This window comes from Dermacentor silvarum, chromosome 2 (assembly GCF_013339745.2).
Source record: "Dermacentor silvarum isolate Dsil-2018 chromosome 2, BIME_Dsil_1.4, whole genome shotgun sequence".
NCBI classification, from domain to species: domain Eukaryota; kingdom Metazoa; phylum Arthropoda; class Arachnida; order Ixodida; family Ixodidae; genus Dermacentor; species Dermacentor silvarum.
Window position 1 is genome coordinate 49183846 of NC_051155.1, and position 288358 is coordinate 49472203.

Here is a 288358-nt window from a genome sequence, read left to right on the forward strand (position 1 = left end):
GATCAATGGGACAAATGCGTCCCAATTCTTAGAACTAAAGGCGCCGTTGTGCAGAATTGTAACTAGTTGAAAACTATATCTAAGCACCTCGTTTACGTATACCGCACAAGAAATGTCAAGAGTATTGGTTCAATAGGGCAGGGGTGAGAAATAATTTTTGCATTAAGACCCTAGAGGATCAATGGGACAAATGCGTCCCAATTCTTAGAACTAAAGGCGCCGTTGTGCAGAATTGTAACTAGTTGCAAACTATATCTAAGCACCTCGTTTACGTATACCGCACAAGAAATGTCAAGAGTATTGGTTCAAGAGGGCAGGGGTGAGAAATAATTTTTGCATTAAGGCCCTAGAGGATCAATGGGACAAATGCGTCCCAATTCTTAGAACTAAAGGCGCCGTTGTGCAGAATTGTAACTAGTTGCAAACTATATCTAAGCACCTCGTTTACGTATCGAGAAAAAATGCAGCAATATTTGCGTATCGAGAAAAAATGCAGCAATAATTTACGTTAGTAACAAGGACATGTCTTTTTTATAGCGCTCCCCACATACCATTACTTTCTTTCGCACGAAGTATGCTTCGCCGCAGTGAGCGCTTGTTTGCCTGTGCTGCACACAAGTTCGGCTGTGTGAAAACGCTCTAGTGAACCTGCGCAAGATTTCTTTTTATTGCGATAGCAATTATATGGACACTTCCACCGGATTTCTGCCGTCGCCGTCGCCGTGAGGTTCCCTATTAGCCCCGAGAATTAGGAGTGGCGCCGCCTGGCGGGATGTTTGGATGACGTCACGGCCAGGACAGAAGTTTGGAGGGCGGCCCCGATAACGTGCGTTCGCTTCGTCACACTGTGAAGTGCTGTGCTTGCGTTCGATTTCTGCGCGCTGCAAGCTTCAGATGAACGACGAAAACTGCAGTGATCGTGTTTCAGGTAAGCAAACAGCGATATCTGTGTGTACAATCGTCATCAGTGCGCGAGCGCGAGCGAGAAATGCCCGCTCTCCGGCGTGAATGCCTTGACAGCGGTGCTCGCGCGATCACTTTCGGATATAGTTTCACTTTCACGAGGTTTCTCCGCACTGGATGTCTACGCTTATATGCCCGACAGCGTTTTTGGTACTGTGCCAAGCTTGCTATCTTCGCAAAAGTGACAAGAGCGCTGTCAATATCGAGTCTCGCGAAATCTCTCGAAAGTGAAACTTTGTCCGAAAGTGATCTCCATAGAAAATGCAACCCGAGCTGTTGTGTCAGTTTTGTTGCATACTCACTCACGCACTCTGTTTAATTTCACGTTTTTCTTGCAATAACTGTTTATTGCATCGTGTTCGTGCACGCGAACAGAAGCAATTGCTTCTGTTCGCGTGCATGAGCGCGTTGTAATTGGTAATGGCTGGAGTTTCTTTCCTGCGGTCCCCTCGTCTCTTCGTGTGGCGCCGCAGCCGTGATGATATCACAAGCATTAATTTAGATAACCTGCTTTTAAATTATTTTGTTTGCAGTTGCATTACCGCTTAGCAGCATCAACCGGTATGTGGACAAGGCGTGCGAGACGAGCCGGTGCCTCACGGAGGCGGAGGAAGTTTATTACGCGGGCCACGTCGTTGAGTGCGCCGTCGAAACAGCTGAGAACGCTCGTTTTGACTTTCTGGCATTTGTCTTGCAAACGACTGCTATCAACAGTGCGCCGCATGAAGTGAAGATTACCGTTTGCGACTCAGTGGTAGATCGAGCCAGCTGTTCGTGCAAAGCAGGGTATGACTACTTCATCACTGGCGGCTGCTGGGCAGAAACCTTGATATGCTCCTAGTACAAATACCTCCATCGCCGGTTGACACCCGAAAGCGCTGTGTTGCACTATGTGACTGGCACTGTTAATTTGTTTGATCTTTAGATATTCAATGTGATTTCTTTATTGCAAGCAGATTCATTTAAAGTCTCCTGTAGCAGATAGCGCCATTCTGTCATCAAAGACTCGCTAATTTTCTTCGTCGATCATTATTAACTCTGAGACACATGCTCCAATTGCGGAACTGAGGCCAAGCAGTAGTGAAGTCACATTCATTTAGCAGAAATATTTGCTAGAGCCACATATTTCAACCTGTGTTGGAATGCGTGCCTGTTCCAGTTTAATAATTTTTTTACAGTGAAGGTGTTGTTTTTGAAGTGTCTCTTTGTAATAAGATATCATCTGTTGTAGGCTGCAAAGGGCATTATTTGTCTTGGCAGAAAATGTATTCATTCAGACGGAAACTTCACATCAATTACTATTCCAATGTATATTAAGAAGTTTGATGAATGCATTATTCGAAAATTATTACGCTTAAAGACCAAGTGAAATTTGTCTTTTGGAGGTTTAATGTCTTTGGAATTGACATATGCTAACTGTTTTATTTTACAGAAACTACAAGTGCAAACACATTGTTGCTGTACTGCTGCATATAAATGCTGCCAAGACTTTTGACAAGCTGTCACCAACTGACCAGCCACAGAAGTGGGGCAAGGAGCACAAAGAGCGTGTAAAACAAAAGTATGAGCCAAGAGCTATAGCCGACCTTCCATGTGCAAAAAAGGTTTGCAAATATATTGGTCTTCTAAAACTGAGTGGAATAAGAGGGCAAACAGCAAGGCCAATGCTGAAACGAAGGGCAGTCGGCTCACAGTGTTTGCTTGGTGAAAATACTCTTGTAAATAGCCTTGCTGTTTGCCTTTTCTTAAGCTGTAAGATCAGTTTCATGATTTCAACAAATGCTCTAGTTTTAGTGTAAACTATGTACTGCAAATGTTATTTACAGATGTCTTCATCAGAGGCACAGAGCACAAATGAAGTCAATGGTGCCATGTGCCAGCTGTTGAGTATAGTTAACATTAGGTGCATCTGAGGTGAATGCTTGACATCTCTTATTATACACAGAAGTAGGATCTAGCACTCTTTACCGTAGTGAAAATATGCATTTTCATGCTTGCTTATCAAGTCCGAGAGGTGGGAAAATTAATGCACAAAGCCTAATGCTAACAGCCCAACAGTAACGAGTGGTGCAGTGTTTACGACTAAGTTCCTATCTAGAACATAACATTGCTGCCTCTCGTTGCTACTTTTTCCAGGCAAAAATCAAAAAGACCCCCCAGCTGGAAGGCAACGTACTTGAAAGACTTCTGCAGAATGTGAGCCATCAATCTGCAGCAAAAATGCACTTAGAAAGAGATACTCAATTAGGTATGCATTCAAATTTGGTTTGGCTGTTTGAACCTGTGTGTCATAAAGGACTGGCCAGCAGCGGCGCCTAATCTTATCTGAGAGCAGTAATGCAGCGGGCAAACATGTCCCAATACTGTATAAAACGTAATTTCGCATGTCTTGCCTAAGCTTGAGTATTTGCAATGTAGTTGATTACATGCCTAATGAGCTGCACTGCAACATGTTGCATAGGCAGTACGCTGTGTTTCGTTGCTTTGGTTGCAACATAATTATTTTAAACAGAACCCCATGTTATCTATAACCATGATAACAAATCAACCAGTTTTAATTTTAATATGTGCCAGCTGTATTTATGTGAACCTTTAGGCAGTCCATTGAGTTTACCTAAGTGCACAAATATTTTAATTATATTTTTAATACTATATCCAAGGGCGTGTGCAGTTTTCTAAGGCTAGTGCGTTCCAAGTTCCAGTATCCTTCACGGGCAGCTACATGTAGCAAAATGTAATGTTTATCGCTCCAAACATTGCGGCTCCTCTCTTTTCAATAGGCTCGAACGCGTCTTCAAGGCATTTTGCCAGCGCGAAACATTTCCTGCTAAGGAAGTACAAGAGCTGTGTTGCTTTGAAACCTTTAAAACAATTTTGCCAACTACAAGTCAAATGTAGACGTTATGACTACCACAGCAATTAATTATGCAAACATCTGTGTATTTTGCATCCAAAACGAAGTGGGTTTTATCTGTTTCATCACATTTCTTGCACATGCTAGTTTTCACCATGCTACTGTGAATACTAATTGCAGGATTTTTTCTGAAAATGTATTTCAGAAACAGAATCCACGTTGGACCCAGCTGTAGAAGCAGGATGTTCCACTTCTGAGCCAGCACCTAAAGACTTAACACTCATTGGTTCTGTGAAGGAGTTAAGGAGTGTTCTTGGGATCAGCAGTGAAGTGACACCAGAAATGCTGCTTCAACACTTACAGGAAAGCAAGAGTCGTGAAGACATTATAATGATTGAAAGGTTAACAAGAGATCAGGCAAACTCTAGTCTCTGGATGCGCCACAGGGTAGGCATGATCACAGCTTCTATTGCCTACAGCATATTTACCCGTGTAAAGACATTAAGGACAAAGATGGGCCCACATGATCTGAGACCCTTGATAAAAAAAGTGATGAGGCAGAATAATGTCCGTACAGCAACAATGTGTCGTGGCAGTACACTAGAAGGCAGTGCTACCAAAGCCAGCGACCAAAGCCACTACCAAAGCCAGCGAGCCAGTCTGGCTCGCTACCAAAGCCAGCGAGCCAGTCATGAGAACTTGGTTGTCAGGCAGTGTGGACTTTTCATTATGGAAGGCCGCCCTTACATGGGTGCAAGTCCAGATGGACTAGTAAAGTGCAACTGTTGTCCTGAGCGGGTACTGGAAATCAAATGCCCCGAGTCCATGAAAAAATTCTTGGAAGAGAATATGGAGAAGAACAAAGAAAAAGTTTTGACTCAAAACCTAAAGCGTGCAACCACATATTTTTGCCAAGTGCAGGTGCAAATGGGCATCACAGGAGTTCCGCATGTAGATTTGTTTGTATTTGTCAATGAGCAAGACAATATTTGCATTACAGTGCCATTTGATGAGGCCTATTTCAGTGATGTAGTTGAAAGGTCTTCCTATTTTTTTTTTTGAGCAGTACATACTGCCACATGTTCTTTCTACATGAAATGCTTTGCTTCTGTTGCACATGCAATTTTTAATGCACCGCGCGTAACCAAACTGCAGCCTCCCTTTTTAAGCCACGAAAATGACTGATATATGAGGTTTAACATTCCAACGTGACAAAAGTGTTATTAGGGATGGTGTAGGGGGCAGTTATACATCAATATTGGGTATATAAGCACCTTGCTATTGCCTTTCTCGGTAGGAACGCAGCCGAGAAATCAACCTGCGACCTCATGTTCAGCAACAGAATGCCATTGCCACAGTTAACTCGATACATAAACCATAAGAAAAGTTGCGTGTGCAATCATAGAAAATACTCCTAGATAGTTTGGACACATCTGCAGTATGAGGCTTTGTACTGATGTACAGTGCAGTCCACTGTGAAAGGGAACACTCAGATGTGGGGCCCTAACTTGTCTGGCATCCTAGCTGCAAGTGGCTGTGGAGGCAATGTCAATGCACTGCACAGGTGTGTCAAAAGGAATGAGAGCTACCAACTACAAGTTATCTGCTCCAAGTCTATGCGATTTTACTATTGCGAGAGAGGAAAATCCAGACACGCTCTGCACTCAAGTGTTCCCTTTAACAGTGGGCTTCTCTGTACACTGAGCAAGAAAATGCAAACACGGTAGCAGGCTGTAGCACACAAAAAAAAATTGCATTACCTGACCATGCAAACCCATTATTGTGTAAACGGCCGAGTCATGCAGTGGCTAGAGCATTTTGTGATGCAGCCTCAAACCATAACAGACACTAAAATGACAGATTAGGAATCGCATGCAGTGCAGTTGTCTATGTGGCATTCTGTGCATTTAATTTTTGGGTGACTGCATTTTGTAATGTGACTGTGATACTGTCAAGAAATAACTGTGATATAAAAAGTTGTCGCAGTTTCACCCGAAAGGCGAAGCATCAATTGCGATAGCAACTTAGTAGAGAGCTATACGGAGTAAGGATAGTAGTTTTATCCGCTGTACAAACTTGGACATGCAGCAGCACCGGCAACACACAGCACTGTTGTCGACGCCGTCGGCGTTTTGCCCGCGTTCGCACAAAATGCGTGCGGCGTTGGTGACTGTTGCCGGAGCCTCTGATATAAATAGGCACTTGGTGCCGCAGCTAAACGTCGCCTCCCTTCCCTGCCCCCCCCCCCCCCCCCACGGCCTTTCGTGCGTCAGAAGAAGGCGCGTTTGCTCTACATATATGGTGATTGTAAAGGAGGAAAGAGACGCCTACTTCTGCAGCCCTTAAGGGAGCATGGCACAGAACGCGCGTTTGTTCTCCGCCGTGCGTTCACTCCCCGTGAAAGCGCGCGTCCCTCGCGCCCTTTCACTCGCACATACAGCGTTCGGCGGCGCGCGGCGACGATTTCATCTCCATTGACGTCATACGGAACCTCACGGCGACGGCGACGGCGACGGCGACGCCGACGGCAGAAATCTGCTTTGGAGTGTCCATATAATTGCTATCGCAATAAAAAGTCATCCCGGGGATAGTCACTTATGGTTTATGTTTTATGCCCAGCTTTCTACATGGGTATTCAATCATACTTGTATGTGAATTTTGTGTTAACTCACACGGCTTTCATTCATACAACTATGATGAAGAAAAGTGCACAAAGGCATTATAAAGATGTTCTCATTTTTTGTGTACTGCTCATGTGGTCATGTTTGTGGGATATTTGGCCGATACTGGGGTAGCCAGACAACTGTTGCACTGTACAGTAGGTATCTGTAGTTTTGTTTGGTTCATTTCGGGCTGGTGTTTGTTTTGTAATATAATTGGTATGGGTGACTGCATTTTGTAATGCAACTGTGATACTGTAAAGAAGTAACTGTGATATCAGAAAGTCATTCCAGGGAATGACAGTAGTCACTTGTGGTTCATGTGCCATGCGCAGCTTTCTACATGGGTATTCAATCATGCTTGTATGTAGGTTTCGTGTTAACTCACGTGCTGCCACTGACATACTGTGATACTAAAACAAAGATATGCTGACAAGCATTACTGTGATATGTGTTGATATAACTGCATTATGAAACAGCTCAACAGTGAAGCATGCGTCAAAATTATTTTTATGCATCGCTTTTCTCATAAAATTTGCTATTTGGTATCGAAATTATTGAAATAAACTTTTTATGCATTAAAATGCAACAGTCATGTATTTATGGTGCCAAGGAAAACTAAAAGTGGTGCTTCTTGACAAGAAGCTCGAAATGTTTTCCAGTTGGCTTTACTGTCAGTGGGCGGTGTTGTAAGAAAAAAAATGCTTTTTAGAGTACACTCCAAATCATATAGACCAGAACTACTGACACAGCTCGTGTTATTGTGTACATTTTAGGACCACTGCACTTATTACAGCCAGACATTTTCCTTATGCTTAGGCTAATTACAGTGTAGGTGTGCATATTCATAAAAACTTCACACTGACTGGTTCCTTGGATAATGTTTTTATTATTACACCAATTAGTTAGTCACATTTATTAAATATCACACTTTGTATGGCAGCTCGCAAATGCTGAGCACGAGTTCGCGGGATCGAATGCCGGCCGCGGCAGCTCATTCGATGGAGGTGAAATGCACCTCCATCGTGTGCTTGCGTTGTAGTGCACGTTAAAGAACGCCAGGTGGTCAAAATTCATCCGGAGCCCTCCACAACGGCGCGCCTCATAATCAGAACTGGTTTTGACACGTAAAACCCCAGAAAGACGAAGAAAAAGCTCACAAAGCTAATCTAGTAATCGCTGTAGAACTACTTTGTGGAGACTTAACCTGATAAAATACACATGCAGATGTTATCATTTGAAAAGGAACTTGTTGTTACTGAACAACGGCTTTGAGAGGTTCACAGTGCCAGCAATTACTTTGAATATGCAGTCAATGTATGGCACAAGGTCAAGATCAAAACGATTTTTCAAAATGCGGTACAGTTTCATCCTTTGAATGGCCCTCTCCACATGTACTCGGGCACTTGCTATGGACTGATTTCTCCTAGCTTCCTCTGTAGTAAGCTGTTTTTCCATGAGGAAGGGAGGTCTGATCATTTTTATGTTTTTTTCTTTGCAAAGTTCACCGATCAGGAAGCCTTTATCTACCATTACACTGTCAACATGGGGAATACACTTGTCAAGAATGCTGCACTGCTTTGTGATGTATGTGTCAGATGCTTTCCCGCCATACGCCGGACTTATATAGCTGATTAAGCCACCTGGTGTCTCACTCACCAGTACCTTTGCAGTGTATGTGCGCTTATAGTGGCTGTACGTGAGGAGCCTCGACACAAGATCTTTTGGGCGCTCAATTTCTATTTCAGTGCAGTCAAGCACCATCCTCGTGTCTTTGTATTCTTTGAAATACATTGTAAGACAGTTGACAACTGCAGTCTTCGATGGCCAGAAAACTGCATGCTCAAGAATACTTGCTAGAATTACAATCGAATCCTTGAAAATGTTAGACGCAGTTGTACGGTGAACACTAAACAACACTGCCAGCAGAGAAAATGTTAAATCATGATAGAGCTTCATGAATGTGAGAAGCACAGCATCATCATCACTCAAGGATAAGCTTCGCGTTCCTTGACGCAACCTTGCTTCTGTGTAAAGCTCTGCTATGTTGTAAAACAACTCGAAAGAGCTTATACCTGTGAGCACAACAAGACCATTTTCATCAGGAACTTTTGCAATTGTGATAAGCTGTTCCCTGGCGAACAAGAAGTTTCTAGTATCGACCTGAATTCCAATTTCTTTAGAGAGCTTCTCAGCTTCAGCAATAATCTCTGAAAAAGAAAAACAAATTGAATGTAACAATAAAATAACTTATAGCAGTCACCAGTATTAACACAAACAGCAGTAAAAGTGCTGCAAATTGTTCTGGTACCTTCTGGATTTGTAATGCGATTGCCTGAAGTCTCAGCCGGAACCTCTGGAGGGTGGAAAAATAAAATGAAATGAAACTAATTAAAAATAACCAAGTACTCTACATCACAGTAAATGACATGAGGGCCCACATGCAACACAATTTGGCACATGAACATTTGCTTTACTTGAAAGATAAACGTACCACAGCACTCTATTGGTTCTGTCTCGTCGGCCAGTGGTGCATCAATTGGTTCTAACATTGAGCTGCTCGAGTTCTCATCTGCCCCATCTTGGCATTTTTCCACAGCATCAGTGCGAATGGAAGATGTCTGTGGCAACTGGTAAGAGCGTATGGGAACGCCTCTTTCACCTGAAATGGAAATCAAACCTTGCAGTACATATTGCTAATAGCATTACAACCGCTTCCGATTGGGATCGAAATTCTCGATCGCGATTAACTCTCTTCCACAGCTTACGCGAGGGAGGCAATCGCGATCGATAATTTTCATCTCGGTCAGGCCGGATCGCGGTAGAAAGTGTCCCATGTGGCACACGTTTAAGATGGCTGGGAATTGTTTTAATACTTAGACAGTAATGACTCGCTGTTACCGTGAATAATACGCTAGACAACCGAGGGAGCGCTCATGCGGGTACAAATGCACGATCAGCAATGCTTCTACACTATTAAACGCGATAGTACATCTGCCGTGAATTAATGTGTTACCGTGCGCGCTCCTACACCGAGCGATGCTGGAGCGGCCGACAGCACATTTCACCCATTCTGGCTCCCACAGATCATTTTCAATTCTCTATGTACCTACATACATGTTTGCACGACTTATTTATACTAACCGAAAAGAGAATCAATATCCGAAAAACTTACGCCGTCTCATCGCCGCTCGCACGAGACGCCGCCTCGCATCATGTGGCCGTACAGGCAGATTGACGGACGGAATTGCTTCCGGCGACAACTTTCGGTACTTGTAACCTGGTAATGAAGTGACGGACATGTTAACTGAGTGCAAAGAAGCGATAAGTACAACCGAAATGGCCTTACCTAGCGTCTTGTATACGGGATATACAAAATCCTCTTCCCTGAAGTGCTTGCTGCAGACGACAGCGCGTTTTGACGGCAGCTTGCCCATTCTAAGCTTTACTATCCAAACTTTCTTTAGCTTCGTCGACTTTGGATAGTAGTGAAAACTTACACCATCTTCTTTGCGAGATTTACATTGTGGAACAGAGCAGTAAGTCACCATCGTATCACACAAAAGCGGGCGCGGACGGTGCGGATCTAGGAGAACGGCGGCGGCGTAGCAGGGGAGTCCTGTCCGTGACGTCACACCGCGGCGATTGCAGCGACGCCAGTGTTCGTTCTCGGGGCTAATAGATAAAATCCTCGCCGCGCGCCGTATGCCCGAGCGGAAGCATGCGGGGACGCGCGCTATCACGGAGAGCGAACGCACTCAATAGAGAGCTTTAGCTTGTCCGGTAATCGGGTAGAAGCGGGCGGTCGGAGCGTTGGGGCGTGTTAGCGGAACCGTAAAAGTGAGCGGCCTGTATGGTGCTGTGACCTGGTGGCGCAGAGCTCAAACTGACAAAAACAGCTAATATTGCAGTAACCAAGCGTATTCTACTTCGCTGCTGGTGTAAATTTTCGGCAGTGGCGTAGTCGTGTTGCTGCCGAAAATTTACATCAGCAGCGAAGTAGAATACGCTTGGTTACTGCAATATTAGCTGTTTTTGTCAGTTTGAGCACTGCGCCACCAGGTCACAGCACCATACAGGCCGCTCACTTTTACGGTTCCGCTAACACGCCCCAACGCCCCGACCGCCCGCTTCTACCCGATTACCGGACAAGCTAAACCTCTCTAATCTTCCACGCGCAAGCAAGGAAGCGGGAAGCGAGCGCCGGAGGGAGCGGGGGGGGGGGGGGGGGGGGTGCGCATTTCTACGCTGCCAACAACCGCGCTCGTCGCTCGCTCGCACCGTCGCTTATCTCCACACGGCTCTGACCTTTATGAGCCGTGCATTCGCCGCTCACTTTCCGTTGAAGCGATAGACCGCACGTACCTTCGCCCGCTGCGGCGTATATATGCGCTTGCTGCCAGCGTTTTGACAGTCGTTTGCAGTCATTCAGTGTGACCTATTCATGTTTGTTTGTGCGCGCTCACACCACGCTTGTTCATTCAGTTAGTAATAGTCGGGCCACATTTTCCAACGCACGCTACACATGCAATGCTGCCCGGGTCGGCAGTGCAGCGCTACAGGTTTGTCCCTTCGCACGCGCTGCCCACGGTAAGCGCTTCTCATAAACACCAGCGTTTCACACGCGCCTTCTCGTGGTCATCGAGTGTCTCTTCATGTCGGTCTACTTACGCCGCAGCACACCTGCTTACTTAATCAGCTCATGTTTACTACAATTCATATTGCTACCAAAGCCGCTCACCTTACTTCGTATGACATTGCTGTGTTGCTATCGCATTCATTGCTTCGCCCTTAGGGCGAAACTATGATATTTTTTCTGATGAGAGCACTTTCAAGGGACACTAAATCGGAACATGAATATTAGCTCGCTTCATTGATTCCACTCGGGAAATGTGCCAGAAATGTCTGTATTCTCGTCGTAACACTATTACCGTGAGTGGGAGATCGGATAGGCAAAAAACACGCAGGACCCAAAGAAAGGTAGCGACGCTACACTGAACTTGTCGCACTATAAGGTCGCTGTAACCTCATGAATTTTGATATCGTCTGGTTTGGCGTAGATTATTGTTTGTCGATAAAGAATGGTTACATCGCATCATAAACGGTCTAAATGATCAATTTATCATGGTCTAGCTGTACTTCGAAAGTACTTCGAAATTTGTGACGCCGCAAATGTCGCAAAAGCCGATGTTGGTGCGACGCCGCTGCGTAATAATATGAAACTTCACAAACGACAATCGCCCAGAGCATGAAATTTCGCCTTGAACGATCTCTGTTCAGCAAATAACATTGACTAGGTTTGGCACCCCAACATATCGAAATTCTTCAGATTTTGTTTTCTGCATTTTTTTCGACTTCATTTGTATACGCGATCTAAGGTCGTCAGTAAGAACGACTCGTAGTGCGTCTTTGAGCGTTCCGCAAGTGGACAGACGTTAAAGACACTCAATTTCGGTTAATGATTACGCACTACTGAACCACACAGTACAACTTGCTAATTTACACAGTAAAACAAAACGCCCCCTGAACAGGTGATATTGAAGTTTGAAGTTTATTTCAGGCAACCAATAAATTATATACATACATATACAGTTGCCTAGGGCACCGGCGAAAAGGCAAGAAAAGCCTGACAGGGCGCCTGCCCCCCGAGAACTCAAGTTCACCCCCAAAAAGACACAATGCGCAGTGTTACAATTTGGCAAGAGCTATTACAGTGCAGAAAAAAATGGCCATAGGACAGAAGAAGCAGCTCAGTACAGTAACGTTTTTGTACGTAAACAATAATTTTCACATTTAAGGCACAAGAAGGTATACAAGTGAAACCAAAAATATGACATTGAATGAATTGATTTTAACCACTTCCAAATGAGACAAGGTGGAAGAAAAAACAACAGCAAATACTTTTAACAACATAAAACGTGAACAAGATTTATGTTTGTATTGATAATAAATATGAATGTACCTTGCTTTTAAAAGCACGGTATGAACCGATCTCCTCAATCAGGTATAGCTAGAAAAGGGTGCTGGTTTAAAAAATGCGGAATGTGATAGCTCAGTTTCTCGGTTCCGTAATTTGTGCGTGGTTTTTCTTTCCTATAAATCTTATGACGTAGGTTGTGGCCGTGGTTTTTCGCAAGATGCCTTTGAAAAAAAAAAACCTGTAGGATTATATTTTACTTGATTGTAAATGACCATCGCAAACTTTTTTTTTCCATGACGTTTGTAATGGTTTGTAAAGTATTTCATGTTTTTTTTTTTTTTTTTTTTTTTTTTTAAAGAGGCGCCGTATGAAACCTGTGTGGTACTCCTTCGATGAGTCGTATAGCTTTCTTTTGCAAGACATGAATTTTATCCTTGTTTGATTTAGTCGTACTCCCCCACACAAGAAGGCAGTAGGGGACGTGCGAGTGAACTATTGGGTAATATAGTTGTTTTTTTAACTATTGTGGAAGCAGTTGTCGTCATTTACAAATAATACCCGTAGATCTTGATATGCTGGAGCGGACGTAATTGGTGTGCAAGAACCAGTCTAAGTGCTCTTGAAAAAGTACCCCAAGAAATTTATGTGCTGTGATGCGTTCAATTTTTTGCCCCTCAAAAGTTATGTTAGGTTCTCTTGTGATAGTCTTATTACGTGGGCGGAATATAACATATTTCGTTTTTTTTTTTTTTTTTGCTGTTTAGTTCTAGTCTATTATTTTTTAGCCAGTCAGATAGATGTCTCAACCAAATATTTGCTTGTTGTTCAAGAATATTGAGCGCGTTACCAGAGAAAAATACATTGGTGTCATCACTGTATAGAATTATGTCGGGTGTAAGTGGTATGTTAGGAATGTCGTTAACATAAATAAAAAAAAGCAAAGGGCCTAGGATTGACCCTTCTGGAACACCACATGTGATTTTACCCATGTTGGATTTAGTGTCACTAATCCCAGTATATTACTGACGACTAGTTAAATAACTTTTTATTAGTTCTAAAGCCATTCCCCTAATTCCGTATTTAGGCAGTTTCAGTATAAGATATGGTGCTTAACGGAATCAAAAGCCTTCTTGACGTCGAGAAAGACCCCTAAAGTGAGTAACTTATGTTCAAAGTTATCAAGTATTTTTTCTTTAATATCCAGTGAGGCCGTTTCGATCAGTAGATTTCTTCTTTTGGAAACCATATTGTTGTTTTATGATCACCTTTTCCTGCAGTAAATAATTAGAAAGTCGTAAGTTTATAACCTGCTCAAAAACTTTAGAGAATATAGGCAATAATGAGATTGGCCTATAATTATTAAAATCATTTTTATTACTGCCCTTAAAAATACCCTGGCGATCTTTAAATCATCAGGGAAAATACCGGAACTGTGAAATATGTTACATATATGCGATAGTGACTGACTTATAATGTGGGCAACTGCTTTAATAGGCTGGGGCTTTAATTCATCTACGCCGCATGCGCAGTTATTTTTAAATTTGTGCAATAGTGTATATATTTTGGATTCAGTTGTTGGGAACAAAAAAAAACTGAGGATACAAGATTGTCAGTTACGTACGAAGTATAACTGCTATTTTCGTCGACACAGATCGTCGAAACGCCAGCTTTCAGGAAGTGCTCATTGAACATCAGTTGCAAGCAGTTACCAACAACAATGTAATAGTTATTAACAATTTAATACATAGAAGATGATGGAACATAAATGATAATATATAAATATATATATATATATATATATATATATATATATACGACTCCAAGCTAACCAGTGTGGATAAAATTGATTATCGCTTAGACGCGTTGTTTTCGGGGTGCAACATGTATCGCAACTATAGCTACAAAATGATGGTACGTGGGTGTTTGTCCCCATTTGATAACTTGATTTGATGTTTTAGACTTTTTATATTACAGAAAAATTTCTTCGTCACATCCGAAGCCTAGAACCTTTGTCTAGGACTAGAGATGCATATAAATTGTTTAATATTGTCAGAGTAGAGCACCTTTGCACATACCGTTTACTATATGTGATGCAATTTTCGCACACATTAGTAAAGAACTTCATTGAACGTCTAGCATGCTTAGAACACCGTCAGCCTAAGCCAAACACAAGGAATTCTAACAAATGGATTACTCCACAGTTCCGTAGATACTGCTACAAACACCAATCGCTAACCTGCAACTTAAAGTTGATTCTCAACAAAGATGTAGGTATTACAGGTTACAGTAGGAAGCAACTCCGACAATATTTTGTTCAGTTAGGATATTTTGTTTCAGTTATAATATTTTGTTTCCGTTATCTCTTTTTCTTTCCATGCGTTTTTCAATTTGTTTTTTGTAAATTTTTTTCCTAGTGTCCAAATGTTTTCTCTCTCTCTCTTGCAGAAACGCATGTTTCTCTCTTCTGCATATGCATTTGCTGCCATTACTACGGTGCACAATGACATACTTATTTGTAATGCAGTCATGGCTAGTATGTTGTTGTTGTTTTTTTCATTCACATATATGTATATATCCACACACAGTGTTTGATCATGTGCCAAGATGTTGTCGCCATGTAAGGTCGTTTGGGCCCCGTCAAGCTATAGCTTTTAGCCCAAAATGACCATCCAGTTCTGTTTCTTTTACTAGAAAATAAAGATTGATTTGATTTACTTATTTTCGAGTTTCATTTGCCGCTGACATTACTAAAACGACAACGCGTGTCCACTGCTATGGCCCTATGGCAGACGCCATGTCAAGCAGACGACGCGTTCCATTTCTTCACGAGTCCGGCAGATGGCAGAGCACGCAGGGTTAGTTTGCCCGCGGTTGTACAGATGGCGTTGCAATCGTTACCGTTGCCGTTCGGGCAGGTAGCGCGCAGCAACGCATGCATCAGCTGTGCCCACTACTGGATTGTCGGCATCTGCTCGTCGTTCTGCGAGTGTCGTGAGCGATCGTGGTGGTCGTGGTCGCATTGCTGGACGCTGTCGTGTGCTTTGCGGCGTCGGTGGGGAAAAACAGCCAGCAACCAGTTGTCTGTAGCAACGACGGCTTCGTCCGGATTACTTTCGCAGAAAAAGCGACTAGTGGAACTGCAAGCTACCGTCTTCTCGGTCGGTGCAGCGTTTGCACCGAAGCAGCGCTTCGCATTCTCAAAGAAACGTTCGCGGAAGGTGGTGGTGCAGTGTGTGCGACGTTCTTTCTGGCCGGGTGTTCCCTATGAGCCCGGGCGTGCCGTGTCCGAGTGCCAGTAGTGTCGCGTTCCATGCCTTCAACGTCAGCAGTGCCGTCGTCCGCGATGGACAACAACACAGCAGCCGCTACCTCCACGACAGGAACCGAAGTGCGGCGGGCCCGGAGCATCCAGTTGCCCGAGCAGCTCGCCGTCTTCAGGAACCTCAAGAACGCCAAGCGCTTCGCGATTGACATAGGTGAGCGAGCTACACATGACATTGCTGCGCGCGAGCTCTCGTCTCGAACGATCATCGCATTCGAACGTGATGCTGCGACCCAAAAAAAGCGGAGGGAATAAGCTCCCCGTTCGTCGGTCTTTTTTGGCTGTCTGCTCCGCCCGCGTTTATTCGGCGATCTTTCTTTCAGGACTTGGGTTTTTTTTTTTTTTTTTCGGTTTTGATCAATTGCTGCACAGGTGTTGAGATGCCGGCGTCTCCCGATTTACGTTACACGAACACTCTGCTGGCGCTGACCGGTTGCCGTGGTATCGATCCGCAGGTTGTAAGCTTAGCGTCGCAGAAAACGCCGCCAGCCTGTGGTGTGCGCGTTTCCGCGTGTCGAGCGATAAAACTTCGCAGCGTAGGCGGCGGGAGTGCTACAAGATCGCGTTTCCTGCTCCACTGCTTCCTTGGCCGCGTCTCTATCTCGAGGTGGTATAGGTAGCAGAGTCATTCGCTTCCGCCTCCGCTGTTGCCGTTTGCTAGCGAACGTGTCAGCGGCAGTCGCCGCGAATAGATGCATTCCTCGGGCACACCGAGGCTGTGACGTAACTGCAGATGCTGCGTTGGAAACGGCTTCGCGATTCCCGTGTTTTAGCTTTGCGGCGCATCGTTCGTAACGGTCGCACATATGCGCTGCGTTTTAAGGCCAGATGGTAGCACGCGGTAGCACGCATACGTTCTCCTCTTTTAGGCGTTGATCGCTGCTGCATGTGTTGTCGGAGCCCGACAAAAAGCGGCTGCGAAATTCAAAACAGCACTGCCCCTTTTTCGTGCCCCGTTTACAGTCGGTTTAGGATGTCCGCGTTTGTTAGCTTCCTGTCAAACACTACACCTGCGCTGGGATCGATCTCTGTACTTTATTTGAATAATAGGTTCTTTTGCGTTAGTTGTAGATATAACGAAATAACAGGAATGAACCTACACATATTTTCATTGGATCCTTGAGATAAACCTTATGCAAGAGATCTTGCACGCGACGGCGACAAGCGATGCGAGGGAGATGGCTAGATGTTGCCTACGCACTTGAGGGACATTGAGCGACGTCTCACCGATGGTGCCGGTATGAGGGCAGCAAGTACGTGCCGAAACTGGCGTGACACGTGCTCTAATAATTCAAATTGATTTGTTTTCCTGTACAGAACAGCATAAAGTTTTCCTGAAGGTCTTGCAGTAGGTTTTTATCCTTGCAGGTGTCAAAATTTGGTCGTTCGCTCGTTCCGTGCGACAACCGGTAGTGCTTGACTGATGTATATACATCCAGTTCCGGCATCGTGCTGTTGTCAAGTCGCTCATAGCACTTTCGGGCGACGAGCTCTAGATTTACAGAACCGACCCAAACCGTGCGATCGAGCGGCCGTATTTCAATGGGGGCGAAATGCGAAAACACCCGTGTACTTATATTTAGGTGCACGTTAAAGAGCCCCAGGTGGTCTTAATTATTCCGGAGACCCGTACTACGGCGTGCCGCATAATCAGGTCGTGGTTTTGGCATGTAAAACCCTATATTTTTTTTTATTCTTTCATTAGCGAGAAGAACGAGCGATCTCATGTTCGCGCGACGGCCCGTTTCCTCGCTCGAAGCCGTCGCTCACGTGTACTAGCGTGCGTTGTAGCGCTTCAAGTCTGCAGTTTCTATCGTTCTTTTTTTTCTTTTCTTTCTACAGCGAAGCTGTTAATGGCTAGTTCCCCCAGGATCGTGTCGGCGTGTAGAAAAAAACTATCATCATCAGCATTTCGGATCTATGTGCGTGGCGGTTTCCCGCCAGTTGTGCCTTAGCACAGGTGTCAAAACGGATGACTAACATGACTGATAGGTCACGACATCAATAGCATCACATGCTCGGCAGTTACGTCACGATTAACGATAATAAAATCACGTGCGGCACATACCCGCATTGGATATGCGGGTATGAGCCAGGGACAAGAAGGAAGGAGAGAAATAAACGAAGAAAGAAAGAAGGAAGGAAGGTAAGAACGAAATCACGGGTGGCTCATACCCGCGTTGCATATGTGGGTATGAGCCGCCGAGAGCAGGCGCTGGAGAGATCTCACAGGATCGTGACGCTGCCGTGCAGTGTGCCGCGCGGCTATGAACGATGTGACTCATACGCTAGTCTACGAAGATGGGGCGGGCTTGGCGCAGCAAACGCACTACTTGGCCATCGCGCCGGGCGAAAACAATACGCCGGTGTCCTTGCTCTTCGACGAACATGCCGAAGACGCTCAATACAATCAAAAATGATAATATATAAACTCACTATAGCAATGTTCACTACAGCAGACCCACCATAGTCAGCTTCGCTGGCTTCCTTCCATCTTCACAGTAGTGGAAAGGCTCTGAATTTTTTTTTTCACCTTTGTGAAAGATATCGATACATTCTACGACTGCGGCCTATGACAGATTGCACTCGATTTTAGGCTGCTACGAGAGAGGGCGGCTTGCAGCCCTGTCGAACAAGCTTATATGTTATTTTATGTAAATTTGCTTATTTTGTCTGTTAAAGCGAGTGAGACAGCACCGGCTTCCTATAGACAATCAGCGAGCCGTGACAGTCAGCGCTGTCGCTTGAAGGTCGTTACGTGACATGCTTCAGATGAAGACATTCGGGTGATTCACTCTCACGAAGTTGCATTTACGCCTGGCCGTTTTTTGTGACTGTCACGAAGGTAAATCACGTAGGTAACGCATCCGCAGTTAGTCTGTCAAAGCGATGAGACTGGCTAGTTAGTTGCTTGAGTTGACGCACGCGATCTTTCGAAAGAAAAAAAAAATGAAGCGAAAAAAAAAAACACAGATGTGCTGTCATTTTGATTCTTTCTGCGCCCATGCTGTTGTCGTTGTTGTCGTAGGTGTTTAATTTTGCGGTACAACATATTTACGCAAGGTCTACTGTCATCGGAGGTTTAATAATGAACAGGTAGATATTCTTCATTTAAGAATAAGTTTATTCATTCGCTCGGTCAGACATACAAACGGTTTTTACAAGGTGGTTGTGTGGGAAGGAGCGCCAAAGGAGGGAACGCCAAAAAGGCCACTAAATGCCTGCCAGTGTGCCAAAACCTGCCACAACCACCAACTTGCATAACGCTCAGCTCAATGGGCTGTTTTCAATAATATGGTAACACAAGCAGCACACATAATTTCACATCTATCAATTAAAAAAAATAATAATGCACATCATTAGACAGCAATTCACAAACTGCGCGTAGAAATAAAATTACAAAACCTTGATTGCAGCAATTAGGTCGTAAGCGTTTCAAAAAAAAAAAAAGTCAGAATACAGACTATGAAATGAAATATCACACTGCAACGCGTGTGCGTGCCAACGCGCATCGTGCCTATGCATAAGTAACATCCTTCTCTAAAGAGAACAGATAATAAAATATAAACAAAATTCACATCTAAAGCATGAGTATAGGTAAGCATGCGTCTTCGTTTTAAAAAATGCTACTGAGCGGCATTCTTCTACCATGCTGGTAATAACATGTGTATCCAGTAGTAGTGATTTTATTGAAGAAGAAAGTAACGCTTATTTCTGCTGCCCAATAGGGAGCACGGCGCAGCGTCCAGTAGCTGAAGAATCATGTAAGCTTTTGTTGGCCATAATGTGTCCGCATTTACTCGCTGTAATAGGTAGTGCGTATGAAGCTAAGTATATGCTGTTTCCGAAAATAAGCTTCACGGTAGGCATACGCTTTTGATCATTTGGTCGTAAATAGTTGTCGCTTTTTTTTTTTTTTTTGTGCAGAAAATATTTTCAGACGTTACGATGTTGTGCTTGTGAAAGAGGGGGGCGCAATGCGTTCGGCGTCGAACGCCTTTGATTGTGCGTACTATTATATTGTAGTCTATGACTACGTTCTGTATTTGATTTAGGGATGGTCGTGCCCCAAAGTAATAAACAGTAATGGGTACGCGAGTAAACTAACTTATAATAGAGCTGCTTTGCTACCCGAATTGGCAATAGACACGTGATTTTTCCGATTATACCAATGGACCGTAAAATGTCTGTACGAAGTTTGTTGGTGTGGAATGTCCAATGTCCAATTTTCTGTGAAATAACCATAAGGAATCTCTGACATACACTGCGTTCAATAAAAACCCCTCGAAATGTAACTTGAATTTCGCAGTTAGACATTTCTTTCTTGGTCGGAAAACAACATATTTTGACTTTTTGGTGTTTAGCCCCAGTGTATTTGTTTTTAGCCATACCGACAAATGATTAAACCATTTATTCGCTTGCTCATCTGGGTTATCTAAATATTTAGCGGAGCAGAAGACGTTTGTGTAATCAGCATATATAATTATGTGTGATGTTAGGGGCATATTTACGATATCATTTGTATAGGACAGTAGCAAAAGCGGGCCAATTTAAACCCCTGTGAGACACCATATTTTACGTTACCCATTTTTTGTAGTATTTATTGCGTGCTGCATTTCGGTACACTAAAATCGATTTGTGAGATTTTTCTCTGTTTAATTTTTCAAAGAGAATTTCGTGCTTGATGGACATAAAATCGACTATCACAATTGTGTGAAGTTTCTGGTCAAAGTCATCAATTAATTTGTGTTTGATAGATCGAAGCAACAATTATGTCCCCGTCCCCTATTTGAGGTATAGGCCTCAAATAGGGGATAGAATAGGAAATTTTTGCCTATATATATATATATATATATATATATATATATATATATATATATATATATAAACTATAGATACTCATTGCAACATGCGGCTGCTTGTACCAGTAACCGGCTCACTGTTGAACATAACACGCATGGACTAGTTAAGTGACTGTTTTATTGCGCGAAGTTTGCCTACTTTCCCGGTTGTCACGTGGCTGCTGGCTGATGTTCAACTTCAACTAAAGTGACACGAAAGACGAAACTCACTTCATTATAGTATTAATATCCATTTACAATGCCGAAAAACGCCACTCGATCGTGCCATGAGAAATGGCTCGGCAAGCGCGAAAGAACGAAGAAACAAAAGTCACGTGGCGCAGCCGCCTTAAAAGTTGCCGCACCAGCTTCCCGCCGAGACGTCATGGTTTTTTGATGGCGTCTGCTTTAGGGGCTGACGAATTCTTTAATTGTATAAACATGGACTATACAGTGTAGTCTGAAACAGCCAAAGGTTTCCAACTTGGCAAGCTTTGGGGAGATTTAACCGAGCCACCGCTGTCCAAGTGCAAAATATATACTTTGAAATCCGTCACGTCGCATTGACGTAGCGTCACTGGGATTTCGCCGCGAAACTTGAGAGAATGGAACTTTACACCTTCAATTTCTCCTCTAACCGTCAGCCGATTACCGCAAAATCAGCGAACAGATAGTTTCTGAAGAATATTTGATCAGATTAAACTGATTTAGCGCTTGTTTTTAGTGTGTACTGATATGACATGCTCGACTTGTCATTAGCATTAGCATTAAATGCAGGTATAAACCGCCTAAGTTCTAGAAAAAAAATACTGGATAACGTCTGAGCGCCCTGGATTATTTACTGTAGCGCTTGTTTCTACGAGCTGGCTTCCCTTTCAGTACCGAGAAAGTGGATTCGTCGTGACGTCGTGATTACTCTGTGTATAGCTGCGTTCCTGCGACTGTGGCGTTGTAAAATAGTTCTAGTGAACTTCTAGCGCACTTTACTGGCGACCTCTTCGGCTGCCGCGCGCATGCGCAGCCAGACAAAATCTGAGCAACCCTCTCTAGCCAAGAGCGCGAAAAACACAGAGATGAGCACCGCACTGTTCTGTACTTTCAACAAATTCATTTGGAAAACAATTAAGGCGCCACATACCGGATGTTTCAGCGAACACTTTCAAAAATTCTTTAAAGGTTGCCGGTGGCAGATAGCACAATTCTAGTTCATTAGCTGGTCTACTCGAAGAGGCGGACATTACTTGCACAAAAAATAATCGACTAATGAACAAAAATTCACTAATGTTTTAGCTAATTATTATGACCCATATTGTAATTTAGAAATTCTAGCCGTGCAGCTCGCAAGGCGGAACTACTTAATTGGAAGGAATTATCAGGATGACACCAGTGTCAAGATATTATTTCCAGAATTTTGAGGAGAAATGCATTGGCGTTCCAGTTACTTCCTTAACAAAAGGTCGTTTTAAGCATTGAAGCGCAAAAGTGACAAGCAAGGGACAAGCAATGGAAGCGTCATCACGTGCTCAAACATGACGGCGCCCACGGGAGCGCTGTGAAAAACGTCTAGCCACATGGTTTATAGAGGATGGACACAGCCAATGTCTGCTGTGAAAATCGCTTCTGCGGGTTCTATTATCTTTGAGTATCCCGGTGGTTGTATTTTAGGGGGTCAGTTCTACAGCGAAGCTGTATGTGGCTAGCCTATTCGACCGTCTGTCGCCTGTACGCCGAAAACTATCATCATCAGCAATGGCTCGAACGTCGTCTGCTTCCACAGCTGGCTGCGTTGCCGCTAAGCATTCCAGCGTATAATTCGTAATGCGGATCCGAGGCCGCGTTTACGGGGGTATGAGCCATTCATTGCCTTATTACGTAACGGACATATTTAATTTTCAAGCAATTAAATTTCGAATAATCGCAAGCGGTAATGCGACAACGGCGGACTGCGGGCATACCGTCAGTGACGTCGTTCTCTCCGTCGCAGCCGAACGTGTGTGTAACCTCATTAAGACACACAAAGACGTAATCAATAATTGAGAAACACTGTAATGTAACGTCGGGATTAACCCAGTGATAAACACCGGGGCCGCACGTTTCAGCTTCGCTGGTTAACCATCTCTGCGGAGTGCTCGGGCGGTGATTTTTTTTCGACAATGCGGCTTACGTAAACAAACATAGAAATTCCACCTTTGCTGTAACGGCAATATTACGTTAAAAGGAATACGCTTGCACAAGATTTCTTCATCACTACAGTTAGTGCTTTGCACTTTTAAAAATCTTGCGAGGACATTTAAGCAACCGAACACGCGGGTAGCCAGGACAACTACGGAGGTTGTTTAACGTGGCGCGTCTTCCGGATGACGTCGTGAACCATCGATTCGAATCGGCGTGTAACATTGTAGAGATGATATGAACAGATCAAAGTCCGAAGGTTGGGATTCTACGACACACTGCGAGCTGTAGTTAAAATTGTGAGCGGTCATTTAGCCTTGTGCTTTCACTGTTATTAATTACGCGCCTGATTGGCAGACTTGTGCGTAATTGATTACTTGCGGTCAGTTACATGTTCGGTAGTTTTGTAAATGATCGATTACGTTTTCTACTCAGTGACGCTCGCTGTTAATCCAGCCGAGCTTTTAAAGCAACCAGTTACACGTAACAAGTTACGTTATTGGCTGACGAACCGTTACAAGCGACGCAGCTTTGAGCACTTGAATTTGGCGGTAAGTGTTACGCCCGTGGTCGTGCCATGCAGCAGCTTCGCGGATTTTCTTCTTCAGACTGGTAAATCCGGGCACTGAGTATTTCAGTGAAGTGTAAGGTAGGTGGTACAGTATAGTGACAGAGGCTTTAAAAGTATGAAAGTTAGGATTGATATCAGATTGGTGGGAGACTAGATAAATCGATATACGTAGTAAAATCTGATTAAATCAAGCTGGCTATTGGATCGACTACTTGTCCCAGCCCTGTTCCAAAGGGGATATCAATAAACATGATCATCATCAAGTGCGTAGCAAGTTCCGCTAGTTGGAATAGATGCCTATACTTCAAATCAGCGCGGAAAACCACGACAACGCGATGAGGACACAGAATGAACGTTAACAACTGCACTTTATTAGGAACAAAATTAAAGCAACACCTGCGCGCGCGTGCCATTAAGCGACATCATGGAATGCATCAGCAAGGTATGTGACCTTCACGTTACGGTCGTTTTCCCCGCCTATTTCAAGTATGCTCAGAATTAGCATCCTTATCTTTACGCTCCGACAAGTTCTGGCGGACGAGTTAAACCGGCGCTAAATATCGGTGGCCACGTCGAACGTTGCTATCGGCAAATCACTTGAGAACGTTTTCTTTTTTTCTTTTTTTAAGCTTCTCATTGGCTCTACCGGGAGCGCCTTCTCAGAGAGCCACCAACATTGCAACGCTTCGCTTCACAGGAGACCCAGACGTGAGCATCGCGGCACTAAGGCGCGACAATCCTTATCCGCAAGTTGTTCGTACGTTACGACCACTAGGGTAGAATATGAGAGGTGGCTAAACGGAGCCGCTTCACCAATGTGCCACGGCTCTCGAGTTGCCGCCGCTTCGCGTAAGGTGGCAGCAGGGGTAGTCTGGGCTCATTCCTCCGCTCCGCTGTACTTTATGAAAGTGCGTAGTCGGTGGGCGTCGCGAACATTCCAACTGTATTTTTACGTCTCTGAGTTTTGCGAAAGAGCTTCGCATCGGTAGTGCCATACACCGGAGAGGTCTTCATTCACACTGAATATAGTTGCCGTCGCTTAAAACGGACTTTTCGTGCGGATTTACGCTTGCTGCGTGTCTTCAGGCGCGTCGTTTATTCCTTGTTCATTTGGTTATTTCATTTTTTAACAGAGAAACTGTTTAAGCCGAGCGTTAGTCCATAACGTGCAAACGAAAATTGTGGGCCGATTCTGGCGGTATTGCAGAAAGGTCCAAGCGCAATGGCACATACCCCTGTGAACTAGCGAAGCTGAGCCTGGTTAAGTCTACCTAAGCATGGTTGGGACTACTTATGCTCTGTCAGCCAATCAATAGCTAACTGATAATCGATCAATAATAAAATTCCGGGAAATGCTGATGACTTCGTAGTGCTTCATCATCATCAGCCTATATTTATGTCCACTGCAGGACTAATACCCCTGTCAGACGGGCATCCGCAAACTCCTTTTAACTCCGTCGTCTTTATGTTGAGGGAGATGCATGCGATGTCACACGGTCGCCCTTCCACTAAGGGAGTTTAACGGAGCTTTTGGTCAAGGGAGATCGGCGATCTCCCTCAGCGGCTGAAGGGAGTACTCTCGTGCCCAGGCTTGTTGTTGTAAAGCTGAGAATTTAATTATGGTTTGCATTAAAAATAATGTCGAGTGTTTTTCAAAACAGCTCTGTTGAAATAAATAAACGTTCAAGTGCAAATCAGCATACTCGCCCCGCCGCAAAGGAACACAGAGAAGCACATGGTGGCTAGCGTCGCTGTCAGCACTGCTATGTTTAGCAAGTGCACTTTGATTTTTAGCGAGGTGTATGTTTTTCGCATCAAATATAATAAATAGTGTTTTTTATGGAAGGAGCGTTAATTATAATAGCTACGAGCGTAATTAGAAGTTACATTTTTGTAATTCTACAAACATCAAACGCCGCTGATAGCGCCTCTGGCGGCTTCTTATGAAAACTTGTTATTGGCCGTGTGGCACGGCCACAACTTCCTTGAGGTCGAACTCCCTTAGGAAGTTTCGCGCTCCCTTATCCTAAAGGAGTTTGTGGGTGCCCGTGTGACACGGGTATAAGGCCTCTCCCTATGATCTCCAATTACCCCTGTCTTGCGCTAGCCGATTCCAACTTGCGCCTGCAAATTTCCTAACTTCATCATCCCATCTGGTTTTCGGCCGTCCTCGACTGCGCTTCCCTTCTCTTGGTATCCATTCTGTAACCCTAATGGTCCACCGGTTATCCATCCTACGCATAACATGGCCTGCCCAGCTCTATTTCTTCCGCTTAATGTCAACTAGAATATCGTTTATCCCCGTTTGTTCTCTGATCCACACCGCTCTCTTCCTGTCTCTTAACGTTAGGCCTAACATTTTTCGTTCCATCGCTCTTTGTGCGGTCCTTAACTTTTTCTCTAACTTCTTTGTTAATCTCCAAATTTCTGCCCCATATGTTAGCACCGGTAAAATGCAATGATTGTACACTTTTCTTTTCAACGACAGTGGTAAGCTCCCAGTCAGGGTTTGGCAATGCCTGCCGTATGCACTCCAACCCAATTTTATTCTTCTGTAAATTTCATTCTCATGATCAGGGTGCCCTGTGAGTAATTGACCTAGATAAATGTACTCCTTTACAGACTCTAGAGGCTGACTGGCGATCCTGAATGCTTGTTCCCTTGCCAGGCTATTGAACATTATGTTTGTCTTCTGCATATTTATCTTCAACCCCACTGTTACACTTCTCGGTTAAGGTCCTCAATCATTTGCTGTAATTCGTCCCCATTGTTGCCGAGTAGGACGATGTCATCTGCAAACCGAAGGTTGCTGAGATATTCGCCGTTGATCCTCACTTCTAAGCCTTGAATACTTCTTCTAAGCAGGCAGTGAATAGCATTGGAGAGATTGTGTCTCCTTGTCTGACACCTTTCTTGACAGGTAACTTTCTACTTTTCTTGTGGAGAACCAAGGTTGCTGTGCAATCCTTGTAGATAGATATTCAGATGTGAAATGCTGGGGATGACTTGGTAGGGCTTAGCCTAGCCCAAATACGTGGCCAATGCCTTGCTATAGCCAATCGATAGCCAACCAATAGCTAATCGATAATAGATCAATAATCAATAAATTTCGGAGTGAGGATCAACGGCGAATATCTCAGGAACCTTCGGTTTGCAGATGACATTGTCCTATTCAGCAACAATGGGGACGAATTACAAGAAATTATTTGAGGACCTTAACCGAGAAAGTGTAAGAGTTGGGTTGAAGATGAATATGCAGAAGATATTGACGTATGCCTCCTGTACTCCTTGATTACGCAATGCCTCTGTGACTGCTGGTATCTCTACTGGATCAAATGCCTTTTCATAATCTATTAAAGCCTATCGGCTAGTGCTTAACCTAGCCCATATACGGGGTCAATACCTTGCGATAGCCAATCGATAGCCGATCAATAGCTAATCGATAATGGATCAATAATCAATAAATTCCGGAAAATGCTGGGATGACTTGGTAGTGCTTAGCCTAGCCCAAGAGCCAGGACTACAGCTAGGTGCCCATCAGCACCGCTGTCTCTTTACCATTGCGCCTCCAGTGCAAGATACGCTAATTTTTGTTTGAATTTTGCTGAATACAGATTAGTTCTGAGAACTATACGGTGACTAATGCGTCACTGCCAAATGAACCACGTTTGAAACGAATATCGTTTTTGATATGTTCACAATAAAGTACGTCTGTTTCTTCTTCCTCATCACAATATTAATAAAAAAAACAATCCTTTTTTTTAACGGGTACGGCTATGCAGAAACAGTGTTTACTGTCCTCCCAAAACTACTGTTGGCATGTTAACCAATATATAATATTGTTACTATTATTATTAATGAAAAAAACGTTAGGTCGAGAAATCGTACGTAAATTTCCAAGCACGTTACTGAAAGAATAAATCACTGGGAGGACAGGCTGATTTAAAAAGCAAAGTTCATCGACGCTTTATGCAACACCGTGACATTCCTTGTAGAAGCTTCAGCGGGTGCGATCTGTCTGCAGTGCGCATCCTAAGTGAAGTCCACTGCGCCGCGTCCACAACGGTCACTGAGGCTTTACTTATTGCATGTTTCACGCTGTTTCTGTTCGTTGTTGCTCAGAGTGACCGGCCAAGGTCGGCCACGAGCACGAAAACACGGCGGCGCCGCTCTGTCTATATACAGAACGGCGTCTAATCAGAAAAATACATGCGCGTCCCTTGCGATCGGCGCTCAGTGTCAGTCTTGTCGTGGTCTTGTCGAGATTGAAGAAGAAAGTTGGCCTAGTTGGTGATGGTGCCGATGCTGTGACATAGTTACTAGCGCGAACAAGACTAACGGAAAGAAAGGTTGGGACAGGACAGAGCACTACACTTCAACAGTTCAAGTCTATAGCGTTCTATCCTGTCCCAATCTTTTCTTTCCGTTAGTCTTGTTCGCGCAAGTAACTATGTCACAGTGTATTGTCGAGACTACACGCGCCGATTAGAAATTTTGCTGCGAAGCTCTATATGGCTACCCCGGCAAATCTGCGTCCGTGCGTGTACACCGTCATGTCGACAAAGAAAACCTTTCGTCTTCAGAGCTAGTTCAATTTTGAGTTTCCGCGTAACAGAATTATGTATTCTCGTATGTTCAAATTACAATCCGATGCTATCATGTCTGCAGGTTGTGTGTAAGTCGTACTTGAGAAATTTTGTGACGCACTTTACTTTGAGAAATTGAATTAGTGCAATAATGCATTTGCGCCAGGCGGAGGGAGGGTCTACTATAGAGTGAGGATATATGCTGCACACAATGTATCTGTCCTTGATGAGTGGGCCGTTGCATCGGTCGCGCAGAGTGTGCTGCGACCGTAATCGACGTCAGCGCAAGACTGGTAAAAAAAATCACAGTGACGTTTACTTCGTGAACGCGGGTTACGCGCAAGCGTATACATGGACGCCGCGAGCGTGCACCGCGGCGTCGAAGCACCAACGGAAAGGGCGCGAACGAGGTCGTGGCCGCTACATTGATCTCGACGGTGCGACGTCCTGTGGTGGTGGCGCTTGCGTAACGTCGGCAACAGCTTCGCTGTATACGTACACTTTCACAGGGTGGAATGGAGGCGGAAATTTTCTTAAGGTCCATAAAGCCTGGTACACTTATTTTTGTGGGCAAGAAACAGCGTCTTAAAGCCACAAAAATTGCGTTAATAACAGACCTCTTACAGCACATCTAACGCTTGCGATGCGCGTCTTTGAGCCCATAAAACCCCTTGCGCCACCTGGCGACTGCTGTATACAAACTCGAGAGGCGCGTCGACGCGCTTGCGGCGCTCGTTTTGCCACCTCTCCTCTTCTACCACTGTGGTCACGACAGTATCTTTCTCTCCAGCGTGCATGTCGAGCGAGTTTTCACTGTCGCTAATCATGTCGTCACAGGAAAACGATGGAAGCCGCCCGCGAACATTTTGTAAAGAAATTCTGAGGAAAGATAACGTGCGAAGGACTGCAGAGGACGCACTGGAAGAGCCAGGCCAGCTTGTATTTGTGCAGTGTTACGCTTGGGAGGAAATTCAAGTAAACGACCCGCCGGGGTGGCTCAGTGAGCTAAGGCGTTGCGCTGCTGAGCACGAGGTCGCGGGATCGAATCCCGGCCGCGGCGGCCCCATTTCTTCCGTGTTGTGTAGTGCACGTTAAAGAACCCCAGGTGGTCAAAATTAATCCGGAGCCCTCCACTACGGCGTGCCTCATAACCAGAATTGGTTTTGGCACGTAAAACCCCAGAAAGAAAAATTCAAGTAAACGTAATAGATTTTAGTAAATGCTCAATTACTTTTGTGGGGCACTAATCGGTCACTGCAATCGAGTAAGTTTTGTAATGAAGTAATTACAATCACTTTCTGTAACGTAAGCAAGTCTTCCAAATCACTCGTGTGTTACAGATTACGCCCGAGTCGGTTGTTAATGCGTCTTGCGTACTGCCGGCGCCTTAATTCGCGTTCGAGATCTGTGTAGCTTTTGAAGGGCCCTTCACCGAATTTAGGCATTGCAACCACAGGCAAGCGCGGCGCGTACATCACGCGGTGGCAATCGTGTCTGCATGTGTATCGATCGGCTGCACGGAGCGAGAGCAGCTGAGATTTCAAACGAAAGCCCGCGCCCCCTGTTAATGCCGGAGAGTCACAAAAGCATTGAAGGACCCTGGTCGCACGCACAAAAGCATCTACGTAAGGCGCGCACTGCCCGCAGCGTCAACGGGAGCCGAACCCATACCTTCCGCATGGGTTCGCCGTCTTGAGCTGCGGCAAGTTATGTTTTCGTCCACATTAATTTCGCTCTACCCTATTTAAGTTGACGCAACAGCTAACTTCCGTTATGCTTTTTCCGGCTTCAGTCTATCTTTTCTTTCTATAAAACAAAACGAGCCCCTCGCTTCTTGCTCAGAGCTCCACGAGTGTTTTTGCATTACGCATCCATGTACCTGTATAGCGATAAAGCCGCCTCGGCCCTTGCTCGCCGAAACTTACAGGGTTTCCAAGAGAAACAAAATAAATAAACAAAAGGTTGCCACGATATCTCTGAAAATGGACTGAGAAACAGTGCAGTTGGCCTAACTTTGGCAGTAGCCCAACTTTGGCAACCTTGGGGGCCCTCGACGCCAATCGACGACCCGAAGTCTTCGGTGCCACCAACGAATCCGCAGTCTGTGAAGCCGCGCTGTTGTACTTCTGCTCCCCCCTCTCCTTGATCTCTATGAAGCCAGGCTAAGCATTCGTCTTTATTGTTCTCCCCCTTGTCTTGTCACCGCGCACCTGGAGCCCTGTGCACCCTTTGAAGGCGCGCACGCTGCCACGCTCGCATTGTGGCACCGGTACTTGCGTGCCAGGGGCAACCCCCGCTCAGTCTGGTCCGCCCCTCATCATCCGTTCTAAAATTGGCCCGCTGCCTAGGCGTGGCGGTCGTGCCCTCCTTCAACGCTGCCCTAAGGGGCTGCCTGCGTGTCTCCCTCCCTCCTCTTCTCGTCCGGTGCGCCCTGACCGACACGCTGCCACGTTTGGCTGCTTGTACGGCCGTGGCCCGCAGGGACCGCGCCGTAAAGGTACCGCGACGCGCAACCCAGAAAGGAAATAATTTGGCGCCGCTCTCTATAGACGTATCGCTTGTCGCCGACAAGGCCGTGGTGTTTAGTCTTACTCGCACGGAGCAGCAGGAAGTTCGCGCGACGTGTTGTTGGGTTTGTATTATATCGCGTATCGAGCGATGATACGTCATCTTCTGGGCGACCTCCTCCTGTCCATTGCAAAAAATGCTTGCACCATGACCCCCCCCCCCCCCCTCGCCCTTCCCAGTGAACTGTTTTTTTGCGCCGTGACCTGCGAACTATAGCAACCGTGCTCGATTGAGTGGCGTTCACGCTACATATTAGACGCAATGCGAAACAACACGAAAGAAAAGAAGAAATGCTAGGGCATTCGGAACGAATGCTAGCAGTCGTGGGCTCTTGTATAATTGTCGAATTGTCGGCAGCAGTGGCAAAGCCAGAATTCCTTTCTTTTCTTTTCCTTTTTCTTTTTTCGGAGTAGGAAGGGTGGAAGGCACGCACTTGACCGGGGACGGGGAGGAGTGGAGGCTGCTGGACAGGCCGCATACGAACACAGAAATTTTGGGCACGTAACCGGTGTCCATCCACCCCCCCCACCCCCACCCCTCTGGCTATACGCTACCGGTCTTGTAGCCAATTCTGGCGACAATTAATTATATTAGTTTTCTGTATTTTTAGCCTGGGAATTATAGCTAGTAATTACCCATTTAACTGGCAGCTCAACGATATTGTTGACCTAACAAAAGCATCTGCAAAAACCAGACAAATCCAAATATTAGTCTGTGCCTTTCAATTTACCTTTATTTATGTACCTTGCTCAACAGTGGTATTCAATAAAATGTCGAGCGTGAGCAGCAGTAGATGTATTGGTCACAAAACCTGAAGGCTTCGTCGTTATCTTCTTAGCGCAGGTGGGGGTCATATTCTCGCCAATGCTAATTTTTTCCCCTTTTTTAAGGAACGCTCTTATTTCTTAACTTCATCAAAGTACACTTCAAGAGCACACATTAACCTTCCCGAAGCAAGTGCGAGAGACCAGTTTTGGGCTATACATTTGCCTGTCACCACCTGATGAACAATAATTTTGACCTACTACTACTAGTTAGTTTTTAGAGAAACCGTTTAATATTTAACTGGCATGTATTTGAACAAAGTAAAGAAGAACTAACGCAATAAAACCATTCTAGGTCAAGTCTTTTTTGTCAGTTAACGGACAGAATATTAATGAAACAGCGATTTATGTATTAGTTTCATTCACACTCGCTGTCATAGCCCGTAATAGCCGAAATTATTACATAAATGTATTATTTAATGTGGCGAAATCTTTTCCGTACGCTCCTAGAACACCACTGCACGCCTCTGTCAACTGCTTGATCGCATTGAAGCCTCGAGCTGCCGGAGTGTCACCACTGATGCACTTAGCGGAAAAGATGAGATTCTGGCCTCTCGGGGCAGCGGCAAATTAAGCACGTTAGTACGGATGCACTGTGGGGTTCCGCTTTCAATTTTCTCTCTCTCTCTCTCGTTATGAAAGCAAGGTGCAAATCATTGAAAATAACGCCGCAGACAAGCTAGACATAGGATGGTGTTCAGTCTTTTTTGGCTGTTCCTTCCTTCCTAGTCCACGGCAGTTCTGAGAAGCGTGGCATCTTGTGCAGTCGAGCGGCGGCGCTGTGCTCATCTGAGTGACGTGGAAGGAGAGCTTCGAGTACCATTAGAGAATACAGGTCCACCGCCATTTCTGCTTTAAGATCATAAATAAAGAGAAATGGTACGGCGCGAACGTACTGATACGAAAAAAAAAATGTGGGCAGCTTGCACTAGTGGTGCAAGGCTGGAGTAAACAGCGGAGCTGGTGATCGACCTAGCACCTTCCGGGTTTTACAAGGCTTGGCTAAGTTTTGCAAGGAAATGCTAAGCGCTGCTAGGCACGGTATTCCGAATCGGCTCGCCGCCGACGCTCGCTTTAGCCGCGCGACGCGCTTCAAGATGAGCGGCTTCTTCTTCGGGTGTCCGGATCTTCTTTCGCCGCGCCATGTCAAGGCTACATGTACTCGCCACAGAGTCTAGGAGAGTTCTGCCGCCCAGTGATGTTCCGTACTGCGCCTAATAATTCCCTTTCCGAGACATGAAAATTCCCTATTTCGGGCATGTTTCCCTGCATATGTCTAAGAAAATCCCCGGATTTTTCCCTGCACTAACGAATTATATATATATATATATATATATATATATATATATATGTGTGTGTGTGTGTGTGTGTGTGTGTGTGTGTGTGTGTGTGTGTGTGTGTGTGTGTGTGTGTGTGTGTGTGTGTGTGTGTGTGTGTGTGACGTGTTTACGGCTTTTGTTCAGGCGCCTGCGCTCCTGCACAACACAAAAGCATGGCCTTCGCGATTGGCTTCTAATACTCCGAGGGATTTCCAGGGCCGGACGGCGCGTCACGCGACCTCATATCAGCGATTCGCACGAAACAAATGGCTGATGCAGTGTGCAATTGATCGATCTTATTGCTGCCAGGTGTTTCGTGGTTTTAGCATGCTTCAGAAGATCGCTCTTACCGCACTTGATCGTCACGCCGCAGGCTTTGCACTTCGCCTCGGTAGTCGTGTGCTCTACAAGCCATCCTTTAAATTCCGGCAGGCTGAGCCACTCCGAGCGAAAGAACTTCACAAATTTTTTTCTCGTTTGCTTTGCCTGTTTATGATTTGATGGTCCGGAGCCGTCATCCATGCTGTCATCGGAGCCCATAGTTTATGACAAAACAACTGACGCAAGCAAAACGTTCAAATAAACACCCGATTGCCGCTCCTCTGCTCCTCTTTTGATTATTCTTTGGATTGGATGCTTGTGGCTTGTTGCCCATTCATAACGAAACAATGAGGTTTTCCACTACGATGTCACGTAGCAATCTCGGAGCCCATGTGCTGTGAATACACGTAGCAATCTCGGAGCCCATGTGCTGTGAATACGTTGTGGAAATCTGGGTTCCGAATCAAACACGCAACGTAAACAAGAAATCGCTTTATATAAGTAACAATAACGAATCTCAAAGGCTATGCTTTTGCCTGCTGCATGCGCCGGAAACAAGTGCAGAATCCGAAAGCGCATCGTGTCATGATGTTTTGGACATTATAGAGGAATTTCACCATTCCAGAAATTCTCTGCAATATTGCGAAGATTCCTTTTTTCCCTTTGTCCAAAATGACGGCTGAAAATTCCCTGAAAAAGGGAAAATTCCCTGCACGGAACATCACTGCTGCCGCCGTCGCGGCGGCTCCGTCACCGGCTCCCCGGTGACGTCACGGCCAAGCTGCGCCTCCACCATGGAGGAAAGAAAAAGAAACTGAGGAGAGGCCCTACCCCCTCCGCGCGCTAAGAGAAAAGTGTGGAGGAAGTGACGTAGTCATGGTATTATTCTTTTTTTTTTTTTTGCGATTTTTGCGCTGCAGCGGTCATGTTGTCGTGGCACAATAGCGACTTTGTTATGGTGTGTGCGCTCACACGTGTTGCGCCGTAGGTTTCGTACCTTGGCAAAGGCGTCGTGTGGGCAGGTTTGCGTTATTCTCTGTGTTTTGTCCCGCTGTTTCATCTGGACCGTGCTCTCCCGGATGTTGCTGTGGCCAGGTGGGACTGAAGGAACTCAAACGCGTGAGATGAATGTGCGTGCAATGCTGTACGCAATTTACCGCGCCACGGCAATGGCCACGGACTAAGGGATATCTTCGGGAAATTTTGCCCTCTTCGGCGGAATCATACTAACGTGCCATTGTAGACCGAAACCACTGTGTTTCAGAATCTGTACAATGAACGCCTTGCAGGTTAGTGACAGTCGTGCAGTATTCCTGCTTTTGACAGCGGGTGATAATAAGTAAGGATGATAACGTAGAGCGTTATGCAAGAATGCATGATCGTGGCGTTAAAACTTTGTGTTCAGTAACAACTTGCTTTTGTACGCAATAAAGCACATGTTGCTCAACTGTTACTTGTTTCTCGCACTAGTCGCGACAGCACGAGCTCGTTTGAGGAGAGCGCTTTCGAGGGTCATGCGCACCTGCACAGGTGTGCCGGTGGAGTTTTACGCATAATATGTGCGTCATTTTGCTGCCCTTGACATCGGCATTCTCAATGCCTGCTGACCAACCTGTAGTGTTTCATGACCTAGATGTGCACGCTGACGTTTAGAGCAGCGCTCCAAGCGCAACGGCGCACCATTCGACCGCACGGTCGAATTTGCGAAGTTCATTATGAACTTCTTTCAGCACGACGTCGACAACGGTAATGCGATGACACATCGCGATTACATCTTTCGGTTTAGAATCGCTGCGGAGTATACGGGCGCCCGAGCAGCCCGGTTGCGCTGAGCGCGGTGTGGTTTCGCGAGAAATGTAAACAAGAGAGGAGAATCTGCCACGACAAGGTGGCGGAGTAACAGCAACTTGCGACGTCACTTGGCTTCGCAAAGAGTGACGTCAGGGCAGTAGCGCACCCAGGATCTCTGCCAGGGGGGGGTTGACAGTTTGCCAATGCCATCTAAACAGCACTAATTTCGATTTCTTCACGGGAAATTGTCAAAAAATGCGCTTTTGCGAGTGTGCAGACGATTGCGCGTCTTACATCTTAGTTGCAGTACTCAAATGCGTAAGGAAAGAAAAGGGGTTAAACAAAAGGGGGGGGTTAAGTCGACCTCAGGGGGGGTTACAACCCCCGAATCCCCCCCCGTCGGTGCGCCACTGCGTCAGGGCCCCACCTCAGTTTTCTTTTTTTTTTCCCGCTCGATGAAACGCACGCGTCACGCGGCGAAGTATGGGCGGATCAGTGAAGCGAAAGTTGACATTTGCCGCCGCTCTTTTAGAGGCGGCGCCACTGCTGCGGGACTGCTCTCCCTCCGGGAAGGCACCGCGGATCAGTATGGAACGTATTCTCTGCGCGCGTCGGAGAGATTTCGCGTATCGCTTGCACGCTTTTTGTCCGCACACGTGGTAGTATAAAAATGTCTAGGGTCTTATCGTGTGGCGCTATGCCGCGCAACTGTTGCGTGCCGCTGTGTGTTACTAACGCAAGAAAAGATCCAATAATCCGGTAGCCTGAGTTTCCGTGTGACGTAGAACGCCGTAAAGCATGGCTGAAAAACATGTCGCGGCAGGGAACAAGTGGCAAAGGAAGCATTTGGGTAGCCGAGTGACACGGTTTTAATTGGTGTGTTCGCTTATTCACTTCACCGGCGGTCACACTGAGGAACTGTGTACGGTGTTTCTAAGCAAATTGTTACGGCCGCTACTTGTGAACTGGGCAAGGTCCCCGAATGCAACTGTGGAGCGGTTAAAATACATCTACAAGCCTCTGTCACGGAAGGTAGCTGTTGAACGAGGCGCTTTTCCGTGGCTTCATATCATGAAAATAAAGAAAATAACAATGTCCCCTCCCTCGATCTTTTTTTTTCACCATTGCAGTTGCTGTATTCATGCTGAATAATTTTTTTTCACTACATCGTCTTTACATAAATATGCTACACGTCAGCAATATGGCTGAACGTATGATCTGTTATAAACTGCTACCTACCCAATTTTTCTAGAAAGGTGAATTTAAAGAAATCAGACAGAAAATAGTTATCCAAACCTGTCATTTATGCATGCATTTTATTTGTATGAAGTTTCATTTTACGTGTTTTTTTTATCTTTCTTACAAGCAAACAAGTGCATCAAGTAAGGCAAGTAAATCAGCACATTCAACAAAAGCGCCCGCTGTATCAGCAGTACTGCCGCTCCATAAAGAACTCGCCAGTTCTCTTGAAAGCTGGTCACATGGCTCGAAACCAGCGGAAAAGGTGCGTCGTTAGGACCCATGTGAGCCTATTAGCGGCACGATACCGACTCCTGGGCATATTGATATCCTTGCAGGCAGTGTTGAGATATTGTTTTATATTTTGGAAACAGAAAGCACCACTCACCCTCGCGTCAATAAAATGTAAACGCGAAGCGCGGCCGCTGTGCGCAGCATGCGGACGCAGCCAAACGAATGCTACTACGCCTGTCCCGGAGTAGTGACGCCGTTGCCGTACGCAGTACGGAGATCTAGGCGCCTCACACCGGTTTCCGGCGACGTGGCAGGCCGCACTTCGTGCGTTTCATCGAGCGGCCGGGGCGTAGCTGGTCGAAACCTGTCGAGCCGCCGCCAGAGGCGCCGGCTGCAGTCACGGACACCGCGCGCGTTCGGCGCAAACGCTGACGGCGTCGGCAGCAGCTCTACGCGTTGCCTGGTTGGTGCTGCTACAATTTTTCTCTCTCTCTCTTGCTCTCATTTTCTCTTTCTCTCTCCCGAGCATAGAGTGCGCCGCGCGTATGCTCTCCTTCCTCCTCCTTAACGTCCCATGTCAATGCAACATGTGCAAAGGGCTGCAGAAAATAGCGCCTCTTCCTCTTCACAACCACAATATCTCTATCTCTCTCTCTCACGGAGAGAAGGCGATACACACGCCGCTCCGCTAGGTGATTGCTAGGCAACGCGCGGTGACGTCATCGGCAGGTGCAGTTTTTAGGGGCGAAGCTCCTTAGGGTGTGGGTCTGTCCCTCCTCTGTAGTATGTAGTAGTAGTAGTCGTCGTCGTAGTAGGTAGCCACGTCTACTTTTATGAGAAAAAAAATTCCGAAAGTTGTGTCCGTAGCGGAATCGAACCAGGGACCCCTCGCTTCCGAACGCGCGGCGCTAACCACTACGCCACGAAGCGCACATGGACACACGGACCACGATGGCAATAAATACCCAACATTAACGAAAGACTGCGCGTTTCTATAACGCGTTTGTGCTAGCGCGTTACGGCCCGTGTAAGAAGCTGGTGTAAGACACTGTGGCCTCTCCGCCTTACCCCCGTATTCATAAACGCTGATGGCGTCGGCAAACGCGGTGCACGTTCCGGCATGTGTAAACGGCTGCGTAAGACGCTGTGGCCTCTCCCCCTTACTAGAGAGCACTGCACGTTTCTAACGCGTTTGTGCTAGCGTCCCCTTAAGCGGGAGATGGTGCAATTATAATGAAGGGCACTGTTATAAAATAGGAATGACGTCACATATGGCGCGTGTCATTGGTGGAAGTCAATCGTTAGATTTAGTGCGGCGATACTGGGCGAATTACACGGAAGATTCACGGTTTACCGATGATTCCCTCCGGAGCTTCGCCCACTCATCATCATTCACCCCGTGGATATGCGGTGTTCTTTTGTTAGCACTACGTGGCCTAACCAAGAGCTTAAACAGCTCCGCTGTTAAAATGATTTTAGCCAGAATGGCCCAGACGCCGCATACCCACAAAAGGTTTGGCGATTTAGGCAGCTGACCTGCAACGTGGAGTCGGCGAAACGCGACGCTAGAGTCGAGAATTACGCGTTACTGCAGATGCACCGCGCCCAGAAGGTGCTGTCCATTGGGGCGAGGTATATAGGTAACTTTTATTCTAGTATTCCGTTTCCAAGAAAATTCGGGCTTCCGACTATATGGCTGCGTAGCCATGGCTGTTCTTTGACATCCGATACCGACCACGCCGCCGTTGGCCTTCATCACTGCAGGCATTCTTCGCCGCCGCCATGACAGCCGTTGTAGGACATGCGTGTTCCAGCTTCGCAGTCAAGCGGGCATTGTGCTCAGCGCAACGCTTGTCATTATTCAAAAGTTGTGAGAACGTGGATTCTAGGACTCGGCCGTTGCCCTCAAGAAGGACACCGGGAGCAAAACATCCAAGGTGTAATCCTCTTCCCGCGAAGCCACGCTAGTTATGGGCTTTCCGAGTGCGCGCGCACGAAGAGCTAGGACCGGGCCGCGCGCCACATCCAGTTCTCTGGGTAGCCGGCAATGATGAGGCGACCCCCCCCCCCCCCCCCCCCGTAAGGTTAAGTGAACGAGACAGAAAACGTGCCGATACTTATTCGGTGTTCAGACGCTGTATAGGTGTCCAGACTGTGTATGTAATGAGTTTATGTATGTTTATGAAAGCTGCTAGGCGTTGAGAAGAATAAAGAGAACCCGTTTTCTATTATAAAAGCATTGAGCGTCGTAAAGACTTCTGCTACATTCGATTCCGCGTTGGTGATAGGGGAGCGGCGGTTACTGTCGGAAGCGGGGAGCATATGTCCGCAGTGAAGTATTGTTGAATTCACGTGTATTATATATATATATATATATATATATATATATATATATATATATATATTGACGCGAAGTAAGCTGCCCACTACAGGCACCGATCGTGATAAGTCAGCTGCCCACTACAGGCACAAGATCGCCAGAGAGAAGACGACGAAGGGCGCAGGTGTGCGCGCGTTCTCTTGAGTGTCGGCCATCATAAAAGAAGGCTGTTCTCTTTCGGCAAGCTCGTTATAATTATCTTCGTGACATTTTACTGGTGGAGGTGCTGGGTAAACGACACCTTTAGACGCCATGCTCCCGGTAGACAACGGAACCACAAGAAGTGACAACGCTGACGACATCATCCAGAAAGCCGAAGAAGCTCGACAGCTTGCTCGCAACCGCATCCGCAACCAGCAGAGTACCGACGCCCGCCGTTACAACAGTGGCCGAAGGCACATCCAGTACGAACCCGGCGACTATGTTTGGGTGTGGACACCCGTCCGTCATCAGGGGCTGTCAGAAAAATTACTGCGCCGATACTTTGGCCCGTACAAGATCGTCAGGCGACTCAGCGACGTGAACTACGAGGTCGTCCCTCAGAGTACCAATATGAGCTCGAGCCGACGGCGAGCACGAGCCGAGATTGTGCACGTAGTACGTATGAAGCCGTACTACGCCCGCGAAGAAGTGCCCCTCTGATCAACTCTCTCCCACGCTCTCTGTCGCCCTTTACCCTCTCCAACCGGCGACCGGGACGGTCGCTTTTCACGTGGGGAGTAATGACGCGAAGTAAGCTGCCCACTACAGGCACCGATCGTGATAAGTCAGCTGCCCACTACAGGCACAAGATCGCCAGAGAGAAGACGACGAAGGGCGCAGGTGTGCGCGCGTTCTCTTGAGTGTCGGCCATCATAAAAGAAGGCTGTTCTCTTTCGGCAAGCTCGTTATAATTATCCTCGTGACAATATATATATATATATATATATATATATATATATATATACGTGTGTGTGTGTGTGTGTGTGTGTGTGTGTGTGTGTGTGTGTGTGTGTGTGTGTGTGTGTGTGTGTGTGTGTGTGTGTGTGTGTGTGTGTGTGTGTGTGTGTGTGTGTGTGTGTGTGTGTGTCACAGATAAGATCGACGTAAAAACCCTCCTGGAATATAGGCCGATCTGCGGTAAGGTTATTGTCGCTCTCGCACAAATAGATACCCGGTTGGGACAGCGCTGCAGAGACGAGAACAGCGAATATTGAATTAGGGGACGCAAGAATCTTGCTTTGTTTGGCGTATACGCTTTTGAGCCCCACCTAAACTCCAGTAGAGTTTGGGTCGGTTCTCGGGGTGTCCAAGCAGCTTGCGTCCCCAAATACCTTTTCAGTTAGGATTAACCAACAACCTCGAGCGCGCACTTACAAATGGCGCTTTGTTGCCAGTGCCCCATGTCCCACCCTTACCGTTGCCAGCGACCTCCGTCAAGGAGGCAGGGTGTACACACTGACGTCACGCCTTGCGGCCGCTTGCGGTGTTCCCTCTGTTTCCTCACTGAACAGCTACTGCGAAAACCCAAACGACGTAAAAGATGGTTTGAAGAAAGCGAAATTTGGTGTCCGTCAGCAGACAGCCCCCGCCACCTCCCCCTGTGCGACAATGCGCTGTCCTTCCTGGCGCCCTTGGGCCTAAAGGCCGCTGCTTTGCGGCGACAGAACGCGGTAAACCGCAAAGCAGTTTACCCGGAATGTCTCCACGAGATCTGTCGTTTTGTGTGAGGAAGTATACCCGCGGCAACGGATTACCGCGGGTATACTTTCTCGGAGCGAGCACAAAGGAGCGCCCGAACAACAAGGACCCCCTCCCCGACAAATATCGGCCTCTCACTGTAATACCCACTGGAGGCTTCTTCTTTGCAAGGTGCAGTTGAACGCAGTCTGTTCGGTGCCGCGTTTTCTAGCCAGCAACGAAAAGCCGGAAGCTCCGTTTTTTCGCGCTGCGTTGTCTCGGCTTAGCGTTTACGGGTCGTTCAACTGTCAGTCCACCAAAAGCGAGTTCGTGTGAACGATATCGCGAGTTGAGCCGGGCCTTCTTCTCAGCACCCGGCCTCTGACTGCGCCCGCTATCGTCGGGTTTGCCTCAGAAAAGTAGTGGTACAAAGAACGCGGAGCCTAGGCCAGACAATGAAAAGGCACTAAGTGGCGCAAACAACGTGGCCAGCGAGTGCCTGTCGTTATTTTCCAGCCCGGTTTCTCCTGTAAGAAAAAATGGGGGGGGGGGGGGGGGGGGGGGGGCAATTTCACTCCAAGGGTTGAACACCTCGGACTGTGTTCTAACAATACGGCGGGGGCGACATGGTGCGCGCCAACACCCGCGGTGTAACTGCTGCGCAGCAGCAGAAACAGCTTCCTACCAGGCGTCTCGAAACGTTGGCTTGGGTGCCGCCAGTGGCGTTGCAGGAATCGCACCTTGATGGTGCACGAGGCGAGGGCGAAGACAAATCTTTGGCCTCCGTTGCTCGAAGTTCACTCCCTCTCTTCAACTAAGGCGAACGTATGCACCATGTTGTGGTGTGCACGCAGCTGCTCAGCGGGAGGGAGCGCTATAGTGCACGCGCGCGCACACACACACACACACACACACACACACACACACACACACCCCGCCGTGGGGTTGCTCAGTGGCTGGCTATGGTGTTCGGCTGCTGAGCACAAGGTCGCGGGATTGAATCCCGGCCACGGCGGCCGCATTTCGATGGGGGCGAAATGCGAACACACCCGTGTACTTGGATTTAGGTGCACGTTAAAGAACCCCAGGCGGCCCAAATTTCCGGAGTCCCCCACTGCGGCGTGCCTCATAATCAGATCGTGGTTATGGCACGTAAAACCCCATTATTTAATTTTTAATACATACATACATACATACATACATACATACATACATACATACATACATACATACATACATACATACATACATACATACATACATACATACATACATACATACATACATACATACATACATACATACATACATACATACATACATACATACATACATACGAGGGTTATTCAAAAAGTAAGGGCCGTTTGCTTATATTTAAATATTTACACGTCATAATAAAGCTTCATTTGTGCAGCGCCATCTGTTAATTCTTCGCGAAGGTGATAAAGTTATTGTTTTGGCCCAGTCGTTGGTCTGCTTGTCGGGGAATGCAGACGACAATGTCTGCGAAAATCGTTGCTCCCGCCTGTTGTGAAGTGCGATCTGTAATTCAGTTTTTGCATACAAAAGTATCATCAGCTTCTCAAATTCATGGAGAGTTGTGCATAGTTTATAGACCTATAGGGATGAGTGAAGGAAAGGTCAGAAAATGGTGTCCATACTACCGCGAGGATCAGCCCACATTTTTTGTGGACTACTAATGAACTAACGGCCGACTTAAACAGCTGGGCTGTTAAAAGAAAGGAGTCGAAGGGAACACATTCTTTAGGCACGATCACTGGGAAGGGGGAGGGGGACGTCACGGCAACATCCAGTTGAACACGCTTCAAACTGTTTACAGATTGGTTAATGACCAGCATGAGCGGCACTCCGGCTGGCGTTGGACTTTGTAGCGAGCACACAGACCACTTCCTGCAAGTTTCATAACTGGACGTTGTTTGCGTTGCGGTCGGGCCGGGAAAGTTTCAGCGTCACTCGATTATTCATGCGTGCAGACGACCCAGCTCTCGTTTAGAGCTGAACTTGTGCCTCTCGCTTTATTATGAACGAGGTGTTTTCGCTAGTTCCTCATCCTTTCTTTACCTAGGGTGTTGTGTTTGATAAAAGGAACACCATGCAATGTAAACGAGAGACTGTGGGTGCAGCCCGTGACGTGTAGCGGACGCGTTTTATTGATGCACCTGTCGGCCACGGTGCTAGTATATATATATATATATATATATATATATATATATATATATATTGTGAGACGACGCCCGAGACGAAGGCAGAGCTCTTGTATTGACACACAGCGCGAGACAGCCCACGAACACCAACCCGACAAAATGAGGATGATTATGAGGATGGGTATATACACATGAAGACGATGATGAACTGCACAGTTAGCGCTCACACTAACTTCCCCCCCCCCCCCCTCACGAAAGCGGCCGGTAAGGCAGCGAGTCAGAGACGGTCGGAACGCCGAAGATACGGCTTCAGGCGAGAGACGTGAACAATTTCAGTGCTGCGGCAACGGCGGTCAGTAACCGAGGTAACAGGAGCTACGCGATAGTTCACGGCAGATGTTCTATCAAGCACGGTATAAGGGCCGCGATACCTGTATAAGGGTCGCGATACGATTTTTCACAGAGCCCTGGTACTCGAACAGGTGTCCACAGGAGCACTTGGTCGCCTGGGCGGAACGAAATGACACGACGGGTCGCATCACAACGGAGTTTCCTCTTGTCCTGAATGGTCGCGGTGTGGGCGCGCGCAATTTCGCGGCAGTGGGCAACGCGGGCGGCGAGCTCCTCTGGTAGAGATGGGGATGGAACAGAAGGCGTAGAGAGAAAAGTGGTGTCCAAAACAAAAGACGGTGCACGGCCGTACACGAGGAAAAAATGGCTGTAGTTTGTTGTGCGTTGAACGGCAGTATTATATGCAAACGTGACGAAAGGAAGTATAGTGTCCCAGTTAGTGTGGTCGGGTTTCACATACATGGAGATCATGTCGGACAGAGTTCGATGGAAACGCTCGGTAAGACCATTGGTCTGGGGATGGTACGCAGAGGTGGTCTTACGGATGGTGTTTGAGGCTTCCAGGACTTCAGCAAGAACATGGGAAAGAAATGTCTTGCCACGGTCACTCAGAAGAACACGAGGCGCACTGTGGCGCAAGATAATGGCTTGCAGGACAAACTCGTTGACCTCAGAGGCCGCACCAGAAGAAAGAGCTGCCGTCTCAGCGTAGCGAGTGAGATGGTCCACGGTGGTGACAATCCAGCGGTGACCCGCGGGTGTAAGCGGAAGGGGTCCGTATAAGTCGATGCCCACGAATTCAAAGGGAATGGACGGGCACGGCAATGGTTGTAAAGGGCCGGCGGGAACAGAGGTCGAACGTTTTCGATGTTGGAATGACGCACACGAACTGACATACTTGGCAACACTAGTAGACAGGCCAGGCCAGAAACAGCGAGTCTTAATGCGGTCGTAGGGTTTATAAAATCCTAAGTGGCCAGCCGTTGCGTCGTCGTGAAAAGCTTGTAAAATTTGCAGTCGAAGTGACCGAGGGACGACTGGGACCCATCGGTGACCGGTAGGGTGGTAAACTTGCCGCAATAATGAGCCATCATGAAGTTTAAACCGTGCCAGTTGTCGTCTTAAGCGGCTGTTGGGAGGACGTGATAAGCCAGTGAGCCGGTCGATAATTGTGCGGCAGTACGTATCTGCACGTTGGAGAGAGGCGAGGTCTTCTGAGGACAGAATGTCGACCGTGGTCACGAACCGTACCGGGGCCATGGTTGTGGTCGGTTGGCTGGGCGGTGCCGAACGTAGGGAAGGTGAGACATGGGCATTTGGCGACAGCGGGCAACGAGACAAAGCGTCAGCATCTTGATGTTGCCTGCCAGACCTATACGTGACAGTGTAGTCGTACTCCTGCAAACGCAGAACCCAACGGCCGAGGCGTCCGGACAAGTTCTTCAGGGAGGACAACCAACACAGATCATGGTGGTCAGTCACAATTGTGAATTGGCGGCCATATAAATAGGGGCGAAACTTTTGTATGGACCATACGATGGTGAGGCATTCTTGTTCGGTGATAGTATAGTTTCTCTCAGCAGGAGAAAGAGTACGACTCGCGTAGGCCACGACTTGCTCTTCAGACGCGTGGTTCCGCTGCAGTAGGACAGCGCCTATTCCATGCCCACTGGCGTCAGTGTGGAGGATAGTAGAGGCTGTGGGATCAAAGTGACGAAGCACTGGTCCTGATGTGAGGCATCGCTTGAGGGTCTGAAAGGTGGCTTCGCATTGATCCGTCCAGGTAAAGGGTGTGGTCGTGGTCAGCAGTTTATGAAGAGGAGCTGCGATAGTCGCGAAGCCACGGACAAAGCGGCGCTAATCCGAGAAAGCTGCGAAGGTCTTTAGGTGTGGTTGGTGTTTGGAAATGCTGTACAGCAGCGACCTTGTCGGGATCTGGCTCAATGCCGTGCTTACTGACCACGTGACCTAATACTTTGATGCTGCGGCTCGCAAATCGACACTTCTTAGTATTGAGCTGGAGACCGGCCTTGGCTAGACACGTGAGAACGTCGTCTAAACGTTCTAGGTGCTGGGAGAAGCTGGACGAAAAGATGACAATGTCGTCCAGGTAACATAGGCAGGTTTTCCATTTGAGGCCGCGTAGTACCGTATCGATCATTCGTTCAAATGTGGCTGGCGCATTGCACAGACCAAAAGGCATTACGTTGAATTCGAAAAGGCCATCAGGTGTTACAAACGCCGTCTTCTCTTTGTCGGGCTCATGCATCGGGATCTGCCAATATCCAGAACGCAAGTCGAGGCTTGAAAAGTATTCGGCACCTTGTAAGGTATCCAAAGCATCGTCAATACGGGGCATAGGATATACATCCTTACGGGTAATTTTCTTTAGTGCCGTATAATTGACGCAAAAGCGTACCGAACCGTCCTTTTTTTTTAACTAGGACAACAGGAGACGACCAAGGGCTTGCTGAAGGCCTTATAACGTTCCGTGCGAGCATGTCGTTGACTTGGTCTTTAACTTTCCGTTCAGCAGACGATACACGGTAAGGGCGGCGACGAATGATGCGGGATCCGTCGGTTTCGATGTGATGAGTGGCCACGGTTGTTTTACCCAAGCCATCCGAACACACGTCAAAAAATCAAGATTGGTGTTTCCTTAAGACGGTCAGCAAGGCATCAGTCTGAGTTGGGCTCAGATCTGAACTCACAGTGGCCCTGAGAGCACTGGGTGAACCGTCCGTGGGCGTACACTCGGCGAAGGAGGAAAGAGGCGAAGCAGTGACGACACATACTGGTGCTGCGTCGATAAGCATGGCAACAGTGGACCCCTCCGGTAGCAGAAGTGGCTCCGATGTCGTGTTGTAGGTGGTCAGACTGGCGCAGCCGCGTGAGAAACGCACGAGACAAGAAGCGATGGCGATCCCCGAAAAATGCAGCGCTGAGAAGGGGAAACCACTGCGTCGCCGTCGATATTTTCGCTTGATCTAATGGTGAGAATGCGGGCTTGGCCGGGTGGAAGAACAAAATCTGCCTCTGTGACAAGGTGCAGCGGCGAGGAATCGGCAGCGTCAGAGAGCTCGGTGTCCGTAATATGTATCAGTGGTTGTCCGCACGAAATGACAGCAGATGCAGCTGACAAGAAATCCCAGCCTAAGATGATCGGATGAGCGCACGACGAAAGCACAGTAAACTGTATATGATGGCGAATTCCGTCGATGAGGGCACGAGCAGTACACTGTCCGGTAGGGTTAATCGGACTGTCATGATCGCCACATAAGACCGGACCAACATACGGAGTTTGCACTTTTCGTAGACGAAAGCATAGTTCGCGATGAATAACAGAGATGGCGGCGCCAGTGTCAATAAGAGCGTCGATAGAAACACCTTCCACACAAACAGCGAGTAAATTAGTCGGGCGAGCAGGAGAAATTGGGACAGTTCGCAAACAAGCAGTTTCTCCTCCAAAAACTGCAGCGTCTAGTTTTCCGGATGGTTGTCGAAAGAAGTGGAGGCAGGACGCAGGGGCGATGAAGTACGGCGGAACGGAGATGGGGAACGACGACGGGGTGAGCGAGAAGACCGGGACATGTTTTGAGACAACGGAGGTGAGGGCGAGCGACGTGACGAGGATACATAGGGTCCTGGAACGTAGGCGTCCGATCTGGGCACATAGTCTCTCTCATAGGTGGAATAGCCACGTCGTTCATCGTGCTGGCGCCGGCGGCAGAAACGATAGATATGACCCCGTATGCCACAGTAGAAACATATTGGGCGGGAAGGGTGCCAGAGTCATATGGTTGCACGGGGGCCTTCGCTGCCAGCGAGGCCAGGTGGTCGCAGACAACGGTGGCAGGTGCAGACGGAACTGGGACCGCAGGCCGCGAAGCAATCTCGGCGTAAGAAGGTGCACAAACAGGCGCCGGGGATCGGGCATGTGTGACACTTGGCATGGATGCCAGTTCTTCTTTAATGATCTCGCGCAAACTGGGAGGAGGAGGGCGCAAAGACGCAATGGCGGTGTTGGCCGGAGCGTGGCCATGAAGCTCCTCTCGCACAATGATGCGGATGAGCGCTCGCAATTCGTCGGTGTCGGTAAGGTGAGCGTCGCAGGAGGCGCGTGGAAGACGAAAGGAGCAGATCGTGGCAAGTCGTTGGCAAGTCGTGATGATGTCACTAACGGAAGTGGGGTTCTCAATAACAAGGGCGTGAAAAGCAACGGAGTTGATGCCCTTCAGGATATGGCGGATACGTTCCGCTTCGGGCATGTCACTCTGAGCGCGACGGCAGAGGGCCAGAACGTCTTCAATGTAAGAGGTATAAGATTCCTCGGCTCCCTGGATGCGGGTAGCGAGCTTCTGTTTCGCTACTTCGGAGCGCCCAGCAGATGTTCCAAATATCTGTCGCAGCTGCGCAGTAAATGCTGGCCAATCAGGGAAATCGCGCTCATGGTTGAAAAACCAAGTTTGGGCGACCTGCCCCAGGTAGAAGGCAACATAGCGGAGCTTGTGTGACTCGTCCCAATGGTTGCAAGCGCTCACCCTGTCGTACTGGTCAAGCCAGTCTTCCACGTCTTCACCGCGAAGGCCAGAAAAAAACCTGAGGGTCGCGTTACGGTGCGGTGACGGACCAAATAGGCCCAGCTGGCGGAGCTGAGGTGGTGGCAGCAGTGGAGGCGGTGATTTGTGCCATGACTGGTGTTGGCGAGCACAACCGTCGACCTGAGCGGAGCTCCAGGGGTGACCAGTAGAGCAAGAGGACGGGGATATCAACGCACGACCCACCACTTGTGAGACGACGCCCGAGACGAAGGCAGATCGAGCTCTTGTATATTGTCACACAGCGCAAGACAGCCCACGAACACCAACCCGACAAAATGATGATGATTATGAGGATGGGTATATACACATGAAGATGATGATGAACTGCACAGTTAGCGCTCACAATATATATATATATATATATATATATATATATATATATATATATAGATGGTGTTAGCGAAGCGGTTACAAGAAGAAAAAAGAAAAAAAAGAACGTTAGAAAAATACGCTGCAGGACGCAATTTTAATACCTATGGTCTTCGGCCGTCAGAGGTGCCGTAGGTTTTCTTTTAATCGTAACCGTGTTCTTTTTTATTATTTGTTTTTCTTTGAATAGCCTGGCTAACGTTAGCCGGGACACATGGTATAGTCTCGGTTCTAGCCGAGACTATATACTGTGTGTTCTGTGACTATACTACTGCGACTATACTGTACTGTGACTATTCTGTGTGTTCCGATTCTGGCCAGCATTGGAGGCAGTCTATATAGGCGTTGACAGCTAAGAACACAGCTTCGAGCCCAAGTAATGGAACGCATCTAGAACTGTCCCGAGATTATGCGACATGACGCCACCTCGCGTCCATAAAAAAACCGTTAGAAAAGTTCACATTATTGCTGTATATCTTAGTATCTTGCGTATGCGAACTTAGGAAAAACGCAACGTCGCTTCATTAAGCGCATAAGAAAGCGTGACTGCGTTTTTCTGTGAGCACACGACCTTCCCGTCGAGTGTCCGAGCATTCTTCTGCTCAGCCGCCATCTTGTTTGGACAGCAATTTTGCCCTTATAGTTTTTTTTTTTTTTTACTTTGATGCTGTCTCCGCGAAGCTGTCTCTTTTGCCGGCTTCGTCAGAATTAGAACGATAATTAAGATGGCAGCTGTCTGCTTAGCTGTCTATTTAGCCGTCTACGGCGAGTACTGGAACACGGAGTTTCGGTAATGGCGTGCGGAAGCAACCTATCAGGCCGCTTAATGAAAATTCGAACAGCGGTGAAACTGCGCAGTGCAACGCGGACAAAGTGACACAAACGGTGGCGATGAGCGCTAATGTTTTATTGCCCGCTCAGCCCGCTTCTCGAGCATATTCTAATCACTTAGATGCTCTAAAGATACATAGCAACAATTGACTGAAGGGCTACTTGGTTCATGATCGCATATCTCGCGGCTTCGATAATGCTGTTTTGTCTCCGTATAAAAGGCACACCGCGATAATGAATGCACACAGTTGCTAGTCAGTGCAGTGTCTGTGTGCTTCTTTTGAGTTTACCCCGTCTCCTATAGTCCTGCTTTTCTTTTTCAGGTTTGCCCGGCATGTGCCGTCTTAGTCGGCGTTGCAGCCGATTGTCGGCGGAGACAATGGAGAATTCGAGCTTAGCGTAGACGTATACGAAGGTAGAATACCACAAGGCCGCGTATATGCGCTGGTACACCGACACCTTGTGACGCCGAGTCCAACTAGAATTGTTTCTTTAATAATTGGCAGTTGCCTGTCGTTGCTGTCTTCAACGTGCAGGCACCGACGTAACTGTCATGAAGGTCTTTATGCTGCCTTTTCCGAAGATGAGGGTGGTGTAGTACGAGAACGTTTTTATCTGGTTATTACGGATTACACTATCGCAAAATGTCGCCAGCAGAGCTGTTGTTGCCGTGCTCCGTATTTATTCGACAACTTAAGAAGGGAGGAGAGGCGCCCCGCCAAGATAGACGGGCGAAGCAAGGTCGATCCAAATAGGTCGCGAAGCTTCGGGCGAAGAGTGGTTCAGAACGAATTGTCACCGCCATCAGCAAGGGTGGTTGGTTATGGGTGCAGCGATTGAAGCGCGACTATGTTTGGAGGGAACAAACATGGGGTTGTACTGGAGATTATCGGTACTGGCACGGTAAAGTGTGAAAGAGGAAGTCGACGAACTAGGAGTGCGCGCTCGATCAGTGTCCAGCTGAGACTGCTCCGTCTTCTTGTACTTCAGTCAGACGTCCTGTGGACTTGCAAGAACATCCCGGGTATTTAAAAAAGCGTTTTTCTTTTAATTAAAGCGAGACACACAGATAGAATCATTCAAAGAAAATAAAATTCCTGATCAATTTTACATACGCATGGCGAGAAAAGAAGAGACAACTCTATTTTACTTTATCATTATCAATAAATACGTTTTTCCGCGCCTACCGTAAGAGCGCCCACCGATAGCGGCGGGCGTTGACGCCGCTATCACTTGCAATGCAATGCAGCTCTTGAAGTGTGCAGAAAGGTGCGCTCGTAAAGTTCACCTGTTGAAATGCACCCCCCTCACATGTTGTGTTGTTTTGCCTATCGACGTTTGCCTGAATTTGGTGAGGCGGGTAGTTTCATTGTTTCTTAACCTGATCAGTCAAAAGTAGTGAGTTGCGACCGCCAGATAATTGTTTAATTTTGTTGTTTTCGTGCGACTGCGCTGGCCGACGGGCTTGGTAGTCCGACGAAAAGACGAGCACTCTACGCCCAAAGCGTTCGTCGGCTTCCAAAAAAAGGATGTTCTCTGCAGGGCTGCGATTTAGACACCCGTACCGCTGACCTTTTCCTGCATCGCTTTCCGCACTGAAAGCTCGTAACGCCAACCAAGTCGAATGGTGGGGCATTTCAATATACAGCTCTAATGGCAGGCCTTCGAAAACAAATTTCGCGTCTTTGAGAACAAAATGACGTCATTTCTGTTTTTAACGGATATGACGTCACATTATTTTTTCTTCCGCCGGAAGTGTTCCCTCCTCACACAGATGACGCTAAGCCCCATGAACCGCCGATGAACCGCCATGTTTTTAGCGTATGGGCTTCTATGGAAGCTTGACTACCAGGTATATTTACCTTGGCCGAAGCGCGGCAGCCGATTGCCTCCGCGACTAAAGAAATAGTCCCATTCACGCGACCCGGCCCATGCAGTTCGAAGCGCGGGCTGTCCATGTTCTCCGTCGGCGGGGTCACCGGCCGTCTGACTCGTGACGTACTCTAGAGTGCGCGCCCATTTGTGGAGGCTCGTGTACATCCGCCTTTGAGGGGCAAATGCCCCTGCCTCCTAGAGTTGTACCCGACTATATATAACTGTTTCTTTTTTCAACAGGTTAGTGACAAAATTCGAGGGTCGGCATGTAACGTAGGACGCGCTTCAAGCATTGTACAACTAAGTTGCAAGCATTTCTGTTACTTTTAACAATATGTTTGAGGACAGCGGTACGGTGCGCCTTCTAAAGATGACTGATAACGTCGTACCAAACGCGCATATCGCTAAACATCAGTGGCTAACCGGATAGCGGACGGACGGCTAACCGGACGGCCACCAACGTTTTTTACGCTGGCACGTGAGCCTTGTGCATAGAGGCGTTTGCCTCACGCGGGCGCACTGCGAAAGCGAAAGGTTTCGGTCCCGCCGACCGAACAACGGCTATTGTCCTCGGCACGCTGCGCACGAGACGTTGCGAAGGCGTGTCGAACATCACTTGATGCTCGCTGAGTGGAACGATCACTTGTGGAACAAGTACTACGAAGCAGAACGCATTTACATATCACCAATCCGCTCACGCAAATACACTTTCTTTCATTTCGACCTGGCTAGCATGATAAGTGAGAATCCAAAGAAATTTTGGCAAATGATTAACCCGCTGCCATCACGCACTATCTCCTTCCCGAATGAGCAGGGTGAAATCTTTGCAGACTCGGACATTGCTGACACTTCTAATACAGCCTTTTCTTCAGTGTCCACTAAAGAACCAGACACTCCCTTACCTACGTTTCTTGCGCCGTCTCTACCTACAATGCCGGCTATCACTTTCTCGATACATGGAATTTCAAATATAATAGATAATACTAAACTTTCGTCATCCACAGGTCTCGACGAAATCACATCGAAGTTTTTAAACAAAACTAAGTTCATCTCTGCGGCATGCCTAACATTGTTGTTTTCACAGTCACTGTCTTCTGGAAACCTCCCGAAAGAGTGGAACATGGGCAAGGTCGTTCCAGTCTACAAATCGGGCAATAAAAGTTTACCTTTGAAATACCGCCCTATTTCCATCACGTCGGTGCCCTGTAAGATCATGGAACATGTCATATACCTATATAATTAACTTCCTTGATACTAACAATTTATTTGACCAATCCGAGCACGCATACCGCAAGGGACTAACTTGCGATCGCAATTGGCTATTTTTCTTGACGATCTACACTCAAGTCTCGATATTAACATACAAACTGACGCAATTTTCCTTGACTTCGCAAAAGCATTCGACAAAGTAGCTCACCATCGACTGCTCCTAAAGCTTTCTCGGTTAAATCTACATTCTACAGTTTTAGCATGGATCGAACAATTCCTTACTAATCGCATGCAGTCGGTGTACGTCAATAACAATACTTCTGAGCCCCTACCCGTAACGTCTGGCGTCCCCCAGGGCTCTGTATTAGGCCCCCTCCTATTTTTAATATACATTAATGATCTACCATTACACGTGTCGTGCAAAATCTGCATGTACGCTGATGATTGTGTCATTTACCGCTCAGTTACTAATAGTAATGATCAAATCGCCCTTCAGGAAGACTTAAACAACATTCAAAATTGTTGTCAACGTTGGTTAATGATCCTAAACCCTACCAAATGTAAAGCAATGTCGTTCTCTCGCCGTTCTAACCCCTCGTTATTTCAATACGAAATCACTAACGAACAAATTGAGTGCGTAAACAATTATAAGTACCTGGGTGTTACCGTCTCAAATGATCTGGACTGGTGTCTGCATGTGACTAACGTTATCTCTTCGGCTAACAAATCACTTGGGTTCCTACGACGTCACTTAGAAAATGCACCGCAGCATGTGAAACTATTAGCTTATACTACACTAATACGACCCAAACTAGAATACGCATCAGCCATTTAGAGCCTTTAGCCAGACTTTCCTCATTACCGCCCTTGAGGCATTTCAGAATCGGGTCATCCGGTTCATTCACTCCGCCTTTTCATACGATGTCAATGTAACTTCGTTAAATGCGGAATCTGGCATACAAACCCTTTCCCACCGCTGTTTAATTGCCAGCTTATCATTATTTCACAAATTCTACCCCAGCGTACTCAATCGTGCACCATATATCTTGCCTCCATCACGCATATTCCATCGCATAGGACATTCCTTAAACGTGGCTCGTCCACGTGCGCGTGCTGTCACCTTTGCATCTTCTTTTTTCCCCCGAACAGCCAAAGACTGGAACGGCCTTGCGCACAACATCGTCTCTATATACCCTGCTCATCTGCCTTCATAGAAGAAATTGCCGTCGCCGCATTATTATGCCTTATAACATTGTATATTATTTTTATCTCATATTTTTTGTAACCCACCCCTCATGTAATATCCCGAAGAGGAGTCGTTAAGGAAATAAAGTGAAAGTGATGCATGTGAGCAGAGTGATCGCGACACCGGCTTGTGCGTCACTTGCGCCGCCATGTGTACGCTGGCACGTCTGCCCGTTGTGCACATGACGCGCGGTGTGCTTCAGGTCACATGACGACACCGCAGGCTGTATGCATGCAGGCAGCGCGTGTACTCAGGAGACGACGCGGAGACACACCTTCGTCGTCGGTTGTCCAATGACGCTGATCTGACGACTGCCAAAAACCAAGTGGCCGCGCTTTTTAGCAGTTTTGAGCTATACTGTGTATGCTACCCTGGCTCCTCTGCTCGTTTACGGCCATTGTACAGGGCCTACACAGCCGATATAGGGGAGGGAGTCTGTTCGCCGAGACGGACTAATTAGCGCTGTGTTTTACAAAAGCGAGAAATATCTACGTGCGAAAATAACTCGCGCGTTAATAAATAGCATTAAATGACGTCACGCATATTATTTTAGGTACCGTGTTCTTACATTTCTTTGTTGTGCTCCAAGATTTAGTTTCATAGGTTAGCTCTGGTATAGAATTCACTGATTGCATACGCTTTTCAAGGATATCGTTGAGTTTCAGCCAATGACTGCACAATTCCTACCACATGTGCTCCAGTATATCTTTATTCTTGTGGAAATTTACTTATCATGTGTCGGGACCCCCTATAGCACTATATACGCGGCCTAGATATACACGCACTCGTGCACAGTTTCTAGAGGCCGACTACCAAATCGCGAGCTGTTGTTCCTTTCCAAGATATCGAAAATTACCATAGTCTTCTGCATAATAACCCAAGCCCATGTACTCTTACACTTTCCCGCCTTTCAGCGATCGCTTAGCAGCTGTGGTATTGCGCTATACTTTGTTCGAAGTCGCGACTTCAATCCCGGACGCGGCAGCCGCATTTCGATTATCAGGGCGAAATGGAAAAAAAAAAAGAAAAAAACGCTAGTGTTCTTAGGCGCGCACGTTTAGAAACCCCGGGTTGTCCAACAAATTGATTACGGAGTGCCCCACTATATACGGCGTGCCTCATAACCAATCGAATCGTGGTTTTGGCACGTAATACCCCGGAATTTAATTTTTAATAGCTTAATGTAGCAACATAAAGAACGGACAAAAACAGACGACGCAAGCGCTGTTGCTTCTTGTCCGTTCGCGCTGCTGTGCATCAAGTCCTGTAGCTGCTCGCCCAGTTTTCTATTCTCGTGCGATGATTTTGAACTCAGCGAAGTCGTTACACGACCCATCAGTTATATTTTTTCTACGATATTTTCCCTCCAGTTCGTTCTCTATGTGTGCGCTAAAGTGATCAAATGATTTGTACTCTTCAATTTAAGCCAATGGAGAGATGCGGAAACTTTTAATTTGATAATCGTATTCGTCCGCTCATCAGTGTGATTAGGTGTATCGGAGATAACTGCTATCTTTAACCATATACTGTAATTCCGTAATGCCCAAACACAGTACCACGTCAAAGAAACTAGGAGAAACTTGTTCACCTTTATTTCTGTAGGCATACGAAGACTAACCAAGGCGTGTAGTTAATTAAACTTAAAATTACAAATCGGCGCTTACGTGTTCTGTATACATCGTCGGGTTCGCATATCGGCGACTCAGCAACCAATGCGCGTGTAGTTAATTAAACTTAAAATTACAAATCGGCGCTTAAGTGTTCTGTATACATCGTTGGGTTCGCATATCGGCGACTCTGCAACCAGTTTATTCACGCATCCAAAACTCCTTGCTCGTGTGTCGGTCTTTCTTGTCCAGATCCCCCCCTGCAGTTTTGTTCGAAAACATCGTGTACCAACTGGTCCAACAGCAGACCATCCCGATCGCTCCCCGACAGGCCTATCCCAAGGGCATTGATGGCATGCAGCGCACCCACGTGATCAAATATGGCTACGCCCGCAAGGCAGCGCTCAAAAGCGTCAACACACCAAGCATCGCCGACGCGACCCGCTTCTAGCGTACGGCCCCCGTCGGCGTAAACGTGTGCGGTTACGTAAGAGTTCGAAACCCGAACGCCACAATGTTTTGCGGGGTGACGCAAGCCTTGCTCTAGAGGCGCTTGCCTCACGCAGGCAAGCTGCGAAAGCGAAGGGTTGCGGTCCCGCCGACTCGAACAACGGCTATTGTCTTCCGCTCTCGGTGCACGGCATTCCGAAGGCGAGGAGCGTGTCGAACATCACGTGGTGCTGGCTGAGTGATGCATGTGCGCAGGGAGAACGCGAAACCGATTCGTCTTGTGCGTCACTGGCTTGTAAAACAATGCAATGTTACTCGATAAAAAGCCTAATCAATGTTGTAATTAATTAGTAATTGGCTTGCCGAACTATCCACATCTGCAAACTCGCTCTAGCGTATCAAGAAAACGCGCTATAGGCTATGCATTAAATTTCCCCTGCTGAAATTGGAATTTTGAGGTGTCAAACTCAGTGTAGCATAGATGATACGTCCCGCATTGCAGAGTTTAGTATGAAATGCGGTGATGCTAAATAATTTAAATAAATACACTTAGAACGAAATAACTGTCGTCACGAGGGGCGGTGTCCAGGAATTTACAGTGCGGTGGATACTTCTACAGTTCAACGTGGCCGGGATCAAAATAGTATTTTTTGCTCTTTGTAGTGCTTTTTTTTTCTGTGAAGAAAAGAAAAGCACGTTGCTGGCGATGTGGTGGGGCTGCATTGTTTCTGGCTTCGGGCCGCGTCGCTGTGTGCCGTTTGTGCAGTCACCTCCATCCATCATCGTCGTGGTCGAACTGTCGCACAGTGCCTGCTCTCCGTCTAGCACTATTATTCGTACGCTATTCTCCGTCTAGCACTACCCCGTCAGCAGCATTTCGGGGCCTTTTCTCACTCTGCCCGCGACGAGGAACGTTGCCAGCTGGCCGCAGCGTTCGTCGCCCGCTCTGACGACGTCCTTGCTGTAAGGGCGAGAGATCGTAGGCGACGACATTGCATAATGATCGTGCGTTTTTTTTTTTTTTGGCCGCATTATCCAACACACACACACACACACACACACACACACGCACACGCACACGCACACGCACACACACACACACACACACACACACTGTCGTTCGTGGTGAAATGTCGACGACCTCCGCTCGCGGGATTCCATTAACTCAGGTGAACAGGTGGCGCCCGTTCAAACGGGCGCTACCTGCTCACTCCTTTCACGGAATCGAAGCCGCCGTCGCGGGCCCGTAATTTTGCCCCGAGATATCCCCGCTTCGCCTAATTATGCGCTAGGACGAGTCTATTTTTAAACCCACTCCGTATTCCGCGAGTTCGAAACCGGCCGCTCCAGTGTCGTTGCTCTGTCCATGTCAGACGTGTTCTTCCTTTCTTTCTTTCTTTCTTTCTTTCTTTCTTTCTTTCTTTCTTTCTTTCTTTCTTTCTTTCGTTCAATTTCGGAACAGGGGGTGCATTATGTAGCGAACCTTTCGCCAATATATGCGCATCCTAATTCGTCCGCCTGCAATGCTTAATTGTGTTCGTGCGCAAGTTACACACCCCTTGCGCTAAAATTTTCTACAGTGGCAGCAGCGCAGCCTAGCGAGCGGTGGAAGCAAAAAGGGATCAGTTGGTGTCGCAGTGCGGGTTCCTTGGTGTATGGCCTGTTGGAGTATACAGGGTGTTTCAGCGAACACTTTCGAAAATTCTTAAAGGTTGTCTGTGGCAGATTGTAGAATTCTAGTTCATGAGCTGGTCTACTCGAAGAGGCGGACATTACTTGCAAAAGCAATTGAAATGCATAATCAAATAATTAACAGAAATTCACTAATTAGGTTTTTAATTAATTACCTGATGGCCCATAATGTAATTTACAAATTGTAGCCGCGGAATTCGCAAGGGGATCGGATCCACTTGGAAATAATTCTCAGGGTGACACCAGTTTCGAGATATTAATTACCGAACCTTGCGGAGAAATGCATTGGCGTTCCAGTTAATTTTGTGCTTCAATGCATAAAGCGACGTTTTGTTAAGAAACTAACTGGAACGCCAGTGCATTTCGCCGCAAATTTTGGGAATTAATATCTCTAAACTGGTGTCATCCCGAGAATTCGTTCCAAGTGGATCCGCCTTGCGAACTCCACGGCTACAATTTGTAAATTGCAATATGGGCCATCAGGTAATTAGTTAAAAACTTAATTAGTGAATTTTCGTTGATTAGTCCATTATGCATTTAAATTTTTTGTGCAAGTAATGTCCGCCTCTTCGATTAGACCAGCTCATGAACTAGAATTGGGCTATCTGCCACAGACAACCTTAAATAAATTTTGAAAGTGTTCGCTGAAACACCCTGTATAGTGCAGCGCATATTCGAGACGCCAAAAGAGCACGCGAACATAAGGACACGGCGCCACAACAACCCGCCGCCGTATCCCTGTGGCTACGGCGATGCTCTGCTGAACTCGAAGTGGCGGGATCGATCCCGGCGGCAGCTTCCGCATTTCGATGGGGGCGAAAGGGAAAAACAAAACAAACAAAAAAAAAACCGCCCGGGTACCCCGATTAGGCTCCCGTTGACGACCATTAGGGGGCTCGTAATTAGTTCGGAGTCCTCCATTCCGTGCCTCATAATGAGGCATGCGGTCCTGGCACATAAAACCCCGCAATTTCATTTCATTTGATGGCGCTATGCAGTGTCTGTGTTTTCCTGTGATCGTCTCGTTTGCGCTACATATGCTAGCAAGATGGCAAAGCGTGCGGAATCTCCGATCGCTTGTCACTAGGCAGATATGTCCCGAGATCTGAAAATGTCCAAGTGGCCTCGTGCTCTGCGTGACTAGCTGTGTTTGCTGTCGAAATCAGAAGCGCAAACACTCCCATGCTTCAGCTGGGCTGTATAGTGTTTCCTATACAAGAATTACTCGAGGAAACTGTGACCCTAGAGCTGTCTACGGGTGGCTATAGCGACATGTGTATGTGTACGACAGATGGCACGGACTTCATCTTTCATCTGCGTGGCCCAGTCTCTGGTTGTTACCCGCTCTGTATACCGTACAGCTCGCGCATCGCTGCAACTGTTTTGGTTGTTATCCAGAGCCGAAGAAAACCAAACGTTCGCACTATAGGCAGACACAGAGAGATAGATAGTCGAAAGCAGTTTACATTGTGATATGTGACGAGTGCGTCCACGCGCCGTGTTTACCTCTCAGCGATATGGAGCTGAAATTGATGGGTAGTTATGGCCTGCTGTCGATAGTTGTTGTAGATACCTTGCGTTCGCACGTGACAGGGGTTTCGAGGAGCATGGAGGGTTCAAGAGATCAACATTGGTCGAACAAAGGAAGTGCCTGCCGCGAACATTTCGACAAGGGCGCCTGTCCTCGCCAGGCTGCAGACACGGGTCCCATTGTCGGAACGTTGACTACAGGCTGAGACATCCCTTGTTTGAACCCCGTTGATCACCTTATTAGAACCTGTTCTTTCTTCCTTGTCGAATAAATAGTTCAAGGTTGGCGGTCGTCCTCGCGCGCGTGCGTGCTTCCTTTTCTTCCATTTCGCCACGGATGGGAGTTGAACCTGTGACCTTGTGCTCAACAGTCCAACGCCATAGCAACAGGGCCGTCGCGGCGGGTACATATTATATTTAAAGAGGGGGTACTTTTTTTTCTTTTACAGCCACAGTTGCAAGCTATGAAAAGGGGCATTGAGAAATAACGCAATAATTAATCCCAACAGACCAAAAATAAATACCAGTATATCCCGCGGACTGTTTATTATTATTTCTTGCGTCCATAAACAGCGGCATGTCTAGGTAACGGTAGATAATTCAGTACTGCAGCTATTCCTTCAATGGTAAATATAAAGTTCACGAGATGAATAAGCACATACACCAACACAGGCGAGTCTGCCGACACCGCTACCAAACCTTGAGCAGTTGATCTCATCAAGAACTACTACTCGATCGCGTCACAGGGTTCGTAATACACGGCTCGTTTGCATAAAACTGTTCGCGATGCCTTATTGGCCGCACAGGCACGTTAAACGCTTTTTATTCGGCAATATCACGCGTGTCAACAAGACCGTGTAAACACTTGTAAAAAAATCACGTTTTAGCCTTCTTGTAGCTAATTCTTTAATTTTGAACTTCAATATTTTACAGAATAAGCATAATTAAAACCGTCGATCCAGGTATACCTGTCGTAGTAAAGGCGAATAACGCGGCGCTGTACCTTTTCAATTTTTTCTTGCGACGACTTGCGCCGATGAGTCAGCTGAAGCGAACTCTAACTTACTTCGCACTAAAGAGCAGTAAAGTTTAATTAGGCAATGTGTATCACTGAAACCACGTGTAACACGCCCAATAAGGCCGAAAACCGCGGCGGCAGTGTGATCTACATGGTCATTGAACGGCAGACGACTGTCCATTAACGCCAATATATCATGTGTTTCACAGCGTAAGCTGTTATGGGTAAGCTGTATCCAATAGCCGTTTCGGGTGGCGATGATGCCGCCGCCGGCGTCCGCCGCGTAACCGCTATTGCCGGAAACGCGAAAAAAGTACCCGATTCCCTCCGGGATGCGGGCGCGGGAGCCGGATACTCTACCACTGAGCCACGCAAGCGGTTGCTATCGGGCCGAGGAAAACACCCTTAAGGCAAACGCAGGGTGAGACGACTCGCGCGGGCCAAATTAAAGAACCCCAGGTGGTCCAAATTTCCGGAGTCCCCCACTACGGCGTGCCTCATAATCAGAACTGGTTTTGGCACGTAAAACCCCATAATTTAATTTTTAACGACTCGCGCGGGCAGTTCAGATCGTTCTGGTCAAAACGAGGCGAACAAACTGCCCGCGAAGACCCTGTTGTGCGTGCTGCCCAAATTGGAGCTACTCTTGAGCCGCTCCACCAGCTTACGCTGACTGTGCTGCGTGTGCCGCGCAGGCCTGTGACTTTTTTACTCTCCTTAAATTGACGCCATCAAGTGCGTAGTAATTGGCAAATATACGCTTGTTAGTTCACGGCATAATGACCGCCTTAGAGGCGTTTAAAAGAAGGTCATGGGCGGCACACCACTTCTTTACGATGTATGACTTCTTGAAGTGTAGCACAGTCATCAAGGTCAGACACGGGTATAACGAGTTTTAGAACGTCTGCACATAGTCCTGCACACGTCGTCTAGAGATACTGATATAAGTAACCTTAACGTCGTCCATTGGTATCCAGGCGATCACAGTGCGATCATATTCTTAATACCATGGCACGCGGACCAATGTGCCTGAAAGTAGCATCGGTCATTTCTGTACTGTAAAGACAACCGTCGGAGTTGTACTGGCTCCTACACTAATCACGAAGAGGGTGTGAAATTGTGCAAGTTTGTAATTAGTATTTTAAGTTGAAAGACACGGCGCAACAAACATGGCGCTATATACTTCCCGCTGGTGTGTGTGTGCGTGCGTGCGTGCGTGCGTGCGTGCTCGGCCTTCTTTTGCAAGCCTTTCGCGACCGCTCTCGCGCGCGCATAGCGGAAATTCCCTCTGTTGTCGTAGTGCCGGCAGTTTGTCTCCAGTTGCGCTGTTTATCTTCGATGCGGGACGCCCGATGTATCTATAGCTTTGTTTGACCTCGTCGATAGGATGCGGTTTCCGTAGCGGCTGCTCGTCTGGTATCCCCGCTTCCATTTTCTCTACCCCTGCCGTGGCCCGCTTACACACTGTCGCGCATTTACGCGCGCAGTCGTGGTTGTTGTTCGAATGATAAGCTCTCTGAGGGTATGTTTCCGGGCGCAGACAACATCCATGAAAGCTATAGCTGCGCGATAAAAGCGCCGACGTGCAAGAACACGTTTACAACGAAGACACTCGCAGATGTGCGTGTCTGCGCATTTCACCCGCGCGAGGTCAGGTTAGTCGTGGGGTGCATGAATAGGGTTCCTCGGTGTCCTAGGAGGGACATCGACACATCCTGTGTTAAACGTTGCACTTCCTCGCGACGGCCTCCGCTCGCTCGCCTCCCGCGACAACTCGCGGGGTTGACGTGCTCCTTGGTTTCGCTTTTCGGGCAGCCGCTGTTAGTGCAAACAGGTAGCACGCTTGTATAGTCACAAACGCGAGCGCGCAGCAATGCGAGTCTGTGCTGGGCTAGGTTCGTTCTAGCCCGACACTGTTTACCTTGCATTCTGTCAGGATAAACGAAAGCTTTCGTTTGAATTCTAGGGTCTTACTTGCCCACAACCACGATCTGATTATGAGGCACACCGTAGTGAGGGACTCCGGATTAATTTTGACCACCAAGGGATCTTTAACGTGCCCCCAATGCACGGGACTCGGGCGTTTTAACATCGAAGCTGTTTAAAGGGACACTAAAGGCAAATACTAAGTCGACGTGGACTGTTTAAATACCATTCCATAAACCTCACCACGCTTGTTTTGTGCAAAGGAAAGACTTAATTTACGAGAAAATTGCATCTGAAGGGTCCGAATACCTTTATGGCAATTCAAATCTCCCGCCACGCCAACCGGGGAGTGATGACGTTGCCAACGCCATCACCGCCCTTTACTGCGCCGTCGGTGAGTAAAACGGTGCCCGATAGAGGGCGGTACGATGCGCCGATGCAGCTGCTTTGGTCAAGCGGCGTGGACCGTTCGGGCATCTCGCGACATCACATGGAAGTGGAATTCTCTGCCACTTGCAGTGCGTGCGAGTTTCGCGAGCCAGCAAAACCAGCGCAGCACTACGCGATAAGGGAACTACTGAAACGCGAAAGCGCGGGCGGGGCGGAGTCGAGAGAAAACGAAACTTTTCGACCGCCGGCGTCGTTGTCAGCGGTGTAATGTCAGTGAGTTCTTTTTCTAAAAATGAAATAGAACTAGTGAAGTAGCATTTTCTTTCCTTTTGTAATACAATGCAATGATGTTTTATAACGAGTGGTTGAGTACTAGCGACAGAATTTAAATGAGGAGTGCGTTCGTCATCGGGCAAGTACTATCTCCCGGGGGAGTCTCCAATCGTGCCCTGCGTTTACGTCAATTTCTCGATTACTAATGGCATATTCGAGTGGTCGTTTCAGAGCGCTCTGGCCATGCCAGAAAAGTGATGAAAAACAACTTTAAAGCTGTATTACGACAATAACCGGGTATGGAAGTGATGATCCTGCTTCGTTATCATCAGAGTTACCCGTTTATGCAAACGGTAACGCTTAGTAACTGTTTTACATGACCTTTGTAGCGCTACCAGAGCGCTCTAACACGACCTCCCGAATATGTCATAAGGCTCTGTTCGCGATAATATTGAAGCCTCGAGCACCAATTCATCACTTTAGCTTGCCTTAGTATTTGCCTTTATTGTCCCTATAAGCGAGCCGTAAAAAGTGCGCGTTTCACGAAAAGCCAGCCGCGCCGTAGGTATGGCAACCAGTGATGCCTCAGCTGCTAGAACACCTGGCATAACCTCCTGACGTCATGCCAAGCCGCGCATGCGGAGTAGCTACAACCACGCAGCTGCTACCGCTAAGCCACGCCCAGCGACGGAGACACGTCGCGCAACCGAGTTCCGCCGGTATGCTTCCTCATTCACGACTGTGGAACGAGAATTGTGAAACCTACGCAGCTTGTGTGATGTCACGCTTTCCTCCTTGCATTAGCCGAGTTCTGCTGCGCCGCAGCTGGCAATAAGCTTGCACTATAGGCCGCGCAAAGCTCCAGTCACAACAAAGCTGGCCAATCGATTGCGTCTCTTGGTAGTAGCTAGGTTTAACTTGGCTATGTCGAGCTTGGGAACTTGGTTATAGGTTGAACTTGGCAGCAGCTAGGTTCGGCCTTGGCTATGCCTGAGTTGAGCTTAGTTACGCCAGGTATCTCTTAGGTTATGATGTAATCGATCGGCCAGCTTCGCTGTGTATCGAGCTTTACGCGACCTAGTGCAAGCTTTGCCGTTCTTTTTTTTTTTTTTTTTGCATTTTGCCCCCATGTGTATGCGGCCGCCGGGGCTGGGATTTGATCCCGCGACCTCATGCTATATCAGCTCAACACATAACCGCTAAGCCACCGCGGCGGGTACGGAATAATTTTTGTTTGGTGGGTGGGTAGGTGTGTTTGAATATTTTGTCTGGTACCTGAAAGCACCAACCGTTAAATACAATTGAAACTCTTCATTAATGACTTGAGACAATTTATTCAGGCTCAATAACACTAATCCACAAGAACGTGAAAATACACTGGTATGGTGGACTAAGCAGGATACTGGAAAAGTGCAACTTACATACGCTGAGCAAGCAGATACCTAGAATGGAGGATTGCCTGAGCAGAAATATGCGCTTGAAATATACTCTTAACAAGTAATGCAGTTCTTGCCTGAGTACCGTACTTAAGCATTTGGGGTAGTCTGCTCTAAGAGGCCTACCTACACATTTTTTTTTTCGTCTTCAACCATCGCCTGCTAAACCGGTGCTTGAAATAGCTCATCAGGCTGAAAAAGAAGGGTCTATTGAAGATACTGGGCATTTCCTTTTTGTCACAGTGCGTGCCGAGATCCCATGTTGGTGCTCAGAAAATGACGGTTTGTGCTTACCATTATTGCCCATGCATGGGTGAAGCGACAGCTCAGTGGACCACCCCGTACGCCCTTCGCAATCACTGTGTCCGGGTTTTGAAACGTGGGGCCTGTGGCGAGTTTGGCTATCGATTTGAGTGAAGATCTCTTAAGACAGACGCGTTACCCATCGTCTCTTCTTCGCTTGAGCTTCTTTTCCACTTAGCCATGAAAAGGAAAAACTGCAGGGACGAAGCATATTTGTCACTGCGCCAAGTTGTCCGGTCCATTCTGACAAAGCTTCAACGGGTAATCAGCGCAGCTTGCTACTTGCGGCGCCTTCGCATTTTCCCAAACCTGAAAGTGCGAAGCGAAAAAAAAGTCACAGGCTTGCGCAGCACACGCAGCACAGTTACAGCGTTAGCTGGAGAAGCGGCTCCATAAGAGTAATTTTCTGCACCCAGCACTACAGGGTCTTCGCGGCGAAGTCTCTTCGCGTCGTAGTAGTAGTAGAAAACATTTATTGTAAAAAATATAGGACGAGCGGTCTTCAGATTGGTCGGGGCCCCTATTCTAGGGCTCCGCTGGCGTGTGCTCTGCGGCTGGCCTGGAGTGTGGCAGCTCTCTGGGCCGCCTCCTCCGAGCTGGAGAGCAGGGCCTCCCATCCCTCTCGCGTTGTGGTTTCGTGAATGTTGTCTTGAGGAGCCTTGGCGCATTCCCACGTGATGTGGTCCAGCGTGGGCTCACCCGCCGTGGTTGCTCAGTGGCTATGGTGTTGGGCTGCTGAGCACGAGGTCGCGGGATCAAATCCCGGCCACGGCGGCCGCATTTCGATGTGGGCGAAATGCGAAAACACCCGTGTACTTAGATTTAGGTGCACGTTAAAGAACCCCAGGTGGTCCAAATTTCCGGAGTCCCCCACTACGGCGTGCCTCATAATCAGAACTGGTTTTGGCACGTAAAACCCTATAATTTAATTTTTTCAGCGTGGGCTCGGCCCCGCACCACGGGCACTCATCTGGATACCTCTGTTTATCTATTTTGTGTAGGAGATGCAGGTGCGGGTAAGTTTTAGTTTGCAACCTTCTCCAAGTGACTTGTTCCGTTTTGCTTAGTTTCCGATGGGGTGGGGCGAATTTCATTCGAGCTCTCGTCTTCACGAGAACAATTTCAACTGTCCGCCCGGCGTCGACGGCGAGATGTGGCTTGCGCCGCAACACATCGGGTTCCGCACAGCAGTCTGCCGAGCCCGACCTTGCCTGGTTAAAGCCACGCGCGTAGCTCTACGATTCGCTTCTTCAGCAGAGGTTCGTACCTTGCGAGGAGGTGCCGTAACGTGTACCGAAGAGTAAACACGGGCATCCAGACTACATGGCGCACATGTCACATTTCTTGATTACGTGGCACGATGCGATGCTTTTGATGATGATGATGACGATGGTTTAATGGCATCCGCTTTGAAACGGGATGGTGACAAGAGAGAGATAAATGAGATGCGAAAGGCAGCGAGGTTAACCGGAAGGTAGATATCCAGTTTGCTACTCTGCACTGGGGAAGGGGTAAGGGGAGACAAATAGCCACCTAGCCTACTGGAGTTAACCAGGTCCAGCTACACGCAACATGCAACTGCTACATGTCGGCGCACCTGCTGAATTATAGCGCAATTGCAATATAATGTTCGCACGTATCGATGTTACGTGGCGCGCATGTCACATCGCATCAGAAATGGCACCATACGATGCTAAATGATAATGATGGTGATTTAATGGCATTTCGTTTGAAACGGGACGGGGACAGTTACCTAGCTTGATTTGTTTCACCAGGTAGGCTATACATGGCTGGTGTTCTCGTCAACAAGACCAGCGTGGGATAGAGATCAACGAGCTTATTGTTAGGCATGATCTACAAACACTCAATGACGGCTCACCTACATTTGCCGGCAGAGGGAAGGGACAGTCCACCATCGACCTTGCGATATCAACAAGAGATGTGTGTCTCGCCTGGTCATGTGAATCTGACCCGTGGGGCTCAGATCACCTACCAATTTGGTTGATTCCAGAACATACTCCTAGCCGCCAGACTGCCGCCTACACAGTGACGAACTGGAACAAGTTCCGTCAGCTGATTTCAGAGGCCCCATCGCACGACAAGTTGTTTAAACTGGTGAGCGAGTGTCTTCAACAAGCTACCGTAAGACGACGGCGGGGCATAGATAAACCGAACCCTGATCTTAAGCTCTTGAGGCTACGCGCCTGTCGACGCCGCGCTTACAGGAGAGCGCAGCGCTCTAAAAGAAGCTCCGATTGGACGGTGTATAACCGCCTAGACGCAGCCATACGGCGGCACACAAAACAACTTCGTCGAAAGAGCTGGGCAGCACTGTGTAGTTCATTGCATACGGCAAATGGTTTTGGAAGTGTTTGGCGAATACTGAAGGCTCTTCGCACTCCTGAGATCTGCAAGAATCCAACTGCTGCTTTGTGCATAACGACTGGCCGGACTCCGAAAATTCTTGCGGAAGCATTTGCCGATCTTTTCGTACCTCCTATGCCAAGTGACAACGCAAACAATGACGTTAATCCTCTGACAAGTCAGAACAACACAACGTTCTGCTATGGTGCAGCCTGCCAGATGGATGAAACAGACTTTACTCTCGAAGAGCTGCATCACGCCCTCAGCCTCTCCAAACGTCGCACTGCCCCTGGTGAAGACGGTGTTACGTACCAGGCATTACGAAACATCGATGAGGCCTTTCATCAAAATGTCTTGGACGCATATAACGAAGTATGGCGAACGTCTCTGATCCCCAATGATTGGAAATCATCTGTGGTGATACCAGTCTTAAAGCCCGGCCGCCCTGCAAAACACCTAAAGTCTTACCGGCCAATATCGCTAACTTCTAATGTTATGAAGCTGATGGAACGAATGGTACTGTTTCGTCTAGACGGCAGGCTACAAGAGCTTAATTTCTTTCCTGATGTCATGAGCGGCTTTCGTCGTCACCGTTCAGCCCTCGATAGCATAGCAGACCTCGTTTCATCTCTAGAGTCTGCTCGAGAGAACAAGCACTCTGCATACATGCTCTTCCTGGATATACAGCAAGCGTTCGATTCGGTTCCCCATAAGGCGATTATTATCGCCCTTAGGAATGCGGGAATTTCGGGTCGACTGCTTCATTTCGTGCATAACTTTCTATCTGACCGCCACATGAAAGTGCGTGTTGGAGGAGCAACAAGTGATTCTCGCCCCGTTAAGTGCGGTGTACCACAAGGCAGCGTCTTGTCGCCGCTTCTCTTCAACAGTGTACTTGCTGGACTTCCAAGCCGATTGCCTCAGGAAGCAGACTTTCCAATATGTATAGCAATCTATGCTGATGACATTGCACTGTGGATCAGCGGTCCTTCGTACCACGGTCCACGTCTTCGTGGAATCTTGCAGAGAGCTCTGAATGCGACTTCAGAGTACTTGGAGGAAGTTGGTCTGCAGATCTCACCAGCTAAGTCAGCCGCGATTGCGTATCATCCAAGGCAACGGGCTCGTCGAACCATGAGTCGGCTGTACCTCGGAGAGACACCAGTACAATGGGTACAACACCACCGCTACCTGGGCGTAATTATCGATGATCGCCTCTCTTGGCGCCCTGCCATTACCTCTGTGCGGTGCAAATCCCGGTCGCTGCTCAAGTATGTGGCCGCCTTGACTGCTAGAGGCGCTGGCTGCGACCAGACGACAGTACTTCAGGTATACCAATCGTCTGTCCTCTCTGGCGTGATGTATGCCTTGCCAGTCTTGAACGTGCCGCCAAATGTGATGTCTGAGTTGGAACGGGACCATCGTGTTGCCCTCCGAGTCATGCTTGGCTTACCTCGTGAGGCGCAATCTGTTCCACTACTCACGGAAGCGCACCAGTTGCCCCTGAGCTTGCAAGCAGACCAGAGAGCGCTACACCATATCGAGCGTTTGCACCGAGCATCAGACGGCCAAGCACTGATTAATCGGCTGCTTCAGCGCCCATTCTCTCGGATGGGGAAAATGGCGGCATTGTTTGTGGACATTACTCACAGTTCAGGAGACACTTATTTCACAACTCCGAAGAAGCGCAACAAATGCTCCTTCCCCATTTATCTGACGATTCCTGAAATACACAAAAAATCTAGTCAGCCTGTTCCGGCACTATTTCAATTGGCCCAGTCCCACCTATTTGAAAAATTTGAAGGTTATATTGAGGTATTCACGGACGCATCTGTACACAGCGACGCGCAAGGCGCTTCTGCAGCTTTCTTCTGCCCTTCGACTGGCATCAGACGGGTATTTAGAATACTACATCCAACCTCATCAACAACTGCAGAACTAGCAGCGATTGATGTTGCTCTGAAATACGTACACGAAGAATTAAACGCCTTGAAGGTCGTCATTCTTACAGACTCCCGTGCTGCCCTCAGCAGACTTAGACAAGATGCCGATAGCCCATTGTTGTGCAGTATCCAAGAAACTTCCGGCAAAATTACTTCCTGTGGAGTGTCCCTCATTGCCCAGTGGGTACCCTCGCACGTGGGCATCGCTGGAAATGAAGAGGCTGATCGCCTCGCTTCAAGCTGTGCCCACCATGAATGTGACTGCCCTGACATTTCGTGCACATTTGAAAATGCCCGTCTCCTGATACGCCGACACCTCCTAAAGCAGCACCCAGACCGGCGTGTTGCAGACGGATCGTTCCCTCCACGCGTTCGTGGTCGAGGCCTGCCCCGTCGTGCTAGAGCACTGTTATACAAGTTAAGGGTTGGGTGTGTGTTGGTGCGCGAACGCCTATACCGACAAGGACGTGTGGACAGCCCGTCGTGTACGTTTTGTGGCTCCTGTGAGACACTTGAACATCTAGTTTTAGAGTGTCCCGCATTCGTTGCGCCGCGCGCATTACTAATTAAGGAGTACAGACTTATGGGGCTGCCATGTGCGACCCTTGACGATTGCCTTTTTCCAAGGGGGAGCGCTGCAAGACGTGACCAGGCCCATCGAGCCCTGCTAAGTTTTCTGAAGGACACTGACTTGGCCTCCCGTTTATAGACGTTATTTCTATTTTTGTTTTGTTTTTGTTTTGTTCTGTCTGTGTCTCCGTCATTTCTTTATTTCCTCTTTTCTTTTCACATATTTTCATTTCCTCTATGCCCTCCTCCTATAGGAGTAGGCAGGCGTTGTGCCCCTCTCGGTGGCAGTTGTCAGCTTGCTCCCTCCTTAATCCCTTTGTGTCCTTGTGTGTATATGTGTACAAATCAAATAATAATAATAATAATATACATGTTTTTCATTCCTGTATTTTTGTACACATCTCCTTAATCTTTCTTTTTTTATTCCTCAAACCTTCCCTATCTACCTTGTACAACTACCTATGCAACTGCTATATGGCATGTCACCTGTTGTATTAATATGCAACTGGATTATAATGAGTCACGCAATGACGCTATGCGGCGCGCTACGATGCTAATGATGACGATAATGATAATGGAATTATTGGCATCCCCTTTGAAACAAAGCGGCGACATACAGTCACCTAGCCAGCTAATGATGATTATGATTATTATTTATGGGCATATCCTTTGAAACGCGGCGGGGACAATGCCGCCTAGCCAGATTGATATAGTCAAGTATACACAATATATATTTTTGCTAGAATCTTTGTATACATCTCCTTAAACTTCTTTTTCTTCCTCAAACCTTCTACCTTGTACCGCTACCTGCGCATCTGTTACATGGCGTGCCACCTGGCGTAATAATATGCAAATGCAATGCACAGTGGGCACGTATCGGCGCTATAAGTGGCGCGAATGTCTCATCGCGTTTCCTCGCGCACTAGGGCGCGTTTATAGGGCATTTTCCCGCTGGATGCTAGCAAGCGCTGACGTGGCTCAGCTGACTACCACGCAGCGGGCCCGGGTTCGATCTTGGTGGAAATTGGGTAGTTTTTTTTTTTTTTCTTTCCCGGCGATAGCTGCTACGGACACCGGACACCACCACTGGCGGCGGTGGACACCATCGCCAACTGAAACGGCTGTTAGAATGAGCCCATAACAGCGTACGCTGTAAAAAAAAAAAAAAAAAAAAAAAAAAAAAAAAAAAAAAAAAAGTCAGGTTCAACTGCGAGTGGTGTACTTTGTGTTGTTTCAATATAAGTGCTGCCGTAAAAAAGAAAATGTGTTCATATTTTCTGTTTCCCGGACCAAACAAACGTGAATGAGACTTTGGGACTATATTCGAGAGCGCTTTCAGGCGCGTTTTTGCCTCCGTATAGTTTTCCCTTCGGTGCCGCAGAAAGATGTCGGCGAGTTTAGCCCGCTTCGCTCTTCTGCTGATGTCTGAAGTGTGCGTTATTAAAGAAAGATACCTAGGAAAAAGTATACCGCATTACTCCGCTTCTATACATAGCGCAGCAGTCATCCCAACCGTGACAGGAGACCTGCTAAGCCAACAAAACGAAAAAAAAAAAAATAATGATAAACAGAAAAAATACGATATACGTATGGCGATGCTGCCTGAAGCTCGCCTTGGCGTCATGGATTTTGATGCCTTTGGCTAAGGCCGAGTGTTTATCGGTTAATTAAGAAGGAATAACATATGGCATTGCAGTGGAACCGTGGACTCAATCTACCAAGTTCCGAAAACATTTTCTTTCTTTCCTCTGCCGAAAACGATGCAATACGAGTGAATATACCGGAATCAACGACGCCACACGCTTACGCACAAGTATGAAGTTTCAGCTCAAAGCGAAATTCAACAAAGAGAAGTTCGACCGTCATTTCCCCCAATAACAATCAAATTTTCTTATTTCTTGAGCCAAGTGAAGAAAATATAGTTATGAATGAGTACTTTTTTGCCTCCGTATAGTAAATATCTAGTATATACTATAGTATATACTAGATACTAGTAAATACTAGTATATAGTAGTAGTAAATACTAGTATATAGTAAATATATAGTAAATACCATTTATTGTAGCTTTTTCTCTTTTTTTAAAACCTTTACCGTGTGCAGGGAATAGCAAAGGTGTATTCATGTGTTTTGGCTGCGCAAAGCAGGCTTAGTCTATGGGAGATTCCGTACGTTGGTCAAACCGTGCCCTGCCCGAACTGGCGCCTCGGAAAGTAAAGTATGCGCAGGGATGCAGATGGGCACTTCGCCAATCGCTGCGAAGAGTGCCGTTGCGGTCCGCATTTTGAAAACGCGGTTGCGTGACATCGCGACCCCGATCTACATGCGCTCGCTCATCTGATTGTGGAGGCGGCCCGAAATGAAGCGTGTCGACCTTGACTGTGTAAGCGCACTGCTGAAACCAGTGTGACGCAACAAGTGTTGAGCTGTCTCGAAGGTTGGCCTCGCCTTCCATAACTGATTGGCTCTGTTATATTTTGGTGTGTCGGCGTGCGGTTTCGCAAGTGTACATGGGACGTCATTCATTGTATTTTGTCGCACGTACGCTTTTATGGTGTTTTCTTTCTCGCGTTCGGTCATTTTTGCGAAGGCCATTTTGCTGTACCACCGTCTTCACACGTGTAGTGAGCCAACATATGCTTAATCAGAAATGGTGGTGTAGATACTTTCTTTTCTTTCCTTTTATTGCGTCAGCGCATTAAGTCAATAAATGCGTGGTAATCACTCTATAAATAAATAATTACTGAATAATTATCTTAAGGCACAAGATGTCCTTGCTGAACTGAAACCGGTCAGCGCTAAATGCATGTGTACTTATTGCGAAGCCCTATCGCTGGCCCTGAGACTATAGCGTCATTTTCGAGATATCACTCCCAAGCTTGCGCAGAAATGCATTGGCGTTCCAGTTAATCTTTTGCCTAAGCGGATGTCCTGCTCTGTGAGGAACCTAACTAAGTGGAACACCAGCGTTCTTTGCGACGCAGTATATGTTGGAAAACGGTGGTGTAGGCTCAGAGTTCCTGATGAGTTGATATGCAGGTGCTACACAGACCGCTACTTCCATTCCGCGATTCTAACGAGCGCTCTAAGCTAATAGGTTAACTTATCGAGCAAACTATAGCTAATTATCCGGTGAGTTATTATCACGCATTTTACTGGTGTTCGCGGTCTCTAGTGATGCGCTGAGGAGAAAACAAAGCGTTCACCTGTCGCGCTATAACTCAGTGACTATGGCGCATGTGCAGTGGCTGAGCACGAGGTCGCCGGTTCGATCCACTCACCGGCGACCGCATTCCGATGGGGGCGAAATGCAAAGAACGCTCCGTACTTTATACGGAACCTCACGACGACGACGGCAGGAATGCGCTTGGAGTGTCATATCATTGCTATCGCAATAAAGTGGTGCGAACTGACAAAAACATAAACCGCTGAAGGAAGAGAAAAAAATATCAATACAGCGTTCCGAAGCTGTAATCGGCGCATGTCTTATTATTGCGATATTATAGACACTCCAAGCGCATTTATGCCGTTGTCGTCGCCGTGAGGTTCCGTATAAAGTCCAAGGGCGATAAAATTGTCGCCGCGCGCCGTATGCTGCATGTGCGAGTGAAAGCGCGCTTTCGTGGAGAGCGAACGCACGGCGGAGAGCAAACGCGACGTCTTCCGTCATGTGAAACGCCGTAGGGGGATGAAAGGGATGGAGGGGAGGCGACGTTTAGCTGCAGCACCAAATGCGTATCTTGCGACCGGGCGCAAGGGGAACTGGCGACTCAGTCTCCTACGCCAAAAGCGGTAAGCGGGATGGCAGCGTGGGAGGGGGAGGGGGCGCGGCTTCTACTCTGCCAGCAACTGCGTACTTTGCGCGGCCGAGGGCTGTCGCACGCACCGTATCTTGAAAGCGATCTCCACACGGTTCTTACCTTTGTATGCGCTGTGCTTTCGCCGCTGAGTGTCCGTTGAAGTGATAGACCGCACGAACATTCGCTCGCTGTTGCCCGCGCGCTTGCTCACGCCAGCGTTTTGACAGTGGTTGTCTGCGGTCATCGAGTGTGATCTGTTCATGTTTGCTTGTGCGCGCTTGCAACATGCTTGTTAATTCACTTAGTAAGCGAATGTGTCCAAGTTTATGCAGCCGATAAAACTACTATCCTTACACCGTATATCTCTCTACTAGATAATTTGCTATCGCAATTGATGAAACATCAATTGTTGCAATCAAAAAGTTGCAAAACTGCAACTTTTTTCTCTTCAGTTTAGTTTTTGCCAGTTCGGGCTGTTTTCCTCAAAGTAGCGGTTTACCAGCTCGCCCAGTTTTTCTGTACATCTGCTGCAAATTGCATGCTGCTATACTGCAGAGAGGCACCGGGTCATCGACCTGGCCGGCCCCGGTCGAGTGCGCTGAGCGTTTTGTGCCGTGTCACTCTGTCTCGAGCCAAACAAGTATTTCTGTTTCCCTTGCACCCTTACAGGAGGGTCGCTGACCAAGATCGCCTACTACTCCACAGTGTCACACAAGCGTGCTGTCTACAACGCTGACTTCCAAAAGGTGAGCGTAACTTTTTTTTTCTTCTCCGCATTACATTGGCAGTACACGAGGCCACTCCTGCGATAATGCCCCGCGCTGTATTGACCACCCGAGATAGCAAGTGCGGTGTTTTCGTAAGCTTGACTGAAAAGAGACACGGAAAAAATTATGCGGGGTGTATCAGTAAATTGCCCTTCTACAGTACCAAACAAAAAGGACACTGCACCCCGGGAAGCCGCTTTTTGCATTTATATCAAGGATGGTCAGACTGTGAAACGTAACGTAAACTTTTGTGCCAAGATTGCGGGGTGGGGTGGCGACATAGTGTCTGCATGCTGGCCAACACGAGAGAAACACGCAGTAAATGGATTTGCCTGGAATTTTCTCTTCTGGCTCAAGACGTCCTTGCTGTGGCTCTTGTCATCGCAAATTCTTGGCGTGGCAATGATTCGTCTCATTTGTTAGCCCCCTGACCGCTGTTATTCGACTGTACTTGCAAGCGTTGCAGATAAATGAAAGGGCTTGAAATAACAAAGATAATTTGCCCCAATGCCCGAGTATACTGCTGTCCAAATATCTAGATGTAGCAGCACGCGTATACTCCAAGATCTTGTGGTTTACTTATTGGCTAAGGTGACGTCATAGATAAAATTATTCGCGAACGCAGCATACTTAGGTGCTTTATAAGGCGAACGTTGCGTGCCAATCATTCGACGGAGCGGGCCATAATAGCGCAATTAACAACCGCAGTGCGTGTTGCAACAAATTAAAAGTCGTAATAAGTGACGGCACAGTACGAGTGATATCCATTACTCTCACGGTGGATAAAAGGTTGTAGGGCCGGATATCTCTCCTGTGAAACTCACGTGCCGTGACCAAAGGACTGAAAGTTTATAGAAGTTCGATAACAAATTATTAGCTGTCTTTGTAATAAGAACCTATGCAGTCGATAGTGTGATGGTTGATGGTTTGCACTCGTTGTACCGTTGTTTCCCCTGTATTGTTTTATTTACTACTTAGCGCAGTTCGATAATATTGTTACGATGGGATGCGTTTATTTAAAGATTAATAATGAAAAGGGGAAAAGGGTTGCCGCGCCGACACCGAGCCGCTCCAAGCACAAGCTCACTTCGTCCTCATGTTCTTTAGTCCTTGCTGTCACTTAAGCGTAACACTCGTCCCTTCGCAGACGAAGCGTGCTCGGCGAGTAAGTTTTATGTGCACTCGCAGTCACGGGGATGACCAATCGAATAGGTCACATCACTTAGGCGATCGGTGATGACGAAAGGCCCGGTGTAACGAGCCAGAAGCTTCTGGCACGGGCTGCGCTTGCGAAGCGGTGTCCATAATCATACCATGTCTCCTCTTCGCACGACACATTCTTCTGCCATTAATCGTAGACGATCTTAAAGCGGGCCTGAGACGCCAACGTACGGAGCTAAGCAATGCGAAGTGCTTCCTCAGCGCGGCAGAGAGTCTGGGTGATAGGAAAGTCCGAATGAGGAGTAAAAGGCAGAATGGTGTCAAGGAAGCTGCGCGGTGGCCTAACGGAAAGACGATAGAAGGTGCTGTGGTCGGTGGTTTCGTGCTTTGCAGTGTTGCAGGCGTATGTGATAAAAGGCAAGATGTCATCTCAATTACCGTGCCTGGAATTGACGTACGCCGAAAGCGTGTTGGTCAACGATTTGTTGGTGCACTCGACGAAACCATTTGCCTGCGGGCGATACGGGGTTGCGTGGCGAAACTGGCAAGTACGGCAACGCAACAGCTCATCAACTACGTCGGCGAGAGGTACGCGGATTGATACCCCGCACCTACACCAAAACTGTTGCGATGGGGTGCGTTTATTTAAAGATGAATTGACGAAAAATGTTAGGCCTAACGTTAACAGGAAGGGAGAGGTGTCGATGAGAGAACAAACGGGGATAGCCGATATTCTAGTTGACATTAAGAGAGAAAATGGAGCTGGGCAGGCCATGTAATACGTCGGATGGATAACCGGTGGACCATATTAGAGTTACAGACTGGGTGCCAAGAGAAGAGAAGCGCAGTCGAGGATGGCAGAAAACTAGGCGGGGTGATCAGGAGGAGGAATAAACTTTGTTTAGAGAAATGAGCAGACGGTAAAATCGTCTGAGGTGGGCGGCGTCCCTAGTCCAGGATGCCGTGGGCCTGAGCCGATAGCTTGGCCCTGCTCACCAGGCGATGCTGGTCTTCAGGACTCGGGCTTGTCAGCTGGGCCTCCCACTGCTCGACGACGGTTGGTCCGGTGATGGGTGGTGTCGATGGGTTTTCTCGACATTCCCATACCATGTGGTAGAGGGTATTGCGCGCAGAGCAGAAGGCGCATTTGTGAGTATAGCTCGTAGGATACATGGCGTGTAGCAGGGTGCCGTGCGGGAATGTGCCGGTCTGTAGTTTGCGGAAGATCACCGCCTCTTGTCAGCTTGGGATGCGGGGGTGGGTAGATCATCCTACCCAGTCTGTAATGACTCAGGATATCGGCGTATCTTTTCGGGACGCTATCATGTTGGTCTACCGGTGCTCGTGAACCCGGTGGGATAGCCCGGAGAATGTGATCTCGGGCAGCGGCGTTAGCCGCTACATTACTCGCCAGGGACTCGTGTCCCGAGGCCCAGACAATGTACAGTTCTTGAAAATTGTCTAGTTTTTCGAGGATGCTCAGGGCTTCTTTGGAAATGCGGCCCTTTTGGTAAGTTCTACATGCTGTTTGTGATTCCGTGATGACTGTGATGTGATCGTCCTCTCGCTTGCCCGTAATGGCCGCCAGGGCTATCGCCGTTTCTTCCGCGCAGTCGATGTCTGGAGTGCTTACCGAGGCCGCTGCTACCTCTTGTCCTTGGCCGTTGATCACGCTGATAGCGTGGGCCGCTCAGTTCTTGCATTTTGCCGCGTCGGTGTATCTGACTTCTCCTTGTTTTGGTCCTTCGTAGGCCTTATGTAGAGCTTGCACTCTCGCTCGCCTCCTTTCTCTGTTGTATTCAGGTGCATTTTTCTCGGGATGCTGGCCACCGTGATCTTCTCCCTCAGGGGTAGAGGAACCCGGTGTTTTCTGGACTCATATTCGACTGGGTAGCCCAGTCTTATTAGGGTGTCCCTGCCCGTGCTGGTGAGCTTGAGTCGCTCTATCTGGCTCGTCTTGTGGGCCTCTGCTAGTTCCTCCCAAGTATTGTGGATGCCCAGGCTGAGTAGCTTCTCCGTCGACGTCGTCGGTGGAAGCCCCAGTGCCAGCTTGTAGGTCTTTCGTATTAGGGTGTTCAATTTGTCTCTCTCGCTGTTCTGAGACCCAGGTACGGGGTGCCGTTACTCTGCTGATTAACAGGGCTTGTATTAATCTGATTGTGTCCTGCTCTTTCAGGCCGTGCTTTTTGTTAGTCACTCTTCGCACCAAGTGCGCGACTTGGGTAACTGTCGCTTGCAGCTTTTTAATGGCGGCGAGACCGGAGTACGTCCACCTTGGGTATGTTGACTCCATGTAGGGTCAACGTTGGGTCCGGTGTTCTCCTGCGGAGGCCGCCCTCTTGTCCTCTTTTTGAGGATCAGGAGCGCCGACTTTTCCGGCGCGCATGAAAGACCGCAGCGGTGTAGATAATGCTCGGTCCTGTCGATGGCTTCCTGTAGGGCATCTTGTTGTTCGCCCACCGATCCAGTGCACGTCCATATAGTCAGGTCGTCTGCATACATTGCGTGACGGATACCCTTGATGTTCTCCAAGAGGTTCGGGCCTCGGCAATCCCCTAATCGCTATATTAAACAGCAACGGGGAGATCACCGACCCCTGTGGGGTTCCTTTCTGCGGTATTTGGAACTTCTCGGTCGTGAGGTTCCCCAGGCCTTATGGTCGCCGTTCTACCCGTCAGGAAGTCCCGGACGTAGTTGTATGTCCGCCGTCCGCAGTTAGTATGCTGTAGGCTGTTTAGCACTGCTTCGTGTGAGACGTTGTCGAAGGCTCCCTTCACGTCCAGTGCCAGGATGGCACTCTTGTGGCGTGTGCTGAGGCCGTCGATGACTTCTTCTTTAGCTGAAGTAGAATGTCCCGGGTGGAGAGGTTAGGCCGGAAATCGAACATAGTGTTCGGCAGGTGCCCCCCTTCTTCCAGGTAGGGCGAGCGTCGATTGTGGAGCATGTGCTCGAAGAGTTTTCCCGCGCACGACGTGAGAGAGATCGGGCGCAGGTTCTGTAGCTTGATGGGCTTGCCGGGTTTCGGGATCATCGTTACGTATGTGTGCTTCCAGGAAGCGGGTATACTACCGGTCTCCCAGCTTTCGTTTATATATTTTATTAAACTCTCCGTCGCCCCGTCGTCCAGGTTACGGAGGGTCTTGTTAATTTTATCCCTGCCGAGCGTCGCGTTTCTCGTGAGATTTCTTAAGGCTGCCACGATCTCCCACTTGGTGAAAGGTTGGTCTAGATCTGGATTGGGTTCCCCCTCGTACTCCGGGTGAATGACTGTCTGCGCCTTCCGTTGTTGCTCGTCTCCGAGGTATTTCCCGGTGATGGCTTCGAGCACTTCTTCCTCGGTGCCCTGGAAGTTGTGTATAAGTCTTTGTATGTGCTGCCCCGTGACAGTTTTTGATTCCGTCTTCGCCAGAAGGGTCTTTAGAATGGCCCAGGTCTTTCGGTTGCTGAGGGTTCCCTGTAATTGGTCGCACACTTGATTCCAGTTCTGACGTCCGAGTTTTTCAGCATACTCCTCCGCCTGCCGCGAGACTGCGGCAATGCGGATCTTGAGTTTGCGGTTTCTCTTCTGCTTCTTCCATATCTTCAAAAGTCTCGCCTGGCCTCTCAGAGGTGAAGTAGGTGTGGGTCGACTTCGGATTGTCCGCAGTGAGTTGGATTGTCTTTGTGTACTTGCTAACCAAGTCCATCACATTCTTGGTCCACTCCTCGATGTCCTCTAGGCTTCTGGGGTGTTCATATTTTCGGAAAGCGGGCCAGTCCGTAATTTTGGTCTGACCTAATCTCACGGGAGTTTTGTGGTGCGTGATTTCGGTTTGGATGATGTGATGGTCGCTGCCCAGAGTCTCGTCCAGTCTCGACTTGCCTTAAGCCAGTGGTCAGGTCTGGGCAGGTGTCTCCGGAGACACTGTTGCCAATTCTAGTTGGTATTTGAGGATCGGTCCATAACGTCAGCTGGTGGTGTTGTGCCGCGTTGCGCACGTCCATACCCTTCTTGTTGGTTGATCGGTAGCCCCAAGCCACGTGGGGAGCGTTAAAGTCGCCCACCACGAGGAGTTTTTGACCCTTCATGACTTTCTTCACTTCCCTCAGGAACTTGTCCAAGTCCTTGAGGGTGTCGCGCGGAGGACTTTATACATTCAGGATGTAGAGGCTCTGCAGGGTTTTCTTGTGAGGAACCAGCTCAATCAGAGTGTGTTCGATTCTGTGGTTGATTTGGTGCTGCTGCGTCGTGTGATGTTTCTTGATCAGGACGGCGGTCCGGCTCCTTCCTGGGGCAATGGGCGTTTCGTAGCCGCGCATCGTAATATTGTTGGTTTCTGTTTCCTGTAACGCGACGACGTCAGGTTGGTGTAGGGTGCATAGGTGATGTCAATTTTGCCGTTTCCGATTTATTTCCTCTGCAATTCCACTGCCAAATTTTGAGGGTTTGGGTTGCTTCTTTCTTCTTTGCTATCTTACTCGCCCTCTTGGCTTCCCAGAGTCTCGTTCATCTGGGCTTCTCTGATGGGGCATTTTGGCTTTTTTTCTTGCCTGCTCTTTGTCCTTTTCTAGGATGGAGATGCGTTGGCTGAGCTCGTTGCCCATCTGGGTGATCTCCTGGCGGAGCGTTTGTACGGCTGCTTGGACGGTGGCTGCCACAGATTTGCTTTGGGGTGATGAAGTTCGGAAATTTGCAAGCGCAAGTTGGAATCAGCTAGCGCAAGACGGGTAATTGGAGAACACAGGGAGAGGCCTTCGTCCTGCAGTGGACATAAATATAGACTGATGATGATGATGATGTAAAGGGGAGAAGGGTTGCCACGCTGATATACTGAGCCGCTCCAGGGACAAGCGTACGTCGTCCTCCTCCTATTCCGTCCATGCTGTCGCTTTAGCGTAACAATGTGAATGCGTTTTCCATGCGCGCGTAGCCCTTCAAGAAAAGGGTTCGCCGCAGCTAGCTTCTCTGCAATACGGCGTGTTGTAAGGAGAAGACCGGGTTCACGATTTTCCCTGCTTTGCAGGGAAAATTCGTCTATGTTATTGTCTTCTATGTTTTTTTTTTCAGTACCAGCTAATAGCACAACACTCCACATTCACCTGGTAACGAGATTCGAGAGCCAATTGAAAAACCAAAATGGCGGCTTGGAAGCGCGGGTCCGATAAGCGGATTGTGACCACTGTTTGCGGCGGCGCTGGCATCGAGGCGCCCTGTAATACTTTCGCGCTGGCTGTCGGTGCCAAACTCTTGCCACGAGTCGGATTAGTGACAAAGCTTGGCGCCTCTTCATTTGGCGATGCAGGTAGTTGGCACGACATTGTACGTAGTACTGTCGTGTCAGGCATTGTAAATGTGATCAATTTCGTTTCTGTCTGCGCATTGGATGCCAGGAAGCACCGAGGGGCTGATTAAATTCCGTGCCTGCGATTGCGAGACACCAGTGTGTTGTATTCTTGGCCTTTTGGGAGGAAGCTTTTCGTCAGGCTCAACTCTAACTTCGTCTTTCAAATACATATGCGCAGAATGCAGGGGTGCTCTTATTAAAACTATCTCAACAAAATTTGTGGCACTTGAACGTGAAGGTTGGGTGCAGCAGTGACAGAAATAATATCTTGATTTAAGAACGAAGGGTGGCTAAAATTACCTATAGCCCTCCGCTGTTCGGCTGCTTCCCTCGCTGCATTGTTAGGAGCCCGCACGACACAAACATTGTACCAGCTATTTTTGACGTCCTATTCAAAGATATCACGCATGCAGTTGACCACCGCGAATTGCAAGTACGGCTAAGCACGCTGAAAAGTCTGAAGTTGCCTGGAATGCATACAAAGCGCCGACGCGCGTATAGGCACTGGGCAGCGTCGTATCTCTTCGTTGCAACAAATAATGTAGAACAGCCGTGTATAGCCGCCATTGGACGTTGTTCCAGAGAAGATATACACGTGTCACATGTGTGACTATTTGGATTAAGTTGAGGGTGGCTTTGTACGATATGTCGCGGCGTAAAGCCGCTAAAGACGATGGTACAGATTAGCGAACATTGTTTCACTGCGCGAACAAATGGCCACAGAAAGAGCATGGAACAAGGACAGGCTCAGACGATTGTACAGCAGACGATGGTGCAGACCAGGGGCGTAGCCAGGGGGGGCTGATGGAGCTTCAGCCCCCCCCCCCCCCGAAAGTTTTTCGTGCTGGCATGCATCGCCGACCAAAACAACCACCAACGCCGGGAATCATTCTGGATTTTGTCTACAATGTCTTTTTCACACTCGAAAAGACATTTTGGCACGAACATTGCCAACTCAGGCTGGATTTCGTGGCAACGCCCAAGCACCTGGAGTCACATAACGCAAGGAGCCCCATCCGAGCACAAACTTTCAAGGGCTTTTCGGTGGCGAGCGGGCGCGTTGCGGCAACTCGCAGCGGCCGCGGAATCTACGGAGCGCATGAATTTCAATTCCGAAACTTCATGGGTATAAACTTCTCATAAACTTTTGACGCAAAAGGTGCACTGATATTTCCAAACACGTACTTTAGATTTTCAATTCTGGAACTTATAGGTTTAATGTTCTTATAAACTTGGCCAACAAGCGCGCACTGGAGCCCTTGTGTCCAAGCTGTTCTGAAATGGAAGCACGCGCTCGCAATCTTCCACACACACGAAAATACTAAATATTACAGTGACTGTCAGCTGGCAGCTGATAATTTTCTCCAAACATTTTCAGGAAGCGCGCCCTATGTTATCGATAAGCTGGACCAGGGCAGGCAACGTAAAATATAAGAGAAAACGGAAGAAAGTTAACGTCCTATTATTGAGGCAGTTCGTTTTTGCGGGCGGCAAGGTCTGGCTCTCCGTGGCCATAGGGACAGTGGTCCTAAGGCATTAAACAAAGCCCCCGCTGAAAATACTGGTATTTTCAGAGCGCTTCTTCGCATGCGAGCTGATTGTGGAGATACATATCTGAAGAACCATTTGGAATGTTGTCCCAGTAATGCCTCGTATTTAAGCCCAGATGTACAAAACCAAATTATAGAAATTTGTGGTGAAATTATCAAATAAAGCCTAGATGCAAAAGTAACCGCTGCAGGCTGCTTCTCCATACTTGCTGACGAAACGACGGATATTGCTGGAATCGAACAGCTTACTGTTTGTGCAAGGTACCTAAACAAGGATGCCAACGACGTCAAAGGAGTGTTTTTAGTAGCACCGGAATAGATGCCATCTCTCATTGCGACAGCAGGTTCTATCAAACACACTCGGATATTGGGTAGTTCAACTTGCTGCATCATCTGTGGCTTTCGTTTAGCCTTTTCTTTCCTTTATAGCTACATGCTTTTACTTCTTTTTTGAACCGAAGCAATACCCTCCTTTAATTTTGGGTGTAGAATATTGGTTGCCGCTCTGCAGGCAGTTAAATTACCCATTTTCGTACTGATTTCTGCATTATTCCTCTATTATTCTACACATATGGTGCTGTCGCGACTGCCGCATGGCCCAAGTACATATCGCGATTTCTGCGATCGTAGTTTTGTTCTTGCCTGGATCGTCTTTCTATGCGTAAAGTTTACTGTCTGTGAATGCGCAACATGTTTATTTGTTTTGTTTGACGTATTATATACAGTGAAGTTAGCTTAAATACGTAGATTTATTGGAGACTTATACGTATATTTAAATTTCTTGTTGCGAGGTTTTTGGTATATATACCAGCAGTGAACTTTGTTTCCAGCGGCACTTTTTTTACCTTTATCAAGTTTTATCTTCGCATTTGTATATTTCATTCTATCTTTGCATTTGCAGAACTCCTGCTTTTTATATGTAATCACTGTTGTGACTATAAGCTCAGTGGAATTACAATGCACGACCGGCAACAGCTGCTCCTGCGTAATCTATTGCAACGAAGGACAGCGTCATTGAGGTTTTTTCCCTGGCCGTTACACGTGTACAAAAATGTAAACAAGGTTCTTGAATGACAAAGATTCATCAAAATAATTGTCCTCAACCTGTTCTTTTCATGGCCTTTACGTTTTTAATATCAGCTGCATGCCCCGCTTTGCTGGTTTCGAACTGATGTTCTAAATTTCGTGTGATATTTTCTTTGCTTATTAAGTAGACAAAAAAACAACAACGCGGAAGCATTGATATCAATTATTTCTACCACAAATATTGGGACATACGAATATATTCTTTTATGAAAAAATACATATTTTACTTGATTGTGCGTAGCGTTTAAGAATTCGTTTGCAGAATCTAATATACAATAGCATTGGCAATGACAATGCAGTTATTATTCATATATTTGACCCCTCAACAAATTTTATAAGGAGGAGGCCGCGCTGCAAGGTGACCCCCCCGAAAAAATTTCTGGCTACGCCACTGGTGCAGAGGATGGACATCAGTGGAGTTATGGAATACGTTGGGGATACTTGTACTCAAAAAGCTTGATACCCATTACAATGCCTTGTAATTTGAAATGTAATGCATTTTCAATCTGCCTGTACAGCCGTTCCTCTCTCTGCTGGTGAAACTGTTTCGTCATCGTCGCTGTTAATAACGCGCATCCGCTCGCTTCTGTTACTGCTGTTGCTGTGCGCCTGTTCGCATAGCTGCGGTACCCTCCTCATTCCGCTAGCGTCGTCTCTCTGAAGATAAGCGTTGTAAAAAAAAGCAGTGAGCACGTCTTTCTTCGCGATGTTGCGCGCGTCGTTTGGCATGGCGAGCCTGCTTTCACGTTCGGCGGCGCAGCTGCTTTGACGTCATCTGCAGTTGCAACGCGGCTTGTCCGTGTCTAAACGTTCCGTGAGCTCGTACGCGAGGAAAAGTTACGTGGAGCTACAGTTTCTTCTTCGTCTGCTGCTGCTGCCTTTTTGTCGACGTCTTTAAAATTTTGCCCCATTTTGTGTTACCATGTGCCTGCACACAAACTGTCAATGAAAGAGGTAAACGTGAAAGGAAGAGTTCTGTGTTCTCCAGAATTCGAATGCAAGATTGTGTATACCGAACATGATCCGTGCTTGCTCAGTTTATTGCGCGATTGTGGCTCCGCTGCTTTTAGCGCGCCGTATACCTTGCTAGTAGTAATATGGCAGCTGTAATTGTTCTCTTATTTACTGAACGAATTGTTATTTTCTGCATTGTTCCAAACAAATTCGCGTCGTTTGTCTCGATGTGGTTCAACCATTCTGTATAGAATTTGCAATGTTACTGCCAAAGAAATTAGATAAAGGCCCCCAAACCATGAGCGTACCAAGAGGAACTAATATACTATATATCACAAGCGAATGCGTCAGACGCGCGACAAGGCATCGGCGATTGCGAAGCGTGCGTCGTCGAGGTCGCTGCCACCTGTCAGAGTACGCACTTTCACTTTGCTGTTAAACGTGCTCGGGTGCAGCGAAGTCGCACAGTGCGCCGTGTTTATGCGCATAGAAGTCGTATAGTCAGCACGAAATGGAGCGAGGGAACGAGCAGCTAGCGTACATCTGAGCAAAGTGGGGCAATATCGCGCTAGAACATCAGCGGGCCCTGGCTGACTCCGCATTTAATTCCTATTGTAGTGCGCGGGAGAACCTATTAGATGCAAGCATCTTATGGTCTGGGCTATGTCACTCCCTCCCTTCCTCCCTCCGCCGTGCGGCGTCCACACCCCTACTGCGCATACGCATCCTCCTCCCCTCCTCTCCTTGTGTCATCTCCTCCCCCTCCTCTCATCTTGTCTCATCTCCTCTCCTCTCGGCATTCCTCCTCTCCTCACCGACGCTCCTCTCCTCTCCGGATTGTGCAAAACGAATGGCAACACCTGCGGCTCTGCGCGCGATAATGCGAAGCAGCTTAGGTTAGAGGCGCGACGGTAGGCGCCCCAGAGGCACCGGCAACAGTCACCAACGCCGCGCGCGTTCGGTGCGAACGCGGGCAAAACGCCGACGGCGTCGACAACAGTTCTGCGCGTTGCTGGTGCTGCTGCATGTCCAAGTTTACACAGCTGATAAAACTACCTTGAGTCGACCCCATGGCTGCTTCGCATACTACTCAGGGTTCCCCTACGGGAAGATGGTGTAATTTTTTTCTTTCCCTCCATGGCACCCTGAACACCAGTGTGCATCTCAGTGCCCTCTGTCTAACCCGCCGTGGTTGCTCAGTGGCTATGGTGTTGGGCTGCTGAGCACGAGGTCGCGGGATCGAATCCCGGCCACGGCGGTCGCATTTCGATGGGGGCGAAATGCGTAAACACCCGTGTACTTAGATTTAGGTGCACGTTAAAGAACCCCAGGTGGTCCAAATTTCCGGAGTCCCCCACTACGGCGTGCCTCATAATCAGATCGTGGTTTTGGCACGTAAAACCCCATAATTTAATTTTTTTAAAGTGCCCTCTGTCTACAAGCGTGTCGGTTTCGTGCAGAACGGCAGCTGCGGCGGCGCCGAGCACGACTCGGGCGTTACCGGCGGCGGGACCCGCTCGGAGGACGGCGTGCCCTGGGAGCGCGAGGTGGAGACCGGCAGGCTGCACTTCGTCAAGTTCGAGACGCGCCACATCGAGGCGTGGCTGCGCTTCGTCCAGGAGGAGCTGCTGCGCGACGGCAGTCCTCCGCGGCTCGGCGGGAGCGTCAAGCTCACCGGCGGAGGGGCCTTTCGACACCGGCAGCTCATCGCCACCACGCTCGGGCTCAGGCAGGTGGTCCGCCTTCCTCGCGCGCCGCTCTTTTTCATGGCTCGACAGAAATGGCGCCACAGATGGAGGTGGCCTAGGGTGACCTGGCTAAGGCGTCGAGTCGGGTATCGAGACAATTCATCGCCACCCGAAGACGTTTACGTGCGTCTTGAGAACCGGGTTTCGTGAATCAACTCGCCCCTTGCTGGCGTCGGATTCGCCGCGACGCGCGCTCGGCCCGACGAACCCAACGACCGGATTTCGGCCCAACAAGCAGACTCGACCTGACCTAATTGTGGCGTTCATGTAACCTTAGCCAGGGATAAGCACGTGTCCCACGGAAACTGGAGATGCCGCGTTGGGGGCAGTAAAGCTGTGAGGTCCACAGAACACGTGTTCCTTAACCTACTTCAGCAGGTGTGGCGCTTCGCTGTCGTCTGTTTCACCAGAGCGGCATCTGCACGGCGCCGTTTATTTCGCAACTACTACAGGCTTCGTGCAGAACGAGTTGACATCCTATGCACTTGTGCAGAATGTACCGGGTGTTTCAGCGAACACTTTCAAAATATTTTAGGCGTTGCCTGTGGCATATGGCACAATTCTAGTTCGTGAGCAGGTCTACTCGAAGAGGCGGACATTACCTGCACAAAAAATTGAAATGCATAATCGACTAAATAACAACAATTCGCTAATTAAGTTTTAAACTAATTACCCTATGGCCCACATTGCAATTTACAAGTTCTAGCCGCGGAGTTTGCAAGGCGGATCCTCTTGGAACAAATTCTCAGGATGACACCTGTTTCGAGATATTAATTCTCCGAACTTTGCGGAAAAATGCATTTGCGTTCCAGTTAGTTTCTTAAGACGTCGTTTTATGCATTGAACCACAAAAGTAACTAAAAATACCTCAAAACTGATGTCATCCTCAGAATTCGTTCCAAAGGAGTATGCCTTGCAAGCTCAACGGCTACAATCCGTAGATTGCGACATGCGCTGTAAAGTTGAAAACACAATTTGCGAAATTTTATTAATTAGTCATGCATTTTGATTTACTGTGCAAGTAATGTCCACCAAACCGCACACAACCGAAGTAAGGTTATCGGAAAGAAAGCATAAATTTTTTTTGCACATAAATTCGAAGTCGAATCGGCACGCACGGTGCAATTTAGTGGAGAAAGTGACCATCGCGGCGGTAAGCTCGCCTTCCTGCACAGCAAGAAGGTACCTGCATGCTCGAGGTTCACAAGCGCTAACGAACATAGTCTAGGGGTGGAGTATATAGCGAACGGTCGAGTTTCATTCCTTGTACAGTCGGTGTACACTTGCCACTCTCGTGGCTAACTGAATTGTACTATCGCGCTCAATATGACCTACAACGCGCGACCGCTTTGCCACATGCTCGCGCGTTAATTGTAGATCACACTGAGTGCGATAGTACTAAGACAGAGCAGCGTTTTTGGACCACTATATAGGCGCACTAATCGGCACTATGGCGTCCAAGGCGCGACAAGCTCCGCCGCTAGGCGACTGCGCCTTGCGGAAAAGCCAGCCTCTCGCATCGGTGCCCTGGGGAGAACAACGACGCGCAGGAGAGGCTTTGCGAGAGCGCGACGAACGGGAAAAGGGAGGGTGACGTCGAACGGTTCTCCCGTCGCCCGATCCGTTTAGTCACGGAAGCCTTTAGTTGACTAAGCCATACGGAGCTGGCGTGACGTCTGCCACTGCACTCTGGTGCCCCGCCGACTCGTGGCGGGATTCGTGCTCTTGCTCCAGCTACGTCACGCTCGGCCCACCGCCTGAAATGTTGATTTGCCGTCCCGCACTGGCCAAAACTTCCAGAGGCGCTACTTTCAGGCATTGAGCATTGGTGCAAGCAGCGTCGTCTTGGCCAGACTTTGGTACACTGGGCATTGTGAAATTCCAGCGGAATTGTTGAATTCCACTACCTTGTCAGCTCTGATTGGCCCAAAGGGCAGAATTCTACGGCTTCTCTGATTGGCTCAAAATGTCGCCAATGCAGAAATCGACAATATGGCGGCATTTGACACTGCCCAGAATAGCAACCTGGCACGACAAGTCGAAGATAACCAAGATGATGACCCAGCGCATGACGCTGTGTTGAAACGTAATTTTAAGCCCATTGCTACGGTTGCGCTAACTCGGATAGGGTTTTATAATTGCGATATTTTGGTTTTGTCACCACTTATCTGTTCGCTCTCTGAGGCGTTGTACTTTTGCAAGTGTAGTAGTGTCGCTTCTTTTTAATGCACAGGAGAAGTGAACATGTAATGGCGGAGATAGATCCTTGATTTAAGGGCGTTCGGTTATGTTACCCAGTTTTCCTTCTTGCTCCTTTGCAGTAACATTCTTGTGTGTTGAGTCTTATGTCACGAAGGAAAGAAAAACTCATAAATGTAGCGAAGTCGGAATTTATTCTTTTGATGAGGTGGTTGGACTCTGCTCGCATGCTCATGCCATCATGGGCATGTCACTCGTAAGGTTCATGCGTAGACCTAAATACCTAACTTTAATTAAGACAGAGCGTATTAGTCAAGCGCTTTCGTTTCTTTCAAATTGCACTGCAGTGTGGACATGGAGGACGAGCTGGAGTGTCTGATAAGCGGCTGCAACTTTCTGCTCAAGAACATCACCGACGAGGTGTTCGAGTACCAGCGGCACGGCAACCCGGAGTACAAGTTCAACAACACTGACCCCAACGTCTTCCCTTACCTTCTGGTCAACATTGGGTCCGGTGTCAGCATCATGAAGGTGTGTGTCACGTAGTTCGTGCAGCGTTTCTACCGAAAGGGACTGTCTGGTGCTCGTAACGTCTCTTTGGATTGTTCTGGTGGGAATGAGAAGATTGTGTGTCATGCTGACTGAAACGAGCATGCTTGCGTACTATAAACAAGGATACACGAGGGCGAATCTGAAAGTATTTGCCTCTATTTTTTAGCCAAATTACAGCTGTAACTGTCAAGTCAACATATCCATTCTCAGCGGTGGACCTTTCTTGGACCGGCCCGGCCCTATCTGCCGGTAGCACCGCGGCACGGCGCTGCTGTCAGTTGTTGACGATGGCGGTTGTGCTTCACACGTCCACGACGTAGAAACAACGAAGTGCGATTCGTTTTCTTTGGGGCAAGGGACCAACGCCCATTGAAATCCACAGGGAAATGCAGCCCACGTATGGGGAAAGGCGTTGCTACACGGCCAGGAGCGCGCCGTCGCCGGTGGACACGGCCGGGCCGGCGACGGCGCGCTCCCGGCCTGAAAGCTTCAACGGGAACTTTCGAGAGGCACCACCGGTGACTTGCTTTCGCAAGCAAAAAGTAAAGAAAAAAAAGCGGTTTAGGAGAGGGAGACGGCGGAGGAAAGAGGAGATGGCGGTACTTTTCTGAAGGTAGCGGAGCTTTACGAAAGACAAGTAGTATGTGACGCCATCTCGTGGCGCATAGTATAACCAGAGAAAAAGGCATTTTGTTGGAAGGGCCAACCACATTACACATACTTGCTGTTGTAAGGCATCGGCAGTAACAATTTTTAACACGCAGTCCCTATTAAAGTGATAGCTTTTTTTTTTTGTTCTTTCGCCCATTTTTGTGGTTCGTGCTTAAACTTTCACCGCCGATTTAAAGGCGGCAATTCAAAGAGCGCTTGTGCGCAACCGAGTAAATTGCATGCGCGTTTGTTGCCGAACGCCAACTATTATAAGCTCAGACCACTTACAGTCGAACCCGGATATATCGAACCTGAAGGGGATCACAAAAAGTTCAATATACTGGTAATTCGATATATAAAATAAAAAATTGTATACAAAACTTTTCAAGGGGATTTTACTGCTGTTCGTTATACACAATGATTCGTTATATGTGGGTTCAATATATCCGGGTTCAACTGCATAACGTAACCGCTTATAGTGTAGGACCGGAAATAATGCGGTCTTTTCTGATTCCCGTTTATGTTCCCCTACAAATCAGTGCATATACCGGTTATAATACGGTTGCCGGAAAATCCCGCAGACAAGCGAGGCAGCGAGCGTGCTTCTTTCTCGACGAGATGGCGCACGCCGGCCATGGGGACAGCGACGAGGGCGACACGGAGGAGGAGACGCAGAACGAGAGAAATAAAACGTGGCGGCAGCGTGCTGGCCTAGGAGGTTAAAAAAAAAATGCCGGAGTGGAGATGACGTCTCAGAAGGTAGCCGAACTGCTGCCAACTTACCATAGGCACACACACAAAAAAAATGTTAGTGAATAGCGGGGAATATACTTAGCGCTCTCTTCACACTCTACTATTTAGGATGATTAATTTTGACAGATGTGCGACGTCTTTCTTTCTGTCACTGGTTAGAGAAGGCAGCCTAAACGTCTTGTCAAATTTTATGTCTCGTGATAATGCCAGTACGCAGCCAAAGGTAACATTTTAGGAAGAAACCACGAGCTCGTATTTTACAATTAGCCTACCATTTACAACAACTGATCAAAAGAAAGTGAGCAGGGAACGTATTCTGCGACGATCACTTTGGCAATATACTATCGCCCTCGCATGACGGGTGCTCAGCCGTCAGCTCAATCAGCTCATCCGATTTTGCTCAACCTAAATGCTTTTTCTCAACCAGCCAACCAGCGCGCGCCTGACGGCCGAGGCGATCGATACTGTCGCCGACAGTGATCGTCGCCGAATACATCCCCAGATTTCAGCTGTCGCGGCCCTATTTTAGAGTTGAAGTAAGGTAAGTATAACTGGTAGCGAAGCTTTCAGAAGCCCATACGTTCAAAACATGGCGGTTCATCGACGGCTCATGGGGCTTAGCGCCATCTGTGTGAGAAAGGAACACTTCCGGCGGAATAAAAAATTATTTGACGTCATATCTGTTAAAAACAGAACTGATGTCATTTTGTTATCAAAGGCGCGAAATTTGTTTTCGAAGGCCTGCCATTAGAGCTGTATATTCAAATTCCCCGCCATTCGACTTGATGGGCGTTTGGGCTTTCAGGGCGGAAAACAATGCAGGAAAAGTTCAGCCGTACAGGTGTCGAAATCGCATCGCTGCACAGAACATACTTTCTTTGGAGGCCGACGATCGTTTTGGGCGTAGAATACTCGTCGTTTCGTCGGACGCCAAGCCTGTCGGCCAGCGCTGTCCCACGAAAACAACTAAAGTAAACAATTATCTGACGGCCAAAACTCATTACTATTGACTAAACAGGTTAAGAAACAATGAAACTACCCGCGTCACCAAATTCAGACAAACGTTGACAAGTAAAGCAACACAACATGTGAGGCGGGCGTATTGTAACAGGTGAACTTTACGAGCGCGCCTTTCTGCCCACCTCAAGAGCTGCATTGCATTGCAAGTGATAGGACGTCAACACCCGCCGCTATCGGTGGGTTCTCTTACGGTGGGCGCTGAAAAAAAGGTATTTATTGATAATGATCAAGTAAAATAGAGTTGTTCTTTTCTCGCCATGCGTATATAAAGTTGATTGGTAATTTTATTTTCGTTGAATGAATGTGTGTCTCGCTTTAATTAAAAAAAAACGCTTTTTTCTTTCACATTGTTTGTTCCCTCACAACATAGTCGCACTTTAATCGCTGTTCTCATAACCACCATTGCTGATGTCGGTGACAATTCGTTCTGAAGCGCTTTTCGCCCGAAGCTTCGCGACCTATGTGGATCGACCTTGGTAGAAGTGTAGACAAACTCTGGCTTCACCTGTGCTGGTGATAAACGGCGGGGGCTGCCACTCCAGCAATCTATTTAAACCTCCTTAGTGCTGGCTCAGCGGCCGCGCGGGGGCTGTCGGCGACGGCGAAGCCTTTGCTTCCGGCCGCTTGTCAGCGGCGCGCGTTCCGCACCGAACGTGTGCGCATTGTTGATCTTTGGCTCTTCAGTTTGTGTGCGGAAAATAAATACAGTCGGCCGGCTGATATTGCGATAGCAATTATATGGACACTGCAGGCGCATTTCTGCCATCGGCGTTGCCGTGAGGTTCCGTGTAAAGTCCACGGGCGATGAAATCGCCGCGCGCCGTATGCTGCATGTGCGAGTGAAAGCGTGTGTGGTTGAGCCGGCGATTGGCGGCTCAATATCGCGCGCACAAGGGAGAAAAGCGGGGAGGAAGTGCGCCTTCTTCCGTCGCGCGCAAGGCTCCGGGGAGAGGGAAGGGAGGGGGTGGGGTGCGTTCCACACCGGGCAGTCCGGGCTGCCGCGCGCGCCCGCTCGGGGCCGCTGTATCTTCAAGGCCATCTCCGACTGGGTCAGAATCTGCCGTGCGCTGTTTTCGCGCCTTAGTTTGCGTTCATACGAGACGCAGCACGAAGGTCAATTTGCTCGCTGCTGCTGTCGCGCTTCTTCACTCCAGCGTTTTGACAGCGAGTTTCCGCGCTCATCGAGTTAGATGTGTTCATGTTTGCTCGTGCGCGCGTGACAGCACGCTTGTTAATTTTAGTAAAATTCCGAGCACGCCCCCCCCCCCCTCAAGCAAGTCGAAATTACCGGCAAAGTTAGGGGGGGAGGGGGGGCGCTATCTTGGAACGGCACCAAAATTCAAGATGGCAACGACAATATTTTTCCGCCAAAAAAAAGAAGCGCAGTGAGAATGGCAATAAAATTTTATTGAACCTGAACTTTATTAAGCCAAACATTTGCTAGTGGTGTTTATCACTCTCAAAACCACCGAAAGAACTACAGAAAGAGCGCATCGACGCTGCACCAACGCGTCGCCGCTACCGGCGAAACGAACATTGGTTATGCAGCTTCTGTTCCAGGCAAAATTATGTCCGCTATAAAGTGACGCGTAATGTTCACTTTATTAAAAATCATGTCCACGGTGAAACGTTAAGCACTAATGAGAGTTCCGATATAAGTCAAGCTCAGCTGCAGTGCATGGCTACCGACGGCGGACAGCGAACCGCGGCTCGGCCATGCTCGCGTCGCAGCTGGTGGCGCCGCAAATATCAGCATGTTTTCTTCATCGTGTGAAATTATTGCGAGGAGAGGGTAAAGCGGCAACAACGGTAACAAAACATTGCTGCTTGGGAGCGTCGGCGGTTCGTTCTTAAGCGCCGTCTGCTACAGATTCGAAGTGAACTGGAAAAGGCCTAGCGACGATATCGGCGGCGAGTGATTAGCAGCGGGTGAAGCTGCCGGCGATGCCAGAGCGTAGCCGCGACCACTCCTCTGTCGCCGAGTGGTAACGTCGCTGTGCCACAGGGAAATCCTCTGTGCCGTGTGAGAGGCAGATCTCGCCGTCGGCTGGTGGTCCGTGAACTACAAGCGCATCGGGGCGCCCGGGTGCGACCATGATTCGATGAAATGGTTCATCGGGCACCCTGATACGCACCGGTGCTCTTGCACGGGTGGGGGCGCTTGCTCGAAATTTTACGGTAGTTATTTAGCGAATGTTTACAAGTTTATACGGCCGATGAAACTACTATCCTTTATAGATAGTTTTCACGAACGTCACAACCGGGGCGTATGGGGTAGGTGGCCGCCATTACGGAGAACTACTGCCGTGGCGCCGGCCTTTGCTGCGTGAGCCAGGTGCGATACTTTCGCGCTGTGCGTGTTCTAATACGGTACAGCGTCGCAATGCCGATGTGTGCCATGATCGGCTTCAGTGCGAGAAGCAAGTCTGCCGCACAGAAAACGAACATGGAGCCAGGAACCGGGCTGTACTGCTTGCCGAAAGTGATAACTCGGCAATGCGAGCGCCCGAAAGTGTTGTCGGAGGAGCGTCGGCGTCTCTGGCTCGCTCGCATAAACAGGAAAGATGTAAAGAACCTACTTTTACGCCTACATTTAACCAGAGTTACAGAAGGCCGTATTTAGGTAAGCGAATAGCGAAATAAGGTATGTTGCGTCGTACACAATGCCTGGCAGCGTCGAGCATGTGAGCAGCGCACGGTGCCGTAATGAACAGCTAACGAACGAGTTCATGCAAATGGGTACCGTGTTAACCGCGTTATTTCAGCGGTACGGATTTACAAATATATTTTTTAAATGTTTGTAACCTTACCTCGCTCAACACGATGACGCGCTTGGAGAGTAGCCGCATTCTGTCATGCGGCTTACCCGGCCACTTGTGAAGTAGTTGTGATCCTCAAGAGACTTGTATGATTTCATTTCAGCAAGCGATACGTGGCTCATCGACAGCACCAAATAATTTACAATCTTAGCATGCGTCGTAACCGGCAGCAGGTCGACGTCCGTAGTAGGTCGACGGTCCCGCTGCACAACATGTATGGATCAACACCGTCGCACATGTTGATTTTTGCTTCGTAGTGAGCACGCGTCGGGCCCACCATCTCGGCAAAATATCATGGGCAGAATTCCTTCCGCCTGGTAGTCGCCGTCATTGAACACGCGATGGTTCGCAAATCACAAAATCAACGCCGAAAGACCACAGGCGGCGCTCAAACATTCGCGCGCATCGGTTGCAGTGCTCCAACATGGCGGACGACCGCTAGCAGACGGCGCTGTGACGTCACGTGAAAACTATGTATAGCTGTCCAATAATTTGCTATCGCAATCGATGCTTCGCCTTTCAGACGAGACCGACTTTTTTTCGGACACGGAAGCGTGCTCTCGATCATGTCTGAGTTATCTGACAGGCCTGAAAAATGAATTTCGACGGTAAAACCAATCTGTTGTTCTTTTACAGCTCCAGTACGGCCGAAAAATTGGTCGACACCGCGAGCGCGTTTCCCGTTCGCCCGTCGCGATGCGCGACGTCACGAAGTGCAGATATCACGTGTGCGACACTGATTCCGCCTACGCTATCAGTTTAACCCGGCCCTTAAGGGCTCATTTAAAAAAAAAATGTTCCAAAATTGCCAAATTTTTTTATGACGCGAAATACTTCGGTAATATGTTCAAAACAAAAAAAATATATTTGCGAGAACTTTTTTTGGCAGATAATAATGTGTTATTGGCCATTCCTCGCTCCATCATGTATTACCCTATAATACACGGGGCGTTTGAGGCGTATTCTGAAATAAATTTCTGCAACTCCAGAAAGTAAGGGTTGGAATTGAATTGCCGCGTAGAACATGCACTATTCCTCGATAGTTCGAATTTTCGATCACGATGAGTTGGAACCGTTTTCTGGGCATTATCTCGCCAAAAGCAGGAGTCTCAATCAGCCGGTTTGTCAACCAGTACATCCTTTCATTTGGTTTCTGTATAATTCCCTCCAGCAACAAGAGGCTAAGAGAAACACGAAATTCTTCTCGCATAAGTGCATACCATTTTCGGAAGTGAGAATGTTGGCTCAGGTTACTCGAATTCACCAGCTGAGAGGTGTACCGGTTTGTCTCGACTACGATAACATCAATCAGTTCATCATCAAAGTAAGCCTCAAGAAGCTCAAGTGGTTGAAGGGGAAAGCTCACTGTGATCATCACTCCCAGAGAACCCTTGAATTCAAACTGTGGAGGTCTGGCTGGGATGCTGTCAGGGTCTATCCGGTACCATTCGCGGGCGCTGGCCATCGTATCATCACTGCTTTCTTCCGCTTCAGAGTCGCTGTCCGTAAAAACGTCATCACCATCTTCTTCACTTGAATCAAACATGACAACCACATCTTCAGCACTCGCGCTTTCATCATCTGAGGGAGAAAGATTTCCCGCGCGAGTACGCCACGCTGATGTGGCCATGTTTGTTTATAACGCGCGGGAAACACAAGGCACGCATTCCGCCAACTATTGCGCAAACGCTCATTCAACAAAAGCGGAAATGATGGAACCCCTGCTGCCATCTATATTGCAAATAGAAAAGCACCATTTGACAAGCTGGGTTCGTCGAAAGCCTCTTGGAACATTGCGGAAGACCCATGACGACCACAGGTCGTCATAAGCAAAAAAGTGGCGACTGCTCATGACGAGCTTAGCTCGTCATAAGCCCTCAAGGGGCTGAACTGTGTTCCACAAATTCATCAGTTCAGGACGCGTTGTCCACGCACGAGTTTTCGCCATTCCTACCAGTACGCGCGCATACAAGCTTTTACTATACGCATTCAAAGTAGTTGCTGGCTGTCCGCCCGCGAACCCCGCTTCCGGCGTGCTACCTCCAGTTCAGCCTGATATCGTGCCAGATATACGGATGCGAACACATATCGAGGGCAAGTTTCCTGCGATGGCATGCCGGCTGACACTCCCGCCAGCTAGGTCTAACCATGCCCCGTCTAGTCGGGAGTATTCAGCCAAATCTTCTATTTGGTGCAGAGTCAATGAAATGCTTCGCAGTGGCTGTACGGCACTTGGAAAACGAAGGAACCGCTCGCTGACGAAAGTGAGGGCGCATTCCGGTCTTATACTTCGATTCAGGGACACACGTGGCACGTGCCCAGCCTTTGAAAAAAAACACCGCATATCCACGGGGTGAATGATGATGAGTGGGCGAAGCTCCGGAGGGAATCATCGGTAAACCGTGAATCTTCCGTGTAATTCGCCCAGTCTCGCCGCACTAAATCGAACGATTGACTTCCACCAATGACACGCGCCATATGTGACGTCATTCCTATTTTATAACAGCACCCTTCATTATAATTGCACCATCTCCCGCTTAAGGGGATGCTAGCACAAACGCGTTAGAAACGTGCAGTACTCTCTAGTAAGGGGGAGAGGCCACAGCGTCTTACGCAGCCGTTTACACATGCTGGAACGTGCACCGCGTTTGCCGACGCCATCACATGACTGCTGAGAGAGACACTCCTCGACTTGAACTTGACTTGCCACCGCCTTCAACGCGTTTCGAACACGCTGCCCAAGGCGGTGGCAAGTCAAGTTCAAGTCGAGGAGCGTTTATGAATACGGGGGTAAGGCGGAGAGGCCACAGCGTCTTACACCAGCTTCTTACACGGGCCGTAACGCGCTAGCACAAACGCGTTAGAAACGCGCAGTCTTTCGTTAATGTTGGGTATTTATTGTCATCGTGGTGCGTGTGTCCATGTGCGCTTCGTGGCGTAGTGGTTAGCGCCGCGCGTTCGGAAGCGAGGGGTCCCTGGTTCGATTCCGCGCTACGGACACAACTTTCGGAATTTTTTTTTCATAAAAGTAGACGTGGCTACCTACTACGACTACTACTACTACATACTACAGAGGAGGGACAGACCCACACCCTAAGGAGCTTCGCCCCTAAAATGTTTTGGATATAGTGCAGTACCGCTTATAGTGCGGAAATTCGCGACTCCGGTGACTTACGTTATAAGCGGTCTCTGCTGAGGGAGCTCTTTGGGACGCACTTTCGGTCTACCTACTACTACTACTACAGATGTGCTGGTTAACGGTTCTTTTCTCTACAGAATTACCCAATGAAACAACGAACTCTACCTACGAGGGTTGATCCAGAAATAAGGTTCCCATCAATGTTACAAATAGACAACATTGTTTATTCTCACAGCAATGTACATTGTTGGAAAGAAGACAGTTTGCTCTGTTTTTCGACATAATCACCATCTTTTTCTACGCATTTTTGTAGACTGTGCTCCAAGTTCAGTATCCCAATGTCATAGAATTCCGCCGCCAACCCGTTGAGGAAGCGTTTCACCTCTTTGACGTCATCGTCGCCCCGCAAGCGTTGTCCACCCAAGTGCTCCTTTAACTTAAGGAACAAGTGATAATCGCTAGGCGTGAGGCCCAGACTGTACAGTGGGTGGGGCATGACAGTCCACCCAAAGTTTGTCAAAAGATCTTGGGTTGTCGTGAAGCAGCGTACATCATCCTGTTAGTGTCTTTAGTAGCTCTCTGTATTGTTTAAGCTACGCAACACAACATGCATTCCACGTTAAGACCTGCGAGACGCGCGCGTTAGACAAGAATAACCGAAGCAGCGTGGCCGCGTGGCTTGAGCATGAGACCACCATAGTTTGTGGGTGCGCAGTGATATTTTTAGTCCCAGAGGCCATCCTCTCAGTTTGAGAAAGTCGTAATACCTGACAACACGAAGCTCTTGCACCACCCCCCCCCCTTACTTTTTTTCGATTTGATGACCCTGTGGTTAGCAAGGGCGGCGGCAGGAGTTTTATTTAGGGCCACAGCATGGTTCTCCATTTTCGATGGGGGTGCAAAACGGCACTTCATCACTTGGCACTCCACGGTGCTAGGAGAGGGTAATTTGGAGTAGGAGGGGGCGGGGGGCAGGCGTGTTGGCCGCGCCTTTCACTTCTCCCTGTTAGAGTTGCCCCTTACTATATGCAGTGAAATTTAATCCTGATCCTCCCTCACTTGTTGAATTGGGACATTAAACCCCATAAATCAATAAAATCAAGATTTTATATTTATGGTAAGTTTAGCAATGCTAAAAACCTTGCTTCTGCATTTTTGAAATTTTTTTTGTGTATTTGCACTCGCTTATACGTATGAATTTACATTGGTTAGCAACGTCCCTCACAGCAGCATACACATTGACATTATGTTCTTGGGGGGAGGGGGGACTGGCGTACACACTTTGCTCATTATGCACATGTGTGGCTGTGTATATAGTATGCTGCTGGCCGGTCGCATTGTTCCTCTCTTGTGTGCATGTGCGCGCGCCTAAAAGAAGCTCGTCTGAGTGGCTGGCTGCACGGCGGCGTCCCGTTCCCCCTGCTCAGGTCGAGTCCGACGACAAGTACGAGCGCATTGGCGGGTCGGCGACCGGCGGTGGCACCTTCTGGGGTCTCGGATCGCTCATGACCAAGGCCAAGGTGAGCAAAACCAACCGGCTTTTATCGGCAGAGATATCGGAATATTACACGAGGTAAGGTTCGTCGTTTTGTGGGCAATGTCAGTTGCAGTGAGTTAACACACGCTTACTAATTAAACTTGCGTACGGGTCACGCCGCCCTAAGACACATGCGAAGTTCGCTCGATAACCGCTGGCACTTGCACTCACAACAACGCTGGCGTGACGTGGAGTGCCGGCAGAGGGAAGCGCGCGTTTCATGCGAACATTTCATGTTGCTGCTCCCTCTACCATGCCACTGTACCGCGCCTCGGAAACTCAGCAGATCGCGGCTGGTGCTGTCGCACGCGGTGTCCCTTTTTGGGCATGTCTTATAGCTAGCGCATGCTGTTTTAAAGCTTCGAGTGTCGTCTTCCTTCCCATGAAGCCTACTTGCCGTATGCGAACGAAGCGATGCGAACGGGTCCCGATAACACTATCGCATTCTACTCTTAAAGGCGAAGCTTAAGCGTCCTCCAATTTTTTAATGTAGTTTAAAGCACAGTATGGTGTACTCTGGATTCATTTTTTATGGGTTCTCTGCGCAGACCATGCAATGAGCTTGTCTGGTCACAGCAGTCTTTCGTGATGGACTGCAAGTAAAACATTATTATATAACGCAACAATGACAGTTGTGGTGCAATTTTTTTAACACTCTCGTTTTACTTCCCCCTCTCCCTCCCAAAAAAGAAAGAAAAAAGAAAAAGGGCCCGATATGTATGCATCGTAGTATTTGTTGTAATGTGTTCTCATATATTTTTAGGCAGTATGAAGTAATGTGCTTTCCACATATTGCTGTAAATCACTAATTGACAAAACTAGCCAACTTACTGGCTACCTTAGAATGGCTTCATTATATTCTGCTGTATATGTTGCCATCAACATGCTGTGCCCTTTCTCTCTGTCGACAGAGCTTCGACGAGCTTCTGGAACTGGCTGAGCAAGGTGACCACCGCACAGTGGACATGCTTGTCAAAGACATCTACGGTGGCAACTATGAAGCGGTGGGCCTAACGAGTGACCTCATTGCCTGCTCATTTGGCAAGACAGTCCGCCACACGGCCACTGGCAACGCCACTGGCAAGGATGATGACGACATCACGCGTATGTGTCACATGCCTGCATTTTCTTGCAGAATTACATACCACGTTGTCAATCGTTGCTTCTGATGAGGACATGACAATAAACGGAAACATTTAAGTTAAAGCTGTATTCATAAATTACGCTTCTTCAATAGCAAAACTGTCACTTTTACCGCTAGAGCAGGCTTGGAATACGAGAAAAGACTCGAAAAATGAAAGACTGGGGGCGACACCACTCTAATGTTCCCACGCCAGCTTGCTGTGATGTCATGGATTTTGACAGCGTCTACTGGTGTCTGGTTGATCATCTATCCGTCAAGAATGACATTACATTCTAAAGGAACTAAACAACCCAATCAACCTAGCATAATATATATATTCTCTTTTATAGTTTTTCCGCTATTAACGAAATACATATAGGGTATAGTCACAGTAACATTTGATGGTACGCTCGTGAAGCATTGGTACACTCGGAAAATTTGTGAAGCATATATTCAAACACTTAAAGTCGCACACAGTAGTAGTGACAATGACAGCGGCAAAAATGGTCAGGCACCCGTGGACATGATGGAATATGGCAGCGCACTTCGAAACAAGGATGTAGCACAGAATGAACAACCACGAGCGCTGTGGTTGTTGGTTGTTGGTAAAAAGGTTTTTATGTATCTGAACGCGGCAATGTCAAATAGTGTGCTTCACTCGCTTTCTTTCTTTCTTTCTCCTTTTGTCTTTTTTTTTCGTTTTCCTTTCTTTTTTGTGCAGTGTGAATGCTTATGAGGTATCAAGTTTCGTGCAGCATGATGGCTTGTTAGCTCGTATGAGTGTTAAAAAATCTGTGTCGTTCTCTTCTCTGAAGCACCCCACCCATGCTTTGGAAAGCGTATTTATGTATGTTTATCCAGCAATAAACCGACACTTGCAGTTATAGCGCTTGTGGTTGTTCATGACGGCCGATAAAGCTACTATCCTTCTTTGTATAGCTGTCTACACATTTGATATCGCAATCGATGGTTCGCCTTTCGGGTGAAACTGCGACTTTTCTTGGAGGTGGCCGCGGAAGGAAAATCGTTCAAAATTTCACCCCGCATAATGAACGCACCCCCCAACTTTGCGCATATTTTTCTGGAAAAAAAAGTGCGTTCATTATGCGAGCAAATGCAGTATAGCTGGGTTGGTGCGGAGATGTTGTGCCTTCGGCGTTCATTGCTAATTAATGGTGATGTGGTGCTGCAGGGGAGTTCAGCGAGAGTGACATTGCGCGCAGCCTGCTTTTCATGATCAGCAATGACATCGGCCAGATTGCCAGCCTGTACGCTCTCATGCACGGCCTGGACCGGGCCTACTTTGGTGGCTACTTCTTGCGTGGACACCCGCTCAGCATGCACACCATCTCCTTTGCCATCAATTACTGGAGCAAGGTGCGCTTTGGAAAACGGGAGTTCCGTTTGTTTTTTTTTCGGGTTTTTCACCCTTACAATTGCGTTTCTCATCATCTTGTGATCTGCGCTTCGAGGCTACCAATACAACCTTTTTTTTTTGTGCACCAGGCGCTCAAGGTAGCCATATCACTTGCAATATTACTACGCTGCGACCTACTAGTAGTAGTAGTAGTAGTAGTAGTAGCAGCACAGTCGAACACACTAACAACAGTATTCAAGTGCAATTGTTATTGTTATTGTGATAATTGTTATCACCGCGTTGTACGAAAAAGACACAGGGTACGAACACCGAAACATTTTAATTAGACAGAAAAAAAATTACAGTCAAACCCACTTGTAGCATTACCAGTTTTAAAAACACTCGAATGTAACCATGAGCATTCGCAGTGAACTTCTTTGTGTGTTCTATGGTAAAATAAACCGCTTACTGCAATGTTCCTATTCCTTCGTAATTGGCTATAACAATTAAATCTGGCTACTGGGTGTCTGCACCATAAAAAAGAAGAAATGCGAAGCTGTGAAAAGAAAATTAAAAAAAATCACTGCCCCTTCCACTCCGTGAAGATGGTCGAACAGCGAAGCTGTGTTAGTTACACAGAGCGTTACATCATGCAAGTCAAACTTCGTTACAAGTTTATATTGTAAATCATTTGTTTCACCATTATTTCACCTCATTTTTGCTTTTGCGTGCTTCGTGTGGTGACCATGCTTTAGGAGTGCTTTTTTGCAGTTCTCTCAGTGTGTTTATTTTTGTCACGTGAGGTTTCTCTCTGTGTTTTGCCGGGCATTTATTTCGCGTGCAAGTTGCGCCGCCACTTTTTTTGCGCGCCTGTAATGAGAGCAAGCAACGAGCCCGTTCACGAGCCAATTCTCGCTGACGCTCACGGTAGGCAGCCTCAGGAGTACGCACATCTCGTGGTCTTCCCATAGTTGTAACTGGGATAGAATGTGCGGAACCACTAATCCAAAGCGCTGTGTACACAACTGTAGCAGCATTTCCCCGCGTTCGGCGCGAATGCGGGGAACGCGATAAAATCGTCACCGCGCGCCGTATGCTGTATGTGCGAGTGAAAGCGTGCGACGGTGAGTCGGCAATCGCGGCTTGCGCACGCAAGGGCGGGAAGCAGGAAGGAAGCACGTAGTATTCCATTCACGCACAAAGCTCCGGATGGAGGTGGAGGGGCTGCGCTTTATGAGGCCGCGCGCTCTCGCCGAACCAAAAGTATCTGGGGGTAGGGTGAGCAGGTGGAGGGACCGCGCTTTACTGCGGCCACGCGCTCCTGCCGGGCCAGGAGGCTCCGGGGAGAGGGTGGAGGGGCGTTCTGCGCCGCGCCGCCCGTGCGGCTGCATCTTGAAAGCCATCTACGGCGGGGGCAGAGTCTGCCCTCCCTGTATTTTCGTGGCTAAGACTGTGCTGTTGCGAGTGCCGGCATGAAGCTATGTTCGCTCGCTGCTGCTGCTGAGCTGACTCAATCCATTGTTGTTGACAACGAGTTTCCGCGGTCATTGAGTGAGATGCGTTCATGTTTGCTTGTGCGTGCGTGACACCGTGCTTGTTAATTTAGTTAGTGTGCCTATGTTTACAAGTATGTACGGCCGGTAAAACAACTATCCTTACTTTGTCCACTAATTTGCTATCGCTATCGATGCTTCGCCTTTTGGGCAAAACTGCGACTTCTTTTTTTTCTCGAGGATTTAGCTGTTGTTTCTTTTTCTTTTGGCGCAGGCACCCAGTAGTCAGGTTTAATTGTTAACCAATAATGCGGAATGGGAACATTGCAGTCAGAGTTTATTTTCCATACAACACACACTAAACTTCACGTGCCCGTGCAGCTCATTGTTATATCATATATATTGTTAAAACTTGGTATTGTTATAAGTGTGTTCGACATGTAGTAGTAGTATATTAGCGGCACCAGGGCCTCCATTGCACCCTCAGTTGTGCCTAATCAGTCACCCACTCCTATTCATAGGTTATTGCGCCACACACTTATATCCTTCTTTGTATCGACTTGCCACGTCTACTTGGGCCGACCACGTTTCATCCTTTTACAGCAAAACTCTTTGACCCTTTTGCTGACGTAGTGTAAGCAGGCTTTTCCGCACATCAGCGATGCAAAGCAATGTAGCCTATTGGCAGGGGCCTGTTTTCTTTCTTTCTTTTTTTTTCTTTTCCGCGTTGCGCCGCTGATATGATAAGCGCTTGTCCAGATAGCGTAGCTCAGTTGCATTTCTCTTGAGGAAGGGGATTGAGGGCAGGGGAGTAAAGTGAGCCGCAGTGCACTTGAGCTCTCCTGGGCTTGTGATAATGTTATGGCAGTGCTAGCTCCTTTGTGGGGCCCTTCATTTCTTCGTTTCTCTGTGCACAGGGCAAAGTTCGAGCGTCATTTCTGCGGCACGAAGGCTACCTGGGTGCAATCGGTGCTTTTCTCAAAGGGGCCAGCGAATACGGTAGGTTAGACTGCCCTTGAATACTATCATTCAATCCTGCAAAGTGATAAGGTATATAGGCCTGTTAAATGTGCAGTAAGCCTCGTAGATGTACAGGACACTAAACTGATGCATGTAGTGCCGCTTTTTGGACTGCATTTAAGGTTTATATCGCCAGCAATTCACCTCATAGCTTTATCAAAGCTTTCTTTCCGACAATAATAGCTGAATGGAATGCCCTGCCTCAGGACCTTTTCCAAGCAGATAATCTCCTCAATTTCAAACATTGTTTGTCCTTTTACTTATTCAAATATAAATTCTTGTCATTTTCTTGTCTTTCTTGTCATGTCTTTCACGGAGGCTTCTAGTTTTTTTGTATGAAACCCAGCCTACTGTTGTGAGTGTTGGTCGGTAAAGCTGTTGTATTTGCAGCCTGTATCGACATAGCCGCTAGATGATTGTGTTATGATGGTTGTTGGTTTCTAATTGATTCAACTAGGTTTGTACGTATAAAGTTTGTACTTGTGGCTGTGTACACTTGTTAAGTTGTATTGCCTGCATTCACTGTGTAACGGCCTTACAGCTTACAGTATTAATAAATAAATGAATAATAAATAAAAAATAGGGCAGATCGACCCATTAAAGGATACTAAAGTTTTTTCACATATGCTACTTCTTACACTGCCTTAGGTATGTGTTGCCTGTCACTAGCACTATAGCAGCAGCAATGGTGCAATAGCTGTGCTTAGTTTGTTTTATATTATTTTCCAAGATGCAAGGAAGCATAAACTAAGATAGGTCATTGTAGAAATATATTGATTTATATTGTAGATTCATTGAAATTTAATTTTTTGCTAAGATTTCTATGTTTTATTCTTTTTCTTGTGTCAGCCTATTAAGTACATTTCACGAGGCTGTCTGGCAGTAATTAAAAAACGAATTTTTTTTTTCATGATATTTTGGTAAGACACAATATAAAATTTTGATGCTGGAGGAATGTACTATCATATTGCCAGTTATGAAGTCGTTCATACCATACAATTATCACTGTGTGAGAGCGGAGGTGTTATTCGAGGATAATAAACACTGTAGATTCTTTTTAAATAAATATTAATGTAATTATTAAAATTATGTAATACTCTCCAGTAAAGTATTCCAAAACTTTGCATTTGTTACTACACGAGAAGGAAAATGACACAAAATATGAAGAAAGGGGTTGAGGCATACAGTGGGAGTGCTGAATAACAAATGAGAATATGCAGTAATGGCAGCTGCTTCAACGAGATTGTGACAGTGATACAGGTATGATACTTGACGGTGAATGAGGCCTGTATCTTTCTCATCATTTTCAGCACTTCCACTTTGTTTGCATACTACCCAGTATACCTCAAGCTTTAGTGAACTGACTTCTCTTTGGAATATTAATGTCGCTTGATGACAGTAAACAAAGTTTTCTAGCACTTCAAAGACAAGTGTAAGAATGCAGGTGTTTTAAAGCGCCTATGAAAGCTTGAGCTTGGGATTTCAATCTAAATTACATGGGAAAAGAGAAATCAATCTTCTCGGAAACCACTGCACTGATTTTTATAAAGTTTGTTGCATTTAAAAGAAAAAAAGTTAAAACATATTAACTGTAGGAAGTGGATTTCAATTTATGCCATTAATATTTTTTAGAAAAATGCTTGAAAATTGTGAAATGTCAATGAGCTCAAGTTAAATTAAGTTTAGAACTCTGAAAGTCAGCTGAGCAATAAATGGGGCTAGTTGGTTCACATTAATTTTGAGAACGCGTCGTACTTAAAGCACAACACAACACGAATACAGAGACAGACACACAGATTTACTCGACAGAGCACGAACACTGCAAAAATGACAATATCACCGTTCTTCCTGTAAACTACACCTAATAATACGTATAAAGCGGACAATTCCAATTGTATACAGTGTCGAGCATTGCACTTCATTTATTCACAGTACAGGAGGCTACATTGTGTTTCACACCTTTGCGAAAAAGCCAGCTTATAGTAACTCCAACTTCGAAGAACGCAGGAGAGGCTGAACCTTTTTTACAGTAGCATGAACAACTTGGTCTTGTTTAACGAGAAGGATTATGTTAATAAAACTACATCTAGGATAAAATGGAATAAGTACAGCAGACGTGCAACTGAATTAGGATCTCGTAAGGACTGCTTTAAACACGCCTTTTTTTCTGTGAGCATCGAGGGAAGGGAACCAACTCCCTTACTGTGTTGTACTGTGTACCGCATTCCAGAGCTAATTTTTTGCAACTGCAATATGTATTGATTGTGCTTATGTTTGTTCCAACACACACCACTGCCAAATGTATGTAGCATTTTTCTTATAACCAGTGAACACATCGTATTATCCATGTCCCGCTCCCTTGTTCCTGTAAGGATCGATAATATTGTGAATAAAAAAAAATTATATATTATACACTGCTCCTAAATATACCAGTAATATGTGAGTCCGTAAGCATTGTAACAGTTTCGTGTAAGCTATAAATTCATAAATCACATTTGTCAGTTTGAAATGCTCTACCAGATGCAGTTTAAAACTGCAATATATCTGTTTTTGGTGCAGAGTTATGTATTTTTAAACTTCGTGCTTCAATTTTTGTTTTTAACTTGCCAATTTTCGGCAATTTTTGTAAACAAATTGAGGTCCAAAATCAAAATTCTGCTTCCTGTAGTTGCTAAGATATAACTTTCTCTCTCAAATGCAACAAATTTCATTCATATTGACCAAGCAGTTGTCTCGTGTAGGCATTTCTGCATGTTGCGTGTATTTGAATAGCGAAATCACAGTTGGCTCCGAGCTAAAGCTTCCTCTTAAGGGTGAGATGCAAAAACGCCCGTGTCCCGTGAATTGGGGGCATGTTAAAGATCCCCTGGTGGTCAAAATTAATCCGGAGTCCCTCATTACAGCATACCTCATAATCAAATTGTGGTTTTAGCACTTAAAATCCCAGAATCCATCCTCTTAATTAAGGGCCTTATTTTTTGGAAAGCAGTAATAATCTCGTTACTAGAACCAACGAAACCATTGGCAATTCTCCGTAAAGTTCTGTTAAAGTATTTTCATTAAATTTTCGTTAACAGATTTTCAACTTTTAGTGGGATGCTGCTCGCAGCTGAGAATGATAGTAATTGAGCACAATGAAATTAATGAGGCCTTTGCTTGATTCAGATGTATTGACTCTGAGACTTGCAATACTTCGCAAGACATCTCTGCCAAACTGCACAAACCTTGAAGGCCATAAAGCTGCAAGGTGATGGCAGCATCACACATCTTGATTTGACTTCTTTAGAACAAAAAAATGTTTAGTCAGGTTACACGAGTGGTGGTAAAAGAGTACCCAAATGTATTTTGTAGATGGAAATGTGATTCCTTGCTATAATTGAGGCAAGTGCAATGTTTCGTAGTTTTGGCATACGCCTGCTTCATTAGATGAAAATGGACCTTTTACAGGTGTGCCTTCTGTTCGTGTGTGTCCGTGACGCTGTTACTATTGGGGGTAGTCAGCTCAACCAGCACCACACTTCGAGCTGTAAGACCACACGTGCTGTGCGTGTGTTCGCAAACAAAAGCAAGAGCGACCACTGCCGTAGAACATGTTACTGAGCATTCAGGAATTAGGATGTTAATATTTCCTGCAGCTATTGTTGTTCGTGCTCTTAGAAAAACGAAGTGGGTGTGGTAGGATGTGTGAATGCTGTGAACATGGGCTGGTGACATCACGCACAATAAACGAGAAGCAAGTCACAAGAGCACATATACGCACACACACAAAACATGACAGCACATGAACCTACTCGCACGCTCACCGCAACTAAAAGAACGCAGGGTGTTGGACCCGTTGAGCTAGATTGCAGCCAGTAGAGACGCTTTTCCAATGTGGAAAAGGTCCGTTGCGAGGCACTGAGGCAAGCAAGTACACAGTATCTTGGCACTTGCGCCGTTCACGTACTGTATGCATTTTCACTAACCATTTCACTCCATCAGACTACTGTAGACAGCTTCACTGTTTACGTTTGAACATCAAAGCGCTTGCTTTGTGGACTGTTGCAAGCAGGTTGAGTAGGTAGTTCCCGCACCCTAGCTAGTACTTTTGAGAAGATGCTCATGCACACTTGCAACAGTCCAACATGGATTATGCCAGTGTGCCCATAGCTGTCATTGAAAAGGTCTATATCCACTTGTTCATGAAGTACTAGCACTAGTGTAAGGCATCATTTTACTTTGTTATGCTCAACTTTTCTTATGAGTGTGTTTTTCTTTGTTTACTTAAGGCTACAACTTCTTTAACAAAATTAATATATTATGTTGTATTCTATCAGCAGAGATCTTTTAGTTTGAAGCATAGATTTTAAGGCATTCATGTTAATTGCCTGTTCCTGTTATTGCAGGCACAGAGAACTGCTCATGGAACGAGAACTATGCTGGCAGCTCAGGCCTGCAGAGTCCTATCCCTGCCCAGCTGTCTCAGCATAATAGTACAATGGTAAGTCCTCTTGAAGATAAATCACAAAGTATCTAACTACAGCTTTGTGGTGTTCGTTATCTAGCCTTTAAACAGCAAGCAGCTATAAAATGTGCCACGCATTGGCTAGTGGCATTTGCTCTCTGGCTTGTGTCAGAAAACCAGCTACGTCTTTCTTACCACCATAGACCGTTAAATAGTGTACTGATGAAATCTCCTCCTTTATTATTCTGGGATGCCATATCTGCATTTGTGCGATATGATCACACAAACAAACAAAAAAACTGGATTTCTAATGTCTCGTGTGACTCGTTGTTATTTGTAGTAATCACAACCAAGGACTTGAGATTGTGGAAGGGACCTAAAAGAATATTCATTCAGTGGATGACCCAGAAGCTGCTCACCAATCCCACTTAGGTTCTCCTCGCTCCCTTAGTGCAATGTTAATGTTGCACAATATCAAGTCACTTTGCATGTTATGTGCATGAGGATGTTCACTCGTGAAATGTTGTTTCTTGGCTCATTTTTCATACCTTGGACATCAGCTAGACAAGGCTGCTAGTAGCATTTGCAAGGAATTGCTGTTTCGAATCTTTCTTTCTACTTTCATGTTGTAGATCAACAGTGTGTAGAACAGTAGTACAGTCGAACCTCGATATAATGAAGTTGTACTTGTAGGAAAAAGCTTCATTATATCGCGAATTTTGTTAATTTGAGGTTTCATTAATGCAATGGAACTAAGGTCAGGAAATGAAGATAGTTCGTTACATTGCGAATTTCGTTAAATTGAGGTTCGTTATATTGAGGTTTGACTGTATCACAAAGGCTGTACAATTTAGAACACATCCCTTATTAAGCATGCATGGTTAACTGGGGGGAGGATACACAGGTTGTGTAAAATGCAGAGAGATATTTCACTCAGGAAGGCGTCTTGCCTTCATCAAGGTTTGACAGTTACCCTTCACATGTTTTTAACTGCGTGCATTGAATGATGAACACCTGCATCCACAAAAAAACCTTATAAACATATACACTCTGATGACTCTGGGGTGACGAGTTGTTTTTTGCGCTTAAGGCAAGCATGAAGGTACACCTCTCACCAACAGTGGTGGCTCTCCATCAGGCAGTGCTATATATACTTGCATAAAATGTGCCATAATTAACAAGCCTGGGCACATCCAAGCATGTCTAGAGTCAATAATAGCTATAACATTTAACAAATGTTTTCTTGTATTTGTGAGATTTAGTGCAGGGCAATATGAAGACTGGAAGATAAGGCTAGAAGCTTAAGACCGAAAAGAGCTCACATTATGGTATAGCAGAACTCTTGTCACTTACTACTCGTTGCTGAGCTAGTTTGTTCGTACTTGCTGTGGAGTAATAGGTCATAAAACAACGTGAAGTAAGACCAGGATAGGAAAAAAACGTTTAGGCTTGCACTTCAGCCAGCACTACGCCCTTGTCGTGGCAATAAGTCGGGTACCATGCTTGGCACGTCGTAATAGTATGTGTTTTTAGCTGAGAAGGCTCTGTAGACGACCGAGAAGGACAAATACGCTCTTTCGCACTGGTATTGCACCATACGTCTTATTACACCATAAGAGCTCTTGTCATTGACAGAACGTCTGCGATCATAGCTTTGTGTCTGTAACAGTTAAAAAGGTTTTTCTAAGGCATATTTTCTTCTAGCTTTATAAGGACCAGCTATTCGCTTAATAAGTAAGGTGCTACATTTTTTTTCAAGGCTCTATATGGGAAGCAAGCTGGTCATCAGGTCCTTGTTGTTGTTTACAATAGAATGAAACATATTGTTGCAGTGTGCAGTTGGAAAATTTTGTGTGCTTATGTTTCACATAACTGAGAGCAAAAGGCTGGGAAAATTTATTCACTGTAATGGTCATGCAGAAATGTGCTGTCTGCTGAGTTTATTACGACCATGCCATGCAGCCATTCACACACGACGAGGACATTTCAGTGACAGATCAGCAGCAGTTATGTTGCATGCCTTTCCACCAACATCATCTTCTTCTATATGCTTGCAGTGATCATTTCCAGGGGACACATACGTGTACCACATTCCTTTACTTCACGTTATTAGCTGTACCAATCGTATTCATGCGCATTCCCCTGTATTTCAAGGCATGGTAACTTCTCTCTCGTTTCATGGATAACTTCCAGCAGTCTGTAATTGAACTGGTTTCTTACAGACAAGAGCCCTCTGCGAAGCAACTTGCCATGTTTGCATATCACGGTAGTTCTCACCCACAACCACACCACACTCGCCTACACACAATGCATATTACACAGTACACGGATAAAGATGCGTGGGATTGAGTGAGGTGCTTCAAGTGACATTTACTTCAGCAAGAGGAGCTGCAATGTTGCGTTATGTTTAATGAAGCATTGTGCAGCACTTAAGATTTGGGAATGCCTATCGTGCCATGGAAGCCACAAGAACAGGTGGCTCAGGAAGAAGTTGTGGAGCGAAAGATGACGACAGCACAGGGTAATGTCATTGTAGAGCGCATATGAATGATGAAGGTGGTTGCCTGTCAGATGGCCCAGTGAGCGAGAGTTGCTGAAGTGTTTCAGCATACATCAGCGCTGATCAGCCGGTAAAGATGACTCTTCATTGCTCCAGAAGCCAGTCATCACAAAGCGAGAGAAATATTTTCTCAAATATTTTTCTTTCTCATTTCAAATGTGTAAGTAGAACCTTGTCGATACAATCCCAATACTTACGATTTCCTGACAGCAACGTTCCCTATCGAAAAAACAAAAAATAACCCAGTACAGCTGTGCTTCTATTCCTTTACTGGTTCATACGTTCCCGTAAAACACTATGTTTCGGCATCAACTTTTAATACATCACCAAACTGCGATTGTATGATACATTTTCCAGCCGTTAGATCCCGTGTAAACAAGAAAAGGCACGAGATGATGTGGTGTCATGTTGCCTGTGGCGATGTTGCCTCCTTTCCGAGTCGTGTCGGGGAGGACAGTTGCGATGTTGTCCTTGTTTTACTGAAGATGATGACTGGCGGCCATCTTGCATCCGTCTGTGTCCAATTGGGAAGACACTGGCACACACTCAGTCTCCCATTCCTGTAATAGCAAATCTCCTCCTAGGTCATCGCACGCTGCATTCACAGCTATTGCCACCGACTCTATTATGACATGCATCTTCACCTATCTGCTTCACAGAGCATGGGGCATAGTGCCATTGGAAGTGTATTGCGGACTTTTAATAGGCGGTAATCTAAATGCGCCACTGTTCCTTGCTGCAGGTGGCATAGTAAGCATAATGCTTCGCTCTGGTGGCATCAGAGGCCATTGTATTCTGGCATCGACCACCAAGCTTGATTTCGTTTCGTTTTCCTATCACCATTTCAATAATAGACACATGCAATAGGAAAACAACACAGCACATCTCGGGTCGCTCAGGCCCCACGAGATCGACGTGCATCTAGTGCCGCAACAATTCGCACCGAGTGGGCACGTCAAAACCTCCCGCTAACATGCACCACTCGAAGAAGCTGCTGACCCAGGCTGAAGCTGAGGAGTGCAAACGTAAGCGTGCCGAAGCCGCAAGAAGAACAATGCATGTCTCTGGCTGCTGGGGTCTCGCCAGCTCTGCGCGCATCAGCATCTCGTGCTTCAACGATTCACACAACGCTTCGCTTTGCATAGATGTCAACCACAGTTGAATCTGTCAAATTTTTTAGTGGCTTCGGATTGTATGTTTTCCCGTTTAATACGTTTTTTTGTCGTGTTTTTTTTTTTTTTTTCTCTTCCCCATAGCGTATTTACGAGGTTTTACTGCACTCGAAGAAAACTGCCTGGGCCACATAGTGCAATTCATTCATTGCACCTTGTTTGTATGAACTGGCAGGCATGGTGGGAAGAGAGCACTTTTTAATGCCACATATGAGAAACTTGCTTACTAATTCATTGACAAGTTCTGCTGCTACTTCTTTCTGAGGTCTTACACTGCCACTTTTCTTGCTTTTAAAGCCCACTTTTAAAGGAAACACCCGGCTGGTAATAATGTCAATATAACTGAACCACCTCTACATTATTCGGATTTAAAAAAAAAAACGACTGATAGTAAGCATTAGGCCCAACATCTATACATTAAAAAATAACATACATGCCTTCATTACATAATTTGGCTGTAATTGGTCATCAAATATTACCTGAGTGTTAACTTCAAGGGACCACACTGTACACTGGGCAAGTAGGCAGTAGTAAATCACTTTTCCATATATGCCAAAGGGGACACAAATCTCTGCTGATAGAAGTGACACGTGTTTATACATGCCCCCAATCCCTGTCCCATGTGCAGTCTTCAGAGATAAATGTTACTTGCTTGCACAGATTGACCAGCTGGAGATGGACCGGTTTGAATGGCAGCTGGTGTACTGTCCACTGCTGGAAGATCCAGCGCGTTACCTGGCTGACACGGTGGACTTGACACAGGATGCCGAGGCCCGCAGCTACTGGCTCCAATGTTTCCAGGAGGCCATTGACAAGGTGGGAACACTGCTTTAGTTTATGCCGTTTTATTGCTGCAGCACCGAGTCTCAGGTTTTATTCCTGGTCATGCATTCCAATAAAGGGCGGTATCCAAAACACTCGATTGTGTAACGTCCTTTGGGTGCATGCTATAAAAACCCCGTGTAATCAAAAATTAATATGGAGCTCTACACTACGGTGCTCTTTATAGGCCATTGTGCACCTTTTGGCGAGCTAAATCACATTCTTTTTATTTTATTTTTTTGCCTCACCGTTGCCTAAGGCTAAGGAAAGAAAGTAATGAAACGTGGAGCTGCCCTCATTACAGCATGGATTTCCTTGAAGATGTACCAAAAAGAACCTTGAAAGTTTGTTCATCTTAGAGATGTTAGAGATGTGGAATAAGTAAACAACTTCTAACTGTTCAGCCTAGAATATTATTATTTATACTCTGAGCTCAGTTGTTGTGCCAGAAAAGACGACTCTTCAAGAGGTCTGTGTTAACACTTCATGTTACGGATGGTACAAGGATCAGTACCCACACCTCCACCAAAACTATTACGGATGATGTATGTTTATTTCCAAATGAAGGCTAGCATAGGTGATAGACCAGACGATAGACACTGAGGTCTGGCACTCGACTGCTAAGACCTGAAGAAACGCAATGCTCACACTGTTCACATCATTTGAGCCAAACTGTAGCACGACTTACATGTAGCTCTATACAAAAAGAGAGAGAAATAAAGAAAAAGAATGCAAGAAGTTATTATTTATCTGAAATAAATTAGACTTCTTGTTGTGAATGCTTAGCCGGCTTATACTATTACCTATTAATACTATTAATAATACTATTAATAGCTTATACTATTAACACATACTAAATCTAGCGTGATTTTGCTCTAAAGCACTAATCCACTTCCCCCCTCCCGCTTTTTTCCCAATATCTCATGCCTTTGCTGCAACATTAATTTACTTGAGCTTATGAACTCTGTCTTCTGTGGCTTCAAGTTGAAGTCTTACATATTTATCATTTGAGCCTAGATACCCTGTGACCTGTCCAAAATGATGCTTTCGCATTTGCAGACAACATTCTCTGGTGTGGTTATGTATCAATTAATAAATAAATACTGTAAAGGACAAGGCACGGTGACCACTTTGTAGACTAACCAACCAGATAACTGTCAATGCTGCCTGATGGCCAGTAACTGGCAGCAAGTTTCAGAAGGCACTTTTGTGACACCTGCATGCAGCAGGCCTGCTCCATTTCGCTTAAGCACTCCCTCTGCTTTAGTGCTTTGTGGTAGCCTGTGCGAATAGAAAAATAATAATAATATTGAGAAAGGACCTGATGTGCTCTTTGAAAGCTGTGAAGCCCTGTTTTCAAGTTGTGGCCAGGATACTGGGCACCGTCGCCCCCAGTCCTGCAGACGTATACTCCATGTCACCAATTCCATGCAGTGCAGTTAAGGCTAGTGCTCACATTAGCCGATCAGTGTTGAGAACAGCATGTGTGCTTCAGAGAAGGGAGGAAGGCTTGCCCATTGTGCACCGCTAATCTTTCCGTGACAATTCGATTTCGTCGGCATCATACAAAGGGCAATCAGAAGCAGACAATGCAGTAGCCATTCATCTGGTTCTCTTTTCTGGTTGGCTGGCATGAACGGTAGCTCTTGCCGTCTGTCGTGAAGGTGACGAGGTAGCCGAGTATAGTGGACGAATGTGGGAGGCAACTGTAATACGTACGCTCCGTGCTTCTGTGCAGTTCGTGGAGGTGGCAGTCCGCAGCCAGCCCCACAAGACGGATGCACCACTACGTGCCAGCCAGTTCCGGCAGAAATACCTGTGCCGCCTGCAAAACCTGCAGGACCACCCTTTGTGAGTTGACCCAACTTCACTCTTGTCATTCTGCCCCCTCCCTTGGCCAGAAGAGAGCAGCGAATGTGCTGAGGACATTATTACAATGTCTGACTGTCCTTTCCTTTATGTAGACATCTGAGTATGTTTCGAGAACCTTGCAACATAACATCCACATAGGGATGCAGCCTTAATTCTGTATTTGCACAAATATAAGGCAAGAGAGCAATTTCTGCAACTTAGATTTTTTTTTTATAATATGACAATAACCAACACAAATGATGTATAACCTGATGGTAGTTGAACATTAGATTAAAACTGAATATTTCAGCATAGTATGTCGTGCAGTGCGCTAGCAATGTGTGCCTGCATTGGTGCTCATCGCACCAGTTGATAACACTTCCTTATATGCTGAAGCACTATTACGGGACTGTGGTTTGATGTCCCGAAGGGTCAGATGCATGCATATTATTGGGCATTTTCAGCATTGGGAAGCTTGCCTTTACTTTATTGCAGTTGGGTGTACTAGGAAACATAGTCGCTGGAGCCAGTCATATAACAAATTGGCCTAAAAATTCAGTGAGGAAACCAGTCAGTGGGACTTAGTGCCAAATTGTGCATAGCTAATAATACAATGAACAGAGAGTCAGTACAGCCTTAGCTTGCTGTGGCAAGTGATTATGGCACTGATGACTAAGGAAACCTTCTCATCCTTTTTTTTTTCTCTCTTACACAGTGCCTATGGCTCGCTAACGGTGCGGAGTCTGCTGGACATGAGAGAACACTGCCTGCTTGAGTTTGACTTTCCAGATCCATACTTCCAGGTATGTTGCATTCTGGTCTACTTCCACAAAAAGATTTCTTTGCAAAACTGAAGGGTGGCTGATGCAATTGTCAATTTTCGCTGTCTTATGTTGAAGGCCAGTGTAACCTTGCATGTGACCTGATGCAAGTGCCTAACAATAAGGCTCGTGGAGTGGAGCACATCCACACCTTATTCTAGTATGCTAACCATATGACAAAGAAAGTTACTGGTAGTTTATTTCTCATGTTTGCTTCACATCGCATTTACGTACCTTCCAGTTTGTCCGACATAGGACAAAGCACATGACAGCACTAAATTGTACACAACGGCTATGGTTCAATCCACTGCCAAAAACACACGAAATAAAGAAGTTGGCTGTGGTGTTAAACATGTTTTGCAGGCAACTGAGTGTGCCGTAAAGCATTGTGGACGACTTTCCGCTGTTGTCTGGTTTGTCTTATGTCGGACAAACTGGAAGGTACATGAATGTGAGATTGGGGGAATGAAAGAAATCGGCTAGCCCTCTTTTCCACATGGTGACGCATTCCACAAAAAAGTCAAGTCGTCGAAGCTTCCATGGTTTGTCCTCCTCAGACCCCAAAGAATCCTAGTGACACAATACCTTTTAACGTCACTTATTATTGTCAATCGCTCTCACACGAACCTGAAAAAGTACTCGCTTGATCAGATGGCACTGGCACATCCACGGGTGCCTCGCCACCTTCATGTATGTGGACAGAGAGGCCATCTCTCCAGTTTGTTCAGATGAAAGTGTCTTTGGTTTGCCTAAGTGCATAGAAACAGTTATGCAGAAACATGTTATGCCTAAATGCATAACATGACGTTTCCTCGCATTCACTTTTCATTCTGGTTTGCCACGTCTTCTAGTTGTAGAATTTGTTATATACCACACATTCATTTTTCATTGTCACTGATGGTGCAGTGGTATGTCTCGCATGAAGCATCAATATTTCTCGAACACCAGTGGCAACAAAATGATTGTGTGCTTGACATATAGGGTTGCCTGCATCTAGTTTTATGTTACAGAAGAATATTTTAGCTTATAACTTCTGGTTTAATATTAAAAAGGAGGAATGCTGTTGCTATGAGTGTGGACACGGTGTCTGAGGAGGTTATGCATGCATGGCATGTTCAGACTTTGCATATCAGCCCCTTGTTGGAAAACTATTAAGATCCACGGTGCTACAGCACAACAGAAAACAGGAGAGAAAGTAGGGGCAATGCGAGCACTGTCTTTCAACTGTAAGTTTCTGTGAACTGCATTGCAATTATGTGCACTGTATAATACAATTTAGAAAATTTGCAGGCCATAGTATAGTGGCATGCAGCTGGCACAAGACAGGGGTAATTGGAGGTCGCAGTGGACCTGCAGTGGACAAAAATTTCGATTAGGATGATGATGAATGCAAATGTACTGAGTGTTTCATAAATAGAAGCACCAGGTATAGTTCACTCGTCCGGCTGAACTGCTAGCTCGTTTGCACTGCAATTTTGCTCGGAGGTACCTTTTCTGTGGGTTTTGTTAATACAGTCAATCCCGTCATTACAACCTCAGTTATTTAGACTTCTTAATTTTAATGCATTGCAAAGTCCTGGCGAGAAACCATATATTGCTATGGAAGGAAAACTCGTTTAGTTCGAAAGTGAAAGTATGTCGCTTCGGTTAATTAAACATTCACCAGCACGTCATTGTGCGCATAGCAGTCACTGAAAGCTTCAAAGCACAAGATACAGTAAAAGCTCGATGATACGAATCTCACGGGGTCACGAAAAATATTCGTATTAGCCGAAATTCGTATCATCGAAACACAATTAAAACTACTGTCGAATCTCGATAATTCGAACTCGAAGGGGCCCGAAAATTTGTTCGAATTAAAAGGACGTATTTTTGAAGTATTCGTGCACCATAGCACGATACACGAACGGTGCGAGTCGTGAAATATTGCGGCGCGCAAGCGCATAGCAAGCGCGGGCCACGAAACTGCCCACGCCGGCTAACGGTCGCTTCCCGATAACGACAGAAAACAAAGCTTCCGGGAGCGAGCGGGCGGCGCCGGCACACGGGTATGCGCGGAGACCGTCGAAGGTGAGGGAGGAGGGCGGCAGGGAAGCGGATATGGCCGCGTCAACTCCGCCGCTTCGGTGGCTCCCCTCGCCCTCCCTCTCAGCTCCCTCGTAGCTCTCTCACCTTCGACTCCGTGCGCACATCTCCGTGCGCGCCCGCCGCCGTGGTGGCGCCAGCTTATTTTAGTCGCCCCCTGAAGTTTCGTTTTCTGCCATTATCGGGAAGCGAGCGTTTGCGGGCGTGGCAGTTTCGTTGGCCCGACTGTGCCTCCGCCGCTGCTTCCCTCTGCGCTGCTTCCGCAGCGTGCAAGGTCAACATGTGACTAGAAAATAGCGGAGAAGGGTTCACTGCCATTTTATCCGCGTGGCTGAGACGAGACGTCGGCACTAGTGTGTGCTAGAATACGGTTGTCTAGAACACTCTAGTCGGCACGTACACGCTTGTTCCGGCGCGATGCAGAAACGGCGACCTTGCAATTTGAGAGAGGGGGAAATTTCCGCCGCGGGTTCGGGTTCTTTCCCCCCCGTTCCATCGCGCGCGGCATTGAGGGGTCTCTCCTGAGCTTTTGCTCTATGGCGGTGTCGGAGCAATGCCGGTCGGAGGCGCCGCCGCGTTATTTGGCGCGCTGCTAAGAGCATTGTCGGTACGCGGTATGTTCGAAGTAAGCGTGTTCGAATTAACGAGATTCGACTGTAGCTAAATTAAAGAGTCAGAGGTGAACTCACTCAGGCACATGTACGTAAAAAGCATTTATTTCTTGAAGCGCCACCGCTTCAAACTCTTCGCGCCCAGTCGCGGAGTCCGCGCTGTCCGGCGCCGCGCCTCCGCACCAAAAGAGAAGGAGAGAAAGCGCGTGACTGCGCCCTGTTCTCTTTCGCGGCCATCGGTGGGGCGGCGTTTATTCGTATCAACCGACGCAGGCTGAAAATCGATTCGTAACAACCGTTCTCTAGCACGTTGCAAAGTAATGGGGCTCGGCCGGGACCACAGAAAAATTCGTATCATCCGGAAATTTGTATTAGCCGTGATCGTATCATCGAGATTTTACTGTATTCAATAGATGGCACTATTGCTGCCTTAGGCAATGGCAGTGATGGCAGAAACTTAACTTGTCCTGCGGTGATGACGTCTTGCACTGCGTCCTGGGTGATGTCTCTTTTGAGGTTTTTGTCAGCATCGGCGACAGTGTTAAATGGCTGTGGGCCACTGACCGACGGTGACATGTGTAGCTATTGTGACACTGTATTAAAAAAATCATTTCAATAAAATAAAATAGTTTGAAACTTGTTCATTTTGCCGCCGTTTGTTAAACAATTAGACCTGTCCGATAATTTGACCAAATGTTACAGTCCCACCAGGGTAGTATTAATGGAAATCGACTGTACCATATTTGCAGGCATTAGTGTTACCCCCTGTTTCATCCACAATAAATCCTAAGTGTGCATCTTCTGAGGCAGAAATGGAAATTATAGGTGCATTATGTGTATTTTTCTTGCATGCCATTGATGAATGTGTTTAACACGCAAAGTTACTTTCTGCACACTTTCTAACACATGCTTTGCACTTTATTCGTGCTAGTACTTCAGTAACGATCACTGCCCCCATGTCCTGGTCATTGCCAGGAAATGAACCGTTTTTTTTTAACTTGGTATATATATTATTCCGAAGTGAAATATGTTCTGATATATTGGTTTCATGCCAGTATTACCAGTATTATAATTATACTTTATTATATTATAGTCGAGTTCTTGCGCTAGCATAATGAATGAAGCAGACTGGAGGAAGTACAGACACACACAGGACACTGGACAAGATATTTGATTATGTCTCAAGCCAGTCAGCAGACTTCCGTTAATTCGAGTGCAGTTGATTTTTCAGTTAATTTGATGCCGGCTTAAGGTCCCGGCCCGCACCCATGCATTTATATAGGACCAAACTTTCATTATTTTGATTCTGAAATTAATCTTTGGAGGATATCACATGCCTGACCCCTCTGGTGACTGCAGTGATGACTGCAATAGCGGCAGTGTTTTTGTTTTGGTGGCACTTAGGGTACAGTGAATGTGTCGGAAACATATCATCTCCCATCAAAAACAGCTATTTTTGTCTTGGTCCAGGAAGATTTTAAAGCGAAAATAGTAGCTCACAATTAATTATATTACATTAATAATCTGATTCTAACATGCTCCTTTTTTTTCCCAGGAAAATTTGCCTTAAAATTGCTTAGTAAATTACGTTTTAGGCTAGCAGCAGAGTCTTGTCACATGCTCTTGGCGTTTCGGAGAATTGCATGCATCGCAGGATGAACTAGTGAAGTGTGGGCCACGATCTAGTTTGTGATTATACTGCAGAGTCGTTTGATAAATGCAGAATATCCAACGTGATACACAATGTACAAAGAACAACATGTTGTGGTTCTTCACAGATTGCGACAAATTGCTGTCTCAAGTGACGACAATGAACATTAGGTACATAAATTTATATTCTGCGACTAGTTTCGTCTTTTTCTTATTGCCAGAATCATAAGCATACTTTTCTTGCTGATAATTGGGTGACGTTCAATTTCTATTTTGCTTAGGGCCTCTAACGTCATTTTTACATCAGTTTTCTGCTTTAAATCCACAAAAAGTGGGCGCACGTTCGATTCAGCATCGTGTTAGAATCAGCGCAAGTACTGCCAAATTAATCAGCGGTGTGTTCTGGTGTTTTTCCCGCCTCTTATTTCATTCAACCATCTCCTTGGTCCCGTTAGCGCTGAATTAACAGAAGTCGACTGTATTACTAGAAGGAAATCTGACTCTGCAGTCATTCGACCACATGGATTTTTTCATGATTTCGCAGGGCTTTGTTTACAAACCACACTGCAGCTTCTTTCGGTGTTCGTATTTGCGGTTCAATTGCTTTTGCGTGCTAGCTTCACAACATTTCCTTAGAGCTTTAAATTCACAATTAATTTCATTGCATAAATAAACATACACTTTTGAGTATGCATGTCCCTTAATCTAGATAATTAAGAATTTAGGAGCAAGTCCCACCATGGACCAGGTGGTGGTGGCGTCAGTGCTGGGGATTAGTATTATGTCAACCAGGCAGGTAATTCGGTCAAAGTTTCTAGCTTCCAATCTAGACCGTGCTTGGTAAGTAACACTGACCATGACGTGATTAATTTTTTATTACTACTAACAAGATCTAACTTAGATACTTTGCCATAGAAACTACAGCACCAGAGTCCCCTCTATTATCGTTAGGATGAAGCTCTATGCCCAACTCGTCAATGATTGGATCTTGCGTGAATGATCACAGTTTGATGCGCACTCTCTTTCTCGGGAATGCAGCAAAAGCGACTGGAGAACGAGGCGGCGCTGAGGTTACTGCCATCGCGGCTGTCGCAGCTGGATGCCATGGGCTGGCGTGAGCGGCAGGAAGCCCTCGTCACGGGCCTGCTGGCGGGCAATGTCTTCGACTGGGGGGCCAAGGAGGTGGCCCGCCTGCTCAACAGTGGCGACTTTGGCTTCTCCGAGGCACGGAGTCATCTCCAAGGTAGGGTCGCCATTTCTGACCGTGCAGTCGTTGCAGGCGTGTCAGGCTTTCTGGATGAGAAAGTTGTCGAGTGCCGCGCCCGTATGTCACAAAAATGGTCCTCAGAGTGATGGTCTGGAACATTAACACGCTGTAGGCCAGTTCAACCAGGGTCTTATTGTACACTGTACAGGAATTAATTTCTGATAGTGTTTTGCAGGGATAACGGTGGCCAATTTTGGAAGATTTGTAATCGCTTATTTTCAAGTGTGAATCAAGCACATTGCTGACCTGTGATCGTTATAACATGTAATGCATATATTCAAATGTACATATAATGACATAATATACGTAAGTTGTTTAATGACATACAGTAAAACCTCGATAATTCGAACTCGGTTAATTCGAAATTTCGGTTAATTCGAAGAATTTGAGCGGTCCCGTCATTCTCAATGCAAATTGAACCGGATAATTTGAATGGCCCGCGTGGCTCTATTCGGATAATTCGAAGTTTCCGGCTGGTAGCAATGTGCGGCGGTTAGGTTAGGGCGCTCCGTACAGTCGCCAACCGATTTTCCTAGCTCGTGGGGACTGAAAAATAGTCCGAAAAATTCATTAGGCAAAGAAAATTATTAGTGCGGCTTAAAAAAAAAAACAACTCTAATAATGCCCTGCCTCATACTACGCTTGGAGGGGATCGACTTCCTTGCGCAGCAGTACAGTCGACACGAACGTCACCGCGTTGGCGATCTCCGCCAACGGAGTTCGCCATGGAGATCCAAGAAACAAGCTTCGCACCGCTTAGCTCTAACGAAGGCACAGGAGGTAGCGCCGATCACTGAGACATGGGTCTCCGAGACACCTGCGCAATGTACACGCCGCGTTCAAAGTAGCAACCGAAACTTTAGAGGAAAAAAAAAAAAAAAAAAAAAAAACTCGCTGAGTTAACAAGCGTGGAGTCAGCGCGCACGAGCGCGGCCGCCGCAGCAGCGAGCGAAGGTTCGTGCGAATGCACAGCGCATAGGTCAGGGCCGTCTGGAGATCGCTTTCAAGATACGGTGCGCGCGAGAACCCGCTCCGGCGGCGCTAAGCGGCGCTAAGTACGCAGTTTTTAGAAGAGTAGAAGTCGCCCCCCCCCCAACGGCCTTTCGCGCGAGGGAGCAAGTCGCGTTTACGCTCCGCCGTGTGTTCGCTCTCCATGAAAGCTGTCACTCGCACATACGGCGGGCGCGCGGCAATAAAAAAAAAAAAAAACATCCCACAATAAATGGTGAAAAGGATAGTGCAGTGCGCATATACTAGAAAGGAAAAAGACAAAGTGCAGTACTCTGGAGCGTTTTATCAGCCAAGTAAGAGCGGCCATGGCCTCCGAGACATGAGGATGGCCTGAGCTCTCTGTTGATAGCGCGCGCCTTCCAATCTTGGAGGCTATACAGCGAGCCACTGGAATCCAAGCCAGTGCAAAATCCAACATGGCGGCCTTCAAGATTAGGGTTGCCAGATTGGGCTATTAATAGCCAAATTGGGCTACTTTTTACGCGGCTTGGCGTCGAAAATTCTGAGTTGGCTACATGGCTATATTTGGGCTATTTTTGTATTAAGGACTTCCGGGTGCCGGGGACCACGCCAACGCACTGACAAAATTTGGGAACGCTGGTTTATGAAAACCCAAAGCTCATTGCTGCGAAAAAGTTATGTAGGCAATCTCGAAGGCGGTGTTTTTAGGCAATGTCGGCGCTGAGTGGATCGCTTGCGTGCTTACACGTCTTTCCAGCCTAAGCTGTCTTTTTTGTTTTGGTTTTGGCGCCACCTGCTGCTGGTTCACGCGTGGTTCAGTAAGAGAACCGTTCTCAAAACTAAGCATGGGAAAGTGGGTGAAATACAGCCATGCATATAAGAAGGAATCGGAGAAGGACCCCTCTTTCAATGGTAAATTTTACGTTATGCGCATATTTGGTTTTAAAAGCGTATGGTGGTGCGTTGTTTCGTAATGGAGTAAGAAACTTAGCAAATTTCTTACTCTATTACAAAATTTCCGAAATTCATTTTGCACTCGAAGCCAACTATTGCATCTGCAAAGGATAAAACCATTTAAAGTATTGCAGTTGAGAATGAGGATGTTTTAAGGTAGGGTGAAGGTCTTGCGTGATGGTCCCACATGATCACGAACTTCGGCACAGGCACGAGCGCACTGTCGCACTTCGTATTTGCGGTGGACGCACTTTGTACTCGCTCGTCGTCTGCCGTTATCTCAAGATCGGTAGCCACGGCACGGTGCGCGTGGAGGACCGCTGCCGTTCCGTCCCCTTTTGCCCTTCTAGTCTTTGGAAACACACAGATATTGCCGGCCCGCCGGCTTTACTAAAGAAAGGATAATCGAATGCGCTATAGGATATTTATTGCGTTTCCTTTTTGCAGAAGCAAGAACGCATGTGCGCCATTTTCAGTTAGTGTGACGTAGTTCCGGTAACGGAGGGTGCGCAAGCCTGGTCGAGCCGAGTGTGTTCTCGTAGAACGGGTTATCAGAGTGCGCGGGATCGTTTCCTTTACTGTTGTCTGCCCCGGCGAGCTGACCGCCCGTAAATTGAGTATTTTTGGAACGTGAGGATGCTTTCACTAGGTTTAACAAAAGTGGTTGTCTATGATAAAATAACAGGTAACTGAGCAAGAGGTATTTCCTTTTATTGCGATAGCAATTATATGGGCACTCCAAGCGCATTTCTACCGTGGTCGTGGTCGTCGCTGTGAGGTTGCGTCTAAAGTCCAAATACGGTAACATCGTCGCCGCGCGCGTACGTGTTCCCTAGTGGAATTGCATTTCTTTATTTTTTTCAAGTCACACTGAAGGTAAAGTACACAGCCCCCCTCGGAAATTTGGCAGCACACGCATTCGTGCCTGCATTCACAGACACTCGCGCACACGTTTTCAGATTGCACGAATCCTGCCCGGGAATCCCTGTTTAAAAATTGCACAGTTCAACGCTTCGATACTTATATCCCCTGGGTTATTGCCAGCGCCGTAATCCAGGTGGCAATTAAAACTGTAAACTTTATTCACCTCTTCTGCTACGGGCCAGCAGGTCGTTCCGTTTTTGCACTCAAAGGCGAATTGCAGTCACAACTGTCCCTTCTTCGCACGAGGAAAATGCGAGAAGGTTTCAAGTTTTCTCCGGAGTCCATTGTGCCTCTAAACGGCAGTATTTGCTAACTCAGCGTCAAGCTGCTTTCGAATAAAAATATAAAATTGAGAGAGAAAAAAGAGAGAGCGGGATAGAAATAACATGCTTATTTTATGAATGAAGCTTAGGAAAGTATCACTATTCTAAAATGCATTGAGCTCGGGCCGCCTCTTGGGCACTCGATCGTGACCAGCCGAAGCTGATCCTAGAGGTAGGAGCTGGCAGTATTTTGCCCAACACTTATAGAAAAATGCCTCGAGTAAGGCGAGGCGTGAACTAAAGTTAGCTCACAACGTGGCTCAGTAAATACTGATAACGCCATGAATCAATCGGAAACGAAATGCTTCGGCTTGTTGTAACCATAAGTGGTGTCCAAATCCACATCTCAGTGGCAGCTCTCACTAAAATTCTTTACGCAGATCTTGAGGCCACTGTTGTGCTGGTTGCATGTGGCGGAAGTAATTTTGGAGCCGGAAATACGCGGTGAACCATCGATAAGACACCTGCAGAACATCATCAAACTTTTGGCTATGTTTTTGGCTACTTTTCGGTCACAAAAAATTTGGGTCTGGCTATCTTTGGGCTACATTTTGAGATCATTTGGCTATTTTTTGCTGGGGCCATCTGGCAACCCTATTCAAGATTGGGTTAGAGCACGGTGGAAGAATATTTAGGTGCTGACACTGCGCGCGAGCGAGCGTCCAGATTATGTTCGGCCGCGCGCGGGCGCACCGAGTAGCTCTGCTGCGAGCAGATAGATGGCGCCGCAGCCAGCGGTCCCAGCTTAGCAGCGCCGGTGGCTTGGCATTCCTCTGCCTCCGCTAAATTTTCGTTCATAGTGGAGTGAGTAAAGCTCAAAGCGCGAAAAAAAAATCGTTATTTCACATTAAAGTGATAAGTCTACCAGGCTTCGCTAACATGAAGGTTCCTTGTGCATGGCGTGGATGACGTGAACACGAATCAATCGGGCAGCACTCAAAGCCCACTGAAGTTACCCTCGCGCGCACAATTCGTTTCGTCCGGTCTAGCCGTTCATCCAAGCATAAAAAATGAGTGTTAGCCCACGTGCTACCACTCGATCAGAAGAAAATAGTGACTGCACCAGAAAATGTATTTCATGCTTATCGCTGCTTCCATTCACACTCAGAAATCCATTGAATCATCGTTGCGCGAATTCAATGTGGCCGCGATATAAATTAAGAAATGAAACGGCGCAAGCTTGCGATATGCAATGCACTAGAGCAAAGTGGCTGTTCATGGCTAGAACTTAAGATGAGAATGCACATCAGCTACTCTTTCAAATGGGAATTTAATAGGCGGGACGAAGGCAGGCGTCTATCTTGAATTAGAGCATCACTACCACAGTTTACTGATGAAAACCTGAGCAAATGCCTTTTTTATTCCAATTCCACTTAACATAGACTGTGTATATTATTCATTGGGCTTTCGTCCGTTGAGGACGAGTGGCTCTTGCAAGATCTAAAATAGAGGTGACTTTCTTTTTCTGACATTGCATATGAGAATGTGCCAATGTAAGCGTGTTTGACAATGCATGCTACAGCCTGTCCACAAATACACTTACACCCACCACACAATAATCCCATAGACCTTTTTTTTTTTGCATAGACACAATACGAAAAAACTTGTGCATGAAGCAGCTCGATAATTCTAATAGGTGATAACCATCCCAGAAGCTTGCGGTCTCATACACTCCCACAATGGAAAAATGTTGTATAAAAACATGCAAGCGGGTAATATACACCGCACGCGCATTGTAAAAAAAAATCAGTAGCCAGGATGCAACAAATTTGAAAATCAGGCACACATTTGCACAGAAAACAGCAGTATTTTACAGGGTGCACAAATATTTCAAAATATGCAAATGTCACGTAGCTGGACAGAACCATAGTAATGTTGTTGCCGTCCCTTGGAGATACTCAGTTATTTTTTACATTCCGCCTAATTAGATAATTTGTTTTATTTATTGATCAACTTCTCAATTATTATAATTAGATTAAAAGTGTCAATGAGAAAATTGTAGAGAAACATGAAAGACTCCCGATACAGCTTTCTATTGCTCAATACGCGCTACGTAGAAGTGTTTTTCCGAGCATGAAAGACGCTCACGAATACACGCGAAGTGCCTCGAGCGGCCAATCGCGCGGCAATATTGCTGTATTCGCGGGTTTCGTTCACGCTCGGAAAACACTTTTATGTATCACGTATTGAGCAACAGAAAGTTATACTGGGAGTTTTCCACGCTGCTGTACAATTCTCTCGTTCACACTTTTTATCCATTTATAGCATTAAAAAAGTTGATTAATCAATTAAGAAAATAATTATGTAATTAAGCGGAATAAAAAATAATCTGAATATCTCCAAGCGACGGCAGACAAAGTTACCTTGGTTCTGTCCAGCTACATGACATTTACATATTTTCAAATCTTGGTGCTATATCTTGTACATGCAGCAAAATTTGCACAAACTACTGCGGCACACAGGAGGTTCTCTCTTCCGCATTGGCTTTCGAGGTTTATTTGACCGTGTGAGGTGCTTTGGACAGTTTGGAAATAAGGTGGGAATCCTTTTATCGAGCGCTCCACGTAGTATTGCCACGTGTCTAGCGCGGCGATGACGACGACATAAGACACATCGGCACTTGTGAGAAACATAGCAAGAAGAAGAAGAAGCAGTGAGTAGCGCGCGGTATCTTAAAACCATTCGTTCTTATTAGTGCCTCTGCCGACAAGTGCGTTTCGTTTTTCCTTCGAGCTTTCGACGTCGTGACAATATGCCATCGATATCGTATCCTCTGAAAAATGGCTGGTGCAGACATGGTCGGTAGGCGTTAGAGTTCGGTCTGCCCTCATATTTGCACGGCGCCACTGCTCTAGACGACCGCTGTCGGACGGCGCTTTGAATAAAGGCACACGCTCCGCACAAGTCAGGTATCCAGAATTGCAGTTCGGAACGAAGCACTTTCTAGCCATTTCAAACGCCCCTCAGAAGGCTGCTGCCACCTTCGTCGAGGGCCCGTGGCGACAATACCCAAGCACAAGCTCATGAAACGAACGCGAACAAAAATCGTGCCTTCAAAACAGCGCAACCGCATATGCAAGCAGGAAGGCGAAGCAGCGGCAGCACGCGCCTTGCCGCCGAGGCTGGGACCGCATACCGCAGCGCCCTCTACGACGGCGCCGAACCAGCTGCAACCAAGCCGAACATAATCTGGACGCGAGCGAGCGGCGCTTTCGCGCGCGTTGGGGGGAGAGTGTCAGCACCTCTCCTTATTCTTACACCGTGGGTTAGAGTGACCTAGAATATGGGAGAGTGTCCAAAGCGCCGGCTCCGGCGAGGGCCTTTTTCTGTGAACTGCCGCGCCGCGCCGCTGCTGCTCCGGACCCGTGGGCTTTTCGCGCTCCCGAAGCGCGCGGGAAGCGAGGGTCGTCTGCTACGCGCTGTCGTTTTTTGCGTTCATTTTCCACGAAAAGCACTTAAAGTCTATTTAACTTCAACAGAATGGTGCCGCATGGAGCTTACCCATCTTTGAGCGTTTCTTTGTGCTTGGGCAGCATGATAATGCAAAAACTAACGTATCAAACTCATCAGCGCGGCCTAGCTCCGGTACTAGAGTTCGGGAACGGTATTACGGTAACTGTGCGTGCGTAGAAACGCGCTAAATGAGCCCGTGCAAGGAAAGAACGTAAAAAAAGAAACGTTATTCGCATAGGTACGCGGGCAATATCACCATGCTTGCAAGAATAAGAGTAACGAAAAAAGTAAATTACTCGCGCAGTCAAGTGAAATACGTGCGTGCAGTGACCGCTTCGCTCACCACTACGCGCATTTCGCTCACGGTCAGTGGTGGTTTAGAGCCATATGCATATGTATTTATTCATAATTTTTTTAGCCTCGACAATACTTTATTATGAACAGAGCGCCATGAGAAGGTGTACACGAACAATTCTTGCTGTACGCTAACTCTTCAATACAAACTTCGCACACGATGTACCTTAAGGTTCACCGTGAGCGAAGCTGGTTTCAAATTCAGACATTCGAAAGAAAAGCCATTCCAGCCAATAGGTAAATAAACATAAAAAAAGGTGAACAAATATATATTTTTCTACATTGAAATGAATAGATAGCTACTACAGGCCTAGCTATTCACTCATTTATTATGCAAAAGTTATTGCAGCAATAGCCTTGCTTTATTAATCCGTGAATCCTCTCTGAAATTACCAACATAACTTCTCATGATATATAATAGTTATTGCTTAACGTGTGATTTTTTACATAAACTAACAAGCATTCATGGCACGTGATGATGTTTGCGCTTGCATTATAATGAGTGGAAAATCGTCTTGAATATTGCAATCTTTGATGCACAACAAATATCGCTATTGATTCTACATATCCCTAAACTTGTTACCTTCAATCAGTAAATCATGAAAGTTTATGTTCTGGTGATTAGTTGCCTCTTTCATTACGTAACTACAAGTACGTAAATATTTATCAGTAAGTATATTTGCTGTGTACGAACCAGCGAGCATACGCAATAAATATTCCTAAAGTTACTTTCATGTTAAAATTCGCTTAGTGTTTGCGCTCTTGCAACACAGGAAGGCGAAAGACGAGTTGCACATCCGTAAAGCGTCATGTTCGTTATCTGACGTCCGCTCGTAATTATGAAATGAGGTGTACGTACACAAAGTTGCACTGTTAGCGTTTCATTTGTTTTGGTTTGTCTTGTTTTTTGCCGCCGTATATTTCTCGCGTACCCTTTACCTACACGCCGTGGTAGCTTAGTGGCTTTGGTAGGTTGGACTGCTAAGCTCGAGGACACGGGTTCGATTCCCGGCCACGGTGGCTTACATTTAGATGGAGGCGAAATGCATAAAACGCTTGTGTACATAGATATAGGTTCACGTTAAAGAACCCCAGGCGGTTTAAATTACCGGAGCCCTCCAATACCCATAGCCATATAGCCATAGCTCTCATAGCCATATTTTGATTTTTGGATGTAAAACCCCAGAAATTATCATTACTATTATTACCCTTTACCTGTGCTCTCAGTTCTTCGTGATATATGAGCAATGTCGACACGCTGGGATCGAGATTGGCATTCAACACGTTCTTATCGTCACACCCACACCATCAGAGGGATTTCTGGCCGAAAAATGCGGGTTTGCACCACACGTGATATTGTTGTCGTTAATCGCTACGTGAATGCAAGTATGTCAAGTTACTAATGCCATGACCCATCAGTCATCTTAGTCACAAATTTGTGCCTTTCCACACTATACTTTGGAATATATGCCAAGTGAACGAGACGCGAGAGTTACGCGGTTCGTATTTATTTTTGGTACCGCAGCCCCACCGACGGACACATTACGCTTCCCAAGAGCCTGTTAAGGATTTCGCCTTAATAAAGAAACAGCAGAGCGCAGAAGGCAGTCTTATAAAACAAACCGAATGCACGAAATAAAAGAAAGGGAACGATAGGGTGTAAAGGCGTTAGCATGAGCTAACCATATCTTCCACGTTCTCCTGGTTGTCATCGCGATTTCCAGCTTATTTTCTTCTGCAGCACGTTCACGTTGCTCATTCACGCATAACTAAATGAAGTAAGCGCGCGGAATGCGTTACTCAAACATCCGCGTAAGCGCGGACCAAGCGAGCTAGAAGGAAATATACAAAATACCCGTATTCACAGCCAGCAAACGCGTTCTTTGGGCGGTGAGTCACTGCGGTATTACGTTGCGGTGACGTGGTACTTCATATATCCCAAATTATTGCGATGTTGGCTAATAGCAACCAAAATATCAGGCTCGTAGCAGACGCCCGCCGCTTTGGCGCGGCTTCCGCAGCGGGGAATGCCCACGGGTCCGGTACAGCAGCGCCGCGGCGCGGGAGTTCACACAAAAAGGTCCTCGCTCCTCCCATGTATTCGCGCGGCGCTTTGGACACTCTCCCCTATTCTAGGTCACTCTAATTGGGTAGTGTGGCTTAGTCTAGTGTGGCTCGGAAAGAGTGATGTTTAGTCCGGGAAATCGACCTTTGGGGTCTCAATTCGTCCGTAAAATTGGGTGCGAAAATGCATGAACTCAATGCGAACCCTGACGGTGCATTTTTGAAGTCCGGTATATCCATCAAGTCCAAATTTTTGAAGTCAAACACCCCCACGCCCGCTTTCGCGGCAGTTATCGATTCCGTGAACATCGTTCGCAACTTTGTTGAGTGCAGTGCGGGTGATATTTGTATGCTACGTGCTGTGAGCCAGCTGGAGAGCATGGCACTAGGGGCGGCGAACTACCGCGCCAAGTAATCCCGCATCAGTGATTACTTCCGAGTAATCTTTCTCGGACATGGAAAATAAAGCTGGTTTCTTTTTGCGGCAAGTTCTTGCTTGTTTTCTTTTTTTTATTCATTTCGGTTAATTCGAAAATCCGCTTAATTCGAAGAATTTTCGAGGTCCGGCGACCTTCGAATTATCGAGGTTTTACTGTATATGTAAGCCACGTTGATAGCTATCTGTACTTCCTAACACTCCCCCTGATTGCGAGTGCATGAGTTAAACGGAAGCTTTAGCTCGGGCACTCCTATCCAAATTCACGGAAAAGGAGAATTCCTTTTTCTCGGCAACCACTGCATCAAATTTGGTAGAATTGGTTCCATTCAAAAGAAGTTAAAATCTAGTGACTGTTGGAAGCGGATTTTTTTATTTAGGCTAACACCTTCTTAATAAATATTGTTGAAAATCTAATTTGCATTAACCAAAACTATCAGGTTTACAACTCTAACTCAGCAATGAAAAATGATATCGCAATTCTGCAAATTGCATCTAAATGTTTGTCTAAAGCGGACAAAATTGGTGTATCATACATGCTCTCAGTTACACCAATAATATGTGAGTAAGACTTTTGCAAAGCCCTCATATACATTGTAACAAAACCACGTAAGATAAAAAACCCGGCAGATCCCACGCCCTGTGGGAATCAATGTTGTGCGAAGCAGTGTGCGGGGAGCCTACCAAGTTAATCGAAACGACCATGAGAGCACCAAGACGTCGGCGGCTGCTTCATGACGTACATGAGACGCATGTCATGACATAGATGTCGTGGCCTTTATGTCTGAACCCATTTCAGTGGCTTTTGAGTGTTAATCATTTTTGATGAATCATGTCATTTTTGCTGAGTCATGCTCATGACTATGACTTTTACCGTCATCCTTTAGTGTTTCCTGCACTTAGTACCCATGTCCAAACCCATTCTAGTTACAAACCAAGTTAACGAAACGACCATGAGAGAACCAAGACGTAGGCGGCCGTTTCATAACCTATATGACACACATGTCATGGCCTATCATTTATGTTCGTCATACTCTTGTCATACTATGGCTTTTTTGGTACATACCAAATTAACGAAACGACCATGAGAGCACCAAGACGTAGGCGGCTAGATAGATACTGTCAAAGCGGCAAATGTTCGCTAAGAAATGCTCCGCATTTAAAATTAATACACCAAATTTGTCCACTGTGAATGCTCTAACGAATGCAGTTTACAGGACTGCGATATCTGTTTTCAGTGCACAGTTGCAGATTTGTAAAGTACATTCTTCTATTTTCTTCAACCTTATAAATATTCCTCAATATTTGTAAAAAAGAATTCAGGCCATAAATCGAAATTCAGATTCCAACAGTCACTAGAATTTAACTTTCTCTCTAAAATGCAAAAAAGTTTATTAAAATCGGTTCGGAGGTTCTTTCAGATGTGTGGTTTGCATGCATTTGAATAGCTGGCGTCGGAGTTGGCCCTGAGCTAAATCTTCCTCTTAAATAGACAGCAAGGTTTGTTTTTCTCTTTGAGGATGACCAAACCTCTTCAAGGTGATAATCGGCGTTGATGTAGCAGGAGGTAACACGTGGAGGTACTACATTGAAGTGAAAATAGTTACACAGTCAAATGCGAAGTTTACAGAAGAACACTGATGAAAAACACACAACAAAACATCCTAGGACAACTGTCCCTACATACGACCACCGAGTCTCACTGTTCGACCACCAAGTGGTTACGGCCCACACTAGTGTTGTATCGTACGGAGTCTTACTGATCTATCAGTTTAGTGATTACAGCCTAGACTGAAAGGAATGGGTTCCAGACAGTCGTTAAATACACCTCACGAAACAATAAAAAGAGGACATGGCCAATGCTGGCTCGCCTCAACATTCCCCTAACCAATGCAGTTACAACTAAATTTAAACTGCCTAATTGGTTGTGCCTAATCTTGTTAGCAGAGACTCTTTGCCATCATGGCTCTCTCTCTCCTATTCCCTCCTCTTAGCGATTCCTCGCTGCATGGGTGCCTTTAATTTGTGTCGTCACGTTTCTGCGTAATTGTCTGCAGGCCAGCTCTCGTAGAAACCAGAAGTAACATGCACACCGGCAATTACCAAGCACTCCGTCAAAGGAGTGTTGTCGAATCCTAAGCCGGCTATGAGCTTTAACGACTAGGCTGTTTGTTCTCCCCTTGAGGAATTCTTGTCACCGTCTCAGTGCAGGTCATAGACCCCGTAAAAAGTGCTTGCCATTGTGAGTCCTTTGCCGTAGGCATTTAGATCTGACGAAAGGGCGTTCGAAATCATTGCCCGCCACCTTTGGTGACAGTGTCAATGCTCCCACATTCATGGCCAGGGATCAGTAGGTAATTACTCCTGCATTCAAGCACTTTACACACAGTCAATCACCGTGCAGAGAGATAGCCAAGAAATTGCTTGTATACAGGTACTTAGCGCATCACGCCACCTATTCTGCACGCTTGAGAGATGAGCGGCTTAACAGAGACCTGAAACACTTTTTGAAAATAGTAAGAAAACATTTATCTGTCATAGAGGCTGCTGTGAACATGTGATCCTAATGTTACTGCACTGCATGTAGCAGGAAATTTACAATTCCCTGTCAAACACAGCAAAAAATTCGGCAGAGACATTTAAGACTGCTTACGTGTGGGAATGCAAAAGCACTTTAGTCCCTTTGGTGAAACCTTTGGTCAGCCAGATGGCTGTGACGTGACGTGTGCAATGACGCACACACTAGGCACACCTTTAGTCAGCCAGAACTGTGGAGCCGCCGTGGCGTCAAAGAAGTGTGCTTGTCTCACACATTGGAGGCCAGGGTTCAATTCCCACCCAGACCGAAATGTACCAAATTTTCTTTTAAGACCCATTAATTTACTTTGTTTACAAGAGCCTTAGAAATTTCACGTCAGTCCAAGCATTTTTGACGTGTTGTTACTCTTTGCACTGTCAGCCATTTTTGGTACCATCACTCGGTCACGCCGCCGCCGCAGGATTTTCATGTAAAGGGGCATGGCATATAATGCTTTCACATTAAAATTGCTTGCTCTCGCTTTCACAGTGCCATCATCCAGCGTCATTGAAACAGCTGGACCCACCTACACTATTGGCTGATTTCGTGATCATGATGAGCATTCTCAGTATTAGATAATTGCTAACATGTAGTTAAATAAATGAAAAATATATATGTCTGCTATCTGAAAAAGACAGAAAAATAGTGCAAAAGCCTTTGAGCATGTTCTCTTATACTCTAAAATTCAGAAGATGTCGGTACTCTGTCGAATGCCTTGTTTTAACAATACTAGGAGAAAAGTAAATGAACCTGCCGTGAAGAATGATGTAAGACATCTGAAGTCAGAGCTATAACACAGACAGCAGAGTGAGAGCTGGCTCTGTGTTCCCTTGTTCACCTTCTCACGCTTCTCTCGAATTGTGACAGAAGCCATAATGTTCGGACTCTGGTTGTTGAGGGGATGCATAATGGTGAGCTGCTGACCAAGTTTAGTGCAACTGCCGTGCAATAATCTGCCAAAACGCGTCATTTAAGTCACGTGACTTCAAACATCATGTCGACCGGGCAACCGTGGAGAGCAGAATAAGTGCCGCCAAACAATGCTATCTTTTTTAGCAGCCACTATTTCGCCTTTGAATTCTATGACAGATCGTTTGTGTGGGTACTTGACTAGTCTGATTCAGCAAACTCAAAATCTGCAGCAATGAGCATCTTCACTGTGCAAAATGCGGTATGTAGAACTGTTAGCTGGAACAGCAAGGCAACAACACAACAACACGTGTTCAGAGTTTTCTCAAAACTGGTTCTAAGCACAAGGTTTCAAACAAACTAGTGTGCTATGAGCACGGGCTTGACTTCCATTCTAAGAGAAAGAGAAACAACTTTATTTATCCCATCTTAAAGGGAAAGGGGCTGCGAGAAGAAGGCGATAGAGGTTGTTCTACTCGCTGGTAGGCCGCCTCTGAAGTTGGAGCACTCTACACTAACAACTAAAATGTTAATTCATCATCATTGCTGTCATCATCATCAGCCTATATTTATGTCCACTGCAGGAAGACGGCCTCTCCCTGCGATCTCCAATTACCCCTGTCTTGAGCTAGCTGATGCCAACTTGCGCCTGCAAATTTCCGAACTTGATCACCCCACCTAATTTTCTGCAGCCCTCGAGAGTGCTTCCCTGCTCTTGGCACCCATTCTGTAACTCTAATGGTCCACCTGTTATCTGCCCTACGCATTACATGGCCTGCCCAGCTCTATTTTTTTCTCTTAATGTCAACTAGAATATCGGCTATCCCCATTTGCTCTCCGATCCACACCGCTCTCTTCTTGTTTCCTAACGTTAGGCCTCACATTTTTCATTCCATCGCTCTTTATACGGTCCTAAACTTGTTCTCGAGCTTCTTTGTTGACCTCGAAGATCCTGCCCCATATGTTAGCACCAGTACAATGCAATGATTGTGCACTTTTATTTTCAAGGATAGCATTAAACTGTTGGTCACGATTTGATAAAAACACAATTTTTATTCTTCTATATATTTCATTCTCATGATGCGAGTCCCCTGTGACTAAATTGTCTTAGATAAATGTACTCTTGCAGATTCAAGGGGCTGACTGCCAATCTCAAGTTCTTGTTTTCTTGCCATGCTATTTAACATTGCCTTAGTCGCCTGCATATTAATCTTAAGGACTATTCTTACGATTTGTTGGCTAAGATCCTGGATCCTTTGTTGCCTATCATCTCCACCATTGCTGAAGTTGCCGAGATGCTATTTGACATTGCCTTATTCGCCTGCACATTAATCTTAAGCACTACTCTTACGATTTGTTGGCTAAGATCCTGGATCCTTTGTTGCCTATCATCTCCACCATTGCTGAAGTTGCCGAGATGCTATTTGACATTGCCTTATTCGCCTGCACATTAATCTTAAGCACTACTCTTACGATTTGTTGGCTAAGATCCTGGATCCTTTGTTGCCTATCATCTCCTTCATTGCTGCAGTTGTCGAGATGTGTCCTGTTGATCATCATTCCTAATCATTCCCAGTTTAACAACTTGAATAATCCATTGCATGCAGTGAATAGCATTGGAGACATTGTCTCCTTGCCTGACCCATTCCTTGATCGGTATTTTTTCGCTTTTTCTTTGAAGAGTTAACGTAGCTATGGAATGTTTATACATACTCATAAGACATTCACATCTGCTTTCTTTTACTCCATGACTGCTGGATTCTCTACCAAATCAAATGCCTTTTCGTCAGCCATGAAAGCCATATAGAGTGGTTAGTTGTACTCCACCGATTTCGCCATTACCCGATTGATGAAATGGTTGTGATCCATTGTAGAATACCCCTTCCATCAATTTAAACAGTGAAATGGTAATTATTAAAATTTTACTCACTATTATTACTAGTGCCACATACAACATTCAATTTTCTTAAACATGCTTGATTATTAGAAAAGTATGTTAGCATAAAAGTGTTGTTTCTTTGACCAAGCTTTAACTGCTGACAGAGACTCTTGGTGCTTGTGTCGATTTTGCCACAGGTGTATCTTGTATATTAAAATATGTGATACTTCATATGATGTATCAAAAATACAGATACTGATACAGGTCTTGCCGAATGTATCAGGATACAGATACAAGATACCCAAGGAGTATCTTAAGATAGATTCTAAGATACACGTATCTTCGATACTGCCCAGCCTTTGCATTGGGGCTGTAGAGCCAGCAGTTTTTAGAAAATATTGTTGATCTAACAAGTCTGTTATTGCTTCCATAGAAAAGTAGCTGTCAGAAACTCTGTGCTTACAGCCATCGAGAATTTCATGGGTTCCTTGTGCAGAGCGTCCCTGGCTCCAGGATGACCTGGATGCATGGGTTGAGCGGCTGGAGAAAGGGCCCGTGCACCAGTGTGCGGCCATCTTTGTCGACAACAGCGGCATGGACGTGTTGCTGGGTGTGCTGCCATTTGCCCGCGAGCTGATCAGCCGAGGCACCAAGGTGCGAACATCTTCTGTACACCTCGACTGAAGTGCTACACTGCAGTCATGGCCAGGCTTGTGCAGGGCACTATGTATATGTTGTTCCTGAAGTGTGAAAATGTGCTGCATAGTTTTCACAGAGAACGAGAATTGAGAAGCACATTCTAACACGGCGAAGGGGCATGAACTGATAGATGTTTTCAATCTTCTCGCAGTGCATAATGTAGGTTCATGTAAGTTTGATAGTGACAGAAAAATGACTGAATGCAAGGTGTGCATTCAACTATCGAAAACATTTGAAACATGTCAGCGTTTCGTGTTGGATCAGTCACACATGCTCATAGGCATTTAGTTGTTTCTCCTCTTAATATAACACCGACCTTCGACCTCTTTTGCTGATACTATAGGGGTGTTACATGGTCAAAACCACGACATGATTATGAGGCACACCATAGTGGCGGACTTCGTATTAATTTTGACCACCTTAGGTTTTATAACATGCACCCAATGCATGGTACCCGGCTGTTTTTGCATTCCACCCCCACTGAGAAGTGGCCGCCACAGCCAGGATTTGGTTACCGCGCCCTTGGGTTTAGCAGCGCAATGCCAAAGCCACTGTGCTTCCTCCATTTGTGCGAGAAGCTGTGCATATGAACCAGGCAACAGTAGTGCGCTTGTGAGCTCTTCTTTTTGTCTCTTGCTGTTTCTGGCACTGTCAGAAACAGTGTACACAATGTGGCCCTGGAGTGAACACTGGTGTCAGCCAATCAGGCAAATGTACATTTCACTATGCTGATAACCCTTCAGGTCGCAGCATTATCTCGTCAGTCCCAAGCACAATCTCAACTGCTGCCTGGGGTAGCGATGCACACCTTGTGATTCCCACACCATGGCCAAACCATGGCTATGGCAGCAGGTATGCATGGCTTTTCTTGCTAAACCACTGGGTCGTTCGTGCTCAAATACTGCATAAGTAGGCATTTCATGGTACCTGCAGTTTAATAAATGTACAGAAAACCATGCTTATTTATGCATGTAACAAGAAAGGATATTCACTTGGCAACAATACAGTGAGGAGGTGGATGAATATCATCATGTTTGAGTGCATTAGCTGCATGCCTCATTCATCCAGAATGAATAGGAAGTATTTGTCATCTGTGGCAACGCCAGACGATAAGAGAGATGTAAGTTACGTGGAAATGGGACAGTGGCACTATTTCCCTCTGTAACAGTGAAAAACGCGGCATATAATGCACTTTGCTTTAACAGTTCCAGATGGCGCCACCATTCTATTGCAGTGAAATCAACATCTTTTGTCTCGCATTGCCACATGTGACTTGTACTTTAGATGAAACGGGTGAGTAAGGCACCCAAACGTCTATCGTACTATACATGCATTGCTAAATACCATTTCTGTAGAGAGAGAGAAGTGATAAAGGAAAGGCAGGGAGGTTAACTAGGCTGAGCCCAGTTGGCTATAATTGGATACTAAAAGATGAAAAGGGAACAAGTTTACAGCATGTACAGATGGACATGTTTAGTCCCACATGGTCACAAAAGCATAATGCGGCAATGATGGCGCCAGAGTAGCGCACGTCGTCTGGGAGGTATGTCTGTGGTGGCTGCTCGGAATCACACCCACGCGTCACCCATATGCTGGCTCTCGCAATCTCCATATCAGCAAGGCAGTCACGCCACACTTTGTTCCGTCTGCAACGTGCCACAAGAGAGATTGTCCACGCCAGCCAATATATCGCAAAATCAAAACACGTATAAAGCTGCGCTCTAATTTTGCATTAGGGAGTATTGTAATCGATGGTTAATTTTTTTTTTTTTTGCATCACAGACACATTGTCACCAGTATCTGGCACTGCAGCACTTCCACAATGCTCCCCCCCCCCCCAAAAAAAAAAAAATGCCAACAGTACATAAAGTTTCCCACCATGCCAGGGCATGTATTGCAGTGAAGCTGCACTGCTTGTCAATGGCACCGCATAAAGTAGGGACCAAACTTGAAACAATATTTTCTCACCTAAAACAAGAAAATTACTCCGAATAAACTTTCTGAGACAAATTTTTACGTTTTTTTCTATGAAATGCATAACTTCATACTTTTAGCTGGAACACCTCAATCCAGAATTTACAGCTGAACTATAGTTTTTGCAACTTCAGGATTATTTTTCTCCCTCATTTTGCGATTGTTACATGCCAAAATGCTTTAGTCAATTATTTGTACACATTACTGCCTAGTAATGTTAACAAAACGACTGTGAATAAATCCATATTTTTAATAAAAATGTCCCAAATTGTTTTTTTGCTTGCTTCATAAATATAAAATAATGTTGGGGCTTATAAAAGAGAGTGCACAGTAAAGCACAGTCCTTCTATGTTACCGAGATGAAATTTCTGCTTTCTCTAAATTGGGCTTCACTTTTTGCAATTTTGCTTTTACATCCTGTTTTGCCTTTAAGGAACTGATATGGCAGTTAGGCAGACAATTTTTTTTTTCGCAAAATATTTCTTTAGACCGACTGAATGGCCACAATTTCTGTAAAAAAAAAAATGGGAGAGGCTCGAGTTTCTAGCTGGTGAGTTTGGCTTGGAACGACCCCAGTAGAGTCAGTGCCGAGTCCTTTTTATGTGTGTGTGGCTTAGTCTGCACGCTCTAGACCGTGCCCTGCTGTTTTGCAGGTGAAGATCAAATCATGCGCAGCACATCCCAGGTGAAAATGTTCCAAGTGGGGCCTGCTGGTCTAACTGGATTACCCTATTCCCATCTGCTACCACTCAGCCACCTGCAGGAACCAGCAGAAACCAACTTCTGCCAGTTGGGAATCGGCTAATGAGGGCAGTCTTACTGGTCAGTTATTTTCACCTGGGATGTTTTAGTATCACCACTGTCATGGTGCCACATCCTTCCAGTGGGTATACGATCTGGTTTGAAGTCTAGAGGCCACAACGTGATTTCATGTGCGAAGCAACATGTGAAAAGCACACTGGTACCCACATAACAGGACTCACAGAACTTTAAAAACATTTGGTATACATGTTTCCTCACTGTAGACAGTGTGATTGGTACTAATCTAATAAAGATAGATAAGCTTGCTGAAGAAAGCCAAGCATTATCCACAGTGAACAAAAAAGGTAATTAAGAAAACAGTAATCAGCAGTAGCAAAAACTGCACCAAGTTTAGCCAAGAGAATATAGGCATAACTGCCACTTTGTCTTGATTGCACCTGGGTTAGGTGATAGAAAACCAGATACTGGTTCTTTTTGCTACATATTCATGGTGTCCTGGAAGGGTGCTTAAGTAAAGTGTGAGGTCTAGGACAAGCTATGTCAACCACTTTCACTTGAAAGAATGAGAAGACCAAAAAAAGATTGTGCAGGAACTATGGAAGATGGTTGTGAAGGTAAACAAAGCTTTGCTTCTCGTCTCTTGGCTTAGTCAGGTTCACGTTCTGCGTTACTCTTTGCAGGTTGATGATTCGCTGTATTGCCTGCATTCAGGGAGCCATCCCTGTATCGCTTCCGTTGTGGGTACATGTAGTAGTGGACGGCCGGGCTAGCATGTGTGCACAGCTATGACAGTGTTACAGAACGCGCAATGCTGGGTGCGTCTATTCTGTCGCAACCGAGCACGGCTGCCCAGTCTGCTACCACAGCGGCCGACGGCATGTTCATTCGCTCCAAAACACCTTGTCCTTACCTGCACCCCCTCTCTCAACATTCTCCTCGTCACAGTCGAACCACCGATTACAGCATCAAAACCCACCCAACTCCACAATGAATGCTTCACTTTAGAAAGCAGTTTTTTGGGAGTTGAGCAGAGTAGCCTGGCCTCACTTCTCATCAGCCTAGAAAGCCACACACTTGAGGGCCCAGCTGTAAACACTCTGCACCTTACATGGCGCATGTGATTAATCTGTACATCCCGTCTCCTCTCATTCTTCCATCACTTTCCCCTCGTGTAGGGAAGCAAACAGGACAAAGTTTAGTTACCCTCCCTAGCTTTTGTTCTCTCTCTCGCTTCAGCATTGAATCGCTAATATGGTATGCGTTTTTTTTTTTTTTTTTTTTTTTTTGCATCGGCAAAAGAGCAGAGATGGAAGTGCCTAGTTTCATGTTGACCTTGAGGTGACAGGTCTTTGTGGGTTTTATGCTTCATGAATGTGCAGTAGAATGGACAGCTGGGCTACTTGCAACTGATTCAAGGCTAGGAATCAAAGCACAATGTAACAACGTGTTAACACTAGTTTGCTCTCATCTTAACCCTACTCCACATCATTATTTTGTGCTGTAATTCCAAGCCACTCTCCACAAAGGAATGAATTCATTAATGGCCAGGAAATCAGGTACCAATGAATGAAAGGTGCGGTTGGGAGCAGCACAGAATTTTATAGGGTGATGGTGTTAGATAGGCAGGTACGGTGTGGGTAGAGTTAGGCACAATGCAGCTTTGAATAGGGGTTGTTGGGTTCCCTAGTTCCAGGCAGGAAATGGTTAATTTAACATAAATACAGGGATAAATTATGGATGCTGCTGTATTTCGTGATGAGATTGAGCTGCCAGTGGTCGCAGCCTTGCTCCCAAATGTTGTGGACACATATTTGACACCATGGTCACTCTGCCCCGTGTCCCACTGCAGAAGCACAGTGGTCAGCAATGGGAGAGGCTTTAGATAGCGTTGAATTGCGGCCTCAGAAAAATCGAGCACAAGCGAAAGAATGGCGACACACGTGAGCACTATAATGCTAGGTGTTTGCTCGCACTTCATCTTTCTTGCTCTGAAATTCGATGTGGTCAGCCCTTACTTGTAAGCCCGGTTTTCCGTTTTGACGCTCTTCTCCTGCAGTGGAGATCATTTGGCCAGTGATGGCAAGGATGGTTATGACGGACGACCAAGGTTTGTCTGTTGTGGGAATTGCGAGGGAAGTGACCGCATGCTGGCCTTGCAGGTGCTACTGTGCGCCAACACCCGGCCGGCTCTGAATGACGTGACTCATCAGGAGCTGCAGATCCTGGTGCAGAGGGTGGCAGACAGCGTGTGCCCACGGCTGCGTGAGGCGCTCGTGCACGGACACCTGCAGGTGCTCGACTCTGGACAGAGCTCGCCCTGCCTCGACCTCAGGTGGGATGCCTTTGCCTAGCGTTTTAGGTGCGATATACGTGTGTACTTATAGGGGACTGCCACTGGAGGATACATTCAATGCAGTCATGTATGCATACAGGCAAAATGTTTTTAGTGTTTCAAAGAGTGCATTACATTCTCTATCATCAATGTGCAAAGGGAAAAGAAAGTTGAATGCATAGGCTTAGGAAAGAAAATAAATCAAGTAATAAACGACCATCATGATGAGGAGCACAGAACTGTGTGCAAAATCATTTATTGCACTCATTGTGCAATTACCATAAGTGCAGTATCTCTACAAGTTAGAAGAGTCAACTGTGCAAGTTGGTAAGGATTCATATTGAAAATACAATGCAAAAGCAGACTATAGACATAAGGAAGAGAGATAATATAAGTGCTGTCATATTATGTCTCTTCCTTGTGTGTCTGCTTCCGCACTCTTTTCTGCAACGTAAAAAGGACTCTGCAAACTCGCTGTGGAAAGCAAGTTCATAGGCAATAAATTATGTCATTGATCTCAAAAGTGATTCAACGGCACATGGAATGGGGCTAGTCGGCTTTGGATTGTGTGTGGAACTTCACTGCACTTGAAAGGCCATTACATGAAAAACAAGGATTACAATAAAGGATTAAAATCAGGCATGGCACAATTAACAACTGTTTACTCAAAGGAGTTACTCAACAGCACATAAAGGCAAAAATTAAAATGACTAGTAGTACAAATAGAAGTGCTGACTTGATTCAAAATTTAGTAACAATCAACTTCTGTAAATAAACCCTGACGGGACCGATGAAATTGGTCAAATTATCTGGTGGGTTGAATTAAGAATCGAACATGCACTCAATATTCCAGCAAGAGAAACGTAGCATGCCTCTGATTCCAGCAATCAGAAAAAGACAAAGCGAACTTACCTTCACAGAATGGAAACTTATTTACTTAATGTCCATCATCATCACTTTGAAGCAGCACTTTACCGCTGTCTATTAAGAAGCAAAACATGTCGTCCTTCGTACAGTCCATGGCACGTTTGATAGTCTGCATTTATCAAAGGACTCTGCAACAATTGCAAACAGGTTTGTGGCCCGTGCCTAGACTAACCACTTCTCTAGTTCGTCCTGTGACAAATATGCCAAGAGATACACCTCAACAACATGGCCTTGTTGCTGTTAGCTTAGCATGAAAAATAACTTATTGTTTGAACGTTTCAAAATGAGACTGAAAGAGGTGCGTTGTCGTCGTCATCATCATGCTGTGAAAGAAAACTCAATCTGTCGCCATCCATGGTCGTCATCTTGTAATGGTGATGATGCTGGCTAGGCTGGCTCTGACAAATGGATGCGACGAACATGGTTTTGGTTTCGTATTGGACTGCACCACCCAGGCAATTTTCGCACAAATTTTTTTTTTTTCAATCAATCAATCAATCAATATTTATTTGACGACAAAATCAAATACAGGGTGGGTGTAAGTACACATTCGGAGGTCCCGAGAGAGAGAGAGAGAAAATTATTTAATGAAAGGCAGGGAGGTTAACCAGGACTGAGCCCGGTTGGCTACCCTACACTGGGGGAAGGAAAAAGGGGAAGAAAGGGGGGATCCTACTAACCCCCTTTTCATGTCTTGTTAGGAGGTCCCCCCGACAGTTGTTACTTCGGAGGTCCCGAAGTAACAACTGTCGGGGGGACCTCCTAACAAGACATGAAAAGGGGGTTAGTAGGATCGTGGCAAACAGCAAGTCATGTCATATATATATATATATACAAATTATATATAATCGGAAATGAACGGTAAGAGAGAAAAAAAAATCTTTTGAAAACATCACAAGTATAATCACACAGTTAAAAAGAAAGAAAGAAAATTGCATAAATCATTAATGATAACTCGCAGAAATTCAAACGAGGATAAATGGCACGTAAAACTAACAACGAGAAGTATCAATTCATAGGCAAAACTCAGTGACTCGGTAATTTGGACAGTACATTGCATAATAGTGAATCAGAACATCTAATTATTTCTACGTTAGTTAAATTATACTATGTGTCAGATAAAGTGTTCATGAAATGCTCCTTCGTTCTACGCTTGAATGATAATAATGTAGATGACTTCATATCAGATGGTATTGAATTCCAAACAGAAATGCCTAAAAACGCGACGGTAAATTTCCCATAATTAGTTCTTGCTTTTGGAAGAAGAAGATTGAGTTGTGCTGAAAATCTTGTGTTGTTATAATTTATTAGGCTAGAGCGAGTAAAACCTGGAATATTAAGCTCGGTATTTATAAGACAAAACATAAGCAGTGACAGCTTATGATTAAATAACATGCGTAAAGGTAAAACATTTAGGGAACGGAATATGGGAGCAGAGGGAGATGTATGCGATTGGAATGCAATTAGTCGTAGTGCCTGCTTTTGCAAAACTTCTAGCTGATGAAGATGTATGGCATATGTATTACCCCAAGATGACAGGCAGTATGAGAGATGACTGTGTATGTATGCGTAATATAAAGACATGAGAATGGTTTGCTGAAATGAAGAGCGCGTTTTTATGATGATGTGAATACCAAATGAGATTTTTTGAATAAGTGATTGAATATGGCACTGGAACTTTAGGTTCTCATCTAGTACTACACCAAGAAATTTAGTAGACGCGGATCTTCTAAGTACATTATTATTTAGAGACACTACAATAGAGTCAATGTGATAAGTTCTTGAAGAATGGAATACCATAAGTGTTGTCTTAGATGGGTTAATGGATAGCTTGTTTTTTACACACCATGAATGAACATTCGCTAGGTCAGCGTTAAGCTTATCCTGCAATGCGAGTAAATTTTTATCAGATGCGAAAATAGTGGTGTCATCGGCATAAAGAAGGCAGTGTGCATGTGTTAATATTTCTGGCAAGTCATTAATGAATATGAGAAATAAAAGTGGCCCAAGTATTGATCCCTGAGGCACGCCTGTATTTACAATTTTTGATGAGGAGAAGACACCATTAACTTCTACTATATATGGTCGGTCTATTAGATAGTTGCGAATTAATTGTAAAGGCGGCCCAGAAATGCCATAAGATTCAAGTTTACTTAAAAGAATAGGATGGTTAATTGTATCAAACGCCTTACTGTTTCTCGGAGAAAAGAAAATCGCATTAGAATAGGGTAAATACTGTAATAATTCAATGTGCGCTACTGTTTTTGCTTTAAAATGTACCTGAGGCAGGCCGAAAGAAGCCATTTTCGACAGGAGGTTGACATGTGTTCATTGCACTCACTGTACCCTAAGAGCCGCCAAGATGGACGCTGCCGCTATCGGAGTCACCACTGCGGTCACCATTGGGGTCGGGTGTGTGTGTGATCACCAACCAAGTTCAAATTAATTATCCGGCGAAGGCTAACTTCAGGATCAAAATAACGAAAGTTTGGTCGCATAGAAATGTATGGGTGCCGGCCAGGACTTTCAGTCAGGATCGAATTAACTGGAGTCAAATTAACGGAAGTCTACTGTAAACTGAAACTCACCTTAGTTCTAATTTTTGCTACACTATGGTAGTTGCAGCATGAATTATATAACGAAATTGGTCATTTTTCTCTCACCTTAAATCATTTTAGTGAGGGACAAGCAAGTGGTGAGCTTGCGGGTAAAGTTGAGAACAAAGTTGTGGCTAACGCCTAGATTGCTCTCGTAAAAGAAAGCAGAAGCAATGTATTAAAATGCTCTTGGCATCGAGTGTTTGCTTTGGGTATGTTCATGGGGGCAATTGAAGCATTTTAGAAGGGTAATCCACCAGCATAGCTTGACTTAAAATTTTCCTTCAATGTCCCTGTGAGCAGAATGCCCTCAAACAAATGCGAAAGTAGAGAGATCTGACCGGAAGTGCTGTTGTGACGTTTCCACCACGCATGAACAGCCGCATCAACGTGGAGGTGGCCAGGCGCATGCGTGAGCTTGGCACAGACTTGGTGGTGTTGGAAGGCATGGGCCGTGCGGTGCACACCAACCTGGAGGCACGCTTTTGCTGCGAAGCCATCAAGGCGGCCGTCATAAAGAACCACTGGCTGGCACAGCGCCTAGGTGGCGCCATGTTTTCCGTCATCTTTCGCTACGAGACACCCGAGTCACGCCAGGTACACAGCTGCTCTCTTCCCATTCTTTCTGTAGTTTTTTCTGTTGGTGAGGCTGAAACTTGGAGAGTAATAAGAAAACTTAAAAGGCTAGGAACCGGGAAATGAGCGTTGGAATGGAAAACGATAGGTGTAGCCTTAAGAGAGAGACGGCAGTATGGATTAGAGAGAAGACACGGGTAAATGGTATTTTAGATGAGATTAAGAGGACGAAAGTGGGTTTCGCAGGCCAGGTAATGCGTAGAACGCATAACGCCAGGTGCCCAGGTACGTGCATCATCTGCTTAGGTGCTAAAGGTGAATCTAATAAGAAAATTATACATTTGCCAGCCCTGCAGCTTTACCAAGATTTCTCCAGTAATATGTACTGCTCATATATTACCAATTTAGTCAAAGTCAAATTTTGTTGCAGCTGGCCTTTAAAACATTGTGATTTCTGCGTCACTGACACTTCTGTATTGTAGAGTTGGCATATACAGTAAGAGCTTGTTGATAAGCATTGAAAAAAAAAAATGCAAGAAAAGCTTACTAACCAGGAAAACGTACGATCCAAAGTCACTAAAAAATCTCGCAGACTCAACTGTAGATGACATCTACGTTATGCGAAGCATGGTGTGAATTGTGGCGGCAGCCCATGCACGCCGAGCTAGTGGGGCACGAGCGGCCCGAGATGCACGTTGTCGTTCTTGCGGCTTCGGCAAGGTTACGTTTGCACTCCTTGAATATGGTCTGGGTCAGCAGCTTCTTCGAGCGGGGCATTCTGGCAGGAAGTTTTCACGTGCCCACACGGCACGAATCGTTGCGGCACGAGACGCTGTCGTGCATTGAGCTGATAGGACCCGAGCCGCCCGACATGTACGTTGTCGTTTTCCTACCGTGGTGTTTTAAGATGGTGACGTGAAACAGACAAAATTGAGCTGGTGGACAACACTGGAATACGATATGCTACCAGAGCGAAACATGACTCAGCCAGCCCTGCAGCAGGAAACGGCCGCGCATTTGGGTTATCGCTTATTAAAGGCGTGCAGTACGCTCTTCCAATGGCACTATGCCATGCATGGTGTGACAAGATAGATTAAGATGCTTATCGCAATCGCGTTGGCGGCAATAGCTGTGAATGCGGTGTGCGATGACCCACAAGGAGGTTTGCTGGTACCGGAATAGGAAACTGAGTGTGCACGAGCGTTTTCACGTGACTTGGGTAGACAAGTACTATGGGGAAGCTACTGCGGTGGGCAACTACTGTTCTTGATCGCACGAGTCTTGCGCCTTTTCTTGTTTGCATGGAATCTAGCAGCCGAAAGCTTTATCATACGATCACACTTTGCCGATGTACTGCACGTTGGTGCCAAAAGATTGTTTTCCGGGAACATATCAACTAGTAAAAAAAAACTGTGTAACTGTATTGGGTCATTTTTTGTGTATCGATTGCAGACATTGGTGCGTTGAAATCATACAACACGAGATCGGATCAACTGTACATTTTTTGCACTTGGCAATGCACATGTGTACATCGAAATTGTATTTGCTAGTCAATCATTTCTGCATGTCATCTGCTTGTTCTCTTATAGAAAACTGCAGTTTTTCTTTTGTTGCTCAATTATATACAGGGCAGTCTTAACTGAGTACGAATTGCGTTTTCATACATTCTCCTTTCTTGTGTCTTTTAGGAGCCTGCTGCAAATGCAACGTCGAACAGCACTTCTACCACGGTCTCATCTCAATGACTACGAAGTCCAGGTCTCAAAGCTGAGACGACCTGAAACTGAGGCGCCTTGGAGAGTGAAGTGTGTTACGTTTTTTGTTTTGTTTGCAGGGCCTCTGATTTTTTTTTCTCCCTTTTTCCCTATCCTAGGACAACCAAACAACACGGAAAAAAAAAATGTGAGAAATGTGTGCTCACTGGACTTTTCATGGTGTGCTGTGTGCACCTTTCTGTAGCCCAGCTTGCGTACATCTCAGATATTGTATATAAGCCATGTACAGAAACTGGACAACGTTTGTTTGTACATAGGAGAGACTAGACAAAGGATGTTGCCTCTAGCCGGCTGATGTATTCTGTAAAAGTTTTTAATGCAAGGGCACCCATTGCACTCTTCAAATAAAGCTTGAAGAAACTGGAGTTTGTGCTGATGATGTTCCTAGTGCACATTGTTCCTTGTGCAATGACATGTTCTTTTACTAAAAATTATCCAATAGGAAACACCTCTTTAAAACAATTCACATCCACACAGCACATCTGTGAAGTAAGCCTTCCACACGGTGTGCTCTCTGTATATATAGTGTCTGTGGCACGAGACAGTACGAGCAGAATAAGAACTTCTGCGCTTGAAACATGATGAAAGCAGTGATCATGCTTTTATGTGCCCTGTGAAGCACTTTTGCCCAAGTTTAAGAACTGTTGCAAACATTTGGATGACTCAATAATTTTTTGATGCGAAAAACTTCCCGCTGCTGGGGGAAAAGAAAAATAACTTGTACAGTACTAGTAAATTGCATTCTAAACCAGCCAAAGTCTGAACTTAGCCAGTTTTGAGGACATTTACAGCACCAAAATGACGAACACGGGAAAGTACTTTGAAACCTGCGACGTCGCACTGACATGCGGGCGCAGGGATTTGGCCGTGAAATTCAAAAAAGAAACTTGGGACCATTTTCTCCTCTAAGAATGAGCCTGCTACAATGAAATTGGCAAGAATAAAGTTTTGAAAGAACACTTTATTAGTCTAAATTGATTTCTCTTTAGTGTCCCTTTAATTTACTGAAGTTATTTCTTGATGATATGTTAGTTAAACGGACCGTGAAATTATTCTGACGATCGTGTACATACTTGCCGAGTCGCTACGGTAGGTCCTTCTGATCAATAACAGACAGATTTAGGCACTGTACGTAAAGCGTATCGCAGTGGTGCCGTTCACCTGCGTTTTTCCTTCCCACGCTATGTAGCATGGGTGAATGATTTCATTCAAGCAAGCGATCCGACTGACTACCCACGTTACGTCATCACGATTGCTTGAAACATGTCGCTCCTTTAAGGAATCCCTGAAACAGTTCAGAAATTTTGTAGGCTCATAAGGTACAACTGCAGTAAAACATTCACATCGCAATTTGTGTGAAGCACCTCATATATAAGAGAGCTACGGACGATTACAAGTTACCCTCCTCCATAGACATGCTTTTTCTCAACTCGCTCGCCAAGCGATCAGGACCTGAGCTTCACTGGCTCTGCATCACGATAGGACATCGTGTCATCTACTTCCGGTTGTCTTGGAGCCAGCACTCGAAGCCTCTCCAACCTCTCTGCCAGCCGCCTGGCATTCGATTCCAAGCGAGAGCTATCCAAGCAGCGTGCATCGTGAGCGTTCTGTCACAGCACTGAGCGTGTCCAGTGTTCTGGTAACCACAGCCAGGCTGGGCATTTTGACGTATGGGCGGAGGCGTAAACTAAAGCCTCTCAATACTACTATCGCTGTGGTGAAGCAGCTTTAGCGAAGACGTACGTGAGCAGCCTGATCGGTCAGCACGGTCCAGCCACCTGGTGGCACAGAGTTGAACCAGCCAAACAAAGAGCTAGTATTGTTGTAACCAAGTGTAAAACATTTTAAACATTTCGAAAAACAATGTGTTCACGATTACACTCCAGCAAAAAATTTCCACCAGCAGCAAATTAGAATACACTTCGTTACTGCTATATTAGTTCCGTGTTTCGTTGAGCTCTGTGACACCAGGTGGATGCACCGTGCAGGCCATTCATGTTTGCGCCTCCGCTCATCCCATAAAATGCTCAAGCCCAGTCCGCTTGCGCTTGCCTTTACCTGAATACCAGACACGCGAAACACTATTGTGGTAGTAATCTTTCAGTGTGAAACGGCCGCAAATGCGTAGATGCTGGTGCCGTAGATTTTAGCTTGCCCTACTGACGTCATATGGTCACCATGTGTCACTTGTCAAGGGCAGCTGAAAACTCAGGGGAGCGGTGCCACTGCGATCAGTAGCGATTTACATTTTTTAAACCTTATAATTGCACGCTTTACATGGAGCACTTAAATGTGTCACTTAATGATCAAAAGGGCCAACCCTAATGACTCAATCAATACGTTTGTACAAAATTATCAATATCGTTTCAGGGTCCCCTTCAGCTTACTTTTAGTAGCATACCTATGCATAGTAATTTGTGTACCGTTGAGAGTAAGTGCACAAGTGCAATAAATGTAGATGTTTATTCAAACCAATGTTGTTCTTCTTTCCGGGGTTTTACGTGCCAAAACCAGTTCCGATTATGAGGCATGCCGTAGTGGAGGGCTCCGGATTAATTTTGACCACCTGGGGTTCTTTAACGTGCACTACAACGCAAGCACACAGGCGTTTTTGCATTTCGCTTCCATCGAAATGCGGCCACCGTGACCGGGATTTGATCCCGCGACCTCGTGCTCAGCAGCGCAACGCCTTAGCTAACTGAGCCACCGCAGCGGGTATTCAAACCAATGGCTCACTTCCGTCTGATAATGCAAATCAAATCGTCTACTACAGCTCTGGCAATGGCAGCCGATGGGATGCAGAGGGGTTGTCACAGTGAAAATAGCAGCAGCGATGTCTTCTTTGGCGGCAGGAACATGAATGGCGCCAGTGCTGTATTGCGCTCGTCTTGCACTGCAGGTGTGTGCAGGGAGTAAACTGCAGTGACTGCACGCTGTAGGGGATGCGAGCGCTGCACGTCAATGTTAACGCCAACCTCCTTGGTGAGCACAGCGATCAGCCGCAGTTTTGAAAAGAAAGGCGCTTTTGTCAGAGAGCCAAGTTTTGTAATTTGCCCAGAATTATGGTAGAAAAATATCCTAACAAACCGAGATCTAGAAAAAAAGCATTGTGAAGGCAATTGAACGTGCCTTACGTGTAAAAACATGTCAGAAAGCAGACTTTGGTGTAGTGGTACAGCCTCTGCCTCTCACGCAGAAAGTGTAGCTTTGATTCCTATTGCCAATGTCGGGGGGGGGGGTTTTCTTTTTTGCCATAATTTTGTTTTTTGTTTTTGAATTCTAGAGTAGAGGAAACGTTACATATTGCCCATTTTACCACACTCACAAGTTAGCAACGGCTCTTATTATTTTCCACTGATGGCTACAAAGAAATCTTATCAGTATAATGCAGAGACAGTCGTAAACCTACATATTATAAGATATTTGCATGTTATCAGGTGTTTATCAAACCAAAATAACCCAATAACAGCTACTTTATAGCTTGTACATTAGATGCACATCTGCAGCAATGCAGCGACCACCCATGGCGGCATCCGTCTCTTTTCGCTTCATGTAACTCAATCCAGTGAACATTACACGCAGTGCTGCCGCATCTGCATCCACCACACGAAGTGCATCTTTAAATTTCGTTCCGTGCAGCCCAGGCTTCATGAGAACAACTGCATAGGAAAGAGATGCAGGAACACACTCGGTTAAAATCAACTGGAAGTTGACAATAGTTGCGTCACTGCACAAAGGAAGTGGGACATAGCAATGGCCACACGGTGTAAAAGTTGAGGAAGAACTATGCAGCTTGAGGGGAGGGTAATGTTTAACCACTCGTATCTGTGTTATAATATCACGCTGACACAAAATGTTTGTGAGAAAGCATTCTTGAGAGATGCCCTCTGTGTTTAGGTGTACGGCAAAAACATTTTCAGGGACCCTTTAAGCTCGGAGACACTGCTACACAATGGTTCATAATCATCACATCCATTTCCGCACTATATATATATATATATGATGCCCTAACATCTTTTTGATGATGTCCTAACAATTTTTTCACAGAAGCTTTGCTCGTTCAGCTTGCTTTTACTGTCAACAAGCAAGCAGAGCAATCAGTGCAGTAAAAAGGCAAGGCCTCTCAAAATGACCACTCGTAGGTTGGCTTTATCACGATCTCAATGGTTACAAAGATGACTGCTAAGCCGCTGTGACCTGGTTTATTTCTGTCGCTTTGTTCGCAAGTGCTTGACACATCTGCACAGGCCACGTGTCCTGCAGCATGAAAACAGCCTTCAGCTCGCCGATAAAACAAACAAACTGAAGAGTAGAGACTTCCACGAGTTGAAAGGCACAAAATTGCCCGAATGATGGCAGTAGCGAGCCTTGTCAAATTGCTCCCCGACACAAATTCAAACACAGCCGCTGCAATGTCAATGATCTTTATTTACATACGCAGTGGCTTGCAAAATACAAACTAGATCACAGAACATCTTTGTCTTTTTTCTCATGCCAAGAAAGACCTTCACAACTAAAGTGTTCTCAACGAGGCATGAATTTGCCATATGGCACCACGGGGCCCCATTTACAGGTAAAGCACACAGTTGGGGCACCTGTACAACATATCACAATGTCATTAGTACAGGATTCCCCCCACTAAGAAATATTGCAAAGACCCTTTACATACTTCTTACTCACCGCAAGTTTGGTGTACAGAGAAGTGAACCAACTCTCATGCGAAAACAACATTCTGCCACGTCAAGCACCACACAAGAGTAGACGGCATTAGTACAAGAAATGTTTTCCAAAAGTTCACAAAAGCACGTGCTCTGATAGCTACAAGAGTTCTTGCAGCTATTGCAGCTATAATTTTCTTGCTAATTAGTGTCGCACCTGTTGAAGGCACCACAGTTGTGATAATGCGTGTGCAAATTCTGAGTGATTTGAATACCACCATCTTTGATGTGATCGCTCACTCCATCGTCGTGAGAAGTCGTGCATCATAAATGTTCAAACATGTCGTCTTGTAGAAGAGTAAAGGTGCACATAGTGTGTGAATGAGTGACGCGAACCCTATCTTAGCCAAAAACTCCTGCATGAATAAGACTGTGCGTTTTATATCTAGAAAAGACTGGATCATTGCCAGTATATCATAAATGAGCATACCGACATCCCAAAAGGTTCATCGAAAGTTTATCCACAGCTTTTGCATTGATTCTAAAAAATTGGGCTACCTTTCAATGAAGGTCGCATTGAGTGGCAACAAAAAGCAATATATGTCAATGCCCTCCATTTTGAACTCCTTCAGTTAAACTTACTGTCTAGGTTGTTAAGTGAAAAGGCAAAGAATGTTTACGAAGACAGTGTTTAACTAAGTGTCGAGCACTTCATAGGACCACACTGTTACATTTTCGGACCACTGCCTTTCAGTCCTGCACACATCAAACTACAATCCTTCAACTACGCAAAAAACAAATGCAGGCATACTTCGCAATAGGGATAACATTGTCCACAGCAGCCTCTGTACACTAATTTGACGTGCCATAAAATGGGTCACTGTGATATGGGATTGGTACCGACACTGTGACATCAAAGTTCCAAAGTCTGATGATGACTGCACGCAACATGAATTGTTTCATCCATTCTTTCAAAAAATATTACTATCACAATGTGAACCAAGCCTGGTTAGAAAGACCTCTGGCTGAAAGCCTAGGCACACAATCCACAATCTTTTCATCCTTAACCCATAGCGACTTTCCCTTTGTCATGTAATGCCCCAATTAGATGGGCAAATTTAGTTACACTTTGACTGAGTGCACTACGCCACAGTGAGTGTCACTATGGCTGACACAGTGCTAGATGGGAAAGGTAAGTCGCAATCGGATTTAATGGAAGTACTGATTGGCCTGCACATTATGTATGTGTTATTCTAGGCAATATTTGACAAAAGAAGAACATTAACGCAATCAGTCGTGAATAACGAGACTGCTCTCATTGGCAAAGGAAAAATGCCGTTTCCAAAAAGCGGGGATGCTTGGAACATGAAATCGTAAAAAAAAAAATGATTTCGGAATTAGTGCCGGCCATGCAGTGAGTATTGCTTTATCTATTTTTGGAGCACTGTCATCGAGGCTACACACTACAATGCAGCAAAGCGAGTTCCATGGATGCACTCTACATTGGGTGTCACTAGTAAAGCTTTCCATGTGACAGCCTGCAAATTACTCTAATGACAAAGTGCACACGCTCAAGGTTATACTAAACTTGCCCATCTGACAAGAGTTATAGCCGAGTGCAGCCTACCAAAGAAGAAAGACCTGGCCTGATTACCATCACTCACATAACCAGCAGGAAAACTGGCAGAACAGTTGAACACTTGTCATAAATGCTGAACAACACTTGCATTAGCTGTGTGCCAGCGTTTGTTTAGTGTGCATATTTTCTGTGTTCCGTCTGTTTCTGTGCTGATAAGAGAGTCACTAGAAGAACTCGGCCAGCCATCGTGCCCCATGCAACAGCAATGCCTTCATCTCAACCCATGGGGTGAAGCACGAATTTAGCCTCTTCCAGTTCTCTACGTAATGCAAAACTGTGCAAGTAACATTTCGAACAGCTGTAATAAATCTGGGACGTGCATACAAGAAGGGTACAAGTGTAACAAATTTGAGTGCAATTACAGTATAATCACCTCATGCCATATGCTAAGTCTTGCGAAAGATGGGCAAGATAGCAGATATAACAAAAAAAACCTGCTAGTTGTTTACTTCACTCAATCATTTAATTGCCAAGACAGGAAAACAGAGGTGTTCAATTAGGGTAACCTGTTTGTCAAATCAAATGATGCTTGGAAAATGTGGGCTTTTAATATCAAGTTGAATATGAATAGCCCTTTTTATGAAAAATATGGCTGAGAGAGAAAGCATAAAAAATGTTACCTGTGTCCCTGAATACACAAGATGCTCTTTGTAAATCTGTCCCAATGGGCAGCTTGCGAACGAGCGGAAAGCGAAAGGTCATCGCAGTTCATGTGATCATGACAATGAAAATAGCAGAAACAAAAGGAACATCACATGACTAGATGCATGAAGGAAAATTGTAGAATGTGCAACTGCATATGTGCAGTGCATATTAACAGAAACAACTCGAAAAAAATTAAAAATCTGTGCTTACAGCTGCTTTTTCAGCTTCATATATTCAACCATGATGGCCTTTTTTAGTCCAAACCTTAATATATAAAACTTGATGTCAGCTCCTGCCTGGTTAGTTCAGATAAAATTAGAAACTGGAATCGTCTGCATGCCTTCGTAATAGAACAGCATACTTCTGCAACAGGCAGATTGGCCTTGCTAATAAATAAAAAAATGTGGTTACAGTGACAGTGTGTGCTGCTTCCATTATTTGCCAGTGATTGGCAACACCAGTCTACCTGTGGGCAAGAACTTACATTCTTCAGTGGCAAGGTACACAGAGGATGCCAGAAAGCAGGCAAATGCCAATTATTTTATTTGAGATGAAAACAAACAACATTTTGATCATGGAATGAAATTTGGGAGCCAGTAAACAAGCAAAAGTGTAAAATCTTTTCGATCTGATATGTTGTTTCTGTTACTGTTCTCATTCGTCGCAATTAACTATATGCAGGTCACTGTACTAAGGTAACATAGAAAATTACTAATCATATTGTTCAGAAAAGGAACAGATTTTGAACCACACCACCATACAGAAAGTCAGTGACGTGGTAGGCAATATGAAGAGAAATAGAACTTTTCATCAGTCGAGAAACGAGTCTAGGGGTAGCATAAAAACAAACCATACTTGGTTAGGTTGTTTGCAGGCTACCACAGAGCATCTCACCTCAACACTACTTAACAAGTGGTTACTCAGTACAGCAAAAACACTTTCCCCTTCCACCCCCCCCCACCCACATACCTATTAACCTACACTACTGAAGATAATTCATCCATAACAAAATACTGATGGAATAACATGCTTCTGGCTAAAGTTGCCTTTTAAGGGGCCCTGCAATGCCTTTTGAGCAAGGTAAATAAACCATAATAGACACAATGCAAATATTGAGTCGAATATTACTCACTTGCACACAGCATCGAAAGTACAGTATTGCTGTAAAGATTATTCCTGCTTTACTGTGGCTTTTTCTAAAACCTCACCAGCATTTGGTTGGCCTGATGATGCCAAGGAGTCATTCCAGGTCTGTTAGCTGAACTGCTGAGTACATCATGAGATATCATTAAGTTGGCAGAAGCAAAAAAAAAAAAATCAACAATGCTCTCAGTTTTACCATTAGCTTGTTCCAAATTTCAAATGGCCCATCCAAAAGGGGCATATGCTCAAGTTATGCTGCCTCCCTTCATTTCGATAGCCTATGTTGTGCAATGCATTTTTGCCCGCAAGTTTTCTACGAGCATCTGGAATTATCTAAATGCTGCATTAGTCTCGTTTGCAATTACTGCACAAATGCAATGGAACGCACTTCAATAGTCATGGTACTGAAGACAGACGTAAAGCTGCACCACTACTGTGCGGCCATTGGCTGCAAAGGCGCCAAGAGTGACGTGAAAATTCTACATCGAGTGGCTCAAGAAGCCAAGCCACAACCTAAGCCGCAACCGGATATACTAACCGCAAGCACGGTTAGTATACCCCAACAAGCTGCCAACGTCTGTGCAGCCAATGGTCACTAGAGTTACTGCGTTACTGCTTCATCTGGCAGCATATACAGTATATCGAAACTCAAGAGTGATTTGAACGGTTAACCCTTGACTGGCAATAACTCCCCTCGTACGCTATACATCCAAATACTTCTCAATGGAGGTGTTTTAACACCATATTCGTTTCATAAACCTGAGAAAAGGCATAGCAGGAACCCTTGGAACTCAATGCGGCCGGTAAATTACCGCCGCAAGTGTGTACCTTTATACAAACAGGCACGCTCAAATAGTCGTAAGTAAACTTGATATTTGGCACATACAACTGAACACTCAAAGAAATGAAGCGCTGAATTCTCAAATTAAATACTTTGATTTGAAATGGAACAGTAACAAGTCTCTAAACGTCCCCCCTTTTGTAACACACCACTTTTATGCCCATGAATGACTGCATTTACACCGTGAGATAAACAAAGCCACCCTCCCCCTCCGACTTTTGCCACATGTTAAAGCCGAAAGAGTGGTGCAACACGATGAGGTCAAAAACACAAAGTGACAAGACGTGTGCACCTACCAACATAGCGTCACTGATCAATCTTTTGGACATGGAAGGGGCCATAAAAATGTTCAAATAGTCAAACAGTACGATTTACCTAATTTCAAGAAAAAATATATCTTGTTAGACTTTACAATGAAAGCACAACAGTACATTCGTTTACGGAGTCTTGCTCAGTCTCGTGGATCAATGAAGTAATATCAGTGTGAAGGTCAAGGCTAGAAAGGGGCTTTACATTCTCTTGTCACGTGGCCCGATCTGCTTCAAGCATCGTAACGACGCCACAGAGTGCAGATGACGCGATCGTTACTGCATAAGTTCGGTTCAGAGTTTTCGGCTTACACACGAGCTTAATCTAAATAGTCCATTAAGGGGCACTAACAAACTTGGTATGCTAATTGTACATAAAAACTATGTTTATTATAACATAAAAAATGTCAATTTTTTTTCTCTCCATATGTGTTTGGATATGACGTGCTCCGTATTGTCTGGTGGCTGCCCTTTACTTTTGTTTTTCTTGTTCTCTTTAATTTTATTGTCTTCCTAAAAAACATGTGCTTTGAAAAGCAGATGCTTCTCACAAATAAATTGTCCAGTTAGCAGCAGACCTGACAACCCTACAATTCTTTTTAAATTCTACAGTCGTAGAAAAAGGATAGTAAAGTTTGGTGAAAAATACAAAAAAGTGTCCGATTACTCAAGATGTTGACTGTGCATTAAAGCTTTATAAGCTTTGTTCAATAGGGATACTATACTGTCAACAGGCGCTTTGCTCAATAGTTGCGGTAAGAAAGATCTGCACCACAAATGTTTATGAACTGTACTGATGAAATATTCACATAACGGTGGCCGAAATTTCATTTGCTGTTATGCGTTGGTTCTACAAGTTGGTGTCACTGCTGCACAGGTGGGTCCGTATCATAGCCACCTATATACGCTCCATGCCTGTCGGATCCCCACAAAACTGGCGTTGTCTAAGGAGGCGCCATTACGTAGGGGGAGAGTCATTAAATTTTCGCCAGGGTAACGACCAGCCTTGCCAGCACCCTATCACGCACCTTAAGCACCGGTGGCAGCAGAATGCAAAAGTTGGTCCGTGCTCTAAAAGTAACAATGATCATGTGCAGCTGTAGCGGATGATTTCGTTTCGAAAAGCAACTATAAGCAAAATATTTGTATTTCACTAATCATTACCACCCTTTTATTTGACATCCATGCATCTTTTTGTCAGCAGCAAACACCAAACATGTGAAAAGTGCACTTGAGACAATCTATAAGTGAGGCCAGAGCCCCATTTTCAACGACAGCCGCTTCTCATTGGTTTGCCAATGATCCCGCAGGCACAGCGTATACAGGAGGCTATGTCCACACACCTAATTATTGGGTCCGTAAAATCGGGCTAGGAAAAATTGCTCAGCGACTGTATTTGTATTCTTTTGAAGTAAACTTTGCCCTAAACTAGGTGCAAACAAAGTCTTTATTTTAAGGTTGCTGGTGTCACCACACTGATAGTAGCTCTAAAATCTGGCATTATATCATAAAACCATAAACGTTGGCCGGTATGTAGTAACTCACACATAAAATGAGAGAGAGGACTGATTGGCCATCAATGCAGAGGACAGTTCACGTTGCCGGGGTCGCGTACTTTGTCACCATTTTGCTTTTCCGTTCCTCTGTCTTCTGATATGAACGAGCAGCCACCTCAAACCAAGATTATTTCCCCAATGTGTTTGGTATCTTTGGTTGTTGATCGTAGAAACGTCAAGCGATTGAATGGCAGCTGATGGGTTTTTTTGCATGTGTCAGGGACTGTGGAATGCAGGCATATCATGAACCAACACAACTGTGATGTGTCACAAGTTGCGTAGGTAGTGCTTGGGCAGACCACAAATATTTTTATTTTCCTTATCACAGTTCATCGTCTTTCGCCGCAGTAACAGCGTTATCTGGAGAGAGATGGCAATAAGAGGTGACACTGGTCACTAAAACATTGTGTTCTATGCTTGCCAATGCACGAGGAAAGGTAATAGATTAAAAATGGCAGCGGTGGGCTTCAGAAGGTAAGCCTATTCCTTTGATATGAGTGATATGAAAAACTGATAAAAGGATTGATAGTGGTGTGACCATTTCAACTCGTGTTGATGGCTCTTCATAGAATTGAAGCATGTGTGAAGGGGACCGTAAGGTTAAGGCAAGGGTTTTGGCTGGAAGCAGGAGGTACATAGTAGAATCAACAATAGATTCTAAAAATGCCATTTTGACAGAAGCAGCTAATAATAAAAATGTACAGTCAACTGATTCACAACAGCTTAAAAACTGTTAAACAAAGACCCAACAGTCTGTTTAAAATCGGTATTTACCACAAAGAAACATGACACTATAGGGTCTCACTAGCAGGTCTTTGGCCAAAGCTCCTGATGAAGATATGTCAGTGTAGTAGATGTAGCAGCCACCACCTTTGCACAGGTCTGCAAGCTGCCCCACAGCATAAGAAAGGATCAAGTGCATGGCAGGCAGTTCGAAGGCAAGTTAGGAAAAGACCACAGTGGGGAAAAAAAGAAGCTGGCAGTCCTAATGCCATGTGCAATGTCATTTTTTTTTTTTTTCGTCCGCATGCACACATCTAGACATCAAAGGGGTAGCACGTCTGAAGAGTATTTCAGGAAAGGAACTGGAGAGAAGTGATTGACTGTGCACAAACTGGGGCCACAAATCCTGGCTGCACCGTGCCTGTGGGCACACACTGTTGCTATCGCAGAACGAGTCCTGATCTTTATTCATTGGCAGCCTTTGCTGGCAACACTGGCAGCATGTGCCACGGCTTTTCTGTAAAAAGGAACAGGCTGCGAGCATCACTGCGCACAAACAACTTTTTCAAACCAGCACCAGGCAAAGTTCAGTGCAGTAAGGAAAGCACTTCACGCAGCTCATTCCAAGACCTAGCAGGCGACACCATAATAGCTTCTCACGTTTTTTTTGCAGAGGTAAGTGCAAGTTTTCCAAGGTGACGAACAGCAGCTAGCCCTCTGAATCAAAAGCCAACTGGACCTCGTGGTCACGTGTGCCCATGGCCGTGTTTACCAGCAGAACAGAAGACGCAGGCGGCAGCAACGCATTCAAGGTGATTGGCCATCAAGCGCACGGGACAGTTCACATTGCAGGGGGTCTGATGTAAGCACGAAAACAAACGCGGCAAGGTAAACCCGCCAACAATTTGCTAGCAATTGTTATGTCCCTCTCTGCTACACGATTCAGCTGGCTACTGGCTGCGAGTTGCACAAACCAAAGCTGCTGCACCGATTCTTGCACCTTACATACCTTCTTTGGTTTGGCGGAGACCAAATTTCCTGCTTCCAACAATGAGTCCACGCACTTCAGGCGAGAGTAACAGCAACACGCACAAGGACCATGCCAAACAACAGTCGCATGAGTGCTGGCTGACTGACACAAGATGAGTGATTCGTCTGAACCAAGTGAGTGACTGATCAAAGCAGAAAGCTGCGACAGTGTCTCCGCCAGGAGGTCACCAGTTGAGTGCAGAGGCGATGCACCCTACTCAGCGCACATCGCTCATTTCATGAGCAGTCCCAACTGCATGCTCTGAGCAATGCAATAAATACATGGCCACAATGCTTCTCGAAGTCAAGCTGTCTGATGCAAACATAACACACAGACGCAATAAAACCAAGCTGGCAGCTAAGATCACATCGGCTTGCAGCTGCCAATACCGAAGCACTTCGCAAGCAAGTAGTGTAGCATACATGTGCGAAAGACTTTCATGACACTTGGACTTGAACATCGCACTCTATGGCTACCAGTGACGCTGCACATCTGAACACTTGTTTCCCGATTGCAATCAGCCACCATGGTCAACTTATCTCTGCTCGCATAGCTGTCTCAGCAGGAGATAGTCACGCACTACAAATTCACAGCAGGCAAGCTGCGCTACACAGCTGTCACCCCTTTGAACAGCTCCAAGATGGGCCACGCTCCCCAACTGGAAGCAGTTGGACAGGGCCACAATTTGGAACTTGACAATTAGGAATCGGCTATGCATGCCCCAACCTCGCCATGCGCATTCCGAAGGATCCTCTGTGTGGCCAACAGCGAGGGGGTCACCTTCGTGCAGCTGCAATGACCCGCTCCCGACAGGACGCGCGCAGCTGCTCAATGTGTGCCCGCTTCAGTGACCTGGGCTCCTTGAAGATGGCCTGCATTTGCAGAGAAGAAAAAGTCAGCACAATGTACTCAGATTAAGTGAGTAAATCTGACCAAACTTGATCCAATGTATACCAGCTGAATAATTATTGCAACTGATTCAAGAAATTATGAAAACATTGGTTGGGCTGCTGTGTTTCCAATACATTTTCACCAAATGAACTAACCGAAGCAGTCTGCAATTTATTAAACCATTTTACTTCTATAGCCAATGCAGTAACAGAGTAATGTAGTACTACCTCTGCAGCAGAAGAAGACATGTGCAGAATACTGGGAACAATTATACATTGTGGGGATGCGTGACTCTCGCGCATCTCCTGTAATCCGGCTTTACTGCGTGGCTAAGTGCGGGCGGCGGTCGTGGTGGTTGCAGCGCATTGCGAGAGATGGCGTGAGTGTCGCGATGCTAACGCCACCGAACTGCGGGGTGACTTGGGAGAAAAAGGTCAAAGGCGCTTCCTCTTGGGCTTGGGGATCGGCGGCCAACACGCACGAACGCTTCGCACGTGCGCCGGCCCGCTTCGCGCCACCGTCGCGCGAGGCTAAGAGCAGGACACCGGTATGGACGAACACAGATCGTTCGAGCGCGCCACCGTTCGCGTGGCTGTACACGGGAACGACTAGGCGATGGTGTCATAGCATGGGGCGAACGTATTCGCTCACTATCGGGTCGCGGTGAGTCGGACTTCCGCGATTTGTCGCGCGCCTGTGTGAATGTTCTATTGGTTGTAATTCGGCTAGTGTGCATTAGTGTATGAAAGGTGCAATAAATGCCCTTTTGATTGTTTGCACTACTGTGTTGTCGTTCCTTTGCCCCAAGAGCATGTGTGAGACCCCACAACATCAAACAACTATTGTGCTTACTTTGAATCTTGCACGGCTGTAGACATTTCAACGCAAAAAGTAGGCAGGGATTGAAAAGAGACCACATGACACAAGCACTGGGTCGTGTGGCTGTTTGAGTAGTCAATGAGCAGTCAACTACAAATATCTCTCAGCATGTGATGGATATGGAGAAAGATGGAGGTCTGGCTGCGACGGTGCAGCACCTGCTCAGGCAGGGAGAGCAGGTGCTGCACATGATGCGTAGGGCCTCCAACCGAACCAATGGAGTGAAGGAGGCTGATAAGCTGCAACTACGAAATGCACTAATTATGTCGCGCCTGCGGTACCATCTGCCCAGTGGCGTAGCCAGGGGGGGGGTTGGGGGGGTTCAAACCCCCCCCCCCCCGAAATTTTTTCAGCAAACCCCCCCCCCCCCTACTAACCCACCCTTTGTTTTCGTCGCTTCGCGCTGACATAATTCATGAAACCGGTGCTACTATCACAATTTAATTCCTGGGCGCTTCCGTTTGGGTTGGTAATTTACAGCGAATCATGTCTGCATATGGAAAAAACTGTCACGGTGTTTGTCAAGGCTTGCACACTCTGTGAAGTTTTGGGCGAGAATGTGGCGGCCGCATTCTGAAGCAACAAATGCGCAACAAATGAAGCAACAAATGCGGCAGCCGCATTTTAGATGATGGCGAAAACGCTCGACGCCCGTTTACTTAGATTTAGGCTGCACGTTAAAGACCCCAGGTGGTCGAAATCTCCGGTATACATTTCCGCCGCTTCCCTTCAGGTGCCGGTTAGGCCGCGCTCGCGCAGGATTTTAGGCTACGTTCACACTTGGTCTCGAAGCTGTAGGAAGCGGCAAAATCTCGCCTAGGCGGCAAAACAGGCAGAAAAACAGGCTGCGAGCCAAATCGGTCTCGGGCCGATTTTTTCGCCATGGCGAAACGGAAACGCGGTGGAAAGTCGTTCTGCTTCACTGGAAGCTACACTAGCATGTAAACAACCGGACCCGGTCGTAAAATGGCACCGGGCACCAAAACCATGGCACCAAAAGTGTAGGCTGTAATGCTGATCGACGCGATCAAGAACCAGCCCTTGCTCTACGACAAGAGTGGCACTAAAACGTACTGTCAGCAATACTCGCGATAGTATTCAACGTCGCGCGACCGGAGGTGCGGCAACGAAGCCTTGGCGTGACACAACTTCTCGCGCTTTTGCAAAGCCAGGCGAACCCACCACCGCCGTTTCCGAGGTGTCCGCGTCTTCCGTTTATTTAGTGTCCATTTCTAGAAAACAAGTAGGTACAAGTATAAAAGCCATTTCTTCTTCCACTTCCATGGCAGACAATAGTTAGGCAGATTCCTCGTTGGCGCTCCATAATTCTCCTCGCACGTGTACGGTATGTTGCAGAAGTCGCGGGGTGCTTTTCTCGTCGCGACGATAGATTGGGAGCGTAGGTCTCACGTAGGACGCGCAGGCTTTGGCGAGCCCCAACACAAGGGCCAGCCCAGGTTTTAGCTGTGGTGTTCCCGTTGCCCCTTTGGTGTCCTGGAGGCGCCGACAATACGAAATGATGAAATGTTATTACAACTTGTAAATAAAAGCTATTAAAGAAATATCACGCCTAGGCACCAACCTGTGACTCAGCGCTACCGCGCCCGTGTGCGGAGAATTACGGAACGCCAACGAGGAATTTACCGAAGGTCGCAGATGACACGCGAAGTTGCGTAAAATGATCACTTTTCATGACGGTACGTGGGTCAAAGAATGAACATACCGCTCGAAATAATGCGATAATGAGAGCCACCACGCCGACAAACGTACGCAGACTAGATGGATCTGGACGAAAACGGCAGCGGCGGCCGCGGCGGTAGCAAAACAAATGTGAACAACTTGGAGAGGCGCGGAAAAAATTTTCCGGCCGCTTTGGCCTTTCCGCCCGCTTGCCGCTTTCCAAGTGTGAACGTAGGCTTAGTCTGCGCGAGAAACGTCTCTTGTTTGCGATTGCGCCCCTACGGAAGGCTGGTAATTACTGTTGTGTTGTTGAATCCCAAACCAGCAATTACGGAAGGCTAGTAGTTGCTGTTTTGTTGTGGAATCCCAAACCAGGAATGTACACACGAAGGGGTTGATGACAGCAGTGAAATTCCACCGACTCGCAATAGAATGCACGAAACAGACAGCCGACAAGCATGAAGTGTTGTGCGCAGTACAGCGTAAGTAAACTCTTGTTGCAGACGCTGACAGTTCTCGTCGGAGTTCACGCGTCCTGAGAAATTGTTTATGCGCACTATGCACTGAATAATACCGGAGTTCATTCCTGCATCACTATAGTACACCAATCAGTCGAGATTCTGTGAGGTACAAGGCCGCTTCCTGTTTGCACCGGCGTAAGTGAAGCAGAAATGACTTGCACGCACTACTTTAAATGCGTACACATGCCATATCTATGCTGTGCGGTGAAATATTCTGTACAATTCGGAATCTGTTGACGTAAAGGCAAATGACGGCTGCACGCTCGCACACAGCGCAAGACACAGCGGCCCATGCACTTGCCGCAGGAAATGCAACCCTCTCGTATAAGGGAGCGAGGCGACGAAAGCTTCGAAAAAAAATAATAAAGCCTTACGCGTTTTTGCGCGTATTTAAGTTTTCTAGCGCAAAGACAGCAGCGAACAAGTTATTGCTATGGGAGTAGGTATAGCCTGGTCACACGTACATTTTCACGCGTATAGCCGTCCTTGACTTGTGAAACGCACTTCGCCCCGACGAGGACGACGCCATCTACGCTTAACGGAAATTAACAATTAATGATGTCTTCTCCGATCGCACGGTGTCAATGATGCGTTTTCGAAGACTGGTCCATTCAGTGGCGCGATGAGAGACCGTTGCTCCAAACGCCCACTGTACCTGTCGTACTTACTGTATTTAATGAGCTTACTTTAGTTTTTACTTAATATCGTCACAAGCACACGCACACGCGAGGGGGGGGGGGAGGTAGGGGCGGTCCCATGTCTTTGATATACATGTCTAGAGTCTGCTTACACTACCGCTATTTATTATCGATCACGTGACCTAGAGGAAAGCAGAAGCTTGCCCACCCCCCCCCCCCCGGTCGGGCCGGTGAACCCCCCCCCGAAAAAAATTTCTGGCTACGCCCCTGCATCTGCCCTATACCAATCTCCGCCAACAAGATATCAATTGGCTTGATGCTCATCCGAAAGGCGACAAAGCTGGCCATCGGCATACCGTTTAGTGCCAGCACTAAGCTCCTCCTTGACATGGGTTCCCATAACACGGTGGCGGAACTAATCAGTATTCATCGCCGTCGCCAAGAACTCCGTTTGCAGCACACAAGTCAAGGCAGGCACATCCTCCATAGCATCGGTCATCATCCACGAGCTTCGCCTACCGTGGACACGCGTCCAATACCACCAAATCAACGTGAACTCCTTACCATAGCTCCACTGCCTCGCCACATGAATCCCGAACGAGACAAGGAGAGGCGACGCCAGAGAGTTGCCTACTTCAAGAAGTATATGGCAAGATACACTGACGGCATCTACTTCCACGCTGATGCTAGCGTTGGGAAACATGGCTCCGCTATAGCAGTGGTCAATAATAACCTCCAAACTATACAGACGGCGGTACTTCCAGAGACAGATCCGACCTTAGCGGAGCTGACGGCCATCGCAATCGCGATCAAACATATGCGTCCTAGCAACTCAGCCTACCCACGAATCATATTTACCGACTCCATGGCGGGTTGCAGAAAATTGTTGCACAACGATGTCCCGGCGCACATTTCCACACTTATGCACCTCCTCCGCGGGCTATTACCTGAGGATCCCCCACCGTGCCGACACTGTGGCGAACCACCTGAACACATCCCATATTCTCTGGTCCTGTGGACCTCCCCCACCTCCCTTGCCTGCCCCTACAAGTCTTTCCCATAAACCCCATGCCGGGTGGCTGACAGAAGCCACCAGTACCGATGACCAACGGTACCTTGCGGCGTTTATCGGTGCTGCACTGAAGAATGCCGCAAGCGAGGCTCTGGACTGAGGGCCTTTTCACCACACCACCCAACATGAAAATAAAGTTTTTGTCTCTCTCTCTCTCAGCATGTGATGACTGCTGACTTGAGCAGCTTTCCTGTAAAATGCTCTCTCTCTGTCTGTGCATGTGTGGATTGCATACACGTACACACACATGCACGCACAAGATTGTCTAGTGTCACTAGGCTGCTGTCAGCAATCTAGTGATGCTACATGCTGGGCCCACAACATGCTACACAAGCAAACAGGCATGGAGCAAGAAGCAGCCAAGCTCACTTATAACATCAATGTTATCCAAGGTTCACTGCACTTACTTTCATAATAAATAAACTGCCCCCCCCCCCCCCCCCCCCAAAAAAAAATTTATGGGGTTTTACGTGCTGAAACCACCATCCGATTATGAGGCACGCTGTAGAGGGGAAGTAAAGAATAATTTGGACCACCTGGGGTTCTTTAACGTGCACCTAAATCTAAGTAAACAGGTGTTTCCTGCATTTCGCTCCCATCGAAATGCGGCCGCCGTGGCGGGGATTCGATCCCACGACTTCATGCTTAGCAGCCCAAAACCATAACCACTAAGCAACCACGGCGGGTTGTGCCCAAAAAGAAGGCCAGAAATGATATGAATGTTTGTTAAAAAGAAGTCTGTAATAGGAGCATGGTTCTTGGACAAGCTGTGCTTTCTAGGCTGTTTATGGAAGCCAGTGTTAAACTGAGGCCTCCGGAGAAGACCCATTGCTTCATAGTTGGTATGCAAGCATTTGCGATACAAAGGCTCAGAGTTGATGGAAGCAGCTCCCAATTTTTATTTTTAGGCAGATAAGTGTAGTATGAATAATTTATTTAAATAAGAAAGTTCAATAATGGCCAATAACTAAGTGAAAGCACATATGTGTTTGAACACAATAAACATAGGTAAGTGTTTGAATGCGATAAGAACAAAGCAGTTTGAAACCTCCTCTGCCCTTGTAGCTGTGCGATTTATGTCAGTCACATAACTGCAGAAGTGAATAAGCCATTCTGAAAGATAATTCCTTAGAGAGCATTGTGCAATGAAAGGAGCAAAGAATGTAATGTAAAAATGGCAGCGAGCCAAAATGTGCAGCTACCCTTGGGCAAGGGTGCTGCAGTTTTAAATTCATCATACTAATGGGTTTGATTTTAAGCCTGCATTTGTTAGTTACCGTATACACTAAAACCCCGTTAACTCGACGGTGTAAAAACTGGCAAAATATTCAAGGTAAGCGAAATCACGAAAATAAAAGCTGACTGGCTGCGCATAGACCACAGAGCCTTTCCAGAATGCTGCCAGTAATATCCGGCACCAGCCACGTCAGTGTCTGTGTGAAACGGCGTTACTGGCACTGTGCCAAGCCTGTGCACGCTTGGCACAAGTCAAGACGATTGATCCTAATGCAACATTTGATGCCAGTCATTTGAGCAATACCGCAGTTCCATCCAGACATCTAAAACCCCGACATTGCTACTTTCTCTATCGTAATGATTTCCAGGCAATTTCACTTCAAAAACTGAAAAAAGCAGCGGAGAAGTGCAAATGTTGCACCTTTAGCAGATGCCCAAGAGCGACGCTACATTTAAGACTCACCGTCATGGGAGCATCAAGCTCACGTGACGGTGAGACGTGAAGATCGCTGCGATCTTCCTGAAACGATGTGAGCTTGCATGCTGCCTCCTTCTGGGTGCAGCGCATGGGCTGATCATGCCTGCGTAAAAGCGCCAATTATCTTGCTCAAGGTCACGATTAATACGCTATGACCCCATTGACGCATCACTGACAGCATCCTAAATGAAAAAAAAAAAAAAAACGAAAAAAAAAAAAAAAACACTTCGACTCCCAGCTCACCGCAACTATGCGAGACCACGACGAAGTGGCAGTGAGCAGCCGTGCAAGTGCACGCGAGCAGTGATAGACAGAAATAAAGGGGAAAGTTAAGCGGGGAGTGCGGGTCGGCACGGCGTCTGACTCGGCTAGCAAGCTCAGCCCCAGCATGATCGCTCGCTGTCACCGGTTGATAAGCAAGTGCAAGCAACACTGCAACACTGCCCCATTGCCTTTTCCCTAGTATTTTCGAAGTTGAGATTTCGAGATATCCAGAGACCAGAGAAAGAATGTTTCCAAGATAGGGGGTGGAAATCACATAGGTTGACCCAACAGCAGGAAAAAAATGCGGATTTTCATTCGTCTTCCTTGGCTACAGCCAAGGAAGATGAACTATCCACATAGGAGCATGCTGGCTGTTCAGGTTATGCAGCAAAACTTGCATTAGAAACTACAGGACTGCATAAATAATCGAAGAATTTAGCAACATCAAAAGTGCACAACAAATGCAGAATTTGTCAAATCATCAGCACAAGAAAAACCTTCAGATATTCACAGCAACAGCCTGAGAGGACGTGAAAGGAATGGACACTGACCTTAAGGAAAGCATGGCAGTCGGTGACTTGAGGCCCCGAGGCAGCTTCCTTGAAGGCTGCCATTATTTCGCCCAGACCGTGGGCAGCCAGGATCTGCTCCTGGCCTTGGGCAACCAGCGTGATGGCCACCCGGAAAAGCACCTTGGACCCTTCCAGAAAGAGGCTGTCCCACACTCGCAGCACGGTCTACAGGGCAGAGGTTAAGCATGTGTTGTGCGTCATATTTGATTCATTCATTAACTGACTGATCAAACAGGTCTAACATCAAACAGCAAAGCGAGGATTTGAGCGATGAGCGAGGATTTTGTAGCAGAGTGTATACAGAATTAATGTTGACCATCTGAGGTTTTTTAATGTGAAGCCAGACCATGGTAATTAACAGAACTAACAACCGGACTAGTTGGAAATTTCAGTATAAGAAGTTTTCCAAGTATTCCCCGAAATAAAAAAAGATCTGTGTGTATAGCCCATGAAAATAGCTAAATACAATGCTCAAATCTTTGTATATACTGCAGTCTCCAGTCATGGATGCACTAATCACCCACGTCATATCTTTGGCCAGTGGCTGTGTTCCCCACCTCTTTGGCAACACTGATGGCGGAGAACTTTGCCGTAAAGGTGTGTTCACAGCAGCGTGGGCCATACTGCCGTGAAACCACACCACAAGATGAAATGTGCACTGCCATGAAGCCACACCTCAAGTCGAAAATCGCATAAAACCTGCACCCAAATTTTAGTGTTACATTTTTTACATGTTTGGTGCATACTATATGCGAAAAAAATATGGCAAATTTAATACATCTATAATCAACAGCTAAAGTTTTGATGAGTAAGTTGCATCGCAAAGCTCATAGCCAAGACAAGGCAAAGACAAATGTGTTTACAGTCGCCTACTGATTTTTGCCACTTGCTCGATTCATGCCGTTGAACCAAGACGGCCCCGAGGCCTATACCACTGGCGTCGGTGTGAAGTTCGGTTGCAGCAGATGGGTCATAGTGGCGAAGTAAGGGCCCTGAGGTCAGTACGAACTTGAGCTGCTTAAATGATGACTCGCATTCTGCTGACCACTGAAAAGGCACGTCCTTGTTGAGTAGACATGTCAGGGGGTAAGCCAGGTCGGCAAATTTAGGCACGAAGCGACGGAAGTACGAGCACAAGCCCAAGAAACTTCGCAACTCTCGTAGTGACTGCGGTTGTTTGAAGCTGCTAACTGCAGCGACCTTTTGAGGGTCAGGCCGAACGCCGTGCTTGTCGACAAGATGACCAAGAACCAGAGTCTCACGGTTTCCGAAGTGACACTTCTTAGAATTCAAGGTGAGTGAAGCTCTCTCAAGAGATGTAAGAACGATGTCAAGACGGCGATTGTGCTCCTCAAATGTACGGCCAAAAATTACAACGTCATCAAGATAACATAGACAAATTTCCCACTTCAGTCCACGCAGAATAGTATCCATGAAGCGCTCAAACGTGGCTGGGGCGTTACACAAGCCAAACGGCATTACATTGAATTCAAACAGACCATCTGGGGTTACAAAGGCCGTTTTCTCCTTGTCATCCGAATGCATGGGAATTTGCCAATAACCGGACCTTAGATCCACGGAGGAGAAGTACGAGGCAGAATGCAAGCAGTCAATTACGTCATCAATCCTGGGAAGCGGGTATACATCCTTTTTGGTGATAGAGTTGAGACGTCGGTAATCCACACAGAATCTCCAAGAACCGTCTTTCTTCCTTACAAGGATCACAGGTGCAGCCCAAGGGCTGCATGACTCCTGAATGACCTTCTTCTTGAGCATTTCTTCCACCTGTTGAGCAATGATTTTGCGCTCTGCAGGTGAGACACGGTACGGTTTCTGCCGGATAGGATGAGCAGATCCCGTGTCAATCACGTGACGAGTACGTGACTCTGGCACATTAAATTGTTCCTCGCTCTGCGCAAAATCAAAGACTGCGGCATGCTTGGCCAGGACGTGGACCAAGGCTCGGCGCTTCTCTGACGGCAACGACTTGTTGACCATAGCCAGAAACTTGTCCTCTGTAGGGTGAGTGACAGCCACGTGGTCTACTGTTTCGTTGCTTAAAGCTGCGATACAACGACTGCTCGCATTTTGTTCGAAGAGGGCAAGCCGCATTCTACTGGGTAGCACGACAGGCTCACTAGAACAATTCAGCACCCATAATGAGGATCGCCCATCGGTAATAGAAATTGCGCAACGAGGCACGAGCACATTTTTCTTGACGCAGTTGAGGGGGACCGGCTCCACAAGGACATCAAACGTCCCAGCGTCTACAGCAGGGGTATCAACGGGCACTCTCTTGATCGACTGGGGCGGCAAGCAAATATCGTCAGTGACGGCGAGGGTACCATGACAGCGCGGAGACCCCTCAGTAAAAGCGGATAACAAAATTTCACCAGCGCCGCAATCCACAGTGGCGCCGCACTCTCGTAGAAAGTCGATCCCCAAGATTACGTCGTGCGTGGAGCTAGCCAGAACAGCAAATTCCACCTTGAACACTCTGTGGCCTAAAGTTACACTCGCAACACACATCCCGACAGGGTACAGCGACTCCCCACTCACTGCACGGAATGTGGCACAGTTGTCCCAGCAAAACATCACTTTGGGTCCTAGCCGTGATTTAAAATTTAAACTCATAACCGAAACAGCTGCTCCAGTGTCTATCAAAGCCATCGTCGGAAGTCCGTCTACGAGGACGTGAACCTTGTTCTGCATCATCGAAACTGGTGGAGGCATGCGTGTGTGTTGTGACAAATGTTCGGCGACCTCACCTCCATCGGCCGCACCACCTAGTTTCCCGGCGGTGGGGAAGTGACACGGCGACCAGGCGATGGAGAACGGCGCCGGCGTGCAGTTGGGGGCGTCAAGCTTCGTACGGAGGCGGGCGAGTCGCTGCGGGTGTTCTGTCGGTAGTTGTTGCCCATGAACGTGTCACCACGGGAGTTCTGCTGGAAACTATTTCCGAAGTACGTGTCCCTTGTCCAGCGAGCACTACCGGGCCGATTGTTCCGTCGAGGAGACGCCGGCGGATTCTCGTAACACCGTGGTTGTCCGCGACGGCGCTCAGGGCAGAATCGAGCCACGTGTCCACGGACACCGCACTGGAAGCACACAGGTGCCTCACGCAAATCACGAAACCTTCCACTAGGCTCTGTGTATTCGTGATGATCGTCCCACGATGACGCCATGGTACGTGGTTGGTTGAAGGCGTGCTGCGGGCCATCACGACGATGTAAGTCGTAGGTTGGTCGTTCCGGTGCTCGTGATCGAGGCGCATCGTCATGCCCCGTGGCATGAACGGACGCACACGTTGCGTCGTAAGGCAAATAGGCATCGCTGACGCGTGGTCTTGTCGCGGCGACAGCTTCACGTCGATCAAGTTCTTCGCGTACGATTTGTCGTATCGTTGACGCGAGATCGCAGGGTGGTATAGGACCGACGTCAACACTCGCAACGGTGGTGACGTTGGCGAGTCTACCAAACTTAGGTGTAATGCGCTTAGCCTTGAGAGTCTCAAACGTGCGACAATGTTTGATTACGTCGGCGACAGACTCCAAGGTGTCCTTTCCTATGAGGAAGTTGTAGACGTCCTCGGCAATCCCTTTCAGAAGATGTCCGACCTTGTCTTCTTCTTTCATGCGAGGGTCTACAGACTTGCACAATTTCAAGATTTCTTCAATGTAAATTGTGCAAGTCTCGCCTGGCACTTGAGCACGCTGCATCAAAGTCTGCTCAGAGCGCTTCTTCTTCAAAGATGGGTCCCCAAAGCAGCTCTTTACTTCATCCACGAAGTCTTCCCATGTGGCTAGAGTTTCTTCGTGGTTTTCAAACCACACGAGCGCCGTGCCTTCTAGAAACAATGGCACGTTGGTCAGCCGGGTGTCCGAATTCCAACGGTTGTATCGACTCACCCGACTGTAGTGGTTCAGCCACTCTTCAACGTCTTCTCCGACCTTTCCGGCGAAGGTCCGTGGCGCCATGTGATGTTGCCACGTTGCGCCAGACGAAGTCAGCGCGTTGTCACCGTTAGGAACCGTGTCCATTGGAAGCGGTGGTAGTCCGGCCAGGCGGCGGCTTCGGCGTATTTTCAGATGTTGCGCTTCCGTGGTCGTTCGTCCTGGACTTCTCTTCGTTACCCAGCACCTCCACCAATACTGTTACGGAGAGATGCGTTTATTAATGAAATGATGGATGCGAGAGGCCTAGGGACCGATGATGTCACAGTCCGAACTCACGTCGTCTTCCTTCACTTTCAATCGTCCTCCCGTATCGTAGCAATATTATTTGCAGCAGCCACACGGCTTCACGAGAGCCATACAACCGCTACGAAAAGATTTGCATCAATGCATCACTAAACTGTAATTTTCTTGGCCGAAATCCGGCGAAACAGCACTTGTTAGGCTTAATAGCCAAGGTAAGCACAGCAATGAATGGCAAACTGTCACGGAAAGTTTGCCACTGACTGGGCTCCACATCATGCGCGCTCGCTACGCTAAGGACCAGAAAAGTAGTGGGCGAGCCCACCAAATTCATTTGTTCAGAACGGAACGGGTTAAGCTCGTGTGTAGATGGAAAGCATCAAGCTGTCAAGGTCGCACTTCACAGCGTCGCGATGATGCATGATGAGCGAATGCGTAACGCTCCCGTGGCCTCATCCACCACAAGGTTTTAAGCAGACTAAAGAAAGCACAACAGTACGCAAAACCTGTACAAAAAAAATTTGTGCTGCTGGAGTTGTAAGAAATGTTGAATTTGCATTTTTGCATGAAAATAAATGAATAATTGCACTTTCAAATAAACTGGTTCCAGAGAGTAACTCATTTCTTTCTTTTGCAAGTAACGTACCACGTTTTCTTTGATTTGTCATCATCTGGCTCTTATGTCAAGGTTTTATGCAAATCCCACAACTATTCCCACAACCATGAGTTCTCAAAGTGGGTTTCGCGAAACCCTGGGGTTCCGCGAGCCACTGATAATTTTTCTGTGGTCCCGCGCTCGCCAAGTGGCTAAAACGGCGAACACGAGGTGTGCTCGATCCACAGAACTTTCATTACTCATGCCCGAGTGTCAAAAAGCACATCACAGCGTGTAACCGCAGTGCGTGAACTGCGCAATAAATCCGCAAGCAGCTTGTAGCCACCCAACCTCCGAAAACGGGCAGCACGCCTAAGCTTTCGCACTTGAATCTCGGAGGCCATACCTTACCAAAATGCGCATTTCTCCCGTTTGTAGATAGGGTAGGTGCCGATAGCGTGCGCACTGATGCATTGTCATGAGCCAATAAAGGAAGGAAGAAAGAAAGAAGAAAAAGCAGAAGATAAAAACAGAACAAGAAGACACGAGGACTCAGTGGTAGAAATAAAGAAGAAAGAAGGTATAAAATAAGAGCTTCCGAATAAAAAGAATACATTATATGAAAGCAGAAGAAGAAGCGCAAAAGTGCGCGTGCAGCTACGTGGCCAACGAGAGAAGCGACACGTAGCCGAAGAGAGCAGCCCAGCTACGCTCTGGGACGCAGGCAGGAGAAGGAGCTGGAGGCCGAACAGGACGGGTGAATCGCGGAGACGGCGGCAACCCAATGGAAGCTGTGCTTCAGCTGCCGCGGCCACGACCCGCGAGCTGAGCGAACGCCCCATCGGAAGCCGCAGCTACGGGCTGACGGCGCTGCTTCCCGGATTCCCTGCGGCTACGATCCGCAGGCTTGCGGAGTTGACCGGGCGCTCCAGGCGCGCAGGTCACCCCACTATCCTGACCTCCTCACCAGCTCAACCGAGGGCCGAACGTCGGAATCAGTGACGCCGACTCTACGACGCATCAGCGGGCCCAACAACGTGTCGCCGGAAGCAGCGACGACGACGTGACGTGGCCATGTCAAGGGACTTCATGTAAATATTTTGAACTGTTTATACGTCGTGTGCGAGGACTTAAGTTAGTGTTTGTAATTATCCAGCTTTGTATATAGTTTGTTGTGTGTTAGGGTTTAGATATTGGTTTGATAACGCGTGTTTTCTTAATATTTGTATTTTTCTTGTGTTCATGCCCCATAAAGGCTTTTCTTAACCCAAACGCTCCTTGCGTCGTGTCTACCACCCTGAGACCGTGACAAAATATTGGCGAGCTTGCCAGGATTTATTTCCTGAATACTCGGTCTCACACGTCGCAGGAACATGGATTATGAGAAGCTGTTGGGGGTAGCCAATTCTCTGGGACTTAGCCGCGAAGAATCGCTTAGCCTTTTTGATAGAGCACAAAATGAAGCTCGAGAAGCACGCGAAGCGGAAAAAGAAATTTTGTTGTTGAAGTTGCGTTTGGCCGATGTGTCTATCGGAAGAGATGACGCGGACAGATCGTCGGTTTCTTCGGAAATGGAGCCGCAAAGAACAAAGACAATTTGTCCACGAAAGTTAATGGCTCCATTTGACGATAAGCGAGATGACCTTGATGCTTATCTACATCGTTTTGAAAGGATTGCTTTAGGACAAGGCTGGGAGCGATCTGAGTGGGCGACAGCACTTAGTTTGTGTTTAGTTGGCGAAGCGTTGAACGTGTTCGGAAGAATGCCAGCATCTGAGTCAATGGACTACGACAAAGTCAAGAAAGCATTATTGCAGAGATTCAGGCTAACTGCAGAAGGATTCCGTGAGAAATTCCGGAATAGTAAACCAGAGCAATCAGAGACTGGTAAGCAGTTTGCTTGCCGTTTAACAAATTATTTTGATAGATGGATGGAAATGGCAAACACAGAGAAGACGTACGAAGGAGTCAGGGAGCGTATCGTGATTGAGCAGTTCTTGACTTGTTGTAGCCCAAAACTCAATGTTTTTCTTAAAGAGCGTTCATTGAAACGTCTAGATGATTTCGCTGAATCTGCTGACCAATTTCTGGAAGCGCAAGGCTTGAGGAATTTAGGTAAAAACGAAGAAGAAACTCGTAAAAGAGACGATGATGTAACCCAAGTTAGGCAAGGTGCGGTACCTAAGGTACTTAGATGCTTCCTGTGCAACCGCGTCGGTCATCGTGTAGTCGATTGTCGTGTAGCAGGGAACCGACCACAGGCGCATATCATTTGTCAACACTGCACGAGACGAGGACACCGCACAGAAGATTGCAGACTACAGAACCGAGAAAAGGCAGCAGGCGTGGTTACGTTAAATGGTGGAAAGGCAGCATCATCGCAAGAATCGACCAAGGGTACCCAGGATACGTCGAAAACCATGCTCCCGGACAACCAGGACGCGTTCGAGAAGAAGAGAATATCATTGGGTCTTCCTGTAGTTGATGGAGAGATCAACGGAATACGAGTCTCAGTTCTTCGAGATAGTGGGACCAACACGGCCTTGGTGAGACGGAGTTTGATTGGAGAGCAACAACTAACAGGAAAAACAGCGGCGGTTATCATGGTCGACAGCACGGTTAGGCATTTACCTGAGGCCAGAATTCAAGTTTCTACTCCCTACTACTCCGGATGGCTGATAGTGAAGTGTGTAGATAAGCCACTATATGATTTAATATTGGGCAATCTACCAGGCGTAAGAAGCGTCGATGACCCAGATATCAAGTGGAAGAGCAGCTGCACCGACACGGGAAAAGCGAAAGAAAAACAGCAAGAGCATGATCCTAACATGACGACACAAAGAATTAAGACTACGGAGAATAGTCCAGCAGTGTCGTCGGCGATAGCCACAAGATCAAGTACGCAGCAAACATTGAGGGCACTGAAGATACCTACAACCGAAGTACTTGCGGTGACGCCAACAGAATTTGCAGAAATGCAAAGAAAGGATGATTCACTACAAGCCTGTTTTGAGAAGGAAGGAGAGGCGACTACAAATAAAAGAGGAAGAACTATTTTTGAATTCCAGAAGAAAAATGGATTGTTGTACAGAAGATGCAAGTTTACCTCGGGCAGAGAAGTGATGCAGTTGGTGGTTCCTAAATCACTACGACGGACGGTCTTGAATTTGGGACACGACAGCATCATGGCCGGGCACCAAGGCATAAAAAGAACGGTGGCGAGGATCACAGAAGAATTTTTCTGGCCAGGGCTACAAAGCGAAGTAAAGCGATATGTAAAATCCTGTGACATTTGCCAGCGGACGATACCAAAAGGACGAGTGAAGCGAGTTCCACTTGGGAATATGCCAACCATTGACATGCCATTTGAGAGAGTAGCGATAGACATCGTAGGACCAATAAAGCCGGTATCAGCAAAAGGAAACCGCTATGTTCTCACGATGGTCGATATGGCGACACGGTATCCAGAAGCTATTGCCTTAAAAGGTATAGATTCAATTCAGGTTGCCGAGGCTCTAATAGAGATGTTCTCTCGGTATGGTCTGCCCCGAGAAATCCTTAGTGACCGGGGATCCAACTTCACATCTGACCTAATGAAGGAGTTCAACAGGTTGCTCTCGATAAAGCAGTTGCTCACAACGCCGTATCATCCTATGGCGAATGGCCTGGTAGAAAGATTTAATGGCACATTGAAGAACATGATAAAGAAGATGTGTCAAGAAAGACCTACGGATTGGGACCGTTACCTACCAGCATTATTGTTTGCATACAGAGAAGTGCCACAAGCAAGTCTCAATTTTTCACCGTTCGAGATGTTGTATGGACGCACGGTCAGAGGTCCGTTAACTATCCTCAAGGAGGTATGGGCAAATGAAGGACTCGACACCGAAGTCAAAACAACATACACCTACGTGTTGGAACTTCGAGAGAAGCTGGAAGAAACGTGTAAGCTAGCACATCGTAGTTTGGAGGAAGCCAAAGAACGCTATAAGACCTATTACAACAAGAAGGCAGTAGCAAGACGACTCAATCCAGGAGACAAAGCACTTATCCTTCTACCCAGTGATGGAAACAAACTGTTGATGCAGTGGAAGGGACCATTCGAGGTAATCCAGAAAAGGAACGAGATGGATTACGAGCTTCTGGTGAACGATTCTAAAAAAGTATTTCACATCAACATGTTAAAGAAATATGAAGAGAGACCTAATTCGCAAGAATCCGAAGTTGTCAACATGGTAGTCACAGAAGAGAAAGAACACTTGGAAGTACACACCTACAACCACAAGAAAACCATGGGGCTAGAAAAAGCAGTCATTAATCCATGTCTGGACGGAGAAGAAGCAGCAGAGTTAAAATCATTATTGCAAAAGTATGAGAAGTTATTCTCGGACCTACCAGGAAGAACAAATGTGATTGAGTGCAAGTTAGAATGCACCACGGACACACCAGTGTACGTCAAACAATACCCATTGCCACTTGTGGTTCAAGAGTCTATCGAGAAGGAAGTTGACGAGAATGTTACGTCAAGACATCATTGAAAGGTCTACATCAGCTTACAACGCACCTCTGGTCGTTGTGAAGAAACCAGACGGCTCTAATAGGCTTTGTGTAGACTTCAGGAGGTTAAACAGCGTATTAGTGTCTGACTCTGAGCCAATACCAAGAGTGGACGTTGTTTTTGCAAAGGTGGCACGAAAAAAGTTTTTTTCAAAGCTTGATTTAGCGAAGGGGTACTGGCAAATACCCATGGAGAAGACATCCAAAGAAAAGACGGCATTTTCAAGTACAAATGGGCTATTTCAATTCAAGTACATGCCATTTGGACTAAAGACAGCCGCTGCAGTATTTACGAAACTCATGAGAAGAGTACTTCACGGTCTGAAAAACGTAGAACATTATATTGACGATATTTTGGTGGCAACAGACACTTGGGAAGAGCACCTGGAAGCATTAGAAGGATTATTTTATAGATTACAGGAAGCCAAGCTGACCATCAAGCCAACGAAGTGTGAATTTGGTTTTCATGCGGTGTCATTTTTGGGACACAAGTTAGGCATGGGACGCATTTCGACGAAAGAGGAAATACTAGAGAAGATTCAAGAAGCAAACCCACCGAAGAACAAGAAAGAAGTACAGTCTTTTCTGGGATTGACGGGATTTTACAGGGACTTCATTCCACATTATGCGGAGATAGCTGATCCTTTGGTGGAATTAACAAAGAAAGGTGCAAGCAATATAGTGAAATGGACAAAAGCGCAACAGGACGCATTTGAAACACTCAAGCAGCACATGGCCAATCCTCCCATTCTGGTGGCGCCCAACTTAGAAAGCGAATTTGTTTTGCGCACAGATGCTTCAGAGAAAGCGCTTGGGGCGGTGTTGCTGCAAGAAAACGACAATGTATTACATCCGGTATTCTATGCAAGCAAACGATTGCTTGAAAGGGAAAGGCACTACTCGACTGTGGAAAAAGAATGTTTAGCTCTTGTATGGGCAGTCAAACGGTTTCACATATACCTGTATGGAAAACATTTTAGGGTGCAGACAGACCACCAACCCCTTGAGTTCCTAAATAAAGCAAAGTTGACTAATTCCAGAGTGATGAGATGGAGCCTTGCGCTTCAAGAATATAGTTTCCACGTAGAATACATCAAGGGAAGAGAAAATGTTGGAGCAGATTTTATGAGTAGAGCTTCATAGTATATAGCGTGACAAGTGTTATCAAGAGTTTACCCTAGCAGTGTTGTGGTTTAGGAGTATTGGACAATGACTTTTTTGTGTGCAATAGTGAACTCGAGAATGTGTACAGTGCAGTGAACAAGTGAAGTGAAGTGAAGTGAAGTGGTGTGCGGGGAAGGTACCCAGTGGTGCAACTGACAAAAATGGTGAAAGCCATCAAGGGCTAATGCTGCAACGACGTGTGAAGACGGCGGACATATCCGGTACAAGGAAGACGCAGTTTTTCACATGGAAAAACTCTTGAAGGTGGGCATATGTCATGAGCCAATAAAGGAAGGAAGAAAGAAAGAAGAAAAAGCAGAAGATAAAAACAGAACAAGAAGACACGAGGACTCAGTGGTAGAAATAAAGAAGAAAGAAGGTATAAAATAAGAGCTTCCGAATAAAAAGAATACATTATATGAAAGCAGAAGAAGAAGCGCAAAAGTGCGCGTGCAGCTACGTGGCCAACGAGAGAAGCGACACGTAGCCGAAGAGAGCAGCCCAGCTACGCTCTGGGACGCAGGCAGGAGAAGGAGCTGGAGGCCGAACAGGACGGGTGAATCGCGGAGACGGCGGCAACCCAATGGAAGCTGTGCTTCAGCTGCCGCGGCCACGACCCGCGAGCTGAGCGAACGCCCCATCGGAAGCCGCAGCTACGGGCTGACGGCGCTGCTTCCCGGATTCCCTGCGGCTACGATCCGCAGGCTTGCGGAGTTGACCGGGCGCTCCAGGCGCGCAGGTCACCCCACTATCCTGACCTCCTCACCAGCTCAACCGAGGGCCGAACGTCGGAATCAGCGACGCCGACTCTACGACGCATCAGCGGGCCCAACAACGTGTCGCCGGAAGCAGCGACGACGACGTGACGTGGCCATGTCAAGGGACTTCATGTAAATATTTTGAACTGTTTATACGTCGTGTGCGAGGACTTAAGTTAGTGTTTGTAATTATCCAGCTTTGTATATAGTTTGTTGTGTGTTAGGGTTTAGATATTGGTTTGATAACGCGTGTTTTCTTAATATTTGTATTTTTCTTGTGTTCATGCCCCATAAAGGCTTTTCTTAACCCAAACGCTCCTTGCGTCGTGTTTACCACCCTGAGACCGTGACATGCATACGTCGGAGGAATTAAAAAATTAATGCGCGGAGCACCACAAATGCGCGCCGTGAAAGAGCAAAAACGGCGCTAGCGTTTAAAAACGAAGCAGCGCAGTCCGTATCGCCATGGTCCTCAGCGGCAATTGTTCGCGATACGTGACTGACAGCAACGACGGAATGCTTTGTGCTTATTTGTGCCCTCAAAGCCTTTATTGTTGTGTTAATCGCCGCGCGTAACACCGCGTTGGCAGCTAGCCGCGTGCCTTCAGAAGTGCGTAGTCGCCATCTGTGATCGCGTCAATAGCCACCACAGTTTCATCCGCAGTGGTTGCGGCAAACAATAGTTTCGTTTTGACTCAGTTCACGCGTCGCTGCGTGCCTTCACAACTGCGTAGTCCCCATCCATGATCGCGTCTATAGATATCGATAGCGACCGCGGATTTGTCCGCACATGTTGCAGCAAACGGTAGTTTCGTTTTCACTTGGTGCGTGCGTCGGCCGCCTGCCTTTTGAACCGCAAGGTCGCCGTCCATGATTGCGTCAATAATGGCCGCGATTTCATCTGCAGTGATTGTAGCAAGCAGTAGTTTCACTTTGACTCAGTGCAAAACTGTCGAAGATATGGAGGAAGGAACCTCCATGGTCGAAGATGAAGAGCAACGACTACATTGCGATGGACGGACAATTTGTTGGCGACCAGCTCACTAGCGAAAAAATAACCGGATGTGCGTGCGGTAGTGAAAAGCGTGTCTCAGATGAAGACGCGCACCGCGGCCGTGCTGCAAAGGATGTCGCGAGGCCTTCGCATCTACTAGCTTTAATCAGTCATGAGATGAGAATTTCAGCTTCCTCACTGCTCTTGTGCAAAATCGAAACAAGATTTGCTGATTCATTCAGTAAATAAAAGCGTGTTGATGTATAGTAAGCATTTATTTTTATTGTTTTCTTGATACCCGACATTAGTTTAATTAGGACATTTTAATTCGGTTACCTGACGGCGGTTCCTTGGCGCCTCATGGAGCTTAGCAGGGTTCCCCAGGACGAACATGCTTGAGAACCCCAGCCCACAACTAAGAAATTATTGAACAATTCAACACTACTTACTACTCGCTTCGACTTCACTTCCAACTAAATATCGATATTATCACAAGCCTAGTCATGACAGTGAGTGTTTGTGGTCATCGAGTGAGACCTGTTCATGTTTGCCTGTGCACGCGTGACACTGTGCCCGTGTATTTCTTTTTACCCACCATGGTTGCTTAGTGGTTATGGTGTTGGGCTGCTAAGCACAAGGTCGCGGGATCGAATCCTGCCCAGCCGAATTTCGATCCAGGCGCAAAACACCCATGTACTTAGATTTAGGTGCACGTTAAAGCACCCTAGGTGGTCCAAATTAATCCAGAGTCCCCCACTACGACGTGCCTCATAATCAGATGGTGGTTTTGCCACGCAAAAACCCCAAAATTTTCAAATTTCGTGAGACTGTGCTTGTTAATTAATATGCGAATGCTTACTGCAATTTATACTGCCGATAAAAACTACGAACCTTACTTTGTTTAGTTGTCCAATACATCGCTATCGCTATCAATGCTTTGCCTTTGTAGTGAAACTGTGACACTTTTGTTGTTGCAGCAGCAGGCAAAACAGATGCAAACAAGGAAAAAGTAAAGACTGCTTTGAGAGCAGGCTGACACGAGGTCTCAACTTGCCAGGCTCCTTGCATCTAAGCACATGTAAGCTCGCAGCTGCATACCGATCACCATTTCACCTCTCGGGTACATTTGCTTTCACTTACCCTTTTCAGTTAAACCTAATTCCTGAAAACAAGTTTTGCATAGTTTTTCCGGTTTTTGTCAGTTTAAATTAAAAGCACTGAACCCTGCCTCGTCTTGTACACAAAGTAATGAGAGACCAGGTTGATGCGACGGTAGGAAAAGAGGGGCTTAGAATAGATAAGCAAGCAGAGTAGAGAAGAGTGACGAAAGTCAGGGTATTGAGAAGAATCTGCCATACGCTTGCCACATGGCACTGTTGAGCGTGCTTGTGTCAATGCACATCAAGCTAGATGCAGATTGTTACTACAGAACACCTCCAAGCATGCTAAAGCACAGCTGCCATACTCACACATGCCTTATGGCTTTATCATGTGCAGAAAACTTGATGGAAATCAACGACAAAAACCCATATGCAACAGGAATACAGCCGAACCTTGACATAACGAACCTTGACATAACGAACATGGATATAACAAAGCAAATCTAACAAAGTAAATCCAAAAATTTTCTTACCAATATTAGCATGTAACAAATATGTGCTTATAATGAATATCGGATATAACAAACATATTTTCATGTTGGATGCGATTTCATTATGAAAGATGAATCCTCTTCCCAAGTGCTGCTGTTGCACGCACCTCAATTGGCAGCACTTCGGCGAACAGGCAGACGAACCACTTGGTGGTCATAATTGCCCAGGACACCTCGTGCTTGGCCAGATGTGCGTGCACTTGTGGCATCCGCTCCCTGCATTCAACGGAAAGGAGAGCTCAGCGAATATTCATTACACGTCATAATGTTCAGTGGTCGCTTGGACCAGCAAATCTTTCACTAGAGGCCACTGTAACATGTCTGATTAGAACCAAATGATTAGCAACTTTCTTTGCTATTATATCACCCTGCCTCATTTAATTGTTTCTCAAAGAAAAAAAAATCCAGAAACCATTACAATGTCATGTCCCTTTATTTAGTAAAGCACAGTCAAGCAGAGCCTCAACATTACAACGCACAAAGACCAGGACAGCGGCTCAGCCTCCTTCACATGTGTGAGGTGTGGGGGGACAGTGTGGTCCCAACGTATGTGAACTGTTAAAGGTGCTACGCTAAATGTGGTATTCACAGGAGGAAGAAATTTATCTCCCTGCTTTGTTGAGAGTGCGCTATGTGCTGATGATGTCCAAGCTTCATCACACAGTGTAGCCCCACAAAACTCCCCTACTGGGACAGGAAACCTTTGGCTCAAACCCAACGAAACATACCCCACATCTGCATCCAGTTTTTACAAATGCATCTGTCCAGTGGTGTTCCATGACCTCACTGCTATTGAGGAATAGGGAGGAAGCGTACCATACATATCATAAGTAATCCCTTCCCTGATTTTGAGCAGAGGTCTGCTGTGTGAGAAACTGAAAACCATTTTAACAGAAGCCCGATGCTTTAACAGAGCCCGATGCAAGCCACGGAGTGGTGCATTGCCGGCGAGCCCACATCCACTTGGTGGATAGAAAAATAGAGAGGTTCGGCACCAAGTGCAACAAAGACAGCTCTCTTTTGTAAAAAAAAAAAAAATGCCTCTTGCTGCTTGCATGCAAATGATGAACAATTATATAGCCCGGAGCAGACGCTGTCAAAAATCAATAATTCTAAGGAGCAGAATATATGTTGCAGGGCTAGTTGGTTCAAGTTTAGGGGGTACACATTAGTGTTATGTGGAATTAAAGACTTGGTAGGAGGGAGTCAGGAAGAATAGTGCAAACACTTGCTCTATTTTATACTACTCCCTTTATTTCCATTTCGCGCCAGTATGTAACCCCTAAATTCATAAGGAGTTAATATGGGAATTCGAATATGGCATCCCCACATGTTTTTCACCTTAGCAGCCTTTCACAAAGACTTCTCTCGTAGCAAGACTGACCTATCCAATGTTCCCGAAGTGTGACCTGCAATTCTAGCTTTAACTTTACATTCATCATACCCCGTGTTTGCCACGAGTTACAAAATCAGTAACGGTTCTTGATGGCGACGTTCCGGAACCATTGCTTCCTTAATTAACTCTGTAATGCCCAATGCATCATATGTGCTACGCTATTTTTATACTTCAAAAATTCTGACTTTGGCATTGGGAAACTTAATGTGTAGCCTATACAATCACTGACACATAATTCAGACTACATGGGTAGTGCAAAAAGAATAATCAGGAATCCGAAATAATAAATTCGCCAGGAAACAAGCGACTTTATTCCAAAAGTGGTTAAAAAAAAAAAAAAAAAGGTGTGCCTTATTTTCGGAACATCACTTTCAGGGATACCTACCTTCAACTTTGCATGACAAGTGCAAGACACATCGGCGTCTTTTGAGCGATGGCATTCTTGGCACAGTGCCAAGCACGCCATCTTATCATAGTGTGGAAATGCTGCCACCAGTCGATGCGTCCAGAGCTAGTAACGTGAAAATTAAAGTATTTTCAAAAGTGATTGTACAAGAATATGGCCCCAGATTGTGAATGCGTTGTTGTGCGCACATACACTTGCCTTCTGCCTAGACAATCTGTGGCCACGATTTTCTAGCAATGCCTTTTATGCTATTCCTTTTCATGCTTTTCACACCTTGTCAGTGGTCAGAGCAACGTTTTCCATGCGTCATCAGTGAGATCAGCCGGCCACAGACAGTGGACGATAAGAATGACATACAATCGAGCGGAAAGCATCGCTACGAATTTGTGGCCCGTATCTCGACCAGTGTCATACTGTCGGTACAGATAAAAGTAGTCAATGCATGCACCGAATCCTCATCAGCTAGATTGACTATGCTTCGCTAGCTTCGGTTTTGAGGAGGTGTCGGTGACATGGCCGATGACCATGCAAGAGACGTATCAAAACGAAAATAAAGCTACTTCTGCTAGGCGCGGAGGCCAAATTAGCACACTGTCATGCAGTCGAAGTGTGAATTATTGTTAGAGCGAGATTTAAGTTGTGGACACTAAAGCAAAACAAGTTACTAATTATTTAATTACTATAATAAGTTAGAACTAAAATACCACTTAATTGTCGTTTCTCTGTACAAGTGCACTCTTTTAGACAGAAATACAGGTGAACAAGTTATAATTTTCGTTGATGTAAACTGAGTGAGGGCAATACAGGGTTAAAGTTGTCCACAGGGGTCTCGGGGGTACACCCTGAAGGAGGTGGCACTTGCCTGACCAGTTCGGCAAGCACCTCGATGTCTGTGAGCAGACCCGTCATGTGCCGGCCATAGTAGTCAGGCAGCAGTCGCTCGAGCAGGGCGCGCAGGAGCCAGAAGGTGGCTTCCTCATCCTCTGTTGCCAGCAGCAGCAGGCCAGCTATGAAGTTCAGACCCTGCGCACCACCACGGCACCTTTCAAGCAGCACCAATGACAGAGCACAGCCGGCAAGCAATTCATTTCAAAACTCTAATATACAGAGCTCGAAAAGAAAATGGAGAAAACTCCACATGCCCTGAAATCTGACGCACACAAAGAATATAACCTTTCCGGAAATAGGACATGCCAAGTTTACAAGCAGCGGCGGTCCCAAGAGTGTGGGAAACCCTTCAAGTGGTTTTTGATTGTGTCATATCGCCTCTGCTGTACCAACAAACGGGTGCAAGAGCAGACAAGGCACTAATGTCATGGGTGACGGAAGGAGGCCGGCACGGAAGTTTGCCCTCATTAAAGGTTCCTCCCACGTCGGCCCCGCCTCTTTTGAGTTTGTGTTTCTCGCCATGGATGGTCTCTTGCTTAACAGCTATGCTAATAACCACTATGCCGTCTAAGTGCTTCCGTCACCTAGACGTTCCAAGGCAAGGTGCCGTGCCTGCAGAAGCAGAAGGTTGCAGTCCCACCCAAGGTGCGTCTCTTCCGCATTCCGGAGTGTCTATAGCACCTGGCCACTGAGTAGGAATGTATTGTCACTAGGGGTGTGGAATACCGAATAGCGGATTTTGAATCAAATATGGAATCAAATCAAGAAACAATATCACTTGGAGCACTCAAATGGGTGACTTGACGGTGAAACTGTAGCCCAACCTGGAGCCCTTGTCCCGTTATAGGCATTCAGACGAATGGAATGGTGCAGCTTTTAGCCTTGGCCAAGCCGTGATGACGCTGCCATAGTGAAATGGACACTATGTGCACCAGGAAGAGAGCAGCATTCTATGTTTGATTAAACGGCCTGGTTAAATGACAAGAAGGGCCATGAAAGTCCGGGACGAGCTTCGTGAGGAACGAGGAGGTGGCACGTTGCTGTCCGGCGTTCGGAAATCTGCTCGTGCAAAACTTGCTTTCCAGTCGCTGTTTGAACAGATGAAACCACTACCCGGTGTTCTGCTGCCAAAATGCTGGGATTTTCTTACAGCGTGCTACCTGACTTACAGCACAGGTAGCACGCAAGAATCAGAGGCGAGAGTCTGATTACAAGGCTGGAATGACCATGCAATGACCATCACGGCATCATGAACACGAGCATATAGCCATCGGCCCAAGTTAGTAGACAACTTGGTCCACTGGGTTGGCATAAGTTCTTGTCATGGTAATAATGTCATGCTGTGCATGCATGCATGACATGAATTTATGTCCCTCTTGTCATGCATGTCATGACATTTATGGGAATCACGACATGGCTTGACATACAGACATATCATGATGCGCATTCATGCCAATCATGCGATGACATGCACATCAGGGCATGTCATTCATCTCAAGTTCATTGTTTAACAAATTATGTATCAGGATATATATATGTATTACATGAATGAAATGACATGACATGCATCACATCAATGATATGACATATGACTGAGCACAAACACATGATCTCGAGTTCCATTCAAACATCTCTTGAGTGAAGAAGGATGCCAGGTCGATCAACGGCTCACCGAAAGTGAGTGAAATTTGGATCGTATTATACTACCGAAGTTCCGGCGCAAAACCTTGCTACAGTATTTTAAATCTAGAAGAAACATAGGATGTGCACAACGTCGGAAGCGCAGTTGAGTAATAAAGCAATACGAACGATCGGAGCCACAGTGAGTTAAGTTATTCACTTTAGGTTCGTAAACATTGTCATTTATATAAATGCATCAACAAATTCTGTCCCTCCCCCCCCACCCCCCCATCCCACATATATTGTCCCAAATTTGAGACACTGTAGCTGCAGCTATCAATGTGAACATAATGCAGATTGCACACAACTTTTTCTAGTAGAATAATTTGCAAATGCGAAATTCTCTTGAATAAACTATCAGTTGTAAGACATGCAGATATACCGCACATTCTTCTGGCTCTGACCTCTTCTTGTCATAACCTTTATATAAGTGACACTCTATCACACCTGGCAATAGCCGACACCTTGGTTGAAATGTGCGTACGCCACCAAGACGTTGAATAGTGACTGCTGTTGCTGTCCACCTCCATGGAAATACACATTGTCAGGAAACGTCCGTGGCACATCTGTAACAAACAAAATAAAAACTTTCAATACACAGCTAAGCAGCCACCTTACATTCAGAGGTCTAGTCTAGCAGAGGCACTTCATCTGTTGCAACAACAATATGATGAATCAATGTCTGCTCCTTTACTGTTGCCAAGCTTCAGACATTGCATAAAGAAAAATTAGTGTCCGAAGTTCACATCTGTAAACAGCAGTGAGAATGATTCTTTCAAAAAGAGATATGCAAGGCCATTAACCATCTCCACTGCCTCCCACTGCAGCATCAGCGACAGCAGGATCCGATGATAAAAGATTGGGAGTTTGGAGAATGAGTAAGCTAAGATTGCAGGATGATGGAAGGAGGTATGCAAGATAATGAAAGGCTGCATGGCAAGTTTTACAAATTCACACTATGCCAAAAACACTGCTCTGATGACAGACGGGTGTTCGTTGAAATAGGAGTGTTCGGGCATTTAGTCACATGGGCCCACCTATCTGGATAGTCTCAACAAGGTCTGGTCGCCGGCTCTGCTGCAGCAGTGACTGGTACAGTCCTCGCTGCTCGCTCTGCTTAGCAGCTGCTCCCGAAAGGACCATCCACACCTGAAGGAACAGATACATCAGCCAGCATTAGCCAAACAGGCTGTTGACGTCACCATCATTATCGTATTTAGGTTTGGTCCACTGCAAGACAGATGTCACTTCCAGTGATCTCCAGTTACCCGTCTTATGTACGCAGGCTCCATCTCCTGCTTACCAATTTTATATATATACTACATATTCTTAATTTTTTCACTCCACCAAATGCTTAAACTCCCTTAATTGTGTTTCCCTTCCTTTTGCATGCATTGTGTATATCTAAAAAGTTACTGGTTATCTGCATAAGAAGTGAAAGGTGGGCAAGTTAGTAATGATTTATACAGTGGGTTGCGCGAAGACAAGTACAGTGTGATGTCATGTGGTCAATACGCTCTACGCCCATTTTTAACCATGCTATACTGACGAATCATGTAAGGTTTGATTAATTGTTCATCCTGAGGCAGCCTCAATGTCTAACTAAAATGCCATATTTTTGTGGCCCATGCAGCACACACTAGACACAAATTTATCTCGCAGCGGGTCATAGGCTACCAGTGGGATCCAGCATTTTTGTTCAGCTAAAGGTTTATCATGCTATTTGCAAACGGACACAAAAAGATTACTTAGTTAGTGCTGGTTTTTCACAAGGATAGCACTTGCACATTGGAACTCACATTTTTTGGTACCAGATCGAAGGAACAATTGGCGTCAGCCATTATTAACCCACACAACACAGTGAATGTTATTGCCATGTTTTCAGTTTCAATGTTTCAACTAATGAGGACAACAGGAAAGACATTTGATACCACCGAATATCACAATAGATAAATTCCAAATTGTCCTGCTTCACCATCCACCTACACTAATTGCATGCCTCTGAAGTCGTAGAGACGTCATAATGCACACACAACTGGCCACTTGCACAAGATGCGAAGATGCACACGCTGTATCTCAGAGCAGATGGAAGTGTGCAATCATATCTTCTGACTAACTACGAATAAGCATTTTCCTTAACACCACAGCAGTTTTGTACATGTGTGAGTCAGCATCTATGACACAATGTCTTTCCAACATGGCATGCTTAAACACAGCATTTCTCAGTGAAAAGAGCTTCATAGTACAAACTGTGGTGCATGTCACCAAGTTCTGCAGTGAACTTCATAGTTAGCAATAATGTCGCCATTACATCAAGTACAAAAAAGAAAAGCCAATATTTCTTGAAAGTAAAATGCAGCATATGTGAAGTGATGCCCTCTCTAAAGCTAGGCTCTAGCATACAGTGCAAGCAATGTGCACAGTACAGTCGATCCGGATATATCAAACTCGGATATATCGAATTATTCCCTATATTGAACAGTTGTAAAATCCCCTTGCGATTCCCAAGCAAAAGTATAGCTATGCACTACGCTTACATCGAGCTCCCATTCACCGCCGCATTCAATATATTGAACGCTGCGCAGCGCCGTGTTCCTGGAAGTGCGCTTCTTCTAACGGAGATGCGATCACTTCTTGCATCGTCAGAAATATTTAATGCTGACAAATTTTAAATGGCACTGTTTTGGCAGATGCTGCCAAAGAAGAGATGGAATCTGAAGGGCAGTAAAAGCCATGGAGGGAAAATGAGCAGGGTGCTCTCAGTTTACTTGCTGTGCATATGGATGACACATAGAAACTGGCCGTTCGTTATCGGCAAGAGCAAAGAACGCAAAAGGCGTACCAGTCCAATACGCGTTCCACAAGAAAACGTGGATGACACAATCTTTTCACTGAGTGGCGCCAGGCACGAGATGCCAAAATGGAGATGCAGCGCTGCAGCGAGCGGCCAAAACAAATCCCCCCCCCCCCCCCCCAACCTCCACTTGGACAGATCTCACTTTAGTTCGAATTTAACACAACTACCGCATGCCATATGCGCACCTGGCGGAAAGGCACACCCTTGCAATTACGGCAGCAGCGCACGAGACTCACTGTTGTGCGATTTGCACATCCATGCTGAGCGCGTTTCATTCGTGATCGCAGGGTTACACATTCAAAACAGCGTGTGTGTAGTGTTGGCAGTCACCGATGCAGGGGCCAGAAGGGAACGGCCGAGCACAAAGGCATGTACCGACCGCAAGATGGCAGAGTGCTGAGCGGCACCCAAGAAGAGATGCGCGGCCATTTTAGGGCGGTAACGAAGCGAGGGTGACTGGTTCCAACAGGAAGTTGGTTCCAAAACACGACATAACAGTCCTCCTGGCTCGTTGCCCACGTATGATGATCGGCCATTTTAATGGCGTATTGTAACGAAAACGCGGCCACGCATGTTCATGCGCAATTCGCAGTACACGTGCACTAATTGTGGCACAGCGTGTATCCATACAGGGTAGTTTGCTGGTGCGGTGTGTGTCATTTCTGCCTTATTTTGAATAAAAACAAGCAACAGGCCCTTCGAGTTTACATGCGAGGCGAGCTTTTAGGGTTAGCGTTGCGAATACCATTCCATAGCGCAAGAGACTTACGACATTCATGAGCAAAAAATAAGTGAATATTTGTGTGTTCGATACGGCCTTGGAGATGCAAATCGGTAAGTTCCCACTTTTCACAATTTTAGGAAACTGTTTGAGGCATGATGAGATAAGCTTCAGATAGGTTTATTTTATATTTAGAATGATCCATATATTTAACTATTTCACGATCCCCTTCGAGTTCGATATATCCGGGATCGACTGTGTAGGCAATGCGATGGTCTTGTGCACAGGAGTGACAGAAATAACATCTTCCTCAACAGCTTGAGAAAGACTTATCACACATGCTTATTGCAAAAATGTAAGAACAAAAAAACAGGAGAAAGGACGAATACCTGTTTCCTGTGCTCTTGGGGAACACCTTTCCTCACGTAACGCTTCACTGCAAGGCAAGAAATAACTGCTGTCAAGCTGCATGTAGCCCCGTTGCAGCATCACATCAGCAATACTGATTTAGTATGCAAATTGTAGTGCGACATTGAGCACAGACAAGCTACAATGTTAGATCCTGCCTCCCAACCCGTTAAAATTCCAAAAAAGCCAGACGCAGGGATAATGCGTGGTTTTTCAAAACAAAATAAACTTAGAACCACCAGCAAACCCTCAACACAATAATAAGTGTTGCACCATGAAAACCTTAAAAAACACAAATAAAGGAAGTGGCCCAAACGAGTGCAAGCTACCAACCAAAGGTTTCAAATAGTTAACACGAAAACTGTGGGAATTTAAAAACAGAAGATAAAAGAATGGAATCAGGGATGGTACAAAGAATCACTTCAAGCTAGCACAAGTACCAGGCATAGGCATTTCAGCTGGCATGAAATATGCATGTCCAGGGCTTTTTCGTAAGCTCTTCCCAGATGAGAAATCGCCAGAAGCAGGTTGTACTTGTCTGTCTTGCTTCCTTTCTTTCATATGTGTTTTTCTATATGTGCAAAGGCCTTAAACAGTGCAACAACATTTATGGTGTATTACCATTTAGCCTTATCACCAAGCTATCCTAGGAAGTCCCAACTTAGGGGTGGGATGGGAGGGTGCCTGCAGCCTGCATTTTCCATAGCTTAACATACTAGTTTCAACTGAACTTCTGGTAATACGAATATCGACACATACTATTTCCAAAGTCTCTTCATGTTCATTCACCTTGAAGGTAATGTCAACTGCACTATAGCACTGTCTACCGCTGAGTTATGCCACACAATGCGTGTACTGTGAGCAGCATTTTTCTGTCCTTCAATATCAACAAGCAAAGAGTAGAGTTTAAACACACACAGCTGCACAAATGGAATTCAATGCCTTCTTTTTTCTGATCTTTTTTTTTTCTCCCTGACAAAACAATGCCACATACAAGCGCATTGTGCTTATAAACGTTAACGAGAACACGCACACTTGGCACTGCTGTGGCGAAGGTTGGGATATGCCGCGGGCCGGGCATTCGACAGCAGCCGATCCCACTTGCGAAGGCGCCGTGCCAGCACTGCCCGGTAGCTCCGCCAGAATGCCTCGTGACCCTCGTGGTCGAAGTCCTCCGGCCACTCGAAGCCGTAGGGGCCCACCCTGCAAATCCCGAGACACACAAGTCGTCTTGCTGCACAAGAACTGCCCTCCTGCTAGTAGAAGGCACCATCAGAATTCAGAATCAAATAGCGCACTCGCTGATCTAAGAGCTATTATACAATTTTTGCTATCGGCTAACTATTGGCGTGTACCTCTATCGCATGCCGTTTAAACACCCAATCATGAACAAAAGCCTGCAGACCAAGGATAATGCAAGTTTTGCATCCCTTTGCAAGCAGCCTGAAATTGAGTAGTACAGTGCACATGCTCAACTAATGCCATGCCTAGCCTAATCAGACAATGCACAGCTACATCACAAGGAAATAAAAAAAAATTTCCCAGATGCTGTGATCGCCAAAACTTTGCTTGCAATGGTGCCTAGTGTATAACGACCACGGAGCAAGAAATCTTCCTCCGTGATAACGACTAATGTTTGTGCATTCTATACGCTATAATATATCAGTACCACATATATTTGAATATAGCATATTAACATCAACATATGTGTGTCTTACGAAGTATTAGAGCATTTAGCTCTTGCTGTCTATACTCTACAGAGTCACTGAAGTTTTAGACATTCAACAAACACAGTGGGCATAGCACTAGTCATTATCATTCAAGAAAATTATTAGTTTCAGTCAGAGCTTATATATTATTATACCCATTTCTTTTTCCTCTTGCACTTTGAAAGCATACATTCTGCTTACTCTACAAGCTGTATACAATCAGGAAAACATGCTTAGGAGGAACATCACAGATATATTTAAGGAGTCACAGAATAGTGAGCATCCTTGCATTTATGAATTATTTAATGCAATAAGACATTACCTCATGTTGAGTGTTTTCACAATTTGTAAACAAAAGTTACTAAGTGGTCAAAGTGCACCTGTCATTATTTTCGCAGATGTATGACGAAAATTGGTTCTGTAGTGCAAGGACAACATTCTGCCTGTGAATATGCACAGAACATGACTAAAGGGCCACATCTGTCATGGTCTTGTCACAGGGCTCTGTGCAGGTGCTTTCCCATCTTCCTCCATGTTTGAAGTTAAGCAGAGAGGCCTCCAAGTACATATCTGAATGGTCTCCAAGTGACAGCAGCATGAAGTTAGTTTCAGCTAATTACAAGCTACTAATTAACACAATCCATGAAACTACTCGCTTTGCCGTTTGCTAGCCTGCTGGTAAACCCAGTTAGCTGAACGAGTGCACCAGAGACACCAGTACTGGGCTTATTCTCGAAATCAGGACAAATTTTCTTCAAAAGACCGGGACAAATTTTTCTTTGACAGCAAAGCTTCGTTTTTCAGGAACCCAAATGGGTTTCCTTTGCAGTTTGATGCTACTTTCAGATAGATAACTTTTGATTTTTTAACAGAGCGAAAGGCAGAACAGAATGTGAGAAGTTATTCTGTTCCTTTTCACTGTTTCAGGTCTCCCAGTTTATGGCAGAGCAGTTACCCCACTGTAAAGATAACAGTGTGTAACTTCAAGGTGTGTTATCTAAGCCGACAGCTCATTTAGATACAGTAAGGTGGATGATGCACTGTGCAGATACAAGTGTTATCTAGTACACTACAGTGTAATGAAGGAAGGAGAGTTCATTCAGGCAAGTGAGTAGTATTCATATGCAGTAGGCGATTAAGCCAGATGCATAAATGAACACTTTTCAAGAGCACCATGACAAAGTTACATACGTGTTTCTAAAGGTACAAAAGTGGTGGTGAGCAAGTTTAATGGTTTGAAGATCAATTTATACCAATTCATGTATGATTCACGTACACAAATACAAGCCAACAAGACTGGTGGAAGAAAACACATGCACATGAAACTAAAAGGCATTAGTACTGACACCCTGTCACATTCCTGTGGTTCAGGCAAAGGTGTCCATCTATTCGTGTACACAACAAGTACGGTTAAAATTCAAGCATAATTTAGACACAAATTAATGGTTCCATCTGTGTTTTTGCTTATCCCATTAGGTTTTCCTGCACGGAGAGCATACAAGTAGACGACATTCACTATTTCCATATCTGTTAAATCAACCTTTTACTTAAGTTGAGCCTGTTTAACAGTCCCAATTGGCTTTGGACATTTAGACAGCAAAATATAGTCATTATTTTAGTATTGCACTGTCAAATCTGAACTAATACAAATGAAACAGGATCAGCAAGTTGGTCAGGCAAATATAAGAGCAAATGGTGAAAATATTTCTTGAAAGTTACAAAGTATGGATTTTGTAGCATTGCATGAAATGCTGACTGCTCAAACAAACAAAATTTTTCCGGATCCCAATGCTGGAACAACAGATGCATGCTCACTGCACAGGCACATCATCCTATGACCAATTGCACCCATGTCACTATGCTTCTTGCAAAACAGATCTCACTTGTGTGCAGACTCTTAGTTTCCTTTACTACACTATGTACTGATTCCCTGTTGAACTGCACTGCACACAAAAGACGAAGGACACAGGCAGAGTTAACAAAGCGGTGACTCACAAGGCAGTGCCTGTTTGTTAACTTTGCCATTGCCATTCATCTTTTGTGCATGCTCCTGTTCGACAATGAATCCCCCCCCATTACCGAATTGCCCAACTTTCAGTTGTGTGTAACCACCACACAGTAAATTACCCTGCGTTGCAGTTTTTTTTTTTTTTTTTCTTATTCTAAAAGTGCACAACAGGAAATATCAGCCTTTGATGGAAGCTTCAAAGGTACGAAGTGATACGAGAGGAATTCCAAAAGCCTGTCCCCTTCCATAAAAAAATTTAGGACATGATCTACGCCTCTTCTTTATCCAAGACAAAATATTTTTGTCACTTCACCACATAAATTGCCATTACTGACAGAACTTTCCCATTCATGTAACCACTTAACAAAAGATGCTCAGGAATCATCCTTGTTGAGCTTGGCAGCTCTCAGTCACTGTCAGTATCACATCTTAGTCCAATTTAAAAAGGCAGACTTCACTGTCAAGTACAATAAATATTCTGATGATAGGATCACTTTCACATCTGGAACTCCCAGAGGAAGCTTTTCATGAACTGCACTTAAACTTACATCTCTCCCTCCCAGGAACATGCCAAACAAACTTTATTTCATGCTGCTGTTCAGTGAAGATGGAATATGGTATCAACCTTGGAAATATTGTCATCATTTGAGCACATTTATGAGCATTCACAGATGTTCTTCAGCAGCCATTGCATTTTGAGTAGTGGCTTCAGGCAACTTGGATCTTTGGTTATGGGATCATTATGTGCACATATGGCCTGTCTGGAACCAAGCAAACCACTTGCATGTAATGAAAAGTGGTCAAAAGAGATGGACAAGTGAGAAGATGGCACAAGTGCTGTGAATTAAAGCATTCTGCACTGTCTTCAATATGTATAACCTAACCAAGTCGCCCAATAAGTCAACACCTTACTGTACTTCTGAGTAGTTCTCGTAGTTGATTTTTGATCAGTTGATGTTTTTTAACAACTCAAAGTAACATAGGGACTGTGAGATACATTGTAATGGAGGGCTCTACATTAATGTTGACCACTTCAGGTTCTTTAACATGCACCCGGAGCTCAGTACACGAGTCTTTGCATGCTGCCTTCCCTGGAATGCAGCCAGGAATAGGACCTGTGAATTTCTGCTCACCAGCAGAACACTACAGCAATTTAACCATTGCAGCAAGTTCCCAGGTGCCTAGTCAACAAAGTGACCTCACTCAAAGTTGCAAATGAAGGTACTGATTGATGAAGCAGTTTTGTTAACCTAGTTTTATAGTTATTCTTTCTTGCATTCATTGACACAGTGTACTGTTTACCGTCTAAGCTTTACAGAGAGCTGTTTTAAGTTTTGCCCTGTGCACAGCGTGGGTCTTATTGAGCTTGCCCAGAGCAATTAACGTTAGCATACCTGATATTGAAAAAAAAAAAAAAAAAAAATGTTGCTTGACAAAGTTGAACAGAGCGCTGCCTCTTGTCCCACTCTAAAACTGTTTAACTGAGGCACTGAAATTGCTGTTAGGAATCAAATAAAGTAAGGTTCCCCCCCCCCCCCCTTTTTTTTTTCTTCTTTTTTTAATGAACGTTCATGAACGAAGCAAATTCTCTTGTGTGTACATTCTCTCTTGCGATGCACGTCTGCAAAAGTGCGTACAAGATGCGCTTTGCACTAGGAAGCCGATATCTTGTACAGAAAATTCGCGGATCGAGTTATGATATGCAAGGTTGTTCCCGCTACTGCTGTGAGGCATTGTAATACATCCCAGAGTCAGCTAGGCGACCGCATCTGCAAAAAAGTCCCTGCGCAAGCGCCGAAACATTTCTCTTTTCTTTTCCGACTCTGGCCGTTAGCGAGTGCACGCTTTTTTTTTTTTTTTTTCTTTTTTTGCCTCGCTTTTTCTGGCACGTTCAGCAAACCGCGCGCAAGAGCATGCAGCGGTCGGCAGCGCTCTATACGCCCCAAGGGGCGTCATCGTCTCCAGTTTCGCGGCGCAACGCGCGCTAACAGGAGAGTGAGAGATCTACACCCTCGAGGGTGGCCTCGACAACGCGATCTCAAGCAAGCACTCAAGCGTTCATCTCGATTGCATGATCAACAAGCATAGCTATGCAAAACAACTTGATCGGCGCCGGCAGACGCGCTTCGCGGGACGCACTTCGGAACGCCCGCGGCCACCTTTTGCGGCGGCAGTCTTTACGAGATGAAAGTAAGAAAATCCCCAGGACGTTCAACGTTTACACGGTAAACCACTGGACACAGCACAACACATCTTGGAGACCCTGCAACCCGAAAGTGCGGGCCCTTCCATTCAATTCGCTCGCGATGTTCAGAAAAACCGGTTCCGTCGAATTGCGAGGCCAGGGAAATAGATAGATGGTTACCTTGCGCGCTGCTCGTTCTCTGCCATCGATGATCCATCAGCGTCGGTAACAACAGCCATGCCATGCTCTTCGCACACCAACCATGCAGACGAACCGGACGAACCATGCGAACGAACCGAACAAACACACGCACACTGCTGATACCGCCGCTGGTGTGACGCCAGGTGACGCCAGAAAAGCACTTTCTGAATTTTCGCTTCAACGTCAAAACGTCGTTGCTTGTTTTCACGAATGAAGGTTAAATCACTCTGAATATATTTTCATGACGTGAAAGACCACCGAAAGTATGCAAGTTTCTACAAGTCGCTCATTTTCGTGCCAAGCCTGTCCAGCATCCTATTTTATGCTAGCGACGCTGTAGAAAAAAAAAAAAAAAAAAAAAAAAAAAAAAAAAGAACACTGCGCGGGAGAATTGAACACAAGAAGCGCTGTAGTAAGGGTGAAATAGAATATGGACGATATTGTACTTCACGCTCCGGTGCTTTCCTAGCCTTCACCTTTTCTTTTTCCTTTCCTCGTTCAATCGTTATGTCCCTCTCCCACCTGCCGGGTAGCCAACCGCGGCTATCGGCGCGTTCCTAGGTGTATCTCGATCTCTTCTGCTTGTTTTTGTTTTTATTTTTTGCGTTTGTTTAGCAGCACCGAAAACGCCATTGACGATAAGTTGAGCTGTAATTGTTGAGATTGTGCAGTCTCATCATTGCCTGCATGCAAGTTACGTTTTTTTCACCTATCCCAGCTATCTTCATATTATTTTCGCCATCACCAACCGGCCTGTTCTTACAAGTTTTTAATGTTAAGAAAGTACTCCTCGCCGTGGTTTTTCCTTGTATTTCATTCGTTATCTGACGTAATAAACATCCGTTTATTCCGGCTTCCTGGCCAACCTCCCCATAGTGGTACACTGCTCAGTCTGCTAATCTGATGAGTCTCCACGTTCCTGTAAAACCTGTCTCTTGTAATTGAAATCCTTATAACTGATGTGTTTCATGAGTTTATTATAGAAATAAAGGTGCACGTAATGTTGGCTCAATAACTACGTATATACATATATGGCTATCACTGACTTGGGCATGCACGTCCAAACGAAACTTGTACGTCCCTTCCAAACCAACACAAGACCCAGAACTAAGTAAAGCTTCAGCATTTTTTAGTTGTTAACAGCCCAGAACAGACAAGTAAGCTGTTTTACTCAACCTGCATGACACTTACCAGAAGGACTCGGGCGAGCACACAGATACAAGTCGCAAGCATTGCAGATGAAAGTGCATGCTGCAAATCTAAGTTGTATTTTGCTGGTCAAAAATAATGGCGCTCTATAAGTAGTGCTCCGCATGCTTGTTAAATCAACATGCATAGTTAGAGTGCAAAGAATTCTTTGTCTCTTTGCGGTAGGTAGGTTCCTGTTACTGTCTGGTTTTTTGGGCTTCAATAAACATGTGTCTTGTAGTTAGATTTAGACCAGGGTTCCCTAGTACAATAGCCAGATGATATAGCCAGATGATATACCCATTAAGCTACAGACACAGAACGGTGAATATAATTGTCAACCTTACCACTTTCCATCTCAAGCGGCAGCTATAGCGTTGAGATTATTGGCGCATGCAAATTTATCTGCAATCTGCAAGAAGATCACATACGACCCATACCACTTTCTAGGACTGACGCTGCACGGAAGCTCCGTGTGCTTGCTCGCCAACGCACGAGGTCACAATGGAATGAATCGCACTTCGTGCATGCTCGCTTATACTCTCTGGACCCAACCCTAAGCCTTCGAGTACCATCAAGGCTTTGCCGAGGAGACGCAACTCTTTTGTGCAGATTATGGTTGGGCGTTGCGTTTACCAACGCCTATGCGTTCCGCATAGGAATGGCCGACAGCGCAGCCTGTGACCACTGCGGCAATGAAGAATCAAATGTACATATTTTGTGCGATTGCCCGCAGTACAGTGCGCAAAGACATCCTCTTACCAACGCGTTCAACCAATTGGATGACTGGCCTCTGTCAGAAGAAAAAATTCTCCACCACAGACTGGAGTTAACGTCACAGAAGAAGGCCGTGCAGGCGCTTCTACGCTTCTTGCGAGCCACCGGCCTATCTGACCGACTGTGATTAGAGCACTCTTCCAGTGCAACGAAACAATCGCACACCTTGTTTGTGAGTGCCCTCGTTTTAACCCGCAGAGAGCAGCTGTCTGAGCCACGATAGATCAACTGGACAAACGCCCAATAACGCAAATCAACATCCTTGGAAACTGGCCTACACGAACAACAGCGCGAGCCGCCCTGAAGGCACTGCTGCGTCAAATTGTGACTCTACACTGTGTGACGTAGGATGGGACGTTGACACTATGCAACACTAGAACGCCTTCGCAGACTGCGTGACAATGCCCACAGAAACAGTTCTGTTTTGTGTGTGTGTGTGCGATTTTCTTTTCTTTCCTTTCCCCCCCCCCTTTTTTATACTTATTTTTCTTTCTCTCTCTCCTGTCGAATCCCTTTCCCCTCCCCGGTACAGGGTAGCCAACCGGAGATAATCTCTGGTTAACCTCCCTTTCTTTCCTTTACCTTTTTTCTCTCTCTCTCATATGCAATCTGGTATGCCTATCTTGCTCAGAGCAACAGCAAGTACTGTCGACGGCTTAATTCAGTGTTCTGTTTGTTGCAGTTTGGTCCTGAAGCACTTACTCGTAGAATCACAAAGTAAAGTAGCCATCAGGGAAAGCCTTATAAAATATATCTTGCATACAGTTGTGTCAATAACATCTTTACATATCTCTGGTGTCACCCTTGATGTTTTATTTCTGCAATACATTTTCTTTCAAGCTCTACTTTTACTTTCTCAGTCTACAGTGATCCACAGTGTCCTTAAGCAGCCTTAGTCAAATATATTCTATCCCATTCCCTTTGAGCTACAGCAGCTATGACTTTTTCTCATGAAACGAGACACCCATAAGAAGCGACAAGCTGTTTATTAGATGTGGCACTGTTGATGCCCATTATTATTGGATGCACACAAACAAGAAAGAGGCAATATATTTCAAGTGGATATGCAAAGATTTGTATCACTCTGCACTGATTAGACAAATCAAAGCACACAGTAAAATCCTTTCGCATAGGCTTTAAGACCACAAACATGCAGTACAGACATGGTAACAGTTAAATATCAATTGAGTTATGTGTGCTATGCACATGCAACATTCCAGTATCAAACAATATAACTTTGAATGTTGTTTAAAACACATTTTTTCACAAAGCTTAACAAAGTGTTAGCAATTTCACTGCTAATATGACAATACAAGGAGTTGTTTTCTTGAATCAGCACAACTAAGAAAGAATGAAGAAAACTAGACAGACTAGGAAACAACAGGAGACAGGGGCGGCACATCATGGAATGCGAACTCCCCCAAACCACAATCCTTGTGAAAGAGTTGTTCTCTCAAAACTTTAATATATTGCTATAAAGACAGTTCAACAGACTTTACGGCAGTGTATAAACACTATGACGACCCTATTGAATACCTAGTTGCTCATCAACTAGGAGCATGTTTGTATGATAGTGGTGTTCAGCATTTCAGCGAAGTGTAAGACACCAAACTCGTTTAACTTGATATTTAACTGGCGACACATGCAGCACCAGACAATGAGATAACATGCGCACATTTTGGAGATAGCACAAATAGAATGAAGCAAATGGAGCGAACAATGCGAGCCTTCTTTTGCTTCACCCCATCTTTTAAAATGCATACCACCAAACTCATCTAGTTGACCGCATATGCTTTATTCTGAGTATGTATACATTATCTTCACTGACCATGCACCATGCACTCTGTAGAAACCCTTTTACCAAGCCACTCTTGTAGTGTGAAAGATGATGAATGTAAATTAAACTGATTGCATCAGAGTTGCATTCACTTGTACCATGTTGTACCATATTTACTCATGTACGGCTCAACCTTGTGTAAGGCCTGCACCGTTGCTTTGGTGCGTGAAAACTTGCCAAAAAGATTTCCTAAGTGTCTAGTGCATACCTGCATGCTGGTTAACTTTGCACAAGCCACTATGGAAAGGATGTCAAACATCAAGGGCAGTGGAAGTCACAAGGATGACTGAATAAACATGTTTATAGCAAACCGCCAATGGTTGTATTATTCCGCACAGCAGTCTGAACACAGTTTGATGCTTCAATGAGTAGTAGCCATAAGCCTGTGTCGTGTAAGGCCTACAGCCTATAAAATATTTGGACAAAAAAAAAGTGCAGGCCTTACGAGTAAATACAGTAAATCACGTGGTACTAGTGACTTGTATTTTTGGTGACTGATGTGTTTGGTCCCACCCTAACAGAATCAATCGTCATTGACTAGACAATTCTTTGATGTTTGGCCACTGAACATATGACAAGGCCACGAAACATGAGCCTGGTGACACATTGTATTTGTTTTATGGGAACGAAATTGAATGTCTAGCGTGCAGTGTATTTAAAAAAAAAAAAAAACATTGAGCCTTTTAAGAAATTTGTCTGCTAAAGACCTTTACTGTCAAGACAAACAAAAGAAGAGAACCTGCTGCATGATCACCTTTCTGGTAAAACTGCAACCGAGCGTGCGTGATTTTTCTTTCAGCACTTCATTTTATTTGTTCTAAATTTTCCCCATATTAACCAATTTCACACCACAAATCTAATCGGAACTCTCTCAAGATACATGCAAAACAATTTCATCACCATAATGTCCTTTAAAAGGTGTGATCCTTGGGCCCTGTATTGGCATGGGCAAATGCAGATGCAATGCCTGAGGTGAGTAGTATTGTGATGCTGCTGCAATTTTACTGAGGAGATTATATGTGGTGCACTATCCTTATCTCAATGCAGGTTAGTACAGTGGCAATGGGAAACCCCCCATCATAAATCTAATCCTTTTGTCTTATTTATTTGCCAGTTTAATTAAACAAGTGGTACATTTCCCTTATGGCATTTTTTGGCTTCATCACCTGTTGGCTTCATGTAGCAGTGTCTGTCATTTAGAGGCCCGTGTAGCATGAATAATGTGTTTCACAGTAGTACTAACTGTCCTCAACTCCATTCAGCAGCTTGTATTTGCATGCCTGCAGTGAGCACAGGTTCCAGAAATAGAGTGATTTGTAGAATTGACTGCACTTAAAACTACCTCTTCGAGCAATGACTTGGAGGTGAACGTGAACAGCACAACCTGCTGCCACTAAGCTTAAAGTTCATCAACTGCACAGTCAGCACTGCTGGCTATCACAGTGTCTAAGTGCACACAACAGAAACTTCCGTTGCATGTTGAACAGTGCAAAAGATAATGCATGAGTGAATAAGACAGGACAGACAATTGCACAAACGCAGCATTGAATCTTAACTCCTTAGCAAATTCCATAGCTTGTTCACTACAAGGTGCTGCGAGTCTTCAGGCACTAAGGGGTCCAGCCAGAATTTTAACCAGGACAGTTTCCCGAACAGTTGAACCTTCATTTTTAAAAACTTTTTGGGCGGCCCAAACAAACAAAGACGAAGAAAAGAAGCAACACAGAGTCCAAAGGAGTCCTTGTGTTGCTCCTTTTCTTCGTCCTTGTTTGTTTGCTACCAAAAAGTTTTTAAAAATGAATCTGTTCCAACTAGGCCAAATCGCAGTTATGCTTCAGTTGAACCTTGTTTGCCAACTTAGTTTCTCCAATTGCCTCTGCTGGCAACAAATAAGCAACAAACATAGCGAATCAGTGACAAATGGAGAAAACAATTAATTGGGATATGAATGACTACAAAGTCTGGCCATCAAATTCATTTTTATATTGACTAGAACCCTGTCGTTGGAAGTTCAGTATGACACTGCATCACTTCATCTTCAAGAAATAATCTTCCTTGCAACTCGGGGAAGAAACACATACATCGTACATAGCCATACATCATATAACAAGTCCACTTTACTGGAACACCAACTGCATTGGTGTTCTTGAAGAGTGTAGTAATAAGGAAGAATCTGAGTCATCAAACACGTAGCCTTATGCTGCTGCCATTTTGTGGTAGCACCATAAGGCTACGAATTGCAAATCGAGTGGAGGCAAACTCAACTTGCCAAACTTCATGATTGTGTAAGTGGAAGTTAACAGCGTGTCAGTCCCAATGAAGCTTGTATTTCCTGCTATTCTGAAGGCAGTCAATTAAAGAGACAATAAAGAGGAACAATAAAGCAATTTAGACCGACACTAGGTTACATATTCGGAGTGAAAAAGGTCAAACTGAAACCCCAGCATCGGTACGTCAGCGCGATGTCACGAATTTCAAAGTATATTTTTGTATTTCGTTCATTGTGGCTCAGCAAATGTTCTCAAAACTTTCAAAGCTCTTTTTAAAAAAAATTAACAGTAAAGGCGAGGTATGGGTTGTTTGCAAATTTCGCCTTAAGGTGTGTCCTTGCAGCACTGTGAAGTCACACCTTAAGGAAAAATTGCATATAACCCACATAGATTATTCCGGGAACTTCTGATTATTTCGTATTTCGGGTGCCAAAGCGGGGAGGGAAAGCGCCAGTATTTCGTTGCGCGCATGGCACCGCTGGGAGGGGAGGGAGGCGCGGCGCAGCAACTGCACACTGCACAGCCGTGCGCGCCCTATCTTGAAAGCGATCTGCATTGGGGGCTGAGTCTAGGTGCGACGGCGGCTTATACCTTTGTACATGCTCCGCTATCGCCACTCAGTTTGCGCTGAAGCGATACACGGCACAAAGGTCACTTCACTCACTGTTGCTGCTGCGCTTCCTCACACCAGCATTTCGACAGTGAGTGTTCGCGGTCATTGAGTGTGATTGGTTCATGTTTGCCTGTGCGCACTGACACCATGCTGGTTAAATGACTTTGCAAGTCTACACGGCCAATGAAACTACTACCCTTACTTCGTTATAGCTGTCTAGGCATTTGCTATCGCAATCGATGGTTCGCCTTTCGGGCGAAACTGCGACTTTTTTAGAGGTGGCCGCTGAAAAAAAGTTGCTCAAAATTTTACCCCGCATAATAAGCACACCCCCAACTTTGCGCATGTTTCTCATCTAAAAAAAGTGCGTTCATTATGCTATTAAATACGGTAGTAGCTTCTGTATGTATGTGCCCTTGGTGTGCTTGATGGACAAAGTCTGAGCCAACTTTTCATGTCATGGAATGCACGAGTAGCTAAGAAAACACAGGAGCAGAGGAAACACCGCTCAGCATCCCCGATTTTATCGTAGCCCTGCGAACTCGAATGCCGGGAACATTAGATGACCCATTCTTGCTAGCAAAGGTGCATTTGTCTCAAGCATTTCCACAGTTTTGTTTAGATATTTGATAACCATTGCTCACTGGCAAAGGTACGTTGGTATGTTTTGATAGCTGTGAGTGGCACTTGTCCTCTGAAGAGCCAAAAGTGCTCATCATGTCTTTACATCGCAAGCTTCTCCACATGCCGTGCAATGGGAAACCCCCATCATAAATCTAACCCTTTTGTCGTATTTATTTGCCAATTTAATTAAACAAGTGGTACATTTCCCTTATGGCATTTTTTAGCTTCAACACCTGCTGGCTTCATGTAGACATTCACCACATGCCGAGGTTTTTGCTGCTAGCAGCAAAAACCACTGGCCAGTGGTGCATTATATTTTCAATTTTGCTAAGTGTTTTATGAGACCCACACATGCAATCAGTTGTGTAGGCAGCAGCCATTTATATTTCCTTATTTTCCTAAGTTTAAACGGTCGATTAATAACTGTAAACATTATAAAAAATATCAGCAAAATGTGCTCACCATGCCGCGTGCCCTGCCTTTGCCCTTAAAATTGTCCATTTTACATGCACTGTTCAATAAAGCGCAGGTGGCATCGTGCAACATCTGCATGGTGCCTACAGACTTTTCCGACAACAGCTCACCAACCATGATGCCTTGAGACTGTTGTGAGCCTATGAGAGCGCCTGCTAAAAAGCACTAGGAACAATGGACAACATGTACACTTTGTATCCACGTGCAACAATCTCAGGCCGTGGTGGAAAGGTGTACACATGGGTGCTGAAGTGTGAAAAGCATCCGTCCCAACATTACCTACATTGCACACTCAATGCAGCTTGAGCACGTCCTGATGCCTTGGCACTGACTGATGTGCAGGATATGCGGTTCATGGCGCAAGTGCGCTTTCTCGGGCGTGCCACAGCCGTGGAATTGCAGGTCGTACAATGATGCTTCATGCACTAGACTGGCGATGGATCTTGGTAGTGCCACTGCCAGACAATGCCCTATGTCAGCAGGCAAGGTCAGCCACTTCTTTGTGGGGAGGTGGGGGCGCTCGGTGCTGGGGTGACTTGAGCTCCTTCATGGCAGCCGAGAGAAGCCTCTGCAGCTCCGGGGGAAGGTCCTCCTCGCCTGTTACACAGTCCTCCTCCTCGTCACGCGAGTTCTCCCTCGAGATCACTGAACGTGGAACATCTGCACGTGGGCAGAGAGTGAGAGAGAGACCCAGAAGAAGAGAGTGTTCGCCAACAAGAAAGGCAGAAAGGCCTGCTAAAGACAGTGTCTGTCACTGTTAGGCTGCAACTAGTATAGGCTATGGGTGAAACACAGTGTGCCTTGTTTCACCATTGCAGTGAAAGACTGCACTACAGTTCCGTTTCTGCAGATCCTACACGTTTTGTTTGGCATGCGTACTTCTTATTTACTCCGTACAAAACAGCAAGTAATGCTCCTGAAAGCGGTATTGAAATGCATGCACCATGAAATGCCACCTTTGAGAGAAATTTCAGGGTGAATGAGACAGCAGTTTAGCTAGAAGAGTCATGCATACCTGGCGCTTCCATTTATGTAGCATTTGGTACAGACTGCATTTACAGGCAAGACACGGGGTACAACCAACCTTTGTCTGGTGTTGGCTTGGACGTCGATAACTCCACAGCACCAATGGACAACGAGTTGGCATCTTCTAAATTACTGCTTGCTTTGCTCCTGTTGGCCAGTTTTGCTGGATCTGGAAAGACAGTGCCACAGCAGTCTAGTTTCACACATTAGGTTTCAACATGCTTCCTTGCTCGGAATCTATCTTCTTGATTCACTTCTTAGCTGTGCCTCCACTTGCAGCATACACATCTGTCAGTCAAGTAACTCACTTGATGACATTGCAAGCACCAGCTGAAAGGCACAGCTGCTAAGCTTCACAAGCTCCTTCCAGCATGTATCCTCGCTGTTACAACTCACCTCTGTGACAAATGTTTGTGTCACATGGCCAAAAAAGATGCCAAGCACTTCAAGCTATCACTCGGACAATCCAGTAGACGCTTTGAACGGTTAAAAAATGCCGAAAGCCACATGTTTTTAGCAAGTGTGACCTATATGAACGGGCATGCCCATGTGCATCGGCGCCTGTATGCGTATTTGTGCCCAGTGCAAAACATCCTTACTTCTCGCTGAATGTGGAAGAAGAAGCGATGTTCAACACTGGCCTGTCTGCGAGCGTGCTTCGTGCCTGGACAAAGTGATTGTGCACACTTCAGTCAACAATGCCCTCCTCCTTCTGAGCGAGAGTGTTCTTGGGAAGCTATAAATGGAGAAAGCCACTCAAGAGCCAGAGCTTTTCGTTATGAGTAGCTTGTCAAGCTGACCACTCTTAACGAAACGAAATCTTGTATCTTAATTTACACCGTCTCATCTCTGCCTGGGCCCTCTACACCGATCGACCTGGTCAAGCTCCAGGCTGCTGCGCCAGTATGGACTTGAAAGCCCCTGGCAATTCTCGCAAGGCAGGTAACACTTCCCAGTTGAAAGTCTATCCACCTGAGCATGATCCGAGTGGCTCACCTGTGCTCGAGAGGGGCATGTTGACCCTCCATGTGCCATCACACTTGAGCCTGCTCTCTAGCTCTGTCACACGTTTGCCCAGAACTCTGCAACGAAAACAGATGAGCTCAGACACGAGAGACTGCACAAAGAAACAAATAATGGAGAGGATAGGGCACCAGATAAAATACAGCATACAAACGGGCTACTGTGCTTGACATTCAAAGCAGTGGCAACGGAATAACGTCACAACCTGCGCCGACAGATGTTTATAGTGGTGGGACAACAGAACTAAAGAAAAGTGCCGTCACAAGGGCAGTATGTTGTACACTCTTTGACAATTTCCTGTGCTTCTTTTTATCTTACAGAAAGAAGTGTATTCTATAAAAATACACCTATTCTGTTAGGCCTCAGATAAACAGATGCAATAAAGGTGCAAAACATGGACACTTAATTTAACAAACATGTACATAGGTGTCGACCAGCGCTGCTATGGTGCCACATTAACTTGCAGAGAGTATTCTGTTTTTGTCACAATCTCTACACTAAAGGACGAAAAATATGCCAGCCTGATGCGGAAGAGTTATCTAAAAATTTGTACAAAAACTGCTCACTAATTTTAGTTGTTCATTGCATTGCCACGACTTGTTTTAACTGTGCTGTTTTCACCAATACAGAAGGTGATGCTGAAACCTGGTAGAGATTGTAACAATTGTAACAGAAACGCTGTGAGACATGCTATACGCCAGATGTTGTACAAGCGTTCTTGTACATATAAATCTGAGCAAACATTCAATGTACAGAATTGTAACCAAACTGCCATAAAGAGTTATTAAAAGCAAAATTAAAGGGCCCTTAAAACTTGGGACACAATAAATTAAAGCTATTCCTTTCACCTGACGTCAAGCTACAGTACTATGCAGGCTTTCTGGTTGACACTTGATTATATGGGGAATCTAAAGAAATGGGGGCTTATTGGGAAATATATGCAACCAAATTTTCTCTTATTAAATATGTGCGTTGTGTTTTAGACCTGCCATGTTCAGGTATGACCTCTTCCAGCCCATGCCAAATAGCTGCGGCGGGGGAATTAGAGGTGATGAACAAAACCTGCATGTGTACACAATTTCCGCCGGCGCTACTTTCATCTGCTGTCAAGGACATGGTCAAAATGGCCAGAAGAAACATGGAGGCATTATCAGGGTTCGTACAGTGCATCTGACTTAATATTCAAGGACAATTCACAGAGGGGGAAACAAACCTTATTCGTAACCTGCTTGTTTTTTGTTTTTGTTTTCTTAATGTTTTTCCTCCTCCTTCTCCTCCTGTACACATACACTGAAAAATAGTGAAATCTCCTCCTTAGCTGCAAGACATTGCAGCTAAGCAGCTGCCGAGTTGGACACACGCTTCAAGCTTCTTCAGTTCCATTTTTTATAACTTTCCTTTCCCATTGTAATGATGTCAACTGCCTTATGGCGTGATGGCATTAGTAGTGTCCTACTTAAGCCAAATTAAGATAGTCGTCATGTTAAGGCCAAATGCCTGAAATGTACTTTCCACCAGGCATATCTAGATCTAGAAAATGGAGCCAGACAATGGCTGCAGTGTGAACCAACTAGCAAAACAACAAAAACAGTGGCACTTGCTTTGTCTGGCTTTGTCTAAATCCAGAATGACAGCAGTGCTTTAAACAAGCTTGCCCTTGGTGGATGTGAAAGTGCCACATTGCAATCATTTAGCAACAGTCTCAAAAGAAAACATCTAGGATCACTTCCAGATAAACAGTGTGCATGGCATAGCCCTCAGCTATGCAGAGCTTGTTGTTACTTCGAATGTTTGAAACTCACCCCCACCCAGGGTTTTCAAGGTTTTCAAGGAGCACATTTATTTTCAAGGAGTATTAAAGACGCTTGAATCAGTTTTTCTAAATTTCAGGGTTTTCCAAGATTTCGAGGTGATGTTCGAACCCTGCATTATTGAATGCCTTCTGCTCACATTGAGGAGACACCATGACGTATCTGTCACGTTATGGAGAAGCAAAAGTACTACCACAAGGTGGGTCCTCGAAACAACATTTTCGGTTTCTGCAAGCAGCATAATCACTGTTTGTGTGTCCTTACCTCGCTCAAGTTTTCTTCGCTGCTACAAACAAGACAATGTTAACAGGCTTGAAGTGGTTAACAGTGTTCGAATGAGAAATGTCGCTGGAGCCAGCATTTCAACAAGTCCCCTAGCCAGAACATCGGCTTTAGCGACATTCCTTGTTTAAACATTGCTAATCCCTTTACTGCTACAGTACTACTAATCACTGAGTAACTAATTTATTAAAGTGTCCTCCATTCTCATTATTATTCCTCCGCGATAAATCTGCGAACTACCATTCAAATGAGAAAGCATGAATGGGGTTGCAGCCTATTTAGCCCTTTTCTTTTCACATTCATAAAAGGTGTTTTTCTAGGCAGCTTTCATTGTTACTTACAGCAGCTCTACTGCAAGTGCTGCCAACAAGATGTAAGCGGCCTCTGCCCTTCCTTTGACTGTCACCTTCTCATGGGCCCATCATAACTCATTCCACAGGTGTTTCTGGCTCTATTCTGCCTTTCTCTACCTCATATTTCACCATCCTTTATCCTACTGTCCTCCCCTTTCCCCACTGGTGTTGCCCATTCTTCTTTTCCTAATAAACTTCAAGACACACATGAATGAGCAGAGAATGAGATGGCAAAGCAGAGATGCAGGGTTTCTAAAAGTTTCCTGACAGCTGGCAAGGTTCCTCCAAAGGGTGAAATGTTTAACTCCTCATCGAACTAGATGAATGCGTCAAGAGCATGGCCTCGGCGGGCTCACTTGTTGGCCTTGCGTTGGTGGTTGAGTGCCAGGGTGCGGTCGCCGAGTGCCTCCAGCAGGAGGGCCACCAGGCTGCGCAGGTCGGCCCCCGCTGTGCTCAGGTCCAGAGAGCTGTCCTGCAGCAGCTGTTGCACTGCATGCCGAAATGGGGGGGCAGTGTGCAAGACAGTTTAGCACGGTTATCAGTGAACAACAGAAAAAGAAAGGAAAGCACTACACTCTTAAATACTGTGCAACCTTTAGAGCATAATTTTGCAACATCCATGTTGCAGTTTCTTTTTTCTTCCTACTTACTCCCTCAGATTAATGGAAGTCAATGTGCTGTCGCATCAAAGAAAGAAAAAATAAATGTAGCAGTTCTACGCCATGGCTTGCTAGTGGTATTAAAACAGGCAAGAAAGCAATATAGTATTTTTTGTAAGTACTCCCCAAGATTGTAACACCACAATGAATTTCTGCATGTGCAACAAAATTGCATGGCTTCAGAGATGGCAGTGTATCTCTTGCTATAGGAACTACACAGCCACCGCATGACGATGGATGGTGCAACGAACAGCACCACCACTGGTGGAAATTCCGTCAGTGGCATGTGAAACAGACGACACCCCGGAAGAGAAGTTCTGAGTGCTGTGGGGTCTCACACGTGCTCTTGGGACAAAGGAACGACAACAAAGTAGTGTAAACAATAAAAAGGGGATTTATTGCACTTTTCATACACTAATACACGCTAGCCGAATTACCACCCGGGTGCGCGACAGAATTACCACATGGGTGCGCGACAGATCGAGTAAGGCCGACTCATCTCGACCGGAGAGCGAGCGACTACGTTTGCCCCCACGCTGTGACACCATCGCCTAGTCGTTCACATGTACGGTCACACGAACGGTGGCGCATTCGAACGATCTGTGTTCGTCCATACCGGTGTCCTGCTCCTAGCCTCGCGATACGGTCTCGCGAAGCGGGCCGGCGCACGCTCGAAGCATCCGTGCGTGCTGCTCGCTGACCCCACCCCAAGAGGAAGCGCCTTCTTCCTTTTTCACCCAAGTATCCCCGCCGTTAGTGGCGTTAGCAATGCAACGCTAGTGCCATCTCCCGCAATACTCTGCAACCATACCAACCGCCGTAAAGCCACGCGGCGAAGCCAGATTACAGGAGACGGGAGCCATGCGGGGAAAACAACATCAGGAGACGCGTGACAGTTGCGCATCCCCACAGTGCATGATGCAATTGCGTCTTCTGCCACCGTTTTAACAGCGTACATTTCATAAGGAAATTTTTCTCCACAACTGATTGCGTGCTTTACAAGATGAAAGTGTACAAAAAAGCCATTGAATATAGTGCCAACAAAAAATTCAGAGCACAATCTAGAGTCTGGATAAAACATAATTTATGCATATAACTGTGACTCGCAGTGTGCTCTCTTGGTGGCTCCAGTGATAACAACATGGGACCGTCTCGCCAGTTTCAACAGACACAAGGCTCATCACATTACAATCATGTTATAGCTGTTTTTGGCTATGATCTTGCATAGTCTGTATGTCCTGATGTACAAACTCTGAAAATGGTTCGTGTGTTGTGGGATGCATGGCAGCTCAGCTATGCAATGACAGGGAAACAGTCATAGCCTGTTATCTCGCCAATTTTCGTGACAGCCTTGTGGACTCAAATGCTGAAAGCCTTGGATAAATAATTGTTGCTCACTGGCAAAGGTACATTTGCGAATTTTCATTGTACTTTCAAACTTCTACTAAAAAAAAACTCCTACTTTCAGGCTTATTTACTTGTTTACACAAAACATGTTTTTTTGATGCAAACATCTGCAGCAAAGAATGGCAAAAATCTGCAGAATGGCTGCGGGTGAATGGCAGAAGCCAGTTAAGGAGCTCACTCTGTTTGCTGGAAATCCCTGCCAGGACTGCTGTGCTTGCACGGCCACGGTTCTTCTCTGCCAGGTTCTGTTGATCCAGGAAATGCAATATCTTTAAATTAGGAGTGGGCGTATAGTTGAATATACAATTTCGAATCGAATTGCGTACATTCAAATAATTCGATCTGCAAATCCAATCAGTCGAACCAACTTATAACGATCCCAGATATAACTATCCATCGGTTATAGCAACCACGTGTGAGTGGATTTACAATTTTCCGACCCTCCCTATGGAAACTGCTTCCAGATACAGCAAACGTTTTTTTAAATCGCTCTGCTGCTACAACGAACGCTTTGAACTGGGTAACGGCAAAAAGAGGGCACACGCGAAGTGCCAAAGCACGGAAGTGCGACCAAACTGGGCGCATGGCAGCGCGCGCCCCACTCCAGTCCAGCCGCGATGATGATCCGGCCTTCAAGATGAGCGAGTGACCACCTCGCGCGAAGTACGGAAGCCGCAAAGATGCTCACGCGTTTTCATGGCATGCCTCTAGGGCAGAGGCATGGCGGAGACGTGCCGTGTACAGCATAAGGAGCATGTGCCGGTGCAATATCGGATGCCACGACGGCGTCACTAGTTTTTGCGCAACTGTCCATGAGGCACCATGTGCATTACGCCTGTTTCAACGATTTGGCACGACCATCTATGTCTTTCCACCATGGGAACAACAACTGCTCAAGCGTTCCTGCTGACGCAGCCCTACAAGGTCCGAGTCGTTGAGAACACTGCACCACATGCTGCCGCCACGCAATGTTGCAAAGAGTCAGTGGTTCCTACGCTGTTATCCTGAGCTCACGATTCGGCGGTGCTTTTTTTACGCGTTGCCGATTGTTGATAACAGTTCCAGTGACAATTTACCTTTCGAACATAGCATTTCTTTTCGCCTGAAGTGACACAGGTTACGTAATTTTATAGCTCTTGTGTGGCTGATGCGGAGTCGTAATGCTAAAACCATACTGTCCGAGACCTTCGCAGAATAGTAGTTTCGAAGTTTACGCTTTCAGCCAACGAGAACACTTCGCTCTTGTGTGCACAATACAGTCGTGTCTGTCTCGCTGGTAGTAACATATATCACAAGCTCCCGAATAAAAAATGGCGGCTGTGCAGTGGCGCACCGAAGGGGGGGGGGGTTGTAACCCCCCCCTGAGGCCGAGTTAAACCCCCCCCCCCTTTTGTTTAACCCCTTTTCTTTCCTTGCGCCTTTGAGTACTGCAACTAAGATGTAAGACGTGCAATCGTCTGCACAAAGCGCATTTTTTGACAATTTCCCATGAAGAAATTGAAATTAGTGCTGTTTAGATGGTATTGGCAAACTAAGGCAAACTGTCAACCCCCCCCTCCTGGCAGCGATCCTGGGTGCGCTACTGGCTGTGCTTGCAGTTTTGAAATGACAGGTGATTGGAACCAGGCACCATTTTGAGAGAGCTACACGATAGCGCATTTCGTTCTTCAGATGGATGTTTCTCACGGAAGTTTGCAGCTAGGTGCGCGAATGCACCGGCAACAAAAATTACACTAAAAATCTGGTTTTCTCACCAAAGTGCTGCCGAATTGTAATTGGTGAAGCCAGCATCAGTGCTGTTAAATTTTTAGAGTCTTTAAGGGCGAGTCCATATATAACGAACTACTCATATAATGACCACTTTTCGTGGAACTATCAAGTTCGTTATAAACGGGTTCGACTGTATTCGGTTTCTCAAACATTCGGTTCTTTCGACAGTCAGTATACTTGGTGAGTGACCTGGCTGTGGTCGGTGCCTTGACGCATGCAACATTCCCACAGCGCGCGACCTCTATAGTTACAAGGCTCAAATACGTCAACTGGATGGAAGGAACAAGAAAAGCAGCGCACATGGCAAGCACAGAAGCATGTATGAAGATCAGGCTGATTAGCCACCAGAAGGCAAGCAGATCGTGCTGAATACGGAAGTTCAGTGTCCATGCATGCAGATTCACACCGTTTGGAGCTTTCTGCCCACATGCGAACACACTAACTTGGCACACATGCTTGCGGTAGCTGCCGGCTGGTCGAACGCAGACCCGAATGCTGCTTCAATGGCCGTTAATCTAACCCATACGTATGATCTCGCGACCGATCACTGATGAGGCACATGCCGGTAGGAATGGCAGAAAGCGAGAAGCTTTTCCTAGCGGTTTGCGGCCCGTTATCACATCGGCCAGCGGAGAATTTTTGTCAAGGGCACATAATTGGCCATTCAGACTGTCTAGACTGTTATGCCTAATCGGCGCTGCATCATCAGGTGTCAGCATCTCAAGTTATGGTTTCATACCAAATCAACACAGATCTATTCACACTGGCTGCACGACCTTCAGAAAGCCAACAAACCACCTCACCAATGAAAGGAAGTGTACGGAATGACCTCTGTTCATGAGCGCTATATTTGCAAAACACCGTATACAGTGGTCCCTCATTCCGCACACCATTCGTAGACGCACAACGGTCTGCTCTTGTGGCCCCGAGTGACCCGTCACAAGACTAGCTTTGAATTTACATGGCGGACTTGAAAATTTCACGTGACTTGCGCGCTGATCACCAGCTGCAGGCGGATTTACGCGCAGGGCAGGTGGACGCGGCTGGACGAAAAGGAGGGGAGGAGGGGCATTGCGCAAACTTGCTGTCGAGGCCTCCCGATTTGAGAGCTCTCACACATTGCTACGAAGACAATAAATGTACACTTGCGGTTAGCCTGTCCAGCCCCGCCCATGGCCCCACCCCAAAATGCCCGAAGTACCCAATCGTTAGTCCTGAAAGAGTGTCTTGGTGCAATTGTAGTTCTTGCCGATTCCCTAAAGTAAGCTTCGCCGCAATAAAGCCCTCTTATGCAGTGAAGCAAATGCAAGATATTGCAGTGAAGCACATTAAGAGTGGAAAGGGACCACGGTCACGGAACATAGTAAGCGTCTCTTAATTATATACGCATGCAAGCACCGTCTCCAATCACAGTACGAGCGCCGAGACGTCCAATATCTGTACTGGTAGCCATTCAAAGATGTTTCTATGTTGCTGTAACAATTTGGGCCTCTCTCACTGTTATGTTTTCCCGGCTGCTATGATTTATTGCCACAGTCCCTGGAAAAATGAATCATCGGGGTTCCACAGTAGTCATTTTTGTAGGACATTATGTGCTTCCACCCACCTTGAACTTGTTGAGTGAGGCTGTGAGTAAGGTCTTCTCCTCCTGGACAAGCTGCAGTCGCTCATGCATATACCTGGGACAGAAAAGCAGGGAACAGCCTCAGAAATTTAGCTTGGACCATCTTGTTCGCTCTTTTAATTCTAGGGTGCTTTAAAAAGTGAACATTTCTAATCCAAATGCAGTGATAATGGCAATTCGACTGGTTGTTTCAGAGCACCCTGACAGTGCCGTAAGAGTAAAAAATGGGTACCTATTACAAAAATGAACCAATCTAGAGTGATAATCTGGCTTTATTATCACCACTGGAGCACACCCAAGTTCACAGTAAATCTTCACTAATATCTTACAAGACTTCTGTAGCTCTGCTACAGCGCTTTCAAATGGATAGTCAAAGATGACATTACGAATATATATATGGACTCCAAATACCGAACTGAACAAAGAATGTCCTGCATCTGAAATTTAAAGAAAATGGGGGGAGGGGGGAGAAAGGCAACACAAAAAAAATCCCCCCCCCTTCCTCACCCCCCAATATATACGACACTGTTTAGAAGTCCTTTTGACTTAGCAGTGTTAAAATGAACAAAATTGAACGCTCACTGCAGTCCATGTAAGTCAACCACAGGTATCAAAACACAGCGAGCCATATGCACGGACCTTTTTTTTTTTCTTTTCTTTGTAGCTGGCAGGCTATAATAATCATAGCAACCTTGTAAATTTCACACCTATGGAATGTTTGAGGAAATCGAATATCAAATTCTTGAATTGAATGTAGAGTTAAACCTCGATAAACGACCTTGAATATAACGAAATTCATGATACAACAAAGTATTTAACTTTTCATAACCTCTTGTCAATAAAACATGATATATTTAGAACCTCATTATAATGAAGTGTGTTTATATGCGATTTCCATATAACAAAATTTCACCACCACCAAAAATGAATACCCAGACAATAAATGGAAACTTCTGTGGACTCAAATGGTCAAGTGATTGAAGTGATTGTGTGTGGTACCACGCACATCTACTACTGTAGGTTGCATAATCTCGAGTTTCAGAGACCCGCTGAAGCGAAAGGCAGACGAAGCATTCACTGCCCGCTTCTGGCGCTTTTCATGATAGTGTCGTCCCAGTGTGGGCTAACTCAGCCCCCGCGACGCTATCAGCCACAGGGGCGAGTGGACGCAAAAGCGTGGCTGGCTTTGCTTAATTCGTACCGCCGATGCGATGATATCGTCGACGTAGCATGAAACCATATAATTATTGATTTCTCATTGAAATTTTTTTTTCCTTTGATTGCCCGTTAATTCGGAAAATCTTGTTTGTGGCCCCTTTCCGTGTAAGAAAAACTGATTGGCGAATGTACTTATTTGCATAAATGGCTGAATTTATATACAACGAAATTTCAATATAACAAAGCAAATTGCCAATTTTACCGACTTCGCTATATCGAGGTTTAACTGTACTATGAGAGAGAGAGAAAAAAATTTATTTACAGAAAGGCAGAGAGGCCTGCCTGAGCTGTAACTTGCTCTGGCCTGCTACTCTAGACTGGAGAAAGAGACGGGGAGGAAAAGGGCTAATGAATGATGATGATATGAGGAGGAGGTGTGTACATACAAGTTTACAACGATGTGGCATCTCTAAAGAAGTGCATCCAGTCCAGTGGCTTGTGGAAAGGCTATAGTGGCACTGGTTATCAGGGCTGCGCTGTTTGCATTGGGCTAAGGACCTAAAAAAGCTAGTCTGATAGCAGCCTCTTATCGAATTTTGCAATGGAGGGGACCAGTTTGTGTGGTTCTTGCGCGTACGTGGGACAAACGCAAAATAAAATGATCAAATGTTTCTGATATCTAGCAGTATTCACAATTTGGGCTAATGTCACTGCAACCAATCATATGTCTATAACGCTTCGTGAATGCGACACCAAGGCGAATTCGGTGCACCATGCCTCTTTGGCTTTTTTTGAGCTTGTGAGGAATGCGGCATTTCATTTCTGGGCCCCATTTATGCACTCGCTTGTGTTGACGATCTGGTTGGGTCCAGTGCTCCAAAGTAAGATTGCGTATTACGCAACGAAGTAGGGCATTTGTGTCTGTCCGCGAGAATGGAATGCGTACTTCAGTCGCATTATTTAAAGCAGCTTTCGCTTCAGCGTCTGCCTGTTCGTTCCCTATCACACCACAGTGTGAAGGTATCCACTGAAAGGTGATAATATGGCCATTTCTATTTGCATGATCGAGAAGCTCTGTGATTTTACAGTCATTGAATAATATGGGCCCCGCCTGAGGACACAGTCAATGGTTTGAAGAGCTGGCTTGGAATCGCAGAATATCGTCCATGCGCGAGGAGGCTCCTTGGAGAGAAATCGAAGTGCCTCCCGGATAGCAGCAAGTTCTGCGGCAGTTGATGTTGACCTATGGTCTAGTTTAAACTGCCGTGCGACGATCATATGTGGGATGACAAAGGCTGCAGTGGAGGCATATGGTGTGACAGAGCCATCTGTATACACGTGTACAGTATCTCCGTACTCTGCATAAATGTCACACAGAGTAAGCTGCTTGAGGCCAATGGATGCAATGGATGTCTTTTTTGTAATTCCGGGAATCTGCAGAGCAACAAACGGTTTAGGCAGAACCCACGGGGGTATTATCGGAATACAGTCGGGAGAAAATCTTGACGGTAGAATATTCTGATGACGCGATAGAGTCCTTGAAAAGCGGCAACCTGGCTTTGTGGCAGGGAGAGAAGACAAAGGATGGTGTTTGTGTCGGGTCAACACGCGGAGGTACAGTCGAAGAGGCTCGCAGATCAAGTATACAGCAATCGGACAAGCACGAGCTTCCGGTATAGTTCCATTGGTTGACGTGCATCGTGGGAGGCCCAAACATGTGCACAATGCTTGAGCTTGAATGCTCTCCAGCGTGCGCACACAACCAAGTTCATGCTTGAGAGCGCCGGCATACTGTACCGTATATATCCTGTGAATAGCGCTTGGTAGAGTTGGAGTAATGATGACTCCGAGGGGTAACTGTGCTACAATTTACTCTGAGCTTCTCCGCATTCCACACGGAATAATGAGCTTGTTGTCGCTTCTGTGAAACATGCAGTGCCCTTTTCAACTTCGTTCCCCTTATTATCCTGTCATGTAAAGCTTTTTGGCAAGGCAATCGCAATACGGCCTTGATCACAGCACTGACTCACGCATCAGTGATACCATGTGACCCAACCGCCAAAATTTCACGACTGTTATGAGGTGCATGTGCTTCCTTCCCAATGGAAAGACAACGATGATGACGAGGAAGAAATACACGGGCATGATCATGCAACATGACAGGGAAGATGTCATGACAGAGAAAGAAGAAACACCAGAGAGCCTCGTGTGTCAAGCACAGAATTACGAAGCGGCACCACTGCGAAAGGAGAAACTGAGAGAGGAAGGCAGCAGTGGTGGAAAGAGCAGCTCGATCGACGATGGGTCTGGGCTCCTGCCCATGCCTGGTGCTCCTCAGCCTGCTGCTCAACGTTTAAAGTCTTCGGGGTGTCCAGTGGAGCACTAAATGCAGTCTCCCTGAACTTGGTGCTCATTCCTAGCGTGCCCTTGTCCTGTCACAATGCCTGGCCCCCATCTCCTCTTGGATTACCGCAGTCACGGCAGACACTGGATGCCCGCGTCAATCCAGCCATGGAACTTCCCGACACAACCAACTGAACTACGGTGATGTGTGAACATTGGAATTCTAGTCACATAGTTTGCAGACTAAGTCAGGACTTTGTACCTAAGTGTTTGTAGCTTATATCTTATTCACGAGTTATGTTTGGAGACTTATAAAATGCGTGTTTGTGTGTGCAACACAGGACGTACGTTTCATCTTTGCTTTCTCAATTTGGTTTACATTTTATAGATTCAAGAACCTTCTACGGTGAGAACATACCTACACCGTGGCAGTGACATAAAGTGATCAAATGTAAACAAATCCTATGCCAAGAAATTTCGGGCACTTTCTGAATCTGTCACATGAAAGGATGTTATAGTTCATGATTTGTTGAGCATTCGAAGAGTTGAGGCATCGTAACATGCTTCCAGAGTCAATGGCTATCTAACAAAGGAAAAAAGCGAGACAAAAATGTTGTGCCAGTTCTCTTAAGTTGAATTAGGGTTGCTTTCTTTGTTCTGCACTTCTAAAGGCATACCACCAAAAGATAGACGTATTCTGTTATATAATTGTTAAAAAGTAATCAACTATCTTTCGAAAATCACAAATTCAATTAAAAAAAACATTCTATAGTTGTGGTACACTTTTTTGAAATGCAATAAATCTAAATGCATATTGCAGAAATTGTGATCATATGATGACAACGACACATAATGTGTTAAGTCAGAAGGCTGCAAGGAGAGGATGCCACGCTCCCATAAATAGCATTGTCATTGGAGTGTGAAAAGGTAGCATCGGCAAGTTCCTTCTGTAGAAAAACCTAATAAAACCAACCAAACACAATTCTGTTCTTCATGTTCAAATGCAATGTAATTGCTTTTCATTATTAGAGGTTCACTAATAATTTGTGAGTTATTGGCTGAACATAACTGAATGTGGCTTGGTGTGAGCATGGCAGCCTCACTCATCTCTCCATTTTTAAATAAACGCACAACTAATGCAGAACCTTTCACTTGCTTGCACAAATCCATTCTCAATGTTCGCATAATATATTCCTCTAAATGCATTGCACTGTAAGTATCAGCATTGTGAAATTCCTTGCTTGTGTCCATGCGTTTTCAAATTTCATTCTAGTTATAAAAGAAGAAGAAAAAAGCGCCATGTGAATGGGCACAAATGATTGTCCAGCAATCACTTTCTTAAGCTGCACATGCGCCATTTGAATCCATCGAATGCCACGCTAAGCCTGGAACCAGTCTGCCTTGACAGCCATAGCATGACAGCACGTAATCAACGGCTGCTGTCACCTGCTGCTATAATGCATACAGCACTGAAGTCGAGTGGCACATGATGAGCGGTCTCCACAACAGCGAAGAGAAAGCCATCAGGGTGCACACCTGTTCTCCATGAGCAAGGCATCAACGTCGAGCGGCACGTAGTCGGCACCTCCACGCAGGGCATGGTTCAGCTGCAGGTTGAGCCGGTCCACCTTTTGGCGGTACGCGTCCCCTGTCCGCACTAGTTCCTCCTTCTCGTCCAACACTGCCTGCAGGTCACCCTCCAGCATGGAGCACTGTAGGGACAGTGGATGACCATGCAATGAAGAACAAGGGAGGACAGACCAGATAGTCACATCTCGATATAATGAACACGGATATATACTCATAGAATATAACAAATTAAATCTAAAATATTCTTTGCCGATACTAGCATGATATTTCTTATTTTCATATTTCATTCACCCTTATATCTAATATTCGTTATAAGCAATGCATGGTTATAACGAATATTGGATATAACAAAGTCATTTCGTGTCAGATACAACTTATGATAACAAGATTCGACTGTACAGCTTTAGGTAAACGCTAAGCTGCTACGAGAGTAGCCTTGTACTTCACTGCAATGTGCACACTGCCCTCTCCATCTTAGGCACGTGACAAAAGATGAGACAAAGTGTGGGGATTGTGAGTTCAGCACAAACGGGTGTGACTGCAATGCAGTGGTGTAAATTTACCTTTAAATGCAACTTCACTGCACATCGATTCATACTGCCGTGAAGTCGCACCTGAAGGAGGAACGCGCATATGTGCGTGCTCTGTGCTGCCAGAGAGGCCATAGTGACTATAGATACACAAAATTGCTTCCCCCCCCCCCCTTCCCTGAGCTCACACCTTTTGTGGGATACATACACACTTTATTAATGATGATCTACCTCTGGATGCAACACGCAAGCGGCAGCAAACTCAGACCAGCAGGGACTGACGAGCAGCACAGTGTCTTTAGATCACAGTGACTCTTTCAGCAATATGGCTGTTGCTGATTTCAAAGCCTGCTGTTAGAAACCCGTCAGAATAAACTTGCTCAAAGAAAGTATCTGTCTGGTGTCCTTTCACCATCAGGTTTCCAAGGGCATGATCATGGACCGACAAATGAAACTTCTCCACAAACAAAATTTTTTTCGTTAAACTTTACACATTAGTAAAATCATAGAACGAGCCTGAATTTGAAAAGTTACGAAAAATTATGGAGAGTTGGGAGGTATGCCTATCTCACTGTGCCTGAGTTAACGTTATGATACAGACACCTGCCCTAGTATGCACCAATTTAGCATGCCAGTACTAAGATGAGTAAGTTGTTCCTGGGCATTTATCTTTCTTATGATGCAACGATCTCGCTCGCTTCATGCTCGCCTGATGGTGAGGCGTAAGCATTCACGTCACTCGTGGGGGTCTGCTAAGGGCATGACACGTGTGCTCTTTTGCAATTCTGTTCTGGTTTATATGGGTGAAATTGGCTGGAATTCATTACACTGCAGAAATTTAACTGGTTATGAACTCCTTGGGTGACGGTCTTCAAGCTTTGCATTAGAATCATAATCGTTTCACTCTTTTGGTTAAAAAGTTAATTAGCCTAATTTTCACAATCACATTTCTAGTCACTGTCTCAAGACATTTTAAAAGGCGTTCCTGTACGGTAAAGACAATCTTATGGAAATCACCCCCCCCCCCCCCATAACATATTTTCATATTTCAGGAATTTCGAATGCGCTTTCTGAAACACCGTGCAAGTGGCCCTGTGGTTGAGGCCTCAGGCTCCGGCACCAGAGGGTGTAAGAAGGGGCAACTCACCCTTGCCTGGAGCAACTCGAGCTGTCGCACCAGCTCCTGGCGGTCCTGCTTTGCTGAGCACTGGGCGCATGGATCGGACACACGGCGGCTGCTGCGTCCCTGCTCCTGCAGCTGCTCTCGCAAAAGCTGCACAGGGGCACACACATTCAAAGCCAAGTATCGTGAGCAAGCCTAGCTGTTAATTTTAACCATTCACTCTACCGCCTAACCTAACATAAACTTTTTAACTATCGGATAAATTGTGCCTAGTCGAGGGTGCCTCAATTTGCATTGAGCAAAGGAGTCTTAGTGGTTCATGAAGCCCCAGCTAAGTGTAACTGTAAACTTAAGTAGGCACAAGTGGAAGGTTTCATTTTTGTGGTTATTGCTATGAATATAGTTCCTTGCAAGATGGGTTCAGTTGCCAGTTGGGCTTAGTGCAATAAGCTAACAGTAAAAAGTATAGTTCCCAGCTTGCTTGTCTTAACAACAGCAAAATTATTTTGCAATTACAACAGTATATTGGCTCTCAAAAATATTTTGTAGCCCACACTGTGAAATAAAATGCAAACATCTGTTCATGCTATGGTCCGCCTGGCAGAACGAAAAATTGCCACTGTCTGCTTACCCAGTCAGCGGCAAAAAAAAAAAAACAAAAAAAAAAAAAAACAGCTCTGCGAGAGAAGCAGGCTGTTAGTGCTTTCAGAGTACAATTACACACTGCCACTGAGTACAGTGACCTGTTATCAAATGGCAGGTGTGAAAACACGGACACATGTAGAAATGAATCGGCCAACACAGATGCCAACTATCAACTGAAAGGTCTCACAGTGACAGAAAGTAAGCAAGATGCAAAACTTACCAGTGCATGCTCAATGGGAGGCAGCACCAACCTTTCAATCATGTTCACGTGCGGGCACTCAAACTAACTGTTTAGAATTCAGAATTTTATTTTATTAGTTCCGAATTAATGGAATTGCAGCATACGATATACAAAACCACATCCTAAAGTCAGTGATTATATGGACCTCCCACACTCCAATACTATACTGTCTGCTAATTCTGTTCTGTTCAAACATAACAATTACGAAGTTTCCCTTATGGTCAATACATGACACATCATTAATAGCAGTAGGTAGCATGTTGCGTAAGCCAGCCCTATGTTACCTTGCATAAAGAAGAATAGTCGTGCCTAAACAGTTTGTATCTTTCACGAGTGCCTGCAAGTGTCGATGATTGATGAATTGGCACTGCCTTCCCTTGAGTATGTGAAAATTACTTTTGTGTCTTCCTTCTTTTCCACCACAGTACTATCTTTCAGTTAATATTTGCACGCCTGCTTTTCCTACCAACTAGGTTAACTTTCAGTCCTTCTAAACAATGATCTGTGTTGTTCTAAAACTTTACAAGAAGATTTTGTTAACCGCAGCTTCTCCGCTGTTAAATATCACAAGATTATATATTTCGGTCTGCATAATTTCCTTTGAAGTCGTTGCCTGCTTGATCTGTCTGGAAAAAATAAATAGAACTATCGTTTATGCACAAATGAGCCACTGTTTAGATGTGTACTGGCTGAGTGAACTTGTGGGGTGGTAGTTGAAATGAAAGTTTGTTTCATCTTCTCCCTTTGATTTCACAAAATCTTTTCACATTAGTCAAACATGAGCGAAACACAAGTGAAACATGTGTGAAAGCATCCATGCCTGCACTCATCCTGCTGCACCAACACAATTTTGTTGTTGTTTTTTCAGTCGCTGACAAGTGACAAGACCAGTCCCACGTGTATGCAGCAGCCAACTCGTGTGTAATCAGTGGTCCTTCACTTTTGTTTTTCCTGACAAAACAGGCAAGTAACAGAGCCAAGAGTCTTGTTGAATGATGCGGACAAAAATATGCAATCTCACTGACAAATGCGGGTGCAAACAAAGTACAGCTATAAGTGCAAAATATTCGTCGGAAGTTGGTAGAGTAAAGATGTAGGTCACAGTATAAAAGATCAGCAGACCAGCAATTCTTCTGGCTCTCAATTCATGTACTGCAATACCAGGAGGCTCTTGCAATACACTGCCATCTTCTGAAGGACTTCTTTGCGAAGCACAAAATGTTGCTGTCGTCCACTACAGTATTGCTCTGATATCTACTCACAGATACTACAGCCAGCTTTTCCAATTGCCAGCAACAAAGATGATAATATATATATATATATTTTTTTAGCTTTTACTAAACAAACCACGACAATTCCAATATTTAATTTACGTAATGATGTGGACAACAAGATGTGATCGCTGCAAAATTTGAGCCCCAAAAATCTAGATTTGAACGTAAAGTACTTCTTCAGTGTTGAGATAAATGTGCCAGTCACTGGCACATCGTTATACATAAGTAGGACAGCTCATGCCTCTTAAACTACTTTGATCAGGCTTAATAATTAGGCTTGGCAACTAATCGTGGCATAATAACACTTCGCATGGCCTTCTCTGCTAACAGGTGACAGGAGGTGTTCACACCCCCAGATTTCACACACATGAGTGAACTGTTGTAAGCATGTAATATGCCAGCCAATTATGTATAGATGGGGCCCTTTAGGAGAAGATTCATCCAGAAGGGCTAGAAGAAAATGTGCACGCTCACTACTCTGCTCTCCACAAGGTAAGAAAAGGGTGTTCAATAGGTGGCAAAGTGAAGGACTGCATTTTCAACATTCTCATTGCACAAAGTGTCCCAAGCAAACATACTGAACATGCGAGTAGGCACTTGTGTCCGTCGCTCTGTTCCCATAGCATGAACTGGAGCACATCAAACCCCAGGATTTGAGCAAGTTAAGGAAGCACAAGTGACAGATTGCTGGCTGCATTTCAACCTGCGGCAGATCATTTGCTGGCGCACTGCTTAGCTGTGAAATACGATGCAAATGTTGGCATTAGAACATAGGAATAATAATTTACTGTTCTTTGTGCTTTTGCTTCAGGTATGGTGCATCAGCTTGCACGATTCTTGCTGCTTTGCACAACTTTTTCTCCGTCATTTGTGTGTGTGTGTGTGTGTGAAAATACGAGAATTCACATGCCTTGCCATCTTCAAGAGACTCCCGGAGTTTCTGGGTGAGTGACTCGTTCTCAGACTGCAGTTGCCGGTTCTGCTCCTTCAGGTCACATAGTAGCTGTGCCAAGCTCTACAACCAAAGGAGAAGTCAAAAAGATTACTTTGACTATGCACATATTAAGGTAACCCAGGGGCCATACTTTGAAAGTATTCTTTTTATTTTGTTCGTTTCTCATCTTACGCTTCACTGAACTGAATGGTGAATCCAAGTGATAACAGCAAATGAAAATGAACAGGATCTTCACAAATTCTGGTCCCAGTTTTTAAACTGCTTCTTTTGTCCGGAAAACCACGTAAGACAAGTACAAGCAAAGAGCGGTGTCACAAAGCATTGCAATTCCTCATTGTACGATAGCGCCAAGTACCAAGTGTAGTCAAGATTATGGACAGAGGATGAAAATAAGGTGCCATATGCATTAATTAACTTAAACTGTCCGTAGAGATGGTACAGCTATATATCTAGCATATATGCCATCAGGTAAATATAGGCCCAAGTATCCCAACAGACGAACAAGGAAATAATTTTCATGCAATCCTCTACATGCAGGAGGTGGCAACAGTAAATGGGGCAAGGCCACTGAAGATGAAGTGCCCTTAGAAAGCCCGCCTCAAAGAGGCACAGTTCCGCACATATTTTGATGCATTCAAGTACGAAACGCTTGTCGTGAAGACAAGAAGGAATGCAGAACAAAATTGCCCCCACACAGTCAAGAATAAAATGTTTGCCTCAAAGCAGCACTATATATACCATATTCTTCATTGAGAAAACCAACGTCCTTGTTGGATATGGTGGACATGGATATATGCACGTGCCCAATGTGTGTGCCATGCATGTCAAGCATTTGCATCTATGGTTGGTGACAAACTGAGAATTCAGTGCAAGCTCCTCCGACAAAAACCTGCTCCCTGTGCCTCCATGCTTTGAAACATAATTGATGCCAACATTTTTGCCTATATGCAAAAGCTGCCTAATCGAAGCAAATTATTTGTAAAAGCCCACAATTTGAATTTCTTCTCTTTCAACCTGTTGAAGCAGGTTTTTCTCACCCTCCAACCATTGTTGTTCCCCACCACTTACAACAAAGGATGTAGCAATTTCGCCCGTCTTTATCGGAAATTTATGAACCACCTTGCACGCACTTGTTAAACCTTTCAAAGTGGACAGAGAGCCAAGAACACCACCACTATTCTCACATTGTTTACATGCAAGCATCGAATGTGCACACAACATGCCGGCAGGGAGGCACAGCCTCTTGTCAGCAGTTAAGCAATAAAGCAGGTGCTCTAGACTGAGCAATCATGGGTGAAGCAAGAAAGGCACATGCTTCCAAGGTGACATAAATACAAGAGGAAGAGAGAGAGAAATGAGGTGGGAAAGGCAAGGAGGTTAACCAGAACAGCTGGTTTGTTACCCTGCACTGGAGGAAGGGTAAGGAGAAGTGAAAGATGGAAAGAATAGCGGAGAGATAAAGCAAAGGCACGAAAAAAATACTAGAGGAGTTGGGGGATGTCTGTGAGAACTACAGTCTCTCTAATAGGCCACTCGAACGTAAAAACTTCAAGAGTGCCTTGACCAACTTAGGCTGGTGTTCCAGGAATGTCTGCTCCGAAAGCAGCCTGTCATCAAGACGGGCCAGCGTGGTCGCCAGTGACTGCCCACGTGTGCTGTATTGTGGACAACGGCAAAAAACGTATTCAAAAGTTTCCTCGCCACCGCAGTGGTCATAAGAAGCACAATCTTCACTGCACCAAACAGCAAGTTCTAGAAGAAAAATTGATGGATGTGGAGTCAACTCTACCCCTTACCATGCACACAAAAGTCATTACAAGACACCCGACAACTCCTGCTGTCTTTCAGCATGACACACAAACCTGTTTGAAGGCCTCAATGATATAAGCAGTCTTCCACTAATTCGAATATGGTTAATTCAATAATTCGGGGAATTAGATCCTGATCAAAGGCCGGTGCCCACGCATTTCTACGGGCCCAACTTTCGTTATTTGAATCCTAAAATTGGCCTTCGCTTGATAATTCAAGATTTACCCATCAGCGAGCACATGCCTGCCCCCTATAGTACCTTAATAACGATCCCTTCAGTGGCAGCATCTGTCTTGACAGAGCTTAAATGACAGTGAATGCATTGAACAAACGTAATCTCCAGTCGAAAATGCCTATTTTCGACATGCCCTAGGAAGATTTTGAAGCCATAACTGTAGCTCACAATGTCTGATTACGATATTTACACGATTCTAATACGCTTATTTTTTTTTTAGAAAATTGGGAAAAAATTGCCTGCGCGGTGATCAGTTGTATATGAAACTAAAACTGACTTCGCGGCATTCGTATGCTTTACCGCATACACAAGTGTACTGCACGAAGCTAACTTAAGAAACCGGCCACCATTGTGCAACACATATCAGACCCTTGCCCTAAAGAATCGGGTGCACATAAGATTTCTACTTCATTTAGAAGCTTTAATGTCCTTTCTATGTTAGTTTTACACTTTGGATGTATAGAATGTGAGCGTGCGTTTGCTTCGGGGGAGCGTTTGAATCGGGCAAATGCTGCCAAATGAATCAGCAGTGTGTTTCTGCATTTTTTCTGCATCTTGATCATTTCAACCTGCTGGATAAGTCGATAAATTTTGTTTATCCCACCAGGGTCCGAATTAACGGAAGTTGACTGTACTCCAAAAAGTTGGCCTTTAGAGTGGCATCACAGAAATGAACAAATATAATTGGCTGGTGCACTTAAAGAAGTCTCTGAATTGGGCAGTGGTGGATTTTTTGTTGTACCCTCAAGCTGTCACTAACTATAGGCCCAGGCAGCTCCACAGTTACTGTGTCCAAGACTGTGGCCAGCTAGACCAGCAATAAACCATGTTCACCTGCAGGCAGTCTTGTATTATGTATATTCTTGCTTCCTGAGTGCAGCCAGCTTAGGGCTGTGCATAGTGACTTTAGCTACATGGTCTTGGAAAGAGCCTGGCAGTATTGAAAATAAAAATAAAACTCACCTTCTCAGTCTGGCCCTTGAGGTTCTTGCCGTCGTACACACTTGCTATTGTTGGACCCTACAAAAAAAGTTCAAGCCCACGGCATTCATATATATTGCCATTTTTTAGAGTTGGAGGTTTTCAGAGTAAAGCCTGCAGACAATATAATGTCCCCCCTTTACATTCATGACATTTAAAAAATGTCACGTGAGTTACCATGCAGTTTAAAAGTTACAATGAACCAGCCTTGCTACGAGCAAAGACAGGGCATCGCCATGTCACTCAACGTGCAAATCTGCTTTTACGCAAGCTAAGTGGAGGAACAGTCAAACTTATATTTAACTTGGATTTCTTTCCATCTTCACTGGACCATCTTCTGATGTGACAACAAAATACAGGGGCTGGGTGCACGCCTGGGTGCACAGCGCACATGTACCCTACACAGATAGCAAGGGCACACAGATTTTTTTTCTGCAAATTTACAACTCTGTCAACTTCTGAGGGCACTTGTATGCTCTGATGTGCTAGAAACAAGCCCCGCAAAAAGACCAAGGGCAGACTAACCCAGGCCTGGAGGCGTCTGCGTAGCTCGCCGTGACGCTCACGGAGCTGGTCAGCCATAAGCTTGAACTGGTCCCGCTCGCTCTGGCACTGTTCCAGGTCACGTGTGAGGATGAGAAGGGCCTCTGCCTTGCTCTCCAACCGACATTGCAGCACGCCCATCTGCAGCCCCCAGGCATGCAGGTTGCGTTATGTCACACAGAGTGCAAGAGCTTCCGTGTTAGTCAGGTCACCGACAGAATAGACATTAACTAGATGTTATCCTTCCAGTTGGAAGCATTTACCATTAAAACTTTTATTGCGATAGCAATTATATGGACACTTTCACCGGATTTCTGCCGTCGGCGTCGCCGTGAGGTTCCGTATAGATAAAATCTTCGCCGCGCGCCGTATGCCCGAGCGGAAGCGAAGCGTGCGGGGACGCACGCTGTCACGGAGAGCGAACGCACTCAATCTTCCACACGCAAGCAAGGAAAGCAAGGAAGCGGGAAGCGAGCGCCGGAGGGAGCGGGGGGGGGGCGCATTTCTACTCTGCCAACAACCGCGCTCGTCCGCACCGTCTCTTATCTCCACACGGCTCTGACCTTTATGCTCCGTGCATTTGCCGCTCAGTTTCCGTTGAAGCGATAAACCGCACGTACCTTCACCCGCTGCGACGTATATGCGCTTACTGCCAGCGTTTTGACAGTCGTTGTCTGCAGTCATTCAGTGTGATCTATTCATGTTTGTTTGTGCGCGCTCACACCACAGTTAGTAATAGTCGGGCCACATTTTCCAACGCACGCTACACATGCAATGCTGCCCGGATCGGCAGTGCAGCGCTACAGGTGTGTCCCTTCGCACGCGCTGCCCACGGGAAGCGCTTCTCATCAACACCACCGTTTCACACGCGCCTTCTCGTGGTCATCGAGTGTCTCTTCATGTCGGTCTACTTACGGCGCAGCACACCTGCTTACTTAATCAGCTCATGTTTACTACAATTCACATTGCTACCAAAGCCGCTCACCTTACTTCGTATGACATTGCTGTGTTGCTATCGCATTCATTGCTTCGCCCTTAGGGCGAAACTGTGACATTTTTTTATCAGTTGGTCAAGTGGGTTTCATTCCTCAAGCAACAGGGCCATGAGAAATGTCACTACAGGGAGCTCCGGAAGCTGCTTTACTAAAACGAGTTAATCAGGGATATCAATGGGAAATATTTTGGTTTCCAAGGACAGAGGGAGGCAGACAGGAACAGCCGGACTGAAGGACATACATTACGCATGAATAGACTGGTGTGTCTGTTCATAGTTGCCACAAAGGAATGGCACCATTGCCTTGGTCACTGTGAATACCAAAACCGAGTGTGTCTGTATATGTTCTCATGGCACTTCTAGTCATATATCTGTTTCAGCCCGATCAGGACTGTAATGTGGCATTTATTAATATTCTGCTTACGACCATACTTGTTAAACATTAGTTATTTCAAACAAGATGTGTGGTCCCAGGAAGGAATGTGATCTGATGGTATGTGCTATTCTTTACACATGTGAAATGAAGATATTTTTTCATAAAATAGGTGCCCTTTGTTCACCTGCTGCTGACACTATAGAAACTGAAATGAGACGAGCTGCACTTTCATATGGATACACACGACTGAAATGACTCAACTCTTCAGGCTGCAGTCACTGAATTACCTGTACAATACAAAACAATACAAAACACATGCATGAAAGGGTTTGTACCCCTTCATTTTATATTCATACAATCCAGTGATAAAATTCTTCAGCTGTTCAGTCAAAGTTACCGAGCATCACCGTCCTCACAGCATGTGAAAGTGCATTTAGAAAAATTTTCATTGTGATCACAATCACAGCCCTCAGGGTACCCATATACTTATATAGCCTCTCTAACTGCATCTGTAGTTTATTCGATGATCACGCTTGCCAGTATTCTTTAATATGCACTGAGGTACCAGTCATTAAACCGTACAGTTTCACAAAATAACTGCCACCCACAATAAATCTCACCTCAGTGTCTGATCTCAGTGTCACAATTCATGCTTCATGGTCTGGTATTCCTTCATTTACTCGAGATTATTATTATATATTACACTGCTCATATGATTCCATTACAATATACACTAAAGTAGCTGTTTTGCTGCTTTGGCTGTATGACATCGGCCACTTTGAATTATACCATGCTAATCCCCTTAAGCCCGCCTCTCTATCTCAAATTTTGCAGGTTACCTCTTTCTTGCATACAACCTCAACTCCTAGGTCCCCCTAAAGTGGCTGTAACAATTTTTCAGACGACTGTATTTCTATGTCCAGTGGTTTTTCTAGCAGATAATTTCTCACATCTGGTCCTGCCAGCAGCACCAGAGTGATAATTAAGTAAGTACATACTATAATATCACAATCGTTTGATAGTTCTGACATAATTCAATACAGTTAAGCACATAATTCGATACTAAAAACAAAAAAAAAAAAATGAGAGTGACCACATAACCTGTAATCATATGTACGTACATGTAGAGTCTAGATGTTAGTGGCACATATATCCACTCTGGGGGATTGGCCAATAACTGGGTATAGTTCAATATATCAATAATCATATGCCAGTTGCTTCTGAAATCTCGGATGAACTTTTGTTTCTGTTCCTCAATGCCAAGCAATGACCCAATGCTGAAGCTACAATTAAATCTTGTGCATACAGTATGGTACCCTAAAAATCGTGTGGCGCAGTTATGATTGTCTAATTCTGCTGCAGTATAATTGCCCAACTTCACTGTAACTCCGAAATTTCATTCGGCTACGCGCGCTGTACGTAGAGTATGTATTTTTTCAAATTTTACTTCATTCGACCTGTACCTTTTATGCGGGCTTTCACGCACCAAGGATCCCGGCTATATTCAACACAAATCGAGCTACATGCCAAAATGGAAACTCCTATTATGTTAGAATGTCGCCCCGTGGCACCCTGCACCGGTTTATAATATGTCAATGCGAGAAGGTACACAGGCAGTACCGAAATTCAATGCTTTGAACTCCGGCTTGTGCGCGTGTCAACGAGCATCAGTGTGCAGCTGGGGAGAGCGCTCAAGCCCCATCGCATTTAAAGCTAACAGAATAATTAGTACATGTACGTGTATGAACTTTACGGGTACCTAGCGCGCCGGCGCTTTGTTCCCAGACATGTGCGCGGTGTCTTCCGTTAATTCAAAGGCAGCGGCACACACAAAAGTAGCAATGCACCATTGATCCGCGCACTGCAGATACACGCAGCCTTCTCGATCTCACGCTACAGTTAAAAGATGAGCGCTAGATTGCAACAAACGCGCGGTCTTCCAAGCACACGTCCCGCACCTAGCTACAAGCTGTGCAATACTCCGTGAGTATCAGTAGCGGCAGCTGACCCGATCGTACTCGCCAATGCCAGTCGTGACAGTCGCAGCTGTCGGTGTCGGATGTGTGCGCCGGAATAGCGTCGGTACGCGAGGCCGACGCCCAGGAAAAAGTCTGCTCACCTCGCTGACTAGTTTCTGGTAGTCTTGTTCGAGTTTTGCGTACTTGGACGACGACATCGCTCACTGTCTCTTAAGTTAAATGTGCCGAACACATAACCGAAACACACCGTCACTTCTCACAGCTGTACGCGCGGACAGCCGCAGCGCGTTGCAGCCAGGCGCGCCCACACACACAACGCGACAACCGGCAACACTGGATATCCGAAACTTGCAAGCGCCCAAGATATCAAGGGAGTCGCAGTTAAAAAGCCTATCATTCGTGCATATGCATACCTAGAGAATTTCTCTAACTTTCCGTTACGACCACGCATCTTGTCGAAACCTGCATGTGCTTCAGCCAGCGTTCGATTGATAGTGATGAACACGGTTATGAATGATCGAAGGCAGCTGCGTCACCGTAATGGTCAAGCAGCAATGTGCAATTTTTTGCTTTGTTCTTCCAAAGTAAGGCGCGTAAATTTAAAACATCAGTTGCGCAGCCATCGACGAGTGTACCTGTCTGCAAAAGCTTTCCAGTAATCTGCATTACAATGTAATACGTGCGGTGCGCGTCGCTTCAGAAGTCGAAGCAGCGAAAATTTCAGACATCAATGATTACATCCACTGCATGCTCTCATTACTGTCCATAGTTTTATATATATATAACTTGAACTAACTGAAACCTTGTCACACAGCGAAACAAACGAACCACGTATCCTTCTCGGCTGAGCTCAGATTGCGACAAATGTAAGCTGCTCTTTTCCAGTAACAATAAAGTAGATTTAGGATTGACAAAGAAAGTTCTTACGTATTGTTCTTGAGGCTTTCAGAGCTCATAGGAACCTATCTGTTTTGTCTAGCACGCCGCCGAGCGCAGACTCGCTCTTGTGCAAATGAATCAATTACAAACGAACAGCGAATGTACTGTACGTACGTGGTGCTTTAGTATCTTCGTTTCCCGTGAGCGCGCTGCGCATTCATGCATGATCGAGCTCAAAATGAATTCTCCCGTGAGAAAAGGTATGGGCACAGAACACCCATACAAACTGGGATTCTGGGATAATGCCGATTATTTTCTCTGCCTATTAATGTAACTTGAAATTGAGGACTCCAATCGAAACTTGTTGAAAACTTGCTGCAGACTCATCAATTTAAGTATGTGCGTCTGCATTACGAAGAAATTTAGTTCTTTCGGCCAGACCGTGGTCTCACGGGCTTACACATAGAATAAAGAACCAACTGGTTTACATACTAACTAGCTCAGTTCTCAATCTGTCGTTTGCAGCGCTGCTACGGTAGCACTGCTAGGGTATCAACACTGCAGTTCCATTAATAAAGTCGCGAACGATAAACCTAAGGAAACAAAAAAAAGAAAAAAAAAAGCGGTGGTGATCAGATTGAGCTAGCGTGAAAGGCCTCGTGAATAATACTAGGATGGAAATTGGCAATGCCACGACGACGCTGTGCAACACGCTGTGTATCGCGAGAAACACCACAAAACAGGCGACGAGACCAAAACTGACGGCGAAGGCACGGAGGCGAGGCGAGGCCGGCAGGCCGGCGCGGCTATGCTTCCCGCGCCGCGAGCGGTAGCGCCGTATTTCCCCTGGTGGCATCGGTGCGCAAGGGGGTCACGCGCGCCTGCAGGAAAGCGCCGCCGGTATTCACACCTCCCCTTCTAGCCACCCTAGCACTGCCAAAGGTACGAGGCGTACACATGCAATATCCTTGCGCAGCGAAATCTAGTTCCGGGCGTAATTGGCTGAATAATGACAGGATTAGCGTATTTGTTTTTTCTTGGTACAATTGACACATTACAGCGATACGTGACATAGTAGTACATTTGCCCATACCTGTCGTATACGGCGAATCCAGTAGCCGCTGAGCAGACGACGTGGCGCGGATGAACACATCTCGAAGGGCATTCAGCGTTCCCCTTGGCTAGGCAGCTAAGAAGTCCTGCGGCTTCCACAGCAAATGCGAGCAACTCTTAAAATAAGCACTAAAAAATATCAAATATTGTGATCAGAGAACTGTGATCAGAGAACAAATATTGTGATCAGAAATACGTACATGGTCAAAAGCTTTTATGCACACAGCGCGCAGCTTTCCTGCAGCGGCAGTTAAAAAAAAAAAAAAATTAATTATGGGGTTTTACGTGCCAAAACCACGATCTGATTATGAGGCACGCCGTAGTGGGGGACTCCGGAAATTTGGGCCACCTGGGGTTCTTTAACGTGCACCTAAATCTAAGTACACGGGTGTTTTCGCATTTCGCCCCCATCGAAATGCGGCCGCCGTGGCCGGAATTCGATCCCGCGACCTCGTGCTCAGCAGCCGAACACCATAGCCACTGAGCAACCACGGCGGGTAGCGGCAGTTTAGAGAGAGAGAAAAATGCCTAGCAAATCTCAATAAAGTACTATGTTCATTTAACAATATTCCCTATTACAAGCCAAACAGATCACTGGTTCATGCTTTCGATTCGCATTTAATTGAGTGACCTCACCCGATGCAACAAGCTCATTCTTGTTATTTGTCAAGTGATTCATTCAGGCTACAAGGTGTTTACTTTCTAGGATTTCAGTGACAAGGTCTAGAAACTGTGAATGTGCTGCGGTGGAGATCTATACTACAAATTTAGTAACTGCGGGGTTAATTTTTTTCAAAACGTTTTTATAGTGTCTTAATCTTCTCCCAGAAAGAGCTGTGCATGACAAACCCATAACTGTAAGAACAAACTTCAGATATCAAGAAATTTTCGCAGTGATTTGAAATGTGCGCGCACCTTCAACAAAATCAGCTATCCATGTTTCTTCAACGAAATGATAACATTGAAAATATGTTGGTACATGGGAGTATGGTACAAAATTGGCCAATGAAAATGAATTGAACAGTCATGAAACAAATGAAAAAAATAAAACCGCCGATGTCCTCTGTAATCTACAGCTTTGATTCATGTGGTTCAACATTGTAACAACACAGGGGCTACATGATGTGCCATAGCGTCGGGCTCCAGAATAATTCAACCAAGAGGTTTTTTTTAACAAGTACTCAAAACGCGATACAAGTGTTCTTGCATTATGGCCCCATAGGAACGCAACTGCACTTTGTCTCTGCAGCAGAATTCCGTTCTCTGCATCAACAACAGCTATTGAACATGGATCACAGGAGACCTACAAGTGCCAAGCCCAATGTCAAGGCTCCCGACGACCTTATGGACCTGCTGCACCATATAGAATGCAGGCTAACGAAGAGACTTTCATTTTTCCGAGTAGAGATAATCTTTAGCAAGTGTGCAGAGGTGCATACCTGGCGATCGTAAAGCTGGCAGAAATTCCAGTTGCTGAGCCCTCGCGAAAATGACATTGCATAGTCTTACAATTTTCGTACGTCCTCAGATGATTGTTCAAATGATAATAGTAATAGGGAGTCTGAAAACGATGCTAGACTAGGGGAGCTTGTTATGCTGAGCATATCGCCTCCACTCGATGAAAGCTGGAGGGCCACTAGACAGACTGAACCAGCAGCACTACATATAGTACTATTGCACAGCCCCTTGTTGGTAGGCTGTCAGGCATATCTCTACAAGCCCCAGTTAAAAAAAAAAAAAAAAAAAATGGTGAAAGGCCTACGAATAAAGTACTCCCCCCTAATAGCACGACTTGCAAAAAAAAAAAAAAAAGTCATAAGAGTAATAACATGTGCAACAAAAGTGCTAATCCACAAGCTCTTAATGCATAATTTCAACTGCAGGAGATGCAGTAATTGCTAAAAGAGTTGCTTTTACTGGTAATTGACAACTTCATTGCGTTTTTCTACAAAAATAGAGCGTGCTTCGACATTTAAAAATGCTGAAGTGGAGTTATTAAATCAGTATTTCCCATAATGTCACACAGATTACCAGTGAATTTCTTTGCATTATTCACGTAAGGAAGGAAGCTGTTTAACAGGCCTAGTCAGCTTACTTTTCCTTTTGTGGGGACTCATTTGTACAATCTGCCCAATATATTGTCACGACCAAAGAAGACTGTGTCGCAGGACGCGAAGAACAGCACACAGGACGACTGCACAACAACAAACACAAGCTCTATATTCAAGGCCCAAGATGATGATGATGATGATCCTTTATCATGGCTCGCACCCAATGAGGGGGATAGGCCAAGAATCGGGCGGCAGAATTGGCGGCGCCAACTTTATCTTCTTCAGAGAGGGGCATGCTTGTGCTCGTGTCCCTCACTTCGATCGTTGTCTTCTTTGGTTGTGACAATATTTCCCACAAGCACAGCATTCACACTTCTTCAGGGAATGAATTAACAAAGCTTTATCGTTCGCAAGTGATGTTTTCCATTGGACGGCTGCCGACACAGTGACAAACTGGAACAAGTCAGCCGATTTCAGAGGCCCCATCACACGACAAGTTATTTAAACTGGTGAGCGAGTGTCTTCAACAAGCTACCATAAGACGACGGCGGCGCATAGATAAACCAAACCCTGATCTTAAGCTCTTGAGGTTACGCGCCTGTCAACACCGTGCTTACAGGAGAGCGCAGCGCTATAAAAGAAGCTCCGATTGGATGGTGTATAACCGCCTAGACGCAGTCATACGGCGGCACACAAAACTATTTTGTCGAAAGAGTTGGGCAGCACTGTGTAGTTCGCTGCATACGGCAAATGGTTTTGCAAGTGTTTGGCGAATACTGAAGGCTCTCCGCACTCCTGAGATCTGCAAGAATCCAACTGCTGCTTTGTGCATAACGACTGGCCGGACTCCGAAAATTCTTGCGGAAACATTTGTCAACCTTTTCGTACCTCCTATGTCAAGTGACAGCGCAAACGATGACTTTAATCCTCTGACAAGTCAGAACAACAAAACGCTCTCCTGTGGTCCAGCCTGCCAGATGGCTGAAGCAGACTTTAATTCGAGGAGCTGCATCACGCGCTCATCCTCTCCAAACGTCACACTGCCCCTGGTGAAGACGGTGTTACGTACCAGGCGTTACGAAACATCAATGAGGCCTTTCATCAAAATGTCTTGGGCGCATATGACGAAGTGTGGTGAACATCTCTGATCCCCAATGATTGGAAATCATCTGTGGTGATACCAGTCTTAAAGCCCGGCCGCCCTGCAAAGCACCTAATGTCTTACCGGCCAATATCGCTAACTTCTAATGTTATGAAGCTGATGGAACAAATGGTACTGTTTCGTCTAGACGGCAGGCTACAAGAGCTTAATTTCTTTCCTGATGTCATGAGCGGCTTTCGTCGTCACCGTTCAGCCCTCGATAGCATAGCAGACCTCGTTTCATCTCTAGAGTCTGCTCGAGAAGACAAGCACTCTGTATACATGCTCTTCCTGGACATAATGCAAGCTTTTGATTCGGTTCCCCATAAGGCACTTATTATCGCCGTTATGAATGCAGGAATTTCGGGTCGACTGCTTCATTTTGTGCATAACTTACTATCTGAGTGCCACATGAAAGTGCGCGCTGGAGGAGCAACAAGTGATTCTCGCCCTCTTAAGTGCGGTGTACCGCAAGACAGCGTCTTGTCGCCGCTTCTCTTCAACAGCGTACTTGCTGGACTTCCAAGCCGATTGCCTCAGGAACCTGACTTTCCAATATGCATAGCAATCTATGCTGATAACATTGCACTGCGGATCAGCGGTCCTTCGCACTATGATCCACGTCTTCATGGAATCTTGCAGAGAACTCTGAATGCGACTTCAGAGTACTTGGAGGAAGTTGGTCAGCAGATTTCACCAGCTAAGTCAGCCACAATTGCGTATCATCCAAGGCAACGGGCTCATTGAAGGAAGAGCCGGCTGTACCTAGGAGAGACACCAGTACAATGGGTACAACACCACCGCTACCTGGGCATAATTATCGATGATCGCCTCTCTTGGTGCCCTTACATTACCTGTATGCGGTGCAAATCCCGGTCGCTGCTCAAGTATGTGGCCGCCTTGACTGCTAGGGGCACTGGCTGCGTCCAGATGACAGCACTTCAGGTTGTGGGGATGCGCGACTCTCACGCGTCTCCTGTGGTCTGGCTTCACCCCGTGGCTGGGCGCCGGAGGCGGTCGTGGTGGTTGTGGCGCGTTGCGAGAGATGGCACGAGTGTCGCGATGCTAACGCCACCGAACGGCGGGGTGACTTGGGAGAAAAAGGTCAAAGGCGCTTTCTCTTTGGGTTGGGATCGGTGAGCGACGCGGACGTCCCGCGTGTGCGCCGATCCATGCTTCGCGAGACGTCTCGCGTGGCTCGGAGCGGGGCACTGGTATGGACGAACACGGATCGTTCGAATGCGCCACCGTTCGCGTGACCGTACACGTGAATGACTAGGCGATGGTGACACAGCATGGGGCGAACATATTCACTCGCTATTGGGTCGCGGCGAGTCGTACTTCCTTGATTTGTCGCGCGCCCATGTGAATGTTCTATTGGTTGTAACTCGGCTAGTGTGCATTGGTGTATGAAAGGCGCAATAAATGCCCTGGCGATTGTTTGCACTACTGTGCAGTCGTTCCTATGTCCCGAGAGCACATGTGACCCCACAAGGTATACCAATCATCTGTCCTCTCTGGTGTGATGTATGCCTTGCCAGTCTTGAACGTGCCGCCAAATGTGATGTCTCAATTGGAATGGGATCAATCGTGTTGCCCTCCGAGTCATGCTTGGCTTACCTCGTGAGGCGCAATCTGTTCCACTACTCACAGAAGCGCACCAGTGCCCCTGAGCTTGCAAGCAGACAAGAGAGCGCTACACCATATCGAGCACTTGCACCGAGCATCAGACGGCCAAGCACTGATTAATCGGCTGATTCAGCGCCCGTTCTCTTGGATGCGGAAAATGGTGGCATTGTTTGTGGACGTTATTCGCAGTTCAGGAGACACTACTTCATTCACAACGCCGAAGAAGCGCAACAATGTTCCTTCCCCATTTATCTGTCAATTCACGAAATACACAAAGCCAGCCTGTCTCGCTATTTCAATTGGCCCAGTCCCACCTATTGAAAAATTTGGAGGTTATAGTAAAGTATTCACGGACGCATCTGTAACAGCAACGCCCAAGGCGCTTCTGCAGTTTTTTCTGCCCTTCGACTGGCATCAGACGGGTGTTTAGAATACTACATCCAACCTCATCAACAAATGCAGAACTGGCAGCGAATAATGTTGCTCTGAAAACGCATTGAAGGTCGTCATTCTTACAGACTCCCGTGCTGCCCTCAGCAGACTGAGACAAGACGACGATAGCCCAACTTTTATGCAGTATCCAAGAAACTTCCGAAAAAATTACTTCCTCTGGAGTGTCCCTCATTGGCGAGTGGATACCCTCGCACGTGGGCATTGCTGTAAATGAAGAGGCTGATCGCCTCGCTTCAAGTTGTGCCCACCACAAATGTGACTGCCAAATGACAAATGTATGTTTGAAAACGCTCGTCTTCTGATACGCAGACTCCTCCTGGAGCAGCACCCAGAATGGCGTGTTGCAGACGGATCGTTCCCTCCCCGTGTTCGTGGTCGAGGCTTGCCCCGTCGTGCTAGAGCACTGTTATATAAGCTAAGGGTCGGATTTGTGTTGGTGCGCGAACGCCTATACCGACAAGGACGTGTGGACAGCCCATCGTGTACATTTTGTGGCTTCCGAGAGACACTTGAACATCTCGTTTTAGAGTGCCCCACATTTGCTGCGCAGCACGCATTGCTAATTAAGGAATATAGACTTATTGGACTACAATGTGCGACCCTTGACGATTGCTTGTTTCCAAGGGGGTGCGCTGCTCTACATGACCAGGCCCATCGAGCCCTGCTAACTTTTCTGAAGGACACTGACTTGGCCTCCCGTTTATAGACATAATTTGTACTTTGTTTTGTTCTGTCTGTGTCTCCGTCATTTCTTTATTTCCTATTTTCTTTCATCATATTTTCATTTCCTATATTCCCTCCTCCTGAAGAGTAGGCAGGCGTTGTACCTCTCTCGGTGGCAGTTGTCAGCTTGCTCCCTCCCTATTTCCTTCGTGTCCTCGTGTGTATATGTGTACAAACCAAATAATAATAATAATGATTGGCTATAATTTGCTCTTGCCAAGAAGCCTAGTGCAAGATGTTTTTGTGAATACGGGCCCCGAATTTCACGATTCTTTGCGGCCACAAAGGAGCACTTTTCACACCGTTAGTGCTTTCGATGGCAACCTTATTACCTATTAATAAAAATCAAAGACACAGTAATCACTTGTCCATGTTGTGTCGGGCATAGTACTTTAGCCATGTTCACTTGTACAGGGAATCTCAGCTAACATTAGAAGCTCTTAAATAAAGCTGATAGAATACACGACTGTGAGACCTACGCCGCTCAGTAATCATTCCTCAAGTGCCACCAAGGTCATTTCTACATAGTAATTACTGGCTAAATAGACAAACTTATTTAAACTTTGTTGAGTGATTGCAACCAACACACTGTGACAACAGCGGTCCCAAAAGTGATTTGAACTCCGGCAATGGCACAGCCAGTAATTTCTTTCAGGGAGGTGGGTGGGGGGGGGGGGGGGGGCGCAAATGCTGGGCGTGATGGCTACGCCACTGAACTCCGCTCATTGCCTGAATAGGCAAACCACCTGGCTGTGAATGTCATGCAGAACAGCACATGCCAGCACCGACAGTTTGTCATTTCTAGAAGGTTGCCGAGTCAGGCATTGAGAGAAATTCATTACCGTCGCTTTTTGAACCACTGGTGCCACCGTGCACAAATGCACAGCTTTTCGTATTATGCGTGCTGCGAGTTAAGTGGCGAAAATTTTTTATGCATGACATGACAAAAATTACTCGATACATTAATTTAGGACGTAAAAGCTTTTCATCGAAAAGCACACCTTGAATTAAAAAATTTAAAACATTATCATTAATCTTCTTTGATTAGCTGGATAATTAGCATACAATAATCATCCTCATGACGGAAGAGGTCTCGTGACCACTGAAGTTCCCTAATCGTATATTGTGCTTTATTTAACAGCTTAGCTAACATTAACTGGGACACCTTGTAAAAGAAGATAAACGCAGTCGTGAGCCCATTTGTCTCAACAAATTAGGTAATGGTAAGGAAGAAGTCATCAGCTTACACATAATCCCCGACATAAATGTGGGTTAGTTTCATAAATTTGCACGCATCTTTTGTTTGCGAAGTAATGAATATCCAACTAAATTGTTGTGTGCAACCTTTCACTCTTCCTTTACTTTGATATTTATCTAGTTTTGCTGAATGAAAATTGCCACCACCTGTAAAGAAAATTCGCCAAAGTGAGCGAAGGATACCAGAGTAGTGTCTGCCTTTGGTAAGTGTACATGTTAGTGTCGTTGATGAGAAATATGGTACTACAGTGAAACCAAAGACCTGAAAACACTCGTGCATTACTGAATACACCCACACCCGTTAATGCATGTGAACCAATAAAAACCGGGAGGGGTCACCAATGAACTAGTGGGCATTCCACTAGTGTACCAGCACCGACAGTTTGTCATTTCTAGAAGGTTGCCGAGTCAGGCATTGAGAGAAATTCATTACCGTCGCTTTTTGAACCACTGGTGCCACCGTGCACAAATGCACAGCTTTTCGTATTATGCGTGCTGCGAGTTAAGTGGCGAAAATTTTTTATGCATGACATGACAAAAATTACTCGATACATTAATTTAGGACGTAAAAGCTTTTCATCGAAAAGCACACCTTGAATTAAAAATTTAAAACATTATCATTAATCTTCTTTGATTAGCTGGATAATTAGCATACAATAATCATCCTCATGACGGAAGAGGTCTCGTGACCACTGAAGTTCCCTAATCGTATATTGTGCTTTATTTAACAGCTTAGCTAACATTAACTGGGACACCTTGTAAAAGAAGATAAACGCAGTCGTGAGCCCATTTGTCTCAACAAATTAGGTAATGGTAAGGAAGAAGTCATCAGCTTACACACAATCCCCGACATAAATGTGGGTTAGTTTCATAAATTTGCACGCATCTTTTGTTTGCGAAGTAATGAATATCCAACTAAATTGTTGTGCGCAACCTTTCACTCTTCCTTTACTTTGATATTTATCTAGTTTTGCTGAATGAAAATTGCCACCACCTGTAAAGAAAATTCGCCAAAGTGAGCGAAGGATACCAGAGTAGTGTCTGCCTTTGGTAAGTGTACATGTTAGTGTCGTTGATGAGAAATATGGCACTACAGTGAAACCAAAGACCTGAAAACACTCGTGCATTACTGAATACACCCACACCCTTTAATGCATGTGATTGCTACCAGTGTAATTCTTAAAGAGAATTGCACGGCGTTGCCAATGGTCACCAATGAACTAGTGGGCAACATTAAGGCTCAATGGTCACCCATAATCACCAGAGTAATCTTTGAAGCCCTTTATTTTCGATATGCTGTTTGGACTATGCCATACGAGCTTCATGGGAAAGTTTGCATATTTTTGCCCTACATACTTATCAGGCACCTAAAGACACATATGTCTCTATAGAAAAAAATAATAGCCCTTTGTCGGTATTCAGGGATGCATAAAGCATAAATGGAAGCGTAAATGAAGAAGCCCTCTGATAAAAAGCGAATTTGATAGGCTGTGAATTGTTGCTTTTAGCATGTAATATCGTAATAAATGCAAATGCGGATTATTCGAATCAAGAGTTAATGGTACTAAATATTCATGTTCGAATATTCGATTATTCGGATAACCGGTTACGTAAACCGGTCATCCAGTATATTTCTACAACTCCAAATAATCGGTTTGCAAGACCGCAGTTACTTCCCTCCGGTTAAACCAGATAGCCAGGTTGACGGATATTTGCAAGCACTACCCCTTGCTTTACCTCGGAACATCTGCTCTGGGGGATCGGCCAAGAATGGCCTCGTACCAATATTGGATAAGCTGTGCCGAAATTGTTCGTTCAGGCACATACCCAGTCACCTATGTCTGCTTGGCAAGACAGCTGCCAGCACAAGTCGACTCCCCTCCCGGTTTTTATTGTGCGAGACTGGCCGACGTCCGTCCAAAGTGGGCGAAGAAGGAAGATCGCTTTAAAAGCAGGGAAGAGATGGGGGTTCTCAAGGCAACTTTGCAAGATAAAGTAGAGGTTGGCGGAGTGGTAGATTGTGTTACACATAGTAAAACCTAATTAGCTGAGGAAGGCTAGGCAACTGTTGCCACCCTTATTCCGAGGATGCTATTAGCAATCATTATCGCGACATCTTTCTTCCTGGCTGCAGCATGAGAATTCGAAAGCCAACTGTGCTTTGCAGTTTCATGCTGCACGTTTCAAGCCGCTGGTGTAGCCCCAAAGTGGTGCAGTCGGTCAGCATCAAGCAGACAGTTATTGGATTTTTTTTTTTTTTAGCTGCGACACCGATGCTGGTTTGATTCAACGTTGTACATCACAGACGATATCTTTTGGCGATCAAGGGAGGGAGAATTGTGTAGCCAACACAATCATCATTCTTCTTTATTCTTTGAAATAGCTCTTATAAATAGGCCGTTGCTATACAAGAGGATACAGCATTTGCCAATGCTTTTAAAAAGCAAGGCCACCTTTACATTAAAGTCTGTTACAGTCACAAGACCGCACAAGCGAAGGTACAGTGGCAACTGGCTAAAAACAACTGCACTGACTAACTGCCAACACTTCTCGTGGTTTTTGTCTCCTGTGCACGAACCTAACACACACGAAATGCTGTGCTTCAGAGGTTTTGTGTGTAAAAAGAAAAAGGACGAGACTAAAATTTGCTCAGGATGAGACTGCAGTTTGCTAAAGATGAGACTGCAATTTGCTTGCACCAACCAAGAAAAAAAAATACTCGCTGGGAAAGTTGCAGGTCAGTGAAATGAAACTTGCCGCAATTAGGCTTTTGTCAAGTGCTAAGAGGCTTTCAGCACACAATGTCCATTCAAAGCGCTTGGTACGAACCACAAAACACTCGCACACGCACAGGAGGGCTGAGGGGGGGTATTCTACACAGGAAAAGAGATGCTTGTTTCTCTTGAAAGCAAAAGAGTCTGCAGTGAGCACTGTACATTGTGAGGTCTTGTATTTGCATACTAAAAAGCAGGCTAAGCAGTCTGTTTGGCCAGCTGAGGAGTCGATAAAAAAAAAAATCTATTTTGCGTTTAAAATTGCCTAAAAGTAGCTCGGTCACTATACTTGCAGAGCATAGTCCAGAAGCGCACGTCTCCAACTGCACAAATAGTGCAGCACTTAGTTTCAATGTCGCACGTCTGCAGCTGCACAGAGCACATCCAGGTAGTTGCACATCCATTCGTGGAGTTTCTTTTTTTTTTCTTGCCAGTTCACTTTCACCAAGCAAGAGCTAAAAAACACACTTTAAGGAGGAATAGTTGCACTTTGCTTGGCAACAGCGCAGTTCACGACACCACAGCAACACACAGAAGCTAGCCTAACGGTCGTCCACACAAGACCCAGTTTGTAGTAGCACCTAGAATCCACGCATGAGGATCTTCAGCATGACGAGCAGTCTGGCGAGATGCACCACGTTTCGAAAGCAGACGATGCAGCGGGTGAGAAGATAAAAAGGAGTGGCCAGGGAAGCAGTAGTGGCATACGTCGGCACAGTTTCTTGCATGCTCCTCGACTTTGCCGACACGTCCTCATGCAAGAAGGGATGAGTTGCTGCCAAGTCTGGTTGTCCGTTCTGCTTCGTGAAAGGAGCTGCTGCGCTGGACGGCACAATGGCTGCCAGCTTGGCAGCTGGCAACATAGGTGGTGGAGGCATGCATTTCAGACTAGATCCGCACTGTCCTCTCCACGGCGGAAGACCCTCTCCTGTCACCATCTGGTGAAAATCGGAGAGAGGAAGAAGAAAAAGTGGTGACATGGCTCACTGCTTGTGCACATCGTGTACAACACATCACCAAGTTACAATTTTATACACTGCGGCTACAAACTTTACCTCTACGGTGTAGGGGATACCCTAATCAACTCAGCTTTGCCAAGATCATCTTGTAGTAATGAACTTTTTTAAATGAAGGGCATTAATTCAATCTTTCACTGTTGCACGATAGTCTATAGCAGAACCTCAGCAATACCATCATGGTTGATACAAATTTTAGGTTAATACGTACAACTTTGTCAAGTTAATAAAATTTGGAAGTCTTCAGGTGATCAAAACTGTGCCATTGTGCACAATACTGTCACACAGTAGTGACGGTGATGAAAACAGTGCTAAAACTGTGAAAGACGAAACAGATTCTTTATTGGGCGATCCTGTGCCTAGCAAAGAAAATTAACTCACTTTACAACAAAAGCGGCGAGCACAATAGTCGGTCATCTATAAAAAAACTCATCAGCGGCGAGACGCGTCGGCTTTTATACATGAGTCATCGAAGGTTCCAGACTAATCCCTGGTGCCCGTGTGTCTTCCAGAAAGTACTAGACGATTCGCATCGCTTATACAATCAGATTACATAAGCGTTGTTCACAACAGACAACGGATAGAAGCGTCGATAAGGTTCGAAAAACTTCCGATACATGCAGGCGCGTCCTGCGCCGAGCGATAGCGTTTACCATTTCTTAGCCGGTGAAAAGCGCTCACCGGTGAAAGATAAAGTACACATGCCAATACAAATTGTTGAATCACGACTGTTAGCAGTAATGGGGAGGACACCACGACACGTTTGGGTTTCTTGCAGTTGCACTGATGAGCGGCAAGGCAGGACTGTTTGGTCCAAAATATCGGATTTTATGATTTTGAGTTCTTTCGATAGCACATAGCTTTAAAAAATATATTACACCTGGGTATGCTCGACTTCCAAAATATTTATTTAATTTTAGTTGTCATCTACCAGAAAGTGGGCATGCCTAGTTGTTGAGTCTATTTCGTATAAAGCTTTCATCACATAAAGATAACTTGTTTGACACAAGTTTTGGTATTGAGCCTCTTTTTTCTATGTAGGCATCTTACAGTGCATCCCAAGAGAGGTCTCTAGCTCTCGTATTTTCCTTCTTTATTTGTTTGTGGTGATGCGTACTCTTTGGAGAGTACGTTGTGTCTGTCAAAGACCTATTTCGTGCCCTTTTCAGTGTTGCCAGTAGAGAGAACACAAAAACTGAATGAAAATGCAAGTTTAGAGGCAATTAGAAGCATGCTAAAGCACGTAGGGGTCACTCCTGGACATTTGTGTGTTTCCATGACTACTGCTGGACTTGCTGAGGGCAAAAAAAAAGCGACTTCAAACTTACAGCCGAAGCAAAAAAAAAAAAGCGGGGGGGGGGGGGGGGGGGGGCGACCCTAGAAAGAAAAAAGGCTACCGTAATGTTTACCAAGATGAAGGCTGTAACCTTGGGATGTTTTGATAAATTAGGCAGTTAGATACCTGTTCATTTGAATTTTTCCCAGAATGCAATTTTAGGACACTTCTGTACATTTTGTACAGAATGTACAGAATGTGCATACACTGTACTTCTGTAGAGTGTATGCGACCTAAATTTGGTGAACATTTGAGTTAGTGCCTCGTACAACTATGGAACTAGAATAAATATCTGCAAGCTAACGCGAGTTTAGTAACCAAATAAAAAGCCTCTCAGAGTGCCTTATTTCTTCATATCTCTATAGTTCCAGTTACAATTGTGTAGTATACCATTGTCTTTATGCAAAATTTGAAGGCTCTGCGACAAAAAAGGTAACATGTGAAAAATCGAAAACAAATAACAAAAATTGAAATATGTTTTTTTTGTTTTAATGACTGAGCTCTACAAGCCCGACTATAACTGATACTATATGAAGAATTTAAAAAGCCCGACCATGTTCACGACTCCTCTGAGTGCAATGCTCCCATACCACCTCTTAAAGTCTCACCCCACTTTGAGCTTTGATGCGTAGTCGGCGTTTCACTTCCCTCGACAAAAACTGTGGACGCTTTTTCCGAAAGACTTGGTGAACTAGCCAGTTTGGTGGCTTCGCAGGCACAGCCAAGCATTGCCAATCCTGCTGTCACCAATCGTGCTGTTACGGCAGCATGAATGGATATATGCATGATACTTCAGGCCGTGTTCACAGGCATCAGGACATGGAGGTCAATGTTAGCCGACTGGATGAGCGGCCAGGCGTGGCAACGAACGATAGCGAAAAGGTGTGGCCATATTGAGTATCTGAGAATGTTCAGGAAAGCACAGCAGCTTGAGTGAACAGCTTTTCAGAATTATGTGCACACCTGCACACATGCACAAGCAACAAGCATCGCATGCAAAGTCTTTCTCAACTTACCAACACGTGAAGATGTGCTAAGTGAGTAAAAAAAGGAGAGAGAATGCACAGGGCAAGGTCAAAACTTTTTGGCGAGCACAGCCAGTAGTCATCAGCCACTGTGAGCTAGCTTGCACTGTCGACTAGCACAGAGATATCCAGTACAGCGGAGACGTACTAGCGCACACGTGTACCAAAATCCCAAGTGATGTATCCAACAGCAGCACCGCTGGTGGCAAAATTATGCAACACTGATCAACCTTAATCACTTTATCACAAAGACTGGCAGTAATGCTGCCATAAGCATTACGCAAGAAAGTAAGTGGAACGCAGTTTGTCAATGCAATGAAAGTTCAGCATGTTTTGGCTGAACACAGTGTCACATGAAATTACTGCCAGCATTGATGTTTGTGTGCCAACATCTTGTGGTATTTCGCGGTACATCTGTGCCACAGCACGTGAACACTTCGCGAAATCTATTTTCTGGCTCTTTCAGAGGAAGCTTTATGCTCAAGCCTGGCACGTAAGATGCACAACTATTCTCATGAGGCCACTAACGAATTGATTTAAATGAATTTCTTGCACTTTAAAAGAAAATATTTATGCCAGTGACTATTAGGAGCCGAATTTTGGTTTGTATCCTCAATTTGACACAAAAGGACATGAAGGTTAACAATTCTATAACTCCTTGTGGCTGTCAAAGTTCTGTAGAACTGAAATTTCTTCACAGGAAACAAATCATCTAATGAATTAGTTGACAGTTCACATGAAATTTCTACTTTGTTTACACGAGAATTGCAAAAAATGCATTCACAACTCATCAGCATATTTATTACAAGGCAACCAATGCCATTTTCGTTCACTTTGCATAACTTTAACTGTTTCAAGAATCATGGTATCCTTTTTTATTTTATTGTGGAGCAAGGAGTTATAAGTCTGATGTCAAATTTCTTTGCTTTACGGGAAATCACTAACTAATGTATTGAAAAAAAAATATATATATATAATATATATATAAATTTATAAACGGCCTCAAGAATTTAATCTTTTCTCTTGAATGCAGCAATTATATCATTCAAATTGTTGTGAAATGCTATTGTTTGGCCAGTGCTGAATTTCCCACGTACCTCAACAGTGACACAGAGCTAAAAAGCCTCCTCTCGTTAATAATGCACAGGGCTAACAAGCAGAAGCAGAAGTGCAAGGCATGCATCTAGCCATACTAGCAGCATGTTAACATTCGCCAAGACTAGCCCCAGACTGCAACAATGCTGTGAAGCAAGAAGTCATCACATGCCATTCTGGCTCCAATTCCTCCACTTGCCTGCTGACAATAAAACCAGGTGTTTCAACCGCAATTACGCATTAAGCGGGTATGTATTAACGAGGTTTGACTGTACCAGCTTTGCTATTGCCATCCATGGCTGCAGTTACTTGGTAATCCACAAACAGTAAAAAGTTTGAAGGAATCAGCTAACGAATATTTATGATACACTACTTAATTTCTTTTAGTGCAACTGAACGCTTACCAGTAAGAGTGTACAGTACTGCAGTGCTAATGCCGAAAACGCTGCAGAACATTTGTTAGAGATTTAGCGATTTGGCAATCTATCATTTTTGAAATTTAGCGACTCGGAGGTTTCAATAGCTTAATGAATTCTTATGCTGAAAACGATGAGAGGTGAGTGCTATAGCAATTGCAAGCTGGCTTTGGTGGGAAGCAGAAAACAAGTGCAGCCTTAGCCGTGAGAAATTACCCTTTTGTTTATGATGTTTCCTGAACTGTTGAATTATTTCTGCAATAATAGCACCAGTGCTTTCGTGGTTTCCTGTTCAAAATCTTTGGTCACATAACAAGTCAAGCCAAGTTTACGAAACATGGAATGAAACTATCATTACAATGAACTGTACTTTTACATGTGATGCATTGTTTAGTGTGTTGCCTCTTGGAAGTATGTTGTCTCCTGAAAATCCGAGCAAGCTGGGACAAAACATTTCAGCTCAAATGCACAATCAGAACTTGCATCAATACTAACTAGCGTCCGGTACAGCATAATGTGTGCACCATGCAATGAGGGATGCCACGGTTCTGTCATTCCCCTCGCTGCCACATAAGCAGCGCCACTTGTAAGTGTGAACATCCCTTAGATCTAATTATGCATAGAATAAAGTGCAAACGCCTATAAACATATAAACAATGCAATTTTAACAATACGTATGGTGCACTTAACAACAGCTGACTTGCATACAGTAATCTGCGCTCATATGGTAAGAACCCAGCCCTAGTACCACAGCTTCATCGCAACGTGTCGCGACATGCCGTTTTTCTCGACTTTCTGTGCCAATTTAAAATTACAATTTCTAATCGAACAGCATGTTAGATTAAATCACTATACATCATGGTCCGTTCGTTTTCTCCCAAAATCTCAACATGTTGTGGGCAGTTCCTTTAAACCTAAACCTAATATTTGAGGTTCAAGAAATCAAATGCTATGCCCTGCCTGGTACTGATAATCTCTATGAGCTGCTGCCCAATCAATCTGCCACATTTGGTGCAAGAAATCAAGCTGCAAAAAAAAAAAAAAATGCAAATTTAATTGGGCTGGTTGGTACATTGTTATAGCTAAAGAGAGTAACAAGACATGGGACAGGGCAAACAAAAGGGAAGGACGAAGCGCCGTCCGCTCCTTCCATCTGTCCGGTCCCGAGCACTGTTACTCTAATCAGCCATGGATGATTTGCAAGAATTACTTTTGCTAGGGGCGAGGAGCTGCGGTTGTTGCAGTGGCGCCACACGCCTGTTGAACCACGCTTCACCTCATCAGTTGCATGTGGAGGTTGTGTGCTACCGTGCATGTTAGAATCAAGTGAATGCGATCAATTTAAATCTCTTGCAGTCAAACATGCATTGAATAAGTGAAGTTCCACTGTACCAGCCAGCTTCTGTATGGCATGCACAATAATGAGATGAGCCTACAATGCACACATACAGAACATACACCACATACATACTGTGTACTCCTACTCCTGCCTAACACAAACATTACGTCTCCTTGTCAGTCATCTTTACACTTTCCTGCCCGACAGCCCACTTATAGATGGTTGCAAATTCGTACTTTGCTCTTTTCCGAGTGCTCTTGAACACTCAGCAGCATGTAATAGGTTATTAAAGAACTATTCGTCTTTTCTGCATCTTTTTTCCAGCTGTGTGGGGACATTAAAGTGCCTCCAGAGTAAGAGTGTGCTTGGAGCGATGAGCAGTCGTAGTTCGAAAGATGGGATCGATGTTGTACGCCACTCATTCATGGAAACATTGCATATTTACCGATTTTGATGCATCTGCACGAGAGTTCTTGGACGTTGGAAGCAGCAGTGACACGATAGACAATATCAGTTCTTCAGATTTCAGCATGAAGCTTCACTTTCTTTTCTAAACCATTAAGCTGCTGCCACATGCTCATCTAAAGATACTATGTGTGTTTTAAAGATCAATGTTCTTATCTACAAGGTGTCAATGTCTTTCGGGCGGGTTCGCTTACCGGCGGCCGCGCCGAGAGTCTATTTTGCAGAGAGTTGACGACGAAGATGACCTCAGCATCGCGCTAGAGCTAGTCACTAAGGCTCACATTTTCTTAAATATGAAGAAATTCTGTCTATAAAAAGCAGACATTTGACGAAATACTGCACAGATTCCTTGCGTTGAAAATGTACATTCTGAAATTTCTTTAGGTTCTATTTATGCAAAGCAACACTCAACATTTTTATGCAACTTTCTTATCCTTTTCGTTTTACAAAATATTTGTTTAGGACTAGTACCGTCAAAATGAAAATTTCTACTCGCTGCAATTTCGCACTATACACTTTAATATCAATGCTGCGACAGGAACTGGCCTACTCAAAAACAGCTTCCTTTCACATTGGCAGGAGAGTGTTAAAGGGACTTTAAAGAGAAGCATCAAATCAGTCTGAACTGATAAAGTATTCTTTGAAAACCATTTCCATTATTCCGCAATAATGGTTTCCGCTAAACAACCCAACAATGACAGCACCACAGCCTTACCACGGCCTGGGCAGAAGCGGAGGGCGAGCTTGCTGACCCGCAGTTGGCTGCCTAGTGGTGGAGGACGACGCGCCGTCCTCACCGCTGCCTTCCTGAGGAGACTCGAGGATGTGGGGAAGCCCCTGCCAGACCAGCCGTGAGTGAGACTCTGGGTCCACGACCGAGGCAGGAGGCGGCGTTGACCCGAGGGAACGCCCTGTGGTCACCCTCAGGTGCCGTTGGTGCAGCTGGGAGACAAAAAAGAGCCACCCAGCCATCAGGAGCACATCACAAGTACTCGAAGATCGGCACAAGTGAATAAAACTGAGGATGATACAAATTCATGAACTGCGACTGCCAGCAGGGAGCATGGCAAGCAGAGTAAAAGACGAGCAGAGTAAAAAGCAGTAAGAGGGCAGCGCCTCCAAATTGCCATTCTTTACATCTCCACATATGTGTTAATGTGCCGAAACCGCACCGTGGTCTCTGAGGAATGTCAAGGAAAGGTGCTGCTGCAAAAGTAAGAAACTAACAAAAGGACAGGCCCTACTCTTTTGACACAATGGACATGGTGCTACACGTGCAACACATGACCACTTCTGCATTAGCAGTACTGTTTTTAGCGCGAAGCACTTTTGGGGCCGGGGTTGTTGGCGTCTAATGTGATATATCATCGTGGTCACGCAAAAAAACAAGATCTGCCGAAAACTTGCGTCCCATTCACTTGGTATACACCAAAATTGGCATGGAAGGGTACAAATGCATGACTAAAATGACCGATAGGTCATGACATCAATAACATCACATCCTCGTCAGTTACATCACGATCAACGATAATAAAATCATGTGTGGTGCATACCCGCATTAGATATGTGGGTATGAGACAGGGATATACGGGAATTAGCAGAAACTCGTGAAGATAGCTTCCGAAACACCAGTGTGGTACCAGCGCAGCGCACCACCCACAAACGCTAGATTCCTCCTCACTTGTGCAGGAATAGACAAGATTAACATAATTAAGGGAAACGCAGCGCGTCACTGCTTCACACTTCTCCAGGTTTCCCGTTAGTGGAGCTGCATTAGCGCTACATTTGAACTACACAAGTGCAGAATTTGAATCCAGCGCTTAATGTAGCTCCAATCCTGGTTAAATACTGCGCTTGTGTAGTTCAAACCAACGGTGAGTTAACATGAAGGAAACACTGCGCATCACTGCTTTGCACTTCCCCAGGTTTCACGTTAGTGGAGCTACATTAAGCGCAGGATCTTTTATTGTATACAGTGCCTGTGTGACAATGAACCTTTGTCCAAGATTTCTTCAGAATTAGCTACATAGTAATCAGCCCTACTGAAATGGTTGCTCATTTGTGAATGACATGCTTCACATAAACAAGTCATTCTATGCAACAGCCATGTGTCGTGCAACAGATGTCTGCTTTTTTGCATTTACTAAATATATACTCGACTAAGGGCCACACCCCTAACTTGGCAACCCAAAACTTGGGGGAAGAAAAATGTTCATATAAAGAAATTTCAAGATTGAAGCGAGCGTCCAAGCTTGTCTGCATGAACGCATAGTGTGAACCATCTTTATACATCACTGTGAAAAGCTTTGACGTGGCAGTCATATCCATAAGTGTGCTACTGAGCCGAATCTGAGCAGCGGTGACAGTGACAGCAGCAAGGAATATATACGAGCACCAGCTGCGTGAGTAACTTAACGAGTTAGGAAAACAACAGCATTCCCTCTCTTTGCACAAAGAAATCAAGGAATATATTACACAGGGGTAGAAAAATTTGACCACAATGGCCCATCCCCATGTGACGGCCGCACCGTGTCATGACTGTGAACAAAAAGTGCAGCGCTTACACGAGCATACAGTCAAAGCTCATTACAACGGACGGCAACACAGTCAACCTCCCGATTTCTTAGGGGCGAAGCACCTTAGGGCCAAGCCTTGTCCCTCCCTCGTCGTCGTCCGTAGCTCTGGTTTCGTAGCTATGGCTCCTTGCTGTCTGCTGTTCTGGATGCTGGTTTCACAGATTTCGCAAGTTGTAGGAAATAGTTGTGTGCAGTTCATTGCAGCTCACACGCATTGCCACAGCAAAGTATTTATTTATGTATTTATTACATACCTGCAACGCCTATTCGGGCATTACAGCAGGGGGGTTACATTAGAAAGGAAGAAACAAGTGATCACATACATAAAGCACGGTAAAACGCATCATTGTTTTCAATATTAACAATATCAGACGAAAGAGCATTCTGTTCTCTTATAGTTCAAACAAGAAAGGAATACCGAAAGACATCATCCCTAAAAGGGCACTCGTGGACTTTCAGAGCATGGTCGCGTCTCATCGACATATAAGTAGGCGACTGAATATATCTTTCTATCTCAATCCCTGTTTTAGAATAATAAACAGCGTGAAAAAATTGTTTTCGTCGGTCATTTAATGCTTGCCATGATAATTTTACTTTCCGTCATACTTAATTTTCTACTATAATTATTAAGAACAAACCTAGCTGCCCTGTTCTGCACCCTTTCAAGCTGTTGAAAGTACAAAGCATTTACACCATCTAGACAAAATTTGCCATAATTTTTTCCGTTGCAGCCGGGTGTCCATTATAGCCGGATCCGTTAAGACTGAAATTTGTTGCCTGAATAATCCGTGGGAATAATCCGTGGGAATAACTGCGTTCAACAACGCTCAAATCTGTGCAAAAACAGTCTCAACTCGCGGATGCACGACTCGACCATGTCCTATTCACGGTCAACCACTCAGTTCCCCCCTTTGTCAATGCTGACAAAGCTGGATTCACACGGCGGACCGTTATCGCGGACAAATCAGTCACGTGATATGCGACGCGGTTGGATCACTTCGAAGCTAGCACTCGCACGACAGTGGATGACAGAGCGGACGGAGAAGCTCTCGTATGGGCAATGGCAACAGAGAACAGTGATTTGTTTTTCTGCTGTATCGTGAAGCGCTTCGTGCGGACCGAGGGAGCGCCACAGGAATGGACGACATATGAGCTTGCCGGCGCCATGTTCGCTATTCGCTTACTAAAGGCAACATGGCGAACTGTAAAGAGGAGGAGAATGGGCGACAATGAAAGAGGGGAGAAAGGAGCTTCAACACGCGGGGGTGGGGTTCCCTAGGAGATAACGAAACTTTGAATGGCGGAGACCATGCCATGAGGCATGGCTTCACGGAAGCGTGGCACGCGTTGCCATGAAGCCACACTTTAAGGGGAAATTCACATATTACCCGCAGCCCCACTTTACTGTTACATTTTTTGAAGTTTTGGTCTGGGTTATATGCATAAAATTACGGTATGCAGTATACTGCCCAAAATATACTATTGTATACTGCCCTCACAGGCAACAAGCCCTCACGGACAACTAGACGACTGGATAATCAAAAGCTTTAGCAAAGCTATGCTTTAATGTAACCATTACCATGTTCACCAGAGAGCACTATGCACAATAGCTAGCTACACAAGATTTATGGGCAGCACAGTTCGGATATCACATGCAAAGCAAGCAGATTGCTGAGGTGGTAGCTGTAACGGCAGAGCTGCAGCACTGTCCTATAGCATTCGCAATAAGATATGGAGGAGGCAGTAAGAATAATGCCAAATGCATAGCAGACATTGGGAGGCACTGACCTCGTGCATGAACAGGGTGCTGAAGCTCATGTTGGCTGCAGTGGACTCCAGCGACACCTCCGCACCCACCACGGACGAACTGTAGGGGTCGTTGCTGACACAGATGCTGCAAAAGACATCTCACATGAGCCACCCGACAACAACTCTTGATACAGTGCACGAAAATATCTTGTGCAGAGTTGCCAACACCATGGCAGAGTCCTCATAGATTTGGCTGCACAAGGTCCTCTTATCCAAGTACAAGATCACCGTGGCCAGGACTAAAACCTGCAAACACTTGCTCAGTAGCATAATGCTGTAAAAGACGAGTTATAGCTATGGGTTCAGTCAAACAGAAATACAGTGGAACCCCGATTATACTTCTTTCTCAGGACCGCAAAAAAGTGTCGTTAGATCCGAACAAAAATTATGCCTATAAAAACTGTTTCTCGAGGCAAATTTACGAGAAACATCAATGTAAACTACAAACTACAGTAAAAGCTTGTTAATGCACAACTGGTTAATTCAAAATTTATAATTTGAAGTAGCCGCTGCGGTCCCTCCAACAATTTATTGGAAGCAATATGCAATGCGTCCTGCAATTCACACTGAAATCCGCACCGCCATTGATAATTTGAACTCCGCACCATCGTGGATGCGAAGAGTGCTAGTGCGCGGGAGCATGCTGACCACGCTGGTGTCGCCGTGCGGGCTGCAGAGCTTTGCTCAGGTACCCGTCCGAGCGGCAAGCGGTGGCAAAACATCATTTTCCCGCGCGCACGCCCCTGAAGGCGCCGTTCTCGTTGGTCTCCACCGTTCGCGGCTCGCTTGCCGCCGCGAAAAATCAGTCCAGAACCGATCCCTCCCGTGGCAAGAAAAAGCTTCCGAGTGGCTGCTTGCCCGGTGCGCCGCGCGCATTTTTCCACTAGTGTGTACGCTCCTTAAAACGCGCCCATGCCGGTTTGCCGACGGTCGCAGACAGCCATTTAAAGCAGCGCGTGTGTTATGTTTAGAGGGGACGGCAGTTCGGCTGGCGCAGCGCAAACAGCTTAGCGTGACTGGCCACAAGGGACGCCCGCCGAGAATAATGGACTATAAAAGTGTGCCTAGCATCGCTTGTGGCCAGTCACTCTACGCCGCTTGCGCTGAGCCAGCCGAAATCCCGTCCCCTGTAAACTTGAAGCGCGTGCTGTCGGTTGCCGTCTTCGGAGCATGCGCAGAATGATCCCCAAAGCGTGTGCCACTTTGAACAGCTGTCTGCGACCATCGGCGGAGTGGCGTGGGCGCGTTTTTTCTTCATGCAATGCACTGTGAGTCGGCACACTTGGTGTGAAGAATGCGCGGATGGAGCAAAAAGCCATCTCGACCTCGGACCGCGTTGGCTGCATCCGGTTACGCTGGCTGCACCAGTGCGTCGAACTATAGATGTTGCTCTCGCCAACATGACGTAGTGTGTGCTCATGCTACGTCGGACTATATACACGCCTCAGCAGAGCGATTTCTTCTGGGACTTTCATTCGTTAGAATTTCGGATAACTCGAATTTTCATAGCATCCCCGCAGAATTCGAATTAATGAGCATTTACTGTAATACTCTGCAGGGCTTGAAACTGAACTCGCCAAAAGAGCAAATGCGAAAAGAATACTGCATTACAGGTGTGAATCATGCTCTATTAAAACAAAACTTGCACCACAATTCACTGCAGTGATTCTCGCCAGCCAGCGCAAACCATGGCACACTGTGTGCTCAAAGGTTCTCCACACTTAAGAAGTACCCTTTCCAACTTCGTGTTGACCTTTTGCCGCCTTCCTCATTCTGCAATATCATAGCTTTGTTCACCAGGATCATATTAAGCGAAGATTCAGGTATCTTCCGGTCCCGGGCAATGCTAGCTTTCGTAGCTCCATGTTGCTTTTCTGCTTCCTCGATGACATTCAGCTTATAGCTAAGCGCCAGAACTGCTCGCATTTGGGACATCATGCGTCATCTTTGCTCGACACAACCCAAAACTTCTCGACGATCACGACGAAGAACACGTGCGAAAAACTAAGCCTCTCGGCTCAACCTTATTGGCTATCTGCTGCTGTGAAAGTGGGAACTTGGAAACGAACAATGAGACGAGGCAGGGAAGAATGCTGCTCCGGAGTGAACCGGTCGAGCATGGTCAAGCGCTCCGCATGCGAAGGAGAGACATTGCGAGGAAAGAGGCCCGCGGCCCTTTCCTTTGGTCCGCAGTTCAATCCCGCGCTTCGTGTGGGTCGTCGTATAACGTGGGTCAGGCGTGATACCACGTCAGATAGCCGAGGTTTTTCATGTAGTGCTTCTATGGGGACATCACCGGCACTGTGCTAATCAGTCGCAACACCCAGGTCATCAGAAAACCAGGAGACGTATAACCGGTGTTCAACTCTACCTAGGCACAGGGTGCAAAAATCAGAACTGTAGCCTGGCTTGTTGGGCGGGAGTGATGGTCTGCTGTGCACTGAGCACGCAATAGGGGGAGTGCCTCTCTTCTGTCCCATTTATTAGTTCTGCTAAAAGCAAGACACAACATTTCTGCAGTGATAAATTGTTGCTGCACTAATTTCAAGTTTACTACTGGAATTTTTCCATCTCGGGCCACAGCTGCTGGGATACGCGCCATGACATGCGACTGACCCAGCTATGCTCTCCGACTGGGTCGATCGCCTGCCAGTGCGTGCACCTATGACAGACCGGTACAGGTACCCACGCTGCTCAAAACTCGTGTCACACCTACATCCTGCCCCCTCAGGCAGGTGCATAAAATCATGTCTGTGCGCGTTGCTCTGGACGTGTGAAGCCTGGGATTTAGTTCACACGGCTACTTCAATCACCTGTTAAGAAGGCTTGCATGGCTCGGTGTGGCCAAAGGTCCTTCGGCGCGAGAGATACCACCGCGGATGCGCTCGCCTGCAGCCACTCCCTGCGCTGCTGCAGTTGTAGAGCCCAGGTCGCTGTGCACCATGCGCGAGGCCACCAGACTTCCGCCAACATTGCTGCCCAGTGCTCCGTTGTTCCGCAACACGCTTGACACCAGCTCTGAGTACTGCGCGTGTTGGAATGGTGAAATGAATGCAGCGCATATCATTAAACTGAATGCACAGATGCGGACATATATAGCTCTAGACCTATTTGGGGAAATAGGAAACAGACAGTGCAAAGTACAGCTTATACTGAAGCCTCACAGTCAAATCAGCATTGAAGGGACACTGATTGCAATGCAATATTTTGGTTGGATCCAGTCACTGAAGGACATCACTGGCACGGGTCAATGATCATCGTGAGTGCGTGTTGAGCATAATGAATGTGTACATTTCCAATGGAATGCATGCATGCCACCATAATCTGCCAAGACCTACTCAAAAGCACCATGAAACAAGTAGAAGCTGTTTGCAAGAGGCAGGGACAAAGTTAGGGTTAAAATTAGCATCAGCATATTTTGCACTATAAACTTTTATTGTTTGTGGACAGTAAATTGACTGTCTGATTTATTAGTTGATGTACAAACAGGCACAATTGCTACCACCTGAGAACAAGCAGTAAATCTCACAGCCCTTTTTTCTACTCTCTGGGGAAGTATATATTACACGAGAACAATCTACCGCACCCAACTCAAGCAAAAGTACTTGAAGCATCGAACTTGGGTGTTTACGGCTTGTTTGTTGCTTTTCACACCAGCACAATACTCAAGTAGATCGTGGTTAAAAAATGAAAATGAATTCAGTGACGATTTAGTGGTAAATTCTTGCGACATGTGTGGGAAATGTGTTAGCAGGGTCCTTCAATACTTTTCTCCTGGTCATGAAACTCCCGCGTTACGCTATGGGAGAGCTTCATATAGCGCCCGCAGTTGCGGCACCGCGTCGCTGGCGTCGCTAGAAGGGCGACGGGGAAGGCGGCCGCCGCCGCCGGAAAGCGGAGTGTCGGCGCGGCGTGCTGTTGTGCGTGTTTGTTTTTTGTTTCGCCTGAACGTGTCTCTCCATGTAGTGACATCGACACTTCCTAATTCACCATAGCAGTGATTCCTAACATTTGTTGTGAGCCAGGCGGCCGCTCCGGATACAAGGGCGTCGACGAAAAAGTCTCCCTATTCTGTTTATACCAACCAACCCGGAACTACGCGACAGGTGGAAGCGAGCAATCCCGCGACAAGAGACTGCCGGGTTCTCGTTTGAATCGAAGTACTTTCGCGTGTGCGAAAAACATTTTGATGCCGGAGACATTGTTCGTGCGGACGTGTGTACAGTGAATGGAAACGTTGTGTCACTGCCACGCGATCGACCCAAACTGGTAGAAGACGCCATTCCGAGGATTTTCCAAGGCGTATCTGTGTACTTGTCCAAGCACAAAGAACGTTCGCATGCACCGAAATGGCGCCCACCTGCAAAAAGGCTGCGAGCGGTATCTTCAAACTGCGCTGAAGCCGAAGTTGCGGCTGTCGCAACTGCAGACGTCACTGATGCAGCCGAAGAAGAAATTCACGGTAAGTCTGGTGCAGACCTTTGGAGTATGCTACTTGCTCACTACGCAGGCAAACTGGCATCACTCTCATTACGATATTCGTTCTTGGTCACTCTTTGCAAATGAAGTACGAACTGTAAATCGCCTTGGCGGTGCTGATGCAGAGTGCCTAACTGAGCACGCCGTTTGCTTTGCCTCAGAGCTGCAAAGGGTGAAGGACCAACTTCGCAGTGTGAAGCAACAACTTCATTCTTGTCAGCGGAAGCTTGCAAAAGCGTAGGCGCAGGCAAATGAAAAACATGGCATACAGGAAACCATTCTAGAAGCTATTGGGCCGCGATATGCTCATTATAGATCAGTGCATCATGAAGGCAAATATGAAGTCCACAAATTCAGTGCAGTAAACGCCCATTCCTGATGTTTTTTTTTGTATAAATCGCGACAGTGTCTGTGTTTTAGAGGTTTACTTGAAGCGCGGCATTTGCAATGAACGTGCTTACTTTTTGCTTAATGACCCAAGCGAAAAAGTGATAGCGCTGACTAAAATGAAGATGGGCCACGCCCGCTCTTAAAAATGCAAGATCTCTTTCAGCATAAAGAACCTATTGCTAACCAGGTAAACCTTATAACACACACCAAAAGAACTTGCAGAGTAGCTGCGCACTGTATAGAAATGTTATAATGATTGTCTAACCATTTGATGCTAATAGGCATACATGTCTCGTTTTAAATGCAGTGAAGATCTATTATGCTGTCTGGTGCTTAAAATTTCACACTCATGTCATTCACTGAGTGATACAGCAAGATATTTGTGTTTCACATTGATACCCTGGCAGTTCTTTTGGACGATATACTACTGGAGCCGGATGATTGCATGCAAGATATCAATCGTCCGGAGTCAACGAAGGACTGCATTTTGGACTACCTTGGTGGCTAGATTGCAAGAACGTTTGCTAAAATAAGCTGCAAGGACTGCCTCCAAACACTGAGGAGCACCTCCCGAAAGCCAAGTGCTCTGACCGAAATAAAGACTAGGGGGTTTTTGGAAGTGCCATCAGACCAGCTGCTTTGCCTTCTGCAAATTGTGGACGAGCACCTAGAAGTGTGCACCGTGGACAATACATATAGCCTGTGCCAATGTGCACATGAAAATTGTTGAAGACATCCTGCTGGACGACCGTACTTCCTCGGCCAGTGTTGGCTGCGCAACACATTTTGTACGGACTACGGCTGAAGTTGTGTACTTTTTTTAATTAAGTGCCGTTTGCATTTTTTACACGCGAAAGGATCAGACTATTTCGTGATGGTGCTCATTCATCCTGCCCAGCCACAGGAGAGATGAAAGCAGTGACAAATTATTTTTCCTGGTGTTTTGTCTCATTCCCTCTATCCACCACCTTTTGCAGTCTATCAAACGCAATCTTATTGCAACCATATGTGTACTAGTGCTTGCGGCACTTTTGCATTCTTGACGCTTGCTAGTAATTACTCCCTAATAATCGTATACCATACCTCCATTCCGCCCTTTTACTAAGTAGACACTGTCGTGCAAGGGGTAGCGTGGTTAGCACAAGTCAAAATGCTATCCACAAAGACCTGCGCAAACTTGTTTTCTGTTAGGCAGAAAAAATAATACAAAAATTAGGGTCTAATTGGATTAAGAAAACTGAGTATAAAGACAAACAATAGAAACATGCAAAAAAATAATATACTAATTCAGTTTCATCGGTAAATGTTGTCTTTAATGACCTAATGACGATGGAAGCTCCGAGCTAGTTTCAATCTGGGCTGGTATTTTTATAAAAAGACTCGGGGGGTGTTTTCAGTCGACTAAGTGAAACGCCAACCTTGAACTGATGGTCACTGCGACATTAAATGTGAATGGATGAAAAAAAAAAACACTCGCGCAGGTTTGAACTGATGTTTAAATTTGTATGCGTAAATGCAAGAACTTTCGCATAGAAACCGCACGTATTGCCTATATCTAGCATGCGCAGTTCACAGCTGCTGCTGCAATTAGTGTCAAGATGACTTTATTCAGACGTACCTGTTCTGCGCGCGAAATTCCCATTGGCAGCTTCGCGATGCCCCAGAATAAACAGGCAATTAACAGGAGAATAAGCGCTGCGGACCGCCAGCACGCAGTAGGGCGCACCATATCTTCTTGCTCAAGCAACGTTAATCTGTGGGTCAGCTAGGCTTAGTCATGTTGCACTGTATAATTTAAGCACAATTTTAATCACCTAGACAGGAATCAAGAAACGTAGGTATAGGTACGAGCACAAGCGAAATTGGAACACTTGACGGGCAGCCTTGGGTGAACGATTGCTAACAATCAATGACTTGAAGTAATAAACAGCTTGCATTCTATCGTATTTGGTCAAGAGTAAGCACTGCTATGTTCAGTTAGCGGACACAGTGAAATAAAAATGTGGGCGAGGTGTTTTTAATGGCAAACATCCACGCGAACGCGCGACGGCCCTTCCAAGCGCGGCATATCGGTGCCCTTCTACTCACAGCGGCGCCTCTGGTGGCAGCTTTTGTCCCTATATGAAACTTCGGCGGGTGTTTCATGACCAGAAGAAAGTATTGAAGGACCCTGGTGTTAGCATGATCACGTCGCATCTCTTTGAGGTCCTGAAAAGTGCCAGTACACACACACACACACACACACACACACACACACACACACACACACACACACACACACACACACACACACACACACACACACACACACACACACACACACACACACACACACACACACACACACACACACACACACACACACACACACACACACACACAGGCTTTTTTCCACTTCTAATGCTTGCGCATTAAAGAAATTACCGAGTTCAGCATCTGTGGGACCGCTCTTAAACTGCAATTACTACTCTGTCACCGCAACTCACTTCAACGTTGATGCCTGAGAGTGAGTTGAGCGAGTTGAACAAGACGTTGTCTTCTCGATGGAGGACTGGCAGGCGTGTTGCTTCTGTACACACTGCAAAAAGACAGAAAGAATCACGAATAAGTGCAATGTTACACAAGTCAACTATGCTTGGAAAATCCATCCACTTCCGTGCAGCAAGATGCTAAACATCATGTCACAACAGATTGGCAACAACTGTTTCAGTAAAATTACAGTTGAAAGTCATTAATACAATCATGTTTCATTCGATTTCCCAGCACCAACGTTTGCAATCAAGAACACAAAAAATTACCCAATACAGTATACAGTTATGCTTCTTTTTTACCAGTAAGTACGTTCCTGCAAAACACAATCTTTCCGCACCAACATTCAGTACATTGCTAAACTACGATTGATAAGCATGAGTCAGCACAGCAGCGAGCGAATTGAGTGTCGTGCCGGTGCTCTCATCAACGCGATCTTAGTCGCAAAAACACAGGGAGGGCGGACTGTGCCCCGCTGCAGATGGCTTTCAAGATACAGCCGTGAGGGCAGATGCTCGCGGTGCAGAACGCGCAACACCAAAGCCACTACGCCACCATGTCAGGTGATAGGCATAATAAGCTCACTATCAGTGCCAAGAGCGCTGTCAGCTGTATGCTTTGAGAGGTTCGGTGCGGGGACGAGCCGAGTCTCGCGAAAGTGAAGTCGAGCTAAGAGTATCAACTTATGCATTACGGCTATGAGAAAAAAACCCCATATATAACGATATGTTATTCACCGGATATTGGATATAACGATGAAAATTTTGCTTCTGGGCGGCGTTTTTCATGCAGAACAATCGTGAAAATTGCGTTCCTACGTTGCCCTTAAACGAGACAAGACACGGGGCGAAAAGTTTGCCTACGTGAGTTCGTATCTGCCGCCATTACCACACAGCGCATCCCACTCGCGCCCCGATTGCGAAAGCCACGGAGAGCATTGCAAGCTGGTACAGCGTGCACAAGATGGCGCCAGCTGCTTCGCCCCCGCGTCACCGGCGGTCGCACGAGGAGAAGGCGGAAGAAAGGCGATAAGCGAAGGCGATGCCTACTCTGGCGAGGGGCTCCTGCGCTCCCTGCCGCGCTCTCTCTCTCTCAACGGAAGCAGCGGCAGGTGGGCCGCTTGAGACGAAACTGATTTTGCAAGAGGGGGGAGAAAGTGATAAGCAAGCGGCGCCTGCACGCCCTACGCTCCCTTTACAATCTCCCTCTCTCAGCGAGTGCAGAAATGCACCGCGGAAGCAGCAGGAGGTGCGCCGACAAAGCGCAAAGCTGCGTCTCTCGAGACGAAGCTGCAAATTTTGCAAGACTCGAAGTACGAGCTCGCGCAGTGGATGATATTGACGATTATGAAAACCGGGAGCGCCACGATCATGAAGGCTAGAAGCAGTGTCCATGCCGATCAACGGAAAAGGCAGGCTTCGTGTGCCACGACGAAACCCCATGGGCGAAACCAACACGGTGGTGTCCGAACTCTGGGAGCACGTCGCTACTGACGATGAAATAGGTGGTGCTTCGATGGAGGAGCTTCTGCGTGCAAATAGTGCTGCCTCGTTCTGCGAAGAGAACTCTGACACGGCGATAGTTGTCGCGATAGACGGCGGCGTTGTGCGACGGAGGCGACGACAGCAGCAGCAGTGATGACGAGATTGACAATGGCCCGTCTTTGACACCAACCCCGAGGTTCAACCAAAGTGCGACGTCGTCGATCGAGTCGCTCATTGAAATCGTGCATGCTAAATTATAGCCGCCAGTGTTCACGCAGCAGATGGACGCGATGCACACGGCGGTTGTGAATCCGAAACTTCCGCGAAAGCAAGTGCAGATTTCTATTTCAGCATGCCTAACGATTGAGACGCTATTTAGAGGTATTGTGAGCAAAATATTCATCCTTCAGCTTCTTCACCTGTACATAATCATCATCACTGTGTGCATCGTCTTCGTTCAGCGTGTGGCTCAGCCGAATAAAGGTGACGAGACAACAGCTGTGCAAAGTGGTGGAGATTGCTTTCGATCCCCTAGACCTCTACGACGTCGAGTTCCACTCGAGCTTCATTCGGGTCACCGTTTGCTCCACCTGTCCACTGCCATGACCCAAGTACTGCAACCCGAAGCCTCTGGCATCACCCCCCCTGCCCCCCAACCAGCCACCTCCGCATGAACCGTTACCGCCCCGCAGCGTGACCCCACTATATTCTCTGGTCTCCCACGCGACGACGTCGAGGACTGGCTGGAGAACAATGACCGAGTGAGTGGGTACAACCACTGGGACGACACTCAAAAACTTTGCCACGTCACCTTCTACCTGTCCCATGTTGCGAAGACGTGGTTCTTTAACCATGAGAGCGCCTTGCCTGATTGGACGACTTTCCAGCACCAAATCCGGAAGATTTTCGGAACGCCATCCATCTGTTCTGAAGTTTCAAAGCGGCAGCTCGATGCTGGGCATGCAACAACCAGGGGAGACGTACACTTCGTACATTGAAGACGTCCTTTCCCTTTGCCGCCGCGTCGACGCGGCAATGAGCGAGGCCGATCGCGTTCGACACATTTTAAAAGGCATTGGACATGTTGCGTTTAACGCACTGGCAGTTAAAAACCCCACCACCGTAGACGATGTCATCGCGACCTGCCAGCATCTGGATACACTGCAAGCCATCCAATTACAGCCCGACGTCTGTGACACGCGACCTTCTTCGGATGCCGATTTGCGCACGTTGATTCGGGCTCTGATCCGTGAAGCGCTTCAAGCACAAGGCCTGTCGTGATCTGCTGTTCCTCCAGCTCACTCTACATCCACTGGGCTACGAGACATCATCAAAGACGAGCTGTCTTCCTTGGTTTACGCTGTACGCCCTGACCCTCCGACGCCACCAAATCCGCCAGCCACGTACGCCCAAGTTGCTGCCATGCAACCTTCCGTCGCTCAGCGTGCCCTTCCGGTTCCTCAGAACGACGTCCCAGCCTTTACACCCCGTTCACCTGTACCTGCCACCGGTGGCACACGTGGCCCAGGTTGACCTCCCTCGATTAAGGGGGCAGAGTTCACCTGTACCTGCATTTTATGGCCCCTGGTGCTCCTCTCGCCCAATCTGTTATTATTGTGGCATTCGAGGCCACATCTTGCAGTTTTGTCGAAAGCGCCAGCAGGACGAACGCCACGGCTACGATGCTTACGAGAGGGATCTGGTGTCCTTTCCGAGCCCATACCAGAGCTGCCCTTCAACACGTTCCTTCTCCCCACCCGCTCCACCTGACGCTCCTCGTAAGCAAAATATTCATCCTTCATCTTCTTCACCTGTACATAATCATCGTCACTGTGCGCGTCGTCTTCGTTCAGCGCGTGGCTCAGCCGAATAAAGGCGACGAGACAACAGCTGTGCTGCTGCCTTACAGTATAAATAAAAGTTTTATTTTTCACGGCCTACTTTCTACAATGTCCATATTTTTTATCGCAAGTGGCAGTTTCGGTTTTGGGACTGCAAAGGTATTTTCGTAATTTCTTTGGCAGTCCAGATATAGCGATTATCGGTTATAACGATCGGATTTCTCGTTTTTCCCGATATCGTTATAAGTGGACTGCACTGAACCACTACGAGGTCCACAGAACCCTTCCGACTAGCCTCCCATTTAAAGGGGGCCTCCCGCTGGTCTCGCCATCCACAAATTGCCATCTCGCCGAGCTGCGGTGGAGTTTCCCAGCTCCTCGGCCATCAAAATTGCTTGTGATGATGTGGATAGTGGCGTGCGGTGGCGAGAAGACCTGCTTGGAATGACGATTGTGTTGTGGCTACAAGAAGAGGATTGGTGATGATGGTAATGGAAGATGACGACACGTGCCACGAACGAAGAAGCTACACGAGAGCACGCAGAGCGTGAGAGCGAGCGGCAGCCTCGAACGCAAGCTCGCAAAACGGCGGCTCCAGGCTCGGGTACCGGTGACCGGGTACCCTGCTACCGTGCGGACATGGTCGGGGATCCAGTTCGTGGCTGGGCTTTCCTGTGCGCCAGCGGCCTGCTGTGATAGCGGCCTGGTGCAGTGCTTCCTGCTGGGACCGGGACACCTGAGCTACCAGCCTGCTGAGCGAACCTGAGGAGTGGCGACCGGGCGTCCTGCTACCGTGCGGACCTGGTCGTGGATCCCGCTCGTGGCTCTGCTCTCCTGTGTACCAGCGGCCTGCTGTGATAGCGGCCTGGTGCAGTGATTCCTGCTGGCCACCGGGGCGTTGCAGGTCAGGCATTACTGGCCAGTACAGCAGTGGCCTGGTGCTCTACCGACCTGCTGTTTTCTCCTGCTTCCACGTCGCGACAAGGAGCGGCGTGGTGCGACAAGTTGCGGCGCGACAGCAGCGATGTAGCCACAACAGCGCTCTACCGTCACAACCACCGTCACGGGCACCGTAACGACGATGCATACGGGCGAGTGCTAGGCACGTGTTTTATATGGAAGGACAACTTCCAAACTATAGCCCACGTACATGTGTCTGTAAATTGTCTGTATCGTGTTAGCGTGTCTGTTTAAAGTCTGTGTTTCGTGTAAAAAGCTCCCGAGTGCCGTGTCATTATTAAAAGGATCCTGGGCCCAACTGGAAACCGGCGAGTTTGTCGTTTCCTCATCACATTGCTCCTCTCTCGATGTACGTGTCCCACCGAACGTGCTGCATGGCCATAAAGTTGCGAATGAACAAAGTCGAAGCGCGAAAGGCCGCAGGGTACTGCAGCGAAAATGGCGTTTATTTTAACAAAAAGCAATTTTTGACTTCGGTCGACTTGTATGTGGATTGCATAGTACAGGTTGTCAACGTAATGCTAAAAACCACAGGATTTAGAACATCTGCTTTAAAATAGTCAATTTTGCCATTAATTGCATGTAATGTGAGGGTTCAGTTCAAGCAACGAAAATCATGACAAAACTCATTACAGTCGAGTAAATGCGGTACATATTCAAGGAGAAAACTTGCTCCAGAGGCAAGCGTGATATGCTGCACTAATTTACTTATCTAGTAACAATGCTCATTCAAATATGACAAGTTCGATCTGGCCTCTTGGGACCCAAGCCTGACATTTGGCCCTCCTACCACAGACTTCTATAGTGAAGAAAGGCCCAACACAGTCAAAGCACACCAAACAATTTTGGGGAGCTTCTCGTAAGAGAATGGGAGGTGGGGGAGGCTTGGACATAAGATCACAAGTGCACCAAGTGCCTTCAATCGTGTGGCCTATTCATGGCAACGCAAATGCATCAAGGTTAGCCTAAGTTGGAGAGCATTGGTCAAAGCAATGACAGAACGGAACTGCACGAGGCAGCTGGAGCACTGACCACGTTCCTTGAGGTTGTTGATGAACGCAGTGGATCCCTCGGGTGGCACCCAGTGGGGATTGGTCAGCTGAGCAGGAAAAAGAATTTATTTATTCATACAAATACCTACAGAGCAGCAAGTGAGAACCAGTGCTTCTCTCCTGGCATGCTTCCTTAATAAGCTAGACTACATGCACCCGTTAAGGTGCCGTTTACATTGTTGAGTACATCTCCCATTTTGCCTTTATGTGAAAGAAGCAAAACTTGAGGGTACAGCATTTAGCTTGCTTATCAAGCATTGCATGACAATTTGTACCAGTTTCAGTGTGACTATCTGCACTTCACCGAAAATCGGGCAACAACACTCCATTGTGGCTCAACGAATGGCTAGAACCTGTTTTCTTCATTTCACAAACACAGGTCCCATTTTTCTTGTTTTTTTTTTTTAAGACGAGCAGGTAGGTTAAAAAAAATATTTAAGTTGCCCCCTCGCTTTTCACATATGAACTTGAAGCTACTGCAGTGTTACGTGTACATTTGTGCATACATACTGCAAGAAATACAGACTGCAACAGCATGGTAATACTCTGACATGAACATAAGTTATACAAAGTCATACAAAGGGGTGCCTCAAAAGGATAAAGGCCCACCGTGAAGTGCATGAGAGAGAGCTCAGTTTTTCCGTGCTGCGCCTGCCGCTGTTCGGGCTGCGGTTCAACAATGGAGGCTGCTCCCGCCCCACCGTGGTCGTCGTCCTCACCACCATCATCGGGCCTCCACTGCACAGAGAAAAAACAGGGTACAGCCACAATGTACCAGAGCTCTCGGACACCTCAGTCATTCGGTGTGGTTATTTAAAGGTTTTGTAACCAGCGCTCTTTCAACAATGAAGGCACTATGAAACGCCACCTCTAAGGATAAACACACAGCTGCAAACACTTTGAAGTGTGTTGCGTTACTTCACTGCTGCAGCCAAAGACCAGCCCATTTCTGAATCATTCTCAACTGACACACAGAAGGTAAATGATCAAAGTAGGTACAATTGAACACCAGAAATTTCAAATGAAAACTAAACATTGCATCCTTAATATCTGCACTTAATATCAAGTACTGGGTACTTTTTAAATATTCACAAGTGCATACATAAGCACTCGCTTTCATTTTTTTGCAAGTTCCATTAACATGAATTCGTGTTTGTTACTAACAGTGCCTGCAATTTCTTTGCAGGCACTGTTAGTACATTGTAGACACCGTTTTTCCAACTCACCTGATGAGCACCTTCTCAGGTGAAGAAGTCCCATCATGAAATGCATTACAGATTGACAGGGCCCAAGGCACAATAGCAGATGACCCATCAGATGCTAACACCATTCTCCCACTACACTTGTTCGCAATAATTTTTGAAGCCAACCTCCAGGAATTGTCACGCGACAAGTTCACCACATGATGGCTTGCATATGGACAATCGACACAAGGGCAATGTCCATATTCCATTCCCCTTACGGGTGCCAGCACACGCACGAATGCGCATGCACAACCATAATAGAGACACACAAGGGAGCAATTAACAAAATCGATAATTAGTTTGTATTTAAGAAGTATACACACTAACCCTTAACTATAAGGTGCTTGCAAAATATTTGCGGTTGCAATTGAATTGTAGGTTGCAATACCACCAATAATTCAAATTGATATTCATATCTGGCAGTTATTAATTCAAGAATCACATGAAGTAACAACAGCAATCTTACGTTCCCAGTAACATTTTAATGCTATAATCTAGTTATTTGCGCTGACACGAGCATGATTAAGAAAGGACTTTTATGTAGGTGGCAAACTTCCATGGAATTAAAATGTTGTGGATGAGAAACACAGTCAGCTTGCATACTTTAACACAAGACAAAAGGCTTGCATCAGGTTTTAAGATTACCAGCAAGTTAGATAAAAGGTATGCAATATGGAATAAATTCACTACCATTAGTTTATTTTCGTTAATGTTGTGCCCTGAATGTTCCAATTTGTACTAGATTTGATGCCATTTTTATTCTAATTTCAATTTCACTCAATTTCATAATCCAATCAATGTTCAGCTCCAAAATTTGCAATTAGCATTGCTGGTGCAGTTCCAATTAACAGTGCAGCTCCCCTCAACCAGTGATTGCAAGCAACATGTGCTACAAGCCCCTTACCTGCGGGCTTCCGTGCTTGCGAACATCCATGAGGGCGAAGGAGCAGACGTCGCCAACGCCCACCACCTCCACAGTGAAGTTGCGCAGGAAGTCCACAAGCTCAAGCGCTCGAGGCCGCATGGCGAAGATGAGCACCAGAGGGGTGACCACCGGGCTGACCACTTCCTCCAGAATGCGCATCTGTGGTGGAAATGACACCACAGTGGTGCCTCATAACTCAGGAAGGTATAACACTGGCAGAAGGCACCAAAACTTGCCCCTCCATCAGCTTGCAATTCCAGAAACAACCAGAAAAAAAGAAAAAGCCACTTTGTCCCCCTTAATTTGGCAGCCTTGGTGTCATAAGGTAACATACGAGGTTTCATTGGCCAGTCGCCTCCTCTCAAGTTCACAGAACTACAGAATGACTGCAGTCGAAAAGATGTTTGACATTCGCTGCCATGTCTTTGAGTGGTGCTGGCTAACACTCTCGAGCCAGGTTTAGCACACGTACACAAACAACCAAGAAAGCTGGCGAGGTGACAGCTGCTGATACAGCTCAATTGGTACTAGATCATCGCACACATTGTGGAGGTTTGGTTACCACTGGTGGCAAGTCTGTCTTTTGGTCTACTTTCATGCCCCAATTATACATTTCAATTAAAGGAACTTCATTCCCACCACACACTTCCCTTGGCTTCATTGCCTGTAGGATTTTCTGTGGTTGTAGCTAAAAAAAATCTAGCCCTTCTCACTCGGCAACTTATCAGTTTCCTTTCACTTAAACTATTGCACAGAGTTTGCACTTACGGCCTTGTACTGGAACAAGTGGGCGAACTGATCCCGCACGACAGTCGTGTGGCACAGGCCCTTCCAGTGGTCGGGCATGTAGTGAATCTGGGCAAGAATGCTGGTCATGAGCCGCTCGGGACGCCAGACCAGGTTCTCGTCGGGGATGAGGTTTCGGGAGATGGCCACGACGATGCCAAGCACCGTGACGATCATTAGCACGTGCTCTACGGAGAGCACGTCCTCGTCGATCACTGTCAGTAGCAGCAGCACCGCCAGCGGTGCCCCCGCAAAGAATGTCACACTCCTGCATGTGCCCCACAGAAGCGTTTGGAAGGGCTGGTCGCTCGACAGAATCTCAAAACCAAGGGGCAAGTCATGAAACAACACGCTGTTCACAGTCGCGACAAAGCTTGTGCAGTTGATATCTACGGCATCAATTGTTTGGTCAGGCAGCGTGTAAGGGAAAGGGTTAGGGTGCATGTAGAAGTAAAGGCCTTCGTTGCTGACCATGTCAAGAGTCTGCAACATTTCACGTACTGACTCCTGGTTACACTGAACTGTAAGAAACTGTGTCAGTTTAAGACAGTCTATTCCGACACTGTCTGTTCTGATAAACAAAGCATCGATTGACATTCCGGAACACAAAGGAAATGGCATGAAAAAAAAGACAAATAGCCGAGAACAGACAATCAGGCTCACGGCAATGATAGCCAGTAGCACTCACTTTGCAAGGATGATCACAATGTGAGAAGAGAAGATGCTCATGTACTGGCAGGCAGGTCGGTAGCCACGGCATAACCTGAAAGAAACAGGCCCAGCTTTTATGCACGCCTCTCACTGCTTGGCTTATCAGTGATTGAAAAGCTTTCCCCAAGCTGCCAACACATCTGCCCACACACTTGGTGTGCACATAATAACAGCCAAGTGCCTAATAAAGAGATGAATTATTATGCCGGCAATTGACTGTTTCACGGGATTTAAAGTCCAAAAGTAACAAGAGGGGCTCAGAGAGAAAAGTTCAAGACTCTGGATTAATTAAAAGGAAGCTTTTGCTCGAGGACTCCCGTCTTAACATTTTGGGATGGAGAAACCATTTCTTTCGGCAACCACTACACTGAACATGATGAGGTCTCTTGCATTACAAAAACGAAAGCAGTTAAAATCCAGTTAATGGTGAAAGCCAAATTTTTATTTAGGCTGTCAATTTTTAATAAATAACTCTACAAGATCGCAAAATTAAAAAAAAAAAAAAAAACTGAGCTATCACGTTTGCACCTCTAACTCGGCAATAAGAAAACGATATCACAGTTATGTGAACTGCACATAATAGTCCATCTAAAGCAGACAAAATATACCGCTAATATGAGAGTAAGATTTCCACAAAATGCTAGTAAACAATGTATTAAGTTCACTCAAACTGTAAATTCAAGTACCAAATTTGTCCACTTTAGATGCTCTAACGGATGCAGTCGACAAAAATGCGATATCTATTTTTTCAGCAGAGTTAGATTTGTAAACTTCATGCTTCCATTTATAGTGGAATCTCGTTGATACGATCCTTGCAGGAACCGGAAAATAAAGAGTGTCATGCGAAAATCGTATCATTCCAACCCAACCAAATCTTATCGAAATTCCACTGTATATTGATGGGTTCCAGTTTTTGAAAATTCTTGTAAAAATTCGTCCTAGTCAAAACTCTGCTCCCTACAGTCATTAGAATTTAACTTTCTCCCTCAAATGCAACAAATTCCATGGTCCAGCATATTCTCGGAGTCTCTTACGCGCGTTTCTGTTTTATGTGTACTTGAAAAGGCAGCATCGGTGTTGGCTCCGAGCTAAAGCTTCCTCTTAAACCACATCCGACCACCTTGGCTTCTTTGTCATGCACTTCAAACTACAAATGCTAGCACTTTTTTTGAAATTCGACTTCATCAACGTGTAGCCACATTGAGTAATCAAACAAGCAACATGTCGAAACATATTATATACCTGGTGTTAAGTTCGTGGTCGAGCTCGTTGAAGTGCCGCAGGAAGAGGCGCCCGTAAGGAGACCACGTGCGCAGACCGAGCACACCTGGCTCCCGCTTGATGAGATCAGTGTAGCTATAGAAGAAGTACATCACCTGCCAGGCCAGCACCAGCGGAAGCAGCACCAGGTTCACCAGACCCACCCACAGGATGCGCCTGCAACAGCCAACACCAGCACACAAGGCTGAGAAAGCAACTCGTTGCTCTGGGCTACTTGGGGTTGCCATGCTTAATAAACCATATTTATAATTTACCAAATTCTAGCGCACCTCTTTTTTGATTTTTAAACAAAGAAGGGTCTGAAAATTTTGCGTGCACTACATTTAGCTATGAAAAAATCTGCATTTGTGTCATTGGCAACAGCCCACCTTAACGTCAGTATCACTGTCATTGCAAGATGGTAAAAAGTTATTGCACGGGTTGGCATCAATGAAACGCCACTTTCCTTATTATGAAAGCTAATTCAAAAGATTGGTAAGTGCAACTAAATTAACATACTGTGAAGGAGAACTCTGAAGGTTTCATACTATTCATATTGTAAACCTTGGAAGTGCGGTCCCCTTCTGTCCTGTCGTAAAATTGGAAGCTAATTAAATTTGGGTGCATATTTTCTTTCTTTGAACCTATAAAAACTGGCTGTACATTATAATTGAGCAAATATGACCCACGAGTTTTACAGCGAAGCTATCATGTTTGTAGGCTGCGTGTAAGTCGTACTTCACGCATTTTTTTTCTGCAATTTACTTTTAAACATTAATTTATTTCAATGAGGCACTTGCACTTGGCGGACGGTCTAGAAGAATGAGGATGTATGCTGCACTTCCGCAGACGTGCGTGCGCTAGTGACGTGCATTGCTTATGGTGGTGATGCTTGTGTAATGTCGTCAAACGTCCGCACCAGCTTCACTGTACATCCACATTCACAGGGTGGATTGGAGGCAGATATTTTTTTTTAATGAAAGGCAAATGGTGACAGCAAGCACACTTATGAGCATGTGTGTCAACACAAGATTGCCGAGGGTTATGGTGTGTGAAAAGTTTTGTTTGTCCTTTTTTGTTTTATTCTTGTACGTCTACTGCACGGTGTCAGTACCATTCAAGACCAGTGCAAATATCATGCACAAAAGAAATAAACCTCAGTTTAGATTAGCGCTTGCATGTGTGCACCAGCGTGCTTTCATCCTTAGCCTATTTGCACTAGTGAGGCGAGAGCTACTGGTCGCAGATCAGCAGAATGCAGCTTCACTCGATCTCCAGACCATCTCACTCAAGCACTGCGCGCACCAAAATTAAATCGCAGTGTGGCTCCAAGCTGCAAAATCCGACAAAATCTCAACACAGGTGAAGTGTTCACCTCACGGCATGCTGGTGTGCACACATTGCTCCTCCAAGTTCCTCAGCAGCAACTGTACACTGGTCACCAGAAGACAAGCATTGAACTTAACATGGCCCACTGTGTTTCTCACAGCAAACTTGTACAGTAAAAACCTTTCAACCTTCGTTAATTCAGAAATCTTATAGTTCGGACCTGTCCTGTGGTTCTGGCACGCATATGCATTATTTAATGATCTTAGTCTCGTTATTTCACTTATTTTGTTGTGCACTGATTAATTAAGTACAGTGGAATCTCGATGATACGAATCTCACAGGGTCACGAAAAATATTCGTATTAGCCGAAAGTCGTATCACCAAAACACAATTTGTGGGGATGCGGGACTCTCGCGCGTCTCCTGTAATCCGGCTTCACCGCGTAGCTAAGTGCCGACGGTGGTTGCGGCGCGTTGGGAGAGATGGCGCTAGTGTCGCGATGCTAACGCGGGGTCACTTGGGAGAAAAAGGTCGGAGGCGCTTTTTTTTTGGGTTGGGATCGGCGACCAACACGCACGAACGCTTCGCGCGTGCGCCGTCGCGCGAGGCTTAGAGCGGGACACCGGTATGGACGAACACGGATCGTTCGAGCACGCCACCGTTCGCGTGACTGTACACGTGAACGACTAGGCGATGGTGTCATAGCATGGGGCGAACGTATTCGCTCGCTATCGGGTCGCGGTGAGTCGGACTTCCTTGATTTGTCGTGCGCCCGTGTGAACGTTCTATTGGTTGTAATTCGGCTAGTATGTATTAGTGTATGAAAGGTGCAATAAATGCCCTTTTGATTGTTTGCACTACTATGTGTCGTTCCTTTGTCCCAAGAGCACATGTGAGACCCCACAAATTAAAACTAGCTAAATTAAAGGGGGACGCGGGGATCAGATCGCAAAAATAGCTAGAAAAATCGATTTTTGAAAACCACGCGTTTGGGTATCTGCAATGCCTACTCTACACTGTATAAAAATGGTTTGGCTGAAAACGCACTAAAAGTGTCCAAAAAAGTTTAATTCGTAAGTGCGCAGAGCGAGAAAACAGCTTTAAATCACGCAAAATCACCGCAGTTTGCAGAGACATATCTCGTAATTTCCCGCCACTGAGTGCCGCCATCTTGGTATCATTCGAAAGCTCAAAGTTTCGCCATTTCGCTTCTCAATTCGTCCGTCGTCGCCATCTTGTAACAAACGCACAAACAAAAAACAAGCGCGGGTCTGCGATAGGTAGTCACACGGGCCCTCCGATGAAAGCGGGCCTCCGATTGACTGCCGTGCTGAAAGGCGTCTCTCCATTGGTTGCTGCAGTTGTCTGCTTCGTAAAGATGGCAACCGCAGTTGTCTGCTTCGTAAACCACGCCGGCGTCTTCACGTGACACACAGAATTCGGATTACTGAGAGCTCCCAAGTTAGTGATGGATCGTCGCTCGTTGGTGAATAAACTTTGGACGAAGCACGCCTTCAGAATACGGAAGCGCAAGCCTCCTACGGCAAGAAAAATACGGCGATTAGCGGGAGAAGCGTAGGAGCACCCGACTGAACGAGCGCAACCTTGCACCGTGGATTACGTGCCGCGCTATCTTGCACCGTGTGACTCCAGCAGCGAAACCGACAATAGCTCTGTGCCATCGGCACCGATAACGTAGGAAGACGCGCCAACAGAGGTTCCCGAGCCTCGGCGTACGGCTGCGCGAATCAGCCGAGATCGTATCTCGGTAGACATAGCTCGCTGCGACTAGGCAAAATGGCGCAAACAAAGAACGTGGCCCGAAGCACGGCCGCCACTCCGTCCGATGGCACGCGGAAAAGGAGGAAAAGCACAAAAGCAACAAAAGTGCCACCGCTTCAAACTCTTCGCGCCCAGTCGCGGCCTCCGTGCTGTCTGGCGCCACGTCCGCGCCAAAAGAAAAAGGGAGAAAGCGCGTGACTGCGCGCTGTTCTCTTTCGCGGCCGTCGGTGGGGCGGCGTTTATTCGTATCAACCGACACGAGTCGAAAATCTATTTGTAACAACCGTTTTCTAGCACGTTGCACAGTAATGGGACTCGGCCGGGACCGCAGAAATATTCGTATCATCCGGAAATTCGTATTAGCCATGATCGTATCATCGAGATTCCACTGTATAAACCGCATGCACACGATGTTGCACGCGACTGCGACAAGCGACGCGATGGGGATGGCTGTCGCGGTCACTCGTCGCCTACAAGTCATGCGAGCGACGAGACGAGCGACGACTTTGAGCGACGTCTCCCCGGTGTTGCCGGTATAAGGGCAGCAAATACTCGCCGAAACTGGCGTGACGCTTGCTCTATTAATTTAAGTTCGTGTGTTTTAGTGTAAAGAGCAGCATAAATATTTCTAAAGGTCTTGCACTGTTATCCTGGCACGTATCAAAATCTAGTCGTTTGCTTGTTCCGTGGTAGTGCTTGCCTCATGTATATCCAGTTCTGGCTTCGCGCTATTGGCTAGTCGCTCATAGCACTTCCGGGCGACGAGTGACGAATTCTAGATTTCTAGAACCGAGTGATTGAGCGAAAAGACTGAGTGATCTGTTTATGTGACGGTCTGTTTCGTCACTCGAAGTCGCTCGTCGCGCACAAAATCGCTCTCATTCGGTTTCGGCTTTAATGCATAAGAGATGGAGAAAGAGAGAGAGAAATAAGAGATGGAGAAAGAGCGAGAGAGAAATAAGAGATGGAGAAAGAGAGATAGGAGAGAGATAGAAAGAGAGAGAAAAACCAAGCACGGAGTGCCACAAGAGAGCAAAGCAGCACGGGTTGTGCTAGCGTCCAATCAAAACAAAGCATTGGAGTTCGCATTGCCATGGTCGTCGGCGGGAACCATACAGGAATCGCAAGAATGCTTTGTGCCTCATTCTTACGTTTAGCACTGTGCATGACACCGTGTTGGTCATGTGCCTTCGGGACTGCGTGGTCGCCATCTGTGGTCACGACAACAGCGAACATGGATTCATCTGCAGTAGATGAGGCTGCCAGAAATACCAGTTGCTAAAAATACAAGACCTGGTCAATGAAGGGCCACCCGTGCCGTAACTTGCCTGGACAGCTGCTGTGCCAGGAGGTCCCGGTTAGCAGGCCGCTTGTACTGCTCCCGCAAGTGCCAGGTGTTCTCAAAGGGCGCACCCGGGAACCAGAAGAGGATGAGCTCGAGGTTGTACTTGAGCCCCTGGGTGAGATACACCACGGAGCCGAGCAGGGGCAACGTGAAGTGAAGTGGCAGCACATCCTTGTTCACCAGTGCCACCATGTAGTTCTTGTAGCGAAGGATGCGGTTGTAGATGTCTGCGTTAAGAAATCACGCCTGTCAGCACAGCAGGCAGTCACCTGAAACTTGATCAGTATTCTTTGTCAATCACTTTTGGTGCTATCGCTTTCTGCAGACACCGATAGGTTAAGTCAGCTGGCAGAACGGCTGTTGCTCTTGTGAGGTGCAGCGCAAGACGCCATGAAAAAGTGAAAGCACTCCCGAAAGTGATTGACCAGAAATACGGCCTCTTATCAGGAGTCTTACAACAGGTTTCAATTGCTAATTCTGCTTTTGGTAACCATCAGCAAGAAAAGCACGGGGAAATTGAGGTGGTTGTTGCTTGCAGGAGGACGTCAATATTTTTTTTTTCATATGCAGTCACTGATCACTTATTAACCCTTTATTTACAAATGTTGCCTACAGGCAACATACCAGAACTTGCAGCAATAATCCAGGACTACACCCAGGAGAACGCTTTGAGCGCTTCCACATACAGTCGAACCCACTTATAGTAACAATATTTAAGTGCCACGAAAATTCCATTGTTATAACTGGGTTGCATGAAAAAAATAAGAAGACAACTGCTGTGAGAACACTACAATGGCGGGGAGGCCAGTGCCCCTCCACGCCACCTTCCTCCATCTGCTTCTGATTGTGTTGACTCATTCAACCGTTTACTGCGCAGTCTGATGGCATGTAACAAGCCACGGCTGTCGGTGTTCAAGAATGGCACTGGTATAGTAAAACCGCATTAACTCGCATTTCACGGGACCGCAAAAAATGTCCGAATTAATCGAATGTCACATTATCGCAGGGTATGAAGAAAATCATTAAAAAAAAAAAAGCGCTTCCAACATCAACACATTCAGATTTACTAAATGAATCAGCAGAATCCTGTTCCTATTCTGCACAAAGGCAGTGCGGAAGCTACAATTCTCATCACTGATTAAGGCTCGCAGCAGCGAAGGCCTCGCGACTTCTTTCACAGCACAGCCGCAGCGCGCGTCTTCATCTGATCATCTGATACCCCTTTTTCACTACCACACGCATTACCAGATTATATTTTTGTCAGGTTGCCACCCATCGCGAAGTAGACGGTTCTCTTCATCCTCGGCAGCTTTGGTGCGTGCCGAGTAAAAACAAAACTATTGTTTGCCGCAACCGCGGCCGCTGTCGACACGATCATGGACGGCAACCTTGCAGTTCTGAAGGCACGTGACCGATGCACACACTGAGTCAAAACGAAATTACAGTTTGGTGCAACGGCGGACAAAACTGCGGTCGCTATCTACGCTGTCATGGATGGAGACTACTCAGTTATGAAGGCATACGGCCATACAGTTTCTCACTATATTACCTAGAGGGAAAACTGGCGCTGCTGCGCTGTGGTATCCATGGGAATGCTGGTATATTGTGACTTCGGATTGGCATCGTTCATGGAGAGCCAGAACGCCTTGAAGATGCGCCTGGCTAGCAGTGTTCCGTCTGTCACAATGATTAATTTCCTGCTAAAACAGCACGTAAGAACTGATTTATCTTTATTATTACACAAAAACATGTTTTGTTTAATTTTGAGGACTTCACTATGAATGCACAATTATATGAAACGTAAAAAGTATCAGCTGGTCGCTAAAGTTGGAGGGCAGACGACAAGATTATCGCTCGCTTTGGAACAACTTGTCTGTTCTTGCTTTTCTTCGGTTGATTCTGCATTGTAGGTGAGTAAACTTTATTGAGAGATATAATATGGGTGGATGAAAGCCTTTTATGTAGATTTTACTTTAAGAAGGCATTATTTGTGTAGCCATATCCACGTTTTAGACGAAGCCTTGTTCAACACCAGCCAACACAAGCCTCACAGACACATATCCCGTCATTCCCATGAGGGCACGGCGCCCTTTAAGAAACTCGCATAGACGGTGGCACCAGTTTACCCTCTGGGTATTAAAGTGAGAAACTCTATGCATACGGCCTACACGCGTACTGAGTAAAAATGAAACTACCGTTTGCCGCAACCGCTGCGGACGAAATCGCGGCCGCTATTGACGCGATGAAGGATGGCGACTGCGCAGTCATGAAGGCACGTGGCCAACGCGGTGCTATGCGCAACGGTAAAAGGAAGAATAATTGGTTTAAAGGCACAAATAGGCACGAAGCATTCCGGCGTTGCTGTCATTCCAGTACACTTTTGTCGCACATTTGCGGCGCTTCGCCAGCCCAGCGCTATCAAGCACAGTTGGCACGGTCCATTCGTGTTTCGGAGGGTGGTGTGGCGTAGAGCTGTGGGCGCAGCCCATTCGTGTTTGGAGGGGTGGAAGGGCAATGGGTGAGAGGCGCGCAAGGCTAGCGATGTGGAGCATGGAAAACTGCATGCGGTGGCGTGCAACGGCTCAAAGTTATTTTTTCTTTTCAAGGGGTTGAGTTCCATTCCCTTTCGGCATGGACACCCGGTAGCCAGACTTCATCGTTAAAACCAATAATGGGGCATGGGGGCATTGTAGTAAGCAGGTTATTTCACCATAGAAAACATACAAAAGTTGACGGTGCAGCAGCTTCTCACTGTTATAACCGATATATTGTTAAAACAGGTACAAGTGGGCTCGACTGTACTGCCCAAATATTGCTGAAAGAATTGGGCACAAAAATAACTGCAAAAATAGACATCCTACGAGTTTTTCTTGCACAGTTGTTTTATTTTGCAGCGCCCACAACTACTGAAATAGTTTTAGACCGGAACGGCTAGGAAGTGGGTAGAAGTTTCTGGTCTCAAAGGGTTAAACTTGACACAATGCTGCTGAAATCAAAGAATGAGTCCAAATTCGTAAGCTTTACAGGAAACTAGAAAGAGTTGGAAGGTATGTGATTTTATGGCGCTTGAAGCTGGATGTGAAGAAGCAGTGCCCTCTTAAGATGCCACTGTGTCTATAACATAAGACTACTGTTCGAGAGCTTTCAAATGCCTGAAGTGGCACTTGGCAAGATCATGCAGAGGCACGCTTTTAAGACTCCACGAAAAATGCTGGGGGAACCCACCAAGCTCAGTCAGTTCCTGTTTGTGGATGCACATCTGCTGGTCCTTCTGCACTTCTAACACCCTCCGCTGCACCTCGTGCCATGTCATGTTGTCCAGGTCGCTCTGCATGGCAGGGTCACAATGGCAGCTTTTGTTACATGGCACAGAGGCTCCACAAATGGGGACAAGAAAAGGTAGAAACTGGAGCCACCGAAATACTTACTGACCCTCCAAAAACTTCCCTGGCCATCACACCCTGCCTGCAGCAACAATGGCAAGCTTTTTATGAACACTGGACTCTCGAGATTTTCAAAGCAATGGTCATCCATCAGAGCCGTTACGTATAAGCACATTTATAATGACGCTGGCTAGCCAGGAACTGCTTATCCGAATGCTTAAGGAGAAACGTCGCATTGACTTGTGAAATCTCGCCAGTAATTCAACAATTTTTGGTAATCATTCTTTTTGTACACAGTAGACAATCAGCTTTTTTTCGGAAAGGCTAGCCTGAGTGCTTGTGGTCCCTACTGCAAGCTCCCCCATATAAATGTGAAATAGCAACAAAAAATTTGGATGGCACGAAATTGTTCGTTCCAACTTTCTGAATAAAATCTGGAGGTACTGCATCTCAAGTATGGCGGTTACAAACAAAAGAACTAGCTGCATCTCTTGTAGCAGGGCAAGTATGCAGCTTTTCTGGTGCTGTCAAGGTGACAAGCAGGCGTAAGAATAAAGCAATTTATTGTGTTTATCAGGTGAGGTTTCCCCCCTCCCCCCTCAAATTCTTAGCCTCATATCCCCAGATGCTGGCACTGGCACTACCAGATGGTCCAAGAATGCCAGGGTGACAGTGTTTACACAGTATTGCTAATATGGTATGGTCACAATGAACACTGGAGTTCCTGCTCCTGTGCCTATATTTACATTCCATGATCTGAAGCACTACTCCAGCATTGCGCAGTGCCACTTCAATTAAATTTTCCACGAATAAACAATTAAATTCTTAGTTTTTACATGCAAAAACCATCATATAATTATGAGGCACGTCATAGTGGATAAATTTCGACTACTTGGGGTGTATATCATGCACCCAATGCATGATATACAGGTCGTTTTGCATTTCATCCCCATCGAAGTGAGGCCGGGATTTGATCCCGCGACCTCGGGCTTAGAGCAACGTCAAGCCACCACCACGGTGAGTGCTATACACGATGAGCTGGGCTTGCAGGTTCAGACTGTTATCGCTTACAGACTGTTCACATCTCTACTTTGACTCTAGTAGTTTCATTCCCAAGAAGCTTCTACTGATGCCTCAATTCTGTGCGAGAAAGCACGACCGTGCAGTTGTTTACAGTGACAGAAACGAATAAGTTATACAGTATAGACCACTTATAACATAACCGCTTATAGTGCAGAACCAGATATAATACGGTCTTTTCAGACTCCCGTTAATTTTCCCATAGCACGCTATGTATATGCGTATCGCTTATAGTGCAGTTGCGGGACACGAAATGTCGGTTACAGTGCGGCTGCCTGGAAGTTCAGCAGTCAACCTGTGGGGATGCGAGACTCTCGCACGTCCCCTGATGTTTTCCTCGCATAGCTCGCGCCTCCTGTAATCCGGCTTCTCCGTGTGGCTAAGCGCCGGAGGCAGTCGTAGTGGTTGCGGCGCATTGTGAGAGATGGCGCGAGTGTTGCGATGCTAACACCACCGCACGGCGGGGTGACTTGGGAGCGAAAGGTCAAAGGCGCTTTCTCTTCGGGTTGGGATCGGTGAGTGTTGCTGACATTCCGCGCGTGCGCCGATCCACGCTTCGCGAGACCGTCTCGCGAGGCTTGGAGCAGGACACTGGTATGGACGAACATGGATCATTTGAACTCGCCACCGTTCGCGTGACCGTACATGGGAACGACTAGGCGATGGTGTCATAGCATGGGGTGAACATATTCGCTCGCTATCCGGTCGTGGCGAGTCGGACTGCCCTGATTTGTCGCGCGCCCATGTGAATGTTCTATGCATAGTAATTCGGCTAGCTTGCATTAGTGTACGAAAGGTGCAATAAATGTCCTTTTGACTGTTTGCACTAGTGTGCTGTCGTTCCTTTGACCCAAGAGCACGTGTGAGACCCCACATTTGGCTGCCCAACGTTGACCTCTTGAGACATCGGACGATAATTTTGACAGTTTTGCTCGGTACGAGACAACCTTTGTTTGAACCGAAGCGTATTCCTAGCGTGGATTTTGATCGCTAGCGTCGGCGTTGTGCTTTCTTGAGGGAGGCGACGGTTGCTGTAGCGTGTTTGAACTTTTCAACATGCTAAGCCTTTTCGCGAGCGTTTTGAAGTGGGCGACCATGTGGGCGACGCGCATACAGAATTCCTCTCCCTTGCACTACTCTAGTGTTTGTCGAGTGCGTTGAGTGTAAGCAGCGTGAGCGGAGTCACCCCTGGTTTGCTGTCGCCTGCACATCGTCTGCGCTGCTGCCCCGGACTACGATTGAGCTACCCCAGGTGATGGAGATGCCTGTGGCCAGTTCAGCGCAGTGACTTCGGTGGCCACTGTGTCCGGCTCGCAACCCTCAGCGGCTGGGAAAAGAGCCGGCAGTCACCAACGGCTACAGCGGCTTTCGCCGGCAGGGTGCGTCGGCGCGAGCGACGCTTGCTTGTTCAGACTTCTGCGTCGCCGTTTCTGGAGTCCTGGGCTGGAATCGTGCCATCGAATCTACAGAGGTGGTGCTGTGACCAACGGACGCCAGCGGTGAACCCCAGAGACAATGTTGGCTCGCATGTTGTGGTTAACGTGTGGACATTTCCTCAACGCAGCCACTGTCGCATGTACTAACTTTTGTTCGCGACGTGCTCGTTGATAGACCTTGTGACATGTTTCGCCGGAGTATGTGTAGTGATTAAGGTTGGGGGATGTGGGAATGCGCGACTCTCACATGTCCCCTGATGTTGTTTTCCCCGCATAGCTCGCGTCTCCTCTAATCCGGCTCGTCCGGCTCTAATCCGGCTCGTCTCCTCTAAACACGGATCGTTTGAACTCGCCACCGTTCCCGTGACCGTACACGTGAACAACTAGGCGATGGTGTCATAGCATGGGGCGAATATATTTGCTCACTATCCGGTCGCGGTGAGTCGGACTGCCTTGATTTGTTGCGCGCCCATGTGAATGTTCTATGCATAGTAATTCGGCTAGCATGTATTAGTGTACGAAAGGAGCAATAAATGCCCTTGCGATTCTTTACACTACTGTGTTGGCGTTCCTTTGTCCCAAGAGCACATGTGAGACCCCACAAACCTAGACGGCAAACGCTCCCCTCAAGCCACAAATACCATATTTACTCGAACCTAACGCCCACTTTTTTCTGATAAGACAGGTCCAAAAATTGCGTGCGCGTTAGAATCGAGTACGACCCTAAATCTGCGTTACCATATAGCCGTCGTCATTTCAAAATGGCCCGCCTCGCACGCGCGTCGAGCCTAGCTACTCTCGAGCCTAGCTACTCTCGAGCCTAGCTACTCTCGAGCCTAGCTACTCTCGAGCCTAGCTACTCTCGAGCCTAGCTACTCTCGAGCCTAGCTACTCTCGAGCCTAGCTACTCTCGAGCCTAGCTACTCTCGAGCCTAGCTACTCTCGAGCCTAGCTACTCTCGAGCCTAGCTACTCTCGAGCCTAGCTACTCTCGAGCCTAGCTACTCTCGAGCCTAGCTACTCTCGAGCCTAGCTACTCTCGAGCCTAGCTACTCTCGAGCCTAGCTACTCTCGAGCCTAGCTACCGTAGTAGCTTCCTCCGTGCATGTGCTGCAGTACACGTTCTCTGCGTCTGCTCTATCAGCATGAAGTACCGAGTTCATCATGATGCCGCATTTGAAAGGAAAGTGACCATGTGTGCGGAGACGGGCGGAAATCGGGCTGCAACACAGGCGTTCGGAGAATCCGAAAGTTGTGTTTGGGACTGGCGTAAACAGAAGGAGAGGATTTTCGCCAGTAAAGCAACGTGTTTCCGTGGACCGCGGCAGGACTTTGCGACGATCCACTTCGGCGATACGATCGCCTTGGCCCTATCTTGAAAGCAATCTGCGACGGGGAAAGTCCGCCGCGCGCTGTGTTTTCGCGGCTTATAGGTCGCGTTGAAGCGAGAGGCATGATAGCATGAAGGTCAATTCGCTCGCCGCGCTTTGTCACTAGAGTGTTTTGACAGAGCGTTTCCGCGGTCAACGAGCGAGATGTGATCATGTTTGCTCGTGCGCACGTGACACCGTGCTTGTTAATTTATTTAGTAAGCGAATACGGAACCTAGAGCACGGTGACAGCGACGGCAGAAATGCACCTGGAGTGTCCATTATCGCAATAAAATAGTTGTTTTGGTTATAGTGGGGTACCGCTTATAGTGCGGATATTTGTGACTCCGGCGGCTTACGTTATAAGTAATAAGTAATGACTGAGAAAAGGAGGAAGTGGAGGGTTAAAACTGAATTGTGTGTTTTAACATCTTGAAAATGCACAGCAGGGCACTGTAGTAGAGGGCTCTGGATTAATTACGACCCCCTGGGGTTCCTAAACATGCACCTAAATCTAGGTACACAAGAGTTTTCGCATTACGCCCCCACAGAGATGCAGCTACCACGACTAGGAGATGAACCTGCAACCTTGCGCTCAGCAGCAAAATGCCATTGCCAATGAGCTACCGTGGTGTATAGAGTGCAGGCACCATATCTTGAAGAGCAATGTGGGTGAGTATTTATGGCGTTTTAGAAATGACGCACCCAAGTGTTTGCATACTCAAAGCCCCCCACCTGGCTTGTGTACAGTGTAAACCACTTATATAACGTAAGTTGCTAGAGTCACGAATATCCGCATTATAACCAAAACAACATTTTTCAAAGGCTGCACACGTGTAAAACATGCAGAAGAAGCAGCTGCGCATTCATTTGCATGCGCACAATGTAAAAAACATGCCGATTGCGAATAAGTTGCCGCCACTCATGTTGTTTGGGCTACCCGTACCTTAATTTTCGTTGTCAAGGTGGTTCCTCTGCTTATCAAGTGCTCTAGAGCCACAGCAATACATTCTGTTGACATGGCGCCAAATCGCAACTTTGGTCACCAACTCGTGACGAGGCGTGCTGGTTAGACCTAGCCGGCGGAGGTATCGGGCGGCATGCTGTCTCAAAAAGCTCACCCTAAATGTTTGCATTCATGGACTATTGCATAGGACTGGGCATGCAATCGCATGCACGGACTGAACTGACGGCGGCACGCACGAGGTGGAGTTTGATTTAGCGAGTGGTCAGCCAGCAACTACTGCGAATGCATATAACAAGTTTGTATCTGCTGGCAGAAACAGTGGGAACTCACGTATGGACAACAAATGCTCTGAACTGAATTTGCAGTACACAGCTTAAACAGACAGCTTCGTGGAGACAAGGTCACACACACAATATGTGCACTTCGCAACGACATGCATCGCAACAGGTGAAGATAAAACGCACCCGTGGTCTCGACAGTCGCGAAATTTTTTATGAACCCGCCCATGTCCAAAAAAAAAAAAATAATAATAATTGGCGACTGTATTTAGTTTCCACGCACAAACTGAAGATCCAAACAGAGCGACAATGCACGCATGTTTCGTGCAGAATGCGTGCGGCTGACAAGCGGCTAGAGCAAAGGTATCTCCGTCCCCTAGACAACCTCCAAGTGCCCACACAGCACGCATACATGCAACGGCAGCAGCCACAATTTTTTTGCTCCGTTCCTTTCTCGTTGGCCCTACGTCTCCTCCTCCGCATTGCCTTCATCACTTTCCCTTTGGCCGGCGCATCTTGTTGAGAAATGTGCTGGCTGCCTCTCTTATCTGCAGGATTGTCTGGCAGATCCGTACAGTAGAACCTCATAGATACGATCCTGTTTTGTACAGTTTCCTAGTGCCACTGTTCGCGATCGAGAATGCAATAAATGACCCAATACAGTTACGCTTTTTTCTTACTCATTATATATGTTGCGGAAAAACCCCCATCTTTCTTTTCTTCTTTCTGGGGCTTTGCGTGCCAAAACCAGTTCTGATTATGAGAGCTCCGGATTAATTTTGACCAGCTGGGGTTATTTAACGTGCACTACAACGCACGCACATGGGCGTTTTTGCATTTCGCCTCCACAGAAATGCGGCCGCCGGGGCCGGGATTCGATCCCGCGACCTCGTGCTCAGCAGCGCAACGCCTTAGCTGACTGAGCCACCCTGGCGGGTCCCCATCTTTCAGCACCAGCATTAAGTATATTGCTGAACTGCGACTGTATGATACATTATCCAGAGGCTAGATAAAGTGTAAAAAAAAATAAAATAAAATAAAGATTGCAAGCCAAGTGCGATTGATAGCAGTAGGTACGCACCATGGCAGCTTCCCCGCAGTACTTGCCCCTCTTTTCATGTGAAAATGCCACCACGCACTCCGTTTCCTATTCCGGTACCAACAAATCTCCGAGTATCACCTATCTTCGCCTATCTGTTTCGCAGCGTGTGGGTGTAGGAAGTGCACCAGACGCTTTTAATAGGGGATAACCAAAACACACGGCCGCACCCTGCTGCAGGCAGCACGAGGCGAGCATCAGTTTCACTCTGGCGGCATCATGGCATTGTATTTCGGTGTTGCCTTCTAGGTCAATTTTGTTTAGGCTTCCTATCACTATTTTAAAATAACAATGCGTGTCTCGCGATCGCTCGTGGGGCCCGAGCGAGCGAGCACATCTCGTTCCACGACTATTCTTGTCAAGTGAGCCTGCGAAAACTTCCCGCCAAAATGCTGCCCGAAGAAGCCACTGACCCAGGCCAAATTCGTGGAGCACAGCCGTATCACTACCGAAGCCACAAAATTTACACCGTGCATCTCGGGCCGCGGGCACCACCAGATCGGCAGGCATCGGCGTCTCGTGCTGCTACGTTTCATGCAACCCTTCACATTATGGCAGTTCAGTCTACTAAATCTTTTCTTGACTTCTGATCATGGTTTTCCTGGCTAGTACGTTTATTCTCGCGCTTTTTTCCAAAATGCATAAATGAGGTTCTATTGTATTTCGTCTTGTGTGGCTGCACTATAAGCTGTATGCATATACCGTAAAACCCCGGTGACACAATCACGGCTGGTACGAATTTCTGTGTAAAACGAATTCGTTGTATTCCCTGGCCGAAATACATCGCTCTTAATATGAAGAACATCAGCTGTTACGAACGCGTTGCTGCGCCGGCCGAGCCAGCGGAGCAACCGGCACAGAGGGATCTAGGCGGGATCCATAGTCACCAAGCAACCAGCTATGTCACGCGGCTACGCGATCTCTCATTGGTCCCCACGTCAAGCAGACCAGACCACATCACAGCCTAGCTAATGCTTTGACCAGCGAGAAAGAAGACAAGTCCTGCAGCAACGACGACTGCGGCAACAACCCCGACGGTCAAAACGCTCCCTACACTCAACGTGCTGAGGCATTCAGTGGCATGCAAAAACATTCGAGAGATCATGCGCGCGCACTTTTACGCTTTCAAGAAGGCGATCGTTGACGATTTGGACAAGAAGAAAACACACACGGATAGTAGAACCCCGTTGATATGCTTTTCAAGAGACCGCGAAAAAAAACAAAAATAATGTTGCAGTTTCGCCTGAAAGGCGAGGCAACCATTGTGATAGCAAATTAGTACAAAGTAAGGATAGTAGTTTTATCGGCTGTATAAACTTGTAAACATTCGCTTACTAACTAAATTAACAAGCACGATGTCATGCGTGCACATGTAAACACGAACCCATCTCGCTCGATGACCGCGGGAGTTCGTTGAGTAAAGAAGCGCGGCAGCAGTGGCTGTCTCTCGCTTCAACGCGAACTGAACGTCGAAAGCACAGCGCATACTAAGGTTCACTAAGCACTAGGCACACTTTGTCAACATCGCAGATCGTTTTGAAGATGAGGCCCGTGCGAGCGCGCACTTTGCGCACGTCGCAGATCGCTTTCAAGATACGGCCATGTGATACGGCGCCAGCGTGGCCACACCGTATCAGCAACGTGCCGGTCGCTTGTTGCAACGCACCGGTCACTTGTTGCAACGCACCGGTCACTTGTTGCAACGCACCGGTCACTTGTTGCAACGTACAAGCTGGCTGCACTGCTAAATTTACATGACCGCCACATTCAAAGCAACGCAAGAGGCAGGAAAATTACAGATTGGCGACGTATCAAGGGGAACTTAATACATGGAAGTAAATGTAGGATTTAGGTCGGGACCGCGAGAATGCAACGTAGCAGCTGGGAAAACGTAGCAGCGAGAAACGCATCAACGGAGTTCCACTATTAGGAATTTCTTCTGCTAAAAATAAATTCATTTTTTCTTGAATTTGTGTGAAAAAATTCATTTTTTCTTGATACGAATATTTCAAGGGACCCCGCGAGATTCGTATCACCGAGGTTCGACTGTTTATTGAGTTCTGTGGGAGGGTAAACGGGAGTAGTAAAAGAGCTCGTTACGTCCTGTCCTGCACAATAAGCAGTTACGCTGTACATGATTTGTGCTGTATATCTTTTTGCATTCTTAGTAATTTTCTCTGTACGCCAGTTTGCGTCCCCTAACTTTGGGTGCGCAATACCTAAAGCTCCCAAATGGCAATAAAGATGAGAGATGCGAGAGTGGGTGACACTCACTGCAGATATGTGTAGGGCGTGCACATAGAAGGCGCGTATCTCGATGAACTGGATGAGGTGACAGGCAACACGGATGGCTCTGAACAGCCAGTACACAGTCGCCACCACCAGGCTCAGCCATGTGAAGAACCCAAACCTGCATGAGCCAAGCAATAAAGGATTTTAAGGTTTTACAGCTGATGTCATACACAATTGGAGAAACTAGGAAAGTGGTTGTGAACGGCCAAGGAGGTTAAAAAAATATTGCTGGAGTGGAGATGACGTCTCAAAAGTGAAGCCAGACGGCTGCCATTTCACCATAGGCACGAAAAAATGTTAGCGAATAGCGGGCATTATACGAAGCGCTTTCTTCATACTCCGCGCTATTTAGGATGGTTAATTTTGCCGTACACATATTGTTAGATGTCCTTTCTGTCACTAGTTTGAGAAGAAAGCATAAACGTCTTGTCAAATTTTATGACACACTATGTTATCAATATGCAGCCAAAGTTAACATTTTAGCCAGAAACCACGAGCTGTTATTTTCCAATTAGGCTAACATTTACAATAACTGAGCAAAATGAAATGAGCTGTGAGCAGATTTCAGCTGTTGCGGTCCTCTCACAGGGTAGAAGTATGGTGGCTTCACCTGTGCCAGTAAGGAACTGCAGGAACTGCCACTCCCAACTTTTTTTCAAACCTCCTTGCGTACAGGCACTAAGTTCCAAGAATGAAAACATTGTCAAAGACAGACTTCAGTTGTTTCTCAAAGTAAAAGCATGCGATGCAGGAGCACAGCAGGTTTGTACAATGAAGCAAAGGAGTGCCAGACAGTGATCGTTTGGGTTAGGGGATATTAAACATTCCTGTTTTCAGAAGGCCTTTCATGGGCCTAGCTAGGCACTAAAAGTGTGAACACACATCAAGGACACAGAATGAGCAATCTTTGATGATCAGTTACATACTGTTTACTCATAAGAGGTTTTCCCATTTTATGCTTTTTATCTAAATGTATAAATGGTCCATGACAGTGCCTGTGCAACTTATCAAGCATTTATTAGTACACGTTAACACAGGCAGTAACTCGTGCCATGTTGTATTCACTCCATACAAATTCTTTTGCAAGATTAGTATTATAAATAAAATTAGAAAGCCAAACCTCGCAACACATTGGCCAGAGGGGATGACCACGTCGTTCATGGTGACCTTGGTGCCATTGTGGGGCGGTGGCTTATTCCGGAAGAGCACAGGATAGTCCACACAGTTGATGAGGAACGTCGAGAACACCACAACAAACACGAACTTCCTGCAATAGAATACAGAACACGAGAGGAACAATGATAACACATTTACAAAAGATGGAATGTGCAAAGCAGTGCGTTGAGCTCCGAGTGCCGTATCGTCAATTCTGCTGAGTGCCGCT

General features: G+C 46.1%; 5 protein-coding genes and 1 pseudogene across 7 annotated transcripts in view; 2 read left to right on the forward strand and 4 right to left on the reverse strand.

Annotated features, from left to right (window-relative positions):
* The first annotated feature begins 3036 nt into the window (after positions 1-3036).
* On the forward strand, positions 3037-4913 carry LOC125943414 (uncharacterized; annotated as a pseudogene).
* Positions 4914-7586: 2673 nt separating this feature from the next.
* On the reverse strand, positions 7587-8645 carry LOC119440003 (uncharacterized). The gene has a single exon (XM_037704954.2). It carries the CDS (start codon positions 8434-8436, stop codon positions 7711-7713), a length of 726 nt encoding a protein of 241 aa, XP_037560882.2. The 5' UTR covers positions 8437-8645; the 3' UTR covers positions 7587-7710.
* A 6687-nt stretch (positions 8646-15332) lies between these two features.
* Positions 15333-146559, forward strand: LOC119441456 (4'-phosphopantetheine phosphatase-like). Of its 2 annotated transcripts, XM_037706072.2 has the most exons (17): positions 15336-15873; positions 72840-72916; positions 84473-84741; positions 87307-87490; positions 97321-97413; positions 98342-98534; positions 99746-99930; positions 102321-102402; positions 106809-106903; positions 111260-111415; positions 113160-113272; positions 113988-114075; positions 119478-119682; positions 135049-135206; positions 140147-140319; positions 144224-144440; positions 146108-146559. In XM_037706072.2, exons 1-17 carry the CDS (start codon positions 15708-15710, stop codon positions 146162-146164), a joined length of 2511 nt encoding a protein of 836 aa, XP_037562000.1. In that variant the 5' UTR covers positions 15336-15707; the 3' UTR covers positions 146165-146559. The 2 variants fall into 2 exon arrangements, with proteins under 2 accessions (XP_037562001.1, XP_037562000.1); XM_037706073.2 differs by lacking the exons at positions 140147-140319; positions 144224-144440; positions 146108-146559 and adding an exon at positions 137879-138046 and having other exon boundaries at positions 15333-15873.
* A 4045-nt stretch (positions 146560-150604) lies between these two features.
* Positions 150605-195500, reverse strand: LOC119440004 (growth hormone-regulated TBC protein 1-like). 2 transcript variants are annotated; one of them, XM_049661314.1, is made up of 9 exons: positions 195322-195500; positions 190273-190442; positions 189221-189267; positions 186291-186402; positions 185701-185819; positions 183548-183708; positions 180991-181099; positions 166948-167133; positions 150605-159609 (listed from the first exon to the last, which is right to left on the reverse strand). In XM_049661314.1, exons 1-9 carry the CDS (start codon positions 195378-195380, stop codon positions 159514-159516), a joined length of 1059 nt encoding a protein of 352 aa, XP_049517271.1. In that variant the 5' UTR covers positions 195381-195500; the 3' UTR covers positions 150605-159513. The 2 variants fall into 2 exon arrangements, with proteins under 2 accessions (XP_049517271.1, XP_049517270.1); XM_049661313.1 differs by having other exon boundaries at positions 180991-181095; positions 183544-183708.
* A 2711-nt stretch (positions 195501-198211) lies between these two features.
* Positions 198212-230163, reverse strand: LOC119441459 (coiled-coil domain-containing protein 149). Its single transcript, XM_037706076.2, has 12 exons — positions 229997-230163; positions 226490-226648; positions 225947-226003; positions 222895-222999; positions 219849-219974; positions 218118-218293; positions 213063-213135; positions 209865-209931; positions 207977-208109; positions 205148-205233; positions 204210-204320; positions 198212-203785 (listed from the first exon to the last, which is right to left on the reverse strand). The coding sequence occupies exons 1-12, from the start codon at positions 230051-230053 to the stop codon at positions 203601-203603; spliced, it is 1335 nt and encodes a 444-aa protein (XP_037562004.1). The 5' UTR covers positions 230054-230163; the 3' UTR covers positions 198212-203600.
* Positions 230164-241439: 11276 nt separating this feature from the next.
* Positions 241440-288358, reverse strand: part of LOC119441463 (autophagy-related protein 9A-like) — a 174978-nt gene continuing 128059 nt past the window's right edge. Inside the window, exons 5-20 of the mRNA XM_037706078.2 lie at positions 288095-288241; positions 286957-287092; positions 278296-278398; positions 275054-275297; positions 270597-270791; positions 269332-269406; positions 268626-268911; positions 267837-268016; positions 266298-266426; positions 265669-265735; positions 260309-260400; positions 255767-255978; positions 252933-253038; positions 249284-249510; positions 245245-245261; positions 241440-242814 (exon numbers count right to left, since the gene is read on the reverse strand). Of these exons, the coding sequence (XP_037562006.1) occupies positions 242765-242814; positions 245245-245261; positions 249284-249510; positions 252933-253038; positions 255767-255978; positions 260309-260400; positions 265669-265735; positions 266298-266426; positions 267837-268016; positions 268626-268911; positions 269332-269406; positions 270597-270791; positions 275054-275297; positions 278296-278398; positions 286957-287092; positions 288095-288241 (2266 nt within the window). The 3' untranslated portion in view covers positions 241440-242764. The remainder of the gene's footprint in view (positions 242815-245244; positions 245262-249283; positions 249511-252932; positions 253039-255766; positions 255979-260308; positions 260401-265668; positions 265736-266297; positions 266427-267836; positions 268017-268625; positions 268912-269331; positions 269407-270596; positions 270792-275053; positions 275298-278295; positions 278399-286956; positions 287093-288094; positions 288242-288358) is intronic.

Bases quoted from the DNA above. Each gene is read 5' to 3' on its own strand.
- LOC119440003 (XM_037704954.2), bottom strand. From the start codon at position 8,436: ATGAAGCTCTATCATGATTTAACATTTTCTCTGCTGGCAGTGTTGTTT.
- LOC119441456 (XM_037706072.2), top strand. From the start codon at position 15,708: ATGCCTTCAACGTCAGCAGTGCCGTCGTCCGCGATGGACAACAACACA. The intron at 87,491-97,320 runs GTGTGTGTCACG...CCCCCTGCTCAG, and splicing joins CCGGTGTCAGCATCATGAAG to GTCGAGTCCGACGACAAGTA. The intron at 114,076-119,477 runs GTATGTTGCATT...TCGGGAATGCAG, and splicing joins TTCCAGATCCATACTTCCAG to CAAAAGCGACTGGAGAACGA.
- LOC119440004 (XM_049661314.1), bottom strand. From the start codon at position 195,380: ATGGCTGTTGTTACCGACGCTGATGGATCATCGATGGCAGAGAACGAG. The intron at 189,268-190,272 runs GTGCGTGTTCTC...CTTGCCTTGCAG, and splicing joins TCGCCACAGCAGTGCCAAGT to TGAAGCGTTACGTGAGGAAA. The intron at 183,709-185,700 runs GTGTGATAGAGT...GGTGGTGCGCAG, and splicing joins AAGGTGTCGGCTATTGCCAG to GGTCTGAACTTCATAGCTGG.
- LOC119441459 (XM_037706076.2), bottom strand. From the start codon at position 230,053: ATGTCGTCGTCCAAGTACGCAAAACTCGAACAAGACTACCAGAAACTA. The intron at 223,000-225,946 runs GTGAGTTTTATT...CTTTGGTTGTAG, and splicing joins TCAAGGGCCAGACTGAGAAG to AGCTTGGCACAGCTACTATG. The intron at 208,110-209,864 runs GTGAGCTCCTTA...TTCGGCATGCAG, and splicing joins AGGGATTTCCAGCAAACAGA to TGCAACAGCTGCTGCAGGAC.